Source organism: Rhinoderma darwinii, chromosome 7 (genome assembly GCF_050947455.1).
Source record: "Rhinoderma darwinii isolate aRhiDar2 chromosome 7, aRhiDar2.hap1, whole genome shotgun sequence".
In the NCBI taxonomy this organism is placed as follows: domain Eukaryota; kingdom Metazoa; phylum Chordata; class Amphibia; order Anura; family Rhinodermatidae; genus Rhinoderma; species Rhinoderma darwinii.
Window position 1 is genome coordinate 72,255,136 of NC_134693.1, and position 288,358 is coordinate 72,543,493.

At 42.9% G+C, this 288,358-nt stretch overlaps 2 protein-coding genes across 2 annotated transcripts; both read right to left on the reverse strand.

Annotated features, from left to right (window-relative positions):
* Window positions 1–23,120: 23,120 nt before the first annotated feature.
* On the reverse strand, window positions 23,121–43,989 carry GPRC5D (G protein-coupled receptor class C group 5 member D). The gene is made up of 3 exons (XM_075832284.1): window positions 43,083–43,989; window positions 26,437–26,501; window positions 23,121–23,525 (listed from the first exon to the last, which is right to left on the reverse strand). The coding sequence occupies exons 1-3, from the start codon at window positions 43,987–43,989 to the stop codon at window positions 23,430–23,432; spliced, it is 1,068 nt and encodes a 355-aa protein (XP_075688399.1). The 3' UTR covers window positions 23,121–23,429.
* Window positions 43,990–109,550: 65,561 nt separating this feature from the next.
* DDX47 (DEAD-box helicase 47) lies at window positions 109,551–214,411 on the reverse strand. The gene is made up of 12 exons (XM_075833538.1): window positions 214,302–214,411; window positions 210,857–210,950; window positions 203,063–203,251; window positions 201,470–201,541; window positions 193,635–193,753; window positions 183,983–184,054; window positions 161,567–161,683; window positions 145,652–145,798; window positions 142,359–142,496; window positions 113,570–113,640; window positions 111,214–111,343; window positions 109,551–110,134 (listed from the first exon to the last, which is right to left on the reverse strand). Exons 1-12 carry the CDS (start codon window positions 214,359–214,361, stop codon window positions 110,012–110,014), a joined length of 1,332 nt encoding a protein of 443 aa, XP_075689653.1. The 5' UTR covers window positions 214,362–214,411; the 3' UTR covers window positions 109,551–110,011.
* Between the last annotated feature and the right edge of the window lie 73,947 nt (window positions 214,412–288,358).

The window sequence follows — 288,358 nt, forward strand, 5'->3', positions numbered from 1 at the left end:
TAGTCTAGAATATTTAGATGGGCTCATATTCCCTACTTTAACACCTGATCAACAGTCTATGATAGATGCCCCCTTTACACTTGAAGAAATACAGGAAGCTATCAGTGATATGGCCCTTAATAAATCCCCTGGCCCGGATGGCCTCCCAATTGAAATTTACAGCAAATATATAGATAATATAGCCCCGCTTCTCCTGGACACCCTTAACCAGGCGGCCAACCTACACGCTCTCCCTCCCACGTTCTATGACGCTACCATTATTGTTCTTTTGAAACCAGGTAAAGAACCTCTAGATTGTAATTCATATCGGCCCATATCATTAGTCAATGTAGACCATAAAATTCTAATGAAATTATTAGCAAAAAGACTGAATGAAGTCATCCTCTCTATCATACACGCAGATCAAACTGGATTTATGCCAGGGAAATCTACCAGTATCAATATTAGGAAGGTGCAGACCATAGTACAATTGGGTAGGGCACATGACATGCAATGGGCAGTTGCCTCTCTGGACACCATGAAGGCTTTTGACTCGGTAGAATGGCCGTTTTTGTGGGCCTGCTTGGAACGTTTTTGTTTTGGTCCTCAATTTTGCCAATGGATCAGATTAATATACAAGGCTCCTAAGGCTAACGTAGTAGTAAATAATACTCCCTCTCTCCCGTTCTCACTTTTCAGGGGCACCCGACAAGGCTGTCCATTATCACCCGCCCTATTTGCAATCGCCATAGAGGCACTGGCGATTCGGCTCAGAGCCTCCCCAGACCTTACTGGTATACAATGGAAGGGCAGAACTTCTGTAGTAGGCCTCTACGCAGACGACATGGTCCTTTTTCTGGATAACCCCAACTCCTCGTTTCATGTGGCGGCCAGATTATTAGATGAATTTTCAAAGTACTCATGTCTAAAAGTTAATTGGCGGAATCGGCCATTTTGTATACAGCTAAACATCCGACTCCAGACCCATATATGTCACAATATGGCCTTGAAACAGTCTCTAGCTTTAAATATCTGGGAATGACTATAGTCCGAGATCATGGCCAAACTCGAGATACATGCTTAACCCCATTACTGATTAAGGTAGTAGACAGATTTAAAAAGTGGGCTAAACTCCCGTTATCTGTGGCAGGACGCATCAATTTGGTTAAGATGGTAATTCAACCCCAATGTACGTATATATTGCAACACATGCCTGTTATAGTCCCCATATCGTTTTTCAAATCTCTTAATACCTTGATCACGCGTTTTATATGGGGATCTTCTAGGTCTAAACTTAGTCTAACCACACTTCAGCGGCCAAAACTTGAAGGGGGAATGGCCTTAACTGATTTCCACCTATACTACCTGGCAGGGCAACTCCGCAATATCCAAGGGTGGGTACGAGAGTCCCCTCTGTCTGACACAGATTACTATTTAGCTTCCATGGTGGCAGGAAAAAATCTGATCAGTTTCCTAGAATACCCTAAGTTCACCCCTCATACAGACCTACTTCCTATACATATTCTGGCATTGACGGTCTGGCGGGCAACCAAGAAAATACTGGTATATCATGATGTAATCCCGGACCTTCCTCTGTGGCATAATCCCACATTACCAGACCTTCAGGCATTGACTGATGCACGGATGTGGCAGGATATGGGAGTCACCGAATTGGGAGATATGTATGATAATGGTCTGATCCTTACATTTCTACAGGTCAAAGAGATACATAATGTTCCAGATTTGCAGTGGTTCAAATACTTACAAACACGTCACGCCATACAGACTCAATTCCCACCTCATTCCACGATCATCTCAGCATACCCACTTATAGGCATACTGAAATCTCAAGGCCCTAAGGGTCTTATCACAGCCCTATACACACATCTGATCTCGGCTAAAATTAGCCATACCCCACTCCCGGTCCTAACCAGGTGGAAGGCACAAATACCAGACCTTTCACAGGAAGATTTGACTGACATCTTAAATTCACATTTGACAGTCTCTCCGGCTATCAATAATAAGCTCATACAATTATACATTATACACCAAGCTTATCTCACCCCAGTGAGATTACACCGAATGGGGAAAATACCTTCTTCAGCATGTCATAGATGTGGTCAGTCAGAGGCAGATTTCTGGCACCTTATGTGGGAATGTTCGTACATATTAACATTCTGGACGAAGGTATATGAGGTTATTACTCCGTTACTGCCTAGTACTCTGACGTTTTCCCCAAAGATAGCCCTATTGGGACTCATTGATGACGATAACTGGACACGACACACTGGTATTTTTATTAGAGAGTCTTTATTTTTGGCTAGGAAAACAATAGCAATGCACTGGATGGCAGACACAGCTCCATCAATAATCTCCTGGAAACGATTGGTTAATACCGTTGTCACATACAAACAGCTGGTATACTCCCACAGAGGGTGTCCGGACAAATTTCAGGGAGTGTGGGGAAATTGGTTAGACTCCAGAGTAGCTCCTGATGATAACTTTACTCCGCAATAGGATAAATTAATCCCCCGATTCTCCAGCAGGGGATAGGGATACAATACTTGTGACCTTGAAATACGACATAGGCGACCTGTTTTGTTTGGTTTGGTTTGATTGATTTATATAAATGTTCCTTTTCATATATGGAAAACAGCATGTAATAATCCTGTAATTCACCATTTGATTGACATTTGACTAGTAGAATATTGCTACAAAGATATCTGTCTTTACTGGTTATATTATATACTGTATATATACTGTCATCACGGATACTGTCATGTTATATCTGTATGTGATATTTTGAATAAACGAATAAAAAAAACTAACTAATTAATTCAGACCCCTAAACCAGATTCCTAAGTCAAACCGGAGACCAGACCCCTGTCACGATCTGTGGGTATGTGGACCCACTGGGCCGTACCGCTGTAGCAGGGTAGAAGCTGGCCAAACATCAGTGTACCAAGTCAATATAAAGTCCGAACAAAAGGGTGCCTGTAATAGTCCAGACAGTAGCAATGGCTTAGGCACAGATGGGATGGCAGGTGATGCAAAACGTGGCAAGTTACACCAGACGTGGTGTAAGTCAGCAGGAGTAGTAGACGGCACAACACGACTCCAACACTAGAGATGGCACAGGAAACAAATACAGCACGGGATATAGGATACAGGTAGAAGGCACGGGTACAGGATACGATTAAGGGACCATTTGCAAGACTAATTCCCCTGAATACAAACAATACTCAGGCAAGGAGTGAAAGGGCAGAGCCCTTCTTATAGTCCAGGGTGATTAGGGCTAATTAAAACCACATTTTCAGTGTGAGCGCTGGCCCTTTAAGGCCGTGCACGAGCGTGCGCACGCACCCTATGGGACACTGTAGAGCGGAGCGTAAGTGAATGCCGGCGTCTCCTTGGGTGAGGTGCTGGCCAGCCGCGGCCATCGAGGGGTGAGTGAGAACGACGGTCCGCGGCCTTGAACATTACAGTATCCTTCCTCTTATGCCCGCTCTTCTTGGGGCCAGAGTGAGGGAAGAATTTCCTAATGAGGGTAGGGGCACTTATGTTCTCTTGTGGCCCACATGACCTCGCCTCTGGACTATATCCCTTCCAATCCACCAAATACAAAGTCCTTCCTCCTACCCACTTGATGTCCAAGATCTCCTTTACCTTGAACACATCGAAAGAACCGCTGAGAGAAACTGCAGGACTAGGAGTTTTAGTGTAGTGGTTCAGGTCCACAGGCTTCAGGAGGGACACATAAATGGAGTTGGGGATTTTGACGGTAGGAGTCAGCTGAAGCTTATAGGAGACTGGGTTAATTTGTTGCAGGATCTCAAAAGGTCAGAGGAACCTGGGGGAAAATTTGTATGAAGGCACCTTCAGACAGATATTGTAACATTGGGTATGTGGACCCACTTCCGTACGACCTTGATGGTATGGCAGCTGGCCAACAAGACACAGGTCACAGTCTATAGTTTGTATAGTGTACCTATGGCTGCTCAGACAGTAGCAAGACAGGCTCGGCTGGGACTAGGCAGAAGGCAAGTGCCAGGCATGGCACAGCAGGACAGGCGTGGTACACAGCACAGCACGACTTCAGTCAACACGGCACTTGACCAGGATAGCACGGGATACAGGTTACAGGTAGCAGGAACGGGGAGCACTGGGAATTGGAAAACACGGCTCAGGCAAGTTAGGAAGGGGCAGATCCCTTCTTATAGTGCAGAGTGCTCTGAGAGCAATCAGCTCAATCTGCCACCTGTTTGCGACCTGGCTCCTTGTCTGGACTGAGCTCGCGAGCACACCCTGGTGGTCACCGTGGAACAGGACGGCCGCATGTGCAGACATCTCTGGAGAGAAGGGCGTCGACCGGATGGAAGGAGTTTGTGGTCAGCGACCACGGACGTTACACTCAGTACATATATACAGTACAAGCACAAATACAGCTCAATATAGTGCAACCTCTGCCGTAAAGGTTTGTACGGCGTAAAACTATAGCATGGCCCGAAAAATGGTAAGGATATGCTGGGAGATGCTGTTTCACAAAAAAAAAATCATACCACACATCATCTCACTGCAGATCATACAGTGACTACAGTACTGATTAAAGGCACAATAAACATTTAAATTAAGTGACTCACTGGTGACGTCTCAGATTCTAGTTCTTTTTCTCTTTTCTTCTCCATCCGGCCCAGACCTCTATGATGACTTCTTCCGGCCACAACACATTTCTGCAGTTTGCCGCTCAGATGTCTTCAGCTTCTCACTTTTAAAACATTTCTGCACCTATAAACCAAGATAAAATTCTCAACACCCCTAAATATATTAGTGCCATACACTGCACCTTTAATTATAATAGTGCCATACACTGCACCTCTAATTATAATAGCGCCATACACTGTGTCCCTGATTATAATAGTACCATACAATGTGTCCCACACATACCGTGCCCCCTGTAGACATTGCCCCCATAGCCCCCTTTAGATAGTGACCCGCATAGAACCTCTGTAGATAGTGCCCTACATAGAAGCCATTGTAGATAGTGCCCCACATACAGCCCCCCCATAGATAGTGCCCACATATGGACTCCATCGCTGCAAGGCAATAGTGCTATCCACTGAGCCACCGTGCTGCCCTACATATAGCTCCCCCTATAGATAGTGCTCCACATATAGCCCACCTCTGTAGATAGTACCTCACATATAGCTCCCCCTGTAAATAGTGCCCCACATATAGCTGCCCCTATAGATAGTGATCCACATATAGCCCACCTCTGTAGATAGTGCCTCACATATAGTTCCCCCTGTATATAGTGCCCCACAGGTAACCCATCCCTGTATATAGTGTCCCACATATAGCCCACCCCTGTAGATAGTGCCCTACATATTGCTTCCCTATTGATAGTGCTCCACATATAGCACACCCCTGTAGATAGTGCCTCACATATAGCTCTCACTGTAGATCGTGCTCCACATCCCCACATTTGTCCCACCAATCAGTGACTTTCAACAACGGAAGTGGCGCGAAGACATCATCGTGCTGCTAGCGTCGTTGAAAGGCGCTGAATGGTGGGGCAAGTCATTTTGCCTTGCTAATCGGCGTCATTGTGAGGCGCTGAATGGTCGGGCACTTGCCCGGCCATGTAGCTCTTATGCATGTAATTGTAGCTGCGTCCTATAGATGCAGATACAATTAGTGCAAGAGGGGGAGGTGAGAAGCTCATTTCGCCTCATGGACGTTGCGGCCCTGGTCGAGAGTACGGAAACAGCTGAGCTCACTGAGCTACGCGGTTTCCAGAACTCCCTTAGAAGTGAATGGGAGTTACGGAAAATAGCATAGCACAGCGAGCTACACTGTCTCCGGAACGCGCGGGGTACCTCTCTTGACATATCTGTTATATTAATGTTGCCTGATAAGGGTAACCCCAACAAGGTGGTAGCCAGGGCGGAATTACTAAGGACAGAAGTTTTCAAACCAACCTGATTTGTAGAAGCGAGTAGAAGCCTGGATGGCGGGGCCGCTTTGGATGTAGTGTTTTTGGACTTTGCAAAGGCATTTGACACTGTCCCTCATAGACGTCTAATGGGTAAATTAAGGTCTATAGGTTTAGAAAGTATAGTTTATTATTGAATTTAAAATTAGCTCATGCACCGAATCCAGAGAGTTATGGGAAATTATTCCTACTCTGAATTTCCATGGTTAGAAGAGTTGTATCCCAGGGTACACTGCTGGGATCGCTATTATTCAACTTATTTATTATGATATATAAGATGGGATTAATAGCATTGTTTCTATCTTTATAGATGACACCAATATATGTAGTATATAGTACGATTTACGGAAGATGTGTATAAATTACAAGCCGACTTGGACACACTAAGTGTTTAGGTATCCACCTGGCAAATAAGATTCAATGTGCATAAATGTAAAGTTTTGCATCTGGGTACTAATAATCTGAATGCACCAAATGTCCTAGGGTTGTTGAATTCAGAGAGTCACTTGTTGAGAAGAATCTGGGTGTACTTGTAGATCATAGACTAAATAACAGCATGCAATGTCAATCAGCTGCTTCAAAGGCCAGCAAGATATTGTCGTGTATTAAAAGAGGCATGGACTCGTGGGTCAGGGATATAATATTACCACTTTACAAAGCATTAGTGTCATGCCCATGGTCGCGGGCCGTCAGGCTCACTCACCTCCTGACGCCCGCAGCCATGTATCTGTGAGCGCTGGTCCCCATCTCCTCCTCAGGAGACGCCAGCGCTCACTTCTGCTTCAACTGGCCGGATCCCGTAGGGTGTGCGCGCATGCTTGTGTCCACTCTTAAATGGCCAGTGGACGCACCTAAATTCAAGGACAAAATTAGCCCATGAGCACCCTGGACTATAAGAGGGGCCCAGCCCCTTCCTGCCTTGCCTGAGCCTTGTTGTCATTATCCTAGTATGTCTATGCAAATGCTCTCCTAAGTGTTTTCAGTTTCCAGTGTTCCCGGTTCCTGCTGCCTGTAACCTGTATCCCGTGCTATCCTGGTCAAGTGCCGTGTTGAGCTGAAGTCGTGCTATGCTGTGTACCATGCCTGCCTGCTACACCACGCCTGTCGCCTGCCTGCTGCCTAGTCCCAGCCGAGCCTGTCTTGCTACTGTCTGAGCTACCACAGGTACACTATATGAACTATAGACTGTGACCTGTGTGCTGTTGGCCAGCTGCCATACCGTCAAGGCGGTATGGTCCAGTGGGTACACATACAAAACGTGACAATTAGTGAGGCCTCATCATGAATATGCAGTTCAGTTCTAGGCACCAGTTTATAGAAAGGATGCCCTGGAGTTGGAAAAAATATAAAGGAGTGCAACTACACCAATAAGGGACATGGAGAATCTTTGTTATGAGGAAACATTTGAAAGAATTACAATTATTGAAAGAATTACATTTATTTAATGTTGAAAAGTGTACTTATTAACTAGTATAAGTATATGAATGGCCCCTACCAAATACATGGTGAAAAACTGTTCCATATAAAATCCCCTCAAAATACAAGGGCAATCCATCGGTCTGGCAAAAAAAAAAAAAGGTTAAATCTCCAGAGCTAACAAGCCTTCTTTACTGTGAATCTGTGGAATAGCCTACCTCACGAGCTGATCACAGCAGTAACAGTAGATGACGTAAAAAAAAACAAAAGGCTTAGATACTGTCATTTTTTAGAACAAAATAATATCAAAGTTTATGTAAATGCATAAAATTCTTGTTTTGAATGTTGATCCAATCTGCTGCTTTTAGGTCATATTGGCTCATGCATTATGAGTCTCTTACCTTTCTCTGGATCAAAAGGGGTAAAATAAAGTTCTAAATATTACCCATACTCCTTCAGGTATCCCTATCCTCTACAATCTCTCGGTTGAACTTGATGGATATATGTTTTTTTTCAACTGTACTATGCAACCATGTAATCAAATGACAGCCATTGCCACTTTCACTTATGAAGACTAAGTCGTTCTAAATCAGGTTACACAGTGGAATGAAAATTGCTGAATTGCTCAATAAATCAACACACACAGGCACATACACCAGAGATTGTGGAAACATATCACTGGTTAGCAGGAACTTTCTACGAAACAAAGATTTTGAGTTAGCTTTATCACACAGGTTTCATATTAGGGCATGCTTCTCTATAGGGAAGTAACAATTGAATATACTATGTATAGTTAATATTTAATTTACTGTAAAGAGAGGAATTCCTAAAGTAATTTAGAACCCCAGGAAGGGTATTGTCACGGACACAGGGTATGTGGACCCACTAGGCCGCTCCGCCGTAGCGGGGAGGCAGCTGACCAGGTCACAGTCTATGCAAAGTCAATGGCAGACAGTAATGCTTGGGTACCTGAAATAGTCCAGACGGTGGCTGTGGCTTCAGCACGGATGGAGGCTGGTGCGGCAGGTGGCGCCAGACGTGGCGGGCAGTATCCGATGTAGCAGAAGACACTGGACGTGGCAGAAGACACTGGACGTGGCAGAAGACACTTGACGTGGCAGAAGACTCTGGACGTGGCAAACGACAGCAGGTGCAGTAGACATGACTCCAACGCTGTTAGGCACAGGAACTAGAACAATAAGGAATACAGGAACGGGTAACTGGGCACGGGTAACAACTGTAACGGGGAAACACTAAGGGACCATTTGCGAGACAGACTGGGATAGACTAACAACGCTCAGGCAAGGATCAGAAGGCCTGGGGCCTTTTTATAGACCAGGAAATCATGGCAGTTGATGATGATGACGATCCTTTTGTACGCGCTGGCCCTTTAAGGCCACGCGCAAGCGCGCGCACCCTACGAGACACAGCAGGACGGAGCGGAAGTGAGCGCTGGCGTCTCCTAGGAAGGAGACAGGGGCCAGCGTTCACGGATGCATGGCTGCGGGCGTTGGGAGGTGAGTAAATCCGACGGCCCGCGGCCATGGACGCTACAATATCCCCCCTCTTACGCCCCCTCTTCTTGGGACCAGAGCGAGAGAGGAACTTTTTAATGAGAGCAGGAGCACTGAGGTTCTCTTCTGGCTCCCAGGACCTCTCCTCAGGACCAAACCCTCTCCAGTCCACCAAATAGAAAGTCCTTCCTCCTACCCTTTTGCAGTCCAGGATCTCCTTTACCTCGAATACATCAGAAGGACTGCTGGGAGCAGCTGAGGAACTAGAAGTCTTGCTATAGTGGTTTAGGACCACTGGTTTCAGGAGGGACACATGGAAGGAGTTAGGGATTCTGAGGGTAGGACGCAGCCGCAGTTTATAGGAGACAGGGTTGATCTGTTGCAGAATCTCGAAAGGACCAATGAACCTGGGAGCAAACTTGTATGAGGGTACCTTCAAGCGAATGTTCCGAGAGGACAGCCAGACTTTAGTCCCCGGAAGATACTGCCTTTCGCTTCATGCGATCTACTGCCAGCAAAATAGAGGACCGGGTCTTTTGCCAGATTTGCAGGAAGTCCCCATATGCAGAGACAGCAGCGGGTACCTGAGATGAAGTCGACACAGGAAGAGAGACTCTAGGATGTTGACTGTACACAATGTGGAATGGAGTGGAAGTGGTGGACTTACTTGTGTGGTTGTTGTATGAGAACTCGGCCCATGGAAGAAGCTGTACCCAGTTATTGTGCTGTGAAGAGATGAAGTTGCGGAGATAATTTTCCATGATCTGGTTGATCCTCTCAACTTGCCCATTGGATTGGGGGTGATAGGCAGAGGAAAAGTCCAAACTCACATCCAGGAGTTTACAGAGGGCTCTCCAGAACTTAGAGGTAAACTGAACCCCCCGGTCGGACACAATGTGAAGAGGCAAGCAATGCAAGCGAAAGATGTGCTGAATGAAGAGACTTGCCAGTCGGGGAGCAGAGGGGAGGCCAGTCAGCGGGATAAAATATGCCATCTTAGAGAACCGGTCCACCCCCACCCAGATGGTGTTGCATCCTGCTAAGGAAGGAAGGTCTGTGACGAAGTCCATCGCAATGTGCTGCCAAGGGGCACTGGGTACAGGCAGAGGTTGAAGCAGGCCGGCAGGCTTGGAGTGAGTCACTTTGTTAGAGGCACACACCGTGCAAGAAGAAACAAAGTCCAGAACATCTTTAGGTAGCGTGGGCCACCTAAAGTGATGAGCAATCAGGTCTTGGGTTTTACGGACACCAGCGTGTCCCGCCAGTTTAGAACTGTGTCCCTATCGGAGAATTCTTTTTCTGTCTGCCAACCGAACAAAAGTTCTCCCCGGAGGGATGTCTCTAAGCTGCAGAGGATTAGCGGTGACAATGCAGGATGGGTCTATGATAGTCTGAAGGGACTCCACCGTGTCTTCCGTCTCAAATGATCTGGACAGGGCATCGGCCCTCACATTCTTGTCAGCGGGATGGTAGTGGAGCAGAAACTGGAAACAGGTGAAGAACAGCGACCACCTGGCTTGACGAGGATTCAGTCTTTGAGCGGACTGAAGGTAGGTGAGGTTCTTGTGGTCGGTGAAGATCAGGATGGGGTGAGCTGCGCCTTCTAGAAGATGTCTCCACTCCTCCAGGGCCAATTTGATAGCCAGTAGCTCCCGATTTCCAACGGAGTAATTGCGCTCAGCAGAAGAAAAGAGTCTTGAGTAGTAGCCACATACCACTGCCTTTCCTTTGGAGCTCCTCTGGAACAGAAGTGCACCTGCACCAACAGAGGAAGCGTCCACTTCCAGTGAGAACTGCCGAGATACGTCAGGGTGATGGAGGATCGAAGCTGAAGTGAAGGCTTTCTTAAGGCTAATGAATGCGGACTCTGCCTCTGGAGTCCACACCTTGGTGTTCACACCCTTCTTGGTAAGGGTAGAGATGGGAGCCTTCAGAGAAGAAAAGTTCGGAATAAACTGCCGGTAGAAATTGGCGAATCCCCTACTGTGGAGCCTTCTTGCTTGAGGGTCAACAGAGTGGCTGCGGCAGAGGATGTTCAATCCTTCTCCTCGAACACGGCACAAAAGGACTGCAGGAACAAGGCTAGGTCTGAGGATACAGGTCCTTGTTGCTCCAAGATTGGGTTCGCCCATGCCAGGGCCTTGCCAGCGAGGAGGGAGATAATAAACGCCACTTTGGCCTCCTCGGAGGGGAAGAGATGAGGCCATAGCCTGAAATTAACCGTGCATTGATTGAGAAATCCTCTACATGCTCTGGGATCACCGTCGTAGCGAGGAGGAAGAGGCAGAGGAACTGTGGATCCGGAACAAACAGGAGGAGCAACGGGCAGTGGCACAGCAACCGCTTCAGGAGGAAGAACCGGAGGTGGAACAGCGAGTAGATCCAGGCGGACCAGGATAGAATTCACCGCCTCAAGGAGTTGATCCTGACGTGTGCGTGGGTCATGCATCTCTGTCCGTATCTTCTGGTCTGCGGTCTTGGACTGGCCAGCAGGTTCCATGGCCTGAGCGTACTGTCACGGACACAGGGTATGTGGACCCACTAGGCCGCTCCGCCATAGCGGGAAGGCAGCTGACCAGGTCACAGTCTATGCGAAAGTCAATGGCAGACAGTAATGCTTGGGTACCTGAAATAGTCCAGACGGTGGCTGTGGCTTCAGCACGGATGGAGGCTGGTACGGCAGGTGGCGCCAGACGTGGCGGGCAGTATCCGATGTAGCAGAAGACACTGGACGTGGCAGAAGACACTGGACGTGGCACACGACACTGGACGTGGCAGAAGACACTGGACGTGGCAAATGACAGCAGGTTCAGTAGACATGACTCCAACGCTGTTAGGCACAGGAACTAGAACAATACGGAATACAGGAACGGGTAACAGGGCACGGGTAACAACTGTAACGGGGAAACACTAAGGGACCATTTGCGAGACAGACTGGGATAGACTAACAACGCTCAGGCAAGGATCAGAAGGCCTGGGGCCTTTTTATAGACCAGGAAATCATGGCAGTTGATGATGATGACGATCATTTTACGGGACACAGCAGGACGGAGCGTAAGTTAGCGCTGGCGTCTCCTAGGAAGGAGACAGGGGCCAGCGCTCACGGATCCATGAAGTCAGAAGCCAGAGGCGTAACTAGGTTCTCCAGCACCCGGGGCAAAGATTCAGTTTGGCGCCCCCAACCGCTTTCCCGACATCTCCGTCCCCCTCGCCATGTTTGTTTTATCTACCAATCAATAACGTGTCATTTCTTTTCCACATTTTTTTATGTAACTCGAGCATAAAAATATTTGTACATTTTACAAGCAATATAGATTTATACACAACACCAGAACCAAGCTTATTACATATATACAGCTCCAGTACCAAGCTCAGTACATAAATACAGCGCCAGTACCAAGCTCTGTACATATATACATCACCAGAACAAAGCTCATTACATATATACAGCATCAGAGCCCAGTTCATTACATATATACAGTACCAGAACCAAGCTCAGTACATAAATACAGCTCCAGAACTGAGCTCAGTATATAAATACAGCCACAGGACCAAGCTCAGTACATATGTATAGTACCAGAACCAAGCTCAGTACATATATACAACACCAGCACAAATACAGCTCAATTTAGTGCAACCCCTGCCGTATAGGTTTGCACTAAATTGTTTCCAGCTCCAAGCATGGTCCGAACAATGGTAAGGATATGCTGGGTATTGCTCTTTTACAAAAAAAAATCATATCATAATCATATCACCCATCATCTCGCTGCAAATCATACAGTGATTACAGTGCTGATTAAAGGCAGAAAAACCTTTACATTAAGTGAATCACCGGTGACGTCTCACATTCTAGTTCTTTTTTTCCATCCAGTCCAGACCTCTATGATGACTTTTCCCGGTCACAGCCCATTTCTGCAGTTTGCTGCTCAGATGTCTTCAGCTTCTCATTTTTTAAACATTTCTACACCTATAAACAAAGATAACATTCTCATTATATCACACACTGTACCCCTAAATATAATAGCGCCGTACACTGCACCTCTAATTATAATAGCTCCATACACTGTGTCCCACACACACACACCGTGCCCCCTGTAGATAGTGCCTGCCATAGAGCCCCCTGTAGATAGTGCCCCCCATATAGCCCACCCCTGTATATAGTGTCCCATATATACAGTGAAGGAAATAAGTATTTGATCCCTTGCTGATTTTGTAAGTTTGCCCACTGTCAAAGACATGAACAGTCTAGAATTTTTAGGCTAGGTTAATTTTACCAGTGAGAGATAGATTATATTTTAAAAAAAACTGAAAATCACATAGTCAAAATTATATATATTTATTTGCATTGTGCACAGAGAAATAAGTATTTGATCCCTTTGGCAAGCAAGACTTAATACTTGGTGGCAAAACCCTTGTTGGCAAGCACAGCAGTCAGATGTTTTTTGTAGTTGATAATGAGGTTTGCACACATGTTAGATGGAATTTTGGCCCACTCCTCTTTGCAGATCATCTGTAAATCATTAAGATTTCAAGGCTGTCGCTTGGCAACTCAGATCTTCAGCTCCCTCCATAAGTTTTTGATGGGATTAAGGTCTGGAGACTGGCTAGGTCACACCATGACCTTAATGTTCTTCTTTTTGAGCCACTCCTTTGTTGCCTTGGCTGTATGTTTCGGGTCATTGTCGTGCTGGAAGACCCAGCCACGAGCCATTTTTAATGTCCTGGTGGAGGGAAGGAGGTTGTCACTCAGGATTTGACGGTACATGGCTCCATCCATTCTCCCATTGATGCGGTGAAGTAGTCCTGTGTCCTTAGCAGAGAAACACCCCCAAAACATAATGTTTCCACCTCCTTGCTTGACAGTGGGGACGGTGTTCTTTGGGTCATAGGCAGCATTTCTCTTCCTCCAAACAAGGCGAGTTGAGTTAATGCCAAAGAGCTAAATTTTAGTCTCATCTGACCACAGCACCTTCTCCTAATCACTCTCAGAATCATTCAGATGTTAATTTGCAAACTTCAGACGAGCCTGTACATGTGCCTTCTTGAGCAGGGGGACCTTGCGGGCACTGCAGGATTTTAATCCATTACGGCGTAATGTGTTACCAATGGTTTTCTTGGTGACTGTGGTCCCAGCTGCCTTGAGATCATTAACAAGTTCCCCCCGTGTAGTTTTCGGCTGAGCTCTCACCTTCCTCAGGATCAAGGATACCCCACGAGGTGAGATTTTGCATGGAGCCCCAGATCGATGTCGATTGACAGTCATTTTGTATGTCTTCCATTTTCTTACTATTGCACCAACAGTTGTCTCCTTCTCACCCAGCGTCTTACTTATGGTTTTGTAGCCCATTCCAGCCTTGTGCAGGTCTATGATCTTGTCCCTGACATCCTTAGAAAGCTCTTTGGTCTTGCCCATGTTGTAGAGATTAGAGTCAGACTGATTAATTGAGTCTGTGGACAGGAGTATTTTATACAGGTGACCATTTAAGACAGCTGTCTTTAATGCAGGCACCAAGTTGATTTGGAGCATGTAACTGGTCTGGAGGAGGCTGAACTCTTAATGGTTGGTAGGGGATCAAATACTTACACTACCGTTCAAAAGTTTGTGGTCACCCAGACAATTTTGTGTTTTCCATGAAAACTCACACTTATATTTATCAAATGAGTTGCAAAATTACTAGAAAATATAGTCAAGACATTGACAAGGTTAGAAATAATGATTTTTATTTCAAATAATAATTTTCTCCTTCAAACTTTGCTTTCGTCAAAGAATGCTCCATTTGCAGCAATTACAGCATTGCAGACATTTGGCATTCTAGCTCTTCATTTTCTGAGGTAATCGGGAGAAATTTCACCCCATGCTTCCAGAAGGCCCTCCCATAAGTTAGATTGGCTTGATGGGCACTTCTTGCGTACCATACGGTCAAGCTGCTCCCACAACAGCTCTATGGGGTTGAGATCTGGTGACTGCGCTGGCCACTCCATTACAGATAGAATACCAGCTGCCTGCTTCTTCCCTAAATAGTTCTTGCATAATTTGGAGGTGTGCTTTGGGTCATTGTCCTGTTGTAGGATGAAATTGGCTCCAATCAAGCGCTGTCCACAGGGTATAGCATGGCGTTGCAAAATGGAGTGATAGCCTTCCTTATTCAAAATCCCTTTTACCTTGTACAAATCTCCCACTTTACCAGCACCAAAGCAACCCCAGACCATCACATTACCTCCACCATGCTTGACAGATGGCGTCAGGCACTCTTCTAGCATCTTTTCAGTTGTTCTGCGTTTCACAGAATGTTCTTCTGTGTGATCCAAACACCTCAAACTTCGATTCGTCTGTCCATAACACTTTTTTCCAATCTTCCTCTGTCCAATGTCTGTGTGCTTTTGCCCATATTAATCTTTTCCTTTTATTAGCCAGTTTCAGATATGGCTTTTTCTTTGCCACTCTGCCCTGAAGGCCAGCATCCCGGAGTTGCCTCTTCACTGTAGACGTTGACACTGGCGTTTTGCGGGTACTATTTAATGAAGCTGCCAGTTGAGGACCTGTGAGGCGTCTATTTCTCAAACTAGAGACTCTAATGTACTTGTCTTGTTGCTCAGTTGTGCAGCGGGGCCTCCCACTTCTCTTTCTACTCTGGTTAGAGTCTGTTTGTGCTGTCCTCTGAAGGGAGTAGTACACACCGTTGTAGGAAATCTTCAGTTTCTTGGCAATTTCTCAAATGGAATAGTCTTCATTTCTAAGAACAAGAATAGACTGTCGAGTTTCATATGAAAGCTCTCTTTTTCTAGCCATTTTGAGAGTTTAATCGAACCCACAAATGTAATGCTTCAGATTCTCAACTAGCTCAAAGGAAGGTCAGTTTTATAGCTCCTCTAAACAGCAAAACTGTTTACAGCGGTGCTAACATAATTGCACAAGGGGTTTCAAGTGTTTTCTAATCATCCATTAGCCTTCTAACACAGTTAGCAAACACAATGTACATTAGAACACTGGAGTGATGGTTACTGGAACTGGGCCTCTATACACCTATGTAGATATTGCATTAAAAAACAGACGTTTGCAGCTAGAATAGTCATTTAGCGCATTAACAATGTATAGAGTGTATTTCTGATTAATTTAATGTTATCTTCATTGAAAAAAACTGTGTTTTTCTTTAAAAAATAAGGAAATTTCTAAGTGACCCTAAACTTTTGAACGGTAGTGTATTTCTCTGTGCACAATGCAAATAAATATATATCATTTTGACTATGTGATTTTCTGTTTTTATTTTATATAATCTATCTCTCACTGGTAAAATTACCCTAGCCTAAAAATTCTAGACTGTTCATGTCTTTGACAGTGGGCAAACTTACAAAATCAGCAAGGGATCAAATACTTATTTTCTTCACTGTAGCTCCCCCTATAGGGCTCCACAGCGAGACCACCCATGAATATAGCCCACTGTAGATATAGCACAATCTTGTATATAGTGCTCCACATATAGCCCACCCCTGTATAGAGTGCTCCACAGATAGCCCACCCCTGTATATAGCCCCCTGTAGATATAGCCCCCCTGTAGATAAAGCCACACCCCATATATAATGCCACACACTTTTTTATTAGGATAAAAAAACAAACTATACAAACTTATCCTAATCCCGTTCCCGTGCTGTCCGGCGGCAATGGAGGCCTGCTCTCTTCTGCACAGGTCTCCTGGGGTTGAACGACGCAAGCAGCAAGTTGACATGAGTGCGCCGCTTGCAACTATGAAAGGCACTGATTGGTAGGGCAGAATGACTTTCCCTGTCAATCAGCGCCCTTCAACGACGCAAGCAGCGCAAAGTATCGTGCCGCTTCACTCGTAGAAAGGCGCTGAATGGCCGGGCACAGAACGTACCCGGGCATTCATTGTTTCTAATTGTACCTGTGTCCTATAGACGCAGGTACAATTATAGTGCAGGAGGTGGTGGCAGCGGGCATATGTTGCGCCTGGGGCATATGCCCACCTGCCCCCCCCAGCTATGCCCCTGCGGAAGCACTGCTTACACTCGAGTGTATGTTTGTACAGTGAGTGTTAGAGAAAAAGCAAATCTCAGAAAGACAGTGATGGGACTTTGTTTACTTTCTGTATTGAGAGGTTGCTTGTTTTGGAGAAGTGAACTTCAGAACAGATTGCAGGATACTCTATAGTTTTAGGATAAATAATTGAACATATATTAGTGACATATCTATTTACAAACACATACCGTATAAGCAAGGCCGCACCGTCCATGAGGCTAGATGAGCTTCTCGCCTCAGGCGGCGGTCTGCTGCCACTCTGAGGGGGGGGCAGTGCCACTGAAACCAGCCGCCACCACATCCTCATGCAGTATAATTGTACCTGCGTCTATACGTTCCATGCCCTGCCATTCAGTGCCTTTCAATGACGCAAGCGGCGCAATGATGTCATTGCGCCGCTTGCGTTGTTGAAAGGCGCTGATTTGCAGGGCAGAATGACTAATGGCAGGGCAGGATGACTAATGAAAGGGCAGAATGACCAATCAGTGCCTTTCAACGGCGCTTGCGTCTTTCAGCCCCAGCAGACCTACTTAGAAGAGAGCAGGGCTGCATTGCAAGAGGACGGCATGGGAACGGGATCAGGTAAGTAAAGTTATTTTATTTCTCTTAAAAGTGTGAGTGGCATTATCTACAGGGGGGCACTCTCTACAGGGGGACTATATGTGGGGCACTATATACCGTGCGGATGTATGTGGGGCATTATCTACAGGGGGGCTATATGTAGGGCACTATCTACAGGGGGCTATATGTGGGGCATTATCTACAGGGTGGCTTTATGTAGGGCACTATCTACGGGTGGGCAGTATACAGGAGGACTAGATTATAGAGACAGTATACAGGATGATAGGAGTATGGACATAGTATACAGGAGGACAGGAGAATAGAGGCAGAATACAGGAGGACAGGAGAATAGAGGCAGTATACAGGAGGACAGGAGAATATAGGCAGTATACAGGACGACAGTAGTATAGAGGCAGTATACAGGAGAACAGGAGTATAGAGGCAGTATACAGGAGAATAGGGGGTAGAATATAGGAGAATAGGAGAATAGGGGCAGAATACAGCTAAAAAGCAAAATAGGGGGCAAATACAGCTGAAAAAATGAAATAGAGGCAGAATATGGGAGGATAGAGGCTGAATACAGCTGAAAAACGGAATAGAGGCAGAATACATTTGAAATGCAGAATACAGTTATACACGTAGCTATATACATTTTGTTAATAATGGATACATTTTATAAATATAGTTGGAATCCTTTACATCTGGCAGTGATAAGAATAAAAAGAAAAATAGATGAAACAGTGATGAGTATATGGTTTTACTGTTATTTCCAATAAACTCCAATGTGTAGTTTGTTTCGAGAAGTGTTGTCACAGGAAAGTATGAAGCCATCAAAACTACTACCGGCTTCTAGTAGGGAATGATCTTGACATATGTCAGCCAAAATATTTTGTGTCATTGTTGCACAATATATTTCTATTTTAGTCATTCTTTGGATGGTATTCTCTGTTTTTGAATACAATTATCGTTGTTTGTGATGTTGCAGGGACTTAGTTTTAGAATGGTAGTGCGGGGTCGCAAACAAAAGCCAAAAGAGGGTGCCGTCCAGTGGGTGCCGATCGACTTGTTATATAGTCTATTGCCGCTCAAAATGGTCAGAAATATGCACATGTAAACCTACCCTTAGTGCTGCTCTGGACTTCAGACTGGTACTGTCCATTGTTGCATGCTATCAGTCAGATCTGTAACGTCCACAGCCGCTACCTGCCTGCCGACGGTCACGGTCGCGTTCTTACCTGCCCCTAGACGGCCGCGGCCATGGACGAGTGAGTGTCGGGCGGCATCTCCCTCCTGAGAGACACCAGCACTCACTTCCGCATCGCTGCACTGGTTCCCGTAGGGTGCGTGTGCGCTCGCGTCCCACTTGAAAGGACCAGTGCACACACATGATTAAGATCTGTAATTAGCCCATGATCACCCTGGACAATAAAAATGGCTCTGCCCTCACTCATTGCCTGAACGTTGTTGTGTTTACTCGTGTTATGCCCCATGCACACGACAGTATTTTTCATCAGTAATTACAGACAGTAAATGCTGACAGTAATTACGGACCCATTCATTTCTATTGGCCACGGACACCTTTCAGTATTTTTACTGATGGGTGTCCGTGCTGAAAAAATCATAGAACCTGTCCTATTTTTGTCAGTAATTACGGCAAGGACTCTCCCCTAGAAGTCTATGGGAGCTTCCGTAAATACGGACGGCTACTGATGTACATTCGTAAACCGTCCGTATTTACGGAAGCATTGCTAGGCAACATGTTGATGACATCATTTGCAACCTCCCTCTTTTTGTAAAGATCCGTATATACGGATGGAATACGGATGCAATACGGAACGTATTTAGGATCAGTTTTTCTGGATAGATGAAAATACTGACGTGTGCATGGGACCTAAGTCTTGCAAATGATCCCTTAGTGATATCCTGTTCCCAGTGTTCCCGTACCTGCTACCTGTATCCTGTATCCCGTGTTACCTTTGTTCCTGTGCCTTAGAAAGTTGGAGTCGTGTTGTGCCACCGGTCATGCCTGCTGTGTTACACCACGCTTGGTGTCTGCTGCCAAAGTTCCCATCTGAGCCTAGTCGTTGCTACTGTCTGAACTACTACATTTACCCTTGTGCTTGGACTATATATACATTGACTTGGTACACTGTTTGGCCAGCTGCTATCCCGCTACTGCGGTATTGCCCTGTGGGTCCACATACCCACAGATCGTGACAAGATCTGTACAGCCGCTGCTGATGTATTTCGCTCACAGAGCATTGCATAGACCAGATACAATTGAATCTACTTCTCAGCTTAGAGTAGGACTTGCTGTCTCTGAAAGTAAACAAGAATGTTCCCATTCACTGACAGCAATCAAATATCTAAGAAATTGTAAGGAATAGAAACAGTAAATATACATATAGAATAATACATAAAGTATATTGTACATATACAATAATAAAGTATATAAGAAAGTTGTATAACTTTTTATTTATATAGTGATTAATATTTATTAACATAAACATGGAAAATCCTTTAAATTAAATTAACAACATTTCACAGTTAAAATGTTTTTGAAATACAGAGTAACTTTGCAAATACCTGGCTTTACTATTTTTGTACCGATTTTGAGCTATTTAATAACATTTTCTCAGTTCATATACACAGCTGTTAAATAAAATATGCTGGTTGTTCTTGGAAACAGAAAGCAGTTTATTTTTAGTATGCTGTCAGACATATTACGCAAATCTGGCCATACACTTAAGAGAGCTATCTTCCCTGACCTCCACATAAACATGCAGGCTCAGCCAATCCAAGCATGCATGCTTATTTCAATGTGGAGAGGGAGACAAGCTATATCAGTTACTCACTTTTAATTGTAGATTGCTGTAAAATATTTCATTAAAGGCTATGTGCTGTACACTGGAGGGCAATTTTTATTTTTTATTTATTTTTTAATAAAAAGGTTAGTCAGTGTGATTAGTGCATCTCAAAAAGTAAAACTATTTAGAAAGTTGCACTAATCACACTGACTAACCTTTTTATTTAAAAAAAAGAATTGCCCTCCAAAGGTGTACATAGCCTTTAAAGACAATACTGGGCTTTGTTTTTTGGTCCATTTAATTTTTAGGCAAAAAATGCAATGCTGAAAAATGACATAATATACAGTATGTTTGTAGTAGTCAGAACTCAATTGTTCTAATATGGAGCTCCAAACCCCCTGCTTCCCATCAAGTAGCGTTGTTAAAGAAAAAAAATTCTGGATATTTCCAGGTGCTACTAGAGGTAGCTTACTGCATGTTGATTTATACAGCTCCCACTGAACACAATGGGAGCTGTATCAGTCCATATGCAAAAAGCTCCACCTAGTGGTAGCTGCATGCAGCAAGAATTGTATCATTTATCTCTATGGCCTCATGCACACGGCCGTGCTCGTAATTACCGCCCGCGATTGCGGGCACTGCCAGCCGCAGATGCCTGCGGACAGCCGCCCGCATTCTCGGCCTGTGCTCCCATAAAAAGTGTGGGAGCAAGGCTCGTAAAACATAGGACATGTCCTATTTTTCATGGTACACTTCTGCGGCCCGGACACCTTCGCATAAAAAAACAGGAAGGTGTCCGTGGACAATAGAAGTGGATGGGTGCGTAATTGCGGACCGTAATCACAGTCCGCAATTATGGACGATTTTTACGATCGCGTGTATGGGGCTTATAGGGGGAATTTATCAACCTTTCGATGTCAGTTTTCTGCTGTGTAAGGCTGGGTTCACACGTGGCGGAATTTCACTTAAATTCCGCTGCGGACACTCCGCAGCGTTAATCCGCAGCGGAGCCGTTTCTGCATTGACTTCCACTTCTATTTAGAAGTGTTCGTTTAGACGATGCGTAACATTCCGCTGCGGAGCATAGGCTGCGGAGCGGAATTTGGTGTCCGCAGCATGCTCTGTCTGTTGCGGAGCAGTGGCGGACTCATGGCGGAATTTCTCCATTGACTTCAATGGAGATTCTAAGTTCCGCAATGAAGTCTGCAGCTGTCATGCACATGTTATGTGTGCTGCGGATACGTCTTGCTTTTTTGCCATGACATTTCTTCATTCTGGCTGGACCTATGTATTTCTAGGTCTACAGCCAGACTGAGGAAGTCAATGGGGCTCCCGTAATGACGGGAGCGTTGCTAGGAGACGTCTGTAAATAGTCACTGTCCAGGGTGCTGAAAGAGTTAAGCGATCGGCAGTAACTGTTTCTGCACCCTGGATAGTGACTACCGATCCCAATATACAGCAACCTGTCAAAAAATATAAGTTCATACTTACCGAGAACTCCCTGCTTCTGTCTCCAGTCCGGCCTCCCAGGATGAGATTTCAGTCTAAGTGACGGCTGCAGCCAATCACAGGCTAATAACAGGCTGCAGCGGTCACATGGACTGGCGCGTCATCCAGGGAGGTCGGGCTGGATGCCGAAAGAGGGACGCGTCACCAAGACAACGGCCGGTAAGTATGAAATTCTTTTACTTTCACTAGGGAAAGTGCTGTCCCTTCTCTCTATCCTGCACTGATAGGGAGAAGGGAAGCACTTTTCCCGCAGTCCGCAGCAGCTAGTCCGCATCAATTTTCTGCACATTTTGTGCAGATCCGCAGCAGAATCTGCAACGCAGATTCTGTGCGGCATTGATGCGGACAGTTGCGGAGGAAATCCGCCACGTGTGGTCATGCCCTAAAAGTCACAAAAGGGCAAAAAAGTTTTTTCGGCGGCCTCACAACAATTGTAAAAAGGGGAGCCACATTGCTTTGACAATTATAGTGGAAATCTACGCCAGCTAGGAACTGGTTGAGATTTCACTCTGTGATGTGTAGAAAGGTGGAGGCCCATGATGGGCCCCGTGCCTTGCTCCCCAGATTGGACTGTCCTCCTTTGCTTCAGACAGTTAAATAAATCAAAGTAAAAATTATACAAACCTCATTCTTCTTTCCCCCTCTGACTCCCTCAGTGTGCGGTGACTCATACATGGTCTTGACACCGGCCACCATCAGGACGTTGTATATGACACAGAACTGTTAATGTTGAGTGCAGCGTTGTATATAAAGCACTGACGCTGCATGTCGTCAGGACCTTGCATGAGCCACTGCACGCTGAAGGGACACGGAGGGGAGAAGAGTAGTGGTGAGGTGAGTATAATTATTTTTTATTTTATGTCACCACATTGCCAGCGGGTAGATGTGACAGATTTTTTTTAGAGGCTTGTGCCTCCTAATAAATCTGCAGATAGCAAAGACTAGTATATTAAACACCAGTCTTATTAAATCTGCCCTTATGACTGTGTTAAGGGAAGCAGTGGATACGTAACAGAAAAATGCAGATCCAAGCCCATTAAAGATGTATTGTGAAATTATTGTAGATACCAATTATAGTCCTTAAATCGAAACAGAATTAATGGTTTTGCCTGTACGTCTGTTACATTTTGAAGTAGAGAGATAATGGGGTCGATATTTGAATGTGTCGCATACATAAATCTGGAGTAGCAGGGTCTAAAAAACTGTCGAAAAATGCTTCTTTTCTAGCACAATGTTTTTCAAAAGTGACGTTGCATGGTGTGGTGGGGGCATAGCTGTGAGACATATTTATCGATATCTGCCAACAAAGTTTTGTGTTACAAATGTTTGCAGAATACCTTTATTACAGTAGCACAGTTGCTAGAGATATTTATCATGTGTTGCAAGACATTTAAATAAGTGTTGCAGCTTACAGATTTAGCTGTATTTTATTTGCCTGCTGACGTTAATGCTCGTCCTGTACAAAGTCAGATTACGGAAAAAAAAATATCTATTAGCAAAATGGTACACAGGGCTTCCTTATAATTTCCTGGTACTTATGTTTATGCTGATGATTTAATATCCTGGAGGAAAGAACATGTACAGATGGCTGGGGGCAAGTCCAGTGCAATATAGGTTTACATTTGGCCCAAGTCATGGGTTCGATATTGCAGATATGAGTTTGGACGCTGTTGAGGGCGAGGTATAGAGAACTCCTTTGAAGGCTCCAAATCCTGGAAATGGATAAAAAAAAGGTTTCAGCCAAGGTTTACCATTATATTTTCTAGACGACTAACAAGTAGCTTGAGGCTAATTTGCACAAAGTTAAAAAAAATTGACAACTTAAAATGAAATAAATTCATGACTGATTCAAAACAGACATGGATCTTCTTATGTATCCTATGCATTGCTGCAGTAATCTATAAAGTGTGTTCATTTTGCTTTACAGACAATTTACAGCATTTCTAAAAGCCCTTTTAGATGGACTGATGATCGAGGACACAATCCCGATCATCGGCCTGAGTAAAAGGGCCCAGCGCCAACAAATTATCAAACGTTCTTTGTTGCACAATTGATATGCTACCGACATGATTGCTCCATGTAAATGGTGCTAAACAACCGCCGATCGACTTGCTACTGTATATGGTCGATCGATGCTCGTTTACCAATATATATCCGATTAATCTACAGATTATTACTTATTTTTAGGCTTTTTTTTTTTTTTCCTCACACAGCCTCAATCTTGCCTATGGGCTTTGCCTGTTATTGCAGCTCTTTCCCATTCAAGTAAATGAAGTTGGGCTGCAATACCAGACACAGCCTATGGACAAGAGGGACGCTGATTCAGGACCCTTTTTTCTAATCTTGGTCAAACAGCTTAATTGTATCTACAAATACCTTATGTGGTACCCAAACACATGCAAGTAACATTTACTAAGTCTATTTTTATAGCAATAAAAAAAAAGGCTATCAATATAACTTGCTGACAGGCGTCATATTTGTTTATGTGAACAAACATTGGCAGCAATAATGATATAGTTGGGCATAGACCTGAGTCATTGCTCTTCCTTATAATATACCATTCATTGAGTACAGAACCTTGCAACACCTTTATTAGTAAGGGTGGTTCCAGCTATAAATTGTAGAATTCTAGGCGCCAAAATAATTAAATTACAATGATTTAATGACTGAAAAAGCATATAATTTGGGGGTTCCATGGATGACAGGCACACAAAACATTGTTCTACTATAAACATCTGCTACTTCAAGCCAAACAGCACGTATATTTAAATGAATTAGGATGGGAAATGCTCAACTTTCTAATTAAACTCTATCCCATTAGACCATGATATTTTAAAGTTTCAGAAACATGTAGGAAATTGCATAAATAACAATTCCCCAATAATAATTTATTTTGAGTGCTTCTACCTATAACCATGGAAATATTTTCAAATTACCAAGATCCTTCTGCTGAGATTCCTTACTATTAGGCCTTATTCACACGAACATGTTATACGTCCGTGCTACGCGCGTCGCACGGACCTATGTTAATGAATGGGGCCGTTCAGACTATCAGTGAATTTCACGCAGCGTATGTGTATTTTATATATATCCTGCCTACCTCCAGCTGCCAGTAGGGGGGGGGGGCTTAGAAGCGTACTGCATATAGTACTGTTTTACTATTTGACTTAAACGTATAAAAAATATTCAATGAGCTACTAAGGTCCGCCTAGTGGTTGCTGCATGCAGCCAGAATTTTTCCCTGATCTTATATTAAAGCGTTCCTTCACTTTCAGTGAAAAACGATTATAGTGCAGGAGTGTTCACTATAATAATTTTTCTAAATCACTTGTATTACCGATTTGGCTTCTAGCAGCAGCAGCACGGACTGTGTAAAGTCCATGCTACTGGCTGCTTATATCTCTTCAGTGGGAGACCGAGCGCCCTGCTTGTCTCCATGGCTCTCGTATGCAGAACGGCCGTTAGCGCTATACGGATACGTTCTGGATCCATGGAAACAAGCTGGACCCTCTGTCTCCAACTGCACAGTTATGAGCAGCCGACAGCACGACTTTACACAGTTCATGCTGCCGCTAGAAGCCAAATCGGTAATACAAGTGATTTAGAAAAACGAATAGAGTAAGTTCACACGGGGTGGATACGCTGCGTAAAGGTATACAGCGTAACTGCCCTGGTGGCCGCAGGGAATTCAGGGCGAGAAACCGCACCAAATTGTGGTGCAGTTTTTCGCACTAAATGTCCACTTCGGAAAACTGCAGCATTAGCCGGCCTGCTGGCAGGTCAGCCTCCTGGGATGATGTTTCATCCCAGGAGACCGCTGCAGCCAGCCTGTGATTGGCTACAGCGGTGGTCACATGGGATGAAACGTCATCCCAGGAGGTCAGCCCTCTGACATCATCCAGGCCGGCCTCCTGGGATGATGTTTCATCCCATCTGACTGGCGCTACAGTCTGTGATTGGTTGAAGTGGCCACATGGGATGAAACGTCATTCCTGGAGGTTGGCCTGCAGAACCTTAGAAAAAAGAAAATCACCTTATACTTACCTCTAAGTTTGCGATTTTTGCTCCATAATAATTCTGCCGTAAAAGTCGCATCACTTGACTTTTGCGGATTTAGATCCCCATTGAATTCAATGGGGAAAACCCGCAACAAATTCCTGGCTTCCGCCGCCACAATTGACATGATGTGGATTAAAAAGCCGCACCGCAGGTCAATTTGTGCGCGGAATCTCTGCATATCACGTACGCAGCGTGTGGATGAGATTTCTTGAAATCTCATCCACTCTTCTGCTACTGTATTATGCTGCGAATTTTCCACAACAAAATACCTTGCGGAAAATCGGCAGTATTTATGCCACATGTGGACTAGCCCTTATAGTGCACACACTAAAAGTGAAGGTACGCTTTAACTGTATGTCTATGCAAGTGATTTGGTTCTCCGTATCAGAAAAACAAAGAACCGACCATAAAGATATTTTGAGAAATATATCTCTACAGAATCAAGGATCTATTTTGATATATGAATATGATTTTTATATTTCGAAATGGTTTTCAAGGATAAAGATTCACTATAAGGTTAGGTGCCTAGGTGGCGGTAAACATTATTTTAGGATTAATACTCACTCTCATTGCAAGCGTTGCATCAAACCGTGGAAGAGAAGACGGTGAACTCCTTCCAGAATCTTGAACTGTTTAGAGAAAACAAAGGTTAAAGAACAATAAAGTAAACGGAACGCCAGCAGCTAAATAACTGTTACTGTCATTTACACACATGGAAAATAATATTTCTGGATATTCCTAGAATTAGAAATATGTTTAAATAAAGAAGCAATTATGGAGGCAGACATTTCTGTGGACTTTGTGTCATTTATCCTATTGAACAACAATATAGTCGACCTCTTCCCACCCTGAAATTGCTGTTCCCAGGCACCAATAGATAACTTTCAGCTGTACAGTAGAGATAATGTTTAGATTCTGTGCCCTAAATTTTATTGTATGCTGGAATTGAGACTTGGTGATGTAATTCTGAAAGTATAGAAAAAGTAAAAATCTTAGCATTCGGAGGACGGGAAAAATATTTTTTCTGATTGATACAAACTTATGAACTGCTACAAATGTGTCTTTTTTACTGACCTTTATATACTCACAGAAAATGTGCAACTAACATGTGAAGTCTATAAGCTAATGCACAGGCTGGTGCATAGACCTTGTAGTGGGACACTAAGTGCCTATATATCCATATTATAGAATCGTAGGCCCTTCGTGTGCTGCCATAAAGTGCCTCTGTAAGGCACTATATTCTCCCCTGTAAGCAATGTTTTTAGTGGAGAATCTTTGTAATATGGCATACCATGATTTCTTTTATTTGCCTCCATATACAGTGAAGGAAATAATTATTTGATCCCTTGCTGATTTTGTAAGTTTGACCACTGTCAAAGACATGAACAGTCTAGAATTTTTAGGCTAGGTTAATTTTACCAGTGAGAGATAGATTATATAAAAAAACAAAACAGAAAATCACATAGTCAAAATTATATATATTTATTTGCATTGTGCACAGAGAAATAAGTATTTGATCCCCTACCAACCATTAAGAGTTCAGCCTCCTCCAGACCAGTTACACGCTCCAAATCAACTTGGTGCCTGCATTAAAGACAGCTGTCTTACATGGTCACCTGTATAAAAGACTCCTGACCACAGACTCAATTAATCAGTCTGACTCTAACCTCTACAACATGGGCATGACCAAAGAGCTTTCTAAGGATGTCAGGGACAAGATCATAGACCTGCACAAGGCTGGAATGAGCTACAAAACCATAAGTAAGACGCTGGGTGAGAAGGAGACAACTGTTGGTGCAATAGTAAGAAAATGGAAGACATACAAAATGACTGTCAATCGACATCGATCTGGGGCTCCATGCAAAATCTCACCTCGTGGGGTATCCTTGATCCTGAGGAAGGTGAGAGCTCAGCCGAAAACTACACGGGGGGAACTTGTTAATGATCTCAAGGCAGCTGGGACCACAGTCACCAAGAAAACCATTGGTAACACATTACGCCGTAATGGATTAAAATCCTGCAGTGCCCGCAAGGTCCCCCTGCTCAAGAAGGCACATGTACAGTCCCGTCTGAAGTTTGCAAATGAACATCTGGATGATTCTGAGAGTGATTGGGAGAAGGTGCTGTGGTCAGATGAGACTAAAATTTAGCTCTTTGGCATTAACTCATCTCGCCGTGTTTGGAGGAAGAGAAATGCTGCCTATGACCCAAAGAACACCGTCCCCACTGTCAAGCATGGAGGTGGAAACATTATGTTTTGGGGGTGTTTCTCTGCTAAGGACACAGGACTACTTCACCGCATCAATGGGAGGATGGATGGAGCCATGTACCGTCAAATCCTGAGTGACAACCTCCTTCCCTCCACCAGGACATTAAAAATGGCTCGTGGCTGGGTCTTCCAGCACGACAATGACCCGAAACATACAGCCAAGGCAACAAAGGAGTGGCTCAAAAAGAAGCACATTAAGGTCATGGAGTGGCCTAGCCAGTCTCCAGACCTTAATCCCATCGAAAACTTATGGAGGGAGCTGAAGATCTGAGTTGCCAAGCGACAGCCTCGAAATCTTAATGATTTACAGATGATCTGCAAAGAGGAGTGGGCCAAAATTCCATCTAACATGTGTGCAAACCTCATCATCAACTACAAAAATCGTCTGACTGCTGTTCCTGCCAACAAGGGTTTTGCCACCAAGTATTAAGTCTTGTTTGCCAAAGGGATCAAATACTTATTTCTCTGTGCACAATGCAAATAAATATATATAATTTTGACAATGTGATTTTCAGTTTTTTGTTTTTTTTATATAATCTATCTCTCACTGGTAACATTAACCTAGCCTAAAAATTCTAGACTGTTCATGTCTTTGATAGTGGGCAAACTTACAAAATCAGCAAGGGATCAAATACTTATTTCCTTCACTATAGAATCTGAGGCACATTAAGGAACATTTTTTGGCCCCTAGCAAGCTATAGGGGCCATATCACAGATCTGTACAAAGAATTAGCTCGAGGCCATTAATAATTTAATTTATAAAAATAAAGACCTGTAGAGACTTAAATATGCTGCCTCCCAATACTGTTTCTTAAAAAGCAACAAAATAGTTGAATGATGAAAAAGAACAAAACTGTTGGCAGACATTTCCAACAAAAACAGTCGAAAAGTTATTTTGCATAATTCTACAAAAAATTGTACATCCTGATGAAGCTCACCCACAACAACAGAGTTCCCCTTATACCTGCATGGAAAATAACAGGCTAGACATTGAGGCTTTTTAAGGAAGTAATCTTCACTAAAATGCAATACCAGTGCTTATATTTCGCAGTACATTCATTGATTTCTCTTTCTCAAACACACACACTAGAGCCAGTTTTAAGGAATTGTCTCAGAAAGCTAACCCTTATCCATATGGGCTATTAGGGCATATAAATAATAACCGCTGTAGCAGCCCTAGCGGCTGCTATTGGGCCCACGGCATGAGGGGGCCCGTGCCACATATTCTCAGTGGCGTCGCAAAACATCGGGCATCTGGGGACCCGGGCGACTGCCACGTTTAATTGTATCTGCTTCCTTAGGACAATACAAAAAAAAATCATGTTTTTGGGTCGCCATATTCCGAGACCCATAATTTTTATTGCTTTTCAGTCCACGGAGCTGTGGGAGGGTTAGTTTTTTGCGGCAGGAGCTGAAGTACCATTTTGGGTACTCGCAAAATTTTGATCACTTTTTATCCTATTTTTTAGGAGGCAGGGTGACCAATAAACAGCAATACTGGCATAGTTTTATTTTATTTTTTTCTATACAGCGTTCACCATACATTATAAATGACATGTTAACTGTATTCTGTAGGTCAGTACAATTCTGGCGATACCAAATTTATATTTCTTTTTTATGTTTTACAACTTTTTGCACAATAAAATTACTTTTTTTTCTGTTGCCATGTTCTGAGGACCATAACTTTTAAAAAAAATTGTCGATGGAGCTGTATGAGAGCCTGTCTGTAGTTTTTATTGGTACCATTTTTGGACACCCACAATCTCGATCCGGGGATACCGATTCCCTACAAACCCCTCAGATGCTGAGGAGCTAGCTCAGGTCCCTGCCGTAACAGCAGGGTGTCAGCTGTAATATACAGCTGACACCCGCGGCTGATTGCACGGGCTCAGCTTCTGAGACTGTGCCATCTATCTGTCGCAAGTACACTATATTGTGCGGGAAGCACTAGCTGTCCATGGTGTATACTCATGACAAATGTCGGGAAGGGGTTAACATTCCACATATTTACAACAACATTATAATTACGACTGGAACTTCATAGGATAGGAAACAGGGACCTTCAGAACAAGAGAGCATTTATTCATGCTACCACTCCTAGTTTACTGATAATTCCTTTCTCATAGGTGTGTCCATAACTTATTTTCATACATACAGTTTACCACAGAAAACAGCGACTTCCTTCCTAGTTACTTATTATTTAGTTGTACATCTATCTTATCTTTCATTTCATTAGGAAACTTAAGTGGTAGATGTACTCCCTATTTAACGGTCATTCTTATGTACAGAATTATAGGAATTCCTGAAATATCACTTGAGTGTATAATTTAAAATTCTTCATATCAAACATCAAAATATCAAATATAAGTTGCTACAGTCAGACATGTATTTTATTTTAAAGTGGTATTCCCATTTTGTACATTAATAAAAAGTCTGATAGATGCAAGTCCAACCTCCGGGACACGCACATATCTCTAGAAAGGGGCACCCTGACCCTAGTCCTACCCTCTGCCAGTTTTGCTATTTTTGGAACTCCCATAGAAGTGAATGAGAGTCACGGAAACCGTGCAGCACGGTGAGCCACGCTGTTTCCATAACTCCAAATACCAAAATTTTCAAGGTAAAAAAAAACTCTTGTCCCAAAAGATTTCCCAAACGTGACACAGGGTTGAAAAGGTAGATTTTCAATTAAATCATCTAAAAAAAAAAGGCTCTAATCAACCTGCCACATGACAATAATGACTTCTGATGCCACTCTCCTTGTTCTAGTTGGTGCATGGTTAAAGATATTTTTAAAACATTGGCTATCGCTACTACAGTTAGATGGGTGCCGGAAATTAAACATTCTAGGGAATTTCATAGCGTTCAGTCATCCTCCATCAGTGAAATTTATGACAAATGCCAAGTTCAATCAACACATCTTACATTAGTTACATTAGTTCAGGGCTCTACCATTTAGGCTTTCTGGAGTGCCAAGAGTTTTTGCGAAGACTATCATAGTTCTGGCAGCTTATCAGTAATGGGTTCACCTAGTTTCATATCTGGACGACTCATCTCGTCAGTACCTCCAATTTCACATCCAGTTGGTGACAGAGTGCCTGTAAGATCACGGCTTTCTAATAAATTGGAAAAAGTCAGATGTTCCCCAACTCACCAAAAGAGATTTCTGGCATTCGTTCTGAACTCTCAAAGCATGAAGACGTATCTTCCCCAAGACAAGATTTCCATTATTCAATAGAGGATCAGATGGATAATTCTTCAGCTCCAAACCACTCTGCAACTGGCCATGAGTACCCTAAGTCTTCTTACAGCTTCTATTCAGGTGAGGCCTTTAGCAAAAGCCCATTTCAGATCATTACAGTCAGAGATCTTTACACGTTGTGACAGGAATATTTCAATCTGGGAAAAATCGTCAAGATCTAAGATGGTGGCTTTCTACTCTCAATATGTCAATTGGGAAATACATTTAAATGATAACTCACGTCACAATATATTCACAATCTATTTTTGAAGATCTAAAACCTTCACACTTGCTGTAATATTTTTCTTCTTAGTGATCAGAAGGAAATGTGGCTTAATTCAAATCGACAATCTAGCGGCTCTTTACTACATAAACAAGCAGGGAGGAACCCCTAAAGAAAGAATGTGCATGTTTGATGCGTTTAGCCAAACTCAATATTCAAGATCTAAGAGTGGTTTACATCAAAGGGAGTTTCTTTCTCTAGGCAGATTTCTTAAGTCGCCAGAAGTTGAATCCAGCAGAATGAGAACTGAACCAATCTTTTTTTCAAACCATTATTCAGATATGAAGCACTCAAGAAAGGGATGGGATATCTACAAGACAACACCGCAAGATGAGCAGGTTTTGCTCTCTTAGAAGAGTGGACCAAATGTCAGTGCTCGATGTGTTCTCCATCAGCTGGAAGGGAAGATTCCTTTATCTCTTTCCTCTAGTTTCGATGATTCCAAGGATTCTTCAGAAAATAAATCAGGAATATCCAAGAGTCATATTAATAACACCTTTTTTGGCCGCGAAGGGTTTGGTTTCCGATACTGTTGCAGCTATCGAGAGGAGAATTCTGGATGCTACTTCTGCTGAAAGATTTGCTGCTCTAAAAGAATTGTCATCATCCACAGTTAAAGAGACTCTATAACGGCCTGGAATATGACAGAAGAAATCCAGTCTAGGTTTGTTAGAGGAGGTAGTGAGTATTCTCATAGCTTCCAGAAAACAGTCTACCAATAGGATTTATGGTAGGATGCGGAATAAGCTACACAGTTGGTGTTCAGAGAAGAATATTGATTCTCTGGAAGTTCCACAAATTCTTAAATTCTTGAAAGAGGGTTTTCGGAAAGATTTAAAACCTAATATACTCAAAGTTCATGTGTCAGCAATTAATGCTCTTACAATTGGCTAGTTTTCTCATAATCCCTTGATTTGTAGATTCTTCAAATCTCTGAAGAGGCTAAGGCCGAAGGTGAAACCTCCTGTTCCAACTTGGAACCCGTCACCTGTCTTTGTGGCATTAATGTCATCACCTTTTGAACCTCTGCAAGAAGTTGAGCTTAGATGGGTTTCCTTTAAAGTTATTTTTTAAGTACCCATTACATCTGCCAATTACAGGCTCTCTCCGTTAAGGAACCCTAACTTAACCTCTTGCCGCGCTGCTCCGCAATAGTACGTCCTGCAGAGGGGTTAGTTCCCGCATCCAGACGTACTATTGCGGAGTAGTTCCCGGCGCACACTGTCCTAACGGACAGTGTCCGGAAACTGGGAGGACAGCTGTCCCTGACAGCTGACACTCCAGCCTTGCTGGTCAGCGGACCATCGCCGCTGATTTCGGCAATTAACCCCATAAATTTAAGTGGTTTGAAGCACATCGGCAGCCCCCACGAAGTGATCGTGGGGGCTACCGATGCTTGTCGTGGCAATCGGAGGTCAGACACTGACCTCCGGGTTGCCATGTACGGAAGCCTCGGCGGAGCAGCCTCCGGCCGGTCCCCCGAGACTTCCTGTCAGTGTGACTGTCACGTCACAATGACATTTGGAATGCATTACACTACTTGGGGGTTGTAATGCATTACAGCAGCGATCAAAGCTGCAAGTCTAAGTGTCCCCTAGTGGGACAAGTGAAAAAAGTAAAAAAAAGATAATAAAAATGTTTTAAAAAAAGTATAAAACTAAAAGTTATAAATCATATAAACAAACACTTCATTTTTTTCCTATAATAAATTTTTCATTATTGGAAAAAAATTAAAACGTTAAAAAAGTACACATATCTGGTATCACCGCGTTCGTAACAACCCCAACTATAAAACTATAATGTTATTTTTCCCGCACGATGAACACCCCCCAAAAAAACAATAAAAAACTACACCAGAATCTCTATTTTTTGGTCACCACCCCTCCCAAAATAGAGAATAAAAAGTAATCAAAAAGTCGCATGTACCCGAAAATAATACCGATAAAAACTACAACCCGTCCCGCAAAAAACAATCCCTTACACCGCTGTTTTGACAGAAAAAAAAAATGTTACGGCTCTCAGAATATGGTGACAGAAAATAAATTATTTTATAAAAAAGTGATTTTATTGCGCAAAAGCTGCAAAACATAAAAAAAACCTATATACATATGGTATCGCCGTAATCGTATCGACCCGCAGAATAAAATATAATGGTCATTTATAGTGCACGGTGAACGCCGCAAAAAAATAAACTAAAAAACATTGTCAGAATTGCTTGTTTTTGGTCACCCGGCTTGCAAAAAACTTTAATAAAAAGTGATCAAAAGAAATCGCATGTATTCCAAAATGGTACCAATGAAAAGTACAGATTGTCCCGCAACAAATAAGCCCTCACACAGCTCCGGTGGTGAAAAAATAAAGAAGTTCTGGCTCCCAGAAATATGGCGATGAAAAATGTGCAGTGTTTTCTAAAAGCGGATAAGATCCGACACCATTTATCAGTGCGACACCGGCCACACATCTATGAATTATTATTTATTTACCGAATTTTTATACCCTCTTATTATGCCCTGATGTACTCCGCACAGATTACATATGCCCCCACATTATAAACTGAAATACCAGCAAAACCCCAAACAGAAAAACTACCAAGCAAAATCTGCGCTCCAAAAGCAAAATGGCGTCCCTCGCTTCTGAGCCTTGCAGCGTGCCCAAACAGCAGTTTGTGCCCACATATATGGCATCACCATACCCGGGAGAACCCGCTTAACGCTTTATGTGGTATTTGTCTTCAGTGGCACAAACTGGGCACAACATATTATGCACTAAAATGGCACATCAGTGCAAAATTGCAATATTCACACCATCCGCTGTGCATTAACCCCTTTGAGCACTATGACTTAATAGCACGTCATGGTGCGGGGGTGATGTATGGAACGGGCTCACATGCTGAGCCCGCTCCATACGCTGCGGGTGTCGGCTGTGTATTAGAGCTGACACCCAGGACTAACGGACAGGAACAGCGATCGTGCGGTTACAGGAGTCTGTAAGAATAACAATATACTGCAATACATTAGTATCGCAGCATATTGTACCCGCGATCCAATGATCGCTGGTACAAGTCCCCTAACGGGACTAATAAAATGTGTAGAAGAATAAAAGTTATTAGTAGTGAGAAAGAAAAAAAAGTAAAAAAAAAACCTTTTCCCATTTTTCTTCAAAAGTAAAGTAAAAAAATAAACAGAATTGATATCGCTACGTCCGTAAAAGGCGGAACTATTACAATATACCATTATTTAACTCGCACGGTGAACACCGTAAAAAACGTAAATAATTTAAACAGCCAAAATCGCTGTAGTTTTCGTTTTTACCGCACGGCAAAAGCTCTAAAAACGAAAACCCCAAAAAATGGAATCAGATTTTTTTCCTATATTACTGTATTTTCCTATTTTTTTTCAGTTTCCCAGTACTTTTTATGGCACTTTAAATGGTATCAATAGAAACTACAATTCCTCCCGCAAGAAATAAGCCCTCATATCACTCAACTGACGGAAAAAGAAAAAAGTTATGGCTCTTGGAAGGCGGGCAGTGAAAAACGAAAATAAGAAAGCAAGAAATGGATCAGTCCTGAAAGGGTAATTAATTTATAATGAAAAAAATGTATGACCACATGTGGGGTATTTCCGTACCCGGGAGAAATAGCTTTACAAAAATTTGTTGTTTATTTCTCCTTTATCCCTTGTGAAAATGAGAAAATGCAACATTTTAGTGGAAAAAAATTGTGATATTAATTTTCTCCGCCTAATTCTAATAAATTCTGCAAAAGACCCATGGAGTCTAAATGCTCACTATACCCCTAGAAAAGTTCCTTGAGGGGGGTTTCCAAAATGGGGTAACTTGGGGGGCTTCCACTGTTTTGGTCTCTCCAGGGCGTTGCAAAGGCGGCATGTCACCGAAAAACAATCCATCAAAATCCGTGCTCCAAAATCCAAATGGCGCTACTTCCCTTCTGAGCGCTGCCATGGGTCCAATCATCAGTTTATTACCACATATGGGGTATTGCCGTAATCAGGAGAAAATGCTTTACAAATGTTGTGGTTCTTTTTTCCTTTATTCCTTGTAAAAATTTAAAATTTCTATGCTTTTTCAGAAAAAAAGTTGATTTTAATTTTCACTGCCTAATTCCACTAAATTCTGCAAAAAACCTGTGTGGACAAAATGCTAACTATACACCTAGAAAAATTCCTTGATAGGTGTAGTTTCCAAAATGGGGTCACTTTTGGAGGGTTTCCCCTGTTTTGGTCCCTCCAGGGGGTTGCAAACGCGACATGGAATCTAAAACCAATCCAGCAAAATCCATGCTCCAAAATCCAAATGGCGCTCCTTCCCTTCTGAGCCTTGCTGTGGATCCAATCAGCAGTTTATTACCACATATGGGATATTACTGTAATCGGGAGACATTGCTTTACATATGTTGGGGTGCATTTTCTTTATTATTTCTTGTAAATATTAAAAATGTCTATGTTTTTTCAGAAAAAAGTAGATTTTCATTTTTACAGACTAATTCTAATAAATTTAGTGAAAAACCTGTGCGGTCAAAATGCTAACTATACACCTAGATAAATTCCTTGAGGGGTGTAGTTTCCAAAATGGGGTAACTTTTGGGGTGTTTCCACTGTTTTGGCACCACAAGACCTCTTCAAACCTGACAAGGTGCCTAAAATATATTCTAAAAAAAAGGAGGCCCAAAATCCTCTAGGTGCTTCTTTGCTTCTGAGGCCGGTGCTTCAGTCCATTATCACAATAGGACCACATGTGGGATATTTCTAAAAACTGCAGAATCTGGGCAATAAATATTGAGTGGCATTTCTTTGGTAAAACCTTCTGTGTTACAAAAAAAAAATGTATTAGAAATTAATTTCGGCAAAAAAAAAATTATTTGTAAATTTCTCCTCTACTTTGCTTTAATTCCTGTGAAACGCCTAAAGGGTTAAAACACTTTGTGAATGCTGATTCGAATACCTTGAGGGGTGAAGTTTTCAAAATGGGGTGACTTCTGGGGATTTTCTAATATATAAGGCCCTCAGAGCCACCTCAGACTGAACTGGTCCCTGAAAAAATAGCCTTTTGAAATTTTCTTTCAAATAAGAGAAATTGCTGCTAAAGTTCTAAGCCTTGTAACATCCTAGAAAAATAAAAGGACGTTCAAAAAACGATGCAAACATAAAGTAGACATATGGGAAATGTTAACTAGTAACTATTTTGTGTGGTATTACTATCTGTTTTACAAGCAGATACGTTTAAATTTAGAAAAATCCTAATTTTTGCTAATTTTTTCTAAATTGTGGTGTTTTTCAGAAATAAATACCAAAATTATCGACAAAACTTTTTCACTAACATAAAGTACAACATGTCACGAGAAAACAATCTCAGAATCGCTCGGATAGGTAAAAGCATTCCAACGTTATTACCACATAAAGTAACACATGTCAGATTTGAAAAAATCGTCTGGGTCCTGAAGGCCAAAACAGGCTGGCTCCTGAAGGGGTTAAAATTCTTCCAGATTGCCTTAAACTCACCATGCTATTGTTTTTGTCCAACATTTCCACTCCTTTCAACATCAACAGGGAATTTTTATCAGGGCCACAATCCTTTGCTCACCATACATTTTGGCAAGTTGCCCTGCCTTGTAGAAAGAAACAATACTCACGCTCATAATCCGTTGGCTGTGCATAGAATTGCTCAAAGATGTCCATGTGCACGACTGTGTAGACTTTGCATGAAAAAATATTGGATCCATAATCCTCGTGACTATAATTGCGCAGCAAACGCAGATTTTTGGATCATGTAGTGACTGTGGGTGCAGCTCGTGTGAATTTTCTGTGTGCCAGTACCTATTGTTTTGCAAATTAATACTCCGGTAAGATAGAACCATGCTTCATCAGATATGATGAATTGCAATAGGTGCAAATGACCATCTATGACCATATCCAGTAGCCATTTGCAATACATCAAGCACTTCTGTTTATCCACCTTCTTTAACTCATGCACAACTGACACATCGCATGGCTTCATGCAAAGCTGTTTCAGTACACGTCAACATGTTGTTCTACTAATGTGCGCCTGCTGGAATAATTGTTATAATCTTCTCCTCTCTCTGGTTGACTATTTTTTTTTACGCATCAGCCACGGATCCTGTGTTACGCTACTTCCGCACCAAACCATGTATGCTGCTTTTTGATAGAATGGAAAGGAACGGAAATTTAGGAGCAAAACAGTCCTGTGTTTCTGTGAATGAGTCTGTGCGTACATAGGCCTCCATGATCGCAATTCTTTATTGAATCAAACACAGCATCTTGGACACGCTCGCACACAACACTACTGCCCTCCGCAGAGTGGCAGGGAATGATACGATGGGCCTTATTAAGTTCTTAAACTGTTTAAGACCTATTTATGAAGCAAATGTGCACAGAGGTTTGTGTCTCACTGGACACGTTTCTCGAAAAGATGGTGTGGCTTAGTGGAAAGGCAGTCGTGGCTTAAAATGTGCAAAAATTTGGCACAAAAAAACTGTCATTACCGAAGACAACCTAGAGGTGGTATAGGATAGAGGAAAGTATCTAGCATGTCTAGCAAGATGTGCAAAATTTATTATATAGAGTGCGCCACTGTGATAAATTTGGTGCATCTTCTGACTGTCTGGTCTAAGTTTACCCTGTCTAAATTGGCCCAATTTATGTACACAGGTAAATAATTGGTTATGGGACAGAAAATGTAATAAATAGTATACACTCAAACTAGTCTAAAGTCAGCAGTTGGGTACCACAAGGATCTGTGTTAGGCCCAATTATTTGAAATCATTTTATTAATGAACTTGTGGATAGGATTGAATGTACTGAAGTCTAAATGATCGGTAAATGTATGCACAGGTGATTGCAGGTGATATTCTATTTCAAGGAGATTTCTACAAGGAGATATTACCATTTTTGAGGTTCTTAATAGAACTATAACTAGATAAGGGCAATAGTACACTTCAATATCATGTCAACAACCTTCTCTCAGTGACATCACCAGCCAGTGGAATGGAGGGAAAAAAATGGGTTTAAAATACCAAAAAACGAGGGGAACAGTGTCAGACTTTGGGGGATTCTACACTGAAGAAGTTCTCAATTTTTCCTGTTATACCCCACAATAAGTTCAGGATATGTTACATCAGTGAGTGTTTGGTCTTCTGTTATTTTATTCCATTTATTTTTATAACTGTTTTGCACTATTATTTTTAATGTAATTATTAATTTTTTTCTGTATATTATGAGAATTTTATTTTCTTGTAACACATTGTGCTATTGCATATGAAACCTGAAAATTTAATAAGTTGCTCCCTGTAGTTCTAATGACTCCATTCTCCGAAGAAACATTACCCATTTGATTAGGATTTTCTCTTTCAATACTGTGAGTACCTAAGGTTAATCCTGTGCAGAATAGCATCGGTTAACGTAGGTGTATCCAGCAAAGTGTTAAACCTGTTTTTTCTAAGCTCCTATTGCCTAGGTTAAATAATTCAATATGTGAGGGCAGTGGTTTTTACTAGATTTGGGTGTCTGATAGCTATGTGAGGGATTTAGAATAAGTCTGTAATCTAAAGTAGGTGACTGTGAATCTGCATGATAAATCTAGTAGGCTCCATTGTTTACATCCTTTTCAGTGACGTGAGCTAAGGATAGGGATCATCACAGATTCCAAAGTGACTAATGATCTTTTAACTGCCAAAGCCTTAAAACATTAATCTGCGCTCCTCCTTCTAGACCTGTCCTCTGCCTTTGACACAGTTGATCACTTCCTCCTGTTACAAATTCTCTGGCCCTCTCCTGAATCTCCTCATACCTCAACAACTGAACATTTGCTGTCTCCCACTCACACACCAGCTCCTCATCTCTGTTGTTGTCCCTCTAGACTCTCCTGGGACCCTTGCTCTTTTCCATTTACACCTGGGACAGCTCATAAACTCCCATGGTTTTCTGTACCATTCTTAGGCTTCGTTCACATCTGCGCTATGGCTCCGTTCCGACGTTCCGTCTGAGCTTTGACTGAATCAATAGCGTAGGACTCCGTTCCGAAGGAAAGCTCTGACAGAACGTCGGAACGGAGCCATAGCGCAGATGTGATCAAATCTTTATGCTGACAACACCCAAATTTATCTCTCTGACCCAGATGTCACCTCCCTGCTATCCAGAGTACCAGAGTGTCTAACACAGACATGGGCAAACTACGGCCCGCGGGCCACGTACGGCCCGTTAGGCTTTTTAATCCGGCCCGCCGAACTTGTCCAAATTATAGTAAAAACCTCCTTTTTTTTCCCCTTTCCCTGCAATGCCCACGTTTTCCCAATAGATGGCGCACTCAAAACACATTGACCGTTGTTAATGTGGCGCGTATTTCTCTTTATTTCACTTTAATTTTCACTTCGTTTCACGTCACCATTAAGCCCTTCGGTTTTCAAAGAGTACAATATCAGCCGTCACTTTGCCACGAAGCATGCAAACTATGCTAGCAAGCAGTCAACACAAGAACGGGCGGCTACTGCTCAGAGGTTGGCAGCTAATTTACAGAGTCAACAGAACTTTTTTCTTGATAAATCACAGTGCGTATGTTATTTTAATCTATTTACATTTCCTCCTCCCAGTATCTGCGAAATAGTATGTAAATGCCATATCTTGCATATTCCTTGAGACAAATTTATTAACTGATAAGGGCTATTTTTCACATTTGAAAGACAGTTAATAAATTGGGTTGTAGTGTTCTTACTGTGCTATGAGGTTTGCACACACTACATTTAATGCTTTAGTATATCCGGCCCAAACACTCCCTCCAAATGCTCCTGGCCCGGCCCCTCTGTCAAATTTTAGAACCCATTGTGGCCCGCGAGTCAAAAAGTTTGCCCACCCCTGGTCTAACATGTACATCCTCCTTCTTCTCCGCCCCGTTCTTAAGCTCAACTAGAAAACTGAATTCACTATCTCAATCAACCCTATTACCAGAATTATCAGCCTTTGATTCTGCCCTCTCCTTCAAACCGCACATCCAAGCCCTTGCCGCCTCCACCTCAAAAACATTTCTCGAACCCGCTCTTTCCTCAACCACGAGTCAACAAAAGTGCTAGTACATACCACCCGCCTAGATTATTGCAACATGCTTCTCTGTGGCCTCCAACCTAACACTTGCACCCCTCCAATCCACCCTCAACTCTACTGCCAGGATAATCCACTTCTCCTCTCGTTTCACATCCGCCTTTTCCCTCTGCCAATCCCTTCACTGGCTACCCATTGCCTTGCGAATTCAGTTAAAAATATTAATAATGACATACAAGGCTGTCTACAACCTGTCCCTTCCATACATCTCTGCCCTAATATGCAGATACCTCCCAATTCATAATCTATGGTCCTCACAAGACCACATGCTTTGCTCTCCTCTTATCTGCTCCTCACATCATAGTCTCCAAGATTTCTCCTTTGCATCCCTAATACTCTGGAACTCCCTACCTCAACACATTAGATTCTCTCTAACCATCCAAACCTTAAAAGGCAACCTGAAAACCCACCTCTTCAGAAAGGCTTACAACCTGCAATAACCCTGCTGCCACTACATTACTAGATGACAAGCTTCTACCGTTTCTGTCTGATTTTCCCTTCCATTGTAGATGTAAGCCCTCGAGGACAGGGTCCTCTCTACTTGTGTACCAATCTGTCAAATAGTAAGCTTGTGTTTATTGTACTTCTTGTTTTTATTGTCTCAAGTCATGTACTTAAACCACTTCTCATATGTACAGTACCCTGGAATTAATAGCACAAAAAATAATACTAATAATAATAATATATTTTACAGTATATTGGTGCTATTTATAACACATACCTCATAAAAAGTGCAGGTGTGTCCATCTCTGCAACACCTGCCTTTTAAATATATATTTTCAAAATAAATTCTTGTCCTATCGTGGGTGTGTTCAAGTTATATGTGAGTCATGAAAAGTTTTATTGGCGATGAGCTCAAAAGTCGGTCTACACTTGACTAGCTTTTATGCATTTCCCCACTCAACATTCTTTTACTTATAACACAAATACAAAAAATAAAGTTCAAACCTCTCTAAGGCACAAATAAGTGGAGTAATTCGAGTTGGTGATTATTACCTGGCTCCTTCTTTACCAAACACACTCCCCTCCATCTTTTACAGTGAAAAATCATATTAAGTAATGATAAGGACCCGTAAAATATACTAAGAAATAGCTAATTAACAAACTTCTAATTGTGCCTAATGTTGCTAAGACACTATTCAAACTTTGCACAGTATTTCGTTCTAAACATTAAGCCCCAATAAAGTGAGGAAAGCTCATTTTTGGCTAATGTCCATTTTGCATATTGTCATATAATGTTCGTTTATTCACACAAAAATATTTTTACATCCAAATGTCAAGTGCTTAAATGATACAAGATTATGTGTTCAGTGTTTCAATATGTACCAACAATAAGGCCTCATGAACACGGCCGTAGCCATGTGCACGGCCATGATTTTCGGGTTGGCCGGCAGCAGAGTGTCACCCGTGAGCCGCCCGCATATTGCGGACCGTGCACATGGCGCGTCCATTATTTCCTATGAGCCTGGACCGCAGAACACGGCCGTAATAATACATGCCCGTTCTCTCTGCGGTCCGGGCTCCTGGGCCATGCAAAGACCGTGAAAACCACGGTCGTGTGCATGGCCCCATAGAAATGAATGGGGCCGCAATTCTACCGTGGATTTTCAGGGGAATTGCGGCCGCAAAAGCACGTTCGTGTGCATGGGGCCTAATATGTTTCCTATAAGAAATATTTAAAATTGATACATGTCCCATGTTGGCTGGCAGATTACTTAAAGGAAAAATCCAGCAAAGATAATGTTGGTAATGGTCTGATCGTTTGTACCATTCCTAATCTTAAGTGTATGGTTATTTTTAGAATGTTGAATAAGATTTCTTTAGAAGTCTTTTGTTCTGCAAACCAATGGTGTTCAGAGATTACAAACCTCACAAATGCACTTTTTTTCGCATGGATCTTTAATAAATCAGAAGATTATTAAGACTGTATTTCCCCTTTGAACACCATATACTCAGTGACATAGGTGGTAGACAGTAGATAGTCCCATAAACTATACTTTGTGGTTTAATGAATTAACACTTTTTTTTCTTGTAGGGAGTAACTACATGCTTTTTGCTGTATTGTGAGCTCAGATGATAAAAAAAAAGGTATATTTGTTTATAGTTAACATGTCAGCGTGTTTTTCTAGTACATATCAGACATGTTTTAAATTCGATTACTTCTAAAAAATATTTGCTGGTCTTATTTTACTGCAATCTTGCAGCCTCTGAGTGTCAGGTAATGTAAAATACAAAGCAAAACAAAGATAAGTAAAAAAAACACTAGCTTTTACATGAATAGAAACCTACCTTGGGTTAAGTCTTCTTGAGAGTACACTCGATTGTCTACTCCAACAGTTTGCCGAAGAAGATGTGGTTGTTGCTGGTTAATCTGTTTGGAACAATCCGATTGGTGTCTTGTCATCAAACAAAGCTCTGGAACCATGTACAAAATGAGGAAAACCCAACCATTGGCTACTAAAGCTATGGCTCTCACAGGGTCATCCCACGCAGGACTAGTACCCAAAGATATATTTCCTCTTAGTAGCATAGAAATCCAAGTTACCCAAATGCCAATTGAGAAAAACATTGTTATATAAATATGGGCACTATGTCGTTTCCAGTATTTACAAGGTCCACACATGCTGATCATTGAAATAAGAAATGTGATAGCCATCAATGCCAAAACATATATAAGTATGAGCACAAAGTCAATGTTACGTGCTGGAAGATTTGCCTGAATACGATTGCATTGGTCCATATTTCTTCCCAGATAGATTGCTACATAAAGAATGGCTATAATAATTTGCACAAATGATAGAGCAATGACTGTGATTAGCATCACCCACCATGACATACCCAGTCCACCCCGAACCAGTTTCACTAGTTTACTGGCATGAACTAAAAGGCAAGAAAAACAGATGGCAAATAGAACTCCAAAAAGGAAGAAACGTGTTGGGCAAGTATAGATATTCAGTCTGATGATAAAGGCAAATGTAAGACCAAAGATTCCAAGTGTGCCAACGAGGAAGATAAATTGAATAGGAACCAAAGCCCGTTTGACATTGTCACAAATACGTGGCACTATAAAAAGAAGTGCTAGCATAAGAGCAATGGTAAACACAACCCCGGCTGCAGCCAACGTTTCCACCACGATGCCCCATGCATCCTGTGCACTGCACAAGAATATGTAGTCTTCAGCAACATTACAAGACATCTTGTTTTAGGACTTTACCAGATCTGACAGATTCTGTTAGGAAAAAAATGAAAATAGTATAATTAGTAAAAGCATGAACACGTAACCATCATTTAAACACTATCATTTATCCTATCTATCTATCTATCTATCTATCTATCTATCTATCTATCTATCTATCTATCTATCTATCTATCTATCTATCTATCCAATTATATAATTCAGAAGTCATAGAGTTATGGTATGGTAAAGCAAACACAATTAACATGTATTACAATTTAGCAAACTATGAAGAGATATAGATCTATTAAAGGGGCTGTGCCAGGATAGACATTGGTCACCCCAAGAGATCACATGGTTGGCGCATTATAGTCAAAGGCAGACTATGCAGCCGTCTGGAGAAAGCCAAGTGAAGCTAACAAGAGAAGAAGCCACCCTATGCTTTCCTATTGCCACTGCTTCTACGTTCTAGTGATTAAAGGGATAGTCAGCAGTATGGACTTATGCCCATCGGACATTAATGGCATAACTTAGTGGTATGACAACAATGTCTGTACTGGGACAACCCCTTTAAGAGGCTTAACAGAAAACATCATAGTCATGCAAATGATATTATGTTCTTTGTGCGAAATAAAACAGCAAATAACATTTGTCCGCTAGTTAGCAAGGCTATATTTTATTCACCTGTTTCCATGGAAATAACTGTAAATGCTACTTTATTACATACCTATTAGTGGAACATAATGGGACAGATTTAATAATGCTGTCTAACATAGAGACAGAGTAAACGTAGATCAGGCAGTCAGAAGATACGCCAAATTGATCAAGTGGCACATCAGTGTGCTTTGCGTGTGGCATGCGTTTTTCACATCCGTGCAAGCACTTCATTTAAAAAGAAAATTATTTCTCTGCTTTTTAATGTACTTGATGAGCCGAGAAAACGGCCGAGAAAAAATGGACAGTGATGTCAGGGGCTCTGTCTGGCCCCCCCTGTATAAAGCACATCACCAATGTAGAGAGCACCCCCCTGTAGATAGCACCAACCCCCCTGTAGATAGCAACCCCGCCCTGTAGATGGCACTTCCCCTGTAGATAGCACCACTGTAGCCCCCGGTAGGAGCGGAATCCCCAGCGCCCACACCCCGCTCTGGCCAGGGATTCCGCTCCTAGTGGGAGCCCCTGACATCTCTGTCCATATGTGTATAGTGACGCCAGGGGCCTAGGATTCCGCTCCAGGAGTAACCCCTGATGTCACAGTCCATATATGGATAGTGACGCCAGGGGCTTTTCCAGGAGCGGAATCCCCGGCCAGAGCATTGCCGATGCTCTGGCAGGGGATTCTGCTCTTAGAAAAGCGGATGGCAAATGGATGACAAACGGCCATTAAAAATGGACAGCTCCTGCTCTAATAGCCAGGATGTGAGGAACCTCTGATTCTGGATTTTTTAACCTTTTAAATTCCGCAGGTAAGAGCGACCATGGCACATAAGTGGTTTACAGAGTGAGGGGGCTCCCTCTGTTAGCACATCTGCGCCGCAGCTATGCAATCGCCGGGTATCGATGGGTTGCGATTGCCTAAAAATGTCTTCCCAGTCTGCCATGTATGAAAGCCTGAGGCAGGGCCTATTAGGTTCCCTGTCAGTGTAAAACAGAAGTAATGCAATGTATTATAGGAGCGATCAGATGATTACAGAGAAGTCCCGTACTAAGACTGAAAGATGTGAAAACAAAAATTGTTTGTTTTGTGCTATAAAATAAAGTAAAAAAGATTCAAAAAAACTTTTTTTTTCCTTACAAAGACCTTTATTTGGAAAAAAAACCTACACATAATTAGCATTGCTGTAAAGACCCAAGGATTAAAATGATCACATTATTTATACCGTATGGTGAATTCCATAAGAAAAACAAAACCTAAAACACAATGCAGGAATTGCTGTCTTTTATTCATCCCCCCTTCCAAAAAGCAAAATAAAAACAAATTTTAAAGTAGTATGTACCCAGAAATGGTACCAATAAGAACTACAGCTCATCACGCAAAAAACAAGATCTCATACAGCTCCGTCAATGGAAAAGAAAAATGTTATGAGACTTTTCTGTTTAAAAGTAGTAAAACATTAAAAAATTATATCAATTTGTCATTACTGTAATCGTATCGACTCATAGAATAATTATTAGTTAATTAATAATAATTATTAGTTATTTATACCGCATAGTGATCGCTGTAAAACAAAATACCACAAAAATATGGTGGAATTGCCGTTTCCTGTCTATCCATCAATACAAAGAAAAGCATAAAAGAAAGAGCAGCAACTCACCATCCTGCATAAAATTCTATTTATTTCAGCTCATAAAATGCCCATAGACAAGGGGTGAGGGAGGATGATCCCAGTGGGATGGTGAGTTGCCGCTCTTTCTTTTATGCTTTTCTTTGTATTGATGGATAGCCAGATACTTACTCTTCAGCTGAGCACCACCTGTGAGGCTGGGTTCACACACCCTATTTACGGACGTAATTCCCACTCTTTAGGTTTTCTCTAAATCCTTTGTAGAAAAATGACAAAAAAATAGCACACCTTCACTGTGTCTAATAATTTTTCTAGACTCCTAGCAAACATCTGGCCACAGCATTCTAGCCAAAATAAATGCATAAAAGAACACGAAAAATGGCACCTAAATGCTGTGTGTGAAATCTGTGTGTTCATATCTGTGTTGAAGGTTCGATCTCTGATTCTGTCAAAACGATGGACACCTTGGGCGAACCCAACTGATCCCATTATAAGTCTAAGAGGTCCATCAGGCGCCAACAGTGACCGTCATGCAAAGAAGCCGGGACACAGTTCAGGCATTCAATATAAACGAAAGCCACAATGCAGATGTTAACAGAGCCTTAAATAAGTTGTCCACCTTCTGACAACTGATGACCTATCAACCGTATAGGTGATCAGTATATCATCGGTGCGGATCGGACACCCGGACCCTGCACCGATAAGCCGCTCCGGTGGCCTCCGGGCACTGGATGTTATGGCACATAATGCTATGTACAGAGCCGGAAGCAGTTGGCTCTGTACATAGCATAGCGGTCATGCTGCAGAGCTGCAGGTCTGCTCCTATTCACTTGAATAGGAGCAGAGCTGCAGTACTGCAGCTCGACCGCTATTCAGTAGCCGGAGCCAAATGCTTCCGGCATGTACGTCAGGTATCGGACCAGCTGATCTGTGCGGGGCCCGGGTGTCGGACTCCCACAGATCATCTACTGATGACCTATTAGGTGGATAGGTCATCAGTTGTCAGAGATGGAAAACCCCTTTAAGCAGGCACTCTATAGAGTAAAGTAAAGCTGAATCGAAAGACGAACTATACGGTACAGGTAAAGTAGGGAGTATCCATTCTAAAGCTTTGCTCAAACACAAAATTTAGTACTAGATGTTACAGAATCAAATATGACGTACTAATATATTCATATTATGCAGACAGAGATGCAGCATTATATCTATATGGTGTTTATGTTTATCTTTCTTATATTAAGATCCCCATATATACCCCATATATTTAGCCTGTGGTAGATAAAACTATAATTTGAATCTAACAGCAGAAAATATTAGACGAATTGTAGTTTCCTTTAGATAAAAAAAAATCTATTATGTCATCATTATCATGTCACTGGATTTCCTTTGATCAATGGTAAAACCTGATGTTTATGCTACGTATATTCTCTTGAAACACTATTTTCAACACTCTGCTTGCTTTTATTTTTTTGTGAGAACCTCTTTTTTTTAGTAAAGTTATATTGATGTTATGATGTATATAGAATCATCATATATAATCATTATCTGACCTATATAAACAAATCCCACAAATAATCATTGTGATCACTATGAGAGAAATTTGTACCAGTGTTTACAAGGACTTTTGGCTGCTTCAGATATTAACTGTAGTGGAAAGGATACTAAAGATTTTTAAAGAAACCTGCTCACAAAATGTGATCAGTTTTCAAGGCACACTGCAGAATTTTATATATATTTCAATAGGGGAAACTGAAAACAACATATAAAGACAATGAATGAGCTTTTTACATGCATTATTGTGATAACGATGCTCGATAGAACTGGTTCTTTGAGTGAAAGGGTTTTTTTTTTCTCCTTTTTTTTCAATTTAACACATAACAAAAGTTATTACTGCAAAAACACATGAAAGGCAGACTTGATATAACACAGTGGACCAACACCAGCAGATGACATGGCTCCCCAAACCATCACCGACTGTGGAAACTTCACACTGGACCGCAAGCAACTTGGATTGATGCCTCTCCACTCGTCCTCCAGACTCTGGGACCTTGATTTCCAAATGAAATGCAAAATTTACTTTGATCTGAAAACAGGACATTGGACACTGAGCAACAGTGTTGGTCCACTGTGTTATATCAAGTCCAGAGTCAACGCAGCCGTCTACCAGGAAATTTTAGAGCACGTCATGCTTCCCTCTGCTGATAAGCTTTATGGAGATGCTGATTTAATTTTCCAGCAGGACTTGGCACCCGCCCACACTTCCAATAGTACCAATACCTGGTTTACTAACCACAGTATCACTGTGCTTGATTGACCAGCAAACTCGCCTGACCTAAACCCCATAGAGAATCTATAGGGTATTGTCAAGAGGAAGATGAGAGTCACCAGACCCAACAATGCAGACAAGCTGAAGGTCGCTATCAAAGCAACCTGGGCTTCCATAACACCTCAGCAGTGCCACAGGCTGATCGCCTCCATTCCACACCCCATTTATGCAGTAATTCATGCAAAAGGAGCCCCAACCAAATATTGAGTGCATATACTGTACATACTTTTCAGTAGGCCAACATTTCGGTATTAAAAATCATCTTTGAAATTGGCCTAATTTAATCTAATTTTCTGAGACACTAAATTTTGGGTTTTCATTAAATGTTAGCCATAATAAATCAACATTAAAAGAAAAAAATGCTGGAAATAGATCACTCTGTGTGTAATGAATCTATATAATATATGAGCTTCACTTTTTTAATTGAATTACTGAAATAAATTAACTTTTTGATGATATTCTAATTCATTGCAAAGGACTGGTATACCAAATCTTCACTTCAATATTTTATCTCCATTTACATTGTTCATATAAAATTACGTTTTTGCACTTATGTTTCAGTAAAATACCAGTACAACAGTTTGATATGACTACACTATATGCTAGCGTCAATGTAATCGCTCTAAAAGGTGCAGTGCTGTATCTTACCTTATTCTAATGCTTATCTTAGGCAGGGATGTTATCACTTACCTTGTTAGCGCTCCAGTGCTCTGCTAGTGTCTTCAAGCAATCTATAAACCCTCCAGGAGTTTCTGTCACAAAAGAGGGTGTGTTAGAGATTGGAAAGAAAAGCAAGGAAGGGACACACCTGGACCTGTCTGACAGCTCCATACAATATTGGGAAAGATATTTTCATGAGTGGTGTAATAATATTCAACAGCAATCTTTAAAAAAAATAGCATCCACAATATCTTGGCTTAACTTTAATATTATAACATGGATAATACAAAATAACAATGTAATTAATTATAGACGCAAATGTTACATGGCAAGGAGTATTAGCGCAACAAGTTTGAGTTTCTTTTAGTATTAAAAACAAATACTCAAATTTCCTGGGACTCTAGTGAAATGTTCTGTGCAAGTCTACAGTAGGGATATCGGATTTAAATTCAAATGGTTAAGGAAAATAGTTCTCATTTTAACAGCCTGTAATAATATCAACGCTCTATAACTATGAATTATGAAATGTAACCTTCTTCCAAACTACATAGGAAAATCTAATAAATTACAACGCAAAGCTTTTTAAATCTTAAAATAAGACCAACAAGAATTGAAATTACTATTGCTTCTTAAAATTGTAAAAATAAGTAATTTCGTTTTCAATTTCATAATTTAATCCCATTCCATACTCTACCTTGGTAGCCGTGACGTACAGTTACCTCACACGTCGCCGAGGGGTTAAACACCTTTATCGTACTGCTGGAGGCCTAGATAAGGCAGGATAGTAGCTTCCTTTAGCATATACACCCTGCTACACTGTCTATACAAACAATACAGAAATGAAGTATGTATTTTCTAATCTTCCCAGCCCTCAGGACAGTTTAAAAAAAATAAAATAAAAAAATAACTACATTTAAAAAACATAATACAGTATTTTTATTGTACAGACATATCTAATTAAACTAACATGAAATACATGAGATATTCCATGTGATTCCGTGGCGACACCTCACGTACAGTTACTTCGCTGCCGCAACAGGGTTAGCGCAATGCCATGTAACTGTAAGGGAGAGTGATGGAGCGGGCCCAGAAGCAGGACCCGTGTCATCACTGGTGAGTGTCAGCTGTAATAGCAGGGACCGGAGCTAAAACCGATCCCCACCGATAAACCCCTTAGATGCCATGGTCAAAAGAGATGGAAGCAACTAGTTGGTTTGTAGCTAATCAGCACCCCCTCGACGCGATTACGATGGTGCCAAAGGTTGATATGGCAACCAGAGGCATAACAAAGGCCTTCTGGTCTGCCAAACATGGCAGAAGATTAGGGCCACATGTAGGGTGTTTCTAAAACCAGGAAACATAGCATAATAATTAGAGATGTGTTGTATCATACTTGCACGAGCTGGGCACAACATATTGGGCACTGAAATTACATATCTATGGAAAAATTTCAATTTGAATTTTGCACCTTCCACTGCACATTAATTTTTTAATAAATAAAACACTTGTGGGGTCAAAATGCTCATTTAAAAATGCCTTGAGGGCTGTAGTTTCCAAAATGGGGGTCACTTCTTGAGGGTTTGTTTTACTATTTGAACTCAGAGCCCTGCAATTGTGGGCCAATGCTGTGAAAATAGGCATCACATGAGCATGGGGCTCTTTTACTCCTGAGCCCTGTCATATGTCCAGGCAAATGATAAATGCCTTGAGGGGTGTAGCTTCTAAAATGGGGTCACTTCTCAGGGCTTTCCCGTGCTCTGGTACATCAGGGGCTTTGTAACTGCGATATGGGCCTCGATATCCAATCCAGCAAAATCTGCCCGCCAAAAGCAGAAAAAAATATGGATATCACCCTGACGCTGCTAGGAGTTCTTTAAGGAACTCCTAGCAGCACCAGGGTGATATCCATTTTTTCCCCTGCTTTTTCTTCTGCTATTGCATCTGGACGAATGCGATCCAGGCTGCAGCATCATTTGGATATATGCACTATTGGATGTTGTGCTCCTAGCACAAGTTGATCAGGTCAGCAGAACTGATCACCCTCTTGTCCACCCCTCCATTTTACCGTTTCATGCACTATATTCGCTCTGTGTTTTTATTTCTTTTCTTTTAGCAAATAGCCATTTAGGACCACATATGGAGTATTGCCATACTTGGGAGATATTGAGTAACAAATTGTGTGGTGTTCTCTCTCTCCTATTACCCCTTGTGGAAATGAAAAATTGGGAGCTAAAATGACATATTTTTTGAAAAAAATTCATTTTTCACTGCCTTATTCTAATAAATTCTATGAAACACCTGTGGGATCAAAATGCTCACTACACCTCTAGATGCCCTGAGAGGTGTCGTTTCCAAAATGAAGTGTCCACTGTATTGGTAAATCAGAGGCTCTTACATATACCCAAATTTTTTTGAAACATTTTAGAGGTATAAAATTTTCATTTTCACTGCCCAATTCCAATCAATTCTGCAAAAGACCTGTTGGTCTAAATGCTCACTTTACCCCTAGATAGATTCCTTGAGGGGTGTATTTTCCCAAATGGATTCACTTTAGGGTGGTTTCCACTGGCTTGGTCCCTAAGCTGATTTGCAAATACGTCACGGAACTTAACCCTTTCAAGACCGAGCTCATTTTGGCCTTCAGGACCAGCCCCATTTTTTCAAATCTGACATGTGTTACTTTATGTGGTAATAACTCCGGAATGCTTTTGCCTATCCAAGCGATTCTGAGATTGTTTTCTCGTGACATATTGTACTTTATATTAGTAGAAAAATTTGGTCAATAAATTCATTGCTTATTTGTGAAAAACACCAAAATTTAGAGAAAATGTGCAAAAATTATGATTTTTCTAATTTTAAATGTCTCTGCTTGTAAAACAGATAGTAATACTGTAAAGGATCTGCCAGGCACAGCTTCTGTGTCAACGCCCATAGGTAATCAGTCTGCACCTGCTTCTATGTCTGTGAGACTGACTCCATCTTCCACCACTCAGGATGGCAGGCTTAGGAGTGGGAGAACCTATCACAGCCTGGCCAGACGGAGCTAGCTCCCGCCCTCTGTCTATTTATACCTGCCTTTCCTGTTCCTCCTTGCTTGTGATTCTTCTCGTTTGGTTTCCTGGCCCTGCTGCAGCTGCTCAACTATTTGACCCTGCTTCATATTGACCCTGGCTTACTGACTACTCTCCTGCTCTGCGTTTGGTACCTCGTACACTCCTGGTTTGACTCGGCTTATTCACTACTCTCCTGCTCTGCGTTTGGTACCTCGTACACTCCTGGTTTGACTCGGCTCGTTCACCACTCTTGTTGCTCACGGTGTTGCCGTGGGCAACTGCCCCATTTCCCTTAGCTTCTGTGTACCCTTGTCTGTTTGTCTGTCGTGCACTTATTGAGCGTAGGGACCGTCGCCCAGTTGTACCCCGTCGCCTAGGGTGGGTCGTTGCAAGTAGGCAGGGACTGAGTGGTGGGTAGATTAGGGCTCACTTGTCTGTTTCCCTACCCCCATCATTACAAATACCACACAAAATAGTTACTATTTCACATATTCCATATGTCTACTTTATATGTGCATAGTTTTTTGAACATTATTTTATTTTTCTAGGACGTTACAAGGCTTAGTACTTTACCAGCAATTTCTCACATTTTCAAGAAAATTTCAAAAGGCGATTTTTACAGGGACCAGTTCAGTTCTAAAGCGGCTTTGAGGGCCTTATGTACTAGATAGACCCCATAAATCACCCCATATTAAAAACTGCACCCCCCAAAGTATTCAAAACAGCATTCAGAAAGTTTCTTAACCCTTTAGGCGTTTCACAGGAATTAAAGCAAAGTAGAGGGGAAATTTACACATTTTATTTTTTTGCTGCAATTCATTTGTAATACATTATTTTTTGTAACACATAAGGTTTTACCAGAGAAACGTAACATAATATTTATTGCCCAGATTCTGCAGTTTTTAAAAATATCCCACATGTGGCCCTAGTGTGAAAATGGACTGAAATACCGGCCTCAGAAGCAAAGGAGCACCTAGTGGATTTTGTGGCCTCCTTTTTTTAGAATATATTTTAGGCACCATGTCGGGTTTGAAGAGGTCTTGTAGTGCCAAAACAGTGGAAATCCCCCAAAAGTGACACGGTTTTGGAAACTGCACCCCTCAAGGAATTTTTCTAGGGGTATAGTTAGCATCTTGACCCCACAGGTCTTCTGCTATATTTATTGGAGTTTGCCTGTGAAAGTGAAAATCTACTTTTTCTCTGAAAAAATATACAAAAAAAAAAAGATATTTGCAAGGAATAAAGAATAAAAAGCACCCCAAAACTTGTAAAGCTACTTCTCCCGATTACAGCAATACCCCATATGTAGTACTAAACTGCTGTTTTGACCCACGGCAGAGCTCAGAAGGGAGGGAGCGCCATTTGGATTTTGAAGCGCAGATTTTGCTGGATTGGTTTTCAGTGTCATGTCGCGTTTGCAACGCCCTGGAGGGAGCAAAACGGTGGAAACCCCCCAAAAGTGACCCCATTTTGTAGACTACGCCCCTCAAGGAATTTTTCTAGGGGTATAGTTAGCATTTTGACCTCACAGTTTTTTTGCTGAATTTAGTGGAATTAGGCTGTGAAAATGAAAATCTACTTTTTTCTGAAAAAACATAGAAATGTTTAATGTTTACAATGAATAAAGGAGAAAAATCACCCCAAAATTTGTAAAGCAATTTGTTCTGATTACAGCAATACCCCATATGTGGTAATAAACTGCTGTTTGGACCCACGGCAGGACTCAGGAGGGAAGGAACAATATTTCGCTTTTGGAGCTCAAATTTAGCTGGAATGGTTTTCGGGTGTCATGTCGCATTTGCAAAGCCCCTGAGGTACCAAAACAGTGGAAACCTCCCAAAAGTCCCTTTAGGGGACTGGAACGAGTGATCATTAGGTCGCTGGTACAATACACTGCAGTACTAATGTATTGCAGTATAATATCATTTTTACAGGCTCCTGTAACAGCGCGATCGCTGTTTCTGTCCATTAGTCCCGGGTGTCAGCTGTAATACACAGCGGACACCTGCAGAATATGGCGCGGGCGCAGCGCATGAGCCCGCTCCATATATAACCCCCCACACCACGACATGCTATTAAGTCGTGGTGCGCGAAGGTGTTAATGCGCAGCGGATGGTGCAAAGTGAAAATTAAAATTTTCCACTGATATGCCATTTTAACGTACAATATGTTGTGCCCAGTTTGTGCCACTGAAGACAAATACCTCATACAATGTTGAGCGGGTTCTCCTGGATATAAAATATCATATATGTGGACGTAAGCTGGTGTTTGGACACGCTGTAGGGCTCAGAAGGGAGGGAGCGCCATTTGGCTTTTGGAGCGCAGAGTTTGCTTGGTAACTGTTCTGTTTGGGGTTTTGCTGGTATTTCAGTTTATGATGTGGGGGTATGTGTAAATTGGGCAGAGTACATCAGGACATAATAAGAGGGTATAATAATTCGGTAAATAAATAATAATCCGCAGATATGTGGCCGATGTCGCACTGATAAATGGCGCCCGATCTTATCAGCTTTTGCACACTGCACAATTTCTGTCGCTATATTCTGAGAGCCAGAACTTTTTTTATTTTTTCTTCACCGGAGCCGTGCGAGGACTTATTTGTTGCGGGACAATCTGTAGTTTTCATTGGTACCATTGTAGGGTACATGTAATTTTTTTATCACTTTTTATTAGATTTTTTTGGCAAGCAAAGTGACAAAAAAACAAATTCTAACAATGTTTTTTGTCTTTTTTTTTTTTACACTTTTCACCGTGCGCTATAAATTCAATTTTACTTTATTCTGCGGGTCGATTACGATTACGGCGATACCAGATGTATATAGTTTTTTTTATGTTTTGTGGCATTTGCGCAATAAAATCACTTTTCGATAAAATGATTTATTTTTTGTGTCACCATATTCTGAGAGCCATAACTTTTTTATTTTTCAGTCAAAAAAGCTGTGTAAGGGCTTGTTTTTTGCGGGACGGGTTGTCGTTTTTATTGGTACTATTTTATGGTACATGCGACTTTTTGATCACTTTTTATTCTATATTTTTGGAGGGTTGATGACCAAAAAAATTGTGATTCTGACATGGTTTTTAAATTATTTTTTTTGCGCTGTTGACCGTGCGGGAAAAATAATATTATAGTTTTATAGTTTGGGTCGTTACGAACGCGGTGATACCAAATATGTGTACTTTTTTTAACATTTTAATTTTTTTCCTATAATAAAAGACTTATTATAGGAAAAAAAGCATTTTTTGTTTTTGTAACTTTTATAACTTGTATTTACACTTTTATAAAACATTTTTATTACTTTATTTTTTACTTTATACTTGTTTTACTTGAAGACTGGCAGCACTGATCGCTGCTATAATACATTACACTACCTAGGTATTATAAACTGTCAGTGTGACGCTGAGAGTCACACTGACAGGAAGCTTATGAGGACCGGCCTCCGGCTGGTTCTCATAGGCTGCTGTGCATGGCAGACCCGGGGGCCGTTGTGTGGCCCCCGGTTCTGCCTTATAACCGACTGCAGCACCCGCAATCGGTCCCCGGGAAAGTTTGTTGTAGCAACAAACTTTCCAGTTTGTTGTAGCAACAAACTTTCCAGTTTGTTGTAGTAACAAACTTTCCAGTTCGTTGCTACAACAGACTTTCCCTGCGATCACATGACCGGGACCTGAACCAATTAGGTCCCGGTCATGTCTCCGGGACCAGAGGCAGGGGTTAACAGCGCGATCCGGGTGTCAGCGCTACTCTGAGACACCCGGATCGCGCTTTTAACACCCACCGTGAATTCACGTCGGCACTGCACAGAGCCCAGCAAGTGCCGACGTGAATATACAGTGGGCGGTCGGGAAGCGGTTAAATACCATTTCATAAAAATTTGCGCTTTTAAAGCTTTCAAAGCCAATTGGCGCTCCTTCCCGTCTGAACCATGCTGTCTGTCCAAACAGTAATTTATGGCTGCATATGGAATATTGCCGTACTCAGGAGAAATTGTTTTAGAAATGTTGTGGTGCCCTTTTTCCTTTAATCCTTTGGGGAAATAAAGGAATTCTACGTTTTATTGAAAAAATTTAGATTTTCCTTTTCACGGCCCAAATTCAAGTATACGAACAGCAGTTTATGACCACATATGGTGTATTGCAGTACTCGGGAGAAATTGCTTTACAAATGCTGAGGTAATTTTTCTTTTGTAATCCTTATGAAATTGAAAAAATCTGAGCTAAAACTTAATTTTATGAGAAAAAAATTATTATTTTCAAGTGGGGTTAAAATGCTCACTATGCCTCTAAATAAGATCCTTGTCAGTGTGGTTTCCAAAATGGTTTTTTTTGGCGGTGTTTCCTGTGTTTTGGTACCACAAGACCTCTTCTAACCTGACATGGTTTTTTAGTCCAGTAACACACTGGGGACATGCTACGCTGCTTCCGAACTGCCATTCACTACTATGGGAGTTACGGAAACAACGTAGCTCAGCGAGCTAATCTGTTTTCTTCTTCATGGTCAGAAATCACATGCTTCAGCCACAACACAGAGCGGTAGAACGGGTTTAGGGGGCCCCGTTCTAGAGATAGGTGCGGGTGCTAGAGGTGGGACCCGCATCTATATGACATTTATGTGAATAAATCTATCTGACATTTTTGTGAATATGTCAAAATGTCCCTGATGGGAAAACCCCTTTAAGGCTGAAATTAGTTACCTCACTAAGGGGTTAAAATGTGCTTAAGGCTACTGAGTTATGCGCCCACTATATTTACTTGAGACATAAATTCAAAATCTGCAATAAATAAAAAGTGAGATTTTCAGGAGGTGACTGTTAGGAGGTTAATTTTGTGCTTCAATGGATTCTAAAGAATTTTCTTGAAGAGCATCTAGAAGTGATATGAGAACAGTTCAATATTTGCATAGTTAGGCATAAAAAATAGCATCAAAGACTATGTAGGAATGTCGCAGGATAAATTAACTTTTGTTATAACTTGCATTCATTGTTACATTTCTGCATTAATAAGGATACTTGGAAAAACATTGATAGAGGTACATGTGATTAATGAGGAACATTAGTGATCTCACATTTTAACAAGCTATTACTCAATGTCTTATAGTGACAATAGTCTAAAGGGCCATTTACTTGGTACGATTATCAAGTAAGAAAAATATTATATTGAGCAAACATTCCCAATCATTGTGCAATTGTAAGAATTTCTCTCTTACATCCTCTTACTGGGTTAGATTCTAAGGTTAGACACAATAAATGAAATACAAGAGTGAGTGTATAAAAATGTATAAAGAGTGAAATGACTGTTACAGTTATTCTGAGATTTCTATCCAAATATGTACACAAAGACAGTGAAGAGCAATAAACTTTACAGAGACAGTTTTTCCTTATCATCAACAATAATTACATTACACTTTATAGTTACCATACATGTACTCTCCACACACTCCAGTAAGTCCCCTCTCCAGTATGTCCCTCCAAGTATCCCTCCCCAAGTGGCCTCCTAAATGGCTTCCTTCATGAGTCATTCTTGGGTTTTTATACCCCTTTGTTTGCCCCTCTTGGAGACAAATAATCTGACCTTCCTGATCAAAGAACTTCCTCCCTCATGTTACATGTAAATACTGGTGCCACTAAGACTTAAAGAGGCTCTGTCACCACATTATAAGTGCCCTATCTCCTACATAAGGAGATCTGCGCTGTAATGTAGGTGACAACAGTGTTTTTTATTTAGAAAAACCTATCTATTTTTACCACGTTATGAGCGATTTTAGCTTTATGCTAATTACTTTCTTAATGCCCAACTAGGCGTGTTTTTAATATTGACCAAGTGGGCGTTGTACAGAGGAGTGTATGACGCTGACCAATCAGCGTCATACACTTCTCTCCATTCATTTACTCAGCGCATAGTGACACTGGGTTGTTCACTATGTGCTGTCTTATACTGACACATTAACATTACTGAAGTGTCTTGACAGTGAATAGACATCACCTCCAGCCAGGACGGGATGTCTATTCCCAATCCTGACACTTCGCTAACGTTTGTGTGGTACTTACAACAGAGCAAGCGTAATCTCGCTGTAACCTGTAACCTTACAGCGTGATCTCGCGAGATTACGCTTGCTCTGCTGTAAGTAGCACACAAACGTTAGCAAAGTGACGGGATTGTGAATAGACATCCCGTCCTGCCTGGAAAGAATGTTTATTCACTGTCAAGACACTTCAGTAACGTTAATGTGTCAGTACAAAACAACACATAGTGAACAACGCAGTGTCAATATGCGCTGAGTAAATGAATGGAGAGAAGTGTATGACGCTGATTGGTCAGCGTCATACACTCTGTACAATGCCCACTTGGTCTAAAGTAAAAACATGCCCAGTTGGGCATTAAAAAACTAATTAGCATAAAGCTAAAATCGCTCATAACGTGGTAAAAATAGATCGTTTTTCTAAATAAAAAACACTGCTGTCACCTACATTATAGCGCCAATCTCCTTATGTAGGAGATAGGGCACTTATAATGTGGTGACAGAGCCTCTTTAAGGTGCTTTTACACCAGCCCATTTTGGTCGATGCAATGAGCTTCGCTCAACGAGACAGCTCATTGATCGGCGCTTGTTACTCTGATCGCTTGTCCCCATACAGTATTATTATGTCGGCAGTGCATGGCCCTGGGACATGTGCTGCCGACAATGATAATATTTTCACATTTAAAATGATACGATCAGCAGATGAACGAGCTCGTTTCGATAATTGGCCAGTGTAAAAGTGCTTTTATTCTCCACACTACTGGTTAAGAGATAACTGTGAAACTCTGGGTCCTTTGCTGTGAGAATCAGGGTAAGCAATAGGCATCTTGCATACTGATGAGACACATTTCATTGAGACATGCAACTATACACATGATCCTCCATCTTTAATTCACCCAAATAAAATACCCTATATGATATTACATATAACTTTATATGTGGCTTTTATCTTCTAAAACCTTCATTTCTTACACAGTGTAAACATGTTCAGCAATTGCACGATCAGTAAGAATTAGCTCATTTGTCTTTGATCGAATCCTTTATGATGGCATAAAAATTATCGTTTGTCGGTGTTATGTGTAAACAGACAACTGCTAGTTGTTAGCAGAGGAAATAGGAGGAAAGACAAGTTATCTCAAAGGCATTCATGGTTACGAAAAACAGACGGTTATTGTTACATATAAATGTATCTCTTTAATATTAACAATTTGCTGTATCGTCGTTTAGCACTCTTTTTCACATATGTATCTATAAGTGTAAAAGGACCCTAATACTAACATCTACATAGCTAGTGCCTCCTATTTTATAGTAGCCTGCACTATTAACACCTTTAGGACGCAGCCTGTTTTGGCCTTGTGGCACAGCTGATTTTTTCAAATCTGACGTGTCACTTTATGTGGTAACTCCAGAATGCTTTTACCTATTCAAGCGATTCTGAGATTGTTTTCTCGTGACATATTGTACTTTGTGATAGTGGAAAAATTTGGTCGATAAATTCAATATTTATTTGTGAAAAACAATTTAGAGAAAATGTGCAAAAATGTGCATTTTTCTAAATTTAAATGTATCTGCTTGTAAAACAGATAGTAATACCACACAAAATAGTCACTAGTGAACATTTCCCATATGTGTGCTTTATATTTGCATTGTTTTTTGAACATCCTTTTATTTTTGTAGGACGTTACAAGGCTTAGAACTTTAGCAGCAATTTCTCACATTTTCAAGAAAAATTCAAAAGGCTATTTTTACAGGGACCAGTTTAGTTCTGAAGTGGTGTTGAGAGCCTTATATATTAGAATCCCCCAATAAATCACCCTATTTTAAAAACTGCACCCCTCAAAGTATTCAAAACAGCATTCAGAAAGTTTCTTAAGCCTTTAGGTGTTTCACAGAAAATAAAGCAAAGTAGAGGGGAAATTTACAAATTTCTCTTTTGTTTGCCGAAATTCATTTGTAATAAAAAAAAATTGTGTAACACAGAAGGTTTTACCAGAGAAATACAACTGAATATTTATTGCCCAGGTCCTGCAGTTTTTAGGAATATCCCACATGTGGCCCTAGTATCCTAATGGACCGAACACCGGCCTCAGAAGCAAAGGAGCACCTAGTGGATTTTGGGGCCTGCTTATTTTTAGATTATATTTTAGGCCCCATATCGGGTTTGAAGAGGTCTTGTGGTGCTAAAACAGTGGAAACTCCCCAAAAATGACCCCATTTTGGAAACTAGACCCTTCAAGGAATTTATCTAGGGGTATAGTTAGCACTTTTATCCCACAGGTATTTTGCTATATTTATTGGAGTTAGTCTGTGAATGATTTTTTCTGAAAAAATATAGAAGATGCACCCCAACATTTGTAAAGCCTCTTCTCCCGATTACGGAAATACCCCATATGTGGTAATAAACTGATGTTTGGACCCACGGCAGCGCTCAGAAGGGAGGGAGCGCCATTTGGATTTTAGAGCGCAGATTTTGCTGGATTGGTTTTTAGTGCCATGTCGCGATTGCAACGCCCTGGAGGGAACAAAACAGTGGAAACACGAGGAGTTTTTCTAGGACTATAGTGAGCATTTATACCGCACAGGTTTTTTTGCAGAATTTAGTAGAATTAGGCCGTGGAAATGAATATAAACATTTTTGTCCACTAAAATGTTGCATTTTTTCATTTTCACAAGGGATAAAGGAGAAAAAGTCGCCCTAAATTTGTAACGCAATCTCTGCCGAGAATGACAATACCCCACATGTGGTAATAATTTATTTTTTTAATAGAAATTAATTAACCTTTGCAGGACTGATCCTTTTTTGCTTTTCCATTTTAGTTTTTCACTCCCCATAAACGCCATAACTTTTTTATTTTTCCTTGAATTGAGCGGTGTGAGGGCTTATTTTTGGCAGGACAAGCTATAGTTTTTATTGGTACCATTTTTTGGTACATGCAACTTTTTGATCACTTTTGATTACATTTTATTTAGAGCTTTGGTGACCAAATACAGTGATTTTGGCGTTTTAAATTCTTTAGTTTTTACGGCGTTCATAATGCGCTATAAATGACAATTTTACTTTATTCTGCGGGTCGGTAGGATTACGGCGATACCATAAGTCTATCGTTTTTTTATGTTTTGCAGCGTTTAAATAAATTCACAATTTTACAATAAAATCACTTCTTTATAAAATAATTTATTTTCTGTGTCACCATATTCTGAGAGCTGTCACTTTTTCATTTTTCAGTCAAAAAAGCGGTGTAAGGGCTTGTTTTTTGCGGGACGGGTTGTAGTTTTTATTGGTACTATTTTTGGGTACATGCGACTTTTTGATCACTTTTTATTCTATACTTTGGGAGGGGTGGTGACCAAAAAATAGTGATTCTGGCATTGTTTTTTCGTTTGTTTTTTTTGCGGCGTACACCGTGTGGTAAAAATAATATTATAGTTTTATAGATTGGGTCGTTACGAACGCGGTGATACCAAATATGTGTACTGTTTTTAACGGTTTCCTTTTTTCCCTATAATAAGAAACTTATTATAGGGAAAATAAATCTTTTCTTTTTACACTTTTGTAAAACATTTTTATTAACTTTTTTTTTACTTTTTTGTTTACTTTTTACACTTTCTTTTTTTACCTGCAGCTTTGATCGCTGCTAGAATACATTACACTACCTAGGTAGTGTAACGTATTCCAACTGTCAGTGTGACGTCACAGTCACTCTGACAGTTAGTCTACGAGGACCAGTCCTCATAGGCTTCCGTATATGGCAGACCCGGAGGCCGTTGTCTGCCCCCCTGGTGCCATCACAAGCATCAGCAGCCCCCACAATTGCTACAAACCCCCTACATGCGGAGATCGCAATCGAGTCCCGTATGTAATGGGTTAATTGCCAAAATCAGCGGCAATGAGCCGCTGATCGGCAACAGTGGAGTGTCAGCTGTCAGGGACAGCTGACCTCCCGGTTCCCGATGCACACTGTCGCTGACACTGTCACAGACACTGTCATCGACAGTATGCATCGCGAACGGCAGTGACGTCCTGTCACTCTGACCGGAAGTCTATCAGGAGGCTGGTCCTGATAGGCTTCCGTACATGGCAGACACGGAGGCCATTACTTGGCCACTGATCGCCATGCTAACCATCTGCAAAACCTCACGATTTCATTGTGAGGTCTGCCGATGTGCTAGAAACCCCTGAATGCGGTGATTGCAATTGATCACCGCAATTAAGAGGTTAATTGCCGAAATCAGCGGAAATAAGCCGCTGACCGGCATACAGTGGAGTGTCAGCTGTCAGGGACAGCTGGCCTCCCAGTTCCCAGTGCACAATGTCGCCGACAGTGTGCACTGGGAACCACGCAGTAACTGTACGTCCCTGTGCGCTAAGACACTGGCCACATGGACGTACAGTTGCGTCGTGGTGCGCCTAGGGGTTAAAGACTTAAGTCGTAAGAAATTTTAACAACTGTGTCACGGGAATCACCCTGCCTACAGTACAACTGCCTCACCTGCCTATGACGTGGGGATATCACAATGCCCCCAACTTGATCAACAGTAGCATTTACACAGGAATACATACAACATTTTGAAGGCAGTTGCAGATGTTTTCTGTTGTGGGGCAAAATCTTCAAGTAGAGAACCCAATACATGATGTGGAATCCTGGAACAGTGTGAGATTCACTTCTGCCTCTGCACTCATCTCTTTCCTTCAGACTTGGCGAAGATCACCTTCATTGTCTCTTTACTCTCCGGTTTGCATTGGCATGGGCAACTCCTCTGTGGGAACGTGGAGGTCCGGAGACCACCAATCTCCTGATCTTTTTGGAAACATTCAGAGCTGTATTTCAGGAACCGGGTCGAGACTCATATTTACTCTCCGCCAAGGTACTCGGACTGTAGAGATCTACAGCATCGAGTTCCCGACACTTGCTGCTGAATTGTCATATAATAATGACGCCCTGGTGGCCATCTATTTTCAAGGTTTGTCCAGTCATATCAAGGACAAATTGGCGGGTTGAGATCTACCTACCTCCTTGGATATACTAATTAACCTAGCCACTCAGATTTTCAGGTTTCTAGAATGTGAACATGAGAGCAGACGAGAGGCAACCACCAAAGAAGGTTTCCTAGGCTAGCACCCACTCTCCAGAGACCACTGCTTCCTTCTTCCACTGCCTTTTCTGAGAAACCTATGTAGCTGGACCGGGTATAGTTATCGGAGCAGGAGAAGCCGTGCAGACACACTCATAATCTCTGCATGTACTGCGGAAACAAGTCCCTTTTTCTACATCACTGTCCTCTGGAACTTCATGTTGGAGCCTTGCACATAGAAAATATAGAATTTTATGTTCTTCTGGAGTCTGTGAATCCCATACTGCTTGACCTACCTTGACTTTGCATGCATTGTCCAGTTCTGGACTGGAATACGGGACATATTCATCGGTGTACAGCGGTGTACAGTCTCAGTCCAGGTGTCTCACCGAGATTCTTCATAGACAGCGTTTCTCTTCTCCTCAGTCTGTTCCTGTTCTTTTGCCTTTATATGCCTCTTTTACGGATGTCTTCTGCAAAAAAAAAGCTGAGACACTGCCTCCCCACAGAACTTATGATTGTCCTATCAAGACAGTTCCAGGTATCCCTCCTCCGGGTCACGTTTATACTCTCTCCCTTCCTGAGACCCAGGCCATGACCAAGTATATTAAGGAGAATCTGTAGAGAGGCTTTATCTGCAAGACTTCCTCCCCTGCTGGAACAGGTGTTATGGAATCACTGGTTGCGCAATTCCCAAAAGGCTGGTGGAGACTGTCGGGAGTAAGTGTGCAAATAAAAATGCAACCACAAATCCGTGACAACTCTAATCGACAGAATTCATGGCTACTCTGAGGTATTCGCCAGAGCCCACCACAAGGCAGGATGATTTTTGCTGCACAGAAGCCAGGTTGTTCTAACAGAATTCAGTGTTAGATAAGGGATGCAATGCAGTCTATACCTGAACAAGTAACCAGACAGCCAGAGGGTAAACAGAAAGTCCAAAACAGAGCTAGTGGAAATCAGGTACAGCAGAGGTCAGAACCAGCTGGGAGCAGATAATCAAAATCGATAAACAAGGGGTTAACAAGAGACAAGCCAAGGTCAGTTTCCAAAAAGTCCAGAAGTCTAGGGCACAGGGAAGTGAGAGCTTGATCACCACACCTTAGTAAGGAGAAAAATTCACAAGCAAAGAAAGAGGGAGGAGGCCAGGTATACATATCCCACCCTACACCTGACAGGATGAAGACAGAGAAGTGGGATAGGCTCAGAAAGTAAACAGAACCGCCCAGCAACTAGATCAGTAGTCATGGCGATCTTAAAGACACAGACGCTTTCTAACAGCACGTTTTTTCTTTGTTAAGAAGTAGTATGGGTCACTTCGTTCTTGCATTGATTACCACAGATTAAACAAGATCACTTTGAAAAATAAAACTTGGTGATGCCCTTTGGTCTCCACAATGTCCCCCGCAGTCTTCCTAGAATTTGTTAACAACATTTTTTGGAACATGCTCTACATATGTGTAGTAGCGTATCTAGACGATATACTCATATTCCCTCCTGACTTATCTAACCACCGAAGATGTGCATCAAATGCTTTACTGCTTACGAGAAAACAATCTGTCTATGAAAAATCTTCCCTGCCTTTCCTGGGGTATATTGTCTCGGATCAGATCAATCCAGAATAGTTGTATGCTATACAGAATTGGCCTTCGTCCCATTCAGAGGTTCAAGTCTCCTAAATCCAAACCCGCAGGTCTTCTGCTGCTTCTTCCCATCCCAGATGCTCCATGGCAGCACATTGCAATGGGCTTCATCACAGATCTTCCCAAGTCTGCAGGCTGCACTACTATCTGGGGGGTTCTCCAAGGTGGCACACTTCCCAAGTCTGCAGGCTGTACTACTATCTTGGGGCTTCTCCAAGGTGGCACACTACATCCCTCTTCCTGGACTTTTTCTGCTATTCGTCAAGTTGAACTCTGCATTCTTCACATCTTCCTTTTGCATGGTCTTCTGTTACATATTGTCTCTGACAGAGGAATTCAATTCACCTCCAAGTTCTGGAGATCTCTCTGCAGTTTACTCGATCTCAGGTTGGATTTCTCCTGAGCTTATCATTTGCCGTCTAATGGACAAGTAGAAAGGGTGAGAACTACCTATGCAAAAAGAAAAAGGCTGCCTGCAAGCAGCCAAGCCCTATTTCCCAACTACAATTTTAGTGGAATAAAAATAAAAAATACCTTTATTGGGCTACGTATAGCCAGACAGACCACATAAATTTTGAGTTAAAATTGTCACTACCTAGGAGCCGGACTGAATGTAGAGTACCTGTGTAATTACAGGCATAAGTGGTATTAGACTTAGGAATAGTGTACAGTTCCCTAGCGAGTTAAATTGTTAGACTAGCTAATATTAGACAGTGAGTCCGGTCAGCGGCAGGTATTAAAATTCTAACAGCCCCCCCGACATGTTTCGCTAGCAAGTAGCGTCCTCAGGGGTACACGGGGCCCCGTGTACCCCTGAGGACGCTACTTGCTAGCGAAACATGTCGGGGGGGCTGTTAGAATTTTAATACCTGCCGCTGACCGGACTCACTGTCTAATATTAGCTAGTCTAACAATTTAACTCGCTAGGGAACTGCACACTATTCCTAAGTCTAATACCACTTATGCCTGTAATTACACAGGTACTCTACATTCAGTCCGGCTCCTAGGTAGTGACAATTTTAACTCAAAATTTATGTGGTCTGTCTGGCTATACGTAGCCCAATAAAGGTATTTTTTATTTTTATTCCACTAAAATTGTAGTTGGGAAATAGGGCTTGGCTGCTTGCAGGCAGCCTTTTTCTTTTTGCAATTGTTGATGTGCCCGCCAACTACTAGGGGTCCCATCAATTTTCTGAGAACTACCTATGCCACTTTGTTTCAGCCTGACACGATGAGTGGACGCAGCTCCTACCTTATGCAGAGTTCTCCTATAATAACCATTCTGAAGAGTCCACTGGATCTTCACCCTTCCACATCGTGTACAGTCAGTATCCTCGGGTACCACTCCCGATTCTGTATCGTCTGAGTTCCCGGTTGTTAATTCTATGTACAGAGACTTACAGCAGACTTGGCAACAGACCAAAGCAGTTTTACTCCAGTCAGAATAACTTATGAAGAGATTAGTGGATTGTAAACGCAGGTCTACTCCACTCTTCCCACCAGGAGAGAAAATCTAGTTGTCCACTAGGAATATTCGTATGAAGGTTCCTTCGTATACGTTCGCACCAAGGTACATTGGACCGTTTCAAATTTTGGAGAGGATAAATTCAGCATTTTACAAGCTTCGCTTGCCTCCAACTCTGCAAATCCCAAACTCCTTCCATGTTTCTTTTCTCAAGCCGGTGATTTTGAATCAATTTTATAAATCTCCCTCTGCTCCTCCTATAAATGGTGCATCCTGAGAAGTATATGAGCTCCAAGAGATTTTGGCTAGTAATAAGGTTAGCAAGAACTTCAATGGAGTACAAAGATGGTGGACCTAGGGGCCTTTGTTAGGCCCCCAGGCTGCCATAACAAGCATTGTTACCAGCCGGGGGACACGATGGCTTGTTTGAGGGGGCGCCCCCTGATTCGAACACTTTTAATGCCATGGTCATCATTGACCGCAGCATTTAAGGTGTTAAACAGGCGGAATCAAAGTGAACTTTGATTCCACCCATTGCAGTGAGATGTCGACTGTATAACCCAGCTACCACCCGCTGTATATAGAGCGAGCTCAGCCTGTGAGCTTGCTCCATACTTCCCCTTAAACCTCATCATGTACAGTTACGTGATAATGCGTTAAGGGTATAAACTAGTGATCGGGTGGGAGGGCAACTATACATGTAGAGGGCAAGATGGTGTAGACAGAAAACTGGGACTTATTAATGAAACTGTGGGTGGAACAGAAGGAGACGTTAGAATAGTTATCTATTATATATTTTCAAAAGTTTGTTTGAAGCCCGATTTTTCATTGGTTTAAAATGAAGTGACGTCACGCTCCATCCTCCACAGCGTAGCCACGCCTTGGCGTCAGAGGAACGCCACACACAAAATGGTGCTCGTTGAATGAGCAGGCGGCTGCGCAGCATGGTGCACGCTTGGAGAGAGGTCAGCGGATACTCAGATCGCAGTGTCGGGCGCTGGCTCTTTGTCTGCTCACAGCCTCCCCGGTACGGACGGGCAGACACGGCCGTGATGGTAAGTATCATTGGCGGAGTGAGCTGGGTCTGTGCTTTGAGGGCAGGGTGGAGATCATGAGGTTACGTGTGCTGTATGGCAGGACTAGGCCACACCGCTCCCATACTGACCTTCCCAACATGGCGGAATGTTCCCGACAACAAGACACCAAGCTGGTGGGCTGCCTCGCTTTCCGGCTTCTCCGCCATTCGGTGTGAGACCCCCGGGCCTGACTGACTATTGTCACCCACAACAGCCTCCCCGGGACGGACGGGCAGACACACACTATCTATACCGTAAGTCAACCTCCCGAACAACGCCGGGTATAACAGCTAGTTAAAAATAAGTAAAAATTAAAAGATTACCTAAAATCGCTAAATTGTATGCTAACCAACCCTAGAAACCTGACAAATAAAATGTAACTGGAATTAATAATGTCAGAGGGAAAGCAGAACATAGTGGGGATAACTAAGACAAAAAAAATTACAGTTTGTACAGAGAAGTTTGTAAAAAACGGAAAGGAGAATGGCTTGCTTTTATATGAAGTCCTATCTAAAGCCCACGCTTAGGGATGATATATGTGAGGGGAATTATCATGTGGACTCTCTATTGTGGGTAGAAATACATGGAGGAAACAAGAAAATCACAATGAGGTTGTTATTATGGGTGACTTCAACTACCAAGGTATACATTGGAAAACTGAAACCTGTGGATCTTATAAAGGAAACAGGTTATGTAAATAACGAAAGATAATTATCTTTCACAACTAATGCAGGACCCAACTAGAGGGAGGGCCCTTTTGAACTTTATATTAACCAATAGACCTGACAGAATACCAAAACTGCAGGCTGGGGGTACCTAAAAAATAGTGACCAAAGTATAATTAAAGGGGTTATCCAGGATTTTAAAATTGATAGCGTATCGTCAGGATAGGCAATCATTATTAGATTGGTGAGGGTCTGACTCTCTGCACCCAAACAGATCAGCTGTTTGAAGGGGCCACGGCGCTTGAAAGAGCCCTGCAACCTCTTTATTGTTTACCAGGGGGTTTCATTTCTGTTCATATTTGCACACGCTATTACTGTCGCTATTACTGTTCCACAATGACAGGGTCTTTTCCACAGGACTGGCTCATAGCACATGTCATGCCTATATTCAAAAAGGAGTCAAAAAGTGAACATTAGGCCTGTAAGTTTAATTTCTATTGTTTGAAGGTTTTCTAAGAGATGAGCTCCATATCAGCATGGGTTTATGAGAGATTGGTCCTGCCAGACTTTTCTGATCAGCTTCTATGATGAGGTGTAAGCTCTAGGCTAGACTGGGAGGAGTCATTGGGTGTCATAAATCGTGATTTTTCCAAAGGATTTGATAGTATGCCGCATAAAAGGTTGTTACATTAAAGTAGAATGCTGGGACTAGGAGAAAATGTGTGTAAGTTAAAGAGGCTCTGTCACCAGATTTTGCAACCCCTATCTGCTATTGCAGCAGATAGGCGCTGCAATGTAGATTACAGTAACGTTTTTATTTTTAAAAAGCGAGCATTTTTGGCCAAGTTATGACCATTTTTGTATTTATGCAAATGAGGCTTGCAAAAGTACAACTGGGCGTGTTTACAGTAAAAGTCCAACTGGGCGTGTATTATGTGTGTTACATCGGGGTGTGTTTACTTCTTTTACTAGCTGGGCGTTCGGACGAGAAGTATCATCCACTTCTCTTCACAACGCCCAGCTTCTGGCAGTGCAGACACACAGCGTGTTCTCGAGAGATCACGCTGTGACGTCACTCACTACCTGCCCCAGGTCCTGCATCGTGTCGGCCACATCGGCACCAGAGGCTACAGTTGATTCTGCAGCAGCATCAGCGTTTGCAGGTAAGTAGCTACATCGACTTACCTGCAAACGCCGATGCTGCTGCAGAATCAACTGTAGCCTCTGGTGCCGTTGTGTCCTCGCTCGTCCGACACGATGCAGGAGTGCAGGAGAGAACACGCTGTGTCTGCACTGCCAGAAGCTGGGCGTTCTGAAGAGAAGTGGATGATACTTCTCGTCAGAACGCCCAGCTAGTAAAAGTAGTAAAAACGCCCCGATGTACGCACATAATACAAGCCCAGTTGGACTTTTACTTTAAACACGCCCAGTTGGACTTTAGCAAGCCTCATTTGCATAAATACAAAAATGGTCATAACTTGGCCAAAAATGCTCGTTTTTTAAAAATAAAAACGTTACTCTTATCTACATTGCAGCGCCGATCTGCTGCAATAGCAGATAGGGGTTGCAAAATCTGGTGACAGAGCCTCTTTAAGTAACTGGCTCAGTGATAGAAAACAGAGGGTGGGGTATAAACAGTACATACTCAGATTGGGTCACCGTTACTAGTCGGGTATCACAAGGGTCAGTATTGGGCCCTATGCTGTTTAATATGTTTACTAAGGCTTAGTTTATATCTGCGTTGGGACTCGTTCATGGGTTGCGTCAGACCTTTCTGTCAGGTCAACCCATGGACGGAATCCAAACTGAAACAAACGGAAACCATAGGTTTCCGTTTGCATCACTATTGATTTCAATGGTGACGGAACAGGTGCGAATGGTTTCGGTTTCTCACCGTTGTTTAAGGGTTCTGTCGTTTTTACAGAATGAATAGTGCAGTCGACTATGGTATTGATTCTGTCAAAACGACAGAACCCTTAAACAAACAGAAACCATTTGCACCGAATCCGTCACCATTGAAATCAATGGTGATGCAAACGGAAATGGAAACCGAAACTGTGTAAAGTAATTAACACACAGGATACAGTGTTCTATTACAAATAGATATGGAGAAGTTGGAGGCTTGGGCAGAGAAGTGGCATTTGAGGTTTAACACTAATAAATGTAAGCTTATTCACTTCAGAGAAAATACATATCACCATTACATACTAAAAGGGAAAATACTGGGTAAAACTGACATAGAAAAAGGACTTAGGCATTTTAGTTGAAAGTATAACTAACTGTAGCAACCTGCTGAAAAGAGAAGAACTGCATGTGACTGATTGGACAGCGTTATACAGAAAACATTACACCGCCCAGAGTGAAAAGAAAGAGTCACCTCCCATTTGGCAAGTATAGCCAAATTAGCATATTTAGAAAAATGCTCATAACTTTGCACATAATAAATGTTTTTGAAAAAACAAATAATACCGTAGTTATCAGCTTCATAGAGCCTATTAGATTAGTTCGGAGATAGGGCATTAATAAACTAGTGACAGAGCCTCTTTAACTAAGTTTCCAGCAGTACAATAGATCTGTTATTAACGTGCCCACCCTCTAAAGATAATGATATGATTTTCTCATCCTGTGCCTGTGCCTGTATATACAGCAAAGCTGACAAGTGTGCTACAGAGAACAGGAAATATAAACTTTTTGTTACTGCTCTGGTAGGCAGTATGTTAGCTAATATTTTAATATTTTGTATGTGGATAGTCACATAAAAAAAAGAAACAAATGTTTTGGAGACAAATTTATAATAAAAACCTGATTTAAAGGATGTAATTTTCTGATGATGCGATCCCTTTAAAGGTCGAGCTTTACATTTTTAACAGCCACATCCATTGTATCCTATATTTACATGTAACTCGATAAAGAGCCCAGTCTGGGCTTAAAAATGCATTTCGACGCTTCCTGATTTTAATAATTTCACACTGATCGCACATCCGGTAAAAACTGTAAGACCCTTCTAGCTATTTTCTTCAATTTTAAATGGCTATTGCATTTATATTGCATGTTTGTTGGTCCAGCACCATAGAAGTAATGTATATAGGAGATTAACAGTGGGCTATAAAGGATCAGTAGCGTTGGTCAGTGGCGGATTAAGTAGACCATAGGCCCTGGGCTGTTATCCAAACTTGGGCCCCCCTTCTCCACCGCCGCCCTGTAACTATTGTTAACACTTCCTTTTTGTCCAGACATTAACAAATTTGTGTTACTACTCCCCTTGTCAAAAGGCTGTGTCCCCACATACTGACAGTCTCCAACCATCGCTGACAGTATCGCACCATGTAGGGACACATTCTCCTGACAAGGGGAATAGTAACACTTATTTGTCTATCAGTCCTGGACTGCACAAAGACTTTGTGAAATACAAGGATTTCCTATAATAAACATGTCAGTAGAGATGACAGATTGTCTATAAGTCTAGTGACTCACTGGTGACGACGTAGTTTTTTTCCTCTTTTCTTCTCCATCCAGTCCAGACTTCATGACGACTTTTCCCGGCCATGACCCATTTCTGCAGAATTTGCCACTCAGATGTCTTTGGCTCCTCACTTTTCCAACATTTCCACACCTATAAACAAATATAATATTATCATGGTGCCACTCACTGTGCCACTAAATATAATAGCACCAAACACTGCGCCCCTGAATAAAATAGTACAAACACTGTGCCCATAAATATTATAGCACCATAGACTGCGCCCCTGAATATAATTGTGTCAAACACTGTAGATAGCACCACACACAGCCCCCTGTAAATAGCGCTACACAGTCCTCCCCCTCTGTAAATAGCATCATATAGCCCTCCCCCTTCTATATAGTGCTATACAACAATCCCCCCTTGTATATAGTGCTACACAGCGTCTCCCCCCTTGGACCTGCAGCTCTTGTAATTGCTCAGTATAATGTCCCCCATAGCTGCCCCCACAGTATATTGCCACCCATAGCTGCCCCCACAGTATAATGCCCTTCATAGCTGCCTCTACACAGTATAATTTTCCCCTTAGCTGACCCTACACAGTATAATGCCTCCATAGCTGTGACACAGTATAATGTCCCCATAGCTGCGACACAATATAATGCCCCATAGCTGTGACACAGTATAATGCCTCCATAGCTGTGACACAGTATAATGCCCCCATAGCTGCGACACAGTATAATGCCCCCATAGCTGCGACACAGTATAATGCCCTCCATAGCTGTGACACAGTATAATGCCTCCATAGCTTTTACACAGTATAATGCCTCCATAGCTGCTACACAGTATAATGCCCCCATAGCTGCAACACAGTATAATGCCCCCATAGCTGCTACACAGTATAATACCCTCATAGCTGTGACACAGTATAATGCCTCCATAGCTGCGACACAGTATAATGCCTCCATAGCTGCGACACAGTATAATGCCCCCATAGCTGTGACACAGTATAATGCCTCCATAGCTGCTACACAGTATAATGCCTCCATAGCTGTGACACAGTATAATGCCTCCATAGCTTTTACACAGTATAATGCCTCCATAGCTGCTACACAGTATAATGCCCCCATAGCTGCAACACAGTATAATGCCCCCATAGCTGCTACACAGTATAATACCCTCATAGCTGTGACACGGTATAATGCCTCCATAGCTGCGACACAATATAATGCCCCATAGCTGTGACACAGTATAATGCCTCCATAGCTGCTACACAGTATAATGCCCCCATAGCTGCGACACAGTATAATGCCTCCATAGCTTTTACACAGTATAATGCCTCCATAGCTGCTACACAGTATAATGCCCCCATAGCTGCAACACAGTATAATGCCCCCATAGCTGCTACACAGTATAATACCCTCATAGCTGTGACACAGTATAATGCCTCCATAGCTGCGACACAGTATAATGCCTCCATAGCTGCGACACAGTATAATGCCCCCATAGCTGTGACACAGTATAATGCCCCATAGCTGTGACACAGTATAATGCCCCATAGCTGTGACACAGTATAATGCCCCCATAGCTGGGACACAGTATAATGCCTCCATAGCTGCTACACAGTATAATGCCCCCATAGCTGCGACACGGTAAAATGCCCCCATAGCTGCGACACAGTATAATGCCCCCATAGCTGTGACACAGTATAATGCCTCCATAGCTGCTACACAGTATAATGCCCCCATAGCTGTGACGCAGTATAATGCCTCCATAGCTGTGACACAGTATAATGCCCCCATAGCTGCGACACAGTATAATGCTCCCATAGCTGCGACACAGTATAATGCCCTCCATAGCTGTGACACAGTATAATGCCTCCATAGCTTTTACACAGTATAATGCCTCCATAGCTGCTACACAGTATAATGCCCCCATAGCTGCAACACAGTATAAGGCCCCCATAGCTGCTACACAGTGTAATACCCTCATAGCTGTGACACAGTATAATGCCTCCATAGCTGCGACACAGTATAATGCCTCCATAGCTGCGACACAGTATAATGCCCCCATAGCTATGACACAGTATAATGCCTCCATAGCTGCTACACAGTATAATGCCCTCATAGCTGCGACACAGTATAATGCCCCCATAGCTGTGACACAGTATAATGCCCCATAGCTGTGACACAGTATAATGCCCCCATAGCTGGGACACAGTATAATGCCTCCATAGCTGCTACACAGTATAATGCCCCCATAGCTGCGACACAGTAAAATGCCCCCATAGCTGCGACACAGTATAATGCCCCCATAGCTGTGACACAGTATAATGCCTCCATAGCTGCTACACAGTATAATGCCCCCATAGCTGTGACACAGTATAATGCCCCATAGCTGTGACACAGTATAATGCCCCATAGCTGTGACACAGTATAATGCCTCCATATGTACGTACCTAATAAATAAAAAAACATAATTACTTACCTATCCCGGTTCCCAAGACGGTGGGGGATGCTTCTCCTCCTCTGCACTGTCTCGTGAGTGACCGTGCAGACAGGCGCGATGACGTCACTACATAGCGCCTGCCTGCACCGAGCCGCTCACAGCAGAGTGAATGCTGGAGCGAGGCTCCAGCTTTCAACCCAATTGAATCTGTGTCCTGCAGACGCAGAATCAGTTGGAAGCGGGACAGCGCGGCAGCTAGCAGCGCTGCATAGATTTTTACGATTGTGTGCGCCCATATTATAATCCGCCATTGGCGTTGGGCCATCCTTTCATTGCCCCTGTTCAATGTTAGCATATTCAAGTAAAAGGTGGAGAATCTAATATATCTTGTTACATTTAGGCTGCATTTCCGCACGGAGTTTACTCAGGGTTTTGGTGGCGTATTTTGCTGTGCTTTTTCTTTTAGCGTTTGAGCATCTGCGGGCAGATGTTAGTTTAAAGTTTATAATAACATATGAGAAAGTCTACATACACAGCGTTTTGGTTTGTGGCGTTTTTGTAGCGCTTTTGGAGTCAGTAGGATTTAAAAAAAAAAAAAAGCAGCATGCTCTTTGTACAAAACCTCACAATAACCCTGTAAGAAAACAGCCATTTTTTAGAACAGTGAAAAAAAAAAGTGTGTGTACAGGAAGCCTTACAGATATTGCATGCTCAAGGTATGGCATTTATTCTTGCGTTTTTTCCATAGACTTCTCTATAGGGCTTCAAAACGCATCTACAAGATAAAAATTGGCAACAAAAACCTATGTACAAAAAAAACATAAAAAACACTTGAAAAGCACAGCGTTTTTAGAACTCTGAACAAAAAAGTGTGCAAAGGAAGTCTTAGGTTAGTGTTTTCCAAACTGTGGGGTCGTGTGAAGACCTCCGGGGAGTCGCGAGCCACCCACTGATATGTTGTGCGGAATCTGCGGTCCATATATGGCCGCTGATGGACTGGTTGGGTCACATGACCCACCATCAGTCGCCATAGTCGGGCCTCAGTGACGCACTAAGCCCGGGCCCTCCCCTGCCCACTCACATCCATCACTAAGCGCCGGGCAGCCGCCAATGAAAGCTGGTGCCTGCTTGCGCCAATGGTGACAGGTCCCTCCCACCATAGAGTGTGCAAGAGCCAATAAACTTGTGAACTCCCCCCTCTTGATAGTGTGTTGAATCAGTCGGCGCCGCCATCAGTGTGTGCAGTAGTATCGCGGTCACGAATATCTTTCAAAGTAGTAGGGATAGATAGCAGAATAGAGGGAGAATAGAGGCAGCATACAGGAGGATAAGAGTATACAGGCAGCCAATAGGAGGTCAGGAGTATAGAGGCAGTATACAGGAGAACAGGAGAATAGGGGCAGAATACAGCTAAAAAGCAAATAGAGGTCAAATTCAGCTGAAAAGCGGAATAGAGTAGGATAGAGGCCAGATACAGCTAAAAAGCGGAATAGAGGCTGAATACAGGAAGATAGAGGTGGAATACAGCTGAAAAGCGGAACAGAGACAGAATGCATTTGAAATGCAGAATACAGTTATATACGTAGATATACACATTTTGTTAAAGATGAATACATTTTATAAAGATAGTTAGAACCTTTTACATCTGGCAGTGATAAGAATAAAAAGAAAAATAGATGAAACAGTGATGAGTATATCAAATATGGTTTTACGGTTATTTCCAATAAACCCCTATCTGTCGAGAAGTGTTGTCACAGGAAAGTATAAAGCTATCAAAACTACTACCGGCTTCTAGTAGGGAATGATGTTGACATATGTCAGATAAAATATTTTGTGTCATTGTTGCACAATATATTTCTATTATAGTCATTCTTCAGATACTATTCTCTTGTTTTGAATACAATTATCGCTGTTGCAGGGACTTCTTTTTTGAATGGGGCTAAGTATGGTTGGCGGGGTCCCAAACAAAAGTCTCAGCCAAAAGTGGGTCCCGGCTTCAGAAAGTTTGGAAACCAATGTCTTAGGTGATACTATGAGCATTTTTCACATTGCATATACAGTAATAAAAATAAATATTAAGTAGTGTTAGACTGTCAACATGACATGTCTCAAGCAGAGAAACACACGTGTACACGAAACAATTGTAGTCCACTCCTACTATTATCTTATTTCATTGTGAAATCTGAAAGGTATTGACATTGTGCCCGTGCATTTATTACAGTGTCTAATTTATTTATGAGATTTGAGAATATTTTGATAATCTCAGCAATGTGATTGGAATAGTTATCAATAAAGTATTATTGCATGATGTATATCATATTGTACTAATCTGCATTCTTGATGACTCCATCAAAAAATAAAATCATTTACTTCAGATGTTGTGCATTGCTATATCTGCACTGATCCTCCAACACTGATGGTTGTAGGCTATGTAAACCTTTGATGGGCTTTTGTTTATTTTTTTTTTAAAAATTTGTTTTACTTTTTTAGATACAGCTGCTCTGTATTCTCTATACAAAGCAGCTGTATGTAGCGCTAAATCCTGTTCCCGTCAGGTCCGCGGGACTGACGGATTCAGTGACAGTGGATCGTGTCTGTGACACGCAGGATCCACCTGTTATCCATCACATCTAAGTTCATAACAGTGTTTACAGTAGCAAAGTATTGGTAATGTTAATGAAATATATTGGTAATTTAGTATTAAAATTATTTTTTGATATTAATTTTCCACTTTGTATTGTCATAATGCCATAACTTGAATTCACTACAAAAATATTTATTGAATGAATTTTGAGTGAGCAAACCTACTATGCTGTTGTCTCTCTATCCACCCTAACCATGCTTAACGCAGCCTAGAATGCTGAAATATGTGTTGTTACATTCTCTTAACCACCAACCTGCTATAACATAGGTAACGAACCATATCTGGCAGCCCACCAACCGAAACTGCTCAATTTGAAGAACTATGCAACATGTTATGGTTAAAGAGAGCCATTTGTTGCATTGTATTTTTTTTACCATAATTGATTCTTTTGCTGAATGGGACTAGTGTGTCCAGAGACACGTGGCCAGGGACCAGCACTAATACAATACATGTATTATATTAGTGATGGTCTTTGGTCACGTGTCTTATTTTGGACCGGGCCTTGATACTACTATTTATGGTGTTTTAATTGTGGGTGTTTTTGTGCCATAATGTAATAATAAATATTTTATTGGATTGTGCAATTACTAGTGATTTGCCTGCTTTGGTTTTTTGTGTTTTTCCATTTTATTTAGGGCTTATCTATTGCACTCCTTCTGTGTGCCCACTATATTCATTTTGGAAATCCAGTGTTGTTTAGGTTGACTTTGTTCCACCCTGTTTTCTTTGTGAAGGCACCAGTTAGCACTTTTTCATGGTGAAAATTATCTTTGATTTGGATGCTAGGGAAGCTGCATGGAATTCACAGGCTGATTCGGTCTTCAGTCATGTGTCTGATAGTGGTGGAGGTAGTGATTTTAAGTTGTTAACATTTGATTTGATAAAGGCACACAAACTTTTTACCAGAGTATGGTGGAACATAAAAAGTTTGGAGGAATGTTTGAAAAACATGATTGACCCTAGGGGGCTTAGCATACAAATTTTTACGGCATGGGAAGTAACCCCTGATTTTAAGGGCACTTGGGAATATTGGTCTTATGCAATGCTCCAGAATCTTAATTGGCATGCTTATTGAACATGATAGGGAACAGCGTATGCAAACTTAGAGAAAAATTAGGGAACTGGAAACCAGGCTGTCCAAATTTGAAGGGGGTCTGGTAACAGTATTCCAAACAAAATTGAAGGACACAAATATAAAAAAGAGGTGGTGATGGGGAAAAAATATATATATAGAGTCGTGACAAAACAGACTTCGAGAGACAACGGGAATATAAATGGAAACACTCTGGTAATCAGAGGGATTACTCAGTCACTAAAAATAATAATGTAAAAATATAGAAAAAACTTTGGAGAGCAGCTGTATTGAAGTTCAATGCAATGCAGTCAAATTAGCATGCAAATGGAATCGTACTCACATGTGTGAGGAGAGCCAGGCACTTAGCTCCCCTCTGATCCTCGTTCACTTTATATCACTCCCCTGGTCACTCTTTCAGTAATGCAGAAGGCAGAATCATCAACCGAAGTAAAAAGGTGATTTTAATAGCATTTGAATATAAAAGCAAATATAAAATTGCCAAAAATTCCTCTTCATCAGGAATCATTAGCTGTCATATACTAGCACATTTAAATACCCACTTTCCCCTTATTCCCGCCTGCCCTACCCAGAAGTGATGTAAATCTGCAACCCCTCTATAAAGCGATTCAGCCTCTGACATATAGCTCCTCCCACAGGACGTGACTCAAAACCTGAAACCGCTCTATCTATGCTCCCATCTCTCCTTTCTCACACCGGAAGTGACTCATAATTTGACCCCTAGCCCCAGCCACACCTCCTACAGGAAGTGACATATGACGTCAAACACCACTATCTCCACTTCTACATCTCCCTTCTCACACCGGAAGTGATACCTAATCTAAAAAAAAGTCCTCTCCACAACCAGACCTTCTGCAGGAAGTGACAGTAAAAATAATAATGTGACATCTAATACAACTGACCAGAGATCTAGTAAGGATTTTTTTTTATCCTCAGACACCAGCGAAGGAGACGTAGGACCAGAAGGGGATGGCGTAAATCCAAGAAAAAAAGGACAGAGACATAGGGGACCCCAGTACCAATACTCACAATACAAAAGACGATACCAGAAGTAACGAGCACATTACAAATTGTAAATTTATCAACACATGAGCTTTCATCCACAGAGAGGTCTGTACTCCAAAAGGGGCTAAAATTTTCACTAGTTTGCCCCTTAGATAAATTTACATTTATTAAAGACCCTTATTTATTTTGCAGGAAATTGTGCTTTAAGTTACTCTATGACCAACCATCCCTCATACAGGACTTACGAATGGAAGATAGACATTTCAAGATCTACTAGATTTGCTCCATGAAAATGAACCTGGAACATGTAAGACAATATTCGCTCAACACAAGCTAGCAGTCTCAACCACATCTTTTAGTTTATTTCCATCTATCCAAATATTTCTTTAACATTTTTGGTACATGGAATTAGACAATTAAGATCAAACAGGACTACAAAAGGAAATCAAACAGAAATGGAAGGAAGGCTTTGATTGATTTGAACAAAACTACCTATTCATTATTAAAGAAGCAGATGAGGGCCATCATTGAGTTATGGCTGGTAGAAATGTACCTGGAAGAAGCAAAGAGACAGTTGGGTAACACAAATTTTTTATGTGCCCCTGCCCACAGATCTTAGTACAACATTTTAAAAGAAGATCATTTGCTACAAACCGCTAATTGATTAATGCACATAATTATGAACAAAGAACTTATTTTTTTGATGGTGGAAGACCCAATTACATCAATTTTTTATATGTTGCCTAAAATTCATAAGGATACAACTAAACCACCAGGACGTCACAATTGTTGCTGGCATAGGAGGCCTCTGTGAACAGGCATGTATATACATGGATTTCTATCTCCAGCCTCTTGTCCTCAAGTTGATATCATATGTGAGGCATTCACTACATTTTATTAAACAGTTACAGGACCTACAATTGCAAATGGGCACTTTGATTGTGACCGCGAATGTGGAATCGTTTTATTCAAACATTAAACATGAAGATGGAAATAGAGCTGCCACTTTTTGAACAAGTCTGCATCAGGAGATCTGATACATAAGCCTTTCTTGGTGCGTCTCTTACGCTTCATACTACAGCACAACTATTTTGTGTTTGACCGGACCTTCTACTGGCAGGTATCTGGTACCGCGATTGGTGCACTCTGTGCCCCCTCCTACGCAAACCTATTTTTAGGTTGGTGGGAGGAGGAGTGCGTGTACCCCTCGTGATCCTATCAGGAGAATGTCTCAGGTTAGTTCCAGTATATTGACAACGTCCTGTTCTTTTGGACTAGTAATGAAGAAGACTGTGAAGAGTTTGTGAGGTGTCTAAATATAAACGTATATTCAATTTTTTTTTTGCCTCCAAGGTATCTTTTCTATCAGTGGACTTCTTGGACCTAAAAATACAACTGAAGTACTCCAGGATTGTCAACAGCCTTTACCGCAAGCAGACAGCAACCAATAGCTTGTCACATTTTACAAAATTTCGCCCAAAACATTTAAGGACTGGGATCCCAAAAGGCCAAGTTTTGGGGGTTCGAAGAAATTGTACTGAGGAGGGGGACTTCGCCATTGCAAGGCAAGATCTTACAACACAATTTTGACATTTGGGTTATCCAAGGAAGATTATATCCCAAGCTTATCAACATGGACATGTTAGCAATCGGCGGACCCTTCTACAACCATGCCAAAAACAGCAAGACACACAGATCCAGTTTTGTCAGCAGGTACAACAACCAGTTGGATGATCTCCATAAAATTTTTAAAAATGATTGCCATATATTAACATCTTAACTACGGGTGGCACAATATATGAAGGATGACCCTCAATTGGTGGCCAGGAGGGTAAATAACTTGAAGGATAAATCGGTCAACAGTCATTTCCAAAGACCACCTACTAGCCAGTGGCGTAACTACCGCGGCTGCTACGGGGCCCGCGGCATGAGGGGGCCCGTGTTGCCAGCCGGCACGGGCCCCCACCATGGCCAGAGGCTCCGCTAGCAGCCGCTATGGCTGATACAGCGGGACGCCACTGAACACTACGGCAGAGCAGGGAGGTATCTCCCCGCTCTGCCATTAACTGGTTCCCGACCGCTGGCTGTATTTTTACGGCCAGCGGTCAGGGTCCTTAAAACCCGAGCCATAGACTTTCTACGGCTCGGGTTTTAACTTGCTGCCCGCACGATCGGGCAGCTGAATGTCGGGTCTCCGGCTGTGTGCGCGCTGTGTACAGGAATAGAGACAGCAGCAGCGGCGCTGTCTCTATTCCTCACAGTGATCATGTGATCACATGATCGCCGGGTGCCGTTAGTGGCAGACTGCTGCTTGGTCTAACAAGACCCAGTACAGCCCTATTAGTGACAATCGTCACTATGAGAGGACTGATTTCCCCTGTAACTGGGGCTGCAGTGCAGCTCCAGTTACAGTGGAAAAACATGGTGTAAAAGAAAGAAAAAAATATATATAAAGTTCCCCAAAGGTCTTCTTTGACCTTTGAGGGACAGACCATAGTAATAAAAAAATAATAAAGTAAAGTGCAAAAAAAATGTAAATAATAAATACACATAAAATACCCACCCCAAAAAAAAACGTTCCCCCCCGCCAAACATTGTTGTAACGCTAGCGCTGACCCAATTACCCTAATATAGACATGTAATATATAAAAATTTACGGTAGACAATGGCGATCACAAATAAAAGGTCTATTTTAGGGTAAAACTATGTTATTACCAAAAACAAATAGCTCAAACGTAAAAAAGCTTATTTTTTTACTATTATTTTCAAACTTTATGAATAAAAATTCTAAAATAGCAAAAAAGGTGTGTATAAAAACGATAAAAAAATGAAACCTGCAGTGTCTACGGAAAAAACGTCGCAAAAATCACGTCGTTAGCCCAACAAATAAAAAAGTTATAGCCATTTAACTAACACGTGCTAAAAATAGCTAAACGGTGTCTGGTCGTGAAGGCGCAAAATAGAGCAAAAGACATGTATCCCCTCTCCACAGGACAGGGGATACATGTGTGATCGCTGGCATTGATAGGGAGAACGGGGGACTGAAAGTCCCCTGACGTTCTCCATCACAAACCTCGGACTTCCGGGGTCTGTGTCGACAGCTCCGTAGAAATGAATGGAGCGCCGGTCGTGCTTGTGCGCATGCGTGACCAGCGCTCCTTTCATTTGTATTGAGCTGCGCAGACGCCGGAAGTCAGAGGTTAGTCATGGAGAAGAGCAGTTAGTCAGTTAGTCAGTTTCTTGTGGTATGGGAGCGGATCATGGGTGCTGTGTGCCTGGTGAATCGGCCGGGTCCTATGACTCCTCTTTTCGACAACCCCTCGTTCCCTCCGGCGTTGGGTATGGATACATTCCTCTGCTGGGAGAGAAGAGAAGGTGGATATCTGTCTGAGACCCTTACTCCTGAAGGTGTCATGTTGTCAATGAATGCAGTCTCTGAGGCTTGCCCGGGGAGAAGATCAACCTGGTTGTCATACTTACAGCTGCGTTCTTATCTCTCTTCTCTGGAGGACTGTCTGGTGTTATTACAGGATAAGACTCCTTTAGAAAAGTATTTATCTTTACCAACGGCCCCTTCGCATGTATTGTCATATTTGCATGGAGTTCTTCTGCCCAGCTGTTCCTTTTCTCAACTGTCTTTCACCAATGCATGGGATGAAGAGTTGGGGGTTCAACATACTGAAGAGGAATGGGGTACTGCCTTCCTGTTAGCTCATAAATTGCCAATGTCTTGTTTTGCCCAGGAAAAAAACTACAAAATACTCACTAGGTGGTATCGTTGCCCTGCTTTGCTGCATAAGATATTTCCGGATGTGTCTGCTGATTGTTGGAGGTGTGGGGAAGCTCCTGGAACCATGTTGCATATTTGGTGGGACTGTCCCAGGATACGTACCTTTTGGGGGAAGATTTTTGATTTGGGCAAGAAGCTCTTGCACATTGAAGTTCCGACTTCGGCATCTATTGGGTTACTCTCCATAGTTCCTGGATCTCTCACACACCTCAAAAGGGGTATCTTTCGACATTTTCTGACTGCGGCGAGAACGGTGATACCTAGGCACTGGAAATCTCATACGGTTCCCTCTTTGACGGAATGGGTGACAGAGGTGAACGGGATAATGAGAATGGAGGAATTACTGTCAGCAGACAGGGGCAAGTCTGTGCTCTTTGTCCAAACTTGGGCAGTATGGTCTGGATTCCGGGGTGGTACTGATCTACCTCTATGGCTTGATGGTAGGTTCTGAGCAAATTATGTGATCTTTTTCTCTATGCGCTATGTGTGTTTGTGTTTCCCTTTGTTGTCTGGTGTCTTGTGTTGTTGTTATAATTTTTCTGTGGCACTTATATGTACCAATGTTTACTTTATTGAGGCCTGGTCCTCTTGGCTATGGTATTATATTACTGTATATGGGGTACAGTTAGTTCTACTGTACTTTAATTCATATGCTCTTTAGATGAGTGGGAGGTTACCACCTATTTGGGTTTATGCATCTTCATAATGTTTATAAACTGTTATAATCTGTATTTTATACATGATACAAATTTTTCTGCCAAAACTGTGTAATGTATATATGCTGTAATTTTGTTGCTACAAAATAAAAATCTTGATAATGAAAAAAAAAATAAAAAATGGCAGCCCCCATAGAGAAGTAAAAGAAAGAAAAAAGTAAAACACAAAAACACAAATAAATAAAATTTATTTTAATAACATACTAAAAGCAATAACATATTAAAAAAAAATAATTGTTCGTGACACCTTCCCTTTAATTGATGGTGAATTAATGAGGGAATAGCCCATGTATCCCATTAAATAGCTTTTGGGATAATTGTCCAATCACCTTTGATCCCTTGAAAAAGAGGTAGCTACATATTAAAGAGCTGTAATTCCTAAACTCTTCCTCAAATTAGGATGTGAATAACCTCAAATTAAAGCTGAAAGTCTGCACTTTAAGCCCATATTATTTATATAACTGTATATTCAATATGTTTTGGTAAACAGCTAAATTGCCAAACTTCTGTCACTGTCCAAATAATTATGGACCTAACTGTATTTATATATGTGTGTATGAATAAACACTTGTTCTTTGGAAACTTCCTGCGAATGTATACCAGCACGGGAGTGCCCCAGAAAGGAGGATTTTTTTATCCATTTTGCCTATGATTATCGGACGCTGGGAAGATCTTCGTGATAGGAGCTACATACCCAGAGTCAACTCCAGAGGCCTGCACACCACGCTGAGATTGCTGTCAGATAGACCCGACACGCTTCTAAGTTGAGTTGTGCTGATGATCCAGCACAGCTCCACCAGGTGAGTCTATCTTGATTCACCACACTGCACCTGCATTTACCCCAGACATTATTACCTTAGAGTAGCGGCATATTTCTTCTTTTGTATCCTTTTCTATAAAGAATTTTTGCTGTGTGGAAGGGCGCATTATCCTTTTGAAAGAGGCCACTGCCATTAGAGAATACCGTTAGAATGAAAGGCTGAACTTGGTCTGCAACTCCCAGCAGAACATTGCTCAGAACCTTTCACTGCCTCCACCGGATTGCCTTCTTCCTATAGTGCAATCTGGTGCCATCTCTTCACAAGATACAAACGCACCTGGCCATCCACATGATGTAAAAAAAAAAAAAAAATGCGATTCATCAGACAAGACCACCTTCTTCCATTTCTCCATGGTACTGTTCTGATGCTCACATACCCATTGTAGGAGATTTTGGCAGTGGACAGGGGTCAGCATGGGCTATGAGCCCTAAACGTTAGTCAGGTGAGATGCACTGTGTGTTCAGACACCTTTCTATCATAGTTTGCGTTCTGATGGTTGTAACACTTATCTTTCTAAATGGTTTATTTTCATTACATATCACTTATAGATCATTAATTTTGATAATTTTTCTTTATAGATAAGTCAAGACTATGAAAAATATGAACAGAAAAGAACAAGACAATCCCTTATCACATCTACTTAAATCTCAAACACAAGCTACATTGTCCTGTAATTTGTTTTTTTTATTGTTTGCTGATTAATTTATGGATCACATGACGCATTGTACATATTTCTAAAGGGTGTAAAGACGTCAATTATGAAATACTTCACCAGGCTCTTCAATAAGCTGAATGGGAATGCAGTTGTTCTTTTCTTCCGTACCTGAGTCAGGATGTGTACACAACTGAGAAATCCTTCAGGAATCCAGCCTCACTGGTACGGCAGAGAGTGGAGAGTTTCATATTAAATGAATGATTAACAATATAGAAATTTCAGCGCAATGGTACAATAAAGAGTTAATAAATATAAACATTTGGGATGAGAGGGAAAATAGTACATTAAAGATCTTGAAAAATTGCATTGGCAGAAAGTCTTAAAGTGCTACAATTGTAATGAAGTAGAAAGATTTTTCCTCTTAGATCAGGCCCAAAAATAGTATTTAAATAGAAGAAAAGTATTGAAAAATAAAGTGTAGAAAAAGGAAAGCAACGCAATGAAAACAAATCTGTAGTGCCCAGGTGTGAGACCCCTGTACTGTACTCCGTCCGTCTGTATGTCAGGACATTGTGTGATAGTCGCAGATGTTTTAAAGGGAACCTGTCACTAGATTTTAGGGCACTAAACCATCAGTGTCTTTATACTGCTAAAGGTTTATCGCCCTAAAAATGGCCATCTTGAAACTATCTCCTGATTTTGGCTAAAAAAAAGCTATAATACAGCATGTGATGTATGTAAATTCCCAGATAAGAGTCCGGAAATGAGTCCAGGTATACAGGCCTCGGCTGGATCTGAGAACTGAGAATGTGCAGGATGCAGTTGGACTCATCTCAGGACTCTTCTCCGTTAATTAAAATGTCTTTAAAGGCAAAATGCTAAACTGGACAGTTTTGAGAGGGGTATGTTTAGCACGCTTAAACCCAGCAGTATAATAATATGCTGGTATTTTAGTGCCCTAAAATCTAGTGCTAGGTTCCATTTAAACAGTGACAATTCTGCTGGTGTGCTATGACCTATGACTAAGCAATGGGAATCTGTTGAAATAGCACTATGATAACATGCTGTTGATGTTATCATGATACATACTAATTTCATTCTATTACATACTGTATTAATTATGTGTGATTTGTATCAATATTATCAGTGTTCACAAAACATAATGAAGTTTCCCTCATTTTAAATGTAGCAATAATTAAAGAGGTTGTATGAAAAAGAAAGGATCAGCTTTTATTTATTTATTTGTTTATCCCATACAAACAAGGGATTCTTCTTATTAACATATCTTGGATCTTGAACCCATTCCCACCGCAGTTTTTGGTTTTTTTCATTTTATTTTTTTCCTCTGCTTTTCAAAAGCAATGATTTTTATTTTTTATTTTTATGTTGACATAGCTGCATGTTGGCTTTTTTTTTGTGTGGATTGAGATTTAGGTTTTAATGGCGCCTTTTATTGTACCATATAATGTACTGGTAAACTGAAAAAAATTATTTGTGGATTGGAATGGGAAAAAAAAAATAGATTCCTCCATTGATTTTTAGGTTCGTTTTCACAGCATTCAAATTGCAATAAAAATAAAGTGTTAACTTTATTCTGTGGGTCAATACAATTATGGCGATACCAAACTGAAATAGTTTTGTTTTATGTTTTACTACATTTACAAAGTTTGTTAAAATTAGTTTTTTGGCACCATATTTTGAGAGCCAGAACGTTTTAGATTTTTGTCGATAGAGCGGTGTGAAGGCTTGTGTAATGGATTTGCCTGACACAGCTTCTGTATCGATGCCCGTGGTTAATCAGCCTGCATCTGTGCCTAGGTCTGTTAGAGTGACTCGATCTGCTACCACTCAGGCTGGTAGGCTTAGGAGTGGGAGAACCTATCACAGCCTGGCCAGACGGTTCTAGCTCCCGCCCTTGGTCTATGTATACCTTAATTTGCTGCTTGTCCTTTGCCTGTGATTGTCTTGTTTTCCTGGCTCTGCTGTTCCTGATATTTTAGTTTGCAGAGGCCAGATCGCATTTGCAAAGCCACCGAAGGGACAAAACAGTGGAAACCTCAAACAAGTGACCCCATTTTGGAAACTTGAGGAATTTATCTATGGGTGTAGTGAGAATTTTGACCCTACAGGGGTTTTATAGATTTTAATAGAATTGGGCAGTGAAAATAAAAACAATCCTTTTTCTTCAATAAGACGTAGATTTAGCTCAAAATTTTTCATTTTCTCAACAAATAAAGGAAAAAAAGAAACCCAACTCTTCTCTGGAGTACGGCAATACCCCAAATGTGGTCGTAAACTGCTGTTAGGGCACACGGCAAGGATCAGAAGAGAAGGAGCGCCATTTGGCTTTTGGAGTACAGATTTTGCTGGATTGATTTCTTGAAACCATGTCGCTATTGCAAAGCCCCAAGGGTACCAGTACATTGGAAACTCCCCAAAAGTGACTCCATTCACAAAATTACACCCCTTGAGGAATTCATCTAGGGGTGTAGTGAGCATTTTGCCCCTACAGATGTTTCATAGATTTTATTAGGATTGGGCAGTGAAAATAAAAAAAATCCTTTTTCTTCAATAAGACGTAGCTTTAGCTAAAAAAAATTCATTTTCTCAAAAATAAAGGAAAAAAAGAACCACAATGTTTGTAAACCAATTTCTCCTGAGTACGGTAATACCCCATATGTGGTCATAAACTGCTGTTTGGGCACACAGTAGGGCTCAGAAGTGAAGGAGTGCCATTTGGCTTTTAGAGTACAGATTTTGCTGTATTGGTTTCTGGTTGCTATGTCGCATTTGCAAAGCCCCTGTGGGACCAAAACAGTGGAAAACCCCCACAAGTGACTTCATTTTGGAAACTACACCCCTCAAGGTATTCACCTAAGGGTGTAGCGAGCATGTTAACCTCACAGGTGTTTTGCAGAAATTAGTGTGCAGTCTATGTTGCAGAGTGAAAATTTGATTTTTTCCATAGATATGCAAATATGTGGTGCCCAGCTCGTGCCACCATAACAAGACAGCTCTCTAATTATTATGCTGTGTTTCCTATTTTTAGAATCACCCTACATGTGGTCCTAATCTTTTGCCTGGACATTAGACATGGTTTAGGATTTAAAGAGTACCATGTGAAATTGAGGCCTAATTTGACAACTTACACAGTATTGGTTCACAATTGCAGAGGCTCTGATGAGAAATAATAAAAGAAACCACTGTGAAGTGACCCCATTTTGGAAACTACACTCATCAAATCATTTATTAAGGGGTGTAGTGAGCATTTTCGCCCACAGGTCTTTTCCATAAATGATTGCGCTGCGAATGGTGCAAAGTAATAATTTCAATTTTTCACTAGATATGCCATTTCAGTGCGAAATATGTCATGCCCAGCTTGTGCCACTGGAGACACACACCCCAAAAGGGGTCTCCCGGGCAGGGGCGTAGCTAAAGGCTCATGGGCCCCGATGCAAAAGTTCTTATTGGGCCCAGCCCTCGCAAACTCCTCATGGCCGACGGTCCGCAGCCTTCAGCTGCATCGCTGGGTCACCTAAGTGACCCAACAATGCAGCACTAGCAGCCAGGGGCTTAAAATGTCAGGGGAAATAGCCCCAATACATATGTGTCCCGTCCCCCCCCGCAAAAAAAAAAATGTGTGTATAGGAGACAGCATAGCATATTTATAGCAGTACGACCCTATAAACTATGGATAGGATTAGATACATTGGCTCAGCAGACAGTATCTATCACACATGATAGGATTAGATACAGTGGCTGAGCAGGCAGTATCACACATGATAGGATTAGATACACGGCTCAGCAGACAGTATCACACATGATAGGATTAGATACAGTGGCTCAGCAGACAGTATCACACATGATAGGATTAGATACAGTGGCTCAGAAGACAGTATCACACATGATAGGATTAGATACATTGGCTCAACAGACAGTATTACACATGATAGGATTAGATACAGTAGCTCAGCAGACAGTATCACACATGATAGGATTAGATACAGTAGCTCAGCACACAGTATCACACATGATTGGATTAGATATAAGGCCCAGCAGACAGTATCACACATGATCGGATTAGAGTTATAGTTACCCATGCAGGGGAAGGGCATAACAGACAGTAGTTTCTTTGCAAAGTACTGGGGACACACTTTTTTCTTATAAGCTGCTGCAGTGCTGCCTGGCTCTTACCTTTGAGTCTGACTATGTCTCTGCTCAGCTCTGTGAGCCATGATGTAGCCGGCACTCTGTCCCCCAAGGATGAATGTGGGCGGGTGGCTGGACATACCTACTTATGCAGAGCAGGTACAAGATGTAATATGATAGGGCCGGGGGAGGGGGAGTGGAAGTGGAAAAGGTCAGTCGACGACTCATGAGGCACCTCCTGCTGCTAGGACCACGACAATTCCCCCCTATGCAGTGCACAGTCTACATGCTGGCTGCTGTAGTACACAGCCTAGTGCAGCCCAGCCAATCAGTATGACCCACACTAATTGGCTGGACTGCAGCAGGCTGCGTAGTATAGCGTCCAGCAAGTGGGCTGTGCCCTTCTCAGGGAGGGGAAATGTGTCAGACTACAGGGCAGGGCCCGCCGCTGGGGATAAAGAGGTGGGCGGGCAGCAGCAGCCCACTACATACACCGGCATCTGGCATTTGCCAGATAGGCTGCCCGGCACTGCAGTCAGCGTTAGTGTGGCGAGGGGGGCCTACGGGCCCCCTTGGCTTACGGGCCCAGTCGCAACTGCGACCGCTGCGACCCCTATAGCTACGCCACTGCTCCCGGGTATGGCAATGCCATATATGTGGAAGTAAACAGCTGTTTGGACACACTATAGGGTGCAGAGGGGAGGGAGCACCATTTGGCTATTGGAGCGTGGATTTTGCTTGGTAGTAGTTTTGTTTGGAGTTTTACTGGTATTTCAATTTATAATGTAGGGCATATGTGAGCTGTACATCAGGGGCATAGTCAGGTGGTATAATAACTGGGTAAACAATAAAATAATCCATAAATATTTGTAACGCTGTGAAGCAATCCTTTATGTGCAGGCCAGTGTCGCACTGATAAATGTCCTTTCTTATCCCCCTTTTGGTCCACACTCCGCACCTTTGCAGTTTGGGGAATTTAGCTGGGAAGTGTTGTCCTGGTATAATACAGGCACCCTCACTTCCAGCAGATATATTTGGGCCCTACCCTTCCTGGTTCCCTAATTTTAGGGCCTTGAGAAATCGCCACTTGAAACAGAAGATATGTTCCCCTCGGGCCTGCACAACCGCATATTTTTCTTTCCTAATTTATTGGAGCCTTAACTTATTTTATTTCTTCATATACGTAGTGGTATGAGGGCTGTTTTTTTGCGGGACGAGCTGTAGTTTTTATTGGTACCATTTTGGGGTACATGCGACTTTTTGATCACTTATTATTCTTTTTTTTGGGAGGCAAGGTAATCAAAAAATTCTGGCATAGTTTTTTAGGTTTTTTTTATACAGCGTTCACCACGTGTCATAAATTACATGTTAACTTTATTCTGCTGGTCAGTACGATTCCGGCAATACCAAATTTATAGAATAAAATTACTTTTGTACAATTAATATATTTTTTCTGTCGCCAAGTTATAAGAGCCATAACTTTTTAAATTTTTAGTCGACGGAGCTGTATGAGGGCTTGTTTTTTGCGAGACGTATAGTTTGTATAGGTAGCATTTTTGGATAGATGTGAGGTTTTGATCTCTTTTTATTTCAATTTTTGGAAGACAAAGTGACCAAAAAAACAGCAATTCTGGCATTATTTTTTAGTTTTTTTTTATGACGTTCACTGCATGTGGCAAATAACATAGTATTTTTATAGTTCAGGTCCTTATGGATGCGGATATACCAAATATGTATGGTTTTATTATTTTTTTTCAATAATAAATGACTTGATAAGGGAAAAAGGGCGATCGTGTTTTATGTTATTACTTGAAACTAATTTTTTTTTACAACTTTTATTTTTCCACTTTTCTTTAGTCCCACTAGGGGACTTGAAAGTGCAACTGTTTGATTGATGTTCTAATACATTGCACTACCGGCTCCGGTCGGCGTATAATCAGCTTCCGTAATGGCAGACAGGAGGCCATTGTTAGGCTTCCTGTTGCCATAGTAGCAGTCAGCAGCCTTGCCATCGCATGGCTGCCGATTTGCTACAAACCACTAAGATGCAGCGATTGCATTGGATTGCTGCATCGAAGGGGTTAATGGCAGGAATCGGAGCTAGCTAGCGGAAGCTGAGCCGGCACCATCTTGCCGATGGTACCGAAAGCCTTTTAGGCCCCGACGACGAGCAGGGCATAGGAGGCTTCCGTTTCCGGCTGACCGCGAGGCCAGTATTAGGCCTCCAGTTGCCATTGCAGCCACTGGCAACCCAGCGATCACGTTGCTGGGGTGCCAGTGGCTAAGAACTCCTCACATGCTGCGATCTCTATTAAACGCAGCATCTGAGGGGTTAATCGGCCGGATCGGATGCTAGCTCTGGTCCTGGCAGTTACCTCAGCGTGCCAGCTGTAACATACAGCTGGCACCCGGCGGTGATGGTGCGGGCTCAGCTTCTAAGCCCGCACTATCACCACAACGTAATAGTACGGCGCTTTGCGGGAAGCCTTGCCCAACAGCGCCGTATATATACGGCGGATGTCGGGAAGGGGTTAAGGTAGGAGGGTGGCAAATGTTGCACATGTTGACCATAGTGCATTTACTTCTGAAATACTGGGGAAAATGGGTCGTTCCAGACATTGTTCTGATGAAAAATGTACTTTGATTAAAAAGTTGATTGGAGGGAAAACATATAGGGAAGTGCAGCAAATTATAGGCTGCTCAGCTAAAATGAACTCAAATGCCTTGAAGTGGCAACCAAAACCTGGAAGACGTGGAAGGAAGCGGGGAACTACTGTTCAAAAGGATCGAAGAATAGCCAAAGTGGCAAAGGCTCAGCCAATGATGACCTCCAGAAAGATCAAGAATATCTGAAGTTACCAGTGAATACTGCTACAATCAGAAGACGATTAAGTGAAGCCAAGTTACCAGCAAGAATTCCCCGCAAAGTCCCGTTGTTGAAAAAAATACATGTCCGGAATAGATTCAAATTTGCCAAGGACACATTAACTGGCCCAAAGCGAAATGGCGCAACATTTTGTGGACTGATGAAAGCAAAATTGTTCTATTTGGGTCTAGTGGCCGCAGACAGTATGTCAGACGACCCCCGAGCACTGTATTCAAGCCACAGTACACTGTGAAGACAGTAAAACAGGGTGCTGCAAAAATCATGATATGGGGATGTTTCTCATACCACGGTGTTGGGCCTATTTTTCGCTTACGAGGTATTATGGATAAGTTTGAATGTCTCAAAATACTTGAGGAGATCTTGTTGCTCTATGCCAAATAAGAAATGCCCCTGAAATGGGTTTTTCAACATGATAATGACCCAAAACACACCAGTAAGCGAACAACAACTTGGTTACAGACAAACAGGATTGAGGTAAGGGAGTGGACAGCCCAATTCCCTGACCTCAATCCCATAGAGAACTTGTGGGGTGACATAAAAAATGCGATTTATGAGGCAAAACCTCAAAATGCACAAGAACCGTGGAATGTAGTCCAATCTTCCTGGACTGGAATACCTGTTCAGAGGTGCCATAAGTTGGTCGACTCCATGCAATACAGATGTCGAGCGGTTCTCAGAAACAATGGTTATGCCACTAAATATTAGTTCAGCAAAGTGAAATCTAAAAAATATTTTCAGTTTATACATTACATTTTTGAGTTTTTAAAGAAAAATGCTGCCACTGCTATTTTTTTGAACAGCCTAATATTCCTTTTTCTTTACTTTCTGTAAAGGATTAACACAAACTGGATACATTTTGATTTGCAATTGAATGTATAGTATTTCCAGTGCATTTGCATTTAGGTAAATAAAAGTTATTATAATGATTTTGTGCTTTATTTGCTTTTTTTAAACTCGCTGCTATTTTTTTTTTAACACTACTGTATGTCTAAGGAATACTAATCAATAAAAGGACTATTTATGGTGATTGCCGCCGTTTTCTTCTCTATATAAGATTGTAATCATTATGAGGTGGACCATGGTGGCCACAGTAGCAAAATGATCATTCTCCGCCACCCCCTCACTAATTGTAGGGGCCTCTGTTAACTTCTAGTGTCTAGGGATGACATTACAAGCAACTGTGAAGATGTGTCTAAGAAGTCTTTTTTTAATCCTGGCTAAAGGGCCAGGGAGCAATGACAGGAGTACAATTTGGGAAGAAGGCACCACTGTAAAGCCCACAATTTGGGTATGGATGTCAAAACTGGCCAATCAGAATAGTTGTAAAATCAGGCAGTTCCACCATAAATGAAGCATTGAAAGGTTTCTGTGCTGCATTGCCAACACAATTCAGATACCCCAGAGTAAAATTTGTGAAAAACCTGAGGGCACCGATACCATCTCGTTAAGATTTTAAAGTTCTGTTCTTGGGCATGGCATGCCATAGGCATCTTATGCCTTAAGAGAAATTTGCCGCTCCAACTCAGACAGACTTATGTTTAGTTCTCGCTACCAAGCGCTTATATATGCAGGAGTTTGCCTGGTCGAGTGACCTAAGAGGAAACTATAGAGCAGAGATATTACATGAACAGTGGACGATTGACATTTGGTATTAATTCAAATGTGGTAGATGTACTGTAGCTACCTGGAGTCACTCAGGTAAAGCAGGACAAGAACATTTTTCAGTTGAGCATATTCCAACCACAAGAGAGTCACCTACAGGCAGCTCCCATGAATTGATGAAAATGTAGGGAGTTAAGAACTATTAGTCATCACCTGACTAACCTGATGAAGACCAGGTCAGTAAGGTGTCTTTATTTACCATCGGGGGAAAGGCTGGTTTGTCAAATTAGAGACTATTCAGCCCAGATCTGTCAGAAAAGCCTCCTCTAATTAACATTCTGTCCTAGAGAGCAAGAAAGTGTTGGGTAAGAAAAATTAATTTGACAAGGGCTAGTATATTTTCTGGTAGTATCCATGGCAGTGATCTAAGGGATAAGGAAATGGTTGCCCTTTCAATTTCTACCCATTGTTTGTTCACTCCACTGTGAAACCAGTGCACTGCTCTCATCAGGAGCATAGCCTGACGATACAAAAAGAAATCAGAACATCCAGCTCCTTCTTTCAGCTTAGGTCGGCTCACAACTCCATGACTGAGGCATTGTTATGGCTGTTGCTGCCTCCCGTTCCTGCCGAATACTTATCAGTCCCTGGCTTCTTCAGGCTCCTTGCCGCCGTCGCTCCTCTCCTCCTGTCCACGCACATAGCAGTTTCCGACACCACCGGTGCTCTCCTCCTTGTTTTCATTCCACTACACCTAGTGCGCACGTTCGCTGGCCCTTCTCTTAAAGGGCCAGCGCACAAAATTCGACACGGTTTTCATTGTATAAAGGGTACCGCCAGCATTGCTCCATAGTTACATAGGTGGTCCATCAAGTTCCACCTTTCTCAATCAAGTACACAAACCCTCAATGCCATTTGTCAATAAATAAAGCTTTTTTAATTTAAATGCTGACATAGTATCTACCATAACTACCATTTGGGGTAGGGAAATCTATAGTTTGACTGCTCTAACTGTAAAGAACCCATTCATATAATGATGTCTGAAATTAAGGAGATTGAGATCTGTGGAGTTTCCTGGCCATGGACCGAAAATTTCAATGTTTAGCTCACCGAGCCACTTAGTTATCACTTTTTCCTTGTGACATGGTGCTCCATCATGCTGGAAAAAGCATTGTTCTTCACCAAATTGCTCCTGGATCATTGCACTCGGAGGATGTTTATATACCATTCTTTATTAATGGAAGCGTTCTTAGGCAAAATTGTGAGTGAGCTCACTCCCTTGGATGAAAAGCCATCCCACACATGAATGGTCTCAGGATGCTTTACTGTTGGCCTGACACAGGACTCATGGTAACACTCACCTTTTCTTCTCCGGACAATCATTCTTCCGGATGTCCCAAAGAGTCTGAACGGGGGTTCATTAGAGAAAATAACTTTACTCCAGTACTCTGCAGTCCAATCCCTGTACTTTCTGCAGAATGTCAGTGTGTCCTTGATGTTTGTGAAGTGGCTTCTTTACTGCCTTTCTTGACACCAGGCAAGACTCCAAAATCCTTTGCCTCACTGTGCGTGCAGATGCATTGATACCTGCATGCTGCCATTTTTGAGCAAGCTCTATACTGGTGTTGTACTGATCCCGTAGCTGAATCCTCTTTAGGAGACCATCCCGGCACTTGCTGGACTTTCTTGGGTGCACTGAAGCCTTCTTCACAGCAATTGAACCTCTCTCCTTGAAGTTCTTGATCCGAAAAATGGTTGATTTAGGGACAATCTTACAAGCAGCAATGTACTTGCCTGTAAATTCCTTTTGATGCAAAGCAATGATGACAACACCTGTTTCCTTGGAGGTAACCATTGTTAAAAAAAAGAAGACAATGATTTCAAGCACAATCCCCCTTTTAAAGCAACCAGTCTGCTCTTAGAATTCAATCAGCAAGATAGAGTGATATCAGCTGCATTGTCCTTGTTAACACTTTCTCCTGAGCTAACAAGAAGATCACTGAAAATATGTTAGCAGGTCATTTGTGGCAGGACTGAAATGCAGTGAAAATGTTTTTTTTGTGATCAAAGGACAGGTGTCGCGAAAAAAATTTTTTTTTATATAAATTTGCTTTTAGTGTGTTATTAAAATACATTTTATTTATTTGTGTTTTTGTGTTTTACTTTTTTCTTACTTTTACTTCACTATCGGGGCTGCCATGTTTTTTCATCTCTGTATTTGTCGATTAACGACACATACAGAGATGGAATACGGCACATACATCCCCATAGAGAATGCGAACGGGAGCCGTTCCACCCACTATGGTGTACGCCGTATGTGTGGGAACGGCGCATGCACCGCTCCCACACAGTCCAAAAGGAAGGTCTTCGGCCGAGCGACATCCGGTGCCATTTTCATGTGGACCAGAAGCCGCGGCCGGACAGTAAGATGACTACTTCCGGTCAGGGCTTCCGGACATATGTTCAGAAGCAAGGACCAGGAGCGGACGGAGCAGGTAAGTTATGTTTGAGTATGTTCGTGTTTTACTGTGTGATTACCACTGTATGTATGCCTATTACACTGTGCATTCGCTCAAAAAATGGCGGCACACAGTGTAGGAGGTTTGAACATTCAACCCCCTCCTTTCTCCTGGCACTAGCCAGGATAAATTAGGGGGATTAATTGAGCACACTAGAGCGAGTGTGTATTCTCCAATTTTGCAGCATAAAGCAATGAGGTTGCTTTACCACATGCCAATGCTGCAATTTTGGGAATTGCTCCCTCTAGTGACCAGCACATGGAAATGTTATAAATTAGAATCTAATTTATAATATTTCCTGACTTGTGAAAAAATTAAAAAATTAGAACAATGTGTAATCATGTATATACTAACTGTTTAACTAAAAAAAAAAGCGACACATTCCCTTTAAGATAATTTTCATAGCAAGGAATGACTTTGCAATTAATTGTAATTCATTTGATCACTCTTCATAACAATCTAGAGTTAATGCAAATTGCCACTATAAAAACTAAAGCAGTAAACTTTGTAAATACCAAAATTTGTGTCAGTCTCAAAACTTTTGGCCAGGACTGTAAAGTGTGCTAGTTTTTTGTATTGAGCATATACTTATACAAGTTAATAAGCTCACCTCTAAGGTATCTTTTTTTTCTAAGCTTAAAAGCCCAAAATTTCTAGCCTTTTATTGTAAGAGAGATCTCCCATCCCATTTAATAATCTAATCGCCCATCTTTGAACCCTTCTCAGCTCTTCTATTCATTTTTACAATGTGGATGTTATGGAATTGCAATTTGAGCGATTCCCCAAAGGCTGCTGGAGAGTGTAAGGAGAGAGTATGCACATAACACCGCAAGCTCAAATTCGTCACAACTCTGATCGACAGTGTCTAAGGCGACCCTAAGGTGTTCGCCAGAGCCGACCGCAAGGTGGGATGGACCTTGCTGCTTAGGACCCAGGTTGTCTTAGAAGAGTTCAGCGTTGGATAGGAGGTGCAATGCAGACTAACCTAAGCAGGAAACCAGACAGCCAGGGCTTAAACAGAAAGTCCAAATCAGAAGGCAAGCAGATATCAGGAATAGCAAAGGTCAATACCGTCCGGGAGCAGATAATCCAAAATCAGCAAACAAGTCAAAAGTGCAGTAAATATAGGAAACTTGCTCAAACACCAGAAGACAGGGAAATTCACAAGCACAGACAGGTGGAGGAAGACAGGCATAAATACAACCTCACAACTGATTGGCAGAAGGACAGAGAAGAGAGATTGGCTCAAGATAAGAGAGGAACCGCTCAGAAGTTGTCATAGCGACCTTAAGGGAACAGGTGTTTTCCTAACAGCGGAACCCAAAACTTCCATATTCAAGATGTGGCCTTAGAAGGGATTTATAAAAGGGGTAATATTGCATTTAAATCACAGGTTTTTATCTCTCTTTTTATACACCCTTAAAATCCTATTTGCTTTTGCAGCTGCTGCTTGACATTGAGTACTGCTGCTAAGCTTACTTGTAAACAGAATACCCAGGTACTTTGCTTCTTCTTCTTTTATCCCCAGTTTTATTCCATTTAATGTATATGCATTATTACTATTACTGCGGCAAAGGTGCATTATTTTACATTTATCAACATTAAAATTAATCTGCCATATTTTTGCCCATGCTGCCATGCCTGTGCGATTAGGTTCTTAGTATAGTTAGCTAGTGGATATAAAACGAAAGAAAAAGGAGTACCAAACTGTACACAATATCAAAAATAAAGTTTATTGAATAACAAAATATATAAATAAAACATACAGAGGTCTATTAAGAAAAAATTCCAAAAGAAAACAGCAGGTGTAAGGGGAAGGACCTGAGCAGGAATCCTGAATATCAGTCCCTAATAGGCATAGTGCACTGGGGTATAGTAAATAACGTATCCCAAATTCACTAACTAGACCAATTACACTTCCACTATTATGTCACATCACATCATTAGCAAAACAGTTACTGATGGCATGTCAACTTAAAAGAGAGACATACCCATATGTCAAGCTGGTTTGCACCACGCTGTGTGCCCCAACGCGCGTTTGACGTATTGCAGTTGACGTCACAGACATGTGCAGGACCACATAGATAAGAGCACAGCAGTCGATTGTATGTGCAAGCGCACTAAGAACAGGAAGGAGCAGCGAGAGCCGTGAATGCAATCAAAGGACCGCTTAGCATAAAATTTAACTCCATACATGTATTATTCTAAATAAAATAAACAGGGGAAGTATAAATAAACCTAGGTGAATAATGTATTTGCCACTAATCAAAAAGTAAGAACATACAGAGAATGGCAAAATTAATGGATACATAATAGCTGTATATGATATAAGGTGGCAAACATACATATCTCAGTTAAATATCATGTGTCTCATATTTAAATTGCTACCTAACTATATACAGAAAATTATAACACATTAGCAGCATTTACTGTGACCTCTAAAATCATGATAATTACAATCCCAATAATCTGTAAAAGCTCCTATAACTTAAAAAAATCTCCGAAGCATAGATTTTTTTTTACGCACACTCAAAAAAAAGTGCCCTATTTTTATGGACTGTCCAGAAATTGGCACACATTGGCACAATTTTTAGAATATATATGTATAGTATTAATAAAGTCATGACCGGGGATTGGGGAAGTATAACCTCTCTTCGACTAAACCAAGGAAAGCTACCAATGTAATCTTGGATATCGTGTGCAATGAGGGTCTTGTCTCACAAACTATGTTTTATAATCCACTGCTGTAGATCATGGCACAACAGATTATAGGAGGGGGACACTCGGCATGATCAGATAAGTGTAATGTAGGGTCCCATCTCAAAAAAACATTGGTCAGGAACTGCCAAAAGCAAAGTAATTCTACCTAGTGCAAAAAACAGGATGAGTACGGTCAGTCTATCGTGGAGATGGCAATAGGTATTCAAGGCTACCCTTGGTAGCAGTATGGAGGCTGTTGAGAAATCCAGCATCTCAGTGTTGCAGGTGGGTTGGTGATCCAAACTCCTCGTCTGGTCGCCCTTCGAGGTAGTGGAAGTAAGACGGGCCAATCTTGGATGGAGATCAGGGGTAGATCAAGGGCGGCAGTGAAGTCTGGTAAATCAGCTGAAGCACAGACATCATATGTGGATGAGAAGTGTGAATGAGTAGAGTCATACTCTCAGGAGTATGGCTCCCTCTCTCCCTCAGGGCCATGAGAAGTGATCTCAGTGCTCTCCTGTTAGCCATAGTGGTGTCTGGTAAGGTCTGCCAGCAGCTGTATGGGCACACTACTAAAGTCCACAGTGCCTCTGTTAAGGAACTGGCGCATGATTTCTTCTTTAAACTGGAAGAAATGAACATGACAAATGATGCAGCGTGGCTTTGAGGGATCAGTGCTATGTAGCACTAGAGTATACGAAATAGGAAGAAGAGGCAGCACTACAAAGTTCGTATCAAAAATGGAACAGGTATTTATTCACCCATCAGTGCAAAAAGATAGCAACGTTTCAGCTGCTCTATGCAGCCTTTGTCATAGCCCTAGAGTGTGATGTGCGCCCTATCAATATCCACTTGGACATCAGCCGGCTTTTCTAGTAAAGTGTTAAATATGCCCTGTAGAGTAAATAGAAGGTCCTAAGGGCCAGTGGATTCTGGAATTTTTTGTGTATGCTGTTCTAGGAGTTGCTGCTAGAAATTTTGTCATGATTGGGTTCTAGTGTCCAAGGCATGGACCGTGGAATTGAGGTATAAGATGTCTTCTTTCAGTGACCTATTGCAAACTGGCTCGAGGTGGGAGATGCAACCCTCCATGCCAGATTTGGTGGGTATCGTCAGCATTTGGAGTTTGAGTGCTGCTATCTCGTGAGAGAGTAGATGGAGTCTTACCTCTGAGAATGAGAGGAGGGAATTCATGGGTCAGCATAGAAGAGGTTTCTTGATTTGCTCTCATAGAAATAGGAGCCATCGATCTGGTCCGGTCCGCCTTGTTGGCATGACATGTCTGAAAAACGGGGAGAGGTGATTTTGTAAGATACTGCTGTATATCGCTCCTGGTTCTAATTGTGTCTTTTCTTGTGGGTGTGTATGGTCTTATATCTCCTGCGCATAATAGCGGTGTTTCAAGCAACTAGATGCTATTAGTCGTGCAGAAAGTCAGTCAGGGAGAAGAAGCTCTCACACCATGTGTCTATCCCGCGCCTTAGCCAGGCCCCCACACAAGCCTTTTTGTTGAAGTTTTCTGTAGACAACCACACAATACAAAACAAGGTTTCTGCCCCCTTACTTTTAGTTTGTTTTGAATTGTCACTAGCATTCCACCCATTTTGCCCAGATATTTTTAAGTAACAGGAGATTGCATAAGGGTTTATACTTAATTGCTCTCAATTTGTTCATTCAGACCACATGGAAAGGTAAGCTCTTTTTATCTGTTCACTTGGGTGTGTTGTGGAGTTGTGTGGTGGTCTTCGTTGCTGTGGTGCTGTGCCTATGGGGGTGTGTGGCCTAGAGCCAAGGTGGCGTAGCCAGGCAGCAGGGGTGCCTTTGGACTTTTGGGCTGCTCCCCCTGCAGCTAATAGAGTAGGGACCCACTAAAAAGTGGTGCCGTGTAGTGGCAAGTGGGCTTATACAGTTTGATGAAAATATTAACAAAGAACCTCATGTTCACATTTGTAAATTTTGCTTAGCTGCTATAGATCAATGTATATAAAGTGGATGTGCAATCCATGTTTTTTTTTCTACAGTATAGCATAAAAGAGAGAAGTATAAAGCTTTGGACTGCAGTCACATTCGCTCCTCTGAGTGGAATGTGTAACACTTAAATAAAACTCTGAAACCGATTTGTGGATAAATAAGTGGGGTAGGCCACAGCTTTTTTAAAATGGTGAAGAAACCTTGTCCGTTAATTCTTTATTAACATGTTATAACTTATTTACATGAATATTACCGCAATGGGAATGTCCTTGTTGGTCTGAACAGCAGGGAAACAACAAAGTGTAAGACACATGTAACAAGTACGCCATACAAAAAAACATAATAGCCAAAATGTAGGGAGGGTGGGTGGGGGTATCTCTTCTCTGGCAGAGAATTTTTTTTTTTTATATCAATTTGCTATTAGTGTTTTATTAAAACATTTTTTATTTATTTGTGTTTGTGTTTTACTTTTTTTTATTTTTTAACTTTTTCTTGTCTATTTTTTTTCCATCACTGTATGTGTCGATTAACGACACATACAGACATGGAATACGGCACATACAGCCCCATAGTGAAAGCGAACGGGGCCCGTTCCATCCACTATGCTGTACGTCGTCTGTGTGGGAACGGCGCATGCGCCGCTCCCACACAGTCCAAATTGAAGGTCTTCGGCCGAGCGACGTCCGGCACCATTTTCTTGTGGACCGGAAGACGCGGTCAGACAGTAAGATTATTACTTCCATCCGCGGCTTCCGGACTTGTGTTCTGAAGCAAGCACTTGGAGCGGAGGGAGCAGACAGAGCGGACGCACCGGAGGGAGCGGCGGCGGCAGGAGCAGGTAAGTTATTTCTGTGTATGTACGTGTTTTAGTGTGTGATTACTAATGTATGTAAACCTACTACGCTGTGTGTTCGCTCAAAAAATGGCGACACACAGTGTAGGAGGTTTGAACGTTCAATCCCCTCCTTTCTCCCGGCACTAGCCAGGATAAAGGAGGGGGGGATTCTGTGAGCTCACTAGAGCGAGTGTGTATTCTCAAATTTTGAAGCATAAAGCAATGTGGTTGCTTTACCACATGCAAATGCTGCAATTTTGGGAATTGCTCCATCTAGTGACCAGCACTGGGAAATGTTATAAATTGTAATCTAATTTATAATATTTCCTGACTCGTGAAAAAAATTAAAAAAATTAGAACAATGTTTAATTATTTATATACTGTTTAACTAAAAAACAATAAAAAAAATCTCTAGCGACACATTCCCTTTAAAGGTATATAGTCCTGCAGTCAGTGACTCCCAGGCTTATTCAGCCTGGTAGCCAGAATTCACATTTGCATTAGAGGCTCCGTTTGGCTTCTAATTCCATCAGAATTGACGGGCGAAAAAGCGCTGCATGCAGTGCTATCCTTGCAGTAAAAATGACAGACGCCACAACCCTGACTGACCCCATTGTAACTCAAATGGGGGTCTATTGGTGTATCTTGTACTGCATTGTGGCTTCCGTTATAAATGAAAGCCTTGATGCAGATGTGATCAGAGTCTAAGTATTTTCTTTACACTTCTAAATCTACTCCTGACTTTTGCACACAAAACTGCATTTTTTTTTAAATTTAGTAGGGTTTAGTAGCCCTAACAGGATTTATTAAATTGGGGTGACAATCTTACATGTGACTTCTTGCACATTATTTCTGACCTAAACAGTGTCCACATAGCCTAGCCTCCTTGTCTGTTTGTTCATTTATGAGTTTCGTTCCAAATTGGGCAGCATTTTGTCAAGTTTCCAAATCCACACTGCTAGTATCAGTTCTAGCTTACATCTCACATACTCACAAACACTACATTGGCAAAAGTATGTGGACACCCCTTGTAATTAGTGGGTTTTCCGTTTGTCACACCCATTGCTGAAAGAGATAAAATCAAGCATACAGCCAACCTTCATAGTCAAACGGTAGCGATGGTTATAATTAAATGCTCAGTAACTTTTAATGTAGCACAGTCATAAAAAGCAACCTTTAAGCTAAGGCAGCTATACACATATAGCTGTAGAAGAAAATGTACTGTATAATACAATATCATTCTCACATTTATCATCTACTAAAATGCATTAGCGTCACTCTGAATTTGCATGCTAATGAAATACACAGCAGACTGATGAAAAAAAATGTATCGGTAAGGTTGCAATATACTTAATGATATTTAGCTGATAGTGCTGTTTTGCAGTATCACAAGTTTCAACCAATTAACTAGTCAGCAAATGCAACAGGTAGACTTTTATATATGTAAAAAAATAATAATTACATGCCATTTTACATCCAGTTATTTATTTAATAAATCATACACATTTCCCTTTATAAATCAAATAGGTACCTGTTTACATAATCTAAAAAGAGTGTGGTTTCCAATGAAATAGAAAAGAAGGGAGTTTTCCCTATAGCCCTATTACAGCACCCCTGGAGATTAGACTAGATAGTCTAGGGTGGGACTACTGCCTGCAAAACTTTCCTACCAAAGGCCAGATCCTCATTTGATGGGAGCTGAAGCCTATAATACTTAACCCCTTTCCGACATTTGTCATATGGATACGTCATGGAAAGCCAGTGCTTCCCGCACTTTGCCATATTCATATGACAAATGGTGGAAATTGGCGCCACCATATCCCGATGTCAGCTGTATGTTACAGCTGACAACCTGCTGTAATGGCAGGGAGAGAAGTTAGCTCAAAAACGATCCATGCAATTAAAGTGTTTGCAGTTCATCGCCACCCTGATAACGAAATTGCCGGGGTGCTGGTGGCTGCAATGGCAACCAGAGGCCAAATACTAGCCTCCCAATCTGCCTAGTACGGAAGCCTTCCAGGCCCCACCCGGAGGCGGGCATAAAAGGCTTCCGTAGCCGATGGCAAGATGGCGTCAGCTCAGGAGCGCTGAGCCAGCGTCATCAGCGGTGGTTGTCAGCTGTATGTTACAGCTGACAAACTCCTGAAACGGCGAAAGCGATTGCTGCATCTTAGTTGGTAGCAGATTGGCAGCCCTGCATGCGATCGCAGGGCTGCCGACTGATGCTATGGCAACAGGAGGCCTAACAATGGCCTCCTGCTCTGCCATTACAGAAGCCGATTAGGCTCCACCCAGATGTGAAGCCTATGGGGTACCAAACTACCTTGCCTGCGCATCCTGGCCCCTATAAGTGACCTGCCCCTTTCCCCAGTGCCTGAGCAATGTTGTTGCTAACCTTGTGTTAGTCTGCAAAGGTTCTGTAGCCTGTTCCTGATTCCAGTGTCCGTGACAACTTCAATAATCGGTGTCCGGCATCCGTGTCAAGTCCAGTATCCGTGATGACTAGACTATCAGTGTCCAGTGTTCATGTCAAGTCCAGTGTCCGTGACGACTTCAGTATCCGTGTCCGGTGTCTGTGTCAAGTCCAGTATCTGCGTCCAGTGTCAGAGACAAATTCTGCTTCCGTTAATCCAACACATGCTAGCTTCTAGTAATCCAGCACCAGCCAGATTCCGATAATCCAACACAAGACAGCTTCCGATAATCCAGGACAAGACAGCTTGTGTTAATCCAGCACAAGTCATCTTCCAGCTATCCGGCACCAGCCTGCCATCCAGGTACCACCGACAAGTGACAGACCTATATTGTTTCACTAGCTGCTACTCCGTTACAGCGGCCAAGTGGGTCCACAACCTCGGTGGACGTTACAGTTACAAAATGGAAAACATTCTTCAATTGTACACATTATATACACTAACGTTCAAAAGTTTGGGGTCACCCAGACAATTTTGTGTTTTCCACGAAAACTCACACTTATACTTATCAAATGAGTTGCAAAATGACTAGAAAATAGTCAAGACATTGACAAGGTTAGAAATAATGATTTTTATTTGAAATAATAATTTTCTCCTTCAAACTTTGCTTTCGTCAAAGAATGCTCCATTCGCAGCAATTACAGCATTGCAGACCTTTGGCATTCTAGCTGTTAATTTGCTGAGGTAATCGGGAGAAATTTCACCCCATGCTTCCAGAAGGCCCTCCCACAAGTTGGATTGGCTTGATGGGCACTTCTTGCGTACCATACGGTCAAGCTGCTCCCACAACAGCTCTATGGGGTTGAGATCTGGTGACTGCAGATACAGATAGAATACCAGCTGCCTGCTTCTTCCCTAAATAGTTCTTGCATAATTTGGAGGTGTGCTTTGGGTCATTGTCCTGTTGTAGGATGAAATTGGCTCCAATCAAGCGCTGTCCACAGGGTATGGCATGGCGTTGCAAAATGGAGTGATAGCCTTCCTTATTCAAAATCCCTTTTACCTTGTACAAATCTCCCACTTTACCAGCACCAAAGCAACTCCAGACCATCACATTACCTCCACCATGCTTGACAGATGACGTCAGGCACTCTTCCATCATCTTTTCAGTTGTTCTGTGTCTCACAAATGTTCTTCTGTGTGATCCAAACACCTCAAACTTCGATTTGTCTGTCCATAACACTTTTTTCCAATCTTCCTCTGTCCAATGTCTGTGTGCTTTTGCCCATATTAATATTTTCCTTTTATTAGCCAGTCTCAGATATGGCTTTTTCTTTGCCACACTGCCCTGAAGCATCCCGGAGTCGCCTCTTCACTGTAGACGTTGACACTGGCGTTTTGCGGGTACTATTTAATGAAGCTGCCAGTTGAGGACCTGTGAGGTATCTATTTCTCAAACTAGAGACTCTAATGTACTTGTCTTGTTGCTCAGTTGTGCAGCGGGCCTCCCACTTCTCTTTCTACTCTGGTTAGAGCCTGTGTGTGCGGTCCTCTGAAGGACGTAGTACACACCGTTGTAGGAAATCTTCAGTTTCTTGGCAATTTCTCGCATGGAATAGCATTCATTTCTAAGAACAAGAATACACTGTCGAGTTTCACATGAAAGCTCTCTTTTTCTAGCCATTTTGATTTTAATCGAACCCACAAATGTAATGCTCCAGATTCTCAACTAGCTCAAAGGAAGGTCAGTTTTATAGCTCCTCTAAACAGCAAAACGGTTTACAGCGGTGCTAACATAATTGCACAAGGGTTTTCAAATCCTCCATTAGCCTTGTAACACAGTTAGCAACCACAATGTGCCATTAGAACACTGGAGTGATGGTAGGTAGGTGTATGTATATGTATATATATATATATATATATATATACATACATACATATGTATGTATATATATACATATATATATATATACACACACAAAGATAGAACCCAGCAGCACAGGCTTAAATGAAAGCGGGTGCAAGCCTTAGGGACCACTGTCCCTCTAGACAAAAAGCAGTAAATAGGCAGCACTCACAAAGGCTTATGGTGAAAAAAGTGGGAGCTTTATTGACCCCAAAAGTGCGACGTTTCGGCTCTCACATCCTGAGCCTCTCAAGCCTGGTTGTCGGCTCAGGCTGTGAGAGCCGAAACGTCGCACTTTTGGGGTCAATAAAGCACCCACTTTTATTCCCCATAAGCCTTTGCGAGTGCTGCCTATTTACTGCTATATATATATATATATATATATATATATATATATATATATATTTTATGGCTAAACAAACCATCCGGTTCAACCAAGGGATGGGAAAGTAAATAAAATTCACACATAGGAGCTAATATTTTTTTGTTCTAGGAAATTATCTAAGCCTTTTTTAAAGCCATCTACTGTCCCTGCTGTGACCAGCTCCTGCGGTAGACTATTCCATAAATTCACTGTTCTCACAGGAAGGCTGGATTCACACGAGCGTGTGCTTTTCGCGCTTGCAAAAAATGCGGCATTTTGCCTGCGCAAAAGGCACTTAATAGCTCCGTGTGGCATCAGCATATGATGTGCGGCTGCGTGCGTTTCACGCAGCCGCCATCATTATGACACTCCGTTTGGATGTTTGTAAACCAAAAAGCACGTGGTGCTTTTCTGTTTTCATTCATCCTTTTCACAGCTGTTGCGCGAACCACTCTGGTCGCACGGAAGTGCTTCCGTGTGGCATGCGTGCTATTCACGCACCCATTGACTTCAATGGGTGCGTGATGCGTGATGCGCGAAAAACGCTCAAAGAACAGACATGTTATGACTTTTACGCAGCGGACTAACGCATGCCTGCACGGCCCCATAGACTAATATAGGTCCGTGCGACACGCGTGGAAATCACGTCTGAATAAGCCCTAAAGGCTTGTCGCCTCCGCAGGTTGAACCTTTTTCCAGACGAAGGGAGTGCCCCCTTGTTTTTTGAGGGGGTTTTACATAGAACAGGATTTCACCATATTTTTTGTATGTGCCATTTATATATGTTAATCATGTCCCCCCCTTAGTCATCTATTTTCAAGGCTAAATAGGTTTAATTCTTTTAATCTTTCCCCATAACTTAGATTCTCCATGCCCCTTATTAGCTTCGTTGCTCTTCTTTGTATTTTTTGCAACTCCAGGGTATCCTATGAACTGGAGCCCAGAACTGAACTGCATATTCTAGATGAGGTCACGCTAATGCTTTGTAATGTGGTAATATTATATCCGTGTCCCGCGAGTCCATGCCCATTTTAATACACGACAATATCTTGCTGGCCCTTGAAGCAGCTGATTGACATTGCATGCTGTTATTTAGTTTATGATTTACAAGTATACCCAGATCCTTCTCAACAAGTGACCCCCCCAGTGTAACTCCCCCTAGGACATATGATGCATGCAGGTTGTTCATACCCAGGTGCATAACTTTACATTTATCTACATTAAAATTAATTTGCCAAGTGGACGCCCAAACATTTAGTGTGTTCAAATCAGCTTGCAATTCACGAACATCTTCCATAGTCGGAACAATACTACATAGCTTGGGGTCATCTGTAAAAATAGAAATAGTGCTATTAATCCCATCCTCTCTATCATAAATAAATAAGTTGAATAATAGTGATCCCAGCACGGAACCCTGGGGTGCACCACATATAACCGGGGACCATTCAGAGTAGGAATCATTTACCACAACTCTCTGGATACGGTCCTTGAGCCAATTCTCAATCCAATTACAAACTATACTTTCTAAACCTATAGTCCTTAATTTACCCATTAGACGTCTATGAGGGACAGTGTCAATTGCCTTTGCAAAGTCCGAAAACACTATATCCACAGCGGCCCCTCTGTCTAGGCTTCTGCTCAGCTCTTCATAAAAACAAATCAGGTTGGTTTGACAGCTTCTGTCCTTAATAAAACCGTGCTGGCTGTCACTTATAATACTATTTTTTGTCACTTAATCCTGTATAGTCCCTCAAACATTTTCCCCACAATGGGTGTGAGGCTTACTGGTCTATAATTACCTGGGGAAGACCTAGTGCCCTTTTTGAAAATAGGCACCACATTTGCCCTGCGCCAGTCCCTTGGCACTATACCAGTCACTAGAGAATCTCTAAATATTATGAAGAGGGGGACAGAAATAACTGAACTAAGCTCCTTAAGAACTCTATAGGGTGTAACCCATCTAGTCCCGGGGCCTTGTGTACGTTTATTTAATTTAGCTTGCACCATATCTACATTCATCCAATTCAGTATATCAACTGATATATTAAACAGAACTGGCACCAGCTACTCTTTCTTCTGTTGTATATACAGAGCTAAAGAACCCATTTAGCAACTGCCTTCTCTTGATCCCCTGTGACCAACTCCCCATTACCACTATCTAAGGTTATACTTTAAGATTTTTTTGTGATTTACTTTACTATCCTTGGCTACCTTCCTTTCATTTTCTATTTTTGCTGATTTTATTACCTTTTTTCAGATTTTATTAAGCCCTTTATATTTTACAAAAGCTACAGCTGTACCCTCAGAATTTTATTTTTCAAATGCCCTTTTTTTGTTATGTGTTGCCCTTTTTCCAGAAGGTGTAAGCCATGTGGGGTTTAATTTTAGTCATTTATACTTGTTACCTATATGAATACATTTTGCACTATAATTACCCAAAGTAGATTTGAAAATCTCCCATTTATCATTTGACATTAGTTCTTCCCAGTCTATATCCTGAATTGCAGCCCTCATCCTGGGGAAATTGGCTTTCTTAAAATTAAATGTTTTTGCTCTCCCAGCCGGTGTTTGTATTTTACAGTATAGGTAAAATATAACTATATTATGATCACTGTTACCGAGGTTTTCATGAACATTGACGTTCCCAACAAGCTCTGCATTATTAGAAATGACCAGATCCAACGGAGCTTCACCTCTAGTCGGGTCTTCCACAAACTGGCCCATAAAATTTTCCTGCAACAGGTTGAGGAAAGGTCTCCCCTCCAATTAATATCCCGGTAATTAAAATCTCCCATTATCACTACAGCACCAGCCTGTGCAGCCCGCTCCATCTGTTTATATAGCTGACCTTCCATCTCCTCAGTTATATTGGGGGGTCTATAGATTACACCAAAAGTAATTGTTTCAGTGTTTACCTCCCTTTGTAATTCCACCCACAAGGTTTCAACCTCCTCACAATCTTCACCCTCTAGTGTCTCATTCACTCGCACCTTCATATCACTTCTCACATACAGACATACACCACAGCCTTTCCTATTTGTCCTGTCTTTACGAAAAAGTGTAACTTTAGCCGTGTAACATCCTAGAAAAATAAGAGGTCGTTGAAAAGAATTATACAAACAAAGTAGACATGTGGGAAATGTAAACTTGTAACTAATTTGTGTAGTATTACTCTGTATCACAAGCAGTCACGTTCAAATAGAAAAATGCTAATTTTTGCAAATTGGCAATAAATTTTGGTGTTTTCACAAATAAGCACTGAATATATCGACCAAATGTTACCACTATCATAAAGTACAATGTGTCACAAGAAAAAAAAGTAAAAAAAAGTCTCAGAATCGTTTGGATAATTAAAAGCATTCCAATGTTATTACCACATAAAGTAACATGTCAGATTTGAAAAAATAGTCTTTGTCCGCAAGGTCAAAACAGGCTGTATCCTTAAGGGGTTAAATATCAGAAAAATAACAACCCTTAATTATTACCACCCCCAAGCAACATGTGAGGTTGAAAATAAAAATTTAACTACTGCCAAGTCATCATAAATAAGGGAATAAATTCATTAAAATGCAGGTTAAAATAATTAACTAGGACAAAGCATCTCCTCAAACTCTATTAAGCAATGCCCAGAGTTGAAAATCACTACAGTTTGGTCCTGGTAATGAGTTACTCGTACAGAATAGTAGAAAGTTTTTTTTTAATATTTAGCAGATGTCCAAAGCTGAACTGTCCTGACAGTTTTTATCCAGTAACAGTGACGTTTGATTAATTTACAGCCTTTTGCTTGTTTTTTTGTTTTTTTTCAGTGGATTTTTCTCTTTAACTTCCCTCCGGTGACTTTTTTTCTAACTCCTAAAGAACCTTCAGCATCATCGGCTTCCTCTTCTCGTGGTCGTTTTCTCTTTTCTCCGTGTTCCCTCAGTTCCTGTAAAGACAAAATCAGCAGAACTTTAGTTTAGACCCTTATATATAGTACTTAATATGGGTGCACAAACTTCTGTGTATCTAGATTTAAAAATGCAGATGGAAAGGGTTCAAAGGATTAGAATAAAATCATCAAGGTAGATCAAAACTAGTAGGACTGGACATTTTTCTTTCGCCCACTCCTGTCCTTCAAATTACATGTAACACCGCAATTCTGTTTGTTTTTTTTTAATCTGAAGGACACGTCGTACTAAGACGACCTAAAATAAAATGCTATCAATTTAAAATGTTATTAAGGCTTTTACTTTATATCAGATGACAGTTGTTACATAGAATCACGTACGGTTGTATCAAAAGGATTGCTTCACATCTGTCTGCAAACTAATGAAATAGTGAAGCCGGGCCGCAGTCACTTTGACTAGCTGTCACATTTGCAGTGGCGTTATTCTATGTTGCCTACGACGCAGCACATGCCCGTCAACACGTAGTCTAGCCTAAGTATTGCTAGCACTACTTCGCATTAAATAACAGTATAGGACAGATGCAGAGCATTCTGACTGCATTGTATGTTAAGAGCCTTACAGAAAGCCATAGCAGGTGCATCCCTTCGGTCAGAGATGGTGCATGTCCTCTGCACGGATGACATGCATTTACATTACCTTATAGAGGCATTGTCAAAGCTTCCCGGGATCTTGTATGCTAGTGTCCCGCAATCTTATGTGACTTTGGGGAAGCTTCTAGGAGAACGTGGTAACGTGCAAAAGTAGCCTGGTGGCAACTTTGCGGTCTAGAATTCCTCATTAGCATAACAAAGTGGCATACTTCGGTAGCAGAAGGGAAAGAGGACTACATAGATCAGGAGGTTATAGAAGAGGTAAGCAGGAGGTACCGCAGTCCGCATGGACAGGGAATGGGGCACGATAATGTGTCTCTAGAAAAACAAACTTTCCGTCAGGACTCATTTTAAAATGTTAATTTCCAGGTGCCTCAAACCTTGGTATCGGAAGCGTTCTGATAAATACAACAAGTATAGAACCAATGTGACCGAATATAAAATGTATAATATATCAGAGAACTTACTATGCGCGCAAATCTCTGAGCCTCAGATACTCGCTCATTTAACATCATTACTTCATCTTCTTCCGTTGGAAAGGCTGGAAGCTTTTTACTAATCAGGTGTTCTATTCGTTGAAACAGCTCCACATCATACCTTAAAAATGCAAAGACAAATCAAATATGAACTTATGACTTTATCAACTATCAATAAAATTGTTAAATCAAACTACAAAGAGTGTATGATGTTTTGATGTTTGACGTGCTGCGCAAGCTCCAACAAATGACTACACTTAGCTTATTCGGAGAACATGTTTTAGCCCTGTGTGTGTGCCACCCGTGTCCCATCCGTGATCTGCGGAAAGATAGGATACGTTCTATCTTTCCACGGATCGGAGAGTCGCGTCAGTTTTCACAGACCCATTCACTTTAGTGGGTGAATCGGTTCCGAGAAAATAAAATCGGGTGCCACTTGGATGTAGTGAGAAATGGCAATCTGTCGTGTGCAAGAGGTCTAAGGGCCTGTTCACATAATATTTTTCACTTCCGTCAAAAGTATACATCGGGAGGAGTCCTGACGTATAACTCAGACTAAAGGCACCGCCGTATCCTACTGTATAGGCATACATCGCCCGAAATCCCCAGGCACAGCTCTATTTTAAGCACGGAGCACCATATATTTACCGTGATTTCAGGGGCTTTCAACTATGGAGTCCCCGGCCAGAGAATCTTAGGAAAGCCCTTGACGTCATGTATGAACAGCGATGTCAGGGGCTTTGAGATGCTGGAAACCCCAGCCAGAGCATCAGCAATGCTCTGGCCAGGGATTCCACTGATGGAGCAGCCCCTGGCATCACTGTTCATATAAGGAAAGTGACGTCAGGCTCTTGTGCAGTCCCAGAGCTCGGCCAGAGCACTACCGATGCTTTGGCTGGGGACTCCATACATGGACAGTGACGTCAGCTGCTTCCCTGGGGCTGGAATCTTTGGGCCGAGCGCTACCTGATGCTGTTCACGGGGATTCCAGCCCTGGGAAAGCTCCCCAAAGTATACGCTTAACATATACCCATTATGGACACCATACAGTGGCATCCAATTTAAAAAAAAAAAAAAAAAAAAAGAAAAAGAAGTAGGGTATGTTTTTTTGGCGGGATCCCTCAGGATGGAATAGCGTAGTAAACTACATTATTCCATCCTCCAAAAAAAAGATATACCGACTTATACAAGCCCTATGAAGGCCAAAAGAATGCTCTTGTGGACTCAGTCAGGCTAGTGGAGCCTTATGGACACGTTTTCGCTTCCCAACGTGCACGCTAAACGTAGAGCCAAAATGTGATGTGAACAGGGCCTTAATAGGGTTACTGCAACTGCCAGTCAGACCTCTATCTTCTGAGTTGAGAAGAATAATTAGTATTTTATGGATAGGGTTTATTACAGTAAAAGCACAGTCTCATCTTGGCCTATATTGTCCAAGACGGGTGAAGTTATGGAAGCCGTTGTTACTTGTGGGCAACACATTATACAATTTATGTGGTGTATAACCACTGTAATATATGTGGATATGTAACCCATTTCTGAGATTTTTCATGGGTATCTCTTAGATGCACTAACTGAAACCTGCCACTAGTTGCTACTGCAACTGCTAAATGCCGAAACCTCACTTCAGCCAAGTTTAACGCTAATTAGTATACAGTCTATGGTCTTGTCAGATGGGAGTTGGAGGGGACCATTCAGCAGCTGCAGTTACTGGCTTGTTTTAATTACGGCATTTAATAGGCGCCCATATCGAGGTGAATCTTCGCCTTTTATCATAATGTGGTTTTAAGGTCCACAATTCTGCGCTGCTTAATTTTTCAATGTATCTTTTATCTGATAAAGAGCTCCAAATCCATTGTTTTCTAAATCTAGGTCTACGCAACATGCTGGCTGCCTGCAAGCACCACAAAAGGTGAGAATTAGAGCTTACGGCATACGGTTTTATAGACTTCAATTTATAACTGTGTGATTTAAGCTCCTAAAATCACTCTAGTGGTTGTCAGCATGTTATCTTTCAAATCTATACAGGAGATTTGGAGCGCTGTGTATTCCCAGCCAAAATAATGTGCATCCCAGCAGAGTGTAGGCTGCCATTCACACACTACTCAGTCAATGGAGATGACACATTTGGCTGAGAAACTGAAAGGGAAGCTGCTGGAAATTTGAACCGCCTGCAGATTCTCCACTCTGTTAAGGAAAAGCCCCAACTTGTAAAGGGAATGAATGTAATAAAAGGTTGACAATTTTAAAACATCAACTGTACTCTACAGAAAATCCACTACTAAAGACAAGAACTTCTTCAATAATCTTACAATCTTACTAATTTTAATATACAAAACAAACTTACTGTGTTACAAAGGTTATAGCTTTTCCAGATCTTCCAGCACGAGCTGTTCGACCTACTCGGTGTATGTAATCCTGTAAGAGAACGTAAAGACTAAGGAAAAAAAAAAAAAAAGAAGCGTTTCCTTCACAACTGCCAGATTAGCAGGCCAGTAACTGTACTTCAAGTCCAGTACCCATACACAAAACCTGAAGATCAAATTAATCCTTTAATGACCAGTCTATTCTGACCCTTAACGATATATATTTTAAGTTTTTTTAAAAACTTTTTGAGGGAGGGAACCAAAACATTCCATCATTGTTCTTTGCGTTTTAAATTTAGGTAGTTCAGTGCGGCGTACATAACATGTCCTTTATTCTATGGGTCTGTACGATTACGGTGATACCACATTTGTATAGTTATTTGGTATTTTTTTTTACTGCTTTTGCACATAAAAAAAAAAACTTTATTTGCGGTTTTTTTTTAAATGCCGCAATTTAAGAGCTATCATTTTACATTTTTTCCTTTATGTAGTTATATGTGGGCTTGTTATTTGAAGGACAAGATGCAGTTGACATTGGTAGCATTTTGGGGTACACGGAATGTATTAACTAATTTTTTTGAGGCAGGATGTGAGAGGGGGGAAAAAAAAAAAAAAAGCAATTCCGCAGTTTAAGGAACTATGGAAAAAAAATTTAGTTCCACCAGGGGGACTTGACAAAGCAACCTTCTGATAGCGGATATAAGCTTTGGTATGCTTCAGTATTACCTTCTGTCAGCGTAAAATGGTCTATTGGGCCACTGATGGTCTACAAAGGGAGGAGGCTCCCTCTGTCACCCACTTAAATGTCGTGGACCACAGCATCTAAGGGGGTTGAACCCCCAGGATCAGAGGTTCCTCCCATCTCAGGCATTACAGCATGAGCTTGGCTCCTTCCAGCATGGGACACCTGGGCCGTGCTTATTCCGAAGTACCGAAAAAAGGCCCTTTGGTTACAGTCGTAAAAATCCGTATTGGCGGTCACTAAGAGGTTAAATCATACCTAAACCTATACAAACATTATTTTCTGTATCTTTTGGTTCGTTCGTCTCTAAGATAATTGCCCAGCATCCGTCACCATAGATAAAAAAAATTTAGCTAATCAATACATCATTGAGGAATGAACCATTTGGACATGTATGTAAAATGCTTTTAACCCCCTACTGATTATCCCATTCTGCCCGAGTGTGCAGCAGTGAAAATGCAGGGAGAGTTGCTTGTAATCCCTGCAGGGAAAGTTTAACCCCTTAGTGACCAGCCTATTTTAGGCCCTAATGACCAAGCTATTTTATTCGTTTTTCTATAGTCGCATTCAAAGAGCTATAACGTTCTTATTTTTTCGTCTACATAGCTGTATGAGGACTTGTTTTTTGCGGGATTAGTTGTGCTTTTTAATGGCACCATTTTTGGGTACATATAATTTTTATATTAACTTTTATTAACCTTTTTGGGGGGATTATAAAAAACTGAAATTCCGCCATTGTTCTATGCGTTTTTAAATTGACGCCGTTCACTGTGCAGCGTAAATAACATGTTACCTTTATTCTATGGGTCGGTACGATTACGACGATACCACATATGTAGAGGTTTTTTTATGTTTTACGACTTTTGCACAATAAAAACACTTTTGAACTAAAATTATTTGTTTTTGCATCGTCGCTTTCCAAGAGCCGTCATTTTTTTATTTTTCCATCAATGTAGTGATTTTTTGGGCTTGTTTTCTGCGGGACAAGTCGTAGTTTTGAATGGTACTGTTTTGGGGTGCGTGGGACTTATTGATTCATTTTTATTATGACTTTTTTGGGGGGCAATGGAAAAAAATTGCAATTTCGCCATGTTTTTTTGCGTTTTTTTTTTACGGTGTTCACTTTGCGGTTTAAATTACATATTAACTTTATTAATGGAGTCATTACGGTCGCGGCGATACCACATATGTGTACTTTTTTTTTTTTTTTTTTACACTTTTACTAAATAAAACCACTTTTTATGGAAAAAAATGGATTTATTTTTTTGCTGTACTTTTTATTAATAATATTTATTTCACTTTGATGACTGATTTTATTAGTCCCACTAGGGGACTTTACTATGCGATGTTCCGATCGCTGCTATAATGCTTTGGTATACTTCGTATACCAGAGCATTATTGCCTGTCCGTGTAAATCTGACAGGCAATCTGTTAGGACGTGCCTCCGGCACGTCCTAACAGGAATATGTCCAGGGCAGACCTGGGGGCTTTTATCAGGCCCCCGGCTGCCATGACACCCCATCGGAGACCCGCGATTTCATTCGCGGGCCGCCGATGGGTGACAGAGGGAGCGCACTCCCTCTGTAAACAAAGTTAAATGCCGCGGTCGCTATTGACGGCGGCATTTAACCCCTTCCCGCACCTGGACGTAACTGTACGTCCAGGTGAGCAGTAACTTTGCGCACCTTGGCGTACAGTTACGTCCGCGCTTTAACAGTTAACCGCCGCGCGGCGCTACACCGCAGCGGCGGTTAACTGTGCAGGGTGTCAGCCCTGCTCTCCCCGTTGCCGATCAGCGGCCTGTCGCCGCTGAAATCGGCAATTAACCCCTTCGATGCGGTGGTCGATTGCGATCACCACATCGAAGAGGTTTACAGCGGATCGGCAGCCCCCCACATGTATTTGCGGGGGCTGGCGATCCTTATCATGGCAACCAGAGGCCAGACAATGACCTCCGGGTTGCCATGTACGGAAGCCTCGGAGGATCAGCCCCCGGCCGTCCTCCGATGCTTCCTGTCAGTGTGACTGTCACGTCACAATGACAGTTAGAACACATTACACTACGTGTGTAGTGTAATGTGTTCCAGCAGCGATCAGAGCTGCCAGTCTAAGTGTCCCCTAGTGGGACAAGTAAAAAAAGTAAAAAAAAGATAATAAAAATGTTTTTAAAAAGTGTAAAAATAAAAGTTAGAAGTGACATAAACAAAGAATGCTTTTTTTCCTATAATAAGTCTTTTATTATAGGAAAAAAATTAACACGTTAAAAAAAGTACACATATTTGGTATCGCCGCGTTCGTAACGACCCCAACTATAAAACTGTAATATTATTTTTCCAGCACGGTGAACACCGCAAAAAAAATAAACAAAAAACAGTGCCCGAATCACAATTTTTTGGTTACCAACCCTCCCAAAATATACAATAAAAAGTGATCAAAAAGTCGCACGTACGCCAAAATGGTACCAATACAAACTACATCCCGTCCCGCAAAAAACAAGCCCTTACATCGCTTTTTTGACTGAAAAATAAAAACGTTATGGCTCTCAGAATAGGGTGACACAAAAATGTATTTATTTTATAAATAAGTGATTTTATTGCACAAACGCTGCAAAACATAACAAAATTATATACATCTGGTATCGCTGTAATCGTATCGACCCGCAGAATAAAGTATAATGGTCATTTATAGCCCAGGGTGAAGGCCATAAAAAAACGAATAAAAAACATTGTCAGAATTGATGGTTTTTGGTCACCTTGCTTGCCAAAAAATGGAATAAAACGTGATCAAAAAAATTTCTGGTACCCCAAAATGGTACCAATGAAAACTACAGATTGTCCCGCAAAGAATAAACCCTCACACAGCTCCGGTGGAGAAAAAATAAAACCGTTCTGGCTCTCAGAATATGGCGATGCAAAATGTGCGGAGTGTTCCAAAAGCAGATAAGATTGGGCGCCATTTACCAGTGCGACACCGGTCACATATCTGCGGATTATTATTTATTTACTGCATTATTATACCCTCTTATTATACCCTGATGTACCCCGCACAGATAACATGTACCCTGATGTACTCCGCACAGATAACATGTACCCTGATGTACCCCGCACAGATAACATGTACCCTGATGTACCCCGCACAGATTACATATGCCCCCACATTACAAACTGAAACACCAGTAAAACCCCAAACAGAACAACTACCAAGCTACATCTGCGCCCCAAAAGCCAAATGACGCTCCCTCCCTTCTGAGCCCTGCAGCGTGCCCAAACACCAGTTTACGTCCACAGATATGGCATCGCCATACCCGGGAGAACCCGGTTAATATTTTATGAGGTATTTGTCTTCAGTGGCACAAACTGGGCATAACATATAGTGCACTAAAGTGGCATATGAGTGGAAAATTGTAATTTTCACTCCGCACCATGCGCTGCGCATTAACCCCTTCGCGCACCACAACATAGCATGTCTTAGTGTGGGGGGTGATGTATGGAGCGTCTCACGTGAAAAATAAAGAATTTAAAACGGCAAAATCGCTGTTTTTTTGGTCACCTTCGCTCTAGCTAAAAATGTAATAAAAAGTGCTCAAACAGTTGTATGTACCAAAAAATGGTACCAATAAAAACGACCGCTCGTCCCTCAATAAATAAGCCCTCTTACCGCTCTATTGACTGAAAAATAAAAAAGTTGTGGCTCTTCGAACGCGGGGAGGAAAAAACTAAAAATGAAAAGAAAAAAATGGATCAGTCCAGAAAGGGTTAATTACTTTCTAATGAAAAACTATTTATGACCACACGTGGGGTATAGCCGTACTCGGGAGAAATTGCTTTACAAATGTTGGGCAGCTTTTACCCCCTTTATCCTTTGTGAAATTGAAAAAAATGCAACATTTTAGTGGAAGAAATGTTGATATTCATTTTCATGGCCCAATTCTAATAAATCCTGCAAAAGACTTGTGGGGTCTAAATGCCCACTATACCCCTAGATAGATTCTTTAAGTGTTGTAATTTCCACTTTTGGTGGGTTTCCACTGTTTTGGCCTCTCAGGGGCTTTGCAAATGCGACATGGCACCCAAAAACCATTTCAGCTAAATTTGAGCTCCCAAAGCCAAATAGCGCTCCTTGCCTTCTAAGCCCCGCTGTGGGTCCAAACAGCACTTTATTACCACATATGGCGTATTTACGTAATCGGGAGAAATGGTTTTAGAAATGTTTGGGTGCTTTTTCGCCTTTATTCCTTGTAAAAATTAAAAATGGCTACCTTTTTTCAGAAAAAAAGTCGATTTTTACCTTTACAGAATAATTCCAATGAATTCAGCAAAACAACCGTGTGGTCAAAATGCTAACTTTACCCCTAGAAAAATTCCTTGATGAGTGTAGTTTCCAAAATGGGGTCACTTTCCGGGGGATTCCACTATTTTGTTCCCTCCAGTGCAATTCAAACGCGACATGGCACTGAAAACTATACCAGCAAAATCAGAATTTCAAAATCCAAATGGTGCTCCTTCCCTTCTGAGTCCTGCTGTGGGTCCAAACAGCAGTTTATTACCACATATGGGGTATTGCTATAATCAGGAGAAATTGCTTTACATATGTTGGGGTGTTTTTTCTCTTTTATTCCTTGAAAAAATTACAAATTTCTACGTTTTTTCAGAAAAAAAGTAGATTTTCACCTTCACAAACTAATTCAAATAAATTTAGCAAAAAAAACTGTGGGTTCAAAATGCTAATTATACCCCTAGATAAATTCCCTGAGGGGTGTAGTTTCCAAAATGAGGTCACTTTTGGGGGTCTTTATTGTTTTGGCCCCACAAGACCTCTTCAAACCTGACATGGTACCTAAAATATATGCTAAAAAAAAGGAGGCCCCAAAATCCACTAGGTGCTCCTTTGCTTCTGAGGCCGGTGTTTCAGTCCATGACCGCACTAGGGCCACATGTGGGGTATTTCTAAAAACTGCAGAATCTGGGCAATAAAAAATAAGTTAAATTTCTCGGGTAAAACCTCCTGTGGTATAGAAAAAAAATTATTACAAATGAATTTTGTAAAAAAAAAATGAAATTTGTAACTTTCACCTCTACTTTGCTTTAATTCCTGTGAAACGCCTAAAGGGTTAATACACTTTCTGAATGCTGTTTTGAATACTTTGAGGGGTCCAGTTTTCAAAATGGGGTGATTTATGGGGACTTTCTAATATATAAGGTCTTCAAAGCCACTTCAGAACTGAACTGGTCCTTGTAAAAATCACCTTTTGAAATTTTCTTGAAAATATGAGAAATCGCTGCTAAAGTTCTAAGTCTTGTAACGTCCTAGAAAAATAAAACAATGTTCAAAAAACGATGCAAACATAAAGTAGACATATGGGTGATGTTAACTAGTGACTATTTTGTGTGGTATTACTATCTGTTTCACAAGCAGATACATTTAAATTGAGAAAAATGCTAATTTTTGCAAATTTTCTCCAAATCTTGGTGTTTTTTACAAATAAATATTGAATTTATCAACCAAATTTTTTCACTAACATAAAGTACAATATGTCACGAGAAAACAATCTCAGAATCGCTTGGATAGGTAAAAGCATTCCGGAGTTATTACCACATAAAGTGACACATGTCAGATTTGAAAAATCGGCTTCGTCCTGAAGGCCAAAACAGGCTCAGTCCTGAAGGGGTTAACGGGTTAAACGGCCGCGATCGAAGTAAACTTCGATCGCGGGCGTTGGAGCAGGAGCTCAGCTGTCATCAGACAGCAGAGCCCCGGCTCCTGCCTGCACGGGAGACCCGTGCAGGACTTAGACTAGGCTGACGTGAAAAGGCGTCATCCTAGCCTAAAGCCCATTAGTGAATCACGTAAAAAGGCGTATTAGTGGTCACTAAGGGGTTAATGGTGCTACAACCACACACTTTGTAATGTACTCTTATTTTCAAACATGCCCATGGAAGCCCAGCTGATGTGCAGTCATGTGACTGCCCTGCAGATGTTTACATCGTGAGTCAGTGACGTTTCGTAATTTGTTTTCCACTTTTGGTCCACAAAATACGAAAAGTCACTGCATGTAATCCCAGTCCTCTGCACAGCGACCCCCACCTAATTATTAATCACAGATCATGTGACTATTACTCTCTGCCCTGCCCATATAAGGAATGGTCACAGATCATTTGTGACGCTCCATCTATGGTCTGCTAAGCTGCATTCTGGGACCAAACAGTAGAGACTTTATAAGTAAGCAGATCATCCTGATTTTCTTCTGCTAGCAACTGTCTGTAAACAGAACAGATACACTGCTGGAATAGAGCCTGGCAGGCTCAGCCTTGGAGTGTTTGTAAAATGCTTCTACGATTGTCTTCTGCCGTCTGTCCCTTCTACCTCTCTCATCTGTCCCTGCACACAGTTCTCCTTCTCTAACCTGACTTCTCTTCTCCACAAAGGAAACAGACGTATCTCCCTATTCAAGAACACAAGAGCTCCGATGCTTGATTAGTTGGCTGCAGAATTTAAACTAGAGTGGGAGGGACAAGCTAGGACAACAGGAGGAGGTGACAGAGCGAGAAGAACAGCGCTGAGAGAGGGCGAGGGACGACGACTTAAGAACACAAATATACAAATCACCGGGTCCGGATGGTAAACTACCTTACATTTAAAGAGGCTCTGTCACCAGATTTTGCAACCCCTATCTGCTATTGCAGCAGATAGGCGCTGCAATGTAGATTACAGTAACGTTTTTATTTTGAAAAAACGAGCATTTTTGGCCAAGTTATGACCATTTTCGTATTTATGCAAATGAGGCTTGCAAAAGTACAACTGGGCGTGTTGAAAAGTAAAAGTACAACTGGGCGTGTATTATGTGTGTACATCGGGGCGTGTTTACTACTTTTACTAGCTGGGCGCTCTGATGAGAAGTATCATCCACTTCTCTTCAGAACGCCCAGCTTCTGGCAGTGCAGATCTGTGACGTCACTCACAGGTCCTGCATCGTGTCGGCACCAGAGGCTACAGTTGATTCTGCAGCAGCATCAGCATTTGCAGGTAAGTAGCTACATCGACTTACCTGCAAACGCCGATGCTGCTGCAGAATCATCTGTAGCCTCTGGTGCCGATGTGTCCTCGCTCGTCTGACACGATGCAGGACCTGTGAGTGACGACACAGCGTGATCTCTGGAGAACACGGCTGTGTCTGCACTGCCAGAAGCTTGGCGTTGTGAAGAGAAGTGGATGACACTTCTATACACAACGCCCAGCTAGTAAAAGTAGTAAACACGCCCCGATGTACGCACATAATACACGCCCAGTTGTACTTTTACAAGCCTCATTTGCATAAATACGAAAATGGTCATAACTTGGCCAAAAATGCTCGTTTTTTAAAAATAAAAACGTTACTGTAATCTACATTGCAGCGCCTATCTGCTGCAATAGCAGATAGGGGTTGCAAAATCTGGTGACAAAGCCTCTTTAAGCATTCTATCATGACTGGGTCTGTTCCACTGGATTGACACAGCAAATGTGGTGCCAAAATTCAAAAACGGGTCAAAAAGTGAGCCCAGATAGCATAAACCTGTAAGTTTAACCTCCACTGTAAGGGGAGGGAAGGGGTAGAGGAAAAAGTGCCAGGTAGGCTAGTCCTGAACTGGCACAACCTAGTAAATATGCCTGTTTGGCTGATATTAGGGATGCAAGTCCAGGACCAGCATCGCTACAGCAGGGCGTTGCTCCTAGCAACCAGGACAATGACGGATGGAACTAGGAGTGCAGCAAAGGCCAGACCGATGCTGGTGGTAGGGGATTCTATTAGGCGGACAGATAGGGTCATGTGTCACGGCAACCGTGAATGCTGAACAAGGTTCTCTGCTGGGTGCTCTGGTTTGGCACATGGCGGATCGAATAGACAGATTGTTGGGTGGGGCTTTGGAAGACCCAGCGGTCATGGTACACATCGGTACCAATGAAAGCCAGTGGGAGATGGCAGGTCCTTAAAAAATTATTTTAGGGAACTAGGAGAGAAGCTAAAGTCCAGGACCTTCAAGGTAGAGTTTTCAGAAATACTTACCAGTGCCACGAGCGTCACTAGAAAGACAGCAGGAGATTAGGGAGTTAAATAAATGGCTTATAAATTGGTGCAGAAAGGAAGGGTTTGGGTTCATGGAGAACTGGGCTGACTTCTGTTTGCTACAAGCTATGGTAGGGACGGGCTGCATCTAAATGGGGAGGGTGCAGCTGTGCTGGGGAAAAGAATGGTTAGATGGCTGGAAGAGCTTTTAAACTAGGATCTGGGAGGAGGGAGGGTGGGGAAACAAGCGGGATTAGATACACTACATAGGGAGTGGGATACAGAAGGGGTTAATGAGATAGCAAGCAGAGTAGGGAGGGGACTAGGAATAAATACGGACCTAAGAATATTAAAGGTTTCAGTAAGATCAAATGCAGGCTAGCATTTGCAAGAAGTCTTGCAAGTAAAATGGACGAGTTGGAGATTCTAATGACCGACATGGATTATTATGTAGTGGGCATAACAGAAACCTGGCGGGATGAGTGCCATGACTGAGTAACAAATGTGGAGTGTTACACAGTATTTAGAAGGGATAAGAAAAATAAAAGAGGTGGAGGGGTTTGTAATATGTGGTGTAGTATGCATACTCCCATGGGCTTGACTGGAATAGCTACCCCGGCCTACGGATAGTATCTTTACGGATTAGATGATATAGTCCATTACGCTTCCAAATGTTCTAGTACATTCTAGTCCATATAACTGTACAACACGTATATCTTCTATACATACTACCCCAGGTCGCCCCACTTACATCATATGTCTCACACGTTCCATAGGTTTCTGGATGCATTATCCCCCATTTCCTCAACAATTACTAGTAGATATCATTTCTTCACATTAGGATCTATTCTGGCTTGATAATGACTTTACACAAAATATTGCTGGTTACATACTATGCACTGTTTAGGTTTGCAATTTTTTTCTGTTCTTGGCAGATTCCTCTGTATTATATGTAGTGCATTAAATATATTGTATGTACTAATTTTCATATATTTTATGCATATTGTGATAAGGATCGGTTCGTACCATTCACGGCTATCAATATTATATACTGCTTCTAGCAAAGAGTTTTGTATTTTTATATGTCTATTCTAGATATAAGTAACTTGACAGGATTATTGACACTTATGTTATATATGGAGTTTAATATATATATATATATATATATATATATATTCATTCATTAATTTGTAGTGCCTGCGGAAGGTCAAGGATGAGACAGACGTTGAACAGATACTGGCAAAATAATTAAAACCACTTTTTAAAATGACTCCTACTGGTGTGCATAGTACCTTCTTTTATTAGATCGGGTTGGGCCCCTATGTATGCACCCACACGAAATCCTGGTGTGGTCTAAACATTGACAAATCCGGTCAGAACATATATAGACAAGGGTGTGTCTTCCCAAATGGTGTCCAATCAAGGTGTAGAACCATTTCAAACATGATCTAGAGAAATGGGAGGCCCCAGCACAAAATTTCAAGTGTCATAGCAAGGGGTCTGAATACTTATGTCCGCGCAAAAGTTGCGTTTTTCATTTTTAATAAATCTGCAAAAAATTTCTACAATTCTGTTTTCACTTTGTCAATATGGGGTATTGAGTGCAGAATGATGTGCTAAATTAAAAAAATAAATGTAATTTTTTTTCCCCAAGGCCTCAACATAAAATTTGAAGAAAGTTAAGGGTCTGAAAACTTTCCAAATGCGCTGTACAAAATTTGACAGTACAGAGATCTTTCTACTAATCTTTTTACACCTGGGCCTGTAACAAGGACAAGGGGGGCATCCTCTATGTCTAGAGGAGAAAAAGGTTTCATCCCCATCACAGAGACTCTTCCATAGTCTCACAGTAAACTCTGTCACAGGATGCTGTGGTTGATTCTTTGAACAAGTTCAAAAAGGGCCTGGATGCCTTTCTTGAAAAATATAATATTACAGCTTATGAGCACTAGATTATGGAGATGGAACATTGATCCAGGGATTTATTCTGTTTTCCATATCTGCAGTCCGGGAGGAATTTTTCCCCTAATGAGGCAAACAGCATCAACCTCATGGGGGGTTTTGCCTTCCTCTGGATTTACACAGTAGGATTATAAATTGGACTAGGATGGACCTGTGTCTTAGGGCGGATTTACACGAGCGTGTGCGTTTTGCGCACGCAAAAAACGCAGCGTTTTGCGCGCGCAAAAGGCACTTAACAGCTCCGTGTGTCATGATCATATAGTGCGCGGCTGCGTGCTTCGCGCAGCCGCCATCATTATGACACTCTGTTTGGATGTTTGGAAACAGAAAAGCACATGGTGCTTTCTTGTTTGCAATCATAGTTTGCCTACTGTTGCGCGAATCATGCACGTCCCACGGAGGTGCCTCCGTGTGGCATGCGTGATTTTCACACACCCATTGAGTTCAATGGGTGCGTGATGCGCGAAAAACGCAGAAATATAGGACCTGTCGTGAGTTTTACGCAGCGGACTCACGCTGCGCAAAAAACACTGACAGTCTGCACTGCCCCATAGACTAGCATGGGTCTGTGCGACGCGCGTGAAAAGCACGTGCGTTGCACAGACGTATTACACGTTAGTGTAAATCCGCCCTTATAGTTGAGAAGGTTGAAATAACTATGGTAGTTGTTGTTTCCCTGCTTCAATACACTCTTAGGCCCCATGCACACGACTGTGCCCGCAATCACGGCCCGCGATTGCGGGCACGGCCGGCCGCTGACAGCCGCATTTTCGGGCCGTGCTCCAATACAAAGTATGGGAGCACGGCCCGCAAAATGCGAAACAAAGGACATGTTCCATAATTCCCGGAACATTTCCACGGCACTGACACCCTTCCGTAGTGCTACGGAGAGGTGTCAGTGTTCAATGAAAGTGAATGGCTCCGTTTTTGCGGACCGCAATTGCGGTCCGCAAAAACTGAGTTTTTTTCCTGTCGTGTGCATGGGGCCTTAGTAGGAGCGTCTGTTTATCGGCAGCAGCGCATGTAACCAACAGCGCAACTGCAAAAGTGGATTATACAGAAAGAAAGCAAACAAAGTAAAAGTACAAAGGAAAATGTACCCCTTTACGACATGCCATGTATAGTTGCATCGCTGTTAAGGACTTCATGCAATCCAATGTATAGTTATGGATGATAGTTAAAGAGGCTCTGTCACCACATTATAAGTGCCCTATCTCCTACATAAGGAGATGGGCGCTATAATGTAGGTGACAGCAGTGCTTTTTATTTAGAAAAAACGATCTGTTTTCACCACTTTATTAGCGATTTTAGATTTATGCTAATGAGTTGCTTAATGCCCAAGTGGGCGTGTTTTTACTTTAGACCAAGTGGGCGTTGTACAGAGGAGTGTATGACGCTGAACAATCAGCATCATGCACTCCTCTCCATTCATTTCAGATCGGCGCTGCAATGTAGATAAGAGTAACGTTTTTATTTTTTTTAAAACGAGCATTTTTGGCCAAGTTATGACCATTTTTGTATTTATGCAAATGAGGCTTGCTAAAGTCCAACTGGGCATGTTTAAAGTAAAAGTCCAACTGGGCGTGTATTATGTGTATTACATCTGGCCGTGTTTACATCTTTTACTAGCTGGGCGTTCTGACGAGAAGTATCATCCACTTCTCTTCAGAACGCCCAGCTTCTGGCAGTGCAGACACAGCGTGTTCTCGAGAGATCACGCTGTGTCGTCACTCACTTCCTGCCCCAGGTCCTGCATCGTGTCGGACGAGCGAGGACACATCGGCACCAGAGGCTACAGTTGATTCTGCAGCAGCATCGGCGTTTGCAGGTAAGTCGATGTAGCTACTTACCTGCAAACGCTGATGCTGCTGCAGAATCAACTGTAGCCTCTGGTGCCGATGTGGCCGACACGATGCAGGACCTGGGGCAGGAAGTGAGTGAACACGCTGTGTGTTTGCACTGCCAGAAGCTGGGTGTTAACGAACAGAAGTGGATGATGCTGATTCGTCAGCATCATACACTCCCATTCCGAACGCCCAGCTAGTAAAAGAAGTAAAAACGCCCCGATGTACGCACATAATACACGCCCAGTTGGACTTTTACTGTAAACACGCCCAGTTGTACTTTTGCAAGCGTCATTTGCATAAATACAAAAATGGTCATAACTTGGCCAAAAATGCTCGTTTTTAAAAAATAAAAACGTTACTGTAATCTACATTGCAGCGCCTATCTGCTGCAATAGCAGATAGGGGTTTCAAAATCTGGTGACAGAGCCTCTTTACATTTTGCCAATCCCTTCCCAGTAAGAGGGGCAGGTATGAAATCTAAACGTACAGCTCAGGGTACACCTACAAGTTTCGGCTTTATGAAGGGAAGGACTCCAGCATTGAACCCCCAGAACGACCCCCTCGTCGTGTGGTTAGAGGGAAAATAGTGTGGGATTTAATGCACCCACTGTTGGACCATTGTTACCACATTTATGTGGATAACTTCCTATACCAGAATTCCACTATTAAAGTGCCTCTCCACCCGAAATACTACAGCATGCGGCACCATGCGCAAAAACCAGAGAGGCCTCCCCAAAACACAGCTTGGGCAATGTGTCAGAAGGGTTGAGTGCTGGGCAGTATGCAGCAAGAACATGTTGTTCGTCTAGTATAGGAAGAAGAGAGATGACCTGCTCTTGACCACAATACAACAGTACACCTGTTCCTGTATGGGGACAAGTCAGATTGCATCATGGAACTACATGTAAGGGGTTGATCACTCAGATCAATTGCTGAAGACGTATAGTGCCATGCAAAAAACAACGGTGTGGTACAAAAAGGTGGCCATGCACATGGTACAGATCGCATTGTATAACGCTTATGTGCTATTCCAATGTTCAGCCCGGACAGGGATATTCCTTAATTTTCAAGAGGTTATTATCAAGGCACTTGTGTTTGAAAACCAGGAAGACGAGGGCCCCCAAGCACATCTGCTGAAAGCGAGGGCGCCCGTATTGCACGAGGGCACCACTTTCCCAGCACTATTCCCCAAACCGCAAAGAATAGAAGATCCAAAAAAAGGTGCAGGGTGTGTTCCAACTGGGGATAAGAAAAGACACCACTTATCATCGCTACACCTGCCCGCGAAAAACCTGGCCTAAGCATAAAGGATTGCTTCAAGGCGTACCACACACCTATGGATTTATTTTTTCAAATCAAACCAGTTTTTATTGATAGTACAACATACATTATAAATCACATGTATATCTAGTCAATTCCAACAATCAATACATTTTCAGTTTTGTACAGAATATTCAGTTACATTTAACATAACTCCCCCTTCCCTGCAACCGAACTCCCCCCCCCCCCCCCCGCAGTATCTCCTTCTTTCCCTGGCTCGTACATTTTCTCTCCCGCATCATACTAATATATTCATAAGCGATCTCCTGATCATGTCCCCTCAATCTGCCTCCTACCTCCCTGCCGTACCATAGTTATGTATCCACTTTCCCCATTGTTTATCATATTTGTGTGTTGCTCCTCGTTTCAGATATATCCGATGTTCTAACGACACCGTGTGATTAACATATCCTACCAGTTCAGACACCTCCGGGGGATCCGCGTTCAGCCAATATTTTGCTATCAGCTTCCTAGCGTGGTATAAAACTTTTTTAATAGCCAGTAATTCAGCCCCATTTCCTCCCTCCTCCCCCATACAACCCAACATAAAGATCTTAGGTTCCAACGGGAAATCCCTCCCATATACTCTCGCTACCATGCCTCCAACCTCCTTCCAGTAGTCATTCAGCATCGGACAGTCCCAGAACATATGCTTTATGTCTGCCCCATCAAACGAACACCTGGGACACTCCTTCGTTGGCCTGAGCCGCATTTGACATAACACCTTAGGTGTCCTATACACCCTATGCAGGAGAAAAAGTTGTGACCGCCTATGTGCTACATTAATGGACAGCATTTTGGGCGATTCGAGTATCTCCTCCCACTCTTCATCTGTTATAGTCCCCACATCTTCTTCCCATTTGCGTCTGATCTCCCCCATCGGATCTCCAAGGAATTTGGAAAGTAATGTACTATATATCACAGAGATAATCCCCTTAGTGTCCTTTGCCCCCAATAACTGTTCCATCGCTCCCATAGTGGAGCAGCTCAAGTCCACCGACCTACCCTGGGCCTGTGCTGCGTGACGCAACTGGAGATACTGATAGAACATCCGATGTGGGAGCCCAAACTCCTCCTGCAATTGTGAGAACAATTTGAGACTTCCTCCCTCATACAACTGGTATACATATCTGACCCCTGCTTGTTCCCATTCCTGGAAGCCGGCCAAGATACTAAATTCCCATAGGTATGGATTGTCCCATAGAGGCATATAGTTGGAGCACCCTGTAACGCCCAATATTTTCTTGCATTCCCACCAGATCCTATGTATCAATAGCAAGGTTGGTTTCCCTTTCGCCTCCCTCCGCAACTTATGAGACTCCATGGCCTCTAGTATATCCGTGCACTGACTCAAATAATACACCAGTTTCCCACTAGAGTCCCACTCTTCCCTATTCTTCCAACCTTTAAAGTGTTGCACTTGGGCTGCTAGATAATATATCCACGCATTTGGAATAGCAAATCCTCCCTGGTCTGTTGGTAATTGTAGTTTTTCCAAATTAATCCTGGGGATCCCCCTTTTCCACACCAAGTCCCTAAACAGATTATGTATTCTCCTGAACCAGTACTTAGGCAACCACACTGGGGCATTATGCACAACATAAAGAACCTGAGGCATCAGAATCATTTTAATCAGGTTTGCTCTTCGTAGCGCTGAAAGTGGTAGTCCTAGCCATATTCTAGTCTTTTCTTTTAGTTTGTCCAGTAATGGTTTTACATTCAGTGCGACAAAATCCTGCACCCTCGCCGAGACCTTAATCCCCAGATATTTAAATTCCTTAACACAAGGTATATCAATTCCCCCCCCCCTGCAGTGGCCCCTCTAATGACTTGAGTGGCAATAATGCCGACTTGCTCCAATTAATTTGCAACCCTGAAAATTTACCAAACCGTTCCAATACGGTCATTATCATAGGCAGTGATCGATCTATCTCTCCCAGGAATAGCAAAATATCATCCGCATATAGTGCAATGCGTTCCTCCAGGTCCCCACATCGAAACCCTTCTATACCCGGATGTTGCCTTACTATGTTTGCCAGAGGTTTGATCGCTATAGCGAATAGTAACGGGGAAAGTGGACATCCCTGACGCGTCCCCCTCCCTAATCTAAAAGATTCTGACATCCTTCCATTGGCTCTGATTCTAGCCACCGGTTCCTTATACAACAATTTTACCCATGTTATAAAATTTCTCCCAAAACCAAACCGCTCCAAAACAGCCCACAGATACCCCCATTCCACGCTCTCAAATGCCTTGGCAGCGTCTAAGGACAGCACTGCTCTACACTGCGTATCTGCAACATCTGTCTGCAAATTCAAGAATAATCTTCGTATATTAATCGCTGTAGATCTTGATGGCATGAATCCCGACTGATCCGGGCCCACTACTTTAGTTACCACTCTTGTCACCCTGTTAGCCAGAGCCTTTGCCAGAATTACACCTATGGATTTTTATTTATGTACCCTTTTATTACACTCTGATTTGCTTTGCACAGCTTACAGGTGACCCCACATTATAAAATTGAAATACCAGTAAAATACGGCCTAATTTGAAAAAAAACAAAACTGTGGGGTCAAAATACTCACTATACCCCTAGATAAGTTCCTTAAGGACTGTAGGTTCCCAAATGTCATCACCTTTGGGTGGTTTCCACTGTTTTGTTCTCTCGCGGTTTGCAAATGTAAAATGGCACCCGAAAACCATTCCAGCAAATTTTGAGCTCCAAATACCAAATTGCGCTCCTTCCTTCTGAGCTCTGCCGTGTGTCCAAACAGTAGTTTATTACCACACATGGGGTATTGCCATGCTCAGGAGAAATAGCTTCACAAATGTTGGGGTGCTTTTTCTCCTTTATCCATAGTGAATATGGGAAAAAGATTTTGCTTGGTAGTTTTGTTTTGGGTTTTACTGGTATTTCAGCTTGAAAGGTGAGGGCATATGTAAGCTGGGCAAAGTGCATCAGTGCATAATAGGATGATGTAATTTTGGGGTACATGAATAATAAAATTACTAATCCATGGATTGGTGTGGTACGCTGTTGAACCAATCCTGTATGCATAGGCTGGCTTTTTTGGGTATTGTACAAAATGTCTGCGCTCTAGTATTGCCTAATATTTGACTTCATTAGCCCTATAAGCAGCACAAGGCCCTAAAGTTTCCTCATCTCCACCACCACCTGTAGCAATTGACGATGTGGGATTTTTAGTGAAAAACCACTGGAGCTAGAAAATTAATCTGGGCTGTCATTTAGCATCATTGCGTTCTGAGAATTAGAACATGTTATTTTTCTATTGACGGAGCTGTGTGGGGGCTTGTTTTTTTGTGGAACGAGCGGTTATTTTTGTTGGTTCCAATTTGGGGTACATGCATTTTTTTTATCCCTATTTATTGGGAGACTGTAAAAAAGAAGAAACTAAACCGTGCTAGAATTGCTGTTTTTTGGTTTCCTAGTGTTCACCGTGAAGTATAAACCTGTTAACTTCATTCTGTGGGTCGATACGATGACAGCGACACCAAATTTATATAGTGTTTTTATGTTTTACTACTTTCCCACAATAAAAATAGTTTTCTAAAAAAATAAATATATGTTTTAGTGTGGCAATTTTCGGACAGCCATAACTTTTATTTTTCAGTTGATATTGCTGTGGGAGGGCTTGTTTTTTGCGTGACGAACTGTAGTTTTTGTGGGTACCATTTTGGGGTACTTGCGACTTTTTGAGACAAGCTGAACAAAAAAAGAAATGGTCGGATTTTTACGGTGTTCACCGTGCGGTAAAAATAACATGATATTTTTATAGTTCAGGCCATTCTGAACGCGGCGATACCGATTACGTATCGTTTACATTTTTTTCCAATTATAAATAGGACTTGATCAGGAAACAGGGCGATTATTGTTTTTATTACATAAAACTTATTTTAACCTCTTGATGCACGATCACGTAAACGTACGTGGTAAGCGTTTTAGGAAAGTATGGAGCGCGCTCACGGGCCGAGCACGCTCCATACGCTGCGGGTGTCAGCTGGGTTTTACAGCTGATACCTGGGACTAAGGGCCAGCAATCACGCCGCTCCTGGCAGTTTAAACCCTCAAATTCTGCGATCAATCGCGACCACAGCATCTTTAGCATTGAAAAGAGGGGGCGGACCCCTCCGACAGTTCGTCGGCACATTCACAATGCAATTGGGGTGCCAATAGTGGTCATGGCAGCCCAGGGGCCTAATGAAGGCTTCCAGGTCTGCCTCTTAAGCCCTGTCTCTGGCACGGCTTAACAGAAGCCTGTAAAAATTACTGCAACATAAGTTGTATGTACCAAAAAATAGTACCAATAAAAACTACAGCTCATCCCGCAAAAAATAAGTCCTCAAACCACAGGAGTAAAAAGAAAAGTTATGGCTCTCAGGAGGAGGTGAAAATTATTATTTTTTTATAAAAAACTATATAAATTGGTATCACCGTAATCGTATGAAGCCGCAGAATAAAGTTAAGTTGACATTTTTACCGCACGATGAAAGTCGTAAAAGCGAAAACAAAAAAAATAAAAAATTTAGGAATCAAAGTTATTTCCAATTCCCATCTGATAAAGAGCATAATGGCCCATAAGCCATTATTGCTTCGGACAGCGAATTCGAAAGTCACAAAGAAACCCTCTTCTACCTCTCCCTCCTCATCAAATGAGGAACCGCCAAGACGGTGCCCCCTGGACATCTGCTACACCAGCCCCCAAGAGCAGTTACCCCATGTGGACCCCAAACCCAAGAACTACGAGCCCCAGGTCACTGGGATTACGGGCACCCCAGGGATTCAATTTGAATTGGCAGGGTTACAGGAAATACTTTTTTTTAAAGTTTATTTCACTTACGAATGTGACCCAAACTAACCTATATGTCCAACAGTTTATCGCCTCATCTATTTACGCCAAGCCCAACAAGTGGACTCCTCTAGACAACATGGAAAGGAGGAAGTTCTGGGGTATTGTGCTCAGTATGGGGCTTCCTAAAAAGCCATCCATTAGAACATACTGGAGCACAGATATACTGTACCACACCCCCATGTACCGCATGGCGATGGTCAGGACTAGTTTTGAGATAATTCGCAGAATTTTGTGTTACTGCACGATGCCCTCCCCAAAGTGACCCCAGCTTTGACAGACTATTTAAAATTAGACTCCTATTAGACCATTTCAGCGCCAAATTTGCCCAGGTATACCTGCCAAATAAGAGAGCAAGGTATGGCGTGAAGATGTACAAGCTGTGCGAAAGTACAGGGTACACGTACAAATTTAAAATATATGAAGGGAAGGACACGACTACTCATCAGCCAGAACGCCCCCCCCCCCCTTCATGGGAATTATCAGCAAGATAGTGTGGGATTTGGTGCATCCGCTGCTGGGCAAGGGCTACCACCTCTACCTGGATAATTACTAAACCAGCGTACTACTTTTCAAGAGCTCGCTTCCATTAGTACAATGGTGATATATTTAGATAGGTATTACCCTCTTACAATTTTATATATAATATGTTGGAGTAATTCACACTAGGTGTACACCACCAATTATCGATATATGAACAAAGGAACGGGGAGTGGGAAAAGTAGTGTGTTACATCAATGTTAAAAATAAAAAATACTTTATTGAATAATTATTAAAAACAATGTTAGATGAAAAAATGATGACGTTGTGCCAAAGTCCCCTAGATTGGCACACTGAGACAATATTATGTCTAAATTAATTGCTTCGTTTTATTAAAGATATATGTGTCTAGCCTCCCCCTGTGTATATGCGAGGAGGCTCTGTAATAGTCCCTGATCCAGAGATTAAAGTGTTAAATATTAGCAAATGGCTGTCCCCCTCAGTATCAATGACGAGACAGTCAACCTGCATATGACACTAAAGGTTCCTCCAACGGGCTGTAATTAAAGCCCTGCGGTGGAGAAATCCCTGCATCAATACAACCATATGGGTTGTATGTGCATGTGTCCTATGCAAGTAGACACGGCACAGCAGAGTTGAGACTGTTGCGTGCTAGCTAGTCCTCTATGTATAAGCTTGACATAGCAGAGCTGTAACTGCTCCGTGAGGACAACTCTGCAGGAGGAGTAACTGATCAGATAGTGTGCTCACACAGTGATCTCCAGTCCCACTCTAGGGGTTGTTCAGCGGTAGACTATTTTCTATCTAGAGATCAGAATCTGAACCCCGTGAGGAAGGACTTTATTCTTAAAGCACTGAGATTCATCCTTACACGGAACTATTTCTTATTTGATGGGCGGTTTTACCTGCAAATTAGGGGCACGGCGATGGGAGCAGCTGTGGCCCCCACATTTGCCAACATCTATCTTGGCTGGTGGGAAGAGGTAATTGTTTTTTGTGATGAGTTTACAATTTTGACAGATAACATCTGCCTCTGGAGGCGTTTCATTGACGATATATTCGTCATTTGGGGGGGCCCTATCTCTGATTTGGAGAATCTCATTGGAAAATTGAATGACAATGATTTCAATCTGAAATTGACTCTTGACTATAATTCACAGTCGATTCCATTTTTGGATGTCCTCATCTACACAGATCCAGAGAGGAATCTCCACACGGATCTCTATAGGAAAGTGACTGCCACCAACAGCCTGTTGGCTGCTGAAAGTGCACACTCGAAAAACACAATTAGGGCAATACCAAAAGGGGAGTTCTTGAGATTGAGACGCAATTGCTCAACTTTTATTAATTTTAAGAAACGAGCAGTTGAATTGAGGGCTAGGCTGCAGGCGAGACACTACTCTAACCGTAATATCAAAGAGGCCTACAACATAGCGCTTAGAACTAACCGCGAGGAACTGCTCGTTTCCAAAAAGACACGAACCAATGTAATTACCAAAACCTCTGAAATCCCTATACACACTACTTTTCCCACTCCCCATTCCTTTGTTCACATTAGTACAATGGCATGCAGAACAGTTCGCAAGAACCAGAGAAGCCTCCCGAGGTCGCTGCTCGGGCAAAAACTCAGAAGAGCTGAGTGTAGGGCACAATGCAGCAACAATCTATTGTGTGTCAAGTGTAAGGACAAGAGGGATGTCCACATATTGACAACAATACATGGCCATGGCAGCACCCCCGACCCTGTAAGAGGTACCAGTACAGAGACCTTCAAACCGGATTGCATTCTTGACTACAATAAATATATGTACGCGGTTGATCTCTCAGATCAAGTGCTGCAGCCATACAATGCCATGGGGACACCAAGGGTGTGGCCGTGCACATCATGCAAATATTGTATAATGCATACGTGCTATTCCGATCTTCAGGCCAGCAGGGAACTTTCCTAAATTTTCAAGAAGTGGTAATAAAGTCCCTTATATTTGGAGATCAGGAAGAGGAGGGCCCCAGTATTTCTGGAAGCAAGGCCACACGCATTGTGCCAGGGCAAAAAAAATAAAATAAAAGAATTTGCAGGGCATGCTTTAAAAATGGCATAAGAAAAGATACCATCTATAAGTGCGAAATGTGCCCTGAGAAGCCAGGACTGTGCCTTTTATATTTACCCTGATGTACTTCGCACAGCTACAGTATTATTATGCCGCATGCCACTCTTTCCCTTCTTAGCCCTGCCGTGTGCTCAAGCCGTACCCAGAAAGACCAGCTGAACATAGCTGTACATATATCAGTACTGCATCCCTCTGGCTTTTCAGTGACGTTGCCATGACATTTATAATCCAGGACTTTCTCCCCAAAATTTTATCCAAACTTTCTTCTTAGCCCTGCCGTGTGCCTAGGCCGTACACAGAAGGACCAGCTGAACACAGTTGCGCATATTTTAGTCCTGTATTCCTGTGGCTGATCAGTGACTTTCATCCAAAATGTATGAAAACTTATATAAACTTTTCAGTATAAATTTTATACAAATTTTTATACTAGAAACCATTCCAGCGAAATCTAAGCTCCAAATCTAGTGCGCCTTCCCTTCTGAGCCCTGCCGTGTGCCCAGGCAGCAGATAATGGCAACATGTGAGGTATTGCCGTACTCGGGAGTACCTGCGTAACAATTTGTGGTGGAAGTATCTCCGATAACACAAGCTGGGCACAAAATCTTGGGCACTGAAATGGCACAATTGTGAAAAATTTGTAGTTTTTCATTCTTTGCATCAAATTCTGAAAAACTCCTGTAGGATCAAAATGCTCACTATACCCCTAGATAAATTCTTGAGGGGTGTAGTTTACAAAATGGGGTCACTTCTTGGGGTTTTCTACTGTACTGGTACCTCAGGGGCTCTGCAAACAACATGCTCTTGAAAAATATTACAGCAAAATCTGTGCTCAAAAGCCAAATGGTGCTCCTTCCCTTCTGAGCCCTGCCATGTGCCCAAACAGCATTTTAGGGCCACATATGGGCTGTGTCAGTACTCTGGAGAAGTTGCTTTACAAATGTTGGTGGGCTTTTTCTTCTTTATTCCTTGTGGAAATTGAATTTTTTTCCACTAAAACAACATCTTATAAAAAATAAAAATTAAAAACACACTTTTTTTTTTTTTCATTTTTACGTTTCAAATCTAATAAAATCTATGAAACACCCGTGGGATCAAAAATGCTCACTACACACCTATATTAATTCCTCAAGGGGTGTATATTCCAAAATGGGGTCTTTTTTGGGGTGTTTCCTTTGTTTTGGTACCACAAAACCGCTTCAAACCCGATTTGGTGCCTAAAATATAATGTAGTAAAAAGGAGTCACCAAAATCCGCTAGGTGCTCCTTTGCTTCGGAGGCCTGTGTTTCAGTCCATTACCGCACTATGGCCACATGTGGGATATTTCTAAAAACTGCTGAATCTTGCCAATAAATATTGAGTTGCGTTTCTCTGGTGAAACCTTCTGTGTTACAGAAAAAAAATTAAAATTCATTTATGCAAAATAAAAATAAATTTGTAAATTTCACCCCTACATTGCTTTAATGCTTGTGGAATGCCTAAAGGGTTAATAAACTTTCTAAATGCGGTTTTGAATATTTTGGGTGCAGTTTTTAAAATGGGGTGACTTATGGCAGTTTGTATTGATTGGGCCCCTCAATGCCACTTCACAACTGAACTGTTCCCTGTAAAAATAGCCTTTTGGAATTTTCCTGAAAATGTGACAAATTCCTGATAAAGTTCTAAGCCTTGTAATGTCCTAGAAAAATAAAAGGACGTTCAAAAAACGATGCCAATCTAAAGTAGACATATGGGGGATGTTAATTAGAAACTATTTTGTATAGTATAACGGTCTTACAAGCAGATACATAAAAAATTTAGAAAACAGCTAATTATTCGTTAAATTTGAGTTTTTTTTTTACAATTAAATACTTTATGTATCGACCAAATTTTACCAGTAACAAAGTCCAATGTGTCGCATGAAAACAATATCAGAATCGATTGGATAGGTAAAAGAATTCCAAAGCTATTGCGACATAAATTATACGTCAGATTTGAAAAATGCGGCTGCGTACTGAACGTGCCAACTAGTCCATGTCCTTAAGGGGTTAACAGAGAAACAACTGAATATTTACTACCCAGATTCTGCAGTTTTCAAAAATATCCCATATCTAGCCATAGTGTGCTACTTCACTCAAACACAGGCCTCAGAAGCAAAAGAGCACCTTGGGTTTTGAGGCCTCCTTTTTATTAGGATGTTTTTCAGACACCATTTCATGTTTGAAGAGACCTTGAGGTGCTAAACATAATATCCCAAAGCAGACCCCATTTTAGAAACTGCACCCATCAAGGAATTTATGTAGGGAAGTAATGAGCATTTGGACAACAAGTGTTCCATAGAATTTATTAGAATAGGGCCCTGAAAAACGAAAAATACATTTTCCCCCAATAACATGCAGTTTCAGTTTATGTTTTCAGGAATTCAGGAGAAAAGGTGCCCAAAAAAAAAAAGTGTTAAAGCAATTTTTTCCTGAGCAGGGCAATACCCCATATGTGATTATAAACTGCACAACAGAGCTCGGAAGGGAAGGGGTGCCATTTGGCTCTAGGCATTTGCTGGGCTAGTTGCATTGTCGCATTTGCAAAGCACGAGATACCCCTAAAAGTGTAGTAAGCATTTTGGCCCCACAAAGAATTTATTAGAATTGGGTCAAAAAAAATTATATTTTTTTTTTCATTTTTACTATGGACAAAGGAGAAAAAGCACCCCAACATTTGTAAAGCAATTTCTCCTGAGTACAGCAATACCCCACATGTGGTCATAAATGGCTGTTTGGACACACGACAGGGCTCCGATAAGTAGGAGCACAATTTGGTTTTTGGAGCTTAAATTTTGCAGGAATGGTTTTCGGGTGCCATGTCGCATTTGCAAAGCCTCAGTCCAAAACAGTGGAAACCCCTCAAAAAGTGACATTTGGGAACCTACACCTCCTTAAGGAACTTATCTAGGGGTATAGTGAGCATTTTGACCACACAGGTTTCTTTTTTTGGCTGTTTTTGCTGAATTCATTTTAATTAAGCCGTATTGACTACTATTTCAATTTATAATGTTGGGGCATATGTAAGCTGTGCTAAGTAATAAAAGGGCACATAAATAAAAATTCATAGGAGGTGTGGTATGCCATTATGTGCAATTTTAGTGGCCAATATGTTGTCTCCAGCTTGTGCCACTGTGAAAAGACAGCTCTATAAATTTTATGCTGTACCCCTTTATGGGATCCATGCACATTTGAGGAGAAGAAACCCCAAACTCGTCACTCCATTTTAAAACCTACACCCTCAAGGAATTCATCAAGTGGTGTAGTGAGCATTTTGACCTCCGATGTGTTTTCCATAAATTAGTGATTAATTGAGGTTAATGAAAATTGCAGTTTTGCCATATATATATGCCATTTCAGTGCCCAATATGTTGTGCCCAGCATGTGCCACTGGAAACACACCATAAACTGTTAAGTGGTTTCTCCCAAATATGCGAATAACCCATATGCAGCCAAACTGCTGTTTGGGCTCACCGCCATGCTCGAAATGACACTCATTTGGGACTTGTTTTTCAAGGTACTTGAAACTTTACATTTTCTTAAACTTTTATTTTTTATCTTCTGATTGCAAGTATTATACATTGCACTACTTATGTAGTGCAATGTATTATTACACCGAAAGGAATTGTTTAAGATGCTTCCATACATGGCAGACCAGGCGGCCACAGCAACCCAGCAGCACCCTGCGATTGTCAGGGGGGTGACGAGGGAGCTCCATCCCTCTGCCAACCACTTTGATGCAGTGGTCACTATTGACCGTGACATCTAAAGGGTTAAACGCCCGGGATAGTACCCTACTTGAACCCGTACTTTGGAGCAGTAGCCCAGCTTTATATTACAGCTAGCTCCCGCTGTTGTTGATGCGGTCTCAGAAGTCCTGAACCTGCGACACCCACATTCCTTCACTGTAAACGGCAATATGCAGGAACCGCTTCCCACCTAGGATTTAACTGTACACCCTGGGGTAGGTAGGATTTAAATCAAGTTTCCAGGTTACTTTTTTTTTTAAAGAAATTTCGGGCGATTTTCTTAAATTTTTTGTCTCTGACAAAGAATCCTAGAATCTTGCATTTTTCATTATGGCCACGAAGCCTTACTATGGACTGACACTTCCTATTCTTTAGAGATCACTTCTCAGCAATCTTATTATCATCACAGGCAGGAATTACCATAAAACGGGACACCTCTATATAGATTACACAGGAGTCATCATTAATAGGTGATTGACACCGCTCCCTCAGCACAGGTCACAGAGAATGCCAAGAAAACTCTCCTATAGAACTAAACGGGTCATCTACAGACTACAGTGAAGGAAAGTAGTATTTGATCCCTTGCTGATTTTGTAAGTTTGCCCACTGTCAAAGTCATGAACAGTCTAGAATTTTTAGGCTAGGTTAATTTTACCAGTGAGAGATAGATTATATAAAAAAATAAACAGAAAATCACATAGTCAAAATTATATATATTTATTTGCATTGTGAACAGAGAAATAAGTATTTGATCCCCTACCAACCATTAAGAGTTCAGCCTCCTCCAGACCAGTTACACGCTCCAAATCAACTTGGTGCCTGCATTAAAGACAGCTGTCTTACATGGTCACCTGTATAAAAGACTCCTGTCCACAGACTCAATTAATCAGTCTGACTCTAACCCCTACAACATGGGCAAGACCAAAGAGCTTTCTAAGGATGTCAGGGGCAAGATCATAGACCTGCACAAGGCTGGAATGGGCTACAAAACCATAAGTAAGACGCTGGGTGAGAAGGAGACAACTGTTGGTGCAATAGTAAGAAAATGGAAGACATACAAAATGACTGTCAATCGACATCGATCTGGGGCTCCATGCAAAATCTCACCTCGTGGGGTATCCTTGATCCTGAGGCAGGTGAGAGCTCAGCCGAAAACTACACGGGGGGAACTTGTTAATGATCTCAAGGCAGCTGGGACCACAGTCATAAAAAAAAACATTGGTAACACATTACGCCGTAATGGATTAAAATCCTGCAGTGCCCGCAAGGTCCCCCTGCTCAAGAAGGCACATGTACAGGCCCATCTGAAGTTTGCAAATGAACATCTGGATGATTCTGAGAGTGATTGGGAGAAGGTGCTGTGGTCAGATGAGACTAAAATAGAGCTCTTTGGCATTAACTCAACTCGCCGTGTTTGGAGGAAGAGAAATGCTACCTATGACCCAAAGAACACCGTCCCCGCTGTCAAGCATGGAGGTGGAAACATTATGTTTTGGGGGTGTTTCTCTGCTAAGGGCACAGGACTACTTCACCGCATCAATGGGAGAATGGATGGAGCCATGTACCGTCAAATCCTGAGTGACAACCTCCTTCCCTCCAGCAGGACATTAAAAATGGCTCGTGGCTGGGTCTTCCAGCATGACAATGACCCGAAACATACAGCCAAGGCAACAAAGGAGTGGATCAAAAAGAAGCACATTAAGGTCATGGAGTGGCCTAGCCAGTCTCCAGACCTTAATCCCATCGAAAACTTATGGAGGGAGCTGAAGATCCGAGTTGCCAAGCGACAGCCTCAAAATCATAATGATTTACAGATGATCTGCAAAGAGGAGTGGGCCAAAATTCCATCTAACATGTGTGCAAACCTCATCATCAACTACAAAAAACATCTGACTGCTGTGCTTGCCAACAAGGGTTTTGCCACCAAGTATTAAGTCTTGTTTGCCAAAGGGATCAAATACTTATTTCTCTGTGCACAATGCAAATAAATATAATTTTGACTATGTGATTTTCTTTTTAAATATAATCGCTCTCTCACTGGTAAAATTAACCTAGCCTAAAAATTCTAGACTGTTCATGTCTTTGACAGTGGGCAAACGTACAAAATCAGCAAGGGCTCAAATACTTATTTCCTTCACTGTATCAGATGCAAACAAATCCATCTACTTGTTCCCCGGGATATAGCAGCTTCAAACGCTGTCACTTTTAGGCTCTATTCACATGACAGGGCCCGGGTGTCTGCCGATAAAAACAGCTGTTTAGGTCAGTTTGTCTTGGCTGTTCTGCATGAGTTCCGTTTAAAAGTTCAGTGTTTCCGTTTTTAACGGCTGATTGTGACCAGTTTTGCATCGTTTTTTTACTGTCCGTTTTAAAAACGGATGAATTTAATTTGTCAATTATTTTAGTCCCACCCACTAAAAAGCACCCACAAGAAGGTCACATGATCGCCCTGTCACTATTTTCTCTTGCTTTCAGAGTAGAGAGAGCTTAATCTGATCCCTCAGCTTCTTTGCATTGGTTTCTGGCTTTTTCTCTGCTATTTTGTACTTGAACCATGTCCTCACAACCAATGAACTGCAGCTTTGGACAATTTCTCGGCAATTCGGACAGCAATCGCAGAGGTTGATGCCCCATGTAGGTAGTGCCACTCCGCCGCCCCCTTGTAGTTAATGCCAAACCGACAACCCGTAGATCTTGCCACACAGCACCCTTGTAGATAGCACCCACCATGCAGATCGTGCCACTGTATCTGCACGTAGGAGTGGAATCCCTCTGGCCGGGGAATCCGCTCCTAAAGGGAGACCCTGACGGCTGTCCATGTATGGACAGTGGTGTCAGGGGATTCTCTTGGAGCGGAATCCCCTGCCAGAGCGTCAGCAAGGCTCTGGCCAGGGATTCCGCTTCAGGTGGTGCCCCAGATGTCACGGTCCATGGGGCCTGCGTGGCACTCCCTACAGGGGCCTGCGTGGCACTCCCTACATAAAAAAAAAATCTTCTCACATGCAATTCGTGCTGTGAGGAGGAGAGCGAGCGGCAGAAAACATGGCTGTCACTCAGATCATGTCCAAATGATGGCCGTGTTTTACACAGCCCCATGGACTTATATGGGAGCCGTGCGCCCACAAAGGCCCCAAAATAGGGCATGTTCCATTTTTTGGACGGCCCAGTTTACCAGGCCGTCAAAAAAATCAGCCATGTGAACTGCCCCATTTGGGGTCTATTGTACATACTGAGGCCGTGAGAATAGGGCCTTACAATAAGGATAGCAATCGGATTTCAGCCTGCTCAAAGATGCCTGACAAAGCATTTAACACATCTCAGCAAGAGTTAGAAAGAGCTTTACTTGCCATGACACCTTCTTTGAAGTAGTAATGGGAGTAGAAACATTTTGTCAGTAGTTCTTCCATGGTAATCCGGTGGGTATGCAATGCCCATTTTAGAAATTCAAATTGCGTGCCACCTTTTTTTAACATACTCAATTACAAGAGATAGTATTTCAGATACAGGGTTTCTAGCCTTTTTATGCAAACTAGAATTCACAATAGCTAAAAGCATGATAGAACATTTAGTGGCTGAAGTAGTGACATACTATCAGTAAGTTGTACAGTAATACTAACCTTAGAATGCGTCGGGATGTCAAAATTTATAACAACATCCACATGTGGAATATCAAGTCCTCGACTTGCGACATCAGTGGCCAGGAGGACTGAGCGGGATTTTGCCTTAAACTTATTTAGAGAACCAAGTCTTTTATTCTGTAGGAAAGAAAAAAAAACTGCTTTGGTAACTGTCAAGGCACATTTCACTTGTACTTAGATTTTTTTTTTCACATCAATTGGTGTTAAAACCTCATACAAATTTATAAAAAATAAATCTAAGTTTAAGCTATCAAGACTCAATATAAAATATAAGGATTTGGCTTAAAGGGTAACTAAACATTAAAAAAAAACTTCTGACATGTCATAGTGACACTGCAGAAGATTTGATCGGTGGGGGTCCGAACACTGAGACCCCCACAGTTCGCTAAAATTAGTTATTGCTTATTGCAGAATTGCTCGGGTGAGCCTTAAGCCGCTTAGATTCGGATTGGCTTTTCTCGGAAAGCCGAGCAGTTGGTGTACTAGCTCAGACTTTCTATGGGGTCCGCAAACCAATTGCTCGGCTTTCCAAGAAAAGCTGTTCAGAAACAAAAAGCAGCTTAGCGCTCACCCGTGTGCTTCTGCCGCTTCAAATTAGTGATCGGCTGGGGTCTGAGTGATCGGACCCTCAACCGATCAAAACTTCTTCTGACATGTAACGGACAGGTCAGAAGTTTCTTTAAAGTTTAGATACCCTTTAAAAAATAAACGCAAAAATCAGCAGCAAATTCATACTGTGTGAACAAGGCCTAATGGCGTCACGGCATCCACCTGTTTTTTCAAAACGCACGGTTTCGTTTCTGCAGCTTCAATGTATTCTAGTACAAAAAGGCTTCAGAAAGAACGCCGCTGTGAGCCAAACGCATTGGTGAGTAGCTGACAGCTTGACAGACAGCAGCTCTTGTGCTCCTGAGCGATCATCTAAACTCCGCTCTGATCAAGTCAAAGTGGTTCCAGTGAGAGCACGTCACCGGCTGATTTGGCTGACAGCCATGTTTTGCGGGCTCTATGTACTGTACACAGATGATGCAAGAGTGAAACAGTGCATTTTTTTTAATTTTTATATATATATAGTCAATATAAGTGCATAAAAAACAAAAAAAAAAAACAAACGCATTTCATTGTCAGAGCCTGTCCAGATGATCAGCAGGTCATCAATGTACCGGAAATAGGTTCGACGTTAAGTTGTGCAGGTTGATAAAAACTCCTCTAGTTTGGCCATGAACAGGTTAGCATATTGTGGTGACATTTTGCTACCTATTGCGCTTCCCATACAATGCAGATATAGGTCTTTGTCAAATGAAAAATAATTGTGCTAGATTGTTACTTTCAAGAAAGCGTTGGATGCCATCCTCATGGGGGATGTTAGAATACAGAGACTCCACATCCATAGTTGCCAATAATGTTCCCTCTTGTAGTGGACCTAGGATGTCTGTGGTGTCCTGGACATAACTGTCACCTATGTCACTAGGGAGAGGTTTTTATCAACCTGCGCAAGAAACCTCCAGCTTATTTCCGGTACATTGATGACCTGCTGATAATCTGGACAGGATCTGAAAATGTACTGCTATATTTCCATAAAAACTTTAAACATCCTACCATCAAACTCACTCTCAACTACTCAAAATCTCAAACATATTTCTTGGACATGACCATATACATAAGAAACAATACCATACAACCCACAAATCGATCATAAACCTACAGGACGTCCTGCCTAAAGAAATCCATCATCTACAGAAAGGCTCTGCGGTACATACGGATCTGTTCAGACAGTGAAGACCGAAAACAACACCTGCTATCACTGAGGAATACATTCTTACAACAGGGATACAATCCGCAAATTATAGATGACCAGATCTACAGAGCAACAAAAATTCCAAGGAGCAATCTACTGGAGTACAAAAAGGAGGAAGACAACAGCAGGGTGCCCCTAGTGGTCCTATACAACCCCCAAATGCACATTTTGAGGAAAATTGCTGCTGATCTCCAACCTATATTTCACAAAAACAATAAACTAAAGGAAATATTCCCAGATTTGCCTCTCCTTGGATACAAACAGCCACCAAACCTAAGGAATCTCCTGGTCAGAAGTGCCTCTCATCACCAACAGCAGGAAATGCAAGACCTGTACCAACATCTTGTCATCAAACACCATCCACAATCACTGGCACGTTCTCCTGTACATCCTCCAATGTAGTGTACATGATACCGTGTACAAGGTGCATAGATAAAAGGAATCTACATTGGAGGAACTAAACAAAAACTACAAACCATAAAGAATCTTCAGACCTACAATAAAAAAGCCACCTGGATACAGCCATGGGAAAACACTTCTCTGGACCAGACCACAGTATGACAGATTTAAAGGTCCTAATACTGAAGGGTCATTTTAAGAATGACAGAAATAAAAATGTTGGAAGTCAAGCTGATAATAACATTTCAGTTATTGACACAAGGCCTCAATTTAACACCAGGATTTATGAGCCACTACATGGACACAGGTCACATCCCCATCAGACTGACTCCAGATCCCTTATCTTTTAAGTCATCACCCCTATAACCTCAGTTTTATTGCCCCGGCTTATCTTAATGACGTATCACCTCAGGTACTAATTTTCTTTGTGTAACATTTTAGGGCCTGTTCACATCAGCGTGGTCTTTCAATTGAGGGATTCCGTAAGAGGTTTCCGTCGGAGGAACCCCTCAACGGAAAGGCAAACGGAATCCTTAGCTTCCGTTTACATCACCATTGATCTCAATGGAGACGGAAACTTTGCTAATGGTTTCCGTTTGTCACCATTTTTTAAGGGTTTCGTTGTTCTGACAGAATCAATAGCGCAGTCGACTGCGTAATGGATTCCGTCAAAACAACGAAATCCTTGAAAACTGGTGACAAACGGACACCATTTGCACCGGATCAGTCACCATTGAAATTAACGGCGATGCAAACGGGAAGCTATGGTTTCCATTTGGATTCCCCTGATGGAAAGCTCAGACGGAAGCCCTGACACAGATGTGAACGAAGCCTAATTCATTCATTTGTAAACTTGCCTGAAGGAGCCGGTGTGCTGAAAGCTTGCACATATCATTTTTATGGTTAGCCAATAAAGGTCTCATACCTATAATACTTTTGTCTCCGACACAAAAGGTATTTTGACATTGCATATTGTTTCTGGAAAGAAAAACAACCTGAAAGACCGAGTCAGAGCTTTTCTGCATTGAGAACTACCAGGTATCTAGAACCTAATTCTTAACCATATAAATCTTACCTGACTCATTTGGCCATGGAGAGGTATGGCAGTGAATCCAAGATTACGAAGCAAAATAGCAACCCGTTGTGTATTGTTACATGTGCTGCAGAAGATCATGAACGTATTCCCTGCCAGTTCATTCAAGATATACACAAGATAGCTGTCCTAAAACGATAAAATCACAGTGGAAGAAAATAAGTTTGCGCTTTAAAAAATTTTTAATTCTGATTTATGATTCAACAATATTCTGATGCACAATTAATAGTTATAAAATAGTTACAGAAGAGAAAACACAAACGGCAACCTGAAGGACATACATATATATTACTAGTGAAGTTAAAAGGGGCTGTCTACTTTTTTTCTATTAATTTATAGAATAGGAAATCTTCGATTTCTAATATACATGTATTTAAAATTCTGCTCACAAAACCTTATATCAGTGCAGTTGCCTCGAAGAAAAAAACTAAATAAAAATAAATAAATGGCATAGCCCAAGTTTAGTCCATAGTAACGCACCCATAGGATAAAGATGGCATCAGTCATGTGACCACTGGTATTCAGGTAACACTGTCCAGGTATAGAACAGGTGAATAATAGGTTATTGAGGAGCAGAAATGATAAAGTCTTTCTACCTACAGCAGCATCTCCTCATCTTCATGTCGGTCAGTGTCTGTGTAGGAGCAGCTTTTACATTATTTTCCCTGTCTCCTCTATGCTGTTTTTTTTTTTTTAAATTAACTTTGTTAACAACTTCTCAGAGACAGACAGCCATTTTATAAATCATCTAGAGACGGTAAATACAGGCACAGTGAAGTAGTTGTTTATCTTTATTCCACCATTATTCCTACTCACTTAGCCCATGGATGTGTCCGCTACGTTGCCAGAACACATTGTGTGGGTGTTAGTGCTTGTGGTGGTCACATGACTGACGCCATGTTTATTCATACTCCGTTAGCCTGTGGATACATTACACAGGACTAATCTGTGGGATATACCATTCTACTGTGACAGGGGCCTCATGCACTAGAAGGAATGTAAGCAGAATTTCCAATACATGTATATTAGAAAAAACTGTATGATTTCCAGTTCTACAAATATAAAAAAACTTTAAAAAAACTGGACAGCCCCTTTAAAAAGATTTTACAGTTCTTGGGTGGAGTTGAACATGTTTCTATGCCAGTTTTATGGAGTAAAATGTTGCAAACGAGGAAAAAGTCACAATTACTGCGACTATTGGGCGGTTTCCCTCAGAGCTTAGTGAAAGGGGGCATTGCCATCTGCAGCCAACGCATTTACTATAACTTATGCCAGAAGCTGACAAACCGTAGCAGAAATCTACAGAATTTCATTCTGTGTGGCACGAATAGCCGAGGCTTGAGACCGAATATATTTGTTGCATCAGCTTGTTTTTTTTATTAAAGAGACTCTGTCACCAGATTATAAGTGGCCTATCTCCTACATAATCTGATTGGCGCTGGAATGTAGATAACAGCAGTGGTTTTTATTTTGAAAAACGATCATTTTTGAGCAAGTTATGAGCAATTTTGGGCCTTAATGCCCAAGCCAGATTTGTTAAATCTGGTATGTGTGACTTTATCAGAGAATAACTCAGCGAAAGTTTTGAATATCCAAGTAATTCTGACATTGTTTTTTCGTCACATGTTGTACTTTATTTTAGTGGTAAAATTAGACTGATACGATTTACGGAAATGAATAAAAAAAATGAAGAAATTTTGTAAAAATTATCATTTTTCCCTATTTTTAACGGCAATATGTCACATATGTACATACATACAGTACAATTTTTTTTATTAAATATATATTTCCATCTCTTTACTCTATTTTGGTAGCACTTTTGGAAAAAAAAAATTTTTTTGTGCAATTTAGAAGACTTACAAGTTTAGTAATAATTTTATACATTTTGAAGTACATTTGCTTTTCCTGCACCAAGCCAGGTTTTCAGAGGCTCATATGTGTCAAAATGGTGGAAACCCCCACAAGTGACACCATTTTGCAAACTACACCCCTTAAGGTATTTATTAAGGGGTGTTGTAAGTATTTTGACCCCACAGTTTTTTTGTAAGAATTCATGCAAAGCAGGCATAAAAAAATATAATCTCACTTTTTTCATAAAAGTATCAATTTGAAGACCGATTTCTGTGTAAAGCGACCATAAGAATGAAGAAACACACCCCAAAATCTATCACCCTGTTTCTCCTGTTTTCAAAAATGCCCCCATTGTGACTCTAATGCATTGCCTGGACACACAGCAGGGCTTGAAAGGAAGGGAGCACCTGGAGGCTTTCAGGACTCCTATTTTGCTTGAAAATGTTTTAGGCCCCACTGTATATTTGGAGAGGTTTTGAACTACCAGAACGATAGAAACTCCCCATAAATTACCCCATTTAGAAAACTAGACCCCTTAAGGTATTTATCTAGGGGTGTAGTGAGTATTTTGACCCCACAGTTTTTTGCTAAATGTAATGCATAGCAGGTGAAAAAAAATAAAAAAATCACTTTTTTCATAAAAGTATCACTTTGAAGACCGATTTCTGTGTAAAGCGATCATGAAAATGAAGAAACACACCCCAAAATCAATCACCCGGTTTCTCCTGTTTTCAAAAATACTCTCATTGTTGCCCCAATCTGCTTATTAGACGTGTGGCTGGGCCAAAAAGAGAGGGAGCACCCTTTGGCTTTCAGGGCACAATTGAATAAATTCTAGGCCCCATATCATGCATTTAGAGGCATTGAGCTGCCTGAACAAAAAAAAAAACCACGCAGAAATGACCCCATTTTAAAAACTAAACCCCTAAAGGTATTCATCTAGTGGTGTAGTGGGCATGCGGATCAAAAAATTTTTAAAGGAGGAAATAATGGGTATTATTTCAGACACTATGGTATTTCTTTTTCTTCTTACGTTTCCAGATAAAATAGAGGAGACGTGGTAGAAGGTTATTTTGTTAGAAATATGCCACATTAATAAATTTGTGCGGCATACAGAATAGAAGTGAAGCCGTGTATTCATAACGGATACATGTCGCTATAGACGTATTTGCCTGTACTTATGACTATGTCTTGCTGAAGAAGCAGTTGGTGCCATTATGATGTCATTGTGGACAGAATTCTGTCCTAATATAAAATCAGTCAGAGAGGAAAAAATAAACTGTACTGGAGTGACGGGCAATATCTTCAAACAAATGGAGGAAAATGTATCCAACTATGTTGCAAACTCGAGTCTGTTCACTAGATAGAACACCTGCAGGGCTGTCAAGGCAAGGTTTTGTTTTTTTCAGTGACTGGTTGTACAACGTCTCTTTAGCTCCATCAATCCTTATGAGGGACGAATGTGCCAAGTGACGCGGTACACCATAACAGGCCCCTGCCCGACAAGGTAGGAACCGCTATGTGCACAAAACAACCAATCACCTACAGAATATATAAAAGGACAGTGTCCAAAACCATCTATAGGAACAGTAAAGGATCACTAATCCCCAAAATGATGTCAGTATTTCCAGAAGAACCGTAACAAAGCCCATGGTGTATTGATAAGGAACAGCTCGATTATTAGAGATCCTCCAAAAAAAAAATATCATGCCCGTATCACGGTACAGAATTAGGAATGTAACCGCTGTATGTGGCAGGACGTAGTCATAAGAAAAAGGAAATACATCCCCAATTTATTCTTGTAACCATTGCTAAAATGCACGACTTCCACTAATTCAGGGGCGGCACGGGCCGCAGGTGTTGGATTTATCTACTAATAAATGCACTGCCCACATTTATTTTTTATTTCAAGAACACTTGTGGGGTCCATGTTCTGGATAGACAGATGTGGGCTCCTGCACAATAAACTGTATTCATTTGTGAGTGATCAAGTCCTGGATTTAATTGTCCAAGAAATGTATAAAAAAAAAAATTAGTTTTACAGTCTGAAATAAATACTTTACTTCCTCCCCATGAGAATCCCTCCCTCCCTTGGAAAGCTCAGAAACGAAAAATAAAAATATGAATAAATGAAATTGACTCCCTAAAAAGAATCCCCCCCATCCCACCCTTTTTGGTGTTCCCTAAATTATAGATAAAATTAATAATTAGAAACGGTGTGGTAGGTCTCAAAACAGGGGTAGTTGCACAGGCCTGGATTTGAAGGGCACATGGGGCAGTAAAACCGGGTATCCCTCCTCCTTCCGTGTTTACTGCACACCCGGCATCTCCTTTGGGGGTATTCCTTACTCTCAGTGGCAGGGACGGGGTGAAGGAAGTGGCGCTCAGTGAGCCTTTTGACATTCTCTGACTCAAAGGAGTCTCCAGGTGCGGGGGAGTCAAACAGGAGGTGCTCTATAATTTTCTCCTGATACTGGAGGAAACTGAGCATTCCCTGGGTCTTATAGAGCACATAACTGTTGTAAGTAGCCATCTGGATAAGGTAGATCGCTACCTTTTTATACCAGGCCCTAGTTTTGCGCTTGACCAGGTACGGTTGTAGGACCTGGTCAGATAGATCGACTCCCCCCATGAACTTGTTATAGTCCACCACGCAGACCGGTTTCCTCTTATCAGAGGTAGCGCCCCTCTCTCTTACTGCCACTGTGGTGTCCTCGTGCACGGTGGAGAGCATGTACACATCCTTTTTGTCACTCCATTTTATTGCGAGCAACTGGTCACTGGTGAATGAGAGTGACGCACCCCTTACTAGTCGCCTGGACACCAGCTGTTGAGGGAAGCCGACTATTTTTTCGTACCGTCCCACAGGCCCCTGTATTCGCAGCATGGAGGGACTTATACAGGGGGACACTGGTGTAGTAATTGTCGGTGTACACATGGTACCCTTTCTGTAGGAATGGCACCATAAGTTCCCAGACAATTTTCCCACTAATGCCAATATCCTCTGGGCATCCTGGGGGATTAAGGTGGCGGTCCCTGCCCTCATATATAAAAAAGGCACAGGTGTAGCCCGTTGTGCTCTCGCACACCTTATAGAGTTTCACTCCGTATCGGGCTCTTTTGGAGGGGATATATTAGCGAAACGATAGACGGCCCTTGAAGGCCATAAGGGACTCGTCTAATGCTATTTTTTGGCCTGGGGTGTACAAATTCAGAAAAGACTCAGATAGGAGGGAGATGAGGGGTCTCAACTTGTTGAGGCGATCATGGCCTGGGTCACTTCTTGGGGGGATTTGGGAGTTGTCCGAGAAGTGCATGAAGCGCATTAGCGTCTCATAGCGCGTTCGGGTCATGACAGCAGCAAATACAGGGGTGCTATGGATAGCGCTAGTAGCCCAGTAGGAGCGGATAGACGTTTTTTTTTACTATCCCCATATTTAGGGTAATTCCCCAAAAAATTTTCATTTCACAGACGGTTGTGGGGATCCATCCTCTGGAATAGTAAGAACTGGGATTTTGGGTGACAAATTGCCTGGCGTATAAATTCGTCTGCTGGACGATTAGTTCCAGGACCTGATCGCCTATAAACAAATTAAAAAAATTATAGGGGGTAAAATTTGTGACATCAGAGTTGATGCCTGGAGTCGCTGTAAATGGCGGAATTTGGGGGGAGAAAGAAACTGCAGGATCCCACATGGCGGGAGGGACTGCAGTACTAGGCCCGGCTCCTGACGCCTCACCGGTGACAGCTGCGTCCACCACCATAGGGCTGGGGGGTCCAGTGGCAGAAGCAGAACTTGTGTCGCTTTCTGAGCCAAGTTCTGCTTCTGACGCAGTGTCTGTATCACTGCCGGAACCGCTAGAGCACAGCATGGCGTATGCCTGCTCTGCAGAGAACATTCTGCGGCTTCTGCAGTTCATTATTTTATAACACTAAACTAACAAGTAAATTTATTTTTTTTTTTGTATTTTTAATTTTTTGGGGATTTTTTTTTTTTTATATAATATAGACACAACACTAACGTAAAAAAATAAAAAGATACGGTAAACCGCAGTTAATTACAGCAACTAAAACTAATTCAGCGGGAAAAAAAAAGAATTACGGAGATAACAAGTAATTACGGGTAATCTGGCGTGATTACGGGTAATCTGGCGTGATTACGGGTAATCTGGGGTGATTACGGACAATATCGGAACACTGGCGAGTACGTATGTGGTGTATTTCACAGTATAATACAGCACAAGATTTCTATAGTATTTCTCTCTCTCCTCTCACAGATCAACTACAGTGAGAGGAGGGAGGGAAAGAGCACAAATCTTGTGCTGTATTGTGTAAATATGGGACTATGGTCACTGTGATAGGTATATCACAGTGACCATATGATCAGGGACCAATTATCAGGGTCCCTGATCAGTTTCTATGTACAGGCAGAATAGCTGCCTTATCTCACTGCACATGCGTGCGCCATTTTCTTTTTTTTCCCCGGCAGTTAGGGACGGGGGGGGGGCACGGGGGACACGATCGGAGGCAGCAGGGGGCCTAAGAAGCAGTTTTTTTTATCTCCTCTCACCAAACATACATGGTGAGAGGAAATAAAATCATAATTTGCTGAGGCACATTTATTGTAACGGCGGTCGCCGGTATTCGTTGAATACCGGCGATCGCCGGTATGGGGACCACAAACAGCGGTCCCCAGTCACTGCTCCCAGCCCTCAGCTACCTCCGGCAGCTGAGAGCAGGGAGCTAAACCTCCCCCCGGCGGCGCTATTTTATTCCGATGTCGCGACGTAAAAAGTCTATGGCATCGGAATAAAGCCCGTTAGTGACCGACGTAGAAACACGATGGGTCGGTCACTAACGGGTTAATGCCCAACTGGGCGTGTTTTTACTTTTGACCAAGTGGGTGTTGTAAAGAAGTGTATGAGGGTGACCAATCAGTGTCATACACTTCTCATTGTTCCAGCCCAGCTTCTTTCACTGCACAGTCACACTGCGGTGTGGATCATGCTGGGCTGGAACAATGAGAAGTGTAGGACACGGATTGGTCACTGATTGGTCAGCGTCATACACTTCTTTACAACACCCACTTGGTCAAAAGTAAAAACACACCCAGTTGGGCATTAAGAAACTAAATCTAAAATTGCTCATAACTTGCTCAAAAATGATCGTTTTTCAAAATAAAAACCACTGTTATCTACATTACAGCGCCAATCAGATTATATAGGAGATATGGCACTTATAATCTGGTGACAGAGACTCTTTAAAACGGACACAGTTTTCATACACCTCCCTCCAGGTCTTTTTATGCCCCTGCACTTTCTTTCATAGCCTGTGTGACGGTCAGCCGCTTGTCTGACTGTCTAATCCTGTACACGAGCTGCAATGAAAACACAGAAACAGGATCTTTCAACTCTTATTCTGCGACTATAAGGCCGAGTTCACACGTAGCATAAATACTGCGGATTATCCGCAACTGTTTTCATTGCGGAAAATCCACAGCGTATTACAGGAGCAGCAAAGTGGTTGAGATTTGAACAAATCTCGTCTCCACACAGCCAGAAAAAAAACCACCGAAAAACCGTTCAGAAATTGACGTGCGGTGCAGTTTTTTAATCCACAGCATGTAAATTTATGCTGTGGAATCGCTGGTTTTCCCCATTGAATTCAATGGGGGGGGGGGGGGGGATGTAAAATCCGCAGAAAACAGATGTTGCGATTTTTGAGATGCAAAAACTGCAATTACGACACAAAAATCTAAACTCAAATACCAAAAAATTACTTACCCATAAATCTCTGCTTTCTGCGTCCAGACAGCCTCCAGGGATTACGTTTCATCCCAGGTGACTGATGCAGGCAGTCACTGGCTGCAGTGGTTACATGAGATGAACCATAATTCCAGGAGGCCGGGATGAAGGATGTCAGAGGGTCACAGGTAAGCATTAGCTTTTTATTTTTTTTAAACCTATTTTCCTGCAGTGGACGTTCCTCCGGCCGAAAAACTGCACAACAATTTGCCACGGTTTTTCGCTCGGAACTCCATGTGGTGTCCGGGGCGGATACGCTGTGTGCTTTTACACATGGTATCCGTCCTGTGTGAATATACCCTAACTGTGCTTCCCCCATGAATAAGGTTTTATTCATTATCACATTTCAAGAGCAATAACTTCTTTTGAGGGCTTATTTTTTGCGGGCCAAGTTGTAGATTTTATTGGTACAATTGCAGAGTTTAATTAATCGATTAACCTTAAAACTTTGTTGAATGTGTTTTGCAAGTTATTTTACACTATTTACCGTGCAGTAATATATAACATGTTAACTTTAATCTACAAGTTTTTCCGATTATGGCAATACCAATAATATATAGTGTTTTTTGGGTCATTTTTGGTGTTGACGCATTCCATGTGCCATAAAACTTTATTTTTGGTCAATGTAGTAGTATGACATTTTTGCGAGGCCAGCAGGAGGTGTGTGCAAAATCCGCTGACTGCTTCTCTAGCCATACCAGTTTAAGTGATAACTATTACAACTGCAGTCCTGGCCAATAGTTTTGAGACGGACACAAATTTTGGTTTTCACAAAGTGTTTTTAGATCATACGTTTTTAAACTTTTGACAGATACTTCAAGTTTATGCAAAAACTCAATATTTACGGCGTAGACCCTTCTTTTTCAAGACTTCTGCAATTCGCCCTGGCATGCTGGATATCAGTTCCTGGGCCAAATCCTGACTGAGGACAACCCATTCTTGCCTAATCAGTGCTTGGAGTTTATCACAATTTTGGTGTTTTGTTTGTCCACCCGCTTTTTAACCTCTTGCCGCGCTGCTCCGCAATAGTACGTCCTGCAGAGGGGCTAGTTCCCGCATCCAGACGTACTATTGCGGAGTAGTTCCCGGCGCACACTGTCCTAACGGACAGTGTCCGGGAACCGGGAGCTCAGCTGTCCCTGACACTCCAGCCTTGCCGGTCAGTGGACCATCGCCGCTGATTTCGGCAATTAACCCCATAAATTCGGCGACGGATTGTCGTCGCCGCATTTAAGTGGTTTGGAGCACATCGGCAGCCCCCACAAAGTGATCGTGGGGGTTACCGATGCTTGTCACGGCAATCGGAGGTCAGACAATGACCTCCGTGTTGCCATGACAGATAGAGTACATTACACTACGTGTGTAGTGTAATGTACTCTAGCAGCGATCAAAGCTGCAAGTCTAAGTGTCCCCTAGTGGGACAAGTGAAAAAAGTAAAAAAAAGAAAATAATAAATGTTTTCAAAAAGTGTAAAAATATAAGTTATATAAACAAACACTGCATTTTTTTCCTATAAGAAGACTTTCATTATAGGAAAAAATGAACACGTTAAAAAAGTACACATATCTGGTATCACCGCGTTCGTAACGACCCCAACTATAAAACTATAATGTTATATTTCCCGCACGATGAACACCCCAAAAAAAAAATCAATAAAAAAACGACACCAGAATCGCTATTTTTTGGTCACCACCCCTACCAAAATAGAGAATAAAAAGTGATCAAAAAGTCGCACGTACCCGAAAATAATGCCGATAAAAACTACAACCCGTTCCGCAAAAAACAAGCCCTTACACCGCTTTTTTGACTGAAAAATAAAAAAGTTACGGCTCTCAGAATATGGTGACAGAAAAGAAATTATTTTATAAAAAAGAGATTTTATTGCGCAAACGCTGCAAAACATAAAAAAAACCCTATATACATATGGTATCGCCGTAATCGTACCAACCCGCAGAATAAAATATAATTGTCATTTATAGTGCGCGGTGAACGCCGCAAAAAATAAACTAAAAACAATTGTCAGAATTGCTTGTTTTTGGTCACCCGGCTTGCAAAAAACTTTAATAAAAAGTGATCAAAAAAATGGCACATACCCCAAAATGGTACCAATGAAAAGTACAGATTGTCCCGCAACAAATAAGCCCTCACGCAGCTCCGGTGGTGAAAAAATAAAGAAGTTCTGGCTCTCAGAATATGGCCACACATCTATGAATTATTATTTATTTACCGCATTATTATACCCTCTTATTATATGCCCTGATGTACTCTGCACAGATTACATATGCCCCCACATTATAAACTGAAATACCAGCGAAACCCAAAACAGAAAAACTACAGAGCAAAATCTGCGCTCCAAAAGCAAAATGGCGCTCCCTCCCTTCTGAGCCTTGCAGCGTCCCCAAACAGCAGTTTGCGCCCACATATATGGTATCGCCATACCTGGGAGAACCTGCTTAACGTTTTATGAGGTATTTGTCTTCAGTGGCACAAACTGGGCACAACATATTATGCACTATGACTTAATAGCACGTTATGGTGCGGGGGTGATGTATGGAGCGGGCTCACATGCTGAGCCCGCTCCATACGCTGCGGGCGTCAGCTGTGTATTAGAGCTGACACCCGGGACTAACGGACAGGAACAGCGATCGCGCTGTTACAGGAGTCTGTAAGAATAACAATATACTGCAATACATTAGTATTGCAGCATATTGTACCCGCGGATCCAATGATCGCTGGTACAAGTCCCCTAAGGGGACTAATAAAATGTGTAGAAGAATTCAAGTTATTAGTAGTGAGAAAGAAAAAAAAGTTACAAAAAAAAACCTTTTCCCATTTTTCTTCAAACGTAATGTAAAAAAATAAACAGAATTGATATCGCTACGTCCGTAAAAGGCCGAACTATTACAATCTACCATTATTTAACTCGCACGGTGAACACCGTAAAAAACTAAAATAATTTAAACCGCCAAAATCGCTGTCGTTTTCATTTTTACCGCACGGCGAAAGCTGTAAAAACGAAAACCCCAAAAAATGGAATCAGATTATTTCCTATATTACTATATTTTCCTATTATTTTTCAGTTTCCCAGTACTTTTTATGCCACTTTAAATGGTATCAATAGAAACTACAATTCCTCCCGCAAGAAATAAGCCCTAACATCACTCTACTGACGGAAAAAGAAAAAAGTTATGGCTCTTGGAAGGCGGGTAGTGAAAAACGAAAATAAGAAAGCAAAAAATGGATCAGTCCTGAAAGGGTTAATTCATTTCTAATGAAAAAAATGTATGACCACATGTGGGGTATTTCCATACCCGGGAGAAATAGCTTTACAAAAATTGGTTGTTTATTTCTCCTTTATCCCTTGTGAAAATGAGAAAATTCAATATTTTAGTGGAAAAAAAATTGTGATATAAATTTTCTCTGCCTAATTCTAATAAATTCTGCAAAAGACCCGTGGAATCTAAATGCTCACTATACCCCTAGAAAAATTCCTTGAGGGGGGGTTTCCAAAATGGGGTAACTTGGGGGGCTTCCACTGTTTTGGTTGCAAAGGCGGCACCGAAAAACAATCCAGCAAAATCCGTGCTCCAAAATCCAAATGGCGCTACTTCCCTTCTGAGCGCTGTCATAGGTCCAATCTGCAGTTTATTACCACATATGGGGTATTGCCGTAATCAGGAGAAAATGCTTTACAAATGTTGTGGTTCTTTTTTTCCTTTATTCCTTGTAAAAATTTAAAATTTCTATGTTTTTTCAGAAAAAAAGTTGATTTTCATTTTCACTGCCTAATTCCACTAAATTCTGCAAAAAACCTGTGTGGTCAAGATGCTAACTATACCCCTAGATAAATTCCTTGAGAGGTGTCGTTTCCAAAATGGGGTCACTTTTGGGGGGTTTCCCCTGTTTTGGTCTCTCCATGGCGTTGCAAACGCGACATGGCACCGAAAACCAATCCAGCAAAATCCGTGCTCCAAAATCCAAATAGCACTCCTTCCCTTCGGAGCCCTGCTGTGGGTCCAATCAGCAGTTTATTACCACATATGGGATATTGCTGTAATCAGCAGACATTGCTTTACAAATGTTGGGGTGATTTTCTTCATTATTCCTCGTAAATACTAAAAATTTCTATGTTTTTTCAGAAAAAAAGTAGATTTTAATTTTTACAGACTAATTCCAATATATTTAGCGAAAAACCTGTGTGGTCAAAATGCTAACTATACCCCTAGAAAAATTCCTTGATAGGTGTAGTTTCCAAAATGGGGTCACTTTTGGAGGGTTTCCCCTGTTTTGGTCCCTCCAGGGCGTTGCAAACGCGACATGGAACCGAAAACCAATCCAGCAAAATCCATGCTCCAAAATCCAAATGGCGCTCCTTCCCTTCTGAGCCTTGCTGTGGGTCCAATCAGTAGTTTATTACCACATATGGGATATTACCGTAATCGGGAGACATTGCTTTACATATGTTGGGGTGCATTTTCATTTTTACAGACTAATTCTAATAAATTTAGCGAAAAACCTGTGCGGTCAAAATGCTAACTATACACCTAGATAAATTCCTTGAGGGGTGTAGTTTCCAAAATGGGGTAACTTTTGTGTCGTTTCCACTGTTTTGGCACCACAAGACCTCTTCAAACCTTACAAGGTGCCTAAAATATATTCTAAAAAAAAGGAGGCCCAAAATCCACTAGGTGCTCCTTTGCTTCTGAGGCCGGTGCTTCAGTCCATTATCATACTAGGGCCACATGAGGGATATTTTTAAAAACTGCAGAATCTGGGCAATAAATATTGAGTTGCATTTCTCTGGTAAAACCTTCTGTGTTACAAAAAAAAATGTATTAGAAATTAATTTCTGCAAAAAAAATAAAATTTGTAAATTTCACCTCTACTTTGCTTTAATTCCTGTGAAACGCCTAAAGGGTTAAAACACTTTGTGAATGCTGATTCGAATACCTTGAGGGGTGCAGTTTTCAAAATGGGGCGACTTCTGGGGATTTTCTAATATATAAGGCCCTCAAAGCCACCTCAGACTGAACTGGTTCCTGAAAAAATAGCTTTTTGAAATTTTCTTTAAAATAAGAGAAATTGCTGCTAAAGTTCTAAGCCTTATATCGTCCTAGAAAAATAAAAGGATGTTCAAAAAACGATGCAAACATAAAGTAGTCATATGGGAAATGTTAACTAGTAACTCTTTTGTGTAGTATTACTATCTGTTTTACAAGCAGATACGTTTAAATTTAGAAAAATGCTAATTTCTGCTAATTTTTTCTAAATTGTGATGTTTTTCAGAAATAAATACCAAAATTATCGACAAAATTTTTTCACTATCATAAAGTACAACATGTCACGAGAAAACATTCTCAGAATCGCTTGGATAGGTAAAAGCATTCCAACGTTATTACCACATAAAGTAACACGTCAGATTTGAAAAAATCGGCTGGGTCCTGAAGGCCAAAACAGGCTTGGTTCTTATGGGGTTAAGGACTGATCACAGGTTCTCAATGGGATTAGGATTTGGGGAGTTTCCATGCCAAGGACCCAAAATGTAAATGTTTTGTTCACGGAGCCACTTAGTTATCACTTTTCCCTTGTGACATGGTGCTCCATCATGCTGGAAAAAACATTGTTCATCACAAAATTGCTCCTGGATCATTGGGAAGAAGTTTAGATATTATTCTTTATTAATGGAAGCGTTCTTAGGCAAAATTGTGAGTGAGCCCACTCCCTTGGATGAAAAGCCATCCCACATATGAATGGTCTCAGGATGCTTTACTGTTGGCCTGACACAGGACTCATGGTAACACCCACCTTTTCTTCTCCGGACAATCATTCTTCCGGATGTCCCAAAGAGTCTGAACGGGGGTTCATTAGCGAAAATAACTTTACTTCATTCCTCAGCAGTCCAATCCCTAATCCCTGTATGTTCTGCAGAACGTCAGTCTGTCCTTGATGTTTTTCTGGGAGAGAAACTTTGCTGCCCTTCTTGACACCAGGCCAGCCTCTAAAAGTCTTTGCCTCACCGAGCGTTGCACTGACAACTGCCTGCTGCTATTCCTGAGCAAGCTCTGCACTGGCGTTGATCAGTTCCCGTAGCCGAATCCTCTATAGGAGACGGTCCTGGCACTTGCTGGACTTTAGATTAAAACTACGCTATGTAAAATTTAGTGAATGAACTTCAATAAAAAAACTGAATGTCCGTCACTAACGGACGCTAAATCTGTAACACTATTAGTGCTAAAAAAAAAACTGTAATATAAAAATTATACTGTAGTCAATTTAGACAAACTATAAAGCTACAGTAACCACTGACACTAAATGTAGCACTATATTTTAGAAAAAAAACCTATAGTATAAGAAATATACTACAGTAAATTGACACTAACTTTAGAAAATTTGTATAGCTAAAACTACCTAAAATGTTATGTAATTTTTTTTATTATAAAACAGATGCTAACCTATATGTCCGCTACCCTAATGCCCTACCTATGCAACTACTAGCTACACCTAAACTACCGCTACCCTAACGTCCTACCTATGCAGATACTAGCTACCCCTAAACTACCGCTACCCTAATGCCCTACCTATGCAGGTACTAGCTCCCCCTAAACTACCGCTACCCTAATGCCCTACCTATGCAGGTACTAGCTACCCCTAAACTACAGCTACCCTAACGCCCTACCTATGCAAATACTAGCTACACCTAAACTTCCGCTACCCTAACGCCCTACCTATGCAGATACTAGCTACACCTAAACTTCCGCTACCCTAACGCCCTATCTATGCAGGTACTAGCTACCCCTAAACTACAGCTACCCTAATGCCCTACCTATGCAGGTACTAACTACCCCTAAACTACAGCTACCCTAACGCCCTACCTATGCAGATACTAGCTACACCTAAACTTCCGCTACCCTAACGCCCTATCTATGCAGGTACTAGCTTTCCCTAAACTACAGCTACCCTAATGCCCTACCTATGCAGATACTAGCTACACCTAAACTTCCGCTACCCTAACGCCCTATCTATGCAGGTACTAGCTACACCTAACTATATTTTATTTAAACTTTTTTTTTTTTTACTTTTTTACAGTTTTATATGTAAAAAAGGCCCAAAAAAACCTGCATCAACAAAATTACCACGGAGGCTGATTACAGACTCAGCATTCAGTGGCCGCGGGGCGCACACAAAAAGATGGTGCAGTAAAAATAGTCCAAAAAATAAGCCTGCGCCAAAAAATTAGCACAGATGCCGATCAGTGATGGTGGTCACTGATCAGCGCTCAAGGGCTGCAGGACACACACACACATGCACAGAGATGGTGCTGGCAGAAAAATTAAAAAATAAAAACCTGCCGTTGGATGTCGTTAAGGGGTTAAAACACACACCTCTGAACGTAGACGTATGGTATGTATGAACTCCTCATCTTCGTTTTGTGCATAGAATCATTTTATTTGCATAATGTGGTCTGCTTGTGTAAGCATTTCGGTCACAACCTTGATTTTTTGGTGCAATTTTAGCTTATAATCACGGTTTGATACAAAATTGCATGAAGGTAGTTGTGCGTATAAATTATTGTGCTGTATTTGTATACATGGAATGCTGTGTATTAGCATATTAGCTGTTTGCCATGTGCAGTACATAATTGAAACACATTTGTGGATGATGGCTAAATATTGCATGGCCTGTTTCAGCATTTTTGAGAGCACAATCGCTTGTTGATGTAGGTCTATATGAACTTTGCACACCTTGATCTATTATTTTTACATTGATTTAGTCTAAAAACCTGTTTGTATTGGAGTATAAGGCACAATTTTTTTTTTAATATTCAAAAATACCTATATTGTTATTCATTTTATGTCTCCTGAGCAGGACTTCCAAAAGGAGGAAAAAAAGAATCCAGCCTTGACAAACAAGACCCATGCAATACTGCAAAGACAACTCCAGTTGCAGATCACTTTAGGGGTCAACTTTCTTTTTCGGTCCTGGGGGGGTGGGGGGGGGGGGTGACAAGCTTCCTTATCAATGTCATACATACGTACACGTGTACATGTCTTTTTTTTAAAATAAAAACTGCACCAAAAATAAATATTAAATTGCCTGTGTGACCTGTGTTGCAGTTTATTAAGCATTTTTACTGTGGCTTTATAAGAAGGTGGAGGCAGTTCAAGCTACAATTACAAAGGAAAAAACCAAACATCGTAACCGTATTGCAATGTCCTTATGGAAGTTACCGGAAATCCATACCTTGAATTTGGAAGGGATGAAAATATAGTACTGTTGCAGTTTGTCTACGGTTTGATACTTCGAGGACACTGCACATTTCACTGGGTCTCTCAAAGCAGCACGTTGGAGTTTTTGCACCTGAGTAAACAAAAAAATAAAAATTAGATTATATTTTGAAAGAGAAATAATTTTATTAATACCCCACAAGAGCTCTGTCCCTGCAAAAATAAAAAATCCTATATAAAATGTAAACTGAAGTGAAGTATGCCAAGAATATCACTCAAAACATTGCAGTTTGATACACAGTAACAATAAGGCCTCTCAAAACTCCCAAATTGCACAGTTAGGCCCCATGCACATGAACGTAAAAACGCCCGTAATCACGGGCCCATAGACTTCTATTGGCCACGGGTACCTCCCCGTATGCTTACGGGAAGGTGTCCGGGCCGTTGAAAAATATAGAACATATCCTATTTCAGGCCGTAATTACGGAACGGGCAGGCCCATAGAAGTCTATGGGGTTCCCGTAATTACGGGTGACGGCGTGTGTGTGCACCCGTAATTATGGGAGCGTTGCTAGGCGACGTCAGGGGATAGCCACTGTCCAGGGTGCGGAAACAGTTAACTGGTCGGCAGTAACTCTTTCAGCACCCTGGACAGTGACTTCCGATCACAATATCAACGTGTAAAAAAAATAGAAGTTCATACTTACCCAGAACTCCCTGCTTCTTCCTCCAGTCCGGCCTCCCGGGATGACGTTTCATCCCAGTGACCGCTTCAGCCAATCACAGGCCAATAACTGGCTGCAGTGGTCACATGGACTGCCGCGTCATCCAGGGAGGTCGGGCTGGATGTCAAGAGAGGGACGCGTCACCAAGACAACGGCCGGGTAAGTATGAATTCCTTTTACTTTTACCTCGGAAAGGGCTGCCCCTTCTCTCTATCCTGCACTGATAGAGAGAAGGGGCTGCAGATTAGTGCAGTGCAATTTTGCAGCGAAAACGTGCCCGTAAATACGGGTCGAATACGTGTGACCAAGGACCCGTATTTACGGGAGGGAAAAAATACGTTCGTGTGCATGAGGCCTTAGGCTCAGTTCTCACTGGGCAGATACACCGTATAAAGTTACACCGCGTATCCATCCCAGTGGCCGCATGGAATTCGTGTGAAAAACTGCAAACTTTGGTGCAGTCTTTTGCCCGAAACATTCGTGGCAGGAAACTGCATCATTCAGCCGGCTATAACAGACCGACCTCATGGGATGAGGTTTCATCCCAGGAGACCGATGCAGCATGTGATTGGCTGCAGCAGTCACATGGGTTGAAAGGTCATCCCATGAGGAAGAAACAGACTTCTGGGTAAGATATATATTTTTTTCTGAGTTGCTTTATCAACTGAACTGCTATTCGTTGCGGGTTTTATCTCCCCCATTGAATTCAATGGGAAAAACCCCCAAAAAATAAGCAGTTTCCACACCGCATGTCAATTTCTAAGCGTTTTTTTTCTGCTCAGTATTTATGCAGCGTGTGGTTAAGATTTGTTCGCTTTCATCCACTTTGCTGCTACTGTATTATGGTGCGGATTTTCCTCAACGCATTCCGTTGCTGAAAATCCGCAGTATTTACGCAACGCTTAAACTGACCCTTAAAGGTCCTTTTACACAGGCCAATTATCAGGTGAACGCATAATTTATGCGATCAAAAATAATGTTTACTTGTCAGCTGCAAACCTCCCTGCTGAGATGTGCGGCTGACATGATGCATGAGGGCTGATCGACAAGCTGTATTGTCAATCAGCACTGATTTAAAAAAGTGGTTAACACCGGAGAGTTTTAGCCATGTAAAATAACCTATGGTAAATAATTACTATGGTAATAATTCATATGTTGCCATTGTAAGTTTTGATAAGAAATAAGAATCACCTATTACAAGTTTAACGGCTAATACCACCCATTATTTTTAGAAACAGATGATTACGGGTAAAGATCTATATTTATTTGCTCTAGAACTTTGTTGGGTCAGGGGCATAGGTCCATATATACACTGTGTATGTCAAGTAATGCCAAGCTGTATAAACTTGACTGCTTATTGGATGAAGCAGATCAGTTGAGGGAAATAAAAAACAAAAAAACTGCAAAATTAAACTGCCAAATATTTGAGAAGAATCAAACGTGAAGCGACCAGGTACCCATTATCCTCCACTGCGGTCATATTCCAGAACTGCAACTTCCGTGGAGTGCCCAGATGTAGAATCTGAAACCCTACCACTACTGAACAAGACACAAGATGAAATGTCAAGACTGGGTCAAGAAATATCTGAAGACAGATTTTTTCAAAGGTTTTATGGACTGATGAGATGAAAGTGACTCTTGACGGACCAGATGGATGGGCCGGTGGCTGGATCAGTCACGGGCACAGAGCTCCACTCAGACGCCAGTAAGGTGGAGGTGGGGTACTGCTATGAGCTGGTATTATTAAAGATGAGCTAGTTTGGACCTTATCGTGTTGAAGATGGACTAAAAATCAACTCCCAAACCTACTGTCAGGATTTAGAAAACACTTTCATCGAACAGTGGTACAGGAAAAAGTCTGCCTCTTTCAAGAAAACCATGATTTTCATGCAGGACAATGCTCCATGGCATGCATTGAAGTAATCCACTGAAGGGCTAGCCAGTAAAGGCCTTAAAAATGAAAGAATAATGACATGGCCCCCTTCCTCACCTGAGCTAAACCCTATTGAGAACACATGGGCCCTTCTTAAAGGGAAGGTGTCATGTTTTTTTTAAATTTTATTGCTTTTAATATATTAACAAAAATGTTATTTAATGGTGTTCTCATTTTTTACTTTTTAATGTATTCTTACTTTTACTTCTCTATGGGGGCTGCCATTTTTTTCATCTCTGTATGTGTCGATTAACGACACCTACAGAGATAGAATATGGCACATAAAACCCCATAGAGAATGCGAACGGGAGCCGTTCCATTCTCAGAAGCGTGCGCCATCTGTGTGGGAACGGCGCATACGCCACTCTCACACAGACCAAAACGAAGCTCGTGCGTAGAGCGAAATCCGGCGCCATTTTCGGACCGGAAGCCGCTGCCGGACAGTAAGATGACGACTTCCGGCCGTATGTTCAACTAAGCAAAGGCGCAAGGAAGAGGAGCGTAGACCAGCGGAGGCAGGAGCAGGTAATTTATGTTCGTGTATGATGTGTGTATTATGTTCGTGTGATACCGTCTGCTGAGCCCTGTATCTAATCCTCCTAGCACTGTGCAGTCGCTCAGAAAATGGCAGCACACAGTGTAGGAGGTTTGAAGATATTCAAACCCTTCCTTCTCCTGGCACTAGCCAGAAGAAGGGAGGGGGGATTGTGTGAGGACACTAGAGGAGAGTGTGTCCACCCCAAATTTGCAGCATAATTCAATGAGGTTGCTTTACCACATGCCAATGCTGCAATTTTGGGAACTTTATAATATCTCCTGACTTGTGAAAAAATGTAAAACAATGTGTAATCACTTGAACTCTAATTGTTTAACTGAAAAAAAAAAAAAAAAGTCTAGCGACACATTCCCTTTAAACGGCAGATTTACGGCGAAGGAAACCAGTACACCCCTCTGAAGAGTGTCTGGGAGGCTGTGGTTGCGGCTGCAAGAAAGTTGATAGTCAACAGATTAAGAAACTGACAGACTTCATGTATGGAAGGCTTAGGCCCTGTTCACACTGAATTTTTTGACGTGGAAACCGCGCCGCAAAACTAGTCAAAAACTGCCCGAAAATGCCTGCCATTTCAATGGGAGTTAAACAAGTTTTTTTACCGCGAGTAAAAGAAAACGCGTCACGGTAAAAAGAAGCGTCATGACCCATCTTGAGGCGGTTTCCGCCTCCAAAACCCCATTTCAAATCAGTCAGTCAGTCCTCGACGAGTGTTTTGACGAGTTTTTGTCAAACCACTGTGCAAAAACCGTCTGGAGCAGTTTTTGCAGGAGGAATTTTCCTCCTGCAAAAAACTCTGTGTGAACATAGCCTTATACGGTTATTGAAAAGAAGGGTGGCTATATTAGTTACCGATTTTATTATTTGTTTTGGAAATGTTTATTTGTAAATTTTGAGTGGTTTGTTTATTCTCACTTTAAGGCTATGTTCACACTGAGTTTTGGCGAGTTTGTTGACGCGGAAACCGCGCCGCAAAACTCGTCAAAAACGGCCCGAAAAGGTCTCCCATTGATTTCGGAGAAAGAAGGGACATGCCCTATCTACGGGCGTTTACGCCTCTGACCTCCCATTGACATCAATGGGAGGCAGAGAAAGCATATTTCGGGGCGTTTTATGCTCGCGGCGCTCTATGGACGCAGGCGAAAAACGCAGCGAAAATCGGCGTGCAGGGAGAGGAAAATCTGCCTCAAACGTCCAAACGGAATTTTGAGGCACAATTTCCGACTGCAAAAAACTTTGTGTGAACATAGCCTAACAGATGTAAATAAACAAGTGAGATGGGAAAATTTTCCCTTTTCATTTAGCTACATAATTCTGCACACTAATATTTGCCCAATAATTATTCACACAGATATTCTCCTAAGAAAGCCAAACCCTCACTTTTACTTTCTTAAACATTCAGGTTTGAGGTTTAACAACATTTGGGATTGACTGACCGCACTGTAGTTGTTCAATAATAAAATTAATCCTCAAAAACACAACTTGCCTAATAATTGTGCACAGAATGTAATTAATTGCATTAGACATATAAATAGGACGTGATTTGTGTAACTGTTGCACTTTATATATTATTGCCTTAACCCTTTCAGGACTGAGCTCACTTTGGCCTTCAGGACCAGCCCCATTTTTTTCAAATATGACGTATCATTTTATGTGGTAATAACTCTGGAATGCCTATCCAAGCGATTGTTTTCTCGTGACATATTGAACTTTATGTTAGTGGAAAAAATTGGTCAAACTCATTGCTTATTTGTGAAAAACACCAAAATTTCAAGAAAATGTGCAAAATCTATGATTTTTCTCATTTTAAATGTATCCGCTTGTAAAACAGATAGTAATATCACACAAAATAGTTACTATTTCACATATCCCATGTCTATTTTATGTTTGCATTCGTTTTTGAACATTTTATTTTTCTAGGACGTTACAAGGCTTAGAACTTTAGCAGCGATTTCTCACATTTTCAAGAAAATATCAAAAGGCCATTTTTCAAGGACCAGTTCAGTTCTGAAGTGGCTTTGAGGGCCTTATGTACTAGATAGATAAATCACCCCATTTAAAAATTGCACCCCTCAAAGTATTCAAAACAGCATTCAGGAAGTTTCTTAGGCGTATCGCAGGAATTAAAGCAAAGTAGAGGGGAAATTTACAAATGTAATTTTTTTTTGAAGAAATTCATTTGTAATACATTTTTTTCTGTAACACAGAAGGTTTTACCAGAGAAACGCAACTCAATATTTATTGCACAGATTCTGCCGTTTTTAGAAATATCACACGTGGCCCTAGTGCCCTAATGGACTGAAGCACCGGACTTAGGGTATGTTCACACGACCTTTTTTCAGAATTACGCCCGAAAAGATGGCCTTATTACGCCTGCAAACATCTGGCCATTGCCTGCAATGGATTTTACGATGTTCTGTTCCCACGAGCCTTTATTTTACGCGTCGATGTCAAAATATGGCACGTAAAATGACGGCTCGTCAAAAGAAGTGCAGGACACTTCTTGGGACTTTTTGGAGCAGTTTTTTCATAGACTATTGAAAACGGCTCCAAAAATGGCCGTAAAAAACGCTGCGAAAAACCCAGTGAAAAACGCGAGTTGCTCAAAAACGTCTGAAAATCAGGAGCGGTTTTAAATGGAAATTTGCCGTATTTTCAGACGTATTTTGTTAATCATGTGAACATACCCTTAGAAGCAAAGGACCACCTAGAGGATTTTGGGGCCTCCTTTTTTAGAATATATTTTAGGCACCATGTCAGTGGTCTTGTGATGCCAAAACAAAGGAAACACCCAAACAGTGACACTGTTTTGGAAACGACACACCTCAAGCAATTTATCTAGGGGTATAGTTAGCATCTTTACCCCATAGGTCTTTTCCTATATTTATTGGAGTTGGTCTGTGAAAATAAAAATCTAACAAGAAATAAAAGGAGAAAAAGAACCCCAAAAATTTGTAAAGCAATTTCTCCTGATTACGGCAATACGACGTATGTTGTAATAAACTGCTGTTTGGACCCACGGCAGGACTCGGAATGGAAGGAGCAATATTTGGCTTTTGGAGCTCAAGTTTAGCTGGAATAGTTTGCAAAGCCCCGGAGGTACCAAAACAGTGGAAACACTTCAAAACTCACCCCATTTGGGAAATTACACCCCTTAAGGAATCATCTAGGGGTATAGTGAGAATTTAGACCCCACAGGTCATTTGCAGAATTTATTAGAATTAGGCGGTGAAAATTAATATAAATATTTTTTCCACAAAATTGTTACATGTTTTCATTTTCAAAGGATAATGGAGAAAAAGCCGCCCAACATTTGTAAAGCAATTTCTCCCTAGTACGGCTATACCCCACGTGGTCATAATTGGTTTTTCAAGAGAAATTAATTAACCCTTTCAGGACTGATCCATTTTTTGCTTTTTCATTTTAGTTTTTCCCTCCCCGCTTTCCAGGAGCCATAACTTTTATTAGTTATCCGTCAGTAGAGACGGATGAGGACTTATTTTTGCGGGAGGAGTTGTAGTTTCTAGTGATACCATTTAACCCCTTCCCGACATTTGCCGTACATGTACGTCATGGAAAGTACTGACTTCCCGCATCTTGCCGTACATGCATGCCAAATGTTTGGGACCGGCTCAGAAGCTGAGCCGGTCCCATCATCACCGGATCTCAGCTGTATCTTACAGCTGACATCCGACTGTAACGGCGGGGACCGAAATTAGCTTCGATCCCCGCCATTAACCCCTTAAGTGCAGCGCTCAAACGCGATCGCTGCACTTAAGGTGTTTGCAGCTTATCGGAACCCCAGTAATGAAATTGCCGGGGTTCCGGTGGCTGCAATGGCAACCGGAGGCCTAATACTGGCCTCCCGGTCTGCCTAGCACCGAAGCCGGTCAAGATCCGCCCGGCGGCGGAGCCTGATCGGCTTCCGTAGCTGTCGGCAAGATGGCGCCGGGTCAGGAGCTGATCCGGCGTCATCAGCGGTGGAAGTCAGCTGTACTGTACAGCTGACATCCACCTGTAACGGCAGGAACCGGAGCTAGCTCCGATCCCTGCCATTAACCCCTTCGATGCAGCAATCGAAAGCGATTGCTGCATCGTAGCGGTTACTAGCAGATCGCCAGCCCTGACAGGCAATCGGGACTGGCGACTGCTGTTATGGCAACAGGAGACACAATGGTCTCCTGCTCTGCCATTACGGAAGCCGATTTAGGCCCCGCCTGGATGCGAAGCCTAATCGGCTTGCTGTCAGTGAATGACTGACAGATCTAATACATTGCACTACATAGGTAGTGCAATGTATTAGAAAAAAAAAAATCTGACCGTTGGAACTTCAAGTCCCCTAGTGGGACTTGAGAAAAAGTGTAAAAAAAGTATAAAAAAGTGTAAAAAAAAGTGCACAAAATAAAAGTTTGAAAACAGTAAAAGTTTCAAGTAATCAAATAAAACACAATCCCCCTTTTACTCTTATCAAGTCCTTTATTATTGAAAAATAATAATAAACCATATGTATTTGGTATCGCCACGACCGTAACGACCGGAGGTATCAAAATATTATATTATTTATTGCACGCGGTGAACAGCGTAAAAAAAACCGTAAAAAACGTTACCAGAGTTTCTGTTTTTTGGTCACTTTGCCCTACAAATATTAGAATAAAAAGTGATCAAAAAGTCGCACGTATCCAAAAATGGTACCTATAAAAACTATAGCTCGTCCCGCAAAAAACAAGCCCTCATACACCTCCGTCGACAAAAAAATTAAAAAGTTATGGTTCTCACAACTTGGCGACAGAAAAAATACATTCTTTTTACAAAAGTAATTTTATTGTGCAAAAAAGTTGTAAAACATGAAAAAGTTCTATAAATTAGGTATCGCCGGAATCGTACTGACCCGCAGAATAAAGTTAACATGTAATTTATAACGCATGGTGAACGCTGTATAAAAAAAACCCGAAAAAAGCTGTGCCAGAATTGCGTTTTTTTGTTTACCTGGCATCCCAAAAAATAGGATAAAAGGTGATCAAAAAGTCGCATGTACCCCAAAATGGTACCAATAATAACTACAGCTCGTCCCGCAACAAACCAGCCCTCATACCGCTACGTCTATGAAAAATAAAATTAGTTATGGCTCCAATAAGTCAGGAAATAAAAAAATATGCAGTTGTGCCCGAGGGGAACATTTCTTCAGTTTCAAGAGGCGATTTTTCAAGGACCTAAAATTAGGGAACCAGGAAAGGGAGGGCCCAAACATATCCGCTGGAAGCGACGGTGCCCGTATTATACCAGGACAACACTTCCCAGCAAAATTCCCCAAACTACAAAGGCGCGGAGTGTGGACCAAAAGGGGGATAAGAAATGACACCATTTATCAGTGCGACACCGGCCTGTGCAGAAAGGATTGCTTCACAGCGTAACACACATCTATGGATTATTTTATTGTTTTTTTTTACCCCGTTATTATACCACCTGACTATGCCCCTTATATACTCCGCCCGGCTTACATATGCCCTACATTATAAACGGAAACACCAGTAAGACTCCAAACAAAACTACTACCAAGCAAAATCCACGCTCCAAAAGCCAAATGGCATTTCCTCCCATCTGAACCCTACAGCGTGCCCAAACAGCAGTTTCCTTCCACATATATGGCATCGTCATACCCGGGAGAACCCTTTTAGCAATTTTTGGGGTGTGTGTCTCCAGTGGCATATGCTGGGCACGACATATTTGCCACTGAATGGCATATCTAGGGAAAAATATAAATTTTTAATTTGCACCATCCACAGCGCATTCATTTATGGAAAAGATCTGTGGGGTGAAAATGCTCACTACACCCCTTAATAAATGCCTTGAGGGGTGCAGTTTCCATAGTGGGGTCACTTCCCAGGGGTTTATTTTTATTATTTCACATCTGAGCCTCTGCAGTTGTGAACCAATACTTTGTAAATCGCCAAATTAGGCCTCAATTTTACATGGTACGCTTTCACTCCTGAGCCTGGTCGACTGTCCAGGCAAGAGATTAGGGCCACATGTAGGGTGTTTCTAAAACCAGGAAACCCAGCATAATAATTAGAGAGCTGTCTCGTTATGGTGGCACAAGCTGGGCACCACATATTGTCCACATATCTGTGGAAAAAATCCCATTTTCACTCTGCAACATCGAGTTCACACTAATTTCTACAAAACACCTGCAGGGTTAACATGCTCACTACACCCCTAGGTAAAAGCATTGAGGGGTGTAGTTTCCAAAATGGGGTCACTTCTGGGGGGTTTCCACTGTTTTGGGCCCACAGGCGCCCAGAAACCAATCCAGAAACATCTGCACTCCAAATGGCGGTCCTTCCCTTCTGAGCCCTGCCGTGTGCCCAAACAGCAGTTTATGACCACATATGGGGTATTGCCGTACTCGGTAGAAATTGCTTTACAAATGTTGGGTTCTTTTTTTTCCTTTATTTGTTGCGAAAATGAAAAAATTTGCGCTAAAGCTACGTCTTATTGAAGAAAAAGGATTGTTTTTATTTTCACTGCCCAATTCTAATAAATTCTATGAAACATCTGTGGGGTCAAAATGCTCACTACGCCCCTAGATGAATTCCTCAAGAGGTGTAGTTTCCTAAATGGTGTCACTTTTTGGGCGTTTTCATTGTTTTTTCCCCTCAGGGGCTTTGCAAATGTGACATGGCCGCCGCAAACCATTCCTGCTCAATGTGATCTCCAAAAGCCAAATAGCGCTCTTTCCCTTCTAAGCCAAGCCGTGTCTCCAAACAGCCGTTTATTACCACACGTGGGGTATTGTTTTACTCGGGAGAAATTGCTTTACAAATTTTGTGGTGCTTTTTCTCCTTCAGTCCTTGTGGAAATGAGTAAAAATAAGCTAAACCTACATTTTCTTTGAAAAAATTTAGATTGTCATTTTCAGGGCCTATTTCCAATAATTTATGCAAAAAACCTGTTGGGTCAAAACGCTCACTATACCCCTAGATAATTTCCTCAATGGGTGTAGTCTCCAAAATGGGGTCACTTGTGGGGGGGTTTCCACTGTTTTGTCCCCTCAGGGGCTTTGTAAATGTGACATGGCCTCCACAAACCATTCCTGCTAAACTTGAGCTCCAAAAGCCAAATAGCGCTCTTTCCCTTCTCAGCCTCGCCGTGTCTCCAAACAACCGGTTATTACCACATGTGGGGTATTGTTTTACTCGGGAGAGATTGGTTTACAAATTTTACGGTGCTTTTTCTCCTTTAGTCTTTGTGAAAATGAGAAAAAAAATCGCTAAACCTACATTTTCTTTGAAGAAATGTTGATTTTAATTTTCACGGCCTACTTCTAATAATTTCTGTAAAAAAGCTGTGCGGTCAAAATGCTCACTGTACCCCTAGATAATTTCCTTGAGGTGTGTAGTTTCCCAGATGGGGTCACTTTTGGGGGATTTTGACTGTTTTGGCACCGCAAGAGCCCTTCAAACCTGACATGGTGCCTAAAATTTATTCTAACAAAAATAAGGCCCCAAAATCCACCAGGTGCTCCTTTGCTTCTGAGGCCGGTGCTTCAGTCCAGTAGCACGCTACGGCCACATGTGGGATATTTCCTAAAACTGCAGAAACTGGGCAACAAATATTGAGTTGCATTTCTCTGGTAAAACCTTCTGTGTTATAAAAAAAATTGTACTAAAAATTTATTTCTGCAAAAAAATATGAAATTTGTAAAATTCACCTCTACATTGCTTTAATTCCTGTGACATGTGTAAAGGGTTAAGACATTTTCTAAATGCTGTTTTGAATACTTTGAGGGGTGAAGTTTTTAAAATGGGGTGACTTTTTGGGGGTTTCTAATATATAAAGGCCCTCAAAGCCACTTCACAACTGAACTGGCCCCTGTAAAAATGGCCTTTTGAAATTTTCTTGAAAATGTGAGAAATTGCTGCTAAAGTTCTAAGCCTTGTGAGGTCATAGAAAAATAAAAGGATGTTCAAAAAACGATGCCAATCTAAAGTAGACATATGGGTGATGTTAATTAGAAACAATTTTGTGTGGTATAACTGCCTGTCTTACAAGCAGATACATTTAAATTGAGAAAAATGCTAATTTTTGCAATTTTTCGCTAAATTTTGGTGTTTTTCACAATTAAATGCTGAACATATCGAGCAAATTTTGCCAGTAACATAAAGTCCAATGTGTCACGAGAAAACAATCTCAGAATCGCTTGGATAGGTGAAAGCATTCCGGAGTTATTACCACATAAAGTGACAGATGTCAGATTTGAAAAATGAGGCTCGGTCAGGAAGGTCAAAAGTGGCTAAAGAGGGAAGGGGTTAAAGTACAATTTAATGTACTGGAAAACTGAAAATAAAATTCTTTGCAGGCTGAAATTGGAAAAAGCCGTGATTCCTCCACTGTTTTTTGGGTTTCGTTTTAAGTCTTTCACCGTGTGGTAAAATGATTTTTTTCCTCCCGTAAATACTGGCGTAAATACGGGTCCTTTGTCATACGTATTCGACCCATATTCCACCAGTATTTACGGACCCGTACCCGTAAATACGGGTCCGGTGTCACAATTATTCCACCCGTATTGACGGACACGTTTTCTCTGCACTAATAGGCAGCCCCTTCTCTCTATCTGTGCTGGAAAGAGAGAAGGGGCAGCCCTTTCGGGCAGAGTTTCCACAGCGATTGAAAGTAAAAGAAGTTCATACGTACCGTTGTCTTGGTGACGCGTCCCTCTTTTGACATCCAGTCCGACTTCCCTGGATGACGCGGCAGTCCATGTGACCGCTGCAGCCTGTGATTGGCTGCAGCGGTCACATGGGATGAAACGTCATCCCGGGAGGCCGGAGTGGAGGAAGAAGCAGGTAAGTTAACTTTTAATACCATTAACTCCAGCGGCAGTCACTGTCCCGGGTGCTGAAAGCATTACTGCCGATCAGTTAACTCTTTCAGCACCCTGGACCGTGACTATCCCGACGTCGCCTAGCAACGCTCCCGTAATTACGGGTGCACACACATCGCCACCTGAAATTACGGGAGCCCCATAGATTTCTATGGGCCTGCCCGTGCTGTTCTTACGGCCTGAAATAGGACATGTTCCATATTTGTCGTCAACGGCACGGGCACCTTCCCGTAAGCATACGGGAAGGTACCCGTGGCCAATAGAAGTCTATGTTTTTTTGCGGAACGGGTTGTAGTTTTTATTGGTGCTATTTTGGGGTACATACGACTTTTTGATCACTTTTCATTCTATATTTTGGGAGGGATGGTGACCAAAAAAAAAAATTATTGTGCCATTGTTTTTTAATACGTTTTTTGCAGGGTTCAGTGTGCGAAAATTATTATTATATTTTTATAGTTTGAGTCGATACAAACGCGGTGATACCAAATGTGTACTTTAAAGTTCTAATTTTTTTCCTATAATAAAAGACTTCTTATAGGAAAAAAAAAAAAAAGCGTTGTATGGCAGACCCAGGGGCCGTTGTATGGCAGACCCAGGGGCCGTTGTATGGCAGACCCAGGGGCCGTTGTATGGCAGACCCAGGGGCCGTTGTATGGCAGACCCAGGGGCCGTTGTATGGCAGACCCAGGGGCCGTTGTATGGCAGACCCAGGGGCCGTTGTATGGCAGACCCAGGGGCCGTTGTATGGCAGACCCAGGGGCCGTTGTATGGCCTCCGGTTTTGCCACGGCAACCGAGGGCACCACCCGCAAATCGGTCCCCGAGAAAGTTTGTTGCAGCAACAAACATTCCAGTTTGTTGCTACAAGAAACTTTCCCTGCGATCACATGATTGGGACCTGAACCAATCAAGTTCTGATCAGGTCTCCAGGATCAGAGGCAGAAGTTAACAGCGCGATCCGGGTGTTAGCGCTACTTTGAGACACCCGATCGCGCTTTTAACACTGCACAGAGCCCAGCAAGCGCTGACGTGAATTTACAGTGGGCGGTCGGGAAGTGGTTAAATGCCATGTACACCTTTGAAAATTCTTATTTTATTTAATAAAAATATCTGATTGGTGACACTTTCAAAATACTTTATTAAATATTTATTTTTACGTTTTGAGATACAGCTGCTTTGTATACTCTATACAGAGCAGCTGTATCTGGCGCTGAAATCTGTATTTGTCAGCGGGACTAAAGGGTTCCGTGTCAGCAGGTCCTGCTTGTCTCTGACAAGCAGAATCGAACCATTACGGATCACATCTAAGTTCATAACTTAGATATGATTGTTTACAGGTGGACCCGCTGACACTGAGCCCATCTGTCCCGCGGACCTTAGGGATTCAAGCCTTCACACATGATACAGCTGCTCTGTATACGGAATACAAAGCAGCTGTATCTCAAAAAGTTTACATTTTATATTTAATAAAAAGTATTTCGAAAGTTGCAATCACACAGACATTTTACAAAAAATATAAAAATTTAAATTGTGTACATAGCCTTTAAAGAGGCTCTGTCACTAGTTTAGTGAGGTAATAAGTCCTAGCTAATCTAATACGCGCTGTCACACTGATAACGGTAGTGAAAATTGTGTCCCAAAACGTTAATTATTTTAAGTTATGAGCTTTTTTTCTACATATGCAAATGAGACTATACTAGACAAGTGGGTGTCAACACCAGCGATTCTCCTGAGGTGGAGCTACTTCACAGCCTCTGACGCTGTCCTATCAGCATGAAGCTGCTTCACAGTGTGAGACACTGAGGCTGGAGGGAAGGGGGACCACTTCAAATAGCCATATCTCAGATTCTGGTGGCATTAGGGATGCACGATGTATCGAAACTTCAATACGGTTTCGATACTCTGCATCCCCAAACGGTTCGATATTTCATGTATTTCGATACTTAGCTGTGCGGCTGCACAGCTCAGTATTGTAACACATGAATGTATGAGATCGGGGCTGCGGCTGTGTAATACAGCCATCGCCCCGCTCCTGAGTCCTGATAACAAGTGCGCGCGGTCGGGATGATGCGATGCGGCCGGCACTGAAAACAGAACATCGCAAGCGCACTACAAAAAACCGCCATGTTCTGTCTTCAGTGCCTGAACCGCCGCTCATTAGTGCAGCGCTGGCCGCATCACCTCATGCTGACCTCGCACGCACTTCCTGTCAGGAGCGGGGCAATGACTGTATTACACAGCCGCAGCACCGCTCTATAACGGCGGAGAGGAGAGAAACCTCTAATCTCCGCCGTTATTCACGTGAATGCTGCGATCACAGCGGACTGCAGCATTCGGGGGAAAATGAGAAGGGGGATGCCCCTTGGATCGCGTCACAGGCAATTCCTGTGATGCGATTGAGGGACATACCATATATGTGCAGACAGCCCAGGGTCCATTGAAGCACCCCAAGGATGTCCTACCATATTTCCTGTTGTTAGGGCATACTTAGTACACAGGCAGTTAGGACATACCTATCAGTACACAGGCTAATGTACTGGAATATAGATATATGCCAGTACATTAAAGTTTAAAAAAATAAAGTAAAAACAAAGTAATGTTAAATTTAAAAAAAATACACATACACCTTTTTTACAATAAACATTAAAATAAGTCTCAATACATAAAATATACACATTCAGTATTGGCGCGGCCGTAATAACCTGCACAACGATTTTTTTGCATCATTTATGATGTGTACACTGTACAAAAATAAAATAAAAACTGCTTTCTATCACTTATTGTGGGGCACGAGTTGTGATGATGAATTTAACCACCATGTGCCTCACATTAATAGTAATTGACCCCATCATCTACCTCACACATTAACCCATTATGACTGAGAAACATGATGGGGTTAACGACTATTAATGTGAGGCACGTGGAGGTTAAATTCATCATCACACCTTGCGCCTCACATCAGAAAGTGGAAGAACTTTTTTTTTTTTATTATTACTGTTGGCAAAGTATCAAATTGGTATCGAAATCACAATACTAATCAAAGTATCGGTATCGAAGTCCAAATTCTGGTATCGTGACATCCCTAGGTGGCCGATGAAAGAGGAGATTCTAATCTTTCATGTGATACCAGGATCGCAGTGACAACTGGAGATATCGGCAGTTGAAAATACAGTTGGGAATGTAAGCTTTATACTATATGATCAAAAGAAAAGAAGTTATCCTATAAAACCCAGAAAATGCAAACAAAATAAATGCACGGTGCCGTCCAAAATTGAAATATATGACAAAAACAAAACAAAAAAGAATTTGGACAAAACCAGCACACTCTGGGTTAAATAATTAGTACCAATATTTATAAATATTTATTAGAAAAAGGAGTTATATAACATATAACATGTGACAATCATTTGCATAAACAGCTACAAGATACAGAGATCCATGGGATTTGAAATTTGGGACAAAAGGAATACACATTCCTATACATAGATGTACAAAGCTGGTAGATAGTTTGTCCAGATAGAAGTAAAAGGTTTGCAGGGCATACAGATATATGCCAAATTGAAAAGGCAAAAAGATCTTTTGAGCGAATATAACTGCATCGATGTTCCTTTCAAATATATATGTGTTACTCATTATACACCAGAGAGCTGTATAGGAAACTCCCCAAATAAGGCCAACACTAGAGGTCTCGTGGCTGAGCGTTCGTTCACAAATACCTCTGTTTACAGGTGAGATGATGTCTCCCAAGATTCCTCAGAACGGAGTCCAATTTAGGTAAGGTCCGAGCATCCCTCAGTCCACCGCGATGTCCACCACAAGTTTATGGTTTTAGCCCGAGCTCTCTGCCTTGGTGTATCCACGTTTGCAGGTGTGGTGCCGGATAAATTTCAGACCTGTCTCAGCATTCAGTCTGCATGGAGTCTGCTTCCAGAGCAGATACACGGCGAGTGACGTCAACCTCGCACGTGTCAAGGAACAATTGAATGGCTTAACGCGTTTTCATCCCTTCCGGGACTTCCTCAGAGCCGTCGCAGCTTTCATGGTATGCACAGCTTAAATAGTGAACATAATCCGTTAATGCCAATCCAGCTATCTTATTCAATATATATCCATGTAACTTCGGTAAACCCGTTTCATACATATAGTTTAGACCGTTTATATCCGTATGTTCGCAAGTGTTTTCATTCAAAGTTTTTTAACACATACATTTATGTCAACTAACATAAAAAAATGTTATCATATTGTAACAAAATAACATTTGAAAAATCTTGTATTCTCCCAGTATAATACTAGGCAGAAAATGTATGTGTAATAACGTCTCTATGTTCATTTATGGATAGGTGCTCATCCGAAAAAAACAAAATTAAATAATAAAAAATAATAAGTAAAAAAGAAAAGGGGAAAAAGGAAAATAAAATTTAAATAAAACAAAAATAATATTAAAAATAATGAATGAATAATTTCGGTTTTGTGGATAAATGAAATGACAAAAAACAGAAGGCGAAGATTACCCATGAGGTGACAGGGAGAGTCAAAGGAGGGCAAACGCTGTCCCAGACCAGGTCCCCATCAGCCCACAGTATAGAGGACACGAATGGCCCAAGATAAGACCTAATATCGATGTAATACTGATCAGAATTTGTTTAGGAAGAGATATTGCTGACCCATATATCTAAAATAAATTAATAGATAATCCAATCGATCTGTCATGAATGGGATGAGCGTAAGCAAAAAGCAAACCCCTCCAACGTGAGGAGACAGGGAAACAGTCAAAGGAGGGCAAGAGCCATCCTAGACCGGGTCCCCATCATTCACGGGAAGGGGATGCAATAGCCCACAAACAAAACCAAACATTAGGGTCACATTACCCAAAAATATCCTGAGATAGATACTATTTTTCATATTAGACATTGTCTGGAGGGGTTTGCTTTTTGCTTACTCTCATCCCATTCATGACAGATCGATTGGATTATCTATTAATTTATTTTAGATATATGGGTGAGCAATATCTCCTCCAAAACAAATTCTGATCAGTATTACATCGATATTAGGTCTTATCTTGGGCCATTCGTGTCCTCTATACTGTGGGCTGATGGGGACCTGGTCTGGGACAGCGTTTGCCCTCCTTTGACTCTCCCTGTCACCTCATGGGTAATCTTCGCCTTCTGTTTTTTGTCATTTCATTTATCCACAAAACCGAAATTATTCATTCATTATTTTTAATATTATTTTTGTTTTATTTAAATTTTATTTTCCTTTTTCCCCTTTTCTTTTTTACTTATTATAATTTTTTATTATTTAATTTTGTTTTACGGATGAGCACCTATCCATAAACGAACATAGAGACGTTATTACACATACATTTTCTGCCTAGTATTATACTGGGAGAATACAAGATTTTTCAAATGTTATTTTGTTACAATATGATAAAAAAATGTTATGTTAGTTGACATAAATGTATGTGTTAAAAAACTTTGAATGAAAACACTTGCGAACATACGGATATAAACGGTCTAAACTATATGTATGAAACGGGTTTACCGAAGTTACATGGATATATATTGAATAAGATAGCTGGATTGGCATTAACGGATTATGTTCACTATTTAAGCTGTGCATACCATGAAAGCTGCGACGGCTCTGAGGAAGTCCCGGAAGGGATGAAAACGCGTTAAGCCATTCAATTGTTCCTTGACACGTGCGAGGTTGACGTCACTCGCCGTGTATCTGCTCTGGAAGCAGACTCCATGCAGACTGAATGCTGAGACAGGTCTGAAATTTATCCGGCACCACACCTGCAAACGTGGATACACCAAGGCAGAGAGCTCGGGCTAAAACCATAAACTTGTGGTGGACATCGCGGTGGACTGAGGGATGCTCGGACCTTACCTAAATTGGACTCCGTTCTGAGGAATCTTGGGAGACATCATCTCACCTGTAAACAGAGGTATTGGTGAACGAACACTCAGCCACGAGACCTCTAGTGTTGGCCTTATTTGGGGAGTTTCCTATACAGCTCTCTGGTGTATAATGAGTAACACATATATATTTGAAAGGAACATCGATGCAGTTATATTCGCTCCAAAGATCTTTTTGCCTTTTCAATTTGGCATATATCTGTATGCCCTGCAAACCTTTTACTTCTATCTGGACAAACTATCTACCAGCTTTGTACATCTATGTATAGGAATGTGTATTCCTTTTGGCCCAAATTTCAAATCCCATGGGTCTCTGCATCTTGTAGCTGTTTATGCAAATGATTGTCACATGTTATATGTTTTATAACTCCTTTTTCTAATAATTAAATATTGGTACTAATTACTTAACCCAGAGTGTGCTGGTTTTGTCCAAATTCTTTTTTGTTTTTGTCATATACTATATGATCAGGCTGTGTTGCTGGGCAGGGCTAATTGGACAGCGTCATACAGAAAACATTACACAGCCCAGAGTGAAAAGAAAGAGTCACCACCTATTTGGCAATTAGAGCCACATTAGTATATTTAGAAAAATGCTCATAACTATGCAAATAAGGCTTCGTTCACATCTGCATTGGGGTCCCGTTCGACTACGCTATGGTTTCCACAAAACGACGGGTCCGGTGCACAACAGACCCAAACGGGAACCATGGGCACTGGATCCGTCACCATTGAAATCAATGGTGATCGAAACTGAAACCTCTGGTTTCCGTCGGTGTCAGTTTGTGTCTGCTCAGGGTCCCGTTCTGACAGAAACCTCCTACGGAATGTCAGAACGGGATCCCAATACAGATGTGAACAAAGCCGAATATTTTTTTTTTTAAAACAAATCACACTGTAGTTCGCATCATAGCGCCTATTAGATTAGTTAGGAGAAAGGGAATTAATAGACTGGTGACAGATCCTCTTTAACATGTACATTTTGAACCATACCATCATTATAAACTATACCACGCAGCTTCTGTTGGATTCTCTCACAATAACTCATGCTTTTTTAACCCCCTTAAAGGAACAGTGTCACCCAAAAAATGTTTTAATATGTTAAAGATGTTAGTGCTTTATTAAAAACGTTTGGATTAATTTGTGTGTTTGTGTGTTACTTTTTTCTATTTTTACACTTTTTCTTCCCTATGGGGGCTGCCATTTTTTTTTCCATTTCTGTATGTGTCGATTAACGACACATACAGACATGGAATACGGCAGCTCCAGTCCCATAGGGACTGCGAACGGGGCCCGTTCCATCCACTTTCGTGTACGCCGCTGTGTGGGAACGGCGCATGCGCCGCTCCCACACAGTTCAATTTGAAATGCGCGCCGTCCAGCGCCATTTTCCTGTGGACCGGAAGTCGCGGCCGGACAGTAAGATTACTACTTCCGGTCGCGGCTTCCGGACTTGTGCACATGGAGCAGCGGCAGCAGACGGAGCGGATGGACCGGAGGGAGCGGCGGCGACTGGAGCAGGTAAGTTATTTCTATGTATGTTCGTGTTTCAGTGTGTTTATTACTGTATGTTAACCTTCTACACTGTGTGTTAGCTCAAAAAATGGCGACACACAGTGTAGGAGGTTAGACCGTTCAAACCCCTCATTTATCCCGGCACTAGCCAGGATAAAGGAGGGGGGGATTCTGAGAGCTCACTAGAGCGAGGGATTTTTACCCAATTTTGCAGCATAAAGCAATGTGGTTGCTTTACCACATGCAATGCTGCAATTTTGGGAATGGCTCCATCTAGTGACCAGTGCTGGGAAATATTATAAATTGAATCCAATTTATAATATTTCCTGACTCGTGAAAAAAAAATAAAAATTAGAACAATGTTTAATCACCTATACACTAACTGTTTAATTAAAAAAAAAAAAACATGTTTTGCTGGCAACACATTCCCTTTAAAGGAACAGTGTCATGGCAAATAATTTTTTTATATGTTAAAGATGTTAGTGCTTTAATAAAAACGTTTATATTCATTTGTGTGTTTGTGTTTTACTGTTTCTTATTTTTACACTTTTTCTTCCCTATGGGGGCTGCCATTTTTTGTTCCATTTCTGTGTGTGTCGATTAACGACACACACAGACATGGAGTACGGCAGCCACAGTCCCATAGGGACTGTGAACGGCTCCCGTCCCATTCACGTCCGTGTACGGCGTCTGTGTGGGAACTGCGCATGCGCCGCTCCCACACAGTCCTATTCGAAATTGGCGCCGTCCGGCGCCATTTTCCTGTGGACCGGAAGTCGCGGCCGGACTGTAATATTACTACTTCCGGTCGCGGCTTCCGGACTTGTGCACATGGAACAGCGGCAGCAAAGGGAGCGGACGGGCCGGAGGGAGCCGCGGCGGCAGGAGCAGGTAAGCGATTTCAATGTATGTTAGTGTTTGTGTGTGTTTACTACTGTATGTAAACCTACTACACTGTGGGTTACCTCAAAAAATGGCGACACACAGTGTAGGAGGTTAAACCTTTCAAACCCCTCGTTTATCCCGGCACTAGCCAGGATAAAGGAGGGGGGGATGCTGAGAGCTCACTAGAGCGAGAGCTTTTAACCCAATGTTGCAATGCTGCAATTTTGGGAACTAGCTCCATCTAGTGACCAAAAATGGGTAGTATTATAAATTTGAAAAAATTTATAATATTTCCTGACTCGCGAAAAAAATAAAAAAAATTTGAACAATGTTTAATCACCCACACACTAAATGTTTAAATTTTAAAAAAAAAAACATGTTTTTCGGGCGACACCATGCCTTTAAGGACCAGGCCTATTTTGGCCTTAATGACCAAACATCCTTTTTCGTTTTTTCCTCCCCGTCTTCCAAGAATGATAACTTTTTAATTGTTTTGTGGACATAGCCATGAGGGCTTGTTTTTTTGCAGGACGAGATGTAGTTTTCATTTGCATCATTTTGGGGTACATGGGACTTAACTTTTATTTTAGTTTAATTAACGTGTTGACTTTATTATTATTAGTTGACGTTATGATTGCAGTGATACCCTATATGTGTATTTGTTTTATTTATTTTTTACACTTCTAGTAAATAAAACCACACTATGGAAAAAATAAGTAGTTCATTTTTACTGTAATAATTATTTTCTAAATAAACATCTAACCGTTTTAACTTTCGTTTTTTTTAGTCCCACTAGGGGACTTTACAATGCTTTCTTCAATCGCAGATATAATGCTTTGGCATAGTTTAATCTATTAGGTCATGCCACTGGCACGCTCTAATAGGCATATAGCCTGGCCAGCTCCCTCCCTCTGTCTTACCACTTAAATGCTATTGATCGTGGAATTTAAAGGGTTAAGCAGCACGGACTGGAGGTTTCTCCAATCCTAGCAGTTGCAGCCGGTGCCTGGCTGTCATTCACAGGTTTCTCCATTCCTAGCCGTTGTAGTGGGGGCCCGGCTGTCATTCACTGCCCGCACAATCACGTACATTCCACAGCGGAATGCGCAAATGGCTTCCTTTCTATGCTGTGCATGTATGGGATTCTGCACCAAAAGTATATAAAATGTGATTTTATATTTTTACATACTCTGTGTAGAATATAAGACTGTTCATTTTGCAGGTGGTAAAGTATCAGGAGTTCGCAGCGCACTATTAAGTTGGGGAGTGTGAAGATCTAATATGATGGGCCCGAACCCAGATGCACATAGTTTGCCTTGCGAGTTACGTTTTGTGATATTCTCCTACACCAGTTGCACTGGAATTATCTAAAATAAAGGTGTTATCATATCACTGCTGCAGTATGGAAAACTTGGTGTTCTTTAATGGCATGGATAGACAAGACTTATACCCAAAGACGTGTCCATTCTTGTTAATCGTCAAAATGATTTTAACGCTCACTAAATAATGACCATTTGGTTCCAAGCTATGGAAATCACCTCCAAGTGTCTAAAACACTGATCGCTTGAAAATATTTACTATAATATAGTGGAAGGCAAACACACAATGTTTCCCACAGTACAACATTTACCAAAGGGGAAAAAAGTTAATATCGTAGGAAATATCTTTTTGTGTATGCCACTCAATGAGCGTTCCAAAGCAGTTATTTTAAATATTTGTGTACTAGAATAAGACCAGCAACTACTCACATTACAGAGAAGATGTACTTTTTACGCGCTCTAGTATCAAGAGTATAATTCTGGCCTATGACTTTCATTGGCCAAAAAAAGAAAACAATCTTGACTTGACACGCTACTAGATACCTGTAAAATGCATACCAAAAGGTCATTCTATTGGCATTCGTTTGGCCCATAGAACCCTAGGGGAATGTAAAAATCTGCATTTGAATACTTTGACAGACCTATAGGTCAAATGGATGCCCCAAATGGAAGGTAAATAGAACCCAATATAAATATGAATGATAACTTACCTTTTTTGTCATTGTGGCAGAGAAAAGAAAGGTCTTGCGATCACGAGGAATAACTTTGAGGATTTTGTCAACCTATTTAGAGAGAAAAATCTATGTGAAATCTTCTCATTGTGTGAATACTTTTACTGAAATATTGTGTGGGAAAGTATTAAAGGGGTTTGCCAGTCAATAAAAATTGATGGCCTATACTCATGATATGCCATCAATAGCTGATGGGTCGGGGACCGAATCCCGGGACCCCGCCGATCAGCTGTTTTGAAGGGGCTGCAGTACTCGTAAAATCGCTGAAACCCCTTCGTTTCTGTTCACTGTGAATCTTCGTCTCGCATTTAGAGGTAAATGACAGGCATTGCAGCCTTTTCTTCCATTCACTTACATGGGAGAAAAGGCTGCAATTCACAGGAATTGCCGGTAATTGTGTATTGAAGATTCACAGTAAGCAAGAGGAAATTAAGGGGAAGCAGTGCTCAAACGAGGCCAATTTTTATTGGCTGGAGAACCCCTTTAAAATAAGATTTTTGTACTCACCCTAAAACCTGGGTATAGGCCCTTGCCACTAGGAAGCTGACACTACATGGCTGAAAGTCTTGGTTCTTGACTAAAATCAGTTTGTACAGAAGTAGAAGACAAAAACAAACATGTCCACCTTAGCCAGTTTAAAAAACCCATCTGATGGAAGTGATGGCCACGACGATGGCAACCTTCCAGAAAAGTAAACGAAGCGAAAGAAACCTCAAGGGTTCGATGGGAGTGATCTGAAGAGCTCCCAGGTCCAAATTGAGATCCCAAGGCTCAGTGGGGTGTCTAAATGGAGCGCTATCTTTGGCGGAACCCACAGAAATAAATATTGATTAAGACCTCATGCACATGGCCGTGCCCGTAATCACGGCAATTGCGGGCACTGCCGGTCGCAGACCGCAATTTCGGGTTTTTCTCCAATACAAAGTATGTGAGCGCGGCCCGTAAAACACGAAAAGTAGGACATGCTCCATAATTCCAGACACGGTTCTACAGCACGAACACCAATCCGTATCGATACGCAAGGATGTCCGCGCCCAATAGAACCGAACAGGTCCGTAATTGCGGACCGTATTACGGTCCGCAATTACGGAGATTTTTTACGGTCGTGTGAATGGGGCCTAAGGAAAGACAATCCAAGTCCCAGATCAAAGCCTAATTGCAGCTTAAGCTTTGTTCACATCCGCGTCAGGGCTCCGTTCTGACGGTGCTTTCCCTCGGAACGGAGCCCTGATTGACACAAACCAAAGGTTTCCGTTTGTGTCGGTCAGGGTTCCGTTGCAACAAAAAGCTCAAACAGAACGGGACCCTGGTGCAGATGTGAACGAAGCCTTAGAGCATCTAGGTGTAAAAATAATTACTTACCGGTAATTGTTTTTCTGAAGCTTACGACAGCAACATGCGAGGAAACCGCCAATCCCAGGATAGGAAACCTGAGGAGATAAAAAGGTTCACACCCCCTCCACACCTCAGTGATTTGCAAGAAACTATGTACTTGGAGTAAAAAAAAAAAAAAAAAAAGGGTACCTTGAAAGAGAAGCCTTACTAACTACTCTACGGGGTCCCTGATACTGTAGAAGATTTTAGTCTTTCCTTAAATGAGAAGTATCTTCTAGATAACTCAGAAGACACCTCCTGACATCCAGGCAATGGAATCTTTCTTCCCGAGTGTCCTTTGGGTCAGGAAAGGAGGAAGGTAGAATGACATCATGTGAAGTATGGAACTTTGACACTACCTTTAAAAGAAAGGAGGGGAGGGGTTTAATGATCACTATCGACCAAAACCTTAGTATAAGGGGGTGAGCTGAAAAAGCCTGAATCACAGAGATCTTCCTCGCAGATGTAATGGCCATAAGGAAAGGAAATTTTATGGTTAGAAATATTTTCAATATGCTCAAAGGGGCTTTGAAAAAGAACCGAGAGGACAGCATTTAGATAGCTGGGTGGTACTCCAGACCTAAGAGTGGATTCAGACACGAGGATGCTCCTATAAACCTCGTCAACCAGGGAAGTTCGGCTAGCCGAACATCAAAAAAGTTATTCAATGTGATCTGGACCTTCAGAGTACTGGGTCTAAGACATTGGTCTATACCTGCCTGCAGGGAATCTAGAACGACTGGTATTAGTTAGGATCTGTCAGAGAATCTTGTTCTGAACCTACAAAACTTAGTAAAGGTGTTCCAAACTCAAGATGTTAGAGGTCACCTTCTTACTGGCTAAGGCTACATTCACATGACAGCAAAAAACAGTTTTTTGTAATGGCTGTCACACGGCCGTTTTCAGAGCAATAGAGTTCTATGGGTGTATACACACAGCAGGTTTAACGGCCCTTGAAAACTGGCCTTCAAAAAATAGGACGTCCTATTTTTGGCCGTTTTGACGGCCCCACAGAAGTTAATGGATCAGTTTTACCGGCCGTTTTTTAGGAATCAATCCTTGTAACGGCCAGTAAAAACTGATCCTGGCTGAGGATTCCCTGCACAGAGCATTACTTTGAGCGCTAAGCCCGGGGAAGCCATTGACATTACTGTCCATATATGGACAGTGATGTTGGGCTTTCAACTGTGGAATCTCAGGCCAGAGCATCGCGAGGTCTCTGGCCGGGGACTGCTTTACCCCTCTGACACCCCCTGTAGATAGCACCACCCCCAGATAGCGCTGCTGTAGCTCCTTGTAGGAGCGGAATCCCCGGCTGACGCTCTGGCCAGGGGATTCAGCTACTGGAGAAGCGCCTGGTGTCGCGGTCTATTCATGGACAGAGACATCAGGGGCTCCCTCTAGTGATATCCCCGGCCAGAGGGATTCCGGTCCTACAGGGAGCTACAGTAGCGCCATCTACAGGGGGGCGCATCTACGGGGGCCCCACTATCTACAGGGGGTGCTAGCTACATGGGCACTGTGGCACTATATGGGGGTGTGACACTACGTGGGCACTGTGGCACTATGAGGGCACTGGCACTTTATGTGGGCACTATATACATGGGAACTGCAGTGTTTTCAGGGGGTTTGGACAATAAAACCAAACAAATTAAATCCAGGTTTCTTTTTTTTATTTTTATTTTTTTACAGCCATGAAAAACGGCAAGCGGCCATTAAACGGACGGACCGGAAATTAATGAAAATTTGGAGACACTGATGCAAAACAGCCATGAAAAACTGACAGTTGATCAGTTTTTAATGGGCATTTTTTTCACTATCGTGTGAATGTAGGCCAAGGCCTTAGTCACACGGCCGTTTTCAGAGCAATGACGTTCTATGGGTGTATTCACACGGCTATTTTTTCACGGCCCGTGAATATTGGCCGTCAAAAAATAGGACATGTTTTCACGCCCAGACGGCCCCCATAGAAGTCAATGGATCAGTTTTTAACGGCTGTCAATACGTGTAACAACGTTAAAATCTGATCTGTGACAAGTGAATTCAAGAGGCAAGGGAACTAATGATTCTCTAGTCTCACAGGCTGTGCCAAGGCGACGAGAAAACGTCATTGCGCCGCCTTCGCAGAACTCGTGAGACTAGAGACCACACGTGAAGTAGACGGCGCCACATTCATACGACCGTGAAAGAAATGGCCATTAAAAACTGATCAACTGTCAGTTTTTTATGGCCGTTTTGCATCAGTGGGTCTCAAAATTTTCATCCATTTCCAGTCCATACGTTTTTAATGGCCGTTTGACATCAGTTTTGCATCAGTTTTTCATGGCCGTTAAGAAAATCTGATGAAATTCATTAGTCAGGCTCTTTTTGTCCCAGCACCCCGAAAGCATATAAAGGAAGGTCACATGTTCACCTAGACACTATTTAAAGCCCCCCTGTAAATGCCACACAGCCCGTCATTTATTAATAAACTATCGGCTGAATGCCCTACATGCTTACCGATGCAGCGGCATCTTCACGTGTCGTCTCTTGTCTACACGGGTTCTGCGGAGGAAGCGCAACAACGTCATCGTGTCGCCTTCGCAGAACCTGTGAAGACTAGAGACCTCCTTACCTGAAGACGGCGCTGCACCGGTGAGTGTGTAGGGCATTCAGTGTCATCACTTCGCCGATAGCTAGCAAGGGAACCAATAGTTCCCTCGCCTCGAGTCCCCATGTCAGATTCGTTTTTAACAGTTGTTACATGTATTGACGGCCGTTAAAAACAGATCCGTTGGCTTCTATTGAGGCTGTCTGTCCGTCAAAACGGGCAAAAATAGGACATGTCCTATTTTTTGACGCCCAATATTCACGGGTCGTTAAAAAAACGTGCGTATGAATACACCCATAAAACCGGACGTGTGACGGCCGTTCAAAAAGCCTTAGGTAACCTTAATCTCTCAAATTCCATGCTGTCAATTGAAGTTTGTCGAGATGCGGATGGAAAAGGGGAGCCTCAGAGAAGATCCCTCTCTATGGGAAGTACCCAAGGAGGAGCTACGGACAGGGACATGAGCCAAGTGAACCAGGCTCTCCTGGTCCACCTCGGAGCAATCAGAATCACCGCAGCCCTGGGTATAAGGCAAAGAGGTGGGACAGCAAAGCCCAATTCCTCACCCCAGGACGGACTCAAAGCATCCAAAGCTAGAGGAAGATCTAGAGGGTTCAGACTAAAATTTCCCTACTTGCTTGTTCTCCACGGTGGCACAGAAACCTATCAGATGAAGACCCCCATCTGGAAACAATCTGCAGAAAAATATTCATGTTCAAGCACCACTCGCCTTACCATTATTTTGAAGACTTCCTCAGCAGGGTCAGAATCAGGCATTTTCCACTGAGATGAACTGCAGATAAGCTGTTGAGGTGGAGTTCTGCCCAGAGGAAAATCGACTGTGTTACTGCTTGAAGGCAAGGAGATCTTGTACCTCTATGGCGATTTATGTAAGCCACTGATGTTGTGTTCTCTGAATAAATTCTGACATCCTTTCCCAGTAATAGGTGACTTGCAGCTAGGAGACCCTTCTTTATGGCGTCTGTAGTGAGGCTGACCGGGTTGTGAACTGACCAGGGCATTCCAGATTGGAGATTCTCTACCTTTGTCCATCACAGAAGAGAGTCTCTCACTTGTGAAGTGAAACAGACAGAGAGACTCTAGTCGGAAACCCACTTATGCCCTCTAGTACTGAGGAGAGAGGGGAAAAAAAAGCAAGTGGGAGGAATCCTCTTTTTTTTTTCCCTCTGGCCTGGAAAAACCTCTCCACTCCTGGGTACTAGAGTCCTTCAAACATTAAATCTGACACAGATCTAGGTTCCCTTATATCATCGAACCCTATTGTCGCCCTGACTGCATTTAACAATTGTTTGGTATCTTCTGCCTGGAAGGAGGCATAATCAGACTGTTCTTTATTAGAGGAGTCCGATCCAGAGGCTATTTCATCTGAAGCAGAGCCAGAGTCATCAGCACTAAAGGGAGCAGAGGGTGCACCGAGGCACTAGGCCAAGAACGCTTCCTCTTGAAAGCTTCCAATGAGGAAGCCACTTCATCCTTCAAAATTTGTTTGATACAGTCTATTAAAGAAGGCAATGACCCTATCCAGGCAGACTTGACAAAGGGGTTGAGAGTAATTCCACAAGTCCTGGCTTTACTATAGCGGGAGCTGGACTTAACACTTTAGTAGTCTATAAAAACAAAAAGGCATACAAAAACCATTAAGAGAACGGAAAATGCATCTTACCAAATGTTCAGTGGATCCCATCATCCCACAGGACAAATATGGGACTCGGAGGCCTGGGGGCTTCTGATGGGTCAGCGCTTCTTAAATGGACATCACCAGTATCTGACATGGTGATTCATCTCTGCGAGATCTCTGATTTTACAGCTCACACAAATTGCAGGCTAAAACCTAGTTTTTGCAGAGGATCTGCAGGCACCGGCTGCCTCCGATGCCTATTTATATAGCGCCCAACAGTGCTGTGATTCCTCCCACCTGTTACCGGCACGTCAGACGCCACCGGAAACGCTTGACGTCAGCGCAAACGGAAATGCCCAGTCACCGAAAGTAACAGACACCACCAGAAGTGCCTGAGACGCATCTCAGACACTGTCCAGCTCCCACTTAGAATCCTACCTGCCCACAGCGTGTTCACCACCACCACCCCCCTCCTTCCAAGGAGGGAAGGGTCACTGGACAAGCATGCTGCCCGACCCAGCCGCAGCAGACATGCACAGACAGGAGGCTGCATACAGGGAAGCAGACTAGGTAAATAGGCTGCATTTTACAACGACAATCATTCTAGGAAAGGAAGGCAAATTCATTCCAGGTACCAGTCCTCAGCCACGAGTGTGAATAAAAAATAAATCAGATACAGGTCTCCAATGGGAGCAGAAGCTCCCCAGGACAACCTATCTGGAGGACAGGAAACCCGAAACTGAGGTGTGGAGGGGTTGTGAAACTTTATCTCCACAAGTATCCTGTAATGGGATGGGCGGTCTCCTTGCATGGGTGCTGTATTGAGCGATAAAGATACCATAATGAGGAAACCACACCTTCCACATACGATTGTACAACTTAGGCAATTGAAACTTACTGGCCTTCAACATCATCTGGATTAAGGACCTTGGCCTTCAGAACAACAGATACAACAGCCACACTGATAAACGCATTGGACGCAAAACAGGGGGAGAACAGCAGACCTTGGAAAAAAGATCAGCTCGAGACGGAAGATGCAAAGGTGCATCTGGCAGCATGTTGACTAGGTTAGCATACCAGGCCGATAAGAGGAGTCTGGCACCACAAGGACTACGGGAACACCTTCCCTCTTGAGCATTCTGGGCTATAGTGGAAGAGGAGAGAAGAGATACAGGAGGGAGAACTGTCTGACAAGAGTGACCAGGGCATGAAACAAGATGGCCCTAGGACCCCCTAGCCCTTTCCACATAGGTTGGAACCTTGTGGTTGAGACGTGACGTGAATAGGTGATGGAATACTTCTAGGTGAAGTGACCACTCTCCTGGATCCAGTTTTTCCAGACTTAGAAAGTCTGCGGCACAGTTGTCCAGTCCGGATATGTGAACCACCGACAATGCTGGTACAGTACAATCCACCTATGGAAGAATCCGAGAGGACTCCCACAGAGCAGATTGACTCCCGATACCACCGTGGTGGTTCAGGTAGGCAACCGCTGTGGAGTGGTCAGTCTGGACCCTGACTGGGCGACCCTGGAGGAGAGTCCAATGGGAAAGAGCTAGGAAATTTGCCCTCAGTTTCTGAAGTTTGGTCAGCAAGGATGACGACTCTGCCGATGAGGTGCCCTACACCGTGTGTAGGCCCAAAACCACACCCCACATGGCCAAACTGGCAGCCGTTAAGATGGCAAGCCACCTAGGGGCTGGGGAAGACCGTCCTAGCGTGATGGCTGGCGAGGTATCCCACCAGCACAGCTACTGACGTATCAGAGAGGGCAGGAGAACCAACTTTTTGAAAAGTTGAAAAGTGTAAAAATTGTCCCATTGCAAAAAGATTGCTCCCCAAAGGGGCTTGGAGCAGAATTGGGAATATGAAACTGCCTCGAACGTAGAAACCATCCTGCCCAGCACCCACATGCAAAAGCGGACGAAAGAGGGAGTGTTCTTGCAAAAGAGGGCCACTTCTGCCTGATGGGTCTCGATCTTGTCCCTTCGGTGTCGAAGATCATTCCCAGAAACTCCATTTTCTGAAATGGGACCAAGGAGGATTTCTCCTGGATGATCAAGCCAAACTTATCCAACATGGCAGAGAAGCATGTTGAGAGTCACCAGGACCTTGGTGAACACCCGTGGCAAGTCCGTAAGGGAGGGCAGCAAATTGGAAATGAAGAGATCCTATTGTGAAACGAAAGAAGCGCTGGTGGATCCAAGCTAACAGAGTCCCACAAAGGAATAGTCCCATAAAGTATAGGGAATGAGTAACCACTGAGGGGGGCAGCTCTCTGGGGGAGATCATGCTCACCACCCTCCTTAAACTTCAAGTGTGCACAGGGTCACCTCTTCAGTAAAGTCACACACATAGTTGGGTTACTAGCACTCCGCCTGCAGATGCAGAAAATTAGCTTATGGGAGCAGCAGTCTTCTATGGACACTAGACTAAAAACGTACATAGCCAGTGTCTGTGGAAAGGTTAAGGCCTTGATGGAGCCATGACTTTCCTACCTAGTGTTAAACTCCTAGTCACAAGGGCCTAAATGAATGGTACGGTATTCCCAATGATATAAACGTAATACAACGTTTTTAAAGAGGCTCTGTCACCACATTATAAGTGCCCTATCTCCTATATAAGGAGATCGGCGCTATAATATAGGTGACAGTAATGCTTTTTATTTAGAAAAACGATCTATTTGAAACCACTTTATGAGCGATTTTTAGCTTTATGCTAACGAGTTTCTTAAAGTCCAAGTGGGCGTGTTTTTACTTTAGACCAAGTGGGCGTTGTACAGAGGAGTGTATGACGCTGACCAAACAGCGTCATGCACTTCTGTCCATTCATTTACACTGCACTAGCTATATCGCTATGTGCAGCTTCATACACACACTATCACATTACTGCAGTGTCCTGATAATGAATATACATCACTACCAGGCTGGACTTGATGTCTATTCAGAACCCTAACACGTCTGTAGCGTCTCTGTGAGATTTACAGCAAGGCAAACGTAATTTTGCGAGATTACGATGTAACCTGTCATTTCAAACGAGATTACGTTTGCCTTGCTGGAATCTCACAGAAAAGATTCAGAAGTGGTAAGGATTCTGAATAAACATCACGTCCAGGCTGGTAGTGATGTATATTCATTATCAGGACACTGCAGTAATGTTATAGTGTGTGTATGAAGCTGCACATAACGATATAACTAGATCGCTAGCGCAGTGTAAATGAATGGAGAGAAGTGTATGATGCCGATTGGTCAGCGACATACACTCCTCTGTACAACGCCCACTTGGTCTAAAATAAGAACACGCCCACTTGGGCATTAAGAAACTCATTAGCATAAAGCTAAAAATCGCTCATAAAGTGGTTTAAAATAGATCGTTTTTCTAAATAAAAAGCACTGCTGTCATCTACATTATTGCGCCGATCTCCTTATATAGGAGATAGGGCACTCATAATGTGGTGACAGAGCCTCTTTAAAGAGGCTCTGTCACCAGATTATAAGTGCCCTATCTCCTACATAATCTGATCAGCGCTGGAATGTAGAGAACAGCAGTGGTTTTTATTTTGAAAAACGATCATTTTTTAGCAAGTTATGAGCAATTTTAGATTTAGTTTCTTAATGCCCAACTGGGCGTGTTTTTACTTTTGACCAAGTGGGTGTTGTAAAGAAGTGTATGAGGCTGACCAATCAGTGACCAATCAGTGTCCTACACTTCTAATTGTTCCAGCCCAGCTTCTTTCACTGCACAATCTCACTGTGCTGTGGATCATGCTGGGCTGGAACAATGAGAAGTGTATGACACTGATTGGTCACCCTCATACACTTCTTTACAACACCCACTTGGTCAAAAGTAAAAACACACCCAGTTGGGCATTAAGAAACTAAATCTAAAATTGCTCATAACTTGATAAAAAATGATCGTTTTTCAAAATAAAAACCACTGCTGTTATCTACATTCCAGCGCCGATCAGATTATGTAGGAGATAGGGCACTTATAATCTGGTGACAGAGACTCTAACTACAAAATCTTACCTCGGTTTCAAAATCCATGTTCAGTATACGGTCAGCTTCATCCATCACCAAGTACTTAATAGATCGAAGACTGAATCCCTTTGTGTTTTCAAGATGGTCAATAAGGCGACCAGGTGTGGCTAATAAAGAAAAAAGGAGGGGGTTGTCCATAGTTATGTAAATAAAGGTTAAAAAGGGAAAGGTGTCACCATTTTTTTTTTCTGGGATCACAACAGTGCAAAACATGTACAATATGATAGAAAGAAACATCATTTTTACAATAACCACTACCAGCCTATGAAATCATGGGTTTAGAGGGGGGAAAAAAAAAAAAAAAAAAAAAAAAGTCTAGCATTTTGGAAACTTTAGGAAATAAATTTCAGGCAAATAAAGCTGGACTGGGGCTGGTGAGGGACACCCCTAGTTAAGTAATACAATTCACATGCCAAGTAAACGGAAACAGATGCCAACAAGTTCTTAGTATGAGAGTCTACCCGTACATTCAATATTTGAGATTTAGATTTATTTGAGTAATAGGAGACTCTCCCAGAATTAAAAAGGGAGTCTTAGATAGCAGGTAAAGATGTAATCGGATTGGCAATTAAGATAATGACATCATACGAATATAGTCCAATTTTATGGACTGATGAGCCCACTGAAATGCCATTAATAGTAGGGTTATTTTGAGTTTACTAAGCCAGGGACTCCATTACCATAGCAAAAATGATAGGAGATAAGGGGCAACCGTGACGTGTGCCATTACTGATATCAAAGGGATCCGAGAGAAAGCCAGGAGGTCAGAACCGTGGCTGAGGGATTCGAGTGCAATGCTAATATGACTGATTTAAAATAGCCGTGTAGACCAAATGATCCAGTATCGGAGATAAATACCCCAGTGAACGTCTTCTCCGCATCCAAGGCTAGGAGCTGAGAAGGAGTCTGACAGGCCTTCGCCCATCGTATAAGGTCAATAAAGCTCCATGCGCTACGGGGAGCCGGATGGCCGGCCACAAAGCCCATCTTACCTGACAATTAAAATTCGGATAATGTGATAGTCTGTCAGACAAAAATTTTGCATACATTTTTATATCCAAATTTATCAAGTGAAATTGGACAGAAGTTTGGTCCGTTAATAGGTTCCTTCCCAGGTTTTGGAAAAGTCACAATGGTGGCGGGTAGCATTTCTTAGGTAAAGGAGCCTACAGAAGCCACCTTATTAAACACGTCAAGGAGATGTGGGGCGAATATGGAGGCGTAGCATTTGTAATAGTGGTTTGTAGAGTAGTCAGGTCCAGGGGCCTTAAATAACTTTAGGGAAGAAATAGCTTTTAAAATCTCGGATATGGTAAACTGTTCTGAAAGGGCTTGCAATTGTGTCGAGGATACCGGTGGCAGAGACACTCTACTCTGTCCAGGAAGCCAGTAATGTCAGAGGCAGAGGGTTGAAAGATTGAAGTATTATTCCTTACGTTATAAAGGGAAATGTAGTAAGACTTAGAGGCTCTGTCACCAGATTATAAATTCCCTATATTGTACATGATGTGATCGGAGCTGTAATGTAGATTACAGCAGTGTTTTTATTTAGAAAAACTATCATTTTTGATGGAATTATGACCTATATTAGATTTATGCTAATGAGTTTCTTAATGGACAACTTGGCGTGTTTTACTTTTTGACCAAGTGGTCGTTGTACAGAGGAGTGTATGACGCTGACCAATCAGCGTCATACACTTCTCTCCATTCATTTACACAGCACATAGTGATATAGCTATATCGCTATGTGCAGCCACATACACACACACACACACACACACACACACATTAACGTTACTGCAGTGTCCCGACAATGAATATACATTACCTCCAGCCAGGACGTAATGTTTATTCAGAAACCTGACACTTCGCTAACACAAACCCGACGCTATAGCACAGCAAGCGTAATCTTGTTTTAAATGACAGTTTACAGCGTAATCTCGAAAGATTACGCTTGCTGTGCTGTAATGTCGGGATTGTGTTAGAGAAGTGTCGGATTCTGAATAGACATCACGTCCTGGCTGGAGGTAATGTATATTCGTTGTCAGGTCACTGCAGTAACGTTATAGTGAGTGTATGTGGCTGCACATAGCGATATAGCTATATCGCTGTGTAAATGAATGGAGAGAAGTTTATGATGCTGATTGGTGTAACCAGAGAAGAAACACTATGGTATATGTCATTCTGAAGTAGAACCAACATATTTTTCAGAGTATCCACCATGATAGGGGCATTGAGGGTAGGGAAATGCTGTAGATCACATTGAGTATCGACCAGGACTGAAGATAGGAAAAGCTTACAAGCAGAAAATCTGGTCCTGTGAGCCGGGCCTTTGCTGACAGGTGAGGCAGTATGAGAAAGTGCAGTTCTTCGTTAGTGACCCTCTCCGCCATCCTCTTGTTCAAATAGAGATCCTCTCTCTTCTGAAAGCGCTTGTCGGATTTGCGATGGGAGCACTGGCAGGGAGAGCCACAGCTAGATGGATGAGATGGAGAGGCAGCTAGTGCAAATGTATCATCTGACACTTGGGTAGAGCTCCCAAAGTATTCTATTAGTTTCCTAGGCGCTGCCTTGCTTTTGTTTGGTCATTGTGGTCGTTCCCTTGACACGATCAAACCGGATCAGTTATATTAGTTAGCAGTTAGTCCTCAATGGAGGTACAGTGACTGTGTAATGCATAGAAAGAACAAGCCAATGGCAGAGAAATAATCTGTACAAAGCAGACTTGGGTAAGGAGTTATCGACTTGAAGGGATACATATACCACTTTTAAAGCACTTTAGGGTTAAGCATAGTATACTTTTCACAGCGTTCCAAACAAAGCTAGCAACGGTAAGGCTATGTTCACATCTGCGTCAGGGCTCCGTTCAGACACTGTTTAATTTACACTGTGTAGTAAATTAAAGTCTATAACCAGACCACAGGCAGGTTAGTCAGATTGCAGACAAATGAAGGGTTTGCTTTGTAAATAGAGACTGCTGCTTGGTATGTCACAGCAGGCCTCAGAAGTCTGAAGCGGAGGAAACTATGTAAAACAGACAGACTCCGTTTAAGGGTATATGCGCGCGCGCGCGCACACACACACACACACACACACAAGAAAATCCAGAGCGGTTTTCAAGGGAAAACCGCTCCTGACTAACGTTTAAGCCACTCGCGTTTTCAGCAGCGTTTTTTACGGCCGTCTTTGGAGCAGTTTTTCTATAGTCAATGAAAATGGCTCCAAAAACAGCTAAAAAAATTAGATGCACTTTTTCGTGGGCGTCTTTCAACGTGCTGTTTTTTGAAAATGAGGCGTAAAAAAACGCCCCGTCCGAACCGAATGCCGTATTTCCCATTAAAATCAACGGGCAGATGTTTGTAGGCGTTTGTATCAGTTTTTTCAGGCGTTTTTCGAGGCGCAAACGCCCCGAAATACGTCTGAAAACACTACGTGTGCAAATACCCTAACTATAACGGAGGGTTCCCCGGACCAGCCAGAATCGAGGAGGGGTGCTAGGCGAGTTCCGCTCCACTGAGACCGCTGCCTGAAAGTCCTCAATAGGCCTTAATGACGCAGGGAATCCGAATACATGTGCCAGAATAGTCATCTATTTATCCGAAGTAAAGGCGAGTGTACGTCTGGGGCTGCTTAATTTAGACCGCTGATTGGAAGGCCTCAACAGGCCCGTGACGGGGGAGACTGTGAAAAACGTCAATAACCCAGAATAATTATACCAGAGTGTACTCCGAGGCATCCGGTGGTGAGGATTGGTGCAGGGTGAAAAGTAAAGAATCCCAGATGGAGAGAGATTACATCCTAATGGTGTCTCTCGGCCGTTCCGTTCTTGGCGGTAAGTGACGCCTTCTGTGATGTCCTCTATCCACCCAAACCTGTACCTGAAAGGGTATCGGAGGAGAGAGGTGTGAAGGGATGCTGATTTCGGCAGGTTAGCTACGCTGTGAGCCGGTGATCTTGCAGGGGCATTAAGATCAGGCGGCCATTCTCCTCAGCACCCAAGCGGTTTTGACACGTAAAATGCACCAAAAAACGCGTCAAATACACGCCGTGTAAACCGGTCAACTGAAAAGTCATTCACCACAGGGTCTTCCCTCTATTCCCAGCCTTTTGGTGTGTCCCGTAGCCACTGCTGCCATGATCAGCACGTCCTACCATTGTACAATCACCCCAAAAACGGAGCAGCACAATGCTTGGTAATTTGAATACAACACTTCCTGGCTTGCAGCCAAAAACAGGAAGGGGTGAGGAGTGTCACTAGTAGAGAGAGGGTGGGGTCCAGTGAAGGGGGAAAAAAAAAAAAAAGAGTGGACCTCGGGACTGATTGGAGGAGAACCCACGCTGGGATGCACAACATACCAATTAAGGAAAGAATAGGATGATCTAGTGAAACTGGAGATCGATCTCAGCAGGCTAGAATCATCTAATGAAGCAGGCGAATGTTCCACGGAGCATAGAGGAAGCCTTCTATGGAGGAAGGACCCCAGGAAGACACTGTAGGAAATACGTGCGACATAACTACGGAGAGCGACATATATATATATATATATATATATATCTATATCGGCACTTAATAAATAGGCGCGCAACACCTTTTCCCATTCTTCCAGGACATTATGGTACAATAAAAGGTGCCGTGAAAAAAATCCAAACAAGCCCTAAACCGACGGGGAAAAACAAAAAACGGAGGGAAATAAAAAACGAAAGGGAATAAAAGGAAAATCGGAATAAAACACAGCTCCCCTTCTGATGCTGAAATTTGCTCCTGCTTGCATCAGCAATTCAAGGATATTAAACCACTTCATGTACTTCAAAAACAGTGGTACACAAAGGCTATGTTCTCACAGAGTTTTTTGCAGGCAGAAAATTCTGCCTCAAAACTCTGTCTGGAATTTTGAGGCAGATTTTGATCTGCCTGCACGCCATTTACAGCGTTACATAGTTTGTACGGTTGAAAAAAGACACATGTCCATCAAGTTCAACCAAGGGATGGGAAAGGGGAAGTGGGATGGGAAAGGGGAAGTAAAAAATTTCTACACATAGGAGCTAATATTTTTTTGTTCTAGGAAATTATCTAAGCCTTTTTTAAAGCCATCTACTGTCCCTGCTGTGACCAGCTCCTGCGGTAGGCTATTCCATAAATTCACCTTTCTCACCGTAAAGAAGGCTTGTCGCCTCTGCAGGTTGAACCTTTCTTTTTCCAGACGGAGGGAGTGCCCCCTTGTTTTTTGAGGGGGTTTTACATGGAACAGGATTTCACCATATTTTTTGTATGTGCCATTCATATATCAGTTAATCATGTCCCCCATTAGTCGTCTTTTCTCAAGGCTAAATAGGTTTACTTCTTTTAATCATTCCTCATAACTTAGATTCTTCAGGCCCCTTATTAGCTTCATCGCTCTTCTTTGTATTTTTTCCCAACTCCAGGGCATCCTTTCTATGAACTGGAGCCCAGAACTGGACTGCATATTCTAGATGAGGCCTTACTAATGCTTTGTAAAGTGGTAATATTACATCCCTGTCCCGCGAGTCCATGCCTCTATTGATACACGACAATATTTTGCTGGCCTTTGAAGCAGCTGATTGACACTGCATGCTGTTATTTAGTTTATGATTTACAAGTACACCCAGATCCTTCTCAACAAGTGACTCCCCCAGTGTAGCTCCCCCTAGGACATATGATGAATGCAGGTGGTTCGTACCCAGGTGCATAACTTTACATTTATCCACATTAAACTTCATTTGCCAAGTGGACGCCCAAACTCTTAGTTTGTTTAAATCTGCCTGCAATTCACAAACATCTTCCATAGTCTGAACTATATTGCATAGCTTGGTGTCATCTGCAAAAATAGAAATTGTGCTATTAATCCCTTCCTCTATATCATTAATAAATAAGTTGAATAATAGTGGTCCCAGCACTGAACCCTGGGTTACACTACTTATAACTGGGGACCATTCAGAGTAGGAATCATTGACAACAACTCTCTGGATACGGTCCTTGAGCCAATTCTCAATCCAATTACAAACTATACTTTCTAAACCTATAGTCCTTAATTTACCCATTAGACGTCTATGGGGGACAGTGTCAAATGCCCTTGCAAAGTCCAAAAACACTATATCCACAGCGGCACCTCTGTATAGGCTTCTGCTTACCTCTTCATAAAAACATATCAGGTTGGTTTGACAGCTTCTGTCCTTTGTAAAACCGTGCTGGCTGTCACTTATAATACTACTTATTGTCACATAATTCTGTATATAGTCCCTCAATAGCCCCTCAAACATTTTCCCCACAATTGATGTTAAGCTTACTGGTCTATAATTACCCGGCGAAGACCTAGAGCCCTTTTTGAAAATAGGCACCACATTTGCCCTGGGCCAGTCCCTTGGCACTATACCAGTCATGAGAGACTCTCTAAATATTATGAAGAGGGGGGACAGAAATAACTGAACTAAGCTCCTTAAGAACTCTAGGGTGTAACCCATCTGGTTCCGGGGCCTTGTGTACATTTATTTTATTTTATTTAGCTTGCACCATATCTACATTCATCCAATTCAGTATATCAACTGATATATTAACGGCACTGGCAGCGGCTACATCAGCTGCTCCTTCTTCTGTTGTATATACAGAGCGGAAGAACCCATTTAGTAACTCTGCCTTCTCTTGATCCCCTGTGACCAACTCCCCATTACCACTATCTAAGGGTCCTACATGTTCAGACCTTGGCTTTTTTTCATTTATATGCTTGAAGAATTTTTTAGGATTTGTTTTACTATCCTTGGCCACCTGCCTTTAATTTTGTATTTTTGCTGATTTTATTATCTTTTTACAGATTTTATTAAGCTCTTTATATTTTACAAAGGCTACAGATGTACCCTCAGATTTGTATTTTTTAAATGCCCTTTTTTTTGTCACGTATTGCCCTTTTTACAAAAGGTGTAAGCTATGTGGGGTTTAATTTTAGTCGTTTATACTTGTTACCTATAGGAATAAATTTTGCAATATAATTATCCAAAGTAGATTTGAAAATCTCCCATTTATCATTTGTACCGTTATTTAACATTAGTTCTTCCCAGTCTATATCCTGAATTGCAGCCCTCATCCTGGGGAATTTGGCTTTCTTAAAATTAAATGTTTTTGCCCTCCCAGCCTGCGTTTGTTTTTTACAGTATAGGTAAAATGTAACTATATTGTGATCACTGTTACCGAGGTTTTCACGAACATTGACATTCCCAACAAGCTCTGCATTATTAGAAATGACCAGATCCAACAGAGCTTCACCTCTAGTCGGGTCTTCCACAAACTGGCCCATAAAATTTTCCTGCAACAGGTTGAGGAAATGTCTCCCCTTTGCGTTTTTCGCCTGCGGCCATTGATCACCGCGGGCAAAAGACGCCGCGAAATACGCTTTCTCTGCCTCCCATTGATGTCAATGGGAGGTCAGAGACGTAAACGCCCGAAGATAGGGCATGTCGCTTTTTACGGCGAGACTGATTTTGGGAGGCATTTTCCGTTGTTTTTTGGTGCGTTTTCCGACACGGTTTCCGCATCAAAAAACTCTGTGCGAACTGGCCTCAAAACCTGCAACTAGCATCCAGCAACAGAGCGTCAATCTATGCATAATCAATCCCAAGAAAAGAAACAAAAATCTTTTGCAGTGATGACGTGCCACTGTAACCAATCACACCCATGAGCGGCTCAAAGACCAGCGGCCACCACCGGAGCAATCGAACAGGTAATTATTTTATAAAATTTTCAGCTCTTAGAAAAAGGTTTTAAATCCAGGGCAAACCCTTTAACAAATTAATTAAATGAAAAGTATTTATACCAACTACAACATGAGGCTTCTTTGCCAGTGCCAGGGCTTGGGACATCATATCAATTCCACCAACAACAACAGCTGAAAAGAAGAAAAAACAAATACAATACAGAAAAACATTAGTTTGCTTTTAAAATCAATGTATGTATGATTTAGGCCTGTTTTAGACAACTAATGCAGCTTGCATTTTAGGGTCTTATTACAACTGTAATACTAGAACCTCCTGTGGCTATACTGAATGAAGCCTAGATCACCGTAGGGTTCTACTGAGGTTTAGTAATACAGACGGTCGTGTGTTGCGCCTGTAATATGTTAAAATCCAAAATTTGATTACAGCTGTATATAACATTACATTAAAGTGTAGCTAAACGTTTGATGGTGGAGGTCCGAGCACCGAGACCCCCACCAATCGCTAGAACTAAGCGGCAGAAGCGCTCGGGTAAACGCTCAGCCGCTTCATGTCTGTTCGGCTTTTTCCGGAAATAAATGTATCGTGTACAGACTCAATAGAAAGTCTATGAGCCCGTACTCGGATACACAGTTTTCAGCTGCTTCGTTCTATCGATTGGTGGGTGTCTCAGCGCTCGGACCCCCACCAATCCAAACTTCTATGACATGTCAGAAGTTTGTCAAACGTTTAGCTACACTTTAATACAAATCACCAGTAAAAAGGACTTGACTTAGCCCCTCATATATATTTATAGGGAACTAGTGGACAATCAGCTTCCCCAGACTTCTAAGACCATGTTCACAAGTAGAATAAACACTGCAGAATTTTCTGTGCAGATATTCCGCAGCTTATTACAGTAGCAGCAAATCGGGTGAGATTTCAACAAATCTCATCCACGCGCTGCCTATAAAACCAGAAGAAGCGGTCGGGAAGAGAAATTCTAAACGCAATTTCATCCCGCAGTAAGTCAATTGCAGAATTTTAATTACATTTGCAGCAGAATTTCCCCACTGAAAATTTTACACTAAGGCTGAAGTCACACGAGCATGTTCGGTCCGTAAAGGACGGAACGTATTTCGGCCCGAACACACTGCAGGGAGCCGGGCTCCTAGCATCATAGTTATGTACGACGCCAGGAGTCCCTGCCTCGCTGCGGGACAACTGTCCCGTACTGTAATCATGTTTTCAGTACGGGACAGTAGTTCCACGGAGAGGCAGGGACTCCTAGCGTCGTACATAAGCATGATGCTAGGAGCCCGGCTCCCTGCATTGTGTTCGGTCCGGGACTTGCGGCCGAAATACGTTATGTCCTTTACGGATTGAACATGCTCGTGTGAATCCAGCCTTATTGTGAACATGGCTCAACTATGCGGTAATAAGAAATGAAGGGGAATGGGTGTCACTACAAAAAGCACCACTGTGGAAGCTATAAAAGGCAGCCATACTGGACCCCCCCCCCCCCCAGCTTTCACAGAAACATATTACTTTGGGGAAAAATAATCGGTTATTAATTGCAATTATACATGGGTAAATACAACTGGTCTGAGAAAACTAAGCACAATTGAACGTTCACACATTAATTTTAATAACCCAGATAACTCCTTTAACACGTGACAGTGTATGCATAATCTGAATGTTAAAATCCAACATACCGCTCTTAACGCCAATGGACGAACCAAGAGCCTCAAACTGCTCTGAAATCTGAAATGCTAATTCTCTTGTTGGTGTGAGAATCAAGGCATAAAGTCTCTGTGGGCTCTCGAGCAATGTCTGAAGGATAGGTAATGCAAACGCTCCAGTCTTTCCTGAACCAGTCTCAGCCAGACCAATGATGTCCCGACCTAAATAAAGTGGTGAAACAAAATTATCTTGTGATAAGCAATGAGTAGAATTGTTCCCCTTTTCTATTAGATAGTGCATACTACACAGAGCTTTAGGAAAGGCAGGATACTCTATGACGGACCAACGCAAACCTACGGTACTTATATTAGGAAATTGCACTAAAATCACCATGCACCATAGTTTAGTGTTAGGCAGTACACCAGACAAGTCTACGCCAATTGGCCACTCTCAAGTAACTAACTTCCTTCTGTTAGCGCTCATACAAACTGTCGTATTACAACTCTGTTTTGTATGGAGGAATAATAAGGCTGCACTGTACCTGCATATGCTCCCAGTTTCATACAGAGCGATAAGAGGTTTTTCTCTGTCATATTGAGTTCTAATCCAAAAGAAAAACTGTGGCATGTTTCATAAAGGTGTCCATATTAATTACATGGAAGTTGTGTTAAAGAGGCCCTGTCACCAGTTTGTGGTTTTTTTAAAACGTTTATTTTTGACAGTTATGAGCATTTTAAGTGTTATGCAAATTTGCTCTTAATGCCCGAGTGGGCGTTTTTTTTTTTTACTCTTGACCAAGTGGGCGTAGGAAAGAGAAGTGTATGACGCTGACCAATCAGCGTCATGAATGGAGAGCAGGACCAAATCAGCGTCATACACTTCCCTTCATTCATGTCCAGCTTAATCCACAGCACAGTGTGATGTACCTCACACATTGACCCAATGTTGTCCATTATGACTGAGGAACATGATGGGGTTAATTACTATTAACGTGAGGCACATGGAGGTTCATAAATCATAATACCTCGTGCCTCACATTAATAAAATAAAAACTCTCTCATTTTATAACAGCGTAAAAGTCATAAAGGACACTATAAAATGGTTACTACAGTCGTGACAATACCGAATGTGTATATTTTATGTATTGAGACTTATTTTAATATTTATCTTAAAAAATGTGTTTTTTTTATTTAAAATTACCGTACTTTATAAATGTTTTTTTTTTTTTTTAACTTTAATGTACTGGCCTAAAGCTATATACCGATAGTAATATGGTCAGACAGCTCCCCTATATGGTATGTCCCTCCACCGCGTCACAGGGATTCCCTGTGACACGATCCAAAAGGCATCCCCCCCTTCTCATTTTCCTCTTGAATGCTGCGGTCAGCTTTAAACGCAGCATTCAGGGGAATAGCAGCGGAGAGGAGAGGTTTCTCTGATCTCCGCCGTTCGAGCAGGGCTGTAGCTGTGTAATACAGCCATTGCCCCGTTCCTGACAATTAGTGCGCGCGCGCGATAAGCATGATGTGATGAGGCCGGCACTGCTCTAATGAGCGACGGTGACATACCTGAAGACCGAACATGGGGGTGTTTTGCAGTGTGCCCGCCACGTTCTGCCTTCAATCATTAGTGCAGCGCTGGTCGCATCACATCAGGTTGAACGCGAGCGCACACTTGTCAGGAGCGGGGCAATGGCTGTATTACACTGCCGCAACCATGCTCGAACAATATTCATGTGTTACTATACTTACTTGTTCGGCAGTACAGCTTAGCAGCGAAATACATGAATTAACGGTATTGAACCGTTTGAGGATGCACGGTATGGAAACAGTATCGAAATTTCGATGCATCGTGCAACCCTACCCTACACACTGCAAATGTTGAAAATAAGCAGCATTTCCATGTATGACTAAACATAACCGCGAATTTGAAAATCTGCAGCATGCTCTGATTTTTACCTAGATTTTTTCTCTGCTACTTGTGAATCAGGTTTTCAAAACCCCATCCACGTGTACTGTACATTGTGGTATTTGCACTGAGGAATCCGCACCGCAAACATGTGGCAAAATCCACCCGGTTTAAACCCTACCTTAGATTTGTTTTGTGAGATATAGACACATATACACATGCTGAGTGTGCATGCTTTAACCACACAAGAGTGTGCATGCTTTAACCATGACACCATAGAATGCTTTTGCTTATCCTTGGTGCGTATGCATGAAGTAAACGAGTCACGCAACCATGAAAACTAAGGACGCTTGCTCTCTGGGCTTCTCCAATTGGCCACTGCATCCTCTCACGAGGTTTTGCTGTGTAGTTGCTAATAGGCATACACAATACATCGAAACTTTGATACGGTTTAGGAATCCCAGTGATGCGATTGAGTGACTTACCATATATGGGCAGTCATCCCAGAGTCCATTGAAGCACCCCAGAGGTTTCTTACCATATTTCCTGTTGTTAGGACATACCAAAGTATGGCCTAACAACTGCCTGTGTACTATCCGTACACAGGCTAATGTACTGGCATATAGATATATGGCAATACATTTGGGTTTAAAAATAAAAAAGTACAAACAAAGTAATGTTAAATAAATACACATTTTTTACAATAAAACATTCAAATAAGTCTCAGTACATAAAATATACACATTTGGTATTGGCGCGGCCGTAATAACCTGCACAACAAGTTTCTTGCGTCATTTATGGTGTACGCTATAAAAAAATAAAATCTTCTTTCACTTTTTAATGTGAGGTGTGATGAATTTAACCACCATGTGCCTCACATTAATAGTAAGTAACCCCATCATGTGCTTTACACATTAACCCAATGTTGTCCATTATGACTGAGAAACAGACTATTAGTGTGAGGCACATTCAAAATTCATCACACCACGTACCTCACATCAGAAAATGGAAGAACTTATATATTTTTTTTATTGCTGTTGGCAAAGTCTCGTTTTGGTATCGAAAATCGAAATACTACACAAAGTATCGTTATCGAAGTCCAAATTCTGGTATCGTGGCAACCCTAGTTGCTAATAAAGGGTGTTTGGTGCATGCGCAATACATCCCAAAGGACGCTATGTAAAACCAGCTAGTTAAAATCGCTAGTGGAATACGTATATCCGATTGGGGAGTGGCTCCATTCCCCACCTCCACTGTAGCTAGTATGTATAATTGGCTATTTTGATGCTATTATTACACCGTATACTTTTCACCTGCATGAACGGGTTAATATGCTGTATTTGTTACGTGCAATGTGTTTTCTATGATATTGTATCAATTACACTTGATTGTCACATGCGGGTATATAGCCCGGGCAGTTTGTATATCACACTGCTTGAGAAAGCCTCCATGACAAGGTTGAAACATTGCAGCATTGACATGGATGAATAAAGCACTTTTTAATACTTTGAAAAAAAATATGTTGGTGTGCTGCAAATTCTTAGTTTTTCACACACACACACATATATATATATATACACACATACACACACTAGGGATGCACGGTGCATCGAAACTTCGATACTGTTTCGATACTGTGCATCCCTAAACGGTTCGATACTGCTATTTCCTGTATTTCGATACTGAGCTGCGCAGCCGCACAGCTCAGTATAGTAATACATGAATGTATGGGAGCGCGGCTGCGGCTGTGTAATTCAGCCACAGCCCCGCTCCTGAGTCCTGACATGTGCGCGCCGTCAGGATGATGCGATGTGGCCGACGCTGCACTAATGAGCGGCGGCACTGGAGACAGAACATGGCGGGCGCACTACAAAACACCCCCATGTTCTGTCTTCAGTGCCTGAACCACCGCTCATTAGTCAGCGCTGGCCGCATCACCTCATGCTGACCGCGCGCGCACTTCCTGTCAGGAGCGGGACAATGGCTGTATTACACAGCCGCAGCCCCGCTCTATAACGGCGGAGATCAGAGAAACCTCTCATCTCCGCCGTTATTCCCGTGAATGCTGCGATCACAGCGGACTGCAGCATTCGGGGGAAAAGGAGAAGGGGGGATGCCCCTTGGATCGCGTCACAGGCAATTCCTGTGATGCGATTGAGGGACATACCATATATGTGCAGACAGCCCAGGGTCCATTGAAGCACCCCAAGGATGTCCTACCATATTAGCTGACTGCAGCATTAAGGAGAAAATGAGAAGGGGGGATGCCTCTGGATCGCGTCACAGGGAATTCCTGTGACGCGATCGAGGGCCATACCATATATGGGCAGACAGCCCAGGGTCTATTGACGGACCCCAGGGCTGTCTTACCATATTTCATGTTGTTAGGACATACCCAAGTATGTCCTAACAACTGCCTGTGTGCTATCTGTCCACAGGCTAATGTACTGGCACATATCTGATATATGTCAGTACATTAAAGTTTAAAAATAAAGTAAAAACAAAGTAGTGTTAAAATTTTAAAAAAATACACATTCACCTTTTTTTACAATAAACATTAAAATAAGTCTCAATACATAAAATATTCACACATTCAGTAATGGCGCGCACAACAATTTTTTTGCATCATTTATGATGTGTGCGCTGTAAAAAAATAAACACTGCTTTCTATCACTTATTAATGTGAGACACGAGGTGCGATGAATTTAACCTCCATGTTCCTCACATTAATAGTAATTAACCCCATCATGTACCTCACACATTAACCCATTATGACTGAGAAACATGATGGGATTAATTACTATTAATGTGAGGCGCGTTCAAAATTCATCACACCTCGCGCCTCACATCAGAAAACGGAAGAATTTTTTTTTTATTACTGTTGGCAAAAGTATCGAAATTGGTATCGAAATCGCAATACTAAACGAAGTATCGGTATCGAAGTCCAAATTCTGGTATCGTGACATCCCTAATATACACACACTTTTTTTTTTATCCAACTGCTGCCTACTATAATCATCTAGCATTCACATAAGCCACAACATATTATACACATCTTGAAACTACTGTTTCATTCTGCTCAATAAAGCTTGTTCGTTCAGTGATAACCGTTATAAACGTACACGAGGACAGAAAAATATTGCTGGGACTAAAGCCAGGATAATTCATATAAAAATTTATATGTTTTGGTTTATTTCAAAATGAATATTAAACAAAAAGGGTCAAACAGGTCATAAGTATCAATAAAGGTGAATACATAAAATTCCCACAAACCCTTCACTTCCAAAAAAAAATAATCACTAGCCAGTAAATATGATACACATGACTGGATAAATCTTATTATATTTAATATATTATAAATATTATGCAAAAAAACAGGGCCTCAATTCATCTATGTGTAGCCCTGCTAAAAATTCATAATCCAAAATGCATGTAATAAATACTATATCAAAATACATAAATATAACCATTGCAATGGATTAATAAGAACACGGACCAATGGGAGATCCGATAGAGCTGGTGAGAGTGAAATGGGATCGGGATATCGGTTCTTTGCCCAGAAAGGAGTGGGAGGAGATCTTAGCGTCATCGTGCCATCTTTCTCTCAGTATGGCGCAGCGGAGATCACAACTCTTTTTGATACATCGAGTGTACCGAACCCCTTGGGTGCTAAAACAGATGGGGCTCAGATCGGATGCTAAATGTCCTAGGTGTACAGAGGAGAAGGCGGACATATATCATATGTTCTGGACATGTGGGGCCTTGCGGACCTTATGGGGGGAGATATTGGAACTGATAAAAAAGGTATATGGTATGAAATTGGCGGCAGATCCAAAAGGTATTGCTGTTGGGGTTTGTGGGAGAACTGGAGAGCGACAGGTTGGAATGTTTGGCAATTGCAAAAATTCTATATCAGACTAGGAAGTGTATCGCTAAACATTGGCTGGACGTAGAACCCCCCGTGCAGAGGGAAATTGTGGGACTGCTAAATCATAACATTCTGATGGAGTATAAAATATTTTTGAAAAGGGGCAATGTGAAGAAATTTGATAAGCAGTGGGGAAGATGGTTGGCCTGACCTGGGGTGGTGTCCTCTGAACTGAGCAGAATACGGACGCAAGTCTTATAAGGGACCATTTGTAGTCACTTTAGGAGCAGATGGGGGAGGAAATGATGGGTCCTGCTAATGGAACTATTCTTGTATCGAGGGTAAATGTTAGAGATGCTGATGGGGGCTGTGTAGGGGTTGAGTGGGGATGCAATTTTGAGGTTTTTTCTGCCATGCTGGAACTGTTGTATATGATGCTGATACAGTTGTTATATGACTGTGAATGTCTTATTGTTCTTATTAATAAAAATTGGATTGATTTAAAAAAAAAAAAAAAAAAAAAAAAAAAAAAAAAAGAACACGGACCAAAAAGGGAGATCTGCCATGAAGTAATTCAGACGCTATAATAGGAAACATGAAGGTGCGCGACACGTCAGTAGACTAGACCGAAGTCAATTCTGGAAAGAAAAAAATGTTCATGGAAGAACAATACATCCAGGATATTAATGCAATGTATCAAGCTGAATAGAATTCCAGAAATGAGTCAGCTCCTACTGGTATACATATATAGGAATGTAGTAGCCCTGTATCACCAGGATATCCAAATTAATACACTAGCGGCTTTAGATGTTTCGCCACTCCTACCAATATATGCCCGTCATGCATTTTAGTCATCAAGACTTCATTGATCATATACAGCCATTAGATATCAATTGGCCAAAAAGAGATTCTGCACAAGCTACCTGAAGCCACCTTCAAAAGCAATATGTCCACGTCAACAATATATATGTACACTGGTTCTACTGGTTGTTACCTATGGTCATTTGACATCAACAGTAGGTATATGCATTGATTCCACTGATGAAATAATAGTTATGCAGTAAACAAATTATTGGCAATAGTCATTTGACCATAAGGCTACATTCACACGAGCATATCAGATTCACACGTGTGAAAAACGAGCGTATCAGATTCACACGTGTGAAAAACGCGCGTGAATCTGGTCCGTGTGTTGCGTTATGCATCAGAGTGCTTTGTGTGTGTCATGCGTTATTCACGCACTCGCAAAGCACATTTTTTTTTTTTAATTATTATTTTCAATTGAATTGAGGAGCAAATCACGCACCGCACACGGATCTGCATCTGTGTGAGGTGCATGGTTTTCACGCACCATTTGGCTTCAATCGGCGCGTAGGTGCATGAAAACGCACCAATATAGGACAAGCAGTAAGTTTCACACAGCGGAGTCTTGCTCCGTGTAAACTCACGCATGTGTGAACGGCCCCATTGAAATCAATGGGCCCGTGTGCTGCGCGCGATTTCCATGTGCAGGACACGAACATTAATCACGTTCGTGTGAATGGGCCCTTAGGCATCATCCCCAGATGCAGTTTTACCCACGACCTGGTGGAACTATGGAATTCCAAGCACGAAGGAAACAGCCAGAGTATTATCCAGCGTTTTTTTTGTTAGAGCCACAGCATTATAGACGTCGCGTCTTGGCATTGAGTATGGGCTAATTACTCCTTACGCTCCATGTGGAGGCAGCGTCCTGCGTCACCGACGCATTTCATCCACAAGTGGACGTCTTCAGGCAAAGTAGGTCTCCTACTCATCTATTTGTAGTACATATTTAGAGGCCTTACAAGTAAATTAACACGATGCATGCATATAGTTAAGATGAATTTTTATAATAAAGAAAAATACATTTTTATATGAATTATCTCGGCTTGAGTCCTTCGCTTTATTGTCCAAAATATTTTTCTGCAGTTTATAACTATTTAAGAAGATTTCTTGACATTGTAAAGCTGGGGGATTGTGTGGTCATTTGGGGTCTTGTGTTTCTCATTAATACTTCAGTAAACCTTACCTTGAAGGGCCACAGGAATTGCCTCAATCTGAATCTTGGTTGGACTTTTCCATCCTAGCTGCTCACATGTTTCACATAAAACATCGGTTACTCCCTAAAATGTAAAGAAGATTGTATGTTGAATAACCTGAATTCACACTACATTTGTCGTATTTGTAGTACGCTTGGTGTATGCTATGGGAAAGCTTCTGGCACATGTGTCAAACGTATCCATAGGTCCCCATTCACCCAACTGAAGGCAAAAGTCTGTCCTTTTGGCCCGTCGGGCTGGTATACATTTATATCCAACTGTACGGAATAGCGCTGTCTGCTGTGTTTTACCATACAGAGGTGTCCTGCAAAAAACCTATACCACGTGCTATATGTTTTTTAATCATGGGGAGCCTATGGGCGACGGTTGCCACTTAGAGTACCAGTTCGAGGTATAAGGCTGGGACAGTAATTCCACGGAGAGGCAGGGACTCCTAGCGTCGTACATAACTATGATGCTAGGAGCCCGGCTCCCTGCAGTGTGTTCGGTCCTTTACAGACGTAACATGCTCGTGTGAATCCAGCCTAAGTCCTGAAATCCGTTGTATACTGCAAACAGTGTGAAAAGACCCTTATCATGGAAGCAACGCTACCAAATATTTCCATTGATGCAACATTCAGGCCAAATAAATCTCTTCAGTATTTTAAGAAGTCTAGTAAAAGAAATATAAAAAAAAATACAATACAAATATATATTAAACATCCATACAAAGTGCACCAGCATTAATTTGCTATGCAGAGTATGCGCAGCAACTGAGCTAGAACAGCGTCTCACCAGTTGTAGCGAAAAAGCGGCAGAATTTTCTAGTAAATAAGTAGCACCGCATACAACTATAAAGCCACACTCCCTTTTTCCAACATTTCACAAGTGTTTGGGGGGAAAAACAAAATAAACGTTTGGTATTAATAAATAAGGTGCCCAGTCTGAACACAATTATTTTCAATAAAAGTGTGCCAGAAAACTTGCGCTATTTGCACGAATGTCCCTACTTAACTATTTGATACGGTTTATCCCATCTCCAGACATCCCTTAAAAGCTATATACACCCTCAAAATATTTTGTGTTTTTTTTTCCTCTATAAAAAAGTGTGTTTGGTGCAACTTTCAAAATACTTATTAAAAATTATTTTTACTTTTTGAGATACAGCTGCTTTGTACACAGCACTGAAACCTTTATCTGTCAGGACCGCAAAACTGACGGGTTCAGCCTCAGCGGTCCTGCGTGTCGGTTGAGCTTCTATCGATCACATCCAAGTTCATAACTTAGACGTGATAGATTACAAGGTGGATCCTCGCCGCTGTCACTGATCCCATCAGACCGGCGGTCCTGACGGATTCAGGCCTTTGCGCAAGATACAGCTGCTCTGTATACAGAATACAAAGCAGCTTTATCTAAAAAAGCAAAAATAATATTTAATAAAATGTATTTTGAAAGTTGCAAACACACGGATAGACATTTTTATAAAAACAAAAAAAATGAAAAATTTAAAAAAGGTGTACCGTATTTTTCAGACTATAAGACGCAGTTTTTAGCAAGAATTAATCTTGCTAAAAAGTCCGTGTCTTATAGTCCGCAGTCAAGGAACCCGGCATCGCCGGGCCCCATGACCACTTCATTACTTAACCCCTTCCCGACCCATGACGTGCCATCACATCATGGAGCAGGGGGGGGGGGGATGATGTATGGAGCGGGCTCACGCACTGAGCCCGCTCCATACACTGCAGGTGTCAGCTTCTGACACACTGCTATAACGGCCAGGAACAGCAATTTCGCTGTTCCTGGTGGTTTAAATGGCTTGTGCCATAAAACACACGCATCCCCATACATGTGATCGATAAAGAGAACGGGGACGGAAAGTTACGAAGACTGCTGCATGAGAAGCTGTGACTTCCGCGTTCTGCGTCCGGCATATAAAGATTTATTGGAAATCCTCAGTGAAACTAAAGGGTCCTTTTACACCGGCCAGAATATAAAGGAGCGCTGATCTTCGTTAATCGGTGCTTGTTTTCTCCTTTCACAAGGAGCTATGATCGGTAATGTATGGGGAGGAGCGATCGTTACTACAATCTCTCGTCCTTATGCATTTTCCATCATATCAGCAGCACATCTCCCGGTTTACACAGGGAGATATGCTGCAGACAACGATAATATTTTGCTCTGCATAAACTATATGATTGGCCAATAAACTAGCGTTTGCTCGTTCATTGGCTGATCGTTGCCCTGTTTACATAGGCCCTGTTTTCATATGAACGCTCGTTTGCCTGATCAACGGCCCATGTAAAGAAGCCTTAAAAGGGGTTGTCTGGGCACAGGGCAGTTTTTCATACTGATAACCTATCCTCAGGATAGGTCATCCGTATACGATCAGTGGGTGTTCAACATCAAGATTTGATCAGCTGTTTCGGCTGCCTCTGAGCACCGGATGTCCGTGCCGGAAGCAGATTCAAGTGAATACGAGCAGAGCTGCAGTACTGAATAACATCTGGTGCCCGGAGGCAGAAGATTGGTGCGGGGTCCAGGTGTCAGACCCCTACCGATCACGTACTGATGACCTACGTCACAGTCGTCTATAGCAAACAGATATCATCTTTCATTTTAGAATAGGTATTTAGGAAGTGGATATTGGTTACTTTGGGTAACACTGAAAGTTTAACAGCATTTTGAAAGCGGCCAAATAGGCCACACGCACACAAAGCGTATTACGTGAGGATTCGCCGCGCAGATTTCTCTGTGGCTAATCTGCAGCGTAATAAAGTATCGGTAAAGTAAACGAGATCACAAGTAATCTCATCTACACGTTGCAGTTTCTCCACCCCTAAACTGACCTGCGGTTTGTGTATTTTAAAATCTGCAGCACGTCAATTTATCTTGCGTTTCCATCCAAAAATTGTATCTGACAAGTTCATAATAGAAACGCAACAAAATCTGCAGGATAAAAAGACCGCACCAATTTCCACGTGAAAATGTTTTGCAATGTGCGCATTTAGCCTAAGGCTCGGGTAAAGGGGGCTCTGGCCTAGTGCTATAAAAAAAAACAAACACAAAAAAAAACGCTGTCTCTATAAAGAATAGTACAATACATTACACCACAAATGAGACCTATGTAAGGCAAGAAGAAGCTTAGCAGCCTGTAACCTGCGGTGCTCCAGCTGAGGAGACCCGACACAGCCTGCAGTCTGTTAACGCACGCTGGCAGTTGTAGTTTACGAGGCACAGAGAAGGGGGGCACCAAAAATTGAGAAAAAAGTGCATATAGCTTCAGTCATAACCACTAAACTCAGTGAGCCCAGTTTCCAGCCTTAATACCCCCGGACATAACACAGAGCAGCTCACATTCCTATTGCATTTCACTGAAACGTTAACACAGCAATAGGTGAGCTCTAAACAAAAAGGACGAGCACGACGTATCCTCACCAAGTCTCGAAAAGTTGTCTCTTTTTCCTGGGGTTCTGTGGCCTCCACGTGTGCCGCCATGTTGCTTGAGGGAAGCTGCCTGCGCACGCCAGGTCACGTCACGTGACCGGATGCTGCGCTGTTATAGGACGTTGTAGAAAAAGCTGAGGCTGTTGATGATGGAGTCAGTAGATGGTACGGGCTTGTGTGTTGTGTACGTAGTGACAATACATCGGGGTATAGTTAGAAGAATGTCGTGAGGTCTGGCTGAGCGCCATATTAATTAGGATCTTCTCTTATAAATATTTGAGATGTGCCAGAAAAAAGTGGTGTGCTTTTCAAGTTGCTGAATTTCCATGTCATTAAACGGAAAACGCTATTTCCAAGAGCCATAACTTTTTTTTAAATTTTTCATCAATGGAGCGGTGTAAAGGCTTATTTTTTAGCGGGAAGAATTTTAGTTTCTATTAGCACTACAAAAAGTGCCGTATAATGTACTGGGAAACTGAAAACAATTCTGTGGGGTGGAACTGGAAAAAATTGTGATTCCTCCATTGTTTTTATGGTTTTCACTGTGCGGTAAAAACGACAACGTAACTTTATTCTGCGGCTCAATATGATTACGGATACGTTTTTTTTTTGTTTTTTTTTAAAAAAAGTTATTACTTTTTGGCGTTGTTCACACAGTGCAGATTTGCTGCAGATTTTGCATGTATTTTGTAAGCCAAATCCTGAATTAGATGCAGGAGAGCAGACCTATAAGGGTAAGGCCACGCGGAGCGGCCCTGACATGGTCGCAACGCGGCCAACAGCTGCGCAGGCACCATGTTCGGTGCGGCTGTCCAATAGCTTGTTAGTGGCCGCACGTTATTGCGGGTAAACTGTCCTGTTATCTGAAAAGTGGTGCAGCCATGTATTAATACACCCTTTATGGCCGCACGATTTTGCAGGTTACAACAACTTACCCCCCATTCATTCTCTATGGCAGCGCCGGAAAAAGCCAAACACTGCACTCTGCTATCTCCGGCGCTCCCATAGAGAATGAATGGAGCGGCGGTGCGCATGAGCGTGTAACCGTACTCCTTAACGAGGTATTTAACAGTCGCGCCTACATAATGCCTGCGTGGTTGTTGGCCGCGTTGCGACCATGTCAAGGCCGCTCAGTGTGGCCTTTCCCTAAGGCCTTTCTTTATATATTTTTGCAGTTCCGCTTCTGGTTTTGGCTTAAAAAATACATGCAAAATCTGCCATGTGGGAACCCAGCCGTACATAGAAAAAACTATTTGTTTAAAAAAAATTGTTTTGTTTTACCACATTCTGAGAGCCGAAACTCTTTATTTTTTTTCGTCGACTGAGCGGTGTGAGGACTTATTTTTTTGCGGGACAAGCGTTAGTTTATATTTGTACTGTTTTTGTACCATTTTTAGATACATACGAGTTTTTGATCACTTTTTCCCCTAAATTTTAGTGTTAATGTGGCCAAAAAAACTGCAATTCTGGTGTGTTAAATGTATTCTTTTTTACGGCGTTCAACGTGCAAATTAAATAATGTTATATTGTAATAGTTCAGACTTTTACGGACACTAGAATACCAATTTTGTTCATTTTTTTTAATTTTTTACATGACTTTAGTGACAAAATGGGAAAAGGGGGGTTTTAGAACTTTTAATATTTTTTTTAATTTATTGTACACTACTGAAAATGTAACTTTTTTTTTACACTTTTTATTAGTATTCGCGATTGTCAGATTGCTAGTTCAATACACTGCGATACTTATGTATTGCAGTGTATTGTCATTTTTACAGGCTTCTGTTAAAGGGGTTGTCCACTACCGGACAATTGATGACCTATCCCCCCTATACGATCAGTGGGGGTCCGACACCCGGACCCGCACCGATCAGCTGCTACGGCTGCCTCAATGCACCAGACGTCCGTGCCAGAAGCAGATGGCTCCGATCATGGAATAGCGGCTGAGCTGCAGTACTGCAACTCTGCTCCTATGAGCAGAGCAGCAGTTTGTCAGCACAGTCCCAACTGCTTCCTGCTCCGTACGTTGCATACTGTGCAGTGACATCCGGTGCCCACAGGCACCTGATCGGTGCCGGGTCCAGGTGTCGCACCCCCATTGATCGTATACTCATCAGTTGTCCGATAGTGGACAATCCCTTTAAGCCCTGCCACGGGCTATTGACTATCTAAGTGGTTAAGCGGCTAGGAACAGAGCGACCTCTGTTCCTGGCCGATAGTGCAGGGTGTCTGCTGTAATGCAAAGCTGAGACACCCGTAGCAAACTTCACCCCCCCCCCCCCGCACCAGGACGTGCAGTTACGTCTAGGTGCGTGAAGGGGTTAAGGTAAAAATGACACATGAAATCACAAATGCATCACGTTTGCATAAAAATTGCATAAACAAATGTAATTTCATGCGACCCTATGTACCAGGCCGACACACATGGTTGTACCAGAACCCCCCTCCTTCCCCAGTAGTCACAGAGGACCCTGCTGAATTCCCACATTCTCACCCCTCCTCCCAGTCATAACAGTGTGGCCTACTCCAAACTTCTACCTCTATGAACTCACCTCCAGGGGCGTAGATAAATGCACGGTGCAAAAGTTCAGCCTCCCCTTCTCTTTACGGCTGCAGCCCACCTGTAACTTTCAGTTGCATCACTGGGTTTCTTAAAGAACACCTGTCACCTCTCCTGATATGTCTATTTTATTAAATATTTGTATTCTCTATTATATAACAATTTCGGAGCATCTTTTCTTTTAACTCTACGTTGGGCCATTCCCCTGGCATTCCTTGTAGAAATGTATGAATACATTGACAACTGGGTGGTACCAGTTGAGGTTGTGTCCCTACACAGACTGACAATGTCCTGTCAGTGCAGACCGAGTGAGACTGTGTAGGGACACACCTTTTGACAAGTGGAATTGTAACAAACAGTTGTTTTTTCTTCATACGTTTCTAGGAGGAATAACTGAGAAATCGCATTGTGAAGACTTAAGAGAAGATGCTCGAGAAATGTTGTTTCATGGGGAATACAATAATTTTCTAAAGTAAACATTTCAGGAAGGGGGACTAGTCCTTTTTAAATAACCCATCAATGCAGCCAGGTGTGTGACTAGAAAAAACTGGGCCCCATAGCAAACTTTTGACTGGGCCCCCCTGTAGATAGTGCCACACAAAACCCTCTCCTTGTAGATAGTGCCACACAAAACCCTCTCCTTGTAGATAGTGCCACACAAAACCCTCTCCTTGTAGATAGTGCCACACAGGCCCCCTTGTAGATAGTGCCACACAGGCCCCCTTGTAGATGGTGCCACACAGGCCCCCTTGTAGATAGTGCCACACAGGCCCCCTTGTAAATAGTGCCACACAGGTCCCCTTGTAAATAGTGCCACACAGGCCCCCTTGTAAATAGTGCCACACAGGCCCCCTTGTAAATAGAGCCACACAGGCCCCCTTGTAAATAGTGCCACACAGGCCCCCTTGTAGATAGTGCCACGCAGCCACCCCTTGTTGGTAGTGTCACATAGCCCCCTGTAGAAAGTGCCTTACACCCACCCTTGTGGATAGTGCCACACAAAAGCCCCCCTTGTAGATAATGCCACACAGGCTCCCTTGTAGATGGTGGCATACAGCACCCCTTTGTAGATGGTGGCACACAGCACCCCTTTGTAGATGGTGGCACACAACACCCCTTTGTAGATGGTGGCACACAGCCCCCCTTTGTAGATGGTGGCACACACCCCACTTGTAGATAGTTTGACACAGCCCCCCCTTGTAGATAGTACCGAATTCCCCCCCCCTTGTAGATAGTACCACACCCTGCCAAAAATAAAACAAACTTGTACTCACCTAGATCCATTTCCTCGACGAACGGAGCTGATCCGCATCCATTTTAGGCTTGCAGACTTTGAGATCCCAAGACGGGACCCTTGCGTAGGCCGGCATTATACAGTGACACCATCGCACCAGCCTGCGCAGGGATCCTGTCCCCAGGGTCTTATATGCTTCAGGCCTAACGTGGCCTGTAGCCTAGGGAATGGCGGAGCAGGAAGCTACGTCCCTGCTCCACCATAGTATTCAATTCTATCTGCGCAGATACAATTGAATGTGGCAGTCGCTAGCATCGGGCATCCAGGACCCCCCTTGATGCCCGTGCAAGCGATGCCACCGGGAATGAGGGGCCCTGTGCCTCCCGGCCCGGCACGTAAATGTTATGTGCCGGATGGCATGGGCCCCCTCAAGCCACGGGCCCCGTTTCAGCCACAGTGGCTGCTAAAGTAGAAGTTCTGCCACTGAATGTAGAACTAGCAGTCAGGGGCAAGGTCTTAAAAGCTTAGGTTCACAAGCTGGGCTGTGAAGTCGGTAAGGAAAATTTTGGACTCTATTTTTCCACTGTCCGACTATTGTTCCACAGTCCTTCATAAATAGCTCATGTATATTAAGCTGCAGCCCCTCTCTAAAAGCGGAGGTCAGAGAAACCCCTGATCTCCACCGTTAAGTTCTTGAATGCAGCGATCAAAGCTAATTGCGGCATTCACAGGCTAATGTACTGGCATATAGATATTTACCAGTACATTAAAGTTATAAAAACTAAATTGTGTATCCCCCTATGGGATTAAACAAAACAGTTAAATTACTAAAAAAGTAATATTAGATAACAAAAATGAGAAAAAAAAATGACACACCAATGCACATTTTTTTTTTTCTACAATAAATTAACTTTATTAACCCCTTCCCGACATCTGCCGTATATATACGGTGGAAGTCTGAATGGAAAGTATGGAGCGGGCTCATGGGCTGAGCCCGCTCCATAATATATGTATGTTACAGCCAACACGTCACTGCAACAGGCTGCATCGTAGATAACTATGATCTCGCTCATTTAATCCCTTACATGGCGCGTTCCATAGCGACCGCAGCATATCAGCCATTAAAAAGAGGGGGACGACGCGATCGCAGCTTGCAAATTGTTGACGTGGCAGCCTGGGGCCTAATGAAGGCCTCCAGGTCTGACATCTGTGCTACTATTAAGCCCTACCAATAAATAGTGCCGTGAAAAACTTTAACTCGTCCCGCAAAGCACAAGCTCTCATATGGCTATATGGAAAGATTAAAAAGTTATGGCTTTTGGAAGGTGGGGAAGAAAAGCTAAAAATGAAAAATCAAACAATGGCTGCAGCGGGAAGGGGTTAAATATAAGTGCCAAAAAAGAAAATAATATACGCATGTTTGGTACCATCACAACCATATCAACCTGCACAACAAACGTATAGCATATATTATGATAATCGGTGTATTCTGTAATAAATATAAATAAAAACTGTAGCAGAACTGCCTTTTTTCCTCCATTTTTGCCAAAATAAAGAAGAATATAAATGAAAGAATAATGTCAATGTACCAAAAAAACAAAGTCTCATACAGCTATGTCGAACAAAATACAGTTGTGAGATGACTGCAGACACGCCCAGTCAAGGCTGATTCAAAGGGGTTGTCCCACCACAACAACTTATTACCTATCCACAGGATAGGTGATAAGTGTTTGATCGCTGGGAGTCCCACCACTTGGAATCCCACCGATCAAGAAAATGGGGTTCCCAAGCCCTTGTATTAACGGAGCGGCAGGTCACGTATGCGCGGTTCTGCTCCATTCATTCTCTATGGGACTGCCGGAGATAGCAGAGCACAGCACTCGGCTATCTCCGGAGGTCTTATAGAGAATAAATGGAGCTGCATGTAAAGGATCTGCCAGACACAGCTTCTGTGTCGACGCCCATGGGTAATCAGTCTGCACCTGCTCCTAAGTCTGAGAGAGTGACACGATCTTCTACCAGTCAGGCTGGGAGGCTGAGGAGCGGGAGAGCCTATCACAGCCTGGCCAGACTGTTCTAGCTCCCGCCTTCTGTCTATTTATACCTGCATTTCCTGCTCCTCCTTTGCCTGTGATTCTTTTCTGTTTCCTGGCTCTGCTGCTCCTGCTATAATTATTGACCTTGCTTCATTTTTGACCCTGGCTTTGCTGACTACGCTCCTACTCTGCGATTTGTACCTCGTGCACTCCTGGTTTGTCTCGGCTCGTTCACTACTCTTGTTGCTCACTGTGTTGCCGTGGGTAACTTCTCCTTATCCCTTAGCTTCTGTGTACCCTTGTCTGTTTGTCTGTCGTGCACTTATTGAGCGTAGGGACCGTCGCCCAGTTGTACGCCGTCGCCTAGGACGGGCCGTTGCAAGTAGGCAGGGACTGAGTGGCGGGTAGATTAGGGCTCACCTGTCTGTCTCCCTACCCCGACATTACATAATCACAGGCCCATATACCTTTTCTACCCTGGTCCCTGACACAACTATGGACCCCCTTGAGACCCTGGCTCAGCAAATGCAGGGCCTCTCCCTACAGGTCCAAGCCCTGGCTCAGAAGGGCAACCCGCATGATGCTACCCTGGTAGTGCCCCCCACCTCACCTCTTGAACCCCACCTCAAGTTGCCTGACCGGTTCTCAGGGGACTGGAAGACTTTTTTCTCCTTTCGGGAGAGTTGTAGGCTTTATTTTCACTTAAAGCCCCACTCCACGGGTTCTGAGAGCCAGTGAGTGGGTATAATTATGTCCCGGCTCCAGGACGGGCCCCAAGAATGGGCCTTCTCCTTGGCTCCTGACGCCCCTGAACTTTCCTCTGTTGATCTTTTTTTTTCCGCTCTCGGGCTCATATATGACGAGACTTACAAGACTGCCTTTGCCGAGAGTCAGCTGGTGACCTTACGTCAGGGTAAGAGACCCGTTGAGGAGTACTGTTCTGACTTTAGGAAGTGGTGTGTAGCTTCTCGGTGGAATGACCCTGCCTTGAGGTGCCAGTTTAGATTGGGTCTGTCGAACGCCCTGAAAGACCTGTTAGCTATCGTTCTTCTGACTCCCTAGATCAGGTTATGGCTTTAGCGGTACGTCTTGACCGACGTCTCGGGGAACGACGACTGGAACGTTTTTGTGCCTTCCCCTCTGACCCCCCCATGATGGCTCCCGAGGTTCCGTTGCTTCATTCTTCCACGGAAAACTCGGATGAACCTATGCAACTCGGGGCCTCCGTCTCTCCCCAACAACGTAGAGAGTTCCGCAGGAAGAATGGTCTCTGCTTCTACTGTGGGGATGACAAGCATCAAGTGAACAACTGTCCTAGGCATAAGAATAAGCAGCCGGAAGAACTTCCGCGCCTAAGTGACCATCAGTGAGGTCATTTGGGCGCACAGGTATTTCCCGTATATATGAAACCTAATAAGATCTTGCTTCCCTTTCAGGTCTCTTTTGAGGGTAGGTCTGCCACCGGCAGTGCCTTCGTGTATTCGGGGTCTTCTGCTAATATTATGTCTGTGGAATTTGCTATGTCTCTAGCTATGCCATTGATTGACTTACCTAAACCTGTCCCGGTAGTGGGTATCGACTCCACTCCTCTTGCTAATGGTTATTTTACACAGCATACCCCTGTTTTTGAACTCCTTGTTGGCTCCATGCATTTGGAGCAGTGCTCTGTACTGGTGATGCAGGGATTATCGTCCGATTTGGTTTTAGGCCTTCCCTGGTTGCAGATGCATAATCCCACGTTTAACTGGAATACTGGGGTTCTTACCAAATGGGGTAGTGAATGCATGACGTCATGTTTTTCTGTTAATTTTATCTCTCTCCCTGAGGAGGTGAACACTCTACCTGAGTTTATTCAGGACTTTGCTGATGTTTATTCTAAAAAGGCCTCTGAAGTGTTACCTCCTCATAGAGAATTCGATTGCGCAATCGATTTGGTACCAGGAGCTAAGCTCCCTAAGGGTAGGATATTTAATCTCTCTTGTCACGAACGTAAAGCCATGAGAGAGTATATCCAGGAATGCATGGCCAAGGGTTACATTCGCCCCTCTACTTCTCCGGTAGGTGCTGGCTTCTTCTTCGTAGGGAAGAAGGATGGTGGTCTTAGGCCATGCATTGACTACCGTAACTTGAATAAGGTCACTGTAAGGAACCAGTATCCCCTTCCTTTGATTCCTGATCTCTTTAATCAGGTTCAGGGGGCCCAATGGTTCTCTAAGTTTGATCTACGGGGCGTATAACCTTATCCGCATCAAAGAGGGGGATGAGTGGAAGACTGCGTTTAACACGCCCGAAGGTCATTTCGAATACCTCGTCATGCCCTTTGGGTTGTGTAATGCTCCCGCGGTCTTCCAGAATTTCATAAATCAGATTTTAAGAGATTTCCTGGGGGTATTTCTTGTAGTGTACCTTGATGACATACTTGTGTTTTCCAAGGACTGGTCCTCCCACATTGAGCATGTCAGGAAGGTGCTCCAGGTCCTTCGGGAAAACAAACTGTTTGCGAAGACCGAAAAATGTGTGTTTGGGGTGCAGGAGATACAATTTTTGGGTCAAATCCTCCTCATGAATTCCGCATGGACCCCGCCAAGGTCCAGGCTGTGGCGGAATGGGTCCCACCTGCCTCCCTGAAGGCGTTACAGTGCTTCTTGGGGTTCGCTAATTATTACAGGAGATTTATTGCTAACTTCTCGGTCATCGCTAAGCCTCTTACGGATCTCACTCGCAAGGGTGCTGATCTCCTCCGCTGGCCTCCTGAGGCTGTCCAGGCTTTTGAGGTCCTTAAGAAGTGCTTTATCTAGGCTCCGGTGTTGCTTCAGCCCAACCAAATGGAGCCATTTATCGTGGAGGTTGACGCGTCCGAGGTGGGAGTGGGGGCTGTCTTGTCCCAGGGTACCAGGTCCCTAACCCAACTCCGTCCCTGTGCCTACTTCTCCAGGAAGTTTTCGCCCACTGAGAGTAACTATGATATTGGCAACCGCGAACTCTTAGCCATTAAATGGGCATTTGAAGAGTGGCGCCACTTCCTGGAGGGGGCTAGGCACCAGGTAACGGTCCTTACCGACCACAAGAATCTGGTTTTCCTAGAATCCGCCCGGAGGCTAAACCCGAGACAAGCTCGATGGGCGTTATTTTTTACCAGATTAAACTTTTTGGTTTCCTATAGGGCTGGGTCTAAAAATATTAAGGCCGATGCACTGTCGCGTAGCTTCATGGCCAGCCCTCCTTCGGAGGAAGATCCTGCTTGTATTTTGCCTCCAGGTATAATCATTTCCTCTATTGATTCTGAATTAGTTTCTGAAATTGCTGCTGATCAAGGTTCAGCTCCCGGGAACCTTCCTGAGAACAAGCTGTTTGTTCTCCTGCAATTCCGGCTAAGGGTACTTAGGGAAAATCATGACTCTGCACTATCTGGTCATCCAGGCATCCTGGGTACCAAGCACCTCATTGCCAGAAACTATTGGTGGCCTGGGTTGCCTAAAGACGTTAAGGCCTACGTCGCCGCTTGTGAGGTTTGTGCTAGGTCCAAGACTCCCAGGTCCCGACCAGCGGGCTTACTACGTTCTTTGCCCATTCCCCAGAGACCTTGGACCCATATCTCCATGGATTTTATCACCGATTTGCCTCCATGTCAAGGCAAGTCGGTGGTGTGGGTTGTAGTAGACCGCTTCAGTAAGATGTGCCACTTTGTGCCCCTCAAAAAACTACCCAATGCTAAGACGTTAGCTACCTTGTTTGTCAAACACATCCTGCGTCTCCATGGGGTCCCTGTCAATATTGTTTCTGACAGAGGGGTACAATTTGTTTCTTTGTTTTGGAGAGCCTTCTGTAAAAAGTTGGAGATTGATCTGTCCTTCTCCTCTGCCTTCCATCCTGAAACTAATGGCCAAACTGAGAGGACTAATCAGTCTCTAGAACAATATTTAAGGTGTTTTATCTCTGACTGTCAATATGATTGGGTCTCATTCATTCCCCTCGCCGAATTTTCCCTTAATAACCGGGTCAGTAACTCGTCAGGGGTCTCCCCTTTTTCTGTAATTTTGGGTTTAATCCACGGTTCTCCTCCGTTTCACCTGGTAGTTCCAACAATCCTGAGGTAGAGGTCGTTCATCGGGAACTGTGCACAGTCTGGGCCCAGGTTCAGAAGAACCTAGAGGCGTCCCAGACCATACAAAAAACTCAGGCAGATAGAAGACGTTCTGCTAACCCCTTGTTTATGGTCGGGGATCTGGTGTGGCTATCGTCAAAGAACTTGCGCCTTCAAGTCCCATCCAAGAAGTCCTCAATCCTGTCTCCTTCCGACTGGAGTTGCCCCCATCTTTTCGAGTACACGACGTGTTTCATGCCTCCCTCAAACGCTGCTCCCCGTCCTTGGCTCCCTCGAGGAAACCTCCTGTCCCCGTTCTAACCCCTGAGGGGCTAGAATTCGAGGTGGCCAAGATTGTGGACAGCAAGATGGTCCAAGGTTCCCTCCAGTACCTGGTCCATTGGAGAGGATACGGGCCTGAGGAGAGGACTTGGGTACCCGCCCGGGATGTTCACACTGGGGTATTGGTCAGGAGGTTCCACCTTCGTTTCCCCAATAAACCAGGTCCATCTAGAAAGGGTCCGGTGGCCCCTTATAAAAGGGGGGGCTACTGTTAAGGATCCGCCAGGCACAGCTTCTGTATCTACGCCCATAGGTAATCAGTCTGCACCTGCTTCTATGTCTGTGAGACTGACTCCATCTTCCACCACTCAGGATGGCAGGCTTAGGAGTGGGAGAGCCTATCACAGCCTGGCCAGACGGAGCTAGCTCCCGCCCTCTGTCTATTTATACCTGCCTTTCCTGTTCCTCCTTGCTTGTGATTCTTCTCGTTTGGTTTCCTGGCCCTGCTGCAGCTTCTTGAACTATTTGACCCTGCTTCATATTGACCCTGGCTTACTGACTACTCTCCTGCTCTGCGTTTGGTACCTCGTACACTCCTGGTTTGACTCGGCTTGTTCACTACTCTCCTGCTCTGCGTTTGGTACCTCATACACTCCTGGTTTGACTCGGCTCGTTCCCCACTCTTGTTGCTAACGGTGTTGCCGTGGGCAACTTCCCCTTTTCCCTTGCTTCTGTGTACCCTTGTCTGTTTGTCTGTCGTGCACTTATTGAGCGTAGGGACCGTCGCCCAGTTGTACCCCGTCGCCTAGGGCGGGTCGTTGCAAGTAGGTAGGGACTGAGTGGCGGGTAGATTAGGGCTCACTTGTCTGTTTCCTCACCCCCACCGTTACAGTTATGTTTGAAAGCCGGACCTGTTTCTTCATCAGGCATAATACATATGAGACAGTTACCCCATGTTGGGTGAAATATAGAACGAAAAAAAACGCCAAAACGGTGCATCATAGATCAAGGTATTATCAGGTTAAAAGTCACATCAAACGTGTATAATTAGTTAAAACAGTTGGTTACAACCGCTAATTAAAACACAAATCTGACATTAATATACAATTAAATTAAAATAAGAATGAGGAATAGTTGGGGAGGACACTTATTTCTGAAATGTTAATAAAAGTTATATGACTTACTTTATATGATAAAGTACGTTGTTGCAGGCTAATGTACAATAAGTCAAGCGGCGTTTGCCCAAGATGTGAGGGATAGTAAAGTTGGAAGAACACAGTGCAGAGCAAAGATTCCATTATTAGTGTAGTGTGAGCCGAATTCTATAGGGAAGCCGCTTTATGTAGTGTCAGTTTACTAGGTGGATAGCCGATCAAGATTGGTCTGTCCCTTATGTTCCTGTATAAAACGTAGACCGTGATAAATAGTGTCATGTCCAACGGGCTTGTGGATCCACTGGGCTACTCCGTCGGAACGAGTAGCTTCTGGCCAGACAGGTGTTAGGCAGGCACAGGTAGATGGGACCTTGGAGGCAGCTGGCTACGGGCAAATAGCAGATACTGGATACAAGCTGGTTACGGATTACTGGAAGCAGGCTGGTGGCGGATTATTGGAAGCAGGCTTGTGGCGGATTACTGGAAGCAGGCTGGTGGCGGATTACTGGAAGCAGGCTGGTGGCGCATTACTGGAAGCAGGCTGGTGGATTACTGGAAGCAAGCTGGTGGCGGATTACTGGAGGCACGCCGTTGCCGGATTATTGGAAGAACGCTGGTGCCGGATTATTGGAAGCACTCTGCGACCGGATTACAGGAAGCAGGCCCAGAATACAGGATACTGACTGGTCACAGACACAGGATGAAGGATTCCGATTGGTGACGGACACAGGATACGGGACACCGACTGGTAACTGTCACAGGGTAGAGGATACTGACTGGGAACAGATACAGGGTACAGGAAAGCGACGGGCAACTGAAACAGGATACAGAACCTTCGCAGGCTAACACTAGGTTATTACACCATTGCACAGGCAGATTTTCTTCAATAGTCCAGGGTATGCAGGGATAGGCTGGGGACACTTTTACTGGTGCACGCATTGGCCCTTTAAGGGACTTCCAGAGCGCACCCTACGGTTGGATCGTGCTTTTCCTCACACAGTTCAGAGCTAGCCGACATCCCGTAGGAGGCGGGTGCCGGCGAGAACAGTCCAACTGGCGACCGCTGGTAGGAGGAGAACGTCAGTGTGGTATTATTATAGTCTTGTGTAGTAGTAATAATTTAAGCCCTATATCCAGTAGTATTCATTGGTAACCATGGTTAACACTAGATGCTACCGAATGTTGGCAGAGAGTCCGACAGCCTGGATGTATCGAGTAGCGTCTCTTGGTAACTTTAGTTACTTTGGAACGCGCAAAGCCTCTTCTACAGAAGCCTGGTAGGTTCAAATCTTAGTGGTTGCATTGTTTCTAACCAAGAGTCTTCCGGACAGTGTGCAATCTATACTTAGGAAATCTAAAGTTACAGGAGCAGCATCTAGGGCAGGGGTCTCAAACTCGGCCGGGTAAGTGGGCCACATTTAGAAAAAATGGGAAGTTGATGGGCCGCATTGCTTTAAAATTTGATACAATACAAAATTATTGTTAATCAATTAGTTATTTGAACTACTATAATAATACTACATGACTATAATACTACATTACTATAATAATACCGCTAGGTTTAAACTTAATGGAAATTAAAGGGGCTGCCCAATCTTGACATTTGTGTGTCTGCCAAACGCTGCCAGTTGAGCCGCCGGACTGCATTTAGCAAAACTTAAGCTGGAAAACTGGATTGTTGAAACAAGCATGTGGAGAAATCTCGCAAATTTCCATTAAGTTTAAACCTAGCGGTATTATTATAGTCATGTAGTATTATTATAGTAGTTCAAATAACTAATTGATTAACAATAATTTTGTATTGTATCAAATTTTAAAGTAATGCGGCCCATCAACTTCCCATTTTTTCTAAATGTGGCCCACTTACCCGGCCGAGTTTGAGACCCCTGCCCTAGATGCTGCTCCTGTAACTTTAGATTTCCTAAGTATAGATTGCACACTGTCCGGAGAACGTCAGTGTGGTATTATTATAGTCTTGTGTAGTAGTAATAATTTAAGCCCTATATCCAGTAGTATTCATTGGTAACCATGGTTAACACTAGATGCTACCGAATGTTGGCAGAGAGTCCGACAGCCTGGATGTATCGAGTAGCGTCTCTTGGTAACTTTAGTTACTTTGGAACGCACAAAGCCTCTTCTACGGAAGCCTGGTAGGTTCAAATCTTAGTGGTTGCGTTGTTTCTAACCGAGAGTCTTCCGGACAGTGTGCAATCTATACTTAGCAAATCTAAAGTTACAGGAGCAGCATCTAGGGCAGGGGTCTCAAACTCGGCCGGGTAAGTGGGCCACATTTAGAAAAAATGGGAAGTTGATGGGCCGCATTACTTTAAAATTTGATACAATACAAAATTATTGTTAATCAATTAGTTATTTGAACTACTATAATAATACTACATGACTATAATAATACCGCTAGGTTTAAACTTAATGGAAATTTGCGAGATTTCTCCACATGCTTATTTCAACAATCCAGTTTTCCAGCTTAAGTTTTGCTAAATGCAGTCCGGCGGCTCAACTGGCAACGTTTGGCAGACACACAAATGTCAAGATTGGGCAGCCCCTTTTTAGATAGTGCCACAGAGCCCTCTGTAGATACTGCCACAGTGCCCTCTGTAGATACTGCCACAGTGACCTCTAGAAACTGCCACATGCCCACTGTAGAAACTGCCACATGCCCACTGTAGAAACTGCCACATGCCCACTGTAGAAACTGCCACATGCCCACTGTAGAAACGGCCACAGTGCCCACTGTAGAAACGGCCACAGTGCCCACTGTAGAAACGGCCACAGTCCCCACTGTAGAAACGGCCACAGTCCCCACTGTAGAAACGGCCACAGTCCCCACTGTAGAAACGGCCACAGTGCCCACTGTAGAAACGGCCACAGTGCCCACTGTAGAAACTGCCACAGTGCCCACTGTAGAAACTGCCACAGTGCCCACTGTAGAAACTGCCACAGTGCCCACTGTAGAAACTGCCACAGTGCCCTCTGTAGAAACTGCCACAGTGCCCTCTGTAGAAACTGCCACAGTGCCCTCTGTAGAAACTGCCACAGTGCCCTCTGTAGAAACTGCCACAGTGCCCTCTGTAGAAACTGCCACAGTGCCCTCTGTAGAAACTGCCATAGTGCCCTCTGTAGAAGCTGCCACAGTGCCCTCTGTAGATGCTGCCACAGTGCCCTCTGTAGATGCTGCCACAGTGCCCTCTGTAGATGCTGCCACAGTGCCCTCTGTAGATGCTGCCACAGTGCCCTCTGTAGATGCTGCCACAGTGCCCTCTGTAGATGCTGCCACAGTGCCCTCTGTAGATGCTGCCACAGTGCCCTCTGTAGATGCTGCCACAGTGCCCTCTGTAGATAATGCCACACACACACCTTGTAGATAGTGCCACAGTGCCCTCTGTAGATGCTGCCACAGTGCCCTCTGTAGATTATGCCACTCACACCCTTGTAGATAGTGCCACACACACCCCATAAGACAGCTCCATTGGGGCTCCCTCTAGGAGTGGAATCCCCAGCCAGAGTGTTGCCGACGATTTGGCCAGGGATTCCTCTGCTGGAGGAGCCCCTGATGTCACTGTCCATACACAGTGACGTCAGGGGATCCTCCTGGACAGGAAAGTGATGTTAGGGGCAACCCCAGAGCCAGTGTCCCAGAGCAGAGCACTGTATAGGCTCTGCTTCTGAACTCTGGGAAGCAACTGACATCAGTGTCCATATATGGACAGAGATGTCAGGGGCAACCCCAGAGCTGGAGTCCCGGGCAGAGCGCTAGTAGCGCTCCTACTGGGACTCAAGCTGTGCTCCTGACATCACTGTCCAGCTCTGGAGAAGCCCTAGACATCGCTGTCCATATGTAGACAGCGATGTCGGGATTCCACAGACTCCCGGAGTAGAGCCTATACTAGTGCTCTGCCCGGGACTCTGGCTTTGGGGAAGTCCAAGACATCGCGTGTCCATATATGGACAGCGATGTCAGGGAATTCCATAGAGTCCCAGAGCAGAGCCTGTACTAGCGCTCTGCCCGGGACTCCGCTCTGGGGAAGACCCTGACAACACTGATACTAGTGGCTTTGTGTCCCGCAGGCCGTAGATGAGAGCCTATGGGGCCACATGCGGCCCGCGGGCCGCGTGCTTTGAGACCCCTGATCTAGTGGATCTTTAGGTGAGTTTGACTGGATACAATTATTTCTACCTGTGGAATTTAGTTCTGAATAACTATTTAAACTCAAGCCTTACGCTCTTAAATGAAGCCGTAAACTCCATACGCAGGGGATGTGTGTGTAGTAGGATATTCTTTCTACTGCAAGATGGAAGATCAAATGATGGTCTTAATTATCTTGTTAAGACCATTAGATATCAATGTGTTAATTTTGTGAATCCAATAGGCCTCTCTTTTACATAGGAAATTAAATTTGTTGGGATGATTTTCATCAATTTAATCAATGCGCGTTATAGTGAAACAATTATGTTTTAGTGTATGTGCACATGACCTCTTTTCAGACGTAATGGAGGCGTTTTTCCAATTAGGTCCGTAAAAGACGCAGCGAAAAACGCGTGCACTTGTAAAAACGTCTGAAATTCAGGAGCTGTTTTCTCCTGAAAACAGCTCCCATAATTTCAGACGTATTTGGCATTGTCGTATGCACATTCCCTAAGGCCTCATGCACACGACCGTGTTTTTGCGTCCGCAATTCAACCGCAAATCCACGGGTAAATTGCGGACCCATTCATTTCTATGGGCCCATACACACTATCCGTGTTTTCACGGCTCTCCGCATGTCCGCACATCCGTGCCGCAGAAACTACGGACATGTCCTATTATGGGCCGCAAATGCGGTGCGGACATGCCAATAGAAGTCAATGGGCCCGTGGAAATTGCGGATACACCGCCGTGTGTCATCCGCAGTTTTGCGGATTTGCGGAAGTGTTGCTAGGCGACGACCGGGAATGAGTTCTGTCGTCATCATGTTTTACCTAGGCTTTTTATTTTTCATCCGCATTTTGCGGATTACATACGGATGAACTGCGGAGGACATACGGATGAACTGCGGATGACATTTCACGGAACACGGTCCTGGAATTTGCGGACCAGAAAAACACTACGGTCGTGTGCATGAGGCCTAAGGCTATGTTCACACTGGGTTTTTTGCAGGCGGAATTTGTGCCTCAAAATTCAGTTTGGAAGTACGCTTTCTCTGCCTCCCATTGAAGTCAATGGGAGGTCAGAGGCGTAAACGCCTGAAGATAGGGCATGTTCCTTCTTTCTGAAATCAATGGGAGGCATTTTAGGTTTCCGCGTCAAAAAACTCTGTCTGAACATAGCCAAAGGCCCTGTTCACACAGAGTTTTTTGGCGCGGAAACTGCTCCGCAAAACCTGTCAAAAAACGCCCGAAAATGCCTCCCATTGATTTCAATGGGAGTTGGACGAGTTTTTTTACCGTGAGTAAAAAAACCGCGTCGCGGTAAAAAGAAGCGACATGACCCATCTTGAGGCGGTTTCCGCTTCCAAAACCCCATTTCAATCAGTCATAAAGGGTAAAAAAAACACCTTGACGAGTGTTTTGACGAGTTTTTGTCAAACCACTGTGCAAAAAACTTCTGGAGCAGTTTTTGCAGGAGGAATTTTCCTCCTGCAAAAACTCTAGGGTATGTTCACATGGTTAGCAAAAAACTTCTGAAAATACGGAGCTGTGTGCTGTATATTTTATATCAAAAACTGGTAAACCCATGAGAGGTATGCAGGACAGCCTTTCCCAAAACTTTTAATTTGGGGTGGTTTTCCTGATTTCTTCTTAGGACATGTTCAGACTTATCGGATGTGCGACGAAATTCCGCTGTGGCCAGGCAGCAGCAAATTTCCGTCAAGTCTGAACATGCCCTAATGGGCTCTGATCAGTTCTGTGGTGATCTGTGTAGAACAGTGTGACATAATACGGACCCTAAACTCCATCTGTAGGGTTCCCAACCTTCACTTCAGTCATTTCTGGACAACAGAGCTAAAAATCATGGACGGACCAGAAATTTTACGGACACATTGCAAAATCAAGAGTTAGTGATAAAGAGCATAAGTAACACTTTTTTTTATAAGTGATCACCCGATTGGGATAGTAAAGATGAGTACGGGCACAATTCAAGTTGAATTAAAAAAAACAAAGTAATACAATTGAGATAATAATAACTTTTAAAAAAGCAATTCTGCCCAGTTTTGAACCACGTACCTTTCACATGCAAAGCAAATATGCTTACCACTACACTACATAGCCTATAATTCTTAAAGCTGATGTCATGTAAACTTTACAATCAGTAGAGGGCAGTTGAGCACTTACTCTAGTAGTCTCCCACTAGCCAGCGCCAGAGAGAGACAGTCAGATACTCGCTCAGTCAGTCAGTCACGGTGTCGGTCGGTGGAGTTTGCTGCACGTCAGGGACCGCTAGGTGCACGCTGCACTGCTGCCTGTTCTGGGAATTAAGTGGGACTCACTTATCACAGCCCTGCTTGTAGCTTTCCCACTTAGCGCGGGATCTCGGTCCATCGTGACTTGAGGTCAGGTAACTGGTCCCCACCTGACCTCAGTCAGAGACAGTCTTCCTCCTTGTACTGCGCGAGTGCACATGTAGATTTTGGCGAATGTGCAGTTCAAATTTTCAGCGGTGATTCTGGGAAGGGAAAAAAATCCCGGATAGTGTTTTTTTTTTCTGCCGGATGGCACACATAGAGAAGAGAACATCCTGCTCCCCAATCACTTTTTAACACACCCTAAGTAGCAGCAGCATCATGTAGGAGATTTAATATCAGTAATGAGCAGTGTAGCTGTGAATCCAGAACTGTGGTGAGATAAAATACTTACTAGAGGTTGCAGCAGTGTCTCTGCTCCCTCCCCTCTCCTTAGACTTTTATGGGCAGCATGTAACCTAACTTTAGCGAACTGAGAACCCATCTCATTTCTCAAGATGGGTTTGGCAGTAAATTTAGAGTGAGTGAACAGTTAGGGAGGAAAGGAGAAAGGAGCCTGATAAGTGGAGAAAGTCACATTTTTCTTTAATATGATATATTACAAAGTTTCTTATATTCGCTTGTACGATTGACTCATGCAAAGTTTGTTGAAAGGTTAGTGAACATTTAAAGAGGCTCTGTCACCACATTATAAGTGCCCTATCTCCTACAAAATGTGATTGGCACTGTAATGTAGATAACAACACTGTTTATTATTTTGAAAAACTATCAAGTTTGAGCAAGTTATGAGCAATTTAAGATTTATGCTAATTACTTTCTTAAAGGGGTTGTCCGAGATTTATTTTTTTAGTACATTTAAAAATACATTGCACATATTAAAAATTGCATAATATACTTACCTGTGCAATCTTGCTTCTGTTCTCCGCTCTGGCTGCTTTTTCCTTCTGGTCACATGAGCTCTGACGTCACCTTTTCAGCCGCCTCCACTGTCGTGTCGTATCCCGATCACATGGTCTCGTACCAGAGAGACCTCGGATGGTATATGACACGTCACTTGTGACGTGTCGTATATCTGCTTCTTCTGCTTCACATCCCGTAACGCGCATGCGCTGTCACTGCTGTTCTCGCGGTCCCTGCTGTTCTCGAGATAACAGCAGGGGCCGCGCATGCGTGTTACAACAGAACAAGCCGATATACACCACGTCACAAGTGACGTGTCGTATACCCGGCAAGAATTCAAGATCAACAAAGCGGCAGAGCCAGAGCAGAGAGAGACATCAACAGTCAAGTTCCAGACGGCAGGATCTGGAAACGGGGCCACTTTTGAAAACATAAGTATATTACAAATGTATTTATATTTATAACTTAAATGATTTAAAGGTGTTATTGAAAATATGATGTTATCTCAGACAACCCCTTTAATGCCCAACTGGGCGTTTTTTAACTTTTGACCAAGTGGGCGTTGTGAAGAGAAGTGTATAACGCTGACCAATCAGCGCCATACACTTCTCTCCATTCATCTCCATTTGTACTCAGCACAGCGTGATCTCGCTGTGCTGTCACATACACCCACGTTAACTTTACTGAAGTGTCTTGAGAGTGAATAGACATTGCCTCCAGCCAGGACGCGATGTCTATTCACACTCCCGACACGTCGGTAAAGTTTGGGACTTAATCGCTGCACAGCTTGATCTCGCGAGATCACGCTGTGAATGACAGCATGCTGACAGCAAACTTTACCGAAGTATCGGGAGTAAAGTTAACGTGGGTGTATGTGACAGCACAGCATGATCTCGCAAGATCACTCTGTGCTGAGTATAAATGGACATGAATGGAGAGAAGTGTATGACCCTGATTGGTCAGCTTCATACACTTCTCTTTACAACGCCCACTTGGTCAAAAGTTAAAAAACGCCCAGTTGGGCATTAAGAAAGTAATTAGCATAAATCTAAAATTGCTCATAACTTGCTCAAAAATTATGGTTTTTCAAAATAAAAACCACTGCTGTTATCTACATTACAGCGCCGATCACATTATGTACAAGATAGGCTACTTATAATGTGGTGACAGAGACTCTTTAAGTATAAACTAAAATAAATACTCAGCAGCTCAAAGCCCAGTCCTGATGGTATCCTTCTAAACGTCTTGAGGAAAGGTAAAGATGCAGTATTACTGGTGTAGCAGATGTCGGTAAAATGCTGGCCTTAGTAGTTCTACAGATGTCTTCAGCTCAACCTGATGTATCCATAAGCCTAAGGGTATGTTCACACGGCAACGCCAATTACGTCTGAAATTACGGAGCTGTTTTCAGGCGAAAACAGCTCCTGAATTTCAGACGTTTTGACAAGTGCACGCATTTTTCGCTGCGTCTTTTACAGACGTAATTGGAGCTGGTTTTCATTGGAGTCAATGAAAAACGGCTTCAATTACGTCCCAAGAAGTGACATGCACTTCTTTGACGTGGCCGTCTTTTTATGCGCCGTCTTTTGACAGCGGCGCGTAAAAAAAAGCCCGTCTGCACAGAACACCGTAAGACCCATTGAATTCAATGGGCAGATGTTTGGAGCCGGTTTTTTGGGTGTAATTCGAGGCGTTAAACGCCTGAATTACGTCCGTAAATAGGGCGTGTGAACATACCCTTAGAAGGAGACAACATATAGAGTAGCACCGCCAGTATTTTGCAAAAAACATAAGGTTTATTGTACTTACAAACAAACTTTTTTAAATCCGCATATAAAAACATGGCACACCAAGTCAGCCCGACCCAGGGTTTCAGTGTATGGGTATGTTCACACGGCAGCGTCCAATACGCCTGAAATTACGGAGCTGTTTGCAGGCGAAAACAGCTCCTGAATTTCACATGTAATTGCTCGTACTCGCGTTTTTCGCAGCGTCAATTACGTCAATGAAAAACTGCTCCAATTACGTCTCAAGAAGTGACATGCACGTCTTTGACGCGGGCATCTTTTTACGTGCCGTCTTTTGACAGTGGTGCGTAAGAAAAAAGCCTGTGTGCACAGAACATCGTAACCCTATTGATTTCAATGGACAGATGTTTGCCAGCGGTTTGGAGCCGTATTTTCGGACGTAATTCGAGGCGTAAAACTCCCGAATTACGTCCGTAAATAGGGCGTGTGGACATACCCTATCCGCTTCTTCCGGGGCATACAACCTGACTATAAGACGCACCCAGGTTTTAGATATCAGAAAATAGTAAAAAATTATTTCAGATTTTACTACTTTTACAAAGAAAAAACTATTTGTAAAAAAACAATTTGTACTGTTTCACCCCATTCTGAGAGCCATAACTTTCATATTTTTTCATCGATTGAACGGTGTGAGGGCATATTTTTTGCCCGACGAGCTGTAGTTTTCATTGGCACCAGTTTTTTGGTACATAAGATTTTTTGATTACTTTTTATTTAATTGTTTTTAGTGCTAAGGTAACCAAAAAAAACAAAGATTCTGGTGTTTTAAAAGGTGTTGTTTTTTTTTATGCCGTTCACCGTGCATGTTAAATAATGGTATATTGTAATAGTTTGGACTTTAAAGGATGCAGCAATACCAATTTTTTTAATTTTTTACATTGTGTAAAAATGGGAAAAGGTTTTTTTTTTATTTCTAACTTAATATTTATTTTTATTTATTTTACACTCGCTCGTACAATACACTGCAATACATATGTATTGCAGTATCCTGTCGTTTTTACAGGCTTCTGCTAAGCCCTGCTGAGGGCTTTTTGTGCTCACGCTGACTCCCGGACACTTCCTGAAAACATGGCCGGGAGTTATGGAAACAGCGTAACTCCCGACCATGTAATCAGTAAGTGGCCGGAAGGCAGCGTGAGCACAAACAGCTAGAACAGCGTGCCACATTCTAGAGTTAGGTGTGGGTCCCAGAGGTGGGGCCCACATCTATCTGACATTTATGACTTATCCTGTGGATATGTCATAAATGTTCCTCATGGGAAAACCCGTTAACTAGTTAATCACAGCGTGATTGCTTTTTCTGTCCGTTAGAGCAGTGTGTTAGCTGGAAAACACAGCTGACACCTGCAGTGTATCGAACGGGCTCCGCACGTGAGTCTGCTCCAAACATCACACCCGCTCCATGACGTAACAGCACATCATATGTCAGGAAGGGGTTAAGGAAGCGGTCTGGTGGGTCTGGCGCAGTTGGGCCCCTTGACTGCCGACTATAAGATGCAGGGACTTTTTAACAAGATTTACTCTTGCTAAAAAGTGCGTTTTATAGTCCGAAAAATACGGTACATCACAGATGAACGTAATCACATTATGCTTATACAATAAAAACAATTATATAAAAATTACATAACATTACTGCCCAAATATTAATATTACAAACAGATATCCGACCAAAAATATATAAATTTATATCGGAACTACAATTTTGTAAAACAAAATAATGTTATATTTTTTATATGTAATTTTTATTTTTTATATATTGTTTTTATTGTATAAGCATAATATGATTACGCTCATGTGTTCTTTTTACATAGAAATCTGTGATGTACCTTTTTGTTTCATCTCTTGATATATTTTGTAAATGTTGGACGCAATTGAAATTGACTTTCAGGTCGGTTCTGTAATGTTGTAATGATATAAAAGGCACCAGCGTTACATGCCTTGTATGTAAGAAGCTGATAGGGCGAAACCCTTGGGTCGGAATGACTTGGTGTGTCATGTATTTATAGTCTGATTTTAAAAAGTTAGTTTGTACGTAAGTACAATAAACATTGTGATTTTTGCAAAATACTGACTGTGCTACTATGTGTTGTCTCCTTCTTAGTAGGCTTATGGATACATCAGATTGAGCTGGAGACATCTGTAGAACTACTGATCCCAGCATTTTACTGACATCTGCTACACCAGTAATACTGCATCTTTACCTTACCTCAAGACGTTTAGGAGAAGGATACCATCAAGACTATTGGATTGACTTTGTGGATTCATTAGGTCGTTTTGAGCTGCTGAGTTTAGTTTATGTATGTTTCAATAGAGTTTTTTTATAGGACATCTCTGAACTTAGCATGCTCCGACCATTTTTTTAGAGTGTGCGTAACACAATGAGCTATATATATAAATATAAATATATATATATATATATATACACACTACCGTTCAAAAGTTTGTAGTCACCCAGACAATTTTGTGTTTTCCATGAAAGCTCACACTTCTATTTATCAAATGAGTTGCAAAATGACTAGAAAATATAGTCAAGACATTGACAAGGTTAAAAATAATGATTTTGATTTCAAATAATAATTTTCTCCTTCAAACTTTGCTTCCCACAAGTTGGATTGGCTTGATGGGCACTTCTTGCGTACCATACGGTCATGCTGCTCCCACAACAGCTCTATGGGGTTGAGATCTGGTGACTGCGCTGGCCACTCCATTACAGATAGAATACCACCTGCCGGCTTCTTCCCTAAATAGTTCTTGCATAATTTGGAGGTGTGCTTTGGGTCATATTCCTGTTATAGGATGAAATTGGCTCCAATCAAGCGCTGTCCACAGGGTATGGCATGGCGTTGCAAAATGGAGTGATAACCTTCCTTATTCAAAATCCCTTTTATCTTGTACAGATCTCCCACTTTACCAGCACCAAAGCAACCCCAGACCATCACATTACCTCCACCATGCTTGACAGATGGCGTCAGGCACTCTTCCAGCATCTTTTCAGTTGTTCTGCGTCTCACAAATGTTCTTCTGTGTGATCCAAACACATCAAACTTCGATTTGTCTGTCCATGACACTTTTTTCCAATCTTCCTCTGTCCAATGTCTGTGTGCTTTTGCCCATATTAATCTTTTCCTTTTATTAGCCAGTCTCAGATATGGCTTTTTCTTTGCCACTCTGCCCTGAAGGCCAGCATCCCGGAGTCGCCTCTTCACTGTAGACGTTGACACTGGCGTTTTGCGGGTACTATTTAATGAAGCTGGCAGTTGAGGACCTGTGAGGCGTCTATTTCTCAAACTAGAGACTCTAATGTACTTGTCTTGTTGCTCAGTTGTGCAGCGGGCCTCCCACTTCTCTTTCTACTCTGGTTAGAGACTGTTTGTGCTGTCCTCTGAAGGGAGTAGTACACACCGTTGTAGGAAATCTTCAGTTTCTTGGCAATTTCTCGCATGGAATAGCCTTCATTTCTAAGAACAAGAATAGACTGTCGAGTTTCACATGAAAGCTCTCTTTTTCTAGCCATTTTGAGAGTTTAATCGAACCCACAAATGTAATGCTCCAGATTCTCAACTAGCTCAAAGGAAGGTTAGTTTTATAGCTCCTCTAAACCGCAAAACTGTTTACAGCGGTGCTAACATAATTGCACAAGGGTTTTCTAATCATCCATTAGCCTTCTAAGACAGTTAGCAAACACAATGTACCATTAGAACACTGGAGTGATGGTTGCTGGAAATGGGCCTCTATACACCTATGTAGATATTGCATTAAAAAACAGCCGTTTGCAGCTAGAATAGTCATTTAGCACATTAACAATATATAGAGTGTATTTCTGATTCATTTAATGTTATCTTCATTGAAAAAAACTGTGCTTTTCTTTCAAAAATAAGGAAATTTCTAAGTGACCCTAAACTTTTGAACGGTAGTGTATATAATATTTATTTGTTTAGTTACATTTATATCTATATTTCTATCTTTGCATTTAAAGAGGCTCTGTCACCACATTATAAGTGGCCTATCTCCTACATAAGGAGATCGGCGCTATAATGTAGCTGACAACAGTGCTTTTTATTTTAAAAAACAATCTATTTTCACCATGTTATGAGCGATTTTAGCTTTATTCTAATGAGTTTCTCAATGGACAACTGGGTAGGGATGTCACGATACCAGAATTTGGACTTCGATACCGATACTTCGTTTAGTATTGCGATTTCGATACCAATTTCGATACTTTGCCAACAGTAATAAAAAAAAAAAATTCTTCCGTTTTTTGATGTGAGGCGCGACGTGTGATGAATTTTGAACGCGCCTCACATTAATAGTAATTAATCCCATCATGTTTCTCAGTCATAATGGGTTAATGTGCGAGGTACATGATGGGGTTAATTACTATTAATGTGAGGAACATGGAGGTTAAATTCATCGCACCTCGCGCCTCACATTAATAAGTGAATGAAAGCAGTGTTTATTTCATTTTTTTACAGCGTACACATCATAAATGTTGCAAAAAAATTGTTGTGCGCGCCATTACTGAATGTGTATATTTTATGTATTGAGACTTATTTTAATGTTTATTGTAAAAAAGGTGTATGTGTATTTTTTTTACAATTTAACAATACTTTGTTTTTACTTTCTTTTTAAACTTTAATGTACTGACATATATCAGATATGTGCCAGTACATTAGCCTGTGGACGAATAGCACACAGGCAGTTGTTAGGACATACTTGGGTATGTCCTAACAACATGAAATATGGTAAGACAGCCCTGGCGTCCGTCAATAGACCCTGGGCTGTCTGCCCATATATGGTATGGCCCTCGATCGCGTCACAGGAATTCCCTGTGACGCGATCCAGGGGCATCCCCCCTTCTCATTTTCTCCTGAATGCTGCAGTCAGCTTTGATCGCAGCATTCAGGAGAATAGCGGCGGAGATGAGAGGTTTCTCTGATCTCCGCCGTTATAGAGCGGGGCTGCGGCTGTGTAATACAGCCATTGCCCCGCTCCTGACAGGAAGTGCGCGCGCGGTCAGCATGAGGAGGTGCGGCCAGCGCTGCACTAATGAGCGGCAGTTCAGGCACTGAAGACAGAACATGGGGGTGTTTTGTAGTGCACCCGCCATGTTCTGTCTGCAGTGCCGGCAATCATTAGTGCAGCACCGGCCGCATCATCATCCTGACCCCGCAAATTTATCATGACTCAGGAGCGGGGCTGTGGCTGAATTACACAGCCGCAGCCGCGCTCCCATACATTCATGTATTACTATACTGAGCTGTGCGGCAGCACAGCTAGGTATCGAAATACAGGAAATAGCGGTATCGAACCGTTTAGGGATGCACAGTATCGAAACCGTATCGAAGTTTCGATGCACCGTGCATCCCTACAACTGGGCGTGTTTTACTATTTACCAAGTGGGCGTTGTACAGAGGAGTGTATGACGATGACCAATCGGCATTATACACTTCTCTCCATTCATTTCCTCAGCACATAGGGATCCTTTTAGATCTCTATGTGCTGTCTTATACGAACACATTAACGATACTGAAGTGTTTAGACAGTGAATAGACATTCCACGGGATGTCTATTCACAATCTCTGCACTTCGTTAACGTTTCTGTGGTAGTTACAGCAGAGCAAGCGTAATCCCGCGAGATTACGCTGTAAGGGCTTATTCAGACGAACGTTATATACGTCCGTGCAACGCGCGTGATTTTCACGCGCGTCGCACGGACCTATATTAGTCTATGGGGCAGTGCAGACAGTTGCGTGATTTTTACGCAGCGTGAGTCCGCTGCGAAAAAGTCACAACATGTCCGTTCTTTGGGCGTACTTCGCGCATCACACACCCATTGAAGTCAATGGGTGCGTGAAAATCACGCGCACCACACGGAAGCACTTCTGTGGGACGAGCGTGATTCGCGCAACAGCTGTGAAAAGGATGAATGAAAACAGAAAAGCGCCACGTGCTTTTCTGTTTACAAACATCCAAACGGAGTGTCATAATGATGGCGGCTGCGCGAAAAGCATGCAGCCGCACATCATACGGGGCTGACACACGGAGCTGTTAAGTGCCTTTTGCGCACGCAAAATGCCGCGTTTTTTGCGTGAGCAAAGCGCACACGCTCGTGTGAATCCAGCCTAAATGACCGGTTACAACGAGATTACGCTTGCTCTGCTGTAACTACCACAGAAACGTTAACGAAGTGCAGAGATTGTGAATAGACATCCCGTGGAATGTCTACTCACTGTCTAAACACTTCAGTATCGTTAATGTGTTCGTATAAGACAGCACATAGCGATCTAAAAGGATCCCTATGTGCTGAGGAAATTAATGGAGAGAAGTGTATGACCCTGATTGGTCAGCGTCATACACTCCTCTGTACAACGCCCACTTGGTCAATCGTAAAACACGCCCAGTTGTCCATTGAGAAACTCATTAGCATAAGGCTGGGTTCACACTACCTATTTTCAGACGTAAACGAGGCGTATTATGCCTCGTTTTACGTCTGAAAATAGGGCTGCAATACGTCGGCAAACATCTGCCCATTCATTTGAATGGGTTTGCCGACGTATTGTGCAGACGACCTGTCATTTACGCGTCGTCGTTTGACAGCTGTCAAACGACGACGCGTAAATGGACTGCCTCGGCAAAGAAGTGCAGGGCACTTCTTTGCCACGTAATTTGAGCTGTTCTTCATTGAACTCAATGAAGCACAGCTCAAGATTTACGAGCGTCTCAGACGCCTCGTAAATTACGAGGAGGAGCATTTACGTGTGAATCGAGGCAGCTGTAAACAGTCTGTCTTTTCACACGTAAATGCCTCTCATCGTGTGAACATACCCTAAAGCTAAAATCGCTAAGAACGTGGTGAAAATAGATTGTTTTTTTTTATAAAAAGCACTGCTGTCACCTACATTATAGCGCCGATCTCTTTATGTAGGAGATAGGCCACTTATAATGTGGTGACAGAGCCTCTTTAAGTATAAGCTTTTAGATGAAAATTACTTTATATTTACGCATGTAGGCTTTGTCACGATTTTGGTATGGATGTCATGGTTTTTGCCACTTTTATTGTTAAAAAATTTCCTTTCATTTTTCGGGGGTTTGAAAGTATTGTAGCAACCAGGGGAAGACAAAGTTCCTTGATATAAGGCTATATGGTCACAACTGCAGGGCTCCACCTCCTTAATGAGCCCCTTGGAGGGAGATGGTTAGGCTACATTCACACGACCGTGAAAGAAAATGGCTATTAAAAACTGATCAACTGTCGGTTTTGCATCAGTGTGTCTCCAAATTTTCATCCATTTCCTGTCTGTCGTTTTTTAATGGCATTTGCCATCTGTATTTCATGGCCATTAAAAAAAAAAAGATTTTAAGTCAGGGGTTTTTTTTTTTTTTTGTCCAAGCCCCCTGAAAGCACTACAGTGCCCATGTAGCTAGTGCCAGATCCGCCTTGAAGTGCCACACCCCACCCTGTTAATAGCGGCAACCGACGCTCCTCTCCTGGAGGAACCCTTGGCGTCACTATCCATATATGGACAGTGATGTCAGGGGCTCCACTTATAGCGGAATCCCCGGTCAGAGTGTTGCCGACCAGAGAGCTTGCAATGCTCTGGCTGGGGACTCCATACTTGAAAGTTCTGACATCATTGTCCATATATGGACAGTGACGTCAAGGGTATCTGCGGGTTCAGCGCTTAAAGTAGCACTGTGCCCAGAGAGTCCTCTTTTGAGGGGCATAATCTATTTTTAACAGCCGTCTTAAGGATTGCTTCCTGAAAAACGTCCGTTAAAAACGGATCCGCTTAGCTCTATGGGTGCCACCGGGCTGTGAAAACGGCCAAAAATAGAACATGTCCAATTTTTTGACAGCCAGTATTCACAGGCCATTAAAAAAAACTGTACTGGGAATACAGCCATAGAACTACACTGTCCTGAAAACGGCAGTTAAAAAAACGTCTGTCGCACGGCCGTTTTTCCTGGTCATGTGAATGTAGTCCTAAGCTGACATTCTCTGGTTACCGGCTCTCTTCTTAATTATTTTTTTCTACTAGACACCCATGACCAGTTCTTTGATTATGATTACTGTTCTGCTCTGTTTATTTTTGCTGTTTTTCTACTTTCCCTTCCTCTTCATTTTTTTTCTCCTTTTTTTGATTATTTTCTTTCCTCCCACATTATTTGATTGTGATCAAATATGGAGAAAAATCCTGCTTGTGGAAATACAGCCCTTGCTGAATAAACCCCTTTGTTTCTCCAGTTCCCTTTATAATGAACTGATTGCCAGAAGTCTGGCTGATAAAACTCCCATGAATCAGCTGGTATACATTTCAGTTTACAGATGACTGAGGTCCATTCAATTCGTTTTTAAGTTGGACTAGGAAATATTCTACTGCTTCTGAGAAACTATTGTAGTATTTCTTTTATAGTTATGAAGTTGTCATATAGTATGTGTGTGACATCATCAGTTACATCATCTTTCTGCCATTGTCAGTGTTTAAACCTAGAATGTGACTGAAGAGAGACATCAAGATGCAGGATTTCATGAATCTTCTTTAGGATGGCACGACAAACTAAGCATTTGCTTGCCACAAAAAACGGACATAAAGATCCTTCTAATGAAGATGCTCAGGATAGTACACCAAGACGGTAATTTGATTTATTTTTTTAATAAATTATTAACGTATTCATACTTAGAAGACCTGTCAGCTCTCCTGACATGTCTATTTTAGTAAACGCTTGTATTCTCTATGTAATAACAACTCTGCATGGCAGTGGCGGATTAAATAGACCATTGGCCCTGGGCTGTTACCTGAACTTGGGCCTCCTTGACCACCGTCGCCCTGTCGCGTCATAACTATTGTTAACACTACCTTTTTGTGCAAGCATTAGCAAATGGGTGTTATGATTTCCCTTGTCAAAAGACTGTATCCCTACATACTGACAGTATCACACTGAGCAGGGACACATCCTCCTGACAAGGTGAATGGTAACACGCATTTTTCTATCAGTCCTGGACTGCACAAAGACTTTTTGCGGAATACAAGGATTTCCTATAATAAACATGTCAGGTGAGGTGACAGATTCTCTATAAATCTAGTGACTCACAGGTGACTACTTCTCAGATTCTAGTAGCTATTTTTCCCCTCTTTTCTTCTCCATCTGGTCCAAGACTACTTCTGCCGGCCATGACCCATTTCTGCAGAATTTGCCACTCTGATGTATTCGGCTCCTCCCTTTTTCAACATTTCCACACCTATAAACAATAAAATTATCATGGTACCACACACTGTGCCCCTAAAAATAATAGCAGCATACACTGCGCCCTGAATAAAATAGTACCAAACACTGTGCCCCTGAATATAATTGTCACACACTGTAAAGTAAAGAACCACATACACAGCCTCTTCAGATCACGCCACACACATCCTGCTGTGGATACCGCCACCCCCCCATGGATAGCGCCACACTCCCCCCTGTGGATAGCGCCACACTCCCCCCTGTGGATAGCACAACACACGCCCCCCTGTAGATGGCGTCACACACATCCCCCCTTGTAAATAGTGCCACACAGCTCCCCTCTTGTATATAGTGTTACACAGCAATCACCCACCTGTATATTGTCACATAGCCCTCTAAAACATAAAAATATTGTACTTACCTTGCCCCGTTCCCGCGAGAGATACTGCACTGCCTCTGGGTGGGACGCATGTGCAGACCAGCGTGATGCAGTTACGTTATCACGAAGCTTGGGCAGTGAGTCTTCCCAGCGCCTTATAGGCTGCAGGCCTAACGTGGACTGCAGCCTATAGTATTCTATTCTATCTGCGTCCTGTGGATGCAGATACAAGTGAATTTGACTGATGCTAGCACCGGGGCCCCGTCTGGTGCTAGCGACGCCACTGGGCATGAGGGGGTCCGTGCCGGCCAGCCCACAAATGTTATGGGCCGGGCGGCCATGGGCACCCTGCGAGCCTTGTGCCTCGCCCGAACCACTCTAACGATGATCAGCCACTGCTGCATTGTGCTATTCCTTTGTTAGTCCTTTTAGAAATATCTGAATATGCAATGTTAAATATTTTTGTTTAAAAAATGACAAAGTATTGTAGGTATGATACCTTTATTGGCTAACCATAAAAATTATATATGCAAGCTTTCAGAGCACACAGGCTCCTTCTTCAGGCAAATTTACAAATGAATGACTTAGAATAAATAGAGCACAACATTTAAAGAGACTCTGTCACCACGTTATAAGTGCCCTATCTCCTATATAAGGAGATCGGCGCTGTAATGTAGGTGACAGCAATGCTTTTTATTTAAAAAAACGATCTTTTTTCACAAAGTTAGGAGCGATTTAAGTTTATTCTAATGAGCTTTCTTAATGCCCAAGTGGGCGTACTTTTACTTTCGACCAAGTGGGCATTGTACAGAGGAGTGCATGACGCTGACCAATCAGCATCATGCACTCCTCTCTATTCATTTACACTGCACTAGCGATATAGATATATCGCTATGTGCAGCCTCATACACAAGCCCTAACATTACTAGTGTCCTGATAATCAATACACATGAAATCCAGCCTGGACGTCATGTGTACTCAGAATCCTGACACTTCTGAATCTATTTTTGTGAGATTCCGGCAAGTGAAACCAAATCTCGTTTAGCTCCGAGATCTCGCGAGATTTCGTATCCGTTGCTGGAATCTCACAAAAAAGAGTCAGAAGTGTCAGGATTCTGAGTACACATGACGTCCAGCCTGGATTTCATGTGTATTCATTATCAGGACACTGTAGTAATGTTAGGGTTTGTGTATGAGGCTGCACATTGCGATATATCTATATCGCTAGTGCAGTGTAAATGAATGGAGAGGAGTGCATGATGCTGATTGGTCAGCGTCATGCACTCCTCTGTACAACGCCCACTTGGTCGAAAGTAAAAGTACGCCCACTTGGGCATTAAGAAAGCTCATTAGCATAAACTTAAATCGCTCCTAACTTTGTGAAAAAAGATCGTTTTTTTTAAATAAAAAGCATTACTGTCACCTACATTACAGCGCCCATCTCCTTATGTAGGAGATAGGGCACTTATAATGTGGTGACAGAGTCTCTTTAAGATGTGACACAAAGACAATTAGTACATGAGGTGATACAACACTAAGATAAGCCAGGGCAATAAAATTGAGGTTATGGGGGAGATGACTTAAAGGGAAGGAGTCACGAAAAATTTTTTTTTATGTTATTGCTTTTAGTATGTCATTTAAATACATTTTATTTATTTGTGTTTTTGTGTTGTACTTTTTTCTTTTTTCTTTCTTTTACTTCTCTATGGGGGCTGCCGTTTTTTTTTTCATCTCTGTATGTGTCGATTAACGACACATACAGAGATGGAATACGGCACATACATCCCCATAGAGAATGCGAACGGGAGCCGTTCCATTCACTATAGCGTACGCCGTCTGTGTGGGAGCGGCGCATGCGCCGCTCCCACACAGTCCAAAAGGAAGGTCTTCAGCAGAGCGACATCCGGCGCCATTATCATGTGGACCGGAAGCCGTGGCCGGACAGTAAGATGACTACTTCCAGTCGCGGCTTCCGTCCATATGTTCAGAAGCAAGGACTAGGAGCAGCGGCAGTGACAGCGGCGGCGGCAGGAGCAGGTAAGTTATGTTTGTGTATGTGATGTGTGTGTATGTTCGTGTAATACTGTCTGATTACCACTGTATCTAATCCTCCTACACTGTGCATTCGCTAAAAAAATGGCGGCACACAGTGTAGGAGGTTTGAACATTCAACCCCCTCCTTTCTCCTGGCACTAGCCGGGATAAAGGAGGGGGGATTGTTTGAGGACACTAGAGCGAGTGTGTCTTCTCCAATTTTGCAGCATAAAGCAATGAGGTTGCTTTACCACATGCCAATGCTGCAATTTTGGGAATTGCTCCCTCTAATGACCAGCACATGGAAATGTTATAAATTAGAATCTAATTTATAATATTTCCTGACTTGTGAAAAAATGTAAAAAAATTAGAACAATGTGTAATCATGTATATACTAACAGTTTGACTAAAAAAAAAAAAAATTTTTCTAGCGACACATTCCCTTTAAGGAGGTTTTACATGCTCATTGCCGATAATTGTCCTGTGTAAACAGGGGAACGATCTTCAGCTGGTCGTATAAAATAAAAGATTATCCTTGATGGCAGCACATCTCCTTGTGTAAACAGGGAGATGTGCTGCCGACATGATACTAATGGATGGGACGAGCGATCGGAGTAATGACTGCTCGTCCCCAGCCATAGATCCGTGTGACAGAAGCAAACGAGCGCCGATCAACGATGTCTCGTTAATCACGTTCGCTGCACCAGCCGCTTATCGGCTGGTGTAAAAGGGCCTTTAGGAGTTAAAGGGGTTGGCCAGGAATACATTTTATTTCTTTTTCAACCTAAGGTGATCTGTAGAATTAACTTTCTAATGTAATGTCTTATTTTTGGAACGGCTACTTAACTGCTAATTAGTGGTCACATGACCACGTCTAGAGTAAACTTTTCATTTCCTGTGCCGTTCAGTGCCTTTGTTCAGCCAGCACTTCTGGCTAAGAGGCACGGCGCGTCATCAACTACGTTTACAGGCAGTGGACCGGGCGGATGTTTCATGAGCTCTTCAGTGAGGGAACTCCGAAATAGAAGGAGGGGTGTGGACGGTGAGATAAGAGGGCAGTGATGTAAGGGGCTTCCCCAGAGACGGAGTCTCGGGCAGTGGGCTAGTATAGGCTCTGCTCAGGGACTCTGTGGAATCCCCTGACATCAATTCTTCTCTCTTGGAGTTCCCTCACTGCCTGGCCACCGCGTGTCTCCTAGAACACACCCCCTCCTCTTCTGCTGGTTTACATAAATACATGGATGATGGGGTTATATACAGGGATAATGTGGTTTATATACAGGAATGATTGGGTCATCATCTCTGTGCATAACCGCCATCATCCCTGTAATGGGGGTAATACACAGGAATATTGGGGCTTATATACAGGAATGATGAAACAAACAGCAGCAGTGACGATTGAGATCAAACAGAAACGGGTTAGTAGGGGGTTAAATGCAAGGCAAACCAAGGCTGGGGGACACTTTTTAGAAAACCTTTTTTTCCTGGCCAACCCCTTTAAGGGATCTGGAGTCAGTCTGATGGGGGATGTGACCTGTGTCCATGTAGTGGCTCATAAATCCAGGTGTTAGATTGAGGCCTTGTGTCAATGATTGGAATGTTATCATCAGCTTGAATTCCCAAATTTTTCTTTCTCTGTCGTTCTTAAAATTACCCTTCAGTATTTGGACTTTTAAATCTGCCAAACTGTGGTCTGTGGTCTGGTCCAGAGAAGTGTTTTACCACGGGTGTATCCAGCTCCTGTTTTATTGTATGTCTGTGAAGATTCATCATGGTTTGTGATTTTTGTTTTGTTTCTCCAATGTAGATTCCTTTATTGATGCACCTTGTACACGGTATCATGTACACTACATTGGAGGATGTACATGAGAACGTGCCAGTGATTTTATAGTCCTGTTGCGTGTTTGGTATGTGGATGGTGTTTGATGACAAGATGTTGGTACAGGTCTTACCAACGTCTTATTTTCTACAGTTGCAAGGAAAAGTGCCAGTCTCTGATGGTGATGGCACTTCTGACCAGGAGATTCCTTAGGTTTGATGGCTGTTTGTATGCAAGGAGAGGTAAATCCGGGAATGTTTCCTTCAGTTTATTGTCTTTGTTAAATATAGGTTGGAGATCAGCAGCAATTTTCCTCAAGATGTTCATTTGGAGGTTGTATAGGACCACTAGGGGCACCCTGTGGTTTTCTTACTTCATTTTGTACTCCCGTAGATTGCTCCTTGGAATTCTTGTTGCTCTGTAGATCTCATAATCTATAATCCGTGGATAGTATCCCTGTTGTATTCCTCAGTGATGGCAGGTGTTGTTTTCTGTTTTCACTATCTGAACAGATCCGTATGTACCGCATAGCTGGGCTGTAGACAGTTGCGTAACTACCGCAGTAGCGGCTGCTACGGGGGCCCGCGGCGCCAGCCGACATGCCCCCTCATATGGCCGGTGGCGCCGCTAGCAACCATCATGGCTGCTACAGCGGTAGCCCTGCTACTACGGGAACCGCGCCGCCGAGCCTCCAGCAAGTATGGGCCAGGCAACACAGGCCCTCTCATGCCCGTAGGCGTCGCTAGCACCGGAGGGGGCCCGGGTGCTAGCGACAGCCACCCCGTCTTGCAGTAATTGTACCCGCGCAGGTTCAAATACATGCATTAGCGCTGAATGGCTGGGCCGACCATTCAGCTCCTTATAAAGACGCTGTTTAGCGGGGCAAAATTACTTTGCCCCGCCAATTTTGCCTTTCTACGACGCTAGCGGCACGATGACGTCATCGTGCCACTTCCATGCATGAAGGCGCTAATTGACGGAGCAAGTCATTCTGCCCTGCCAATCAGCACCTTTGAACGACGCGTCGTTCAGGTCGAGTAGACCTGCTCAGAAGAGAGCAGGTCTGCATTGCCATCGGACGGCGCGGGAACGGGATCATGTGAGTATGTAAGGTTAATTGTTTTTTTTTAAATAAAACTGAGTGGCATTATCTACAGGGGGGCTCTATCTACAGTGGGGTCGTCTATATGTGGGGATGTGGGCTACTATATACAGGGGGGTCTATATGTGGGGATGTGGGCCACTATATACAGGGTGATCTATATGTGGGGATGTGGGGCACTATCTACAGGGTGGGTCTGTATGTGGGGATGTCGGCCACTATATACAGGGAGGTCTATATGTGGGGCACTATCTACAGGTTGGGTCTGTATGTGGGGCACTATATACAGGGGGAGTTATATGTGAGACACTATACAGGGGTGGGCTATATGTAGAGCACTATGTGTAAAGGATCTGCCTGTAACAGCTTCTGTGTCGACGCCCGTGGTTACTCACTCTGCACCTGCTCCTAAGTCTGGTCGAGTGACCCCTTCTTCCACCAATCAGCCTGGGAGGCTAAGGAGTGGGAGAGCCTATCACAGCCTGGCCAGACGGAGCTAGCTCCCGCCCTCTGTCTATTTATACCTTCACTTTCTGCTCCTCCTTTGCCTGTGATTGTTTCAGTCTGTTTCCTGGCTCTGCTGCTGCTAATTACTACTTGTCTTCTGCTTCATATTGACCCTGGCTTGACTGACTATTCTCCTGCTCTGCGTTTTGTACCTCGTCCACTCCTGGTTTGACTCGGCTCGTTCACTATTCTCCTGCTCTGCGTTTTGTACCTCGTCCACTCCTGGTTTGACTCGGCTCGTTCACTATCCTTGTTGCTCACGGGGTTGACGTGGGCAACAGCCCCATTTCCCTTGGCTTCTGCGTACCCTTGTCTGTTTGAGAGTAGGGACCCGTCGCCTAGGACGGGCCGTTGCAAGTAGGCAGGGACTGAGTGGCGGGTAGATTAGGGCTCACCTGTCTATCTGGCATTACATAATCTTTGTGCCCCTCAAGAAACTACCCAATGCTAAGACGTTAGCTACCTTGTTTGTCAAACACATCCTGCGTCTCCATGGGGTTCCTGTCAATATTGTTTCTGGACAGAGGGGTACAATTTGTTTCATTGTTTTGGAGAGCCTTCTGTAAGAAGTTGGAGATTGATCTGTCCTTCTCCTCGGCCTTCCATCCTGAAAATAATGGCCAGACTGAGAGGACTAATCAGTCTCTAGAATAATATTTAAGGTGTTTCATCTCTGACTGTCAATATGATTGGGTCTCCTTCATTTCCCTAGCTGAATTTTCCCTTAATAACCGGGTCAGTAACTCGTCAGGGGTCTCCCCCCTTTTCTGTAATTTTGGGTTTAAACCACGGTTCTCTTCCGTTTCACCTGGTGGTTCCAACAATCCCGAGGTAGATGTCGTTCATCAGGAACTGTGCACAGTCTGGGCCCAGGTTCAGAAGAACCTAGAGGCGTCCCAGAGCATACAAAAGACTCAGGCAGATAGCAGACGTTCTGCTAACCCCTTGTTTGTGGTCGGGGATCTGGTGTGGCTGTCTTCTAAAAATTTGCGCCTTAAAGTCCTGTCCAAAAAATTTGCTCCCTGATTATATAGGGCCGTACAAGGTCATTGAAGTCCTTAACCCTGTCTCCTTCCGACTGGAGTTACCCCCGTCGTTTCAAATACACGACGTGTTTCATGCCTCCCTCCTGAAACGCTGCTCCCCGTCCTTGGCTCCCTCGAGGAAACCGCCTGTCCCTTTTCTCACCCCTGAAGGGGTAGAATTCGAGGTGGCCAAGATTGTGGACAGCAGGATGGTCCAAGGCTCCCTCCAGTACCTGGTCCATTGGAGAGGATATGGGCCTGAGGAGAGGACTTGGGTACCCGCCCGGGATGTTCACGCTGGGGTATTCCTTAGGAGGTTCCATCTTCGGTTCCCCAATAAGCCAGGTCCACGTAGAAAGGGTCCAATGGCCCCTCATAAAAGGTGGGGTACTGTAAAGGATCTGCCAGACACAGCTTCTGTGTCGACGCCCGTGGTTACTCAGTCTGCACCTGCTCCTAAGTCTGATAGAGTGACTCCTTCTTCCACCACTCAGGCTGGGAGGCTGAGGAGTGGGAGAGCCTATCACAGCCCAGCCAGACGGAGCTAGCTCCCGCCCTCTGTCTATTTATACCTTCATTTCCTGCTTCTCCTTTGCCTGTGATTCTGCTTGTTTCCTGGCTCTGCTGCTGCTGCTTGTACTATTTGTCCTCTGCTTCATATTGACCCTGGCTTTACTGACTACTCTTTTGCTCTACGTTTGGTACCTCGTACACTCCTGGTTTGACTCTGCTCGTTCACTACTCTTGTGCTCACGGTGTTGCCATGGGCATCTGCCCCTTTTCCCTTTGCTTCTTTGTACCCTTGTCTGTCTGTCGTGCACATAGTGAGAGTAGGGACCGTCGCCCAGTTGTACGCCGTCTCCTAGGACGGGCCGTTGCAAGTAGGCAGGGACTGAGTGGCGGGTAGATTAGGGCTCACCTGTCTGTCTCCCTACCCCGGCATTACAGAATCCCTTTGTGTCCGTATTACTAACCTGTAGGCAGTTTTCCACTGTATTGTTATTCCTTCATACCGCTGTAATATTTTATGCAATACTGCATGCCTGTAACGTCCAATGGAGTTGTGGATCCATTGGGCTAGTCTGCCAAAGAGGGGTAGCTGCTGGCCAGACAGGTGTTAAACAGTCACAGGTAGATGGCACCTTGGTGGCAGCTGAATACAGTTGTTACGGCCGCGGTCACGGACAGCGACATCCACTTACCTGCCTCCCGCAGATCTTCCTCTTCCTGCCGGTGTCTCCCTCCTCGGAGGCACATGCATCCGCTCTGTCCTGTAGTGCTCACTAGAGGGCACACGTGCTGGTTCTCGCCCTTAAAGGGCCAGTGCGCGCATATTTAAATCATTAATTTTTCCCAGATCACCCTGAACTATAAAAAGGGCCCTGCCCTTCTGATCCTTGCCTGAGCGTTGTTTGTAATTCCCATGTTAGTGTTGCAAATGGTTCCTTAGTGTTGTCCCATTCCCAGTGTTCCTGTGTCCTGCTACCTGTATCCTGCATCTCGTGCTGTGTTGTTGTTCCTGAGCCTGTTTAGTGATTGGAGTCCTGTCCTACTACACCCGTTGCCCTCCGCCACATCTGGCGCAACGTACTGCACCTGCTGTCATCCGCCACGTCTGACGCAACCAGCTGCACCTACTACCATCCGTGGCAGAGCCTTTGCCACCATCTGGACTATTTCAGGTACCCTTGTGCTACGAACTTGTTTAGACTTTTGCATGGACTGTGACTTGGCCAGCTGCCTCTCCACTACGGAGGAGCGGCCTGGTGGGTCCTCATACACCTAGATAGCGACAACAGTCAGATTGCAAGTAGCGGATACAAGCCGGTGCCAGATTACTGGAAGCCGGCTGGTGCCGGATTACTGGAAGCCGGCTGGTGACGGATTACTGGAAGCCGGCTGGTGACAGATTACTGGAAGCCAGCTGGTGCCGGATTCCTGTAAGCCGGCTGGTGCCGGATTACTGGAAGCCGGCTGGTGCCGGATTACTGGAAGCCGGCTGTCGCCGTATTACTGGAAGCCGACTGGTGCCGTATTACTGGAAGCAGGCTGGTGCCGGATTACTGGATGCAGGCTGGTGCCGGATTACTGGATGCAGGCTGGTGCCGGATTACTGGATGCAGGCTGGTGCCGGATTACTGGATGCAGGCTGGTGCCGGATTACTGGATGCAGGCTTGTGCCGGATTACTGGATGCAGGCTGGTGACGGATTACTGGATGCAGGCTGGTGCCGGATTACTGGATGCAGGCTGGTGCCGGATTACTGGATGCAGGCTGGTGCCGGATTACTGGATGCAGGCTGGTGCCGGATTACTGGATGCAGGCTGGTGCCGGATTACTGGATGCAGGCTGGTGCCGAATTACCGGATGAAGGCTGGTGACGGATTACCGGATGCAGGCTGGTGACGGATTACCGGATGCAAGGTTGTGACGGATTATTGGAAGCCGCCACAGGGTACAGGATATCGACTGGTCACGGAAACAGGATACCGACTGGTAACGGCTGCAGGACACAGGATATCAATTGGTAACGGATACAGGGTACACAATACTGACTGGTAACTGGCACAGGATATGGAACCTTTGCACGCTAATACTAGGTTAGTACAACATTGCTCAGGCACTGGGATAGTGGGCAGTTTTCCTTAAAGTTTTAGACATTCAGGGATAGGCTGGGGGCCCTATTCCTTGTGCACGCGCTGGACCTTTAAGAAATGGCCGTCCCAGGGAAGGAGGAAGGAGATGTCGTCGGTAAGTATGTACAGACCGGTGGCCGCCAGGATGGACGAGGTGCCAATGATCCATGGCCGTCTGCGCTGCAGTACCCCACTTATGCCCCCTCTTCTTAGGTCCAGAGCGTAAGAGGAATTTTCTTGAAGATAGCGGGAGTATCAATGTTCTCGTTCCCAGGATCTCTCCACAGGACCAAAACCCTTCCAGTCCACAAGATAAAATGTCCTCTCTCCAACCTTACTGAAATCCAGGATCTCTTTGACTTCAAAAACATCAGCCTAAACTATAGAAGCTGTAGTAGTTAGGGGACTTACTGTAACGGTTGAGGACCACAGGTTTCAGGAGCGACACATGGAAGGAATTGGGGAATTTTTAGAGTAGGAGGCAAAGGTAGCTTCTATGACACAGGATTGATTTGTTGCAAGACTTCAATGGGACCGAGAAACCTAGGAGCAAATTTGTAGGAGGGAACTTTCAGGTGAATATTCTTAAGAGATAATCAGACCATTATAACGGGAGGGAACTGAGGAGCCGACCTTCTTTTCTTATTAGCATATTTCTTCATGCGATCCACCGCCTGCAGGATCGCAGAATTAGTTTGCTGCCAGATCTGGAGAAATCTCCCATATGAAACAGTAGCTGCAGGAACTTAAGATGTAGCAGGTACAGGAAGAGGGACACTGTCACGATCACAGGGTATGTGGACCCATTAGGCCGCTCCGCCGTAGCAGAGAGGCAGCTGGACAAGTCACAGTCTATACAAGAGTCTATGCAGGTACGTAGCACAAGGGTACCTGAAATAGTCCAGATGGTGGCAGGGGCTCTTGTATGGATGGTAGTAGATGCAGCAGGTTGTGCAGGACGTGGTGGTAGACAATGGGTGTAGCAGGACATGACTCCAATCACTGAACAGGCTCAGGAACAATAACACAGCACAGGATACAGGTAGCATGGTACGGGAAACAAACGGGAACAGGGCAACACTAAGGGACCATTTGCAAAGACTAACATGGGATTACTAATAACGCTCAGGTAAGGGGTGAGAGGGTGGAGCCCTTTTTATAGTCCAGAGTGCACTGGGGATAGGGTAGGGAACTTTTAGGAAGTGCGTGTGCTGGCCCTTTTAAGCGCACGCAGCCTAACAGGATGTCCAGGACGGGGAGGCTGGGGCTGAGCGGCAGCGTTCCGTGACCGTGTTCATAACAGTACCCTCCCAAACGCCCCCTCTTCTTGGCTCCAGATCATAAGAGGAATTTTTGAATGAGGGTAGGTGCATTAAGGTTCTCTCTGGCTTCCAAGACCTCTCCTTAGGACCGAACCCTCTCCAGTCCATGAGATAAAAAGTTCTCCCTCCTACTCTTTTGCGGTCCAGGATCTCCTTCACCTCGAATATCTCAGAAGAACAACTGGAAACAACTTCAGACCTAGGAGGATACATGGAACGAGTTGGGAATCTTCAGAGTAGGAGGCAACCGAAGTTTATAGGATACTGAGTTGATCCGCTGTAGGACCTCGAAAGGACCGAGGGATCTAGGAGCGATCTTGTGACAAGGAATCTTGAGTCTAATGTTTCTCGAGGACAGCCAGATCTTGACTCCCGGAGAGAATTGAGGAGGAATTTTCCTTCTTTTATCGGCATGCTTTTTCATGCGGTCCACTGCTTGGAGAATCACAGTCTTAATTTGCTGCCACATGTGAACAAAAGAGCCAAATGAAGTTAGCTGCCGGTACATGAGTCATGGTTGGCATAGGAAGAGGAACTTTAGGATGCTCCCTGTACACAATGCAGGAGTTGCTCCCAATTGTCGTGTTGGGCGAAAACAAAGTGGCGAAGATAATTCTCCAAAATTTGGTTGGTCCTTTCCACTTGACCATTGGACTGAGGGTGATAGGCAGAAGAGAAATCAAGTTTAACGTCCAGAAGGTTGCACAGGGCTCTCCAGAACTTGGATGTAAACTGTACACCCCGGTCCGAGACAATATGTAGAGGGAGTCAGTGTAGCCAGAAGATGTGTGAAATAAACAGGCTTGCCAGGCGAGGAGCAGACAGCAGACAGTGCGCCAGTCAGTGAAATAAAATGTGCCATATTGAAGAAACGATCCACTACTACCCAGATTGTAGTACATCCAGCCGAGGGGGGAAGGTCAGTGATAAAGTCCATAGCTATATACTGCCAAGAGGTATCAGGAACGGGCAGGGGAAGGAGGAGACCAGCAGGTTTGGAGCGGGAAGACTTGTTCGAGGCATAGTTCGTACATGAAGAGACATAATCCACAACATCCTTAGGCAGCGTGGGCCACCAATACTGACGGGCTATGAAGTCCTGAGTTTTTTTTAACACCAGAGTGCCTTGAAAATTTAGAACTGTGTCCCCAGTGGAGAATTCTCTTCCTGACAGTAAGAATGTCTCTAATTTGCAATGGGCTAGCGACAATAATCCTAGACTGGTCTAAAATATATTGGGGAATCTCTTCAGAGTCATTAATCACAAATGATCGAGACATGGCGTCAGCCCGCACATTCTTATCAGAAGGACGGAAGTGAAGCAGGAATTGAAATCTAGTGAAGAACGACCACCTGGCTTGGCGAGGATTTAGTCGTTGTGCTGACTGTAAGTACGTAAGGTTCTTATGAACCGTATGAATGATAATAGGGTGGACCGCGCCCTCCAGCAAGTGTCTCCATACCTGTACTGCCAACTTGACGCCCAGCAACTCTCGATCCCCGATGGAATAGTTGCGCTCTGCCGGAGAGAACAATTTCGAGAAGAAGCCACAAGCCACCATCTTGCATTTAGAGTTCTTTTGACCTAGTAGTGCTCCAGCACCAACGGAAGATGTGTCCACTTCCAGAAGGAACTGCCGAGAAGCATCAGAGTGATGAACAGATACTGAGGTGAAAGCGCCCTTGAGCTTTGTAAATGCCGATTATGCCTCTGGAGGCCAAACCTTGGCGTTCGCCCCCTTCTTGATGAGGGCCGAGATTAGGGCAGTCAGAAATGAGAAGTTCAGGATAAACTGCCGATAGAAGTTTGCGAATCCCAGAAATCTTTGTATGGGCCGAAGGCCCTGTGGATGTGGCCACTCTAAGACGGATCTGTAACAACTATGGCCAGGTTCCGTCGTTCTAACTAATCCCTCGACGACCAAGGCCATGGACATCCTGCTGCTGTGCTGCGTCTTCCCCCTGTGAGGCGCCGGCACTCACTTCCGTGTATCGAGACTGTCTCCCGGTGGGTGCACGCTCATGCCTGCTCTTAAAGGGCCAGCGCGCGCATGAAAATCATCATCATCAACTCACATGATTTCCTGGACTATAAGAAGGCCACCGCCCTTCTGATCCTTGCCTGAGCGTTGCTGTTGTTTCCCAAAGTTTGTCTTGCAAATGGTCTCCTAAGTATCTTCCAGCTTCCCAGTGTTCCCCGTACCTGTATCCTGTATCCCGTGCTATCCAGTACTATCCTGGTCTACTGTCGTGCTGTGCTGCATTTCCACGCCTGTTCTGCTACTCCACGCCTGACGTCTACCTGCCGCCTGGTCCCAGCCGAGCCTGCCTTGCTACTGTCTACATTGCCTCAGGTAACCTGGACTATAGACTCTGTACCATACCTGTTTGGACAGCTACCATCCTGCTACGCGGTACGGCGCAGTGGGTCCACACCCCGCATCGTGACAGTACGCTCAGGACATGGACCCCGCTGGTCAATTTAAGGGCATGTCACCCTCCCAAGCCATGCAGGTGGACCTGAAGGATCTCCGAGCAAGACATGATCAACTTCTTGTGGCAGTGGACTCCATGGCGCAGCAGCTAGGGGCACTAGCTGCTTCCCTTCCTGCCTCTATGCTCCTCCGACTGACCCTCCTGCTACACCTCCTGGCGTTTCCAGTTCGGATCCTCAGTTCTCGTTGCCATTACCTTCTAGGTTCCTTGGAGATGCAAGTACGTGCAGGGGATTTCTGAACCAATGCTATATCCATATTACCCTGCACGCCCGAGCATTTCCGTCGGACGGAATCAAGATCGCCTTCATCGTGTCTTTACTTGCTGGCAAGGCTCTGGCATAGGCGAACCCAATCTGGGAACGTCAGGGACCTGAGACTCAAGACTTCCAGGGGTTCGTGCGGTTGTTTCGTACTGTTTTTAGGAGCCAGGACGTATCTCGTCGGCAGCCACTGCTATCTTCAACCTGCGCCAAGAGGACACCTCCGTGGGCGAATACACCATCCTGTTCCGGTCCCTGGCAGGAGAGCTGTCCTGGAACAATGAGATCTTGGTAGCATCCTTCTGGCATGGTCTATCGCCCGAGATCAAGGACAAACTTGCTGCCCGAGATCTACCACCTGCCTTGGATGACCTGATTCTGCTGGCTACCCGGGTGGATATAAGGCTCAGGGAGAGATCTCATGAGGTTCGACAGGAGAGACGGCTTCCTAGATTGGCGCCCAACTTCCAGCAACCCCTATTGGCATCCCATACTGCCTTGCCCGAGGTTCCGATGCAGGTGGATCGCCTAAAATTGTCTGTACAAGAGAAACCGTGCAGGCGCACCTCTGGACTCTGTCTATATTGCGGCCTCGCTGGCCATGTCGTGCGTCTGTGTCCGCAAAAGACAAAAAACCCCAACGCCTAGGTTTGGTTGGAGAGACAACCCTGGGCGCTACTGCATTTAATCGTGAACTGTCCCCCAAACTGTTTATTCCCGTGACCATCATTGTTGGCGAGAAACCCCATCCGGTCTCTGCCTACCTGGACTCTGGCTCTGCAGCTAATTTCATCTGTCAAGACCTTGTGGATCTTCTCCAGTTGCCCACTGTCCATCTGGAAAGGCCATTGATTCTCTCCTCGGTAGATGGACTGCCATTGCCTGACCCAGTTTTGTCTGTGACCAAGCCATTGAGACTTCAAGTGGGAGCTCTTCACACTGAGCTCATCTCCCTGTTTGTCCTCGCCAAGGCCGTCAACCCCGTACTGCTGGGTTTGCCTTGGCTCCGTTTGAACGCCCCAGTCCTGGATTGGAACTCCGGAGAGGTTCTCCAGTGGGGTCCCAAGTGTCTCGACCGCTGTCTGGGTCATATCCATCCACCGCAGTCTTCGCCGCATCAGTCATTGGCAGGGTTGCCTTCTTGTTTCTCTATGTTCTCTGATGTCTTCAATAAAAAGGAAGTGGAGACCTTGCTGCCACATCGAGCATATGATTGTCCAATCGACTTGGTTCCTGCTTCATCTCCTCCTCGTGGTAGAGTATACCCTCTCTTCCTGCCAGAGACTCAGTCTATGTCAACCTACATCAAGGAGAATCTGGAGAGGGGCTTCATTCGTAAGTCCTCAACCCCCGGCCGAAGCTGGGTTCTTCTTTGTGAAAAAGAAGGATGGATCCCTCCGACCCTGCATTGACTACCGAGGCCTCAATCGTATCACGGTGAAGAACAGGTACCCATTGCCCTTGATTTCGGAACAGTTTGATCGCATACGGGGGTCAGACGTTTTTCCTAAACTGGACTTGCGGGGGGCCTACAACCTGATTCGGATTCGTCAGGGTGATGAGTGGAAGACCGCATTTAATACACGTGATGGGCACTATGAATACCTAGTTATGCCCTTCGGCCTGTGTAATGCCCCCGCGGTGTTTCAAGAATTTGGCATTTACATTTTTCGTGATCTCCTCTATATCTGTGTTGTGGTGTATCTCGATGACATTTTGATTTTTTTCCCAGATCCGGTAACTCCTCAGTCATGTCCGCCAGGTTTTGCTTCGTTTAAGGGAGAATCATCTTTATGCGAAGCTGGAGAAGTGCATGTTTGAAAAAAAGATCTCTTCCCTTCCTGGGCTATATCATCTCCGATCAGGGCCTCAAGATGGACCCTGAGAAGGTAAAGGCTGTCCCGGAGTGGCCACGCCCCCAAGGCTTACGGGGCATACAACGCTTCCTGGGATTCGCCAACTTTTACCGGCTGTTCATTACCAACTTCTCGTCATTGACAGCCCCCATCTCTACCCTCACAAAAAAGGGTATGAATGCCAAAATGTGGACTCCGAGGGAAGAAGCCGCATTTGAGACCTTAAAAAAAAAGCCTTCACGTCAGCCTCTATTCTTCACCACCCTGATGTGTCCTTACAGTTTTCTTTAGAGGTGGACACTTCCTCTGTTGGTGCAGGTGCACTGTTGTTCCAGAGAGGTTCTAAAGGCAAGACTGGTATGTGGCTACTATTCCAAACTGTTTTATTCTGCAGAGCGCAACTACTCGATTGGGGATCGGGAGTTACTAGCCATCAAGCTGGCCGTGCAGGAGTGGAGACATCTACTGGAAGGCGCAGTCCATCCTTTCCTGGTCTTCACGGATCAGAAGAATCAGGCCTATTTACAGACAGCTCAGCGGTTGAACCCTCGTCAAGCCATGTGGTCGTTGTTCTTTGGTCGGTTCCGGTTCGAACTCCACTACCAACCTGCCGACAAGAATGTGAGGGCTAATGCCTTGTCTAGGTCATTTGAAACTGAGGACACTGTGGGGTCCCCACAGAATATTATTGATCCTTCCTGCATCTTCTCTGTGAACTCTCTGCAGGTTAGTGACATTCCTCCAGAAAGAACTTTTGTACGTCTAGCAGACAGAGGAAGAATCCTTTGCTGGCATCACAGTTCCAAGCTGGCAGGTCACGCAGGTGCCCGTAAGACCCGAGACCTAATCGCCCGTCAATTCTGGTGGCCCACGCTGCCCAAAGACGTCATGGACTTTGTCTCCTCCTGTATGGTGTGTGCAGCAAACAAAGTTGCTCACTCCAGACCAGCCGGTGTTCTCCAACCACTGCCTGTGCTCGATGCCCCCTGGCGGCATGTTGCTATGGACTTTGTCACAGATCTGCCTCTCTCTGCGGGATGCAGTGTGATCTGGGTGGTGGTGGATCGATTCTCTAAAATTGCTCATTTTGTTCCCCTGACTGGCCTGACTTCTGCTGCTCGACTGCCTGACCTCTTCATACAACACATCTTCCGTCTGCACGGCTTGCCTCTGCATATTGTCTCGGATCAAGGGGTCCAGTTCACCTCGAAGTTTTGGAGAGCACTCTTTGCTCCTAGGTTCCTCTGACCCTTCGAGATCCTGCTACACATTTACCCGGTCTCTTACAAACTGCGGCTGCTCCTTCCCTCAAGATCCCTAACTCCTTCCATGTCTCCTTGCTGAAGCCCGTGGTCCTGAACCACTACTCTAGGACTCCTAGTTCCGCAGTGGCTCCTGGCGGCTCGTCAGGGACTTTCGAGGTAAGGAAGATTCTAGCCACCAAGAAGGTGGGAGGAAGGACGTTTTATTTGATGGATTGGAGGGGATTCGGTCCAGAAGAGAGGTCTTGGGAGCCAGAGGAGAACATTGATGCCCCTGTCCTCATGAGGAAGTTTCTCTCCTGCTCTGGCCCCAAGAAGAGGGGGTGTAAGATGGGGGATACTGTAACGTCTATGGCCGCGGTCCGTCGTTCTAACTTACCCCTCGATGACTGCGGCCATGTACATCCTGTTGCTGTGCTGCGTCGTCCCCCTGTGAGGCGCCGGCACTCACTTCTGGGTATCAAGACTGTCTCCTGGAGGGTGCACGCTCTTACAGGACCAGCGCGCGTGTGAAAATCATCATCATCAACTCACATGATGTCCTGGACTATAAGAAGGCCACCACCCTTCTGATCCTCGCCTGAGTGTTGTTGTTTCCCAAAGCTTGTCTTACAAATGGTCTCCTAAGTGTCTTCCAGCTTCCCAGTGTTCCCCGTACCTGTATCCCGTGCTATCCAGTACTATTCTGGTCTACTGCCGTGCTGAGCTGTTGTCGCGCTGTGCTGCATTTCCACGCCTGTTGCACTACTCCACGCCTGACGTCTACCTGCCGCCTGGTCCCAGCCGAGCCTGCCTTGCTACTTTCTACATTGCCTCAGGTAACCTTTCTGGACTATAGACTCTGTACCATACCTGTTTGGTCAGCTGCCATCCCACTACGCGATACGGCCCAGTGGGTCCACACCCCGCAGCGTGACAGGATCTCACCTTCTCTGTGTCCATCTTGAGGCCACAGTCAGACACTATGTAGCCCAGGAAGGGCAAGGTGTTTCTCTCGAACACACATTTCACAATTTTAGCGTATAGGTGGTTATTCCTTATCCGCGACAGAACTTGGCAAATGTGCCTCCGATGTGTCGTTAAATCCGGCGAGTGAATCAGGATGTCGTCCAGATAGACCACTACACAGATCTACAGCAGATCACGGCTGTCTCGGGTGTTAAATGCGGTTTTCCATTCGTATCCAATTGTAGTAGGTGCAGTAGGTTGCACCAGACATGGCGGTAGACAATGGGTGTAGCAGGACACTACTCCAATCACTGAACAGGCTCAGGAAATATAACACAGCACAGGATACAGGTAGCAGGGAACGGGAACAGTACAACACTAAGGGACCATTTGCAAAGACTAACATGGGATTACTAACAATGCTCAGGCAAGGGGTGAGAGGGTGGAGCCCTTTGTATAGTTCAGAGTGCACTGGGAATAGGGCAGGGAACTTTTATGAAGTGCGCACACTGGCCCTTTAAGGACGAGCTTGCGCGCACGCTAACAGGAAGTCCAGGACAGGGAAGCCACGCCAGCTGGCATTTCTGAGGAGGGAGATGCCGGCAGACAGCAGGGATGTTGCGGTCACGGCAATTCACTGGGGGTGAGCGGCAGCGGTCCGTGACCGCATTCATAACAGACACGAGGATGTTGGCTGTAAACGATGAATAATGGAGAAGCAGTGGAACATTCACTCGTGCGATTATTATAAGAGAATTCAGCCCATGGAAGAAGATGTACCCAGTTGTCGTGTTGAGCAGATATGAAATGGCAGAGATAATTTTCAAGCACTTAATTCATTCAACTTGGCCATTGGACTGCGGATGGTACGTAGAGGAGAAGTCAAATTTCACGTCGAGAAGTTTGCACAGGGCTCTCCAGAATTTGGACGTAAATTGAATGCCCTGATCAGACACGATATGGAGGGGTAATTCATGCAGACGAAAGACATGCTGAATTATTAATACACTTGACAAACAAGGAGCTGAAGGAAGACCAGACCGAGGAACAAAATGTGCCATTCTATAAAAACAATCAACAACAACCCAAACAGTGGAGCATCCAATGGACAGAGGAAGATCGGTATTGAAATCCATGGCAATGATTTGCCAAGTACTGTTCGGAACTGCCATGGGTTGGAGTAGGCCTGCAGGCTTGGAATTACAAATATTGTTTTGGGCACACTTGTTAGAAGAGGAGACGTAGTCCACAAGATCTATTGGTAACGTGGCCCCTTAATAGTGAAGTGATGAGAAATAAAGTCCCTAGTCTTACGAATGCCTGAATGGCCTGCCAACTTGGAATTTTGACCCCAGACTTAATTTTTTTTCCTGTCCATTAGGTGAACAAAAATTTTCCCAGAAGAAATGTCTTTGATGCGCAGAGGCTTAACAGGAATAATACAGGATGTGTGAATGATATGCTGAGGATCCTCTTCTAGGTCATCTGTCTCAAATGAACGAGATAGTGCATCAGCTTTAACAGTTTTTTCGGCTGGACGGAAATGGAGATGAAAATTTAATCTGGCGAAAAAAAGCGACCACCTGGCTTGACATGGGTACAGACGTTTTGCCTACTGTAAGTAGGTGAGATTCTTGTGATCGGTATAGACGACTACAGGTTGTGCAGAACCATTTAATACATTTATTCTTAGGCCAACTTGATGGCCAGAAGCTCACGGTCTCCAATGGAATAGTTATATTTTGCTGGAGAGAACATTTTTGAGAAGAAGCCACAGTAAACCGTTTTTCCCTAATAGTTTCTTTGAAAGAGAAGTGCTCCAGCACCGATGGAAGAGGCATCCACCTCCAACGAGAACGGCGGAAAAACATCAGGATGGTGAAAAACGGAGGCAGAAGTGAAGGCCCTCTTAAGATCAAAGAATGTAGGTTCACCCCCCTTCTTTGTGAGGGCAGAAATAAGAGCAGTAAGGGACGACAAGTTAGGGATGAACTGAGCTTCCTTTTTAAATCACTTACTCAGTCTATTTACCTCCTTCCTGTGGACGACCGACAGCCCAGGATAGCCTACAAACTTTTGACAGAAAAAGAAACAAGTTGGATTTGCTATACCAGACATATACACATATTATACAGCTAACCATATATCGAGGTGGCTGGACCTTATTTTGCCTCTACCTAACCCCATGCATATGGATATTGAAAAAGTTATTTTGGGATTACATGCTATCCCCCAACTATGGAATTATGGGCTACCCCCCGGAAATCAGATGTTCCGAGAGCTATAACTAGAGGCACAATCCAGAATTAGTCAAGCTATGACAAATTTTGGGCATTGGTGAGGATCCCTCCCATTTGATGCTGGTTGGAATTCTTTTCTCATGGCGGGTCATGAATTGGTTGAGGTCACAACACCCTGGTCTAGACTCCTTAGCTCTCAACTGAGAGATTTATATGCCATGGGGGCAGAACCAGATATCTCTTGACTGCTACCTGAAGAAGAGCCTTTGGAATCAACATTTATTCATGTTGTCCTTCAGACAAATGATCTGGTGGTTCAATAATCGTGCGACTTTTCCACTTGGGGGATTAAACTGGATAGAAAAAATTCTAACATCCTCTATGCCTAGAGCTAAAACTGTCACACATTTATTCGTTATTGTTAATGCAATCCTCTTTCCCTAAGCCTCGTTATGTGGAAGATAGAACTTGATAAACAGTTCACGGAGTCCGATGTTAAATCTATCTTATTCAACTACCATGATTTTTCCCAGTGTGTCAAGATTCTGGAGAGTTCGTTTAAATTACTCACCTGTTGATATAGAACACCTGTATTTTTACACAAGATTGGGCTGTGAGACTGACCTCTGCAGGAGATGCTTTACTGAACCGGGCACGTTATCGCATATCTGGATGACTTGCCCGTGGCTAAAGCCATTCTGGGACAGGGTTAAAAAGGAGATAGATGAGATGCGAGATAAACTTGTCTCTTAACCCCGACCTAATTCTCCTATGATTCCCCTCACTGGAGTTACTACACTGTTACAAGCTAGGTTACTATCTGGGTAATAGGCATAGATTTCTGAGTACCTGGGGCAAGTGGATCACATATAACAATGGGCATGCTAGGATTCTTCAGAATACAACTCCTATTGATTAGACTATTCTGTCTATCTTCAAGAATATCACCCCAAAATATTAATTCCACTGTGCATACCCCTGTCCAAACCTCTTTAATTAACAACAACCAATTTTCTCATAGCTGCTACGTGTATAAATATATGGGAAACACAAGACGTTTTATAGATTGATACCCTATATTACACTGCTCTGAATCTTCTTAAATGTATGCCAACCTTTCAACAAACTGTTCTCGACGACCATTTCTTTTACATATGTTTTGTTTGTCTAATCAGACTTGGTTGCTTTTACATAATCCTGATTCTTATTTCTGTATTTTTTTTTTCCTTATTCTTTACATATATCCTTATAATGTGAGAATTGATCACTGCAAGTCCTGGATATCACCTTTACTTTTGCGACACTGCGTGGTCTGCCTTTGATTCTTTACTGATAATTCTTTATATTGAATATCGTTGCTTTTTATCTTAACTGTATATATTTCTTAAAAATTGTATTAAAATAGAACTGATAAAAAAAGTTAGGGATGAACAGACTATAGAAATTTGCGAAGCCCAAAAACTTTTTGTATAGCATGAAGGGGATGAGGCCAATCTAGGACGGACTTTACTTTTTCCGGATCCATCTGGAGTCCATGATCGGACACGATATACCCCAGGAAGGTCATGGATTTCTTTTCGAAGACGCACTTTTCTAATTTGCCGTAGATGTTGTTCCCCCTTAACCACAACAGGCCTTGGTGAACATGCTTCCAGTGTGTCTTTGGAGCAGGTGAGTAGATCAAGATATCGTCCAGATACACCACCACACAGACATACAGTAGATCCTGGAATATGCCTTTACGAATTCCTGGAACACAGCTGGGGCATTACATAATCCAAAGGGCATCACGAGATACTCCTAGTGACCGTCTCTCGTGTTGAATGCAGTTTTCCACTCGTTACCTATACAAATCAATTTTATAAGCCCCACGTAGATCCAACTTGGTAAAAAAAAAAAAAACTGGCTCCACTGATTCTATGGAAGAACGTGGAGATCAGCGGTAAGGGGTACTCATTTTTGACAGTGATCTTATTCAGATCATGATAGTCTATGCAAGCCCGGAGGGATCCATTTTTTTTTCTCTACAAAGAAAAATCCAGCTCCGGCTGGAGAAGTTGACTTCCTAATAAACCCTCTCCCGAGGTTCTCCTTGACATATGCCGACATAGGTTGGGTCTCGGGCAGAGAGAGAGAGGATATACCCGTCCGCAAGGAGGTGAAGTCTCGGGAAGCAACTCACTTGGACAATCGTACGTACGTTGCCTCCTTGCTGAACACGTCTGTATAGCAGGCATATTGCGGAGGAAGACCAGGGAGTGACTGAGACACTGGAGGTAGGGCAGGACAAACCAGAGGCAGAAAGCGGTGTTAACAGGGTCCCCACTGAAGAATTTCTCCAGAATTCCAGTCAAGGATGGGAGCGTACTCACGTAGCCAAGGTAGTCCCAGCACAATTGGGTTAATGGCCTCAGGAAGAACATAGAGGGCTATCTGTTCTGTGTGTAGCACTCCCAATTGTAATCTCAACGGTTCAGTGATGGAGAGTATTGGATCCGGCAATGGATGCCGGTTCACTTAAGCTACCGCTAAAGGTTCCTCTAGAAGGGTGGTGGGTAAATGGAGACGGTATACTAAGGCCTGCTGTATGAAGTTTCCTGCCACTCCAGAATTCAGATAGGCTGAGACGGAATGGTATGCTCCACTCGGGAAGATAGGGACTCTAATCGAGAGTCTAGGCGAGAGTTTTGCAGAGAGCTTTGGTTCACCTAGGGTAGTCTCTCCTGTCAACCCTAGGTGCTGGAGTTTCCCGGCTTCTTAGGACATTGTAGCACAAAATTACACTTTCTCCCACAGTACATGCATAGGTTAGCGGAACGTCTATGCTGCCACTCTTGTTCCGATAGACTGACCCGGTCAACCTGCATAGGTTCTTTAAAGGTAGCAGGGGTCTCTGAAAATTAGGCACCAGTTTAGAGTTTAACTTCCTCTCTCGTGGGGTTCTTGAGAACGTACTCGGAACCTCAGGTCTATGCAGGTTGCCAAGAGAATCAGAGCATCCAGAATGGAAGGGAGCGAAGATATACGGCCTGGCTCCTCGAAGACGGTGCGAAAGGTGCCTTTGAAGAGCTACAATTTCGAAGACTCCGGTCCCTCACGTTCCCAGAGGGGATTCGCCCGTACCACGGCCTTGCCAGACAACAGGGAGATGATGAAGGCTATTTTCGTCTAGTCTGATGGAAACAGATGAGCATGGAATTTAAAATGGATCCTACACTGGTTGAGGAAGCCTTGGCAGACTTTGGGATCACCATCAAAGCGGGGCGGAAGTGGTAACTGAATTCCGGCTCCAGAAGTGGCAGCAGGTGCAGCTAGCTGAGGGGTAGATGGAGCTACAGTCTGTGGAGCTCCGAGAGTAGGAACAGGAGAAATGTCCAGTCGAGTGGCTATGGTATTAACAACTTGCATTAGCTGGTCCTGGCATAGACTGAGGTCTCGCATATCCTCCTGCATGACTTAAACAGCAGTCTTGGGCTTGCCAGCGGGGTTTATGGCCTGAGCAAACGAACATCCAATGGGGTTGTGGATCCATTGGGCTACTCTGCCAAAGCGGGGTAGCTTCTGGCCATACAGGTGTTAAACAGTCACAGGTAGATGGTACCTTGGTGGCAGCTGGATACACTCAGATTGCAGGTAGCGGATACAAGCTTGTGCCGGATTGCTGGAAGCAGGATGGTTCCGGATTACTGGAAGCAGGATGGTTCCGGATTACTGGAAGCAGGCTGGTGCCGGATTACTGGAAGCAGGCTGGTGCCGGATTACTGGAAGAAGGCTGGTGCCGGATTACTGGAAGCAGGCTGGTGCCGGATTACTGGAAGTAGGCTGGTGCCAGATTACTAGAAGCGGCCACAGGACTCATAGTTAAGGATACCAACTGGTTACGGACACAGGTCACAGGATACCGACTGGTAACTGACAGGATACGGAACGTTCGCAGGCTAAGACTAGGTTAGTACAACGTTGCTTAGGCATTGGGCTAGTGGGCAGAGTTCCTTAAATAGCGCTAGATGTTCAAGGATGGGCTGGGGGCACTATTCCGAGGGGGACCCAGGTGGTAAGTATGTACAGACTGACGGCCATGGCCGCCGGCATGGGAGAGGTGCCGACCGTCCGTGGCCGTCGGTTCTACAATTCTACAGTTGTTTTTCTCACTGATTTATGCAGGATGCATGAGAAAGAAAAAAAAAAACTGTGACCATGTGCTGCTGACAGGGGGTGTCATGACCATGCCATAAAGGCAGCAGTGAGGCTTGTAATAGACATTTTATTCATGACTGAGCTGCCTGCACAAAGTTGTCTGTCATTGACTTGAGCCTGATCCACTACAATCAGTGCAGCAACACTATCTTCTAAAACCGTAATATAAAGGCCATATTAACATGTTTTGTTGCAGACATTAAAATTAATCCCAAATTATTTTTTTTAATGTATTAATGCCAAAAAGAAAAAATCTGATAATATTGGCCAGGTCAGGAGTACCTTGTTCTGATCCCACCAACATCTGGGGGAGTGTTATACACACGTCCCTTTGTAAGTGTGGTTATCTTAGGTGGCATCTGGTCCCTGGTAGCAGGGGCTGGGATTTCCTTTTGGGTCTATTTAGAACCTGCTGTGGTGCTGAGTATTTTCTCCCCTACTTATGTAAATGTTGCCCCGTTCTGCACTCTGGCATACTTTGTGGTGCGCATGCGCCGTAAGCCATATCTGGCTAGTTATAGGGAACGGCCGGCTGTAACACCCTTTACAAAGATGGCGCGATAGCGTCTTATATGCTAGACACGCATGCGCGCGTGATGCACTTAGTCAGGTGACTGTCTCTTCTGCTATCGGACCAGACGCCACTCATTATGATAGGTGGCTTTTTGGAACATGCGCAGTGGGTTTTAAACAACGCCAAGATGCCGGTATGCTCTGTTATGTATTTACAATTCTTGTTTTGTAAGACATGTGCATTGTTTATGACTACTGTGAGGTGGGTGCCAGCTGATATTTATGACACACTAATTCCAATTAATACGTTTTTTTTGTATAACCTTTGTATATTTGGCATTACCTATTAATATACTGTTGTCACACAATGTGTAGGGATTCTGTAATTTATCTTAAAGTCACATTGTAATATGTTTTGTACCGCAAATCGGCGTTTGCAGGTAAGTCGATGTAGCTACTTACCTGCAAACGCCGATGCTGCTGCAGAATCATCTGTAGCCTCTGGTGCCGATGTGTCCTCGCTCGTCTGACACGATGCAGGACCTGGGGAAGTGACGTCACAGCGTGATCTGCCAGAAGCTGGGCGTTCTGAAGAGAAGTGGATGATACTTCTCGTCAGAACGCCCAGCTAGTAAAAGAAGTAAAAACGCCCCGATGTACACACATAATACACGCCCAGTTGTACTTTTACTTTTCAACATGCCCAGTTGTACTTTTGCAAGCCTTATTTGCATAAATACAAAAATGGTCATAACTTGGCCAAAAATGCTCGTTTTTTAAAAATAAAAACGTTACTGTAATCTACATTGCAGCGCCTATCTGCTGCAATAGCAGATAGGGGTTGCAAAATCTGGTGACAGAGCCTCTTTAACTACATCTTAAAAAAAAAAAATATATAGACTTTCTTCCTTTTTCTACAAATTTAATCAACATTATATTTAGAGGTTTTCCAGTCCTTAAAAATTGATGCCCTATCCTCCAGATAGGTCATCAATAGCTGATGGGACGGGGTCCGACTACCGGGACCCCCACCGATCAGCTGTTTTAAAGGGTGTAGAGCCCTTCAATTCTACTTAAATCGAAACTTGCTCACTTTGTCTGAGACAGCAGCAGTCATCTTGGATCACGGACAACGGGGACCAGAACGAGGAAACGGAGCGGGAAGCAAGCAAGTGAGGCCAGCAGGTTGGTTAACTATAATTTTACAGTTTTTAATTCTTTTTTTTTTTGTGATCATGAGAACGGGGTTCCCAAAGCCCCAGATCCTCCTCACTGCACCCTGAAGGAATTTTGAGACAGATTTTTTCTGCCTGCAAAACACTCTAATACCACCTAATACTTAATCAGCAATTTCAGACACTTTATTTACGGTGTCAGAAGAGCTGCTGACTCCCACTCCAGTCCTCGTTGTCCCACAACCAGCCCTTGTCAAGCGATGAATCCAGGTCTTCCAGGTCCAGTCCTCCAGGCTCCAGAATATGGCGGGTATCGGAAAACGCCTGCCGCCATGCTATTTCTTGACTCCTCCTCCTCTCCTTACGCAGCTACGCTATTATGTTCATGTGGAGGAGGAGGAGAAGGTAAGTAGAAGAGGGGGCGGGCGGGCCATACTCTGCAGATGATAGAAATTTACCTGCAGGGGAGGAGCTATGTGGGGGTGCAGTGTTTTGCGGCCGGGCCCCCATGACGAGAGGTGGACAGCAACACCTACAAGCAGGGGGGCCATGGCCATAACCTTAATTTGGTGAAAACAATGGACACCATTTCAGGGGCCTGTTTTTTCTTCCAAAGGCAAGCCGGGTGGGCGGACAGGCTGTAGAAATCGGCGGCAGCAGCAGCTGCTGGCGGGCCCCCTTCCAGTTAGGTTTGGTCCGGACCCCTTGCATCAGTACCCCTAGTACTGCCCTGATGGCGGCCCTGGTCAAAACAGCAGTTTATGACCACATATGGGGTATTGCCGTACTCGGGAGAAATGGCTTTACAAATATTGGGTGCTTTTTCTCCTTTCATCCTATGTGGAAATTAAAAAATTCTGTTATCATTAGATTTTCATTTTCACGGCCAAATTCAAATGAATTCAGGAAAAAACCTGTGGTATCAAAATGCTCACTAAACCCCTAAATGAATTCCTTGAGGGGTGTCGTTTCAAAATAGTCACTTTTGGGGGTTTTCCACTGTTTTGGTCCCTCAGGGGCTTTGCAAATGCGAAATGGCACCCGAAAACCATTCCAGGAAAATTTTGCTCCAAAAGCCAAATGGCGCTCTTTCCATTCTGAGCGCTGCCATGTGTCTAAATAGTAGTTTATGACCACGTATGGGGTATTGTCATAACGAATGGCTTTACAAATGTTCTACTTTATTCCTTGTGAAAATGAACAATTCTACATTTTATTGGAGAAAAATGCTCACTATACCCCTGGATCAGGGGTCAGCAACCTTCGGAACTCCAGCTGTTGTAAAACTCCAATTCCCATCATGCCCTGAGAGCCTTTGGCTGGAATAATAAAGCCTTTGGCTGTCAGTGCATGCTGGGAATTGTAGTTTCACAACAACTGGAGTGTAGAAGGTTGCTGAACCCTGCCCTAGATTAATTCCTTGAGTGGGGTAGTTTTCCCAAATGGAGACACTTTTGGGGGTATCCACTGTTTTAGTCCTTCAAGGGCTTTGCAAATGTAACATTGCACCCAATTCCAGTCATTCCAGCAATATTTGAGCTCCAAAAATCTAATTATGGGCCGCCTTCCTTTCTGAGCTCTGCCGTGTGTCCAAACAGCAGTTTGTGACCACGTATAGGGTAATGCCGTACATTTTTATGGCCTAATTCTAATAAATTCAGCAAAAAAAAACATACCCCTAGATAAATTCCTTGTGGGGGTGTAGTTTCCCATGTTTTGGTACCACAAGACCTTTTCAAGCCTGACACGGAGTCTAAAATATATTCTAATAAAAAGGAGGCTCCAAAATCCTCTAGGTGCTCCTTTGCTTCTGAGGTCTGTGCTTCAGTCCATTAGCACACTAGGCAGGGGCGTAACTCGGAAAGACTGGGCCCCATAGCAAACTTTTGACTGGGGTCCTCCATAGGTGCCACACGCAGCCCCCCTTATAGATAGGGCCCCCTGTAGATACAGCCCCCCTGAAGTCTGTGTCACCCCACTTGTAGCTAGCGCCCCCACCTCCCCTGTAGATATTGTCACAAAGCCCCCTGTAGATAGCGCCACACTGCCCCCTCCCTTGTATATAGTGCCACATAGCCCCCTCCCTTGTATATAGTGCCACACAGTCCCCCTGTAGATTCTGCCACACACAGACCCCTGTAGATTGTGCCACACAGCCCTCCCCTTGTAAATAGTGCCATACACCATAACAAAAAGAAAAAATATTATCCTTTTAATAACCCAAAAAGAAATGCAATATATATTGCACGGTGCCGTCCAAAATAAATATAGCAGAAATGAAAACGAAAAACTAATGGACCAACCAGCACACTTTGGGTAAAGTAAATACAAGATAAGACTGTATTAAACAATTTATACAAAATGTATTTATTATTAAGATTTTTTTATATATATATAAAAAACTTGGATATAAATTACATTATCCATGCACAATGTCAGATTGGTGGAAATTCATTGTGCATAGAAATGGATTACTAACATTCATAGAAATGAATTACTAACAAAGTTGCAAGAGCTATTGCGATATACCGACAACTTATTGCATGCATATAAACATTGTTTTACAAAATGATACAATAACATGTGCTTTAAGGAGGGAGAAATGACATACAAGAGAATATAAGCAGGTTATTCCCTCCCAAAGCCGGCTATATGCTGTTCACATTGTGCGTTTAAACCGGAGATAAGGCAGACACTCCCAAGATCTGTACTGTGCTGTTCACATTGTGTGTTTAAACAGGAGATAAGGCAGACACTCCCAAGATCTGTGCTGTTCACATTGTGCGTTTAAACAGGAGATAAGGCAGACACTCCCAAGATCTGTTTGGAGAAATTTTGTCTAGCTACCTGCTAGGGATTTTCCACTCGTGCCTTCAAATTACAGGCATCGTCCAGATTTCAACATTTATGTTATGGACGGGATCCAGGTGGCAAAGGATCCGGAAGAGATTTTTTTAGGAGATGCCAAATATAACCTATATTTAAGCAGGATGTCATGAGCCGTTATTTTTTCTGGGAATATATATTCACATGACACATATCTGTATTAGACCAAAAATTGCTTCTTTAGAGAGGATTATTTCAAACCCTTTTCTCAAGGTTTTTTCACTGGTACCTTTATGTTGTAAGTGTAGTCCAAGTCCCAACACTTTTTACAGGACGAAAATCCAGCTTTATAGCACAGGTCCAGAAAAGCCTCTCCTTTCCATAGTTGTCCTCATGGCTTTTAACAGGTTTGTCTGGATCTCTCTCCCTTCGTGCCTCCTCATATACAGATATAGTGCAGGCACGGCTGAGCTCGTTGCAGACTGAGGTTAGAATTCATCAAGGTACATCGTGTGTGACGTCAAACACACGTGTTAGGGGGTAATTAGCTAACGCGTTTCATCACATCTGTGACTTCCTCAGAGCCATTATTCTGTTCCAGGCTAGTGCCTTTTATATATGCTTCGTAATTAAGTTTTATTGCAAGTTCCCGCCCATTCAGTGAATATCCAGGCTTGCTTTCTACAGATTCGTACATTTCACAGTTTCCTACTATTCAAAACATTTCAAAGGAATTCAATACATCATTGATCACAAGAAAAGTAGTTTTACCAACAATAATTAACTTCATATAATACATAAAGGGTTTTACTCCTACTTTTGGAGACATTATCATTTATTTTTATCTCTGACAAAGTTTCAGGTATAATTTTCATGGTTATAATTTTCACCATAATCATCTGGACAGATGTTTCTCAGAAATCAAACTTCATGAAATAAAATAAGATATTAAGAATAAGAAAAGAAAAAAATAAATAAAAATAAAAATAAAATTAAACAAAGAAAAAAAAAAAAAGGGAAAAAAATAATAATAATTAAAGAAAAATATATACTAAGAAAAAAATATAAATAAAAATAAAAGTATAAAAATAAAATTATATATAGTAAATCATAAAATAAATTTAAATCAACCTTTTCAATATATAAATGAAATATTCTATTATAGTTATGGATTTTCTATCCAGACCCAAAAAGGTGCTGTTTGAAAGATACCAGGAGCAAGAATAATAGAATTAAAGAGACAAATGTTTGTTTTCCCCCATTCCATGTGGTGACAGGGAGCAAGTCAGAAAACGGCATTAGCCAGTCCTGACCGGGTCCCCATCACCCCATGGATAGGAGGAATGCAAACATAATCAGGGGCAGTCATAAAGGGATTAGGAGATAAATTCTACCTTCCATGTGGTGACAGGGAGTAAATCAGAAATAGGCTAAATATGCCAACCCAGACCGAGTCCCCATCAACCCATGGAAAGGAGAGTTCCCTAGGTCATAAGGATAAATCCCTCCATATTCATACGACAGAGTTGGTTTAGACACTGGTATGCAGTCATCAAACCAATATCTGATCAATAAATAAAGGGGAGACTCAGGCCACAACCTCAAAGGAACATATTACATTTGATTTCATTATTTAAGCCATTAGGCATCAAGGTGGCCAGTGTATATATCCACATGGTTTCCTTTTGTAGGAGTACTCTATTTCTATCTCCTCCTCTTCTATCCTCAAAAAGATGATATATCCCCATATACTTTAGGCCAGAGGGAGATTGCTGATGATAAATTTTAAAATGAGTAGCTAGAGGGCTCTTCAAATCACCCTTTTTAATGTCCGATATGTGTTCCCCGATACGTATCTGGAGTTCACGTTTGGTCTTCCCAATATATAGTTTGTTACAGGGGCAGGTGATACAATATACCACCATACAAGAGCGGCAGTTAATAAAAGTCTGGACTCTATATTCCTTCACTCCCCTTGCATCCCTAAATTTATCTGCTTTCAGAACATATTTACAGTGAGAGCAGCTCCCACATTTAAACATGCCCTTTGGGCGTTTTTTTTAACCAGGCCTGTCCTTCTTTTGTTTTCCTCCTAAACTCTGAATTGACCAGGATGTCTCTAAGATTTGGGGCTCTCCTAGGCACCATACTTGGTGAATTACCTACCAGGGTCCCAATTTTGGGATTCAAAGTCAAATATGACCAATTTCTTAGCATAAGGTTACGTAAAAGATTTCCCAATGGGAACCATATCTTGATATAAAGTGAACTCTATCATCCTTATTAATTCTTTTTTCAATTTTTTTTCCAAAAATTCATCTCTATTCAGTCTTAGGGAACGATTGTATCCACGTTTTATTATTTTTTTGGAGTATCCCCTTGATTCGAATGTCCCAGATAGTTCCATAGCCTCAGTCTTAAATTCATCGAAGTTCGAACAATTCCTTCTAATTCTCGTGAATTCTCCCACCGGTATTCCCTTTATTTGGGGGGGGGGGGTGGTGACTGCTGGCTAAAAGTAATGTATTACCTGCCGTTGGTTTGCGGTAGGATGATGTCCTCAGCATATTATCTTCTTTATATATATTTAAATCCCAAAAATTAATTGAGACCTCGCTGTAAGTATATGTCAAAGATATATTCAAGGAATTTTGATTTAATTCGCTCATGAATAAATCTAATTCGGATACCGATCCTTTCCAGCAAACCAAAATGTCATCCATAAATCTATGCCAACAGGCTACATTTTTCTTAAAAGATGCATTTTTATAAACAATCTTTTTCTCCCACCAGCCCAGGTGGAGGCAGGCATAGGATGGTGCACACGATGAGCCCATCGCCGTCCCCTGGACTTGGCGGAAGAACCTACCATCAAAAGAGAAACAGTTGTGGTTGAGAACAAATTCTAACATTTCAACTATAAACTCATTTTGATGTGCCCAGTCACCACCCCGACCCCCAAGGAAAGAGGCAGAGGCTTTAAAGGGAATGTGTTGCCAGAAAAACATGTTGTTTTTTTTTTAATTAAACATTTAGTGTGTAGGTGATTAAACATTGTTCACATTTTTTTTATTTTTTTCATGAGTCAGGAAATATTATAAATTAGATTCTAATTTATAATATTTCCCATTGCTGGTCACTAGATGGAGCTATTCCCAAAATTGCAGCATTGCAAAATTGGGTAAAAAGCCCTCGCTCTAGTGAGCTCTCAGCATCCCCCCCTCCTTTATCCTGGCTAGTGCCGGGATAAACGAGGGGTTTGAACGGTCTAACCTCCTACACTGTGTGTCGCCATTTTTTGAGCTAACACACAGTGTAGTAGGTTTACATACAGTAGTAAACGTACACAAACACGAACATACATTGAAATCTCTTACCTGCTCCTGCCGCCGCGGCTCCCTCCGGCCCGTCCGCTCCGTCTGCTGCCGCTGGTCCAAGTGCACAAGTCCGGAAGCCGCGACCGGAAGTAGTAATCTTACTGTCCGGCCGCGACTTCCGGTCCACAGGAAAATGGCGCCGGACGGCGCCAATTTCAACTTGGACTGTGTGGGAGCGGCGCATGCGCAGTTCCCACACAGACGGCGTACACAGAAGTGGATGGGACGGGAGCCGTTCGCAGTCCCTATGGGACTGTGGCTGCCGTATTCCATGTCTGTATGTGTCGTTAATCGACACATACAGAAATGGAACAAAAAATGGCAGCCCCCATAGGGAAGAAAAAGTGTAAAAATAAGAAAAAGTAAAACACAAACACACAAATAAATATAAACGTTTTTAATAAAGCACTAACATCTTTAACATATGAAAAAAAAAATTGTGATGACACTGTTCCTTTAAGGCCACATTCATGAGGAATGAAAGTATAGAGAGATTCAACATCCAAACTCACTAGTATAAAATCACAATCAAAGCTCAAGTTTTTAATTTTTCGTAGTAGGTCCCCAGTGTCAAGAAAAAATGATGGGAGTTGATGCACAAACGGCTTGAATTTTTCATCCACATATTTTCCAAGGTTATCGGTTGGTCCTCCCATTCCCGAAATTATAGGTCGTCCTGGAGGCGATTCCCTGTTTTTGTGCACCTTAGGCAGTATATAAATGGTGGGCATTCATGGTTCGTTTACCAATAGAAAGTTATATTCCTGTCGATTTATTAGACCCTCATCCAATGCAAATAGAAGTTTTCTATTCAAGCTACAAGCTATATCTTCCATCGGGTTCTCTTTTAAGTTGACATAACAGTTTGAGTTTAGTTGTCTTTGGATCTCGCCGACATAGTACTCCTCCATGAGGAGGACAACATTTCCCCCTTTATCACTGGGTTTTATAACCACATTTTCCAGTTTACTAAGTTCCATTAGGGCCGTTCTTTCCCCTTTGCTAAGGTTGTCCATCCCCATGAAGGAGGACCAGTCAACCAGACCCAAATCTCTCTGCATTGCTTCCATAAAGGATTGTGTGTATCTATTTAGTGATACATTTGGCATCGTGCCACTTTTTGGACGTAGACCGGTAAATTCCGGAATCAGAGATTTCTCATGGTTCCCATTAAGGATTTCCATTTCATCTATTTTCCCCTCTTCATATAAGTCCTCTAGATCTACCAAGGGTACCACATCCCCCTGGGTCAAATTCTCCATAACACACATCTCATTACTCCCATCCTGTTCCTCATTTAAAGGGGGTCCTTTCCCCTCCTTGTCTTCATGCCATAATCTAAGTAATATTTTCCTCACAAATAAATGCCATACACCCCCCCCAGTATATAGTGCCACACAGCCCCCCTTAGTAGTGCCACACAGCCTGCTTGTATATAATGCCACACAGCCCCCTTGTATATAGTGCCACACAGCCCTCCCTTGTATATAGTGCTACACAGCCCCCTTTGTATATAGTGCCACACAACACCCCCTCCCTTTTATATAGTGCCACACAGCCCCCTGTAGATAGTGCCACAAAGACCCCTGTAGATTGTGCCACACACCAACCCCTGTAGATTGCGCCACACAGACGTCCCCATTGTAAAGTGCCATCCAGCCCCCTAGTAGATAGTGCCACACAGCCCCCCTTAGTAGTGCCATACAGCCCCCTTGTATATAGTGTCACACAGTCCCCCTTGTATATAGTGCCACACAGCTCCCGCTTGTATATAGTGCCACACAGCCCCCTTTTATATAGCGCCACCCTCCTGACCCCCTTGAATATAGTGCCACCCTGCTCCCCCCTTGTATATAGTGCCACCCTGCTCCCCCCTTGTATATAGTGCCACCCTGCTCCCCCTTGTATATAATGCCACCCTGCTCCTCCCCTTGTATATAATGCCATTCTGCTCCCCCCTTGTATATAGTGCCCCCCTGCCCCCCCCCCACGCTGGTATATAGTGCTACCCTTTTACCCCCTTGTATATAGTGCCACCCTGCTCTCCCCTTGTATATAGTGCCACCCTGATCACCCCTCGTATATAGCGCCACCCTGCTCCCCCCTTGTATATGGCGCCACCCTGCTCCGCCCCCTGTATATTGCCACACAGCCCCTCCACAAAAATATAATATATTGTACTTACCTTGCCCCGTTCCTGCGATGGATGGAGCGCTTCACATCCTCTGGATGGGACGCATGCGCAGACCAGCGGGATGCAGTGACGTCATCACGCCGGACTGCGCAGGGAGTTTTCCCAGCACCTTATAGGCTGCAGGTCTAACGTTGCCTGCAGCCTATAGTATTCATTTGTATCTGTGTCCTGAGGACGCAGATATAAATGAATGTGGCTGTCGCTAGCATCGGGGGCCCCCTCTGGTGCTAGCGACACAACCGGGCATGAGTAGGCCCGTGCTGCCCGGCCCTTAAATGTTAGAATGTTTAAGGGCCGGGCGGCGCGGGCCTCGTAGTGGCGTCGCTACCGCTGTAGCAGCCGTAAAGGCTGCTAGCGACGCCACCGGGCATGGGGGGGGCCGTGTTGGCAGGTGGCACGAACCCCCTCATGCTGCGGACCCCAGGGCAGCCACTGACACTAGGGCCACTGACACTAGGGCCACATGTGGGATATTTCTAAAAAAAATGCGGAATATGAGAAGTAAATATTCAGTTGTGTTTCTCTGGTAAAACCTTCTGTATTACAGAAAAAAATTTATTAAAATTGAATTACTTTGCTTTAACCCCTTAAGGACCAGGTCTATTTCGACCTTAAAGAGGCTCTGTCACCAGATTTTGCAACCCCTATCTGCTATTGCAGCAGATCGGCGCTGCAATGTAGATTACAGTAACTTTTTTATTTTTAAAAAACGAGCATTTTTGGCCAAGTTATGACCATTTTTGTATTTATGCAAATGAGGCTTGCAAAAGTCCAAGTGGGCGTGTTGAAAAGTAAAAGTACAACTGGGCGTGTATTATGTGCGTACATCGGGGCGTTTTTACTACTTTTACTAGCTGGGCGTTCTGACGAGAAGTATCATCCACTTCTCTTCAGAACGCCCAGCTTCTGGCAGTGCAGACACAGCCGTGTTCTCGAGAGATCACGCTGTGACGTCACTCACTCACCATAAGAGGACTTGTTTTTTGCAGGACGAGATGTAGTTTTCATTTCTATCATTTTGGGATACATGGGACTTTTTGATTAATGCGTTCACCCGGCAATTTAATTAATGAGTTAACTTTATCACTCGGGTCTTTCCGATCGCGGCGATACCAGATATGTGTTTTTTTTTTACTAGTATATAAAACCACTTTTTATGTAAAAAAAAAAAAAAAGGGGTTTTATTTAGATTTTTACTGTGATCTTTTTATTTTATTTTTTTATTTTTTTAATAAACTTTATTTAACTGTTTTAGTTTTTTTCTTTATTAGTCCCACTAGGGAACTTTACCATGCGATCTTCTGATCGCTTAAATAATGCTTTGGTATACTTAGTATACCAAAGCATTATTGCCTGTCAGTGTAAAACTGACAGCCATTTTATTAGGCCATGCCTCTGGCACGGCCTAATAGGCATACAGCCAGGGCAGGCCTGGGGGCCTTTTGTTAGGCCCCCGGCTGCCATGGCTACCCGTCGGCGATTGCATTCGCCGGCCACCGATAGGTGACAGAGGGAGCTCCCTCCCTCTGCCAAACAACTTAAATGTCACGGTCACCGTTGACCATGGCATTTGAGGTGTTAAATGGCCAGAATTTGAAGTTTCTCCAATCCTAGCCATTGTAGCCGGAGCCCGGCTGTCAGTCACAGCTGCTGTGCCCACACGACCTCCTTCACGTACATGCACAGTGGAATGCACTAATGGTTGCATTCTGTGCCGTTCATGTACATGATTAAGCGCCAACGGGTTAAATCCTGTGAAACGCGGGTTAAAGAGAGTCTGTCACCAGATCAAAATAGCAACAGAGTAATATAGTGTAGGCTCACCTGAATGTAGCGTTATTTTTTTTTTCACATGAGTGCCTCCTTTGCAGAGAAAATCACTTTATTCAATATATGCAAATGAGCATTTTGGAGCAACGAGGGTGTCACCTTTGCTCCAAAATGCTATGTCTTCTTTTGTTCTTTCCCCAGTCCATTCCACCCTCCCTTCTTTCATTGATTGACAGGGGCCAGGTAGTGTAATAGTCGAGTTCACGCCTTACCCTGTAGCCCCCTGAAGGTGTGCGCGGCTCTGCTTCATAATCGGCGCATGCGCTGTACACCCTTGATGTTTCACGGTCTAATCGGCAGTACTGCGCATGCACCGATTTACATCAGACGTTCAAAAAATGATTCAAACATAAAGTAAACAACTTTAAAGCAGTGTCAAGAGGGACAACCAAAATTTCCCCCCGTTAAGCCATGCCTCTAACTCTGCCCATACACACCCAGTTCAGCCCACACTGTATCATGCTCCCCAAATGCCTCCCCACAGTATAATGCCCCCCCACAGTATAATGCCCTCATACAGTAAAAAAAGTGGGAGATCCCTCTGTTCCTCCGCTCTGTGCTGTGAGTGTCTCGGTGCAGACAGGCACGATGACATCACTGCATCGCGTTTGTCTGTGACGAGCGGCTCACAGCCATTCCACACAGTAAATGCTGGAGCAGAGCGCTAACGTTCCCTGCTTCAGCATTGGATTCAACTGTATCTGCATCCTGAGAATGCAGATACAGTTGAAACTAGGACATACCAACGGCCTCCTGGGACAGCAGTACACCGCCCGGAATCCGGAACTGTCCTGCTGAAACTGGGATGGTTGGGAGTTATGGGTTAATGTTAACTAGTTACTATTTTGTGTGGTATTACTATCTGTCTTACCAGCAGATTCATTTAAATTTAGAAAAATGCAAATTTTTCCAAATTTTCTCAAATTTTTAGGGTTTTTTAGAAATAAAAACTGAATATATCAACTGAAATTTACCACTAACATAAAGCACAATGTGTCACGAGAAAATAATCTCAGAATCGCTTGGATAAGTAACAGCACTGCAAAGTTAGGCCTCATGCACCGTGTTCGGTCCGTGATATACGGTTTGCATTTCGGCCTCGTTTCCCAGATCGAACACAGTTCAGGGAGACGGGCTCCTAGCATCATAGTTATGCATGACGCTAGGTGTCCCTGCCTCCCCGCGGGAATACTGTCCTGAATTGAATATGTTTTCAGCAGGGGACAGTCTTCCCGCGGGGAGGCAGAGACACCTAGCGTCATACATAACTATGTTGCTAGGAGCCCGACTCCCTGAACTGTGTTCGGTCCGGGAAATGCGGCCGACATGCGGTCCGTACAGCATGGACCGAACACGGTCGTGTGCATAAGGCCTTATTGCCACATAAAATCAGATTTTTAAAAAAAATGGACTTTCTCCACAAGGCCAAAACTGCCTGTCTCCAAGGGGTTAAAGGTGGTCATTCAGTTTTAGCTGACATGAGCATGGTTACTGAAAATTTTGGATACAAATAAGTAAAACAAAATAGCAAAGAAATTGACAAAATCTATCCTTAACTGACCTAACCTCTCCAACAACTTACAAAAACACAAATTTTTCAGTAACTTTACGGCCCCATGCACACGAACGTGCTTTTGCGGCTGCAATTCCCCCGAAAATCCATGGAAGAATTGCGGCCCCTTTAATTTCTCTGGGGCCATGCACACGACCGTGGTTTCCATGGTCAGTGCATGGCCCAGGCTCATAGAAAATAATGAAAAAATTGGGGGCGGCTCACGGGTGACACTCCGCTGCCGGCCGACCCAAAAATCACGGCCGTGCACATGGCTACGGTCGTGTGCATGAGTCCTAAGGGTAAGGCCACATGGTGCGTCGTTGACGCGGTTTTGTTGCATTTTTTGTCTCTGTAAGGGTATGTTCACACGGCAGCGTCCGTAACGGCTGAAATTACGGGGCTGTTTTCAGGAGAAAACAGCTCCGTAATTTCAGCCGTAATGGCATGTTAAGGTGCTTTTTGCTGCGTCCATTACGGACATTAAATGGAGCTGGTTTTCCATGGAGTCCATGGAAAACGGCTTCATTTACGTCTGAAGAATTGACAGGCACTTCTTTGACGCGGGCGTCTTTTTACGCCCCGCCTTTTGACAGCGGGGCGTAAAAAAATGACCGTGTGTACAGAACATCGTAAGACCCATTCCAATGAATGGGCAGATGTTTGCCAACGCTATCGAGGCGCATTTTCGGACGTAAATCGAGGCGTAAAATGCCCGAATTACGTCCGTAAATAAGCCGTGTGAACATACCCTAATGCTGCAGTTCTGTTGCGTTTTTAAAGGAAATAATTGATGGACATAGTTTTCACCCGTGTTGAAGTTTGTTAGGTGCTTCCTGTATATAGTTCATTACAATGCATTGCAGAACTGTTAGCAAAAATGCAAGCAGTTCAGCAACAACTTTGGCAGCGCGGTCATTAACTGCATGCAGTTGGACATTATGAAGATGCCGTTAACCGCACAACAAACACATTGTAATATAATAGCAGCAGTCTGTCCATAACAAACATTTCACCATTGACTTCTATTGAAAAATGACGCTGCAGTTTAAAAACGCAACATAAACGCACCGTGTGGCCTTACCCTAAGGGCGGAATTACACGAACGCGATATATACGTCCGTGCCACCCGCGTGTTTTTCATGCGGGTCACACGGACTTATACAAGTCTATGGGGCAGTGCAGACTGTCCGTGATTTTTGCGCAGCGTGAGTCCGCTGCGTAAAACTCACGACAGGTCCTATATTTCGGCGTTTTTCGCGCATCACGCACCCATTGAAGTCAATGGGTGCGTGAAAATCACGCGCACCACACAGAAGCACTTCCGTGGGACGCGCGTTATTCGCGCAACAGCAGTCAAAAGTATGTTTGGAAACAGAAAAGCACCACATGCTTTTCTGTTTACAAACATCCAAACGGAGTGTCATAATGATGCTGGCTGCGCGAAAATCACGCAGCCGCATATCCTATCTGATGACACACGGAGCTGTTAAGTACCTTTTGCGCACGCAAAACGCTGCGTTTTTTGCGTGCGCAGAAACGCACACGCTCATGTAAATCCGCCCTTACATAAAGGAAGATCTATTAACCCCTTCAGGACTGAGCCTGTTTTGGCCTTCAGGACGAAGCCGATTTTTCTAATCTGACATGTGTCACTTTATGTGGTAATAACTCCAGAATGCTTTTACCTATCCAAGCGATTCCGAGATTGTTTTCTCGTGACATATTGTACTTTATGTTAGTGAAAAAATTTGGTTGATAAATTCAATATTTATTTGTAAAAAACACCAAGATTTGGAGAAAATGTGCAAAAATTAGCATTTTTCTCAATTTAAATGTATCTGCTTGTAAAACAGATAGTAATACCACACAAAATAGTTACTAGTTAACATCACCCATATGTCTACTTTATGTTGGCATCGTTTTTTGAACATTCTTTTATTTTTCTAGGACGTTACAAGACTTAGAACTTTAGCAGCGATTTCTCATATTTTCAAGGAAATTTCAAAAGGCGATTTTTACAAGGACCAATTCAGTTCTGAAGTGGCTTTGAGGGCCTTATATATTAGAAAGTCCCCATAAATCACCCCATTTTGAAAACTGCACCCCTCAAAGTATTCAAAACAGCATTCAGAAAGTGTATTAACCCTTTAGGCGTTTCACAGGAATTAAAGCAAAGTAGAGGTGAAAGTTACAAATGTCATTTTTTTTTTTACAAAATTCATTTGTAATACATTTTTTTCTATACCACAGGAGGTTTTACCCGAGAAATGTAACTTATTATTTATTGCCCAGATTCCGCAGTTTTTAGAAATACCCCACATGTGGCCCTAGTGCGGTCATGGACTGAAACACAGGCCTCAGAAGCAAAGGAGCAACTAGTGGATTTTGGGGCCTCCCTTTTTTTTAGCATATATTTTAGGTACCATGTCAGGTTTGAAGAGGTCTTGTGAGGCCAAAACAATAAAGACCCCCAAAAGTGACCTCATTTTGGAAACTACACCCCTCAGGGAATTTATCTAGGGGTATAATTAGCATTTTGAACCCACAGTTTTTTTGCTAAATTTATTTGAATTAGTTTGTGAAGATGAAAATCGACATTTTTTCTGAAAAAACTTAGACATTTTAAATTTTTTCAAGGAATAAAAGAGAAAAAACACCCCAACATATGTAAAGCAATTTCTCCTGATTATAGCAATACCCCATATGTGGTAATAAACTGCTGTTTGGACCCACAGCAGGACTCAGAAGGAAAGGAGCACCATTTGGATTTTGAAATTCTGATTTTGCTGGTATAGTTTTCAATGCCATGTCGCATTTGAATTGCACTGGAGGGAACAAAATAGTGGAAACCCCCAGAAAGTGACCCCATTTTGGAAACTACACTCATCAAGGAATTTTTCTAGGGGTAAAGTTAGCATTTTGACCCCACGGTTGTTTTGCTGAATTCATTGGAATTAGTCTGTAAAGGTAAAAATCGACTTTTTTTCTGAAAAAAGATAGCCATTTTTAATTTTTACAAGGAATAAAGGAGAAAAAGCACCCCAACATTTGTAAAACAATTTCTCCCGATTACGGAAATATGCCATATGTGGTAATAAACTGCTGTTTGGACCCACAGCAAGGCTTAGAAGGGAAGGAGCGCTATTTGGCTTTTGGAGCTCAAATTTAGCTGAAATGGTTTTTGGGTGCCATGTCGCATTTGCAAAGCCCCTGAGAGGCCATAACAGTGGAAACCCCCCAAAAGTGGAAATTACACCACTTAAAGAATCTATCTAGGGATATAGTGGGCATTTAGACCCCACAAGTCTTTTGCAGGATTTATTTGAATTAGGCCATGAAAATGAATATCAACATTTCTTCCACTAAAATGTTGCATTTTTTTCAATTTTACAAAGGATAAAGGGGGTAAAAGCTGCCCAACATTTGTAAAGCAATTTGTCCCGAGTACGGCAATACCCCACGTGTGGTCATAAATGGTTTTTCATTAGAAAGTAATTAACCTTTTCTGGACTGATCCATTTTTTTTCTTTTCCTTTTTAGTTTTTTCCTCCCCGTGTTCCAAGAGCCACAACTTTTTTATTTTTCAGTCAATAGAGCGGTATGAGGGCTTATTTATTGAGGGACGAGCGGTCGTTTTTATTGGTACCATTTTTTGGTACATACAACTTTTTGAGCACTTTTTATTACATTTTTAGGTAGAGCGAAGGTGACCAAAAAAACAGCGATTTTGCCGTTTTAAATTCTTTATTTTTCACGTGAGACGCTCCATACATCCCCCCCCCCCCACACTAAGACATGCTATGTTGTGCTGCGCGAAGGGGTTAATGCGCAGCGCATGGTGCGGAGTGAAAATTAAAATTTTCCACTCATATGCCATTTTAGTGCACTATATGTTATGCCCAGTTTGTGCCACTGAAGACAAATACCTCAAAATATTAACCGGGTTCTCACGGGTATGGCGATGCCATATCTGTGGACATAAACTGGTGTTTGGGCACGCTGCAGGGCTCAGAAGGGAGGGACGCCATTTGGCTTTTGGGGCACAGATGTAGCTTGGTAGTTGTTCTGTTTGGGGTTTTACTGGTGTTTCAGTTTGTAATGTGGGGGCATATGTAATCTGTGCGGGGTACATCAGGGTACATGTTATCTGTGCGGAGTACATCAGGGTATATGTAATCTGTGCGGGGTACATCAGGGTATAATAAGAGGGTATAATAATGCAGTAAATAAATAATAATCTGCAGATATGTGGCCGGTGTCGCACTGATAAATGGTGTCGGATCTTATCCACTTTTGGAACACTGCACATTTTGCATCACCATATTCTGGGAGCCAGAACTTTTTTATTTTTTCACCACCGGAGCTGTGTGAGGGTTTATTCTTTGCGGGACAATCTGTAGGTTTTCATTGGTACCATTTTGGGGTACCAGAAATTTTTGGGATCACGTTTTATTCCATTTTTTGGCAAGCAAGGTGACCAAAAGCCATCAATTCTGACAATGTTTTTTATTCGTTTTTTTATGGCCTTCACCCTGGGCTATAAATGACCATTATACTTTATTCTGCGGGTCGATACGATTACAGCGATACCAGATGTATATAATTTTTTTATGTTTTGCAGCGTTTGTGCAATAAAATCACTTATTTATAAAATAAATTAATTTTTGTGTCACCATATTCTGAGAGCCATAACGTTTTTATTTTTCAGTCAAAAAAGCGGTGTAAGGGCTTGTTTTTTGCGGGACGGGATGTAGTTTGTATTGGTACCATTTTGGTATACATGCGACTTTTTGATCACTTTTTATTGTATATTTTGGGAGGGTTGGTAACCAAAAAATTGTGATTCGGGCACTGTTTTTCGTTTATTTTTTTCGCGGTGTTCACCGTGCGGGAAAAATAATATTACAGTTTTATAGTTGGGGTCGTTACGAACGCGGCGATACCAAATATGTGTACTTTTTTTAACGTGTTCATTTTTTTCCTATAATAAAAGACTTATTATAGGAAAAAAAGCATTCTTTCTTTATGTCACTTATAACTTTTATTTTTACACTTTCTAAAAACATTTTTATTATCTTTTTTTTACTTTTTTTACTTGTCCCACTAGAGGACACTTAGACCTGCAGCTCTGATCGCTGCTGGAACACATTACACTACACACGTAGTGTAATGTGTTCTAACTGTCATTGTGACGTAACTGTCACACTGACAGGAAGCATCGGAGGACCGGCCGGAGGCTGATCCTCCGAGGCTTCCGTACATGGCAACCCGGAGGTCATTGTCTGGCCTCTGGTTGCCATGATAAGGATCGCCAGCCCCCGCAAATGCATGTGGGGGGCTGCCGATCCGCTGTAAACCTCTTCGATATGGTGATCGCAATCGACCACCGCATCGAAGGGGTTAATTGCCGATTTCAGCGGCGACAGGCCGCTGATCGGCAACGGGGAGAGCAGGGCTGACACCCTGCACAGTTAACCGCCGCTGCGGTGTAGCGCCGCGCGGCGGTTAACTGTTAAAGCGCGGACGTAACTGCACGCCCAGGTGCGCAAAGTTACTGCTCACCTGGACGTACAGTTACGCCAAGGTGCGGGAAGGGGTTAATACTACGGAAAAGTGGAGCAGTTGCTAATAAGCAGTAGCCTTGCCAGTTGCCAATCAGGCTTCTTTTATTTTCTATATGGAGGTGAATTACTCAACAGCTGTGCATGGTTGCTGTCCAATCCCTAAAGAAAATGTAGTTTGCAGCTCGTAGTCCTATAAATTCTCATTATTTTTTTATATTAACTTTTATTTTAATATATTTCAGATCCAGGAAGACTACCAACTATGAAAATACCGAACAGCAACATACTAGACAAGAAAGAAGAGGCCATGGTGAGACAAATAGTTTAGAACAGATGTCTAAGGCTGGGTTCACACGACCTATTTTCAGGCGTAAACGAGGCGTATTATGCCTCGATTTACGCCTGAAAATACGGCTCCAATACGTCGGCAAACATCTGCCCATTCATTTGAATGGGTTTGCCGACGTACTGTGCCGACGACCTGTAATTTACGCGTCGTCGTTTGACAGCTGTCAAAAGACGGCGCGTAAAATTACAGCCTCGTCAAAAGAAGTGCAGGACACTTCTTGGGACGTTTTTGGAGCCGTTTTCTCATAGACTCTATTGAAAACAGCTCCAAAAACGGCCAAGAAAACGGCGCGAAAGCGGAGCAAAAAACGCAGCGAAAAACGTGAGTTGCTCAAAAAACTTCTGAAAATCAGGTGCTGTTTTCCCTATTGAACAGCTCCGTATTTTCAGACGTTTTTGGCTCAGCGTGTGAACATACCCTAACTGAAAATACTGTATAGGTAATAGTAGGGCTACATGGTGACTTTGTCCGTGACGCAGGTTGCACGACCAAAGATCGCTTTTTTCGTCTTGCCTGGATTGAAGGTAATGAAAGTCAATGTGGCCGCAGGTTACGACGACACAACAATTTCAGGAAATCCAAACCTGCTTACATTAACCCCTTAAGGACGCAGCCTAGTTTGGGCCTTAAGGCTCAGAGCCCATTTTTCAAATCTGACATATTTCACTTTATGTGGTAATAACGTCGGAATGCTTAAACCTATCCAAGCGATTCTGAGATTGTTTTCTCGTGACACATTGGGCTTCATGTTCGTGGTAAAATTTGGTCGATATATTCAGTGTTTATTGGTGAAAAATTGGAAAATGTAGAGAAAATTTTGAAAAAATAGAATTTTTCAGAATTTA

Coding starts and splice junctions, on each gene's coding strand:
- GPRC5D (XM_075832284.1), bottom strand. CDS start 43,989: ATGTCTTGTAATGTTGCTGAAGACTACATATTCTTGTGCAGTGCACAG. Junction 26,502..43,082: donor TCAAGAAGACTTAACCCAAG/GTAGGTTTCTAT, acceptor TTCTCTAAACAG/TTCAAGATTCTGGAAGGAGT. Junction 23,526..26,436: donor ATGCAACGCTTGCAATGAGA/GTGAGTATTAAT, acceptor ATCCATTTCCAG/GATTTGGAGCCTTCAAAGGA.
- DDX47 (XM_075833538.1), bottom strand. CDS start 214,361: ATGGCGGCACACGTGGAGGCCACAGAACCCCAGGAAAAAGAGACAACT. Junction 201,542..203,062: donor GTCCATTGGCGTTAAGAGCG/GTATGTTGGATT, acceptor TCTTCTTTTCAG/CTGTTGTTGTTGGTGGAATT. Junction 184,055..193,634: donor ACATGGATTTTGAAACCGAG/GTAAGATTTTGT, acceptor CTCTCTAAATAG/GTTGACAAAATCCTCAAAGT.